Here is a 286,364-nt window from a genome sequence, read left to right as displayed (position 1 = left end):
GGGATCTGAGCGGGATACCCTGAGCCAGGCCGGGAGCTAAGGACTCTGCCTTTGGGAGCCGCTCTCTCCCCCTCGAAAACGAAAGGGAAAGGCAGGTCCTGCCCGGCAGCTTAGGAGCGGTGCAGGAAAGGTTGCCAGGGTTCAGAGTCTCAGCACAGGGGTCCCATTCTGCACCCCAAGTCTCCACCATCAGGATAGCCCGCGTCACCCCCTCCACCGCCCTCCGGCAACATTGGACCTGTCTGCTGCAGGACCCTCTGCCCGCCGCCCGTTCTGGGTCAGGTGGGGAGCTGGCCCTAGTGGCCCCCCAGGCCTCCCCCTTCCTACCCTTTGGGTTCCCAGGAAATGCCAGAACAGAAGGAGAATATTACAAACTCTTCCTCCACTGGACGGGGATCACAGATCGCCCCAGATTCCCAGGAGCCTGGGGCTGGCCCACAGACACCCCCTCACAGACACACCCCGCCATTACAGGAGTCCCTCCCTAGGCAGGCGAGGAGCTGGGGCTAGGGTCGGGATCCTGCCGGCCGGGCATCGGAGAGGGTCCAGGACAGCCAGGACCGTGGGGGTGGGCAGCGAGGATAGGTGAGGATGTGGGTAACCAAGAAGTTAGTGGAAGGGGGGGAGGGTCTTCACCAAATTCTGTGAGAGAAAACAGGGAGAGGGGATTAGAGAAAAATGAGTAAGAAGCGAAAGGAAATTAAATATTTGCAAAGAAACATATTTGGCATATATTTAGGCAGTAGGAAGAAATTAAATATTTAAAGGAGAAGCATAGAGATCAGGTATTTGTGAAAAGAAAGAATCAACTATTTAAGAGAAACAGTGAAGGCCAGATATTTGGAATGAAGGGGGGGAAACTAAATATTTGGAGAAGAATCAAAAGGATCAAAAATGGGGGGTAAAGCAAAAATAGACTGCTTAAGGGCGAAGAAGCAGGTTCAGATAGCCCTGCGAACCGGAGGAAAACAAACATCTGGGAAACGAAAATATCGAATTTTGCCCTTCAAGATGCAAACAGGCGGCTTTACTCGGAGGAGAGCCGTAGGTTTTAGTAAGGAAAAAAAATACCTTTTTTGTATTTGAGGGAAGAAAAATGAATGAAATATCCGAAGACACTGGGACCCGTTTAAGGGAGAAGGCAGGAGGTGGATGAGTTTGAGAAGGCGACAAAGGAAACAGTATTTGTTCAAAACGAAATTTTAAAAAGAGAAGGCTTGTTAGGGGGAAAAAACGGATTTAATTTGTGGAAGAGGCTAAAGATCGGAAAAGGGAGGGGGAGACCAAGTATTTTCTGGGGACAGGAAGGGGACCATTACAGGGAGAAGGCAGGGGCGGAAATATCGGTGGAAGAAAGGAGACGAGTCGGGTGAGCAGGGCGTGCGGCGGCGAGCTAGGGGTGAAGGGGTCCTGCCCGCCCGCCCGCACCGACCCTGACCCTTCTTACGCTCCCCGCCTTTTCCCTACCCCAGGTCTGGTTCAAGAACCGGAGGGCTAAGTGGCGGAAGCGCGAGCGCAACCAGCAGCTGGACCTGTGCAAGGGCGGCTACGTGCCGCAGTTCAGCGGCCTGGTGCAGCCCTACGAGGACGTGTACGCCGCCGGCTACTCCTACAACAACTGGGCGGCCAAGAGCCTGGCGCCCGCGCCGCTCTCCACCAAGAGCTTCACTTTCTTCAACTCCATGAGCCCGCTGTCGTCGCAGTCCATGTTCTCGGCCCCCAGCTCCATCTCCTCCATGACCATGCCGTCCAGCATGGGCCCGGGCGCCGTGCCCGGCATGCCCAACTCGGGCCTCAACAACATCAACAACCTCACCGGCTCCTCGCTCAACTCAGCCATGTCCCCCGGCGCCTGTCCGTACGGCACCCCCGCCTCGCCCTACAGCGTCTACCGGGACACGTGCAACTCGAGCCTGGCCAGCCTGCGGCTCAAGTCCAAACAGCACTCGTCGTTTGGCTACGGCGGCCTGCAGGGCCCGGCCTCAGGCCTCAACGCGTGCCAGTACAACAGCTGACCGCCCGGCCGGCCACGCGGGGCGGGGCAGAACGCACGCGGGTGGACCTCGAGCCCGCGCAGCCCCTCCCCACCTTCCCACCTCCGGGTTCGTTTTGTGTTTGCTTTTCCGGATCCCACTCTGCCCTCCACAAAGAAACGAAGCAAAAAAATCTAAAAAAAAAAAAAAAGGTCGGAGGAATGCGCCGCGAATAAGAAAAAAATATATATATATGGATGAGTTGCAATTTCCCTTGGGATGGCGCGCGGGTGGAGTGCGTTCGTTCCCACGGGGCCCGGCGGCCCTCTCGGTGGAGGGGAACATGGGAAGCGAGCGCCGAGGCCGGCGGCCCGGAGAGGACGCCCGCCGCGGCAGCCCGCGCGTCTGCGCCGTGCTGGACCCAGACTGAGCGACCACAAACTGGACGTTCCCGGAACTCGGACACGCCTGGGATCCCGGGCCACGCACAACCCGAGACATCCCCTCCCAGCTGACCGGGCCGAGCGCACCTTAGTTCGATTCGGATCCGAGTTGGAGCGGACGTTGAGCCGGGATGACGGTGCCCAACCCGGGATCGGGCGCTCGCCGTGGAGCCGCACGCGACGGCAGCGGCCTTGGTGCCCCGCTTCGCACCGGAGCCCGAAGCCCAGCTGAGCTGGCCGCAAGCGAGCCGCAGAGTCGTATAGTAAGGCTCTGGAGCCCCGGCGGGCCGCGCGGACTAAGCGGGAGGCAGGGGAGGGCTTGTCGCAGAGCGCCCTTGCCCGAGAGCTTAGCTGAAGGCCCTCTGCCCCGCTCCCGTGCCTAGAGAAGCCCCCAGTCCTGGCGAACAGCCCTGCCCCCCTATCCCTTATCCGCACCGCCCGCCATGCAAGAGTGGAGCCGAAGAGCGCGGGGCGCGGCCCCAGGGCCTCTGCGCCCACTTTGCACACCCGCTCTCTGGCCCGCGCCCCTGTTTACAGCGTCCCTGTGTATGTCGGACTGACTATAGAATTATAAATCTGTCTATATCGACTTGTCCATGTACGTCTATTAAAACCATAGTCCGAGCGTGCTAAGCACTGCCGAGTATTGCCTGCTTCATTCGGCCGAAGAGGGAAGCAGATAGAAATGGGATCTGTGCCACCCCTGGGTCCCAAACCCTGCACGCGGGAGGGAGGGAAAAAAGCAGCCCCCAGTAGAACCCTCCCACCCGAATTCCTGAACTGGTCAGCTCAGGCTCCACTGAGGACACCGTGAGGCGTTCTGAGTTCGGTTGTCCTGGGCCCATTTCCCTCCCAGCCCCTGCAGAGACCCCTCAAGGTCTCCAGGGTGCTGGAACCCGTGCTTGCTGGGCACTGTTACGCCGGGGGATGGCCGTTTCTCCGTGGACCGTTTTCCCAACCTTGAAGCCTAATCCTGGCTGTCACAGGAAACCTGAAGGGGCTGGGGACCCCTGTGTCTAGCAGGGCCTCCCTCTACCTTCCCTCTCCCTCTGCCCCCCATCAATGCCGAGTCCCACCCAGGGGTGTGGGGCCGTGTGGGGAGAAAGTGTCCTTCTCATAGGACTCACTTCTCACTTGCTTTCCATCCCGGCTCACAGGGGGCTGCCGGTTGCCTCCGCCCTCTCTAGGCTGTTGGGAACTACTGAAGGAGACCAGCCTGTAAACTGCCTGTAAAATTCTGCTTCCCTTAAGTCGGTCACTTCTAATGGCAAAACAAAATGTTTGCAGCTGCAGCGGGGGAGGGAGGAGGGGTGGAGGTGCCGCTTGAGGATCACCTTATGATGGGGATTGGCACTACCCCAGAGTTGGACCCAGGCAAGCCCTGGCTGGGAGTGGGGCAGGGCCACAGGCTTAGTCATGAGCTAATAGCTGGAGAGCCCTGTACACATGCTATCTTAAACCAGGTCAGCACTGCCTCCCGGGTCAGTAGTGTCAGCCTTGTGTGGCACACGGGGCTGGGGTCCTGGACTCTTAACTGTGCCAAGGCCTGGATCCTGCAAAGCAGGGCATTGCAGCATGAAGAGGGATCCTTGGCCAAGAATGGACAAGTCTGTGGCTGCCAGGCTCAAGTCTATGGGGTTCTGAGATGGGGCAGAGCCAGACACAGACTGGAAAGGGCTGGAGGCTGGGCAGGGAGCTGGAGCCAGACCGCCCCTCCCCCAATGGCTCCAGGCTCCAGTACAGAGCTGCGACCCCTCACTCTCTGGAAACATAAACACAATTACATCTGGACTTAGAGTGCCTCCCCCAGCCTCACACATCTGCCTGGGGGCCCTGGTCTCAGTTGAGGGCAGGAGGCTGGGGAGACCTAGAGGGAGGTGGAGCTGGGAAAGAGTGGGCGGCAGAGAGGAAGACTCTTCACAGTGGGCCAACCCCCTCCCCTGGGGCAGGAGATTGGGGAGTGACTGGGGACAAGTGGAGGGCCAGGAAGCAGTTCCAGGACGACCCCCACCACCCAAGGCCCAACAGGTGAGTGCCAAACTCCAGCCTGCTGCCATACCTACCCAGCTACTATAAGGCTGGCCTGCAAGGTTGCACCAGGGCTGCTGTTGGGGGGTGGGATCTACTGGGGCTGCGGAACAGCAGGGGGTTCTCAAAGCCAAGTCCTTTGTGCAAAAATGCAGGACAGTTCCAGGCCTGCAGAGGATGAGGGGAGGGACCCTGGCTCCCGGTCCTCTGCTGCTGCTGGTGTTAGGGATGGAGCAGGGGCAGACAGGGTCCCAGTCTCAAATGTCTTTGACAAGCAAACAAATAGGGATGTATATGACATTGCAGACAAAGCTAAGGGCAGGCAGTGCCCAGAAAAAGGACAGAGGGGAATCCTGCTTAGGCAAGTGGGCACCCTGACCGGCCACCCAGATGCCTGCTCTGGAAGCAGTAGCCCCATCTTTTGTCTTGAACATTTACTGCCCCGAGGGCACTCTGCTCATGGATGAGCCCCCAAAGCCCTGCACAGAGCCCTGATGTGCAGAGATGGGAGGCCCCACCACCACCAGAAACAGCTAGCAGCTCTCTTCTCACCTGGTCCTCACAAAGCCAACCCCAGAGCTTGGCTATGGCTTCAGACAGGCCTTAAACTGAGGGAGGGATGTGAGGAGAAGAGTGCCCAGGCCTGGGCCCTGCGGGGAGGTGGGGGGAGGGAGCCCAGAGGAAGGTCAGCTCAGTCACACCCAATTTTATTGGCTTCATGGGTTGCAGCCCTCCCCCTGGGCCACCACAGCCCTAAGCCCAGCCTAGGGTGGGGAAAGCTGCAAAATCTATTGGGGTGGGGTGGCACTGCTGGGGTGGGGCACCAGGCCCAGAGTGGGGAGGGTGGCTGTGTGTTCCAGGTATATAGCAGCAGGGCCCAGGGACACCAAGACACCAAATGGGGATGTGAGAGCAGGAGTGGTTGTCCGCCCAGCGCCCTCCCTAGCTGCTGCACCAGTCACTCGGCCCCATGCACAGGGACTCTTTGGCTGTTGAGGAGGGTTTGAATTTGGGCTCCACCTCTGAGTCGCCTTGGGTAAGAGACTTAATCAGCATCTCTGGGCCTCTCGCCTCCTCTTCCATAAAAGGAAACAGCAATCATTTCACACAGCTGTTGAAAGCACCAGGCGGGACAATGCACAGAGAGCCCTGGTTGTGGTGGTCCTCCGGTAAACACTTGGGTCCTTACTAGGATTACTAAGATGCAGTGTCCTGATTGTCCTCTTGGGGGCCCTGTTCCGTGCCCTCAGCATGACCAGGGCTGCTCTGTCCAGGTTTCTGGAAATGTCCCATGAGGCCCAGCGTGCTCTTCCAGGCTCATGGCTCCCAAGTGAGTCATGACCTGCTATGCCTGTCGGGCTTCCAGCCCAGCACCCCTGGAGGGCCACCCTACGCTCAGGCCCTCAGGAACAGCCTGCTGTCCTGCGCCCTCATCTTGCCACTGTCCTCTGGTAAGCCAGGTCCTGAGAAAGCCAGAGAACCCAGGGTCCTACCCCTGCTCTGGGGGTTCTGTGATGAGCAAGACCTGAATGCCTGCTATCTGTGTAATGAGGCCTGGGAGCCACGGAGCGGCAGCACCTGCCCTGGCGCCCAAAGATTCTGTCCTCAGCCCCAGGCTGACATATCAGGGGGGATCAAGAAGAAATGGAAATCATGTCAGTTCACTAGACTGGGCTCAGCTGTGCTCAAGGACAGCCCCTCCCAAGTGCCAGGCCAAGTGTGAGAGCAGCCGCTGGCATGGGCATCAGGGGACCAGACGGGCCTTCTACTGTGAAAGTGGCACTGGAATAGCAACCCGGAGATCTAAATGGCCGCAGCTGTCCCCTCCCTGGGCCTGGCTTTTGCAGTTTCTGTGTCCAAGAAACCCTTCTCAACCTTTCCCAGCCATCCTGGCCTTGCCTCCATGCCCCTCCCAGCACTGGGAGCCCACTCCTCAGAGACTGTTGGCCCTTGGCAGGACACTGGGTGGTCGTAAGCAGCTGTTCACACAACACAGGGCTGTAGGGTCCCCTGGAGATGCTATCTCTGGAGCAGAGTGGAAGGGAAGGCAGGGTGGCCATCACAAAAGAGGGCAGCTGCTCTAGCTAACCCCAACATGGGTCTCTGTGCTATCTCCTGCTTCATTTTTCCTACCAAGTCATGTGCCCATCCAAACTCATTCAAACCCCAGGCTGTCTGACCACAGAGCCCATGGGCTCAACAACTGCCAGCATTGCCTCATGGAAGCCACATGGGCAGCTGGAGGGGGCAGAGGCTGGTGCAGGGCCTGGGTCTCCCGGGTGTAGACCTGGGGAAGCATCCGCACACAGTAGGTGCTCATAAGCATTTGCTGAGTCAACCTTACTGCGCCCTTTAGACATCCTAACTTGCTCTCCTCCCCATCATGCCTCTCCCTCCTCGCTCACTTCTTTCCTTCTTCACTCACTCACTCCACCCTCTGAATACCTCTTGGTGCTGCTACTGTTACTGCTTTTAAAAGTTGTGTCTAAACAGTTAAAAAAAAAAAGAGCCCAGATCAACAATAGGCCAAGAAAGGAGCAGATGTTTCTCAAAAGCAGACAATACAAATGATGAGAACCTGCTCGACATCATTTATCATGAGGAGAAGGCAGAGCAAGAATGGCCAGGAGATGCCACACCGTGCCCACCTGGATGGCTACTACTGAAACAAAGCCAGGGAATAACAAGCAATGATGAAGACATCGAGAAATGTGAATTTCTGTACACGGTGGGTGGGAACAGCAAATGAAGTTGCTGCCAGAGAAAATGGTGTGATAACGTAATACCCAGAAAGGCTGTAGGACCCAGCAGTTCCAGTTCTGGCATACACTCAAATACAAGCAAGGACCTGGAGAGATGTCCATATACCCATGTTGATGGCAGCAGCGAAAGCTTTGTTCATCCCAACAGCCAAAACAAGCGAACATCACAAATGATGGCAACACATGCCCTGGAGGCTCATTCAGAGTTAAACATGAGGAGACTCTAATAGGGGCCACACCCTAGATGGACCCTTCATGAGATGAGCAGGACTCCAAAAGAACAAAGGTGACGACTCCTGCAAGAGGGACCCAGGAAAGGCAAATTCCAGTCTGACAGGCGAATGGTGGCTTCCAGGGGGAGATGGGGAGCTTGTGTTAAAAGGCACAGGATTTTACTAGGGAAAGAGAAGTCTTAGAAATGGCCAGTAGTGATTTATATAAGCTAAATACGCATTTTACTACAAACATGCACGCAATAACAAGGTTAAAATGGAAGATCCAGCACCAAGGCATAGTAGGTTAAGCTTCTGCCTGAGGTGCTGGCATCCCACATGCACACTGGTTCCAGTCCTGTGTGCTCCACTTCCAATCCAACTCCCTGCTTATGGCCAGGGAAGGCAGTGCAGGATGGCTTAAGTCCTGGGCCCCTATAACAAAGTGAGGGACCAGGAAGAAGCTCCATACTGCTGGCTTTGGACTGGCCCAGCTCCAATCTGTTATGGCCATTTGGGGAGTGATCAGCAGATGGAAGATCTCTATCTCTACTTCTCACTCTGTAAATCTGCCTTTCAAATAAAAAAAAGAGGCTAGGGCCCAGCGCGGTGGCGCAGTGGTTAAGGTCCTCACCTTGCACGCCCGGGATCCCATATGGGCGCCGGTTCTAATCCCTGGCAGCCCCGCTTCCCATCCAGCTCCCTGCCTGTGGCCTGGGAAAGCAGTCGAGGACAGCCCAAAGCTTTGGGACCCTGCACCCGCATGGGAGACCCGGAAGAGGCTCCTGGCTTCGGATTGGCATAGCATCGGCTGTTGCGCTCACTTGGGGAGTGAATCATCGGACGGAAGATCTTCCTCTCTGTCTCTCCTCTCTGTATATCTACCTTTCCAATAAAAATAAAATAAATCTTTAAAAAAAAAAGAGGCTAAAATGGAAAACTATGTATTTTTTTTAACCACTTTTAAAAATGATTTGTTTATTTAAAGGGCAGAGAGACAGAAAGGGTGAGACAGAGAGAGAGCTCTTCCATTTGTTTGGTGATTCATTCGCCAAAGGGTCTCAACAAGTGGGGCTCAGCCAGGCCAAAGCCAAGAGCCAGGCACTCCATCTGAGTCTTCCACGTGGATGGCAGCAGCCCAGGGACTTGGGCCCTCATCCTCTGCCTCCCAAACATGCCAGGAAGGAGTTGGACTGGAAGTGCAGTAGCTGGAATAGGAACCAGCACTGTAACATGGATTGCTGTCATCTCAAGTTGGTGGCTAGATCCAGTGTGCCACAATACAATCCTGTCTTGCCTGGATGGGTACCCAGAGGCTGGTCATCTCCCATCAGAGCCGGCCCACTGCCTTGCTCTCTAATCTCTCTCCACAACCCTCCTCAAGCAGCAACCTCTGGGAGAACCTAGTAACAGCTGACACCTCTGGCTTTCACCCCACATCGTCTCCACCCTTCCGTGCGGTGAGACCTTAGGACAGACACCTCCGTCACTGAGTGGTGACAAGAGGGAAATGCGGGATGAGCGACTGCTGCTGTCACCTTCCCTTAATGAGATGAAAACAAGCCGCAACAAGCTGTGAAATGACCCGTAGGCACAGTGACATCTCTGCTTCTAATAAGGAATAGACAAGTTTCCAGGTGTGTGTGGAGTATTAACATTAACCACTTCAGGAAGGCAATAAGGATTCTTAAAAATGTGCCCCCCCTTAGCATATATTGCTTCTGCCACTAAACAATATTATTTTACAAAATGTAAAGACCTGTGATCCACACAACAGCTAGTTGCGTATCGAGCCACAGCAGCCCTGCCCTCAGTGTCCAGCACCAGCCAGTGCCTCGTGTCAGCCACCGCTCACACTCAGGATTCAGCTCACGGGGCAATGACAAGTATCAGGGAAATCCTCACCCATTATTACAGCGGTGAAATATTTCTTTTCAAAATATAGTCTTTGAACAGATGCCAAACTAGTAGATGCCAAGCACAGTACTCAGAGAGAAGAATGATTTGTAAAAATATCGGGTCACTAAGTGGAGAGGACCGAGCATTTGAAAAGGGGGATGTCCATCCCTGCCCCTTCTGTCCCTTACCACACCTGCCCGCTATCCCTGCCCTCCGGCTCAGCAGCTGCTCCACACACTCATCTTGCTTCGTGCATGCAGTCTATAACTACACACACATTCATGTGCACACACATATGCACACATTAATACAGGTACACACACACACACACACACACACACACACACACACACACACTCTCAGGCTGTGTGCCTGCCAGCCAACATGATCATGGAATCTTTACTGAAGACGTCCAAATTACCAAGGTTTTACTACACTACTAAAAATAGTCATGCTTACTTAGCCTGTTTAATAAGCACACCATTTCTAATTTTTCTGCCTGAGTAAACTGAAGCATCGTTCCAGAAACATGTTCTCACTGAGATGATGAGGCTTGCTGTTCTCTGCTGCCTTCATGCCCAGGTCTCTGTCTTCCCCCTTCCATGTCTCAGCCCGCCTGTGCCCAGCTTCCCCTCCACACCCAATCCCCTCCCTTCGATATGTTTCAAACATAAGGGGGGAAAAAGGAACAGTCATTTGGATTTGGCTTTCATGCAAAATGGACCAATTTTTTTAAGTGTTGGTAATTTGTCCTGAAAGAGGATATAGGGAAATTGGCATGGAAGGGCCTTGAAGGAGGGTTTATGAGTGGAAAACGGGGCGTGCCCATGTGGAATGTGCACACCTTCCCGCTCCCCACCCCTAAGCCTGGCCTGGACCGTGTGCACGTGCAACAGTCACCACTGAGAGCTCCAGTATTGACATTATCACATTATATCATTATTAGTTATCAGAATCAGACAAAGATTACTAACCCAGTTAAGTGGACCAAAGGTTTAACATCCCAGTGACTTCTTGGAAAATGCCTGGCAAACTCTCAGAGACACCACAGCCACAGAGCACCGGCCTGCCAGGCCGTGGCAGCCGTCGAGGGTTTCCCCTGGCCAGGCCAGCCGTTCTGCCTGTGGCCTATCTGGGAACTTTCCAGGACACACTGGAATAAGACTCATCCCCACTCAGGCTCCAGGCTTTCCAGGCACAGCTCCTGCGGGTGCCCAAGCCCCACCCCGCGTCTGGGCACACAGCGGTCCTGGGAGGCCCCGGCTGTGAGGCCTTTCTGCAGGTCAGTCAAGGGCTGCTGAAGGCCCTCTAGGTCCACAGAGACACCCCTGGTTCCTCAAGGCTGGGGGACACCTGGATCCCAGCCCTGGCTAGATGCCTCCCCAGGGCCTGACCCTCCCTCCCAGAGCCACAGGCACTACCACTCCCACTCCACCCTCTCTTGCAGGAGGCCTGTGGGCTGCTGGGGCTGTGCAAGGGTCCCAGTAGGGGAAAGGCATGGATGTGAGCAGCATGCGTGGCTCCCAAAAAGAGTACCAACTCAGTGCTGATCAGCTCAGTCCCTTCGCCTCTCACAGTGCTGCTGAGTGAGGACACACTTCTGAGATGGTCAGCAGGTCCTACAGCCTCCCATTGCCCCTGTCTCCCAACTCCCTGTACTCCTCCAGGAAGGACCTGCCTGGTTCACTTGGGGAGAGTGCCTAGGCCCGGCTCTCCTGGGTCAGGAGCCACCACTTGGGTAATATGCAGCTTTCTCTCTCTGAAGTTCAGTGAGTCCCGGGCACCACCATCCTTCCACACCTTCTCTGGGCCTGAATACAGAAGACTTTGGCCAGATGGACATATGAGCAACTATGGGCAGAGGGGCTGAAGTCTGATGTAAGGTGGAGCAGGAAAGGTGGAGAGTGAGCAGAAGAGATCAAAGCCTGTGAGAGTGATCTGGAACGATTCCTGCAGAGGGGACCTAGTGTCAGGCCTAGAAGGGTGAGGGAGCAGAGGGGAGGCAGAGCCAGGACATGGGGAACCCTGGGAGACATGCAGAGACACAGCAGAATGAGCTGTAAATGCTAGGGCAGAGGGACATGGGCATGATGAGCCAGCTCTGGTCCAGGCACCTCCCTGCTGCCAGTTCTCTTCCTCCCTGGTCAACACACACTCAAGGCCCTGGAGACCCAGACCCTGCTCTGATCCACTTGCCCCACCCTGTGAACAGCCACACTGACATCCCAGCACTGACTCCAATTCCCCACAGGTGGTGAGGCAGGAGGCTACACTGCTGCTTGCAGTGCCTGCAGCCCATATCGGGGCACCAGTCTCAGCTGCCGCACTTGAAATCAGGCTTCTTGCGTAAGCATCCAGGAGGCAGCAGATGATGGCTGGAGTACCTGGGCCACTGAGACCATAGAAGGTCCAGATGGGGTTCCAGGCCTTAGCCCTGGCTGTTGTGGGCATTTGGTGAGTCAGCCAGCAGATGGGAGATCTCTCTCCATCTGTCTGTCTTGCTGTTTCAAACATTTAAAAAGTGGTCAAGGGTGCCCATTCTCCACACTCAGGCCACTGCTAGGTTCTATTACCTCTGATCTCCGAAAGAGGAAAAAATTCCTCCCTCCCACTTTGTATGTGTGGTTCTCTTTCTTCTTCCTTTTTGACAGGGGTGGTCTCCCACATGCATAGCCCTGAAGCTGGGTTTTTCCACTCTAACCCTCTTCTGCTTCTTTCAATGTGAGGGGAAAAAAAGGCAAAAAAATCTCTATGCACTACACTTGCAAGCCTCCCCAGGCGCTCCCTCCAGGTGCCCTCAGCTCCGAGCCATGAGAATGAGTCCTCGGAGGTGCAGGGAACAGGAAGAGGACCCAGACGCTGGACCAGCAGCCCCAAGAGCAAAACTCTGGCTCAGCCCAGCTCAACCCCCCTGCCCCCGTCTGTGGCCAAGCCTCCACGTGGGCTGTACCAGAGCCCAGGGACAGGCGACGTCCAAGCCAAACCCCTCTGTCTGCCCAGGCTGTAATTTCCTGATTAGGCGCCACACTCACCACCCTTTCTGCACACGCTGATTGCTTCCTGCCATTCTCCATCTCAGCAGCTCCCGAGCTCCCAAGGCCAGCAGACTTCAGCACTGCGACCCAGCAGTGAGAAGGTGCCAAGAAGGTGCTAACCAGGGCCCGCCCTACCCTCCCCTTTTCCCTGCACCCCAGGAGGGCTCTGCTCAGAAGGGAATCTTGGTTGGAGCTTTTCAAGTTTAAGAAACAGCTTTGATAAGAAGGCACCAGTCTGCTGATGGGCAGGAGAGCAGAGAGCTTGGGGTGCAGCCTGCATTCAGACATCAGCTCTGCCTTTTGGTGATGGTCATGGCCAAGTGTGTTTGAGGTGGTCACCTGCCTACCTGTAAAATGAGGTACCAGCTCCTTAGACAGTTGTCATAATGTCACAGCACAGTGGTGAGGGGGAGCCACACACACGTCATGGTTTGATTCCTTTAGCTATGCAACCTGGTATCACCTCTCTGAACCTCAGTTTTACCACCTGATTAATGAGAATGACACAGATATACCCGCCCACAGGTTTCTGCCCCACTGCAACTGCATGAATTTAAATTGTCTTAAAACAGGATGGCTGGCAAGATGAAAGGCTGTTTCCATCATGGGTGAGGAGAATGGGCTGTACCTTGGGAGTCCTGGCCCTGGGGACTAGATCATAAAGGGCCTTTTCATCTTGGGCCCTGAGCTCAGGCTTCAGCTGGCTCCAGGGAGGGAAGGGTAGATGGGTGTGTGAGCAGTGGGTCTCCCATGGGCAGGACTTCAGGGTGGGAGCAGCACAGCCTGGGGTCCGGTCCGTGTCCCGAGCACTTTGGAGCGGCCTCTTCCCTCCGCCCCTCCCTCCTGAGACTTCAGTTTCACTCTGGGAACAGCCACTCAAGCTTGGTGCCGCCTTTAAACCCCCTCATAGTGTCCTGGCATAGCCTAATTTCTCCGATTCTCTATGCCAGGGACAGGGGAGAAGGTAGGTGGTTAAGACTCAGCACACAATTGACTTATTTGAGTGACAGAGAAGGACACACACACACACACATCAGAGTGGGAGTTGGGGACAGCAATCTTCCATCCATTAATTCTTTCTCCCCAAATTCCTACAAGAGCCAGGTCTGAGCCAGGCTGAAGCCAGGAGCTCCATCCAGACCTCCTCTAGGGGTACCAGGGACCCAAGCACCTAAGCCATCTCTTTTGCTTCCCCAGGTGCCTTAGCATGGAGACAGGTCGAAAGCAGAACAGCTGGGACTCGAAGCAGTGCTCTAATGCAAAATGCTAGCGTTGAATGTGATGGCATTACCTGCTGTGCCACAACATGCTAGCCGTGACAGGACCATTTTTCATATAACCTGAATAAAAACCATGGCTCCACACAGCCTAAAGCACTCAGGTGGTTCCAGTTTTAGAAGGTACCAGGCAACAATGATGAGCAATGTTAAAAGACATCTGGTCAGGGCTCGCCTGTGTTAGTTAACACCAGTGAGGATCCCATCCCTAGCCCATAGGACACTCCCCTTCTCCTGTCGGAGTCCCCACACTGGCTATCCCAGCTGCCCTTCTGGCAGGGAATCCCATGTATGGTGACTTGGTTTTGCCCAGCATTCTCCCTCTCTGTTAGAGACACAGCACCCAGCACTGTCCAGGAACAGGCCCTCCTCCCAGCTCACCAGCTGGCTCTGCACCACTACACAGAATCCAAAACAGGACCTAAGACATGACTCTGGAGGGCAGGACAAGCAGGAGTGTGGGAATGAGCGGGGCATGCTCATGCATTGACAAATCCCACTCCCCTCTCTTCCATTTCCCAGCCCCTATGACTAGGACCTGCGAGATAACTTTCTCTCCCTGGGGAGCCTGGCTGGGAACCCAGAAGCATCTTGTCCCTGGAGGGGCCCCAGGATAATATGCAGTTAAGCCCAAGGGGGACAAGGCCTAACAGGGCTGGAGGGCATAGCCAACCTATGGGTGGCCCCTCTGCCTTGGGAGGCCAGGGGCAGGGGCAGGGGAGGGCCGGAAGGGGAAGGAAGCAGCGAGGTGCAGTTTCCCAGTCCCAGCACTGGATTTCCAGGGGCTGCTAGAATTAAAAGGAGAGCTTCCATTTTTCCCACTGCTTTCCTCCTATTTTACAGGGACGATTTCCTTCTGCTGGAACCCACGAGGAGTTAAACAAGGAAAAAGAAACAAAGCAACAGTCACCTTTCCTTTCCAACAGCCTCTGCACTGGATCGTTCCCACTGGAGCTGGGAGTGACCCAGGTCCCCTGCAGCCCACTGCCACCCCCAAACCACCATGCTGGTGGGCTGGCAACAGACGAACTACTGAGTGCAGCCATGTGGGGTCCCCAGGGGCAAGGGAGGAGGGTCCTGCTTTAAACAGCCAGGCCCATTTCTGCCCCAAGCACATCAGCTGCAAGTCCCAGCCAAGCCTGTTTCAGTTGGTGAAAACCCAAATGGGGATTCCAATCTGCCCGTGTTTGTTCTGTACACGAGAAGAGCAAACCAGAACTGTGGCTTTGTCCTTGCAGTGTTGGGCCAGCCCTGGGCACATGCTGCCTCCTTCTAGTTCTCCATGCTGAAAAAGCCATCTTCTTGTACCCTGAAGATGGCTTACCTTCCCCTGTGGCACCCTTGTGGCCACCGCCTGAGGCTGCTTCATAGCACCTAGGACCCAGGCCTCTCCCCCTTCCCAGCCCATTCCCCAGTCCCTAGATCAGCTGTGTCCTTGGGAGGAGTCAGACTTCACAGTCACCTACCCAGGCCCAGTTCCCAAGGATGGCACATGTCTTCAGGGTCCGGCTAGGAAGCTGTGTTTAATCGGCTGTGGCTCAGCCCAATGATCCTCCAGGCTGGGGGGCCCACATGTGTTATTTCTTATGGGCCTTTCGTGAGGACTGCGCCATCCCAGGCTGTTCTTCAAGCATTAAGCCCAGCACGTGCACGATCTCATAGTACAGTCCCTGAAGCCTGCAAATGGAGGAAGGACATCTGAGAGTGTGACAGGTTCTATGCCACCTGGACCCCGCCCACCGCACCCCTACACATTCACAGTTACCACACCTGACCCACATGGGTCTGGAGAAAGGCAAGGTCTCAGGGCCATGGCAGGCTGGGGCCCCGTAAGTCATCTCATCTTAATGGGTCAGGTCAATTCCCAGGCCCTGAGAGGGGTACTGCATTGTAGGAGCCGGTCAGCACCTGTCGCACTTTGTGAGCCCAACGAGCTTTCTCTGATCCTCCATGTTAGTTTCTCTGTTTACCAAGAAGTGAGTTAACCAGGCCTGTCCCTTGTTCAGGGGCCTACGATGGCTCCTTAGTGCCCGTGGCCCAGTGCTGGGAGCTCATTTTCTTCCTACTTGGTCATGACAGGCCACAGTCCCCAGTCCAGTCTGAGCACAGGGTTTCATATGCATTTTTTAAAAAGATCTATTTATTTACCCATTTAAATGCTTAAGAGAAAGTTACAGATGGGGTGGGAGGACTCAGAAGGAGACATCTTTAACTTGATGGTTCACTGCCCAAATGGCCGCAGTGGCCAGGGCTGGGCCAGGCCAAAGCTAGGAACCAGGAGCCAGGGGCTTTCTTAGGTCTTCTACATGGGTGCAGGGGCTCCAACACTTGGACCATCTTCTGATACTTTCCCAGGCACATTATCAGGGAGCTGGATCAGAAGTGACGCAGCTGGGACTAGAATCACCTGTATGGGATGCCAGTGTCACAGGCAATGGCTTTACCTGTTATGCCCCAATGCCAACCACTAAGATTTATTTATTTGAAAGGCAGAGGTGAGAAAGGGGAGCAAGATTAAGAGAGAAGGCTTCCATAAGCTGGTTTACTCCCTAGATGGATCAATTGCCTGGGCTAATATAGGCTAAAACTGGGAATAAAGAAAGCCAGGAGTATGGAACTCTGTCTGGTTCTCCCTGAGTGGGTGGCAGAAGCCCGAGCACTTGGGCCATCTTCTGCTATCCTCCCAGGCACAGTGGCAGAGAGCTGGGGCTGGAAGGAGAACAGCTGTGACGCCAATGTTGCAAGCAGCAGGCTAACTTGCTGCACAACATCAGTTGCACATGAATGTTTTCACCAGACTGTTGAGCAGCCCCTTGTGTGGCAGATGGCAAAGGGGGAGGGACTCGCTGAGTCACAGAGCAAAGCAGTGGCAGATGCCAGGCAGGAGCCTCAGCTCCTGGTCTGGGCCCACACTCTTCTCTCCATCCACCAATAAGGAGTGAGCAAGAAGCAGCCTGGAGAGGCAAGGACCACCCCATCCCAGCGACCACCCCAGTGCACAAGTCAAGCCTTGCAGCCTCCAGATGGACTTGGCTATACCTGCCACCCTGCACATCACTCATCACTCCCTCATCCTCCCAGAGCCCCTCCAACACAGCCTCCATCTCATGGAAGCCCCGAGGACCAGCACGGGCCAGGGCTGGGACTGACTTGTTGATCGTGGCATCCTGGTTGTCTAGAGTGAACAGGTAGACATCAATGAAGGGCAGACTCGTGCCAAAGTCGTCCAGCACCATGGGGTCTGTGTGCCGCAGTGTCTTCTTGAAGTTTTCCACCAGCTCACTGAAGCTTTTGTAGTCCACGTTTCTCTAAGGAGGGAAGCAGGTAAGACTGAATTGAGCAGGAATGATTGCCCAGGGACCACGGGCTCAGGCTACATCTGGGTAGCTCATGACCAAGATGGTACCTGAGCCACCAGCTCAGACATGGGAATACATGCAGTTCAGCAGTCACTCACTGCTGTCCTGGACAAACCCTGGACACGGTCAGGACAGGTAAAGGACCCTACCTCAGAGAAAGGCCTGAGGAATGGGGAATGGGTAGGATAGGCCTGGCAGACCAGAGGAGGTACCCGGCACAGCTCCTGCAGTTCAGCCAGACACTCAGGGAACTGACAATGAAGAGAGGCCCTGTGTTGGGCAGGCCCAGGTTCTTGCATTCCTTGTACTGGGGTCAAAAACAGGAGAAAGCCCAGTGGGGGTGACCCCTAACAGTGCCTCAGCATTGGCATCCTCAGTGGCATGCAGACCCTGCAGGCACCATTCCCAATGCCTACGGAGGCTTAGAAACCCCAAAGCACAAGGAGTGAAGCCAGGCTGTGATAAGTCTAGGGAACAAACTGACCTCACCTAAGGCCAGCAGCTCTCCACACGGGCCCCAAAGCCAGACATTCCCTGCTCCCCGCCCATCCTCTTCTCTGCCCACCTGCATGCAGCCGTCACCCACCTGCCTGTGCATCAGCTGGCTGACCTCCTCCTGTTGTCGCTTTAGGATCACCTGCTTCTCCTCCATCAGTGTCACATGCCGCTCCAGCATCAGTTCTCGCTCAAACTTTTTGATGGAGTCCTGGAGCCACATGCCAGAGGCTGGGGCAGGCTCTAGCCAGGCTGGGGCCACAAGACTCCCTCCTGCCCCTCAGCAGCGGGGCCACCCCCCCTGGGCCTCTGTGCCCGTGAAACACTGTTATGAGGCCAGCCAGAGATACTTGCTCAGCAAGAAAAGTCAGGCTGGGCAAGGAAAGGACCCTTCTGCCACCTCCACCCCAATTTAGCAGGAAACCTCACCCACATTTGGTGAACCCCGTGCCCGCTGGGGCAGTCTCACCTCAGTGTGCATGATCATCACACCTACAAACATGCTGAGGAAGATGAAGGAGGCAAGCAGGATGAAGGTGATGGTGAACCCCCGGCTCAGTGAGAAATTCCGTTTGTCCAGCTGCTCCTGCAGGTTTGTCCAGCCATCAACCTGCTCGGGCAAGCAGAGGTCAATGTCAAGGCCAGTAAGACAGATGGGCCTCCTCTTTAATTCCTCCAGGGCACTTCCTGCCCTGCCCCAGCCTATGCGTGTGGAGGGGAGGACAGTAGAAGGGGGCGGGATCGCCAGGGAACATGCCAGCCATGGGTTTCTAATCCGGATCTTCCTGGAAAGACATTTCCTCTGGTCAGGCCCACCTCTGAAAAGAACCAACACTTTGCAGAGCCTGACGGGGTCTGAGTGGTTTGTGCCTGCCCATTCCCAGAAGGCAGGGGGCCGTGGGGCTCACCTGTGAACTAATCTCAGTGGGCTTGCCTTTGGGAACTCTATGACCCTGCACTACATGTGGCAATGCTCCAAGGGGTCATGCATGTGTAGGCAGACACTTGTCCAGGGCTGTCCACTGGAAGCCTCTCAGCTCCAGCCTGGAGTGTCCACTCACTCTCATCACCTATGTGGGTCCTTCTTAAAGCCCTGCCCCCAACCACCACCACCACCACACAACCGAATACAGTACCGTGGCCAAGCTGAAGAGGGTGAAGAACGCCACGGCCAGGTTCCCCCAGTTGCTCTGGTCGCCTTTCTCCGTAGCACCAAACAGGCAGAAGCCAAGGATGGCAAAGATGTACATGAGGACGAATAGCAGTGTGAGTACGGAGGCTACGGTGTACACAGTCTGCCCCACGGCTGTGATGAGGGTCTGTAAGGCAGGTGTGGAGGCTCAGGCCAGGATACCTGGCTCATGCAGCCCCTGAACTGGTAGCCAGTAAGTCAGGGGACATGTGGCTACATCAGTCCATGTGTGGTTGACCGTTGTCTGACATCCACCTGCCTCCTAACCAGAAGCTAGCCCTAGGAGGGGACATGGAGTAGTGCAGAGGAAGGGGCTCCCTATCCCTTCTTAGGGCCTCAGTCTTCACCTTGTGGAATAGGCATGTCTCAGCTCCACACTCCACTGCCCACTCCAACACACGCAGCCTTGGACTGCTAAGGCAGCTGCCCGTGGCGGGCATTGGCTAGTGCCTCCCACCTCCCCAGCACAGATCACAGGAGCTGAGAGGTCCAACAACTGCCTCCCTCCCAGCTGGGCAGACACAGGACATCCTTCCCAAGAGCCAGAGAGACAGACTTTCAGGAACCACTGCAGAGTGGGTTGCCCAAGTCAGGAGAGGGGCTGAGTCTGAGGCAGGTGCAGAGTCAGTTGGCCAGTGGGGGGATGTAGTAGTCCTGCTGGACCAGGCCCATAGTCTAGCACCACTCAAGGTCACAGCCAAGCATCCTGGAGAGAGCCCCCAGCCCATGCCCACTCTATAGGAGCTGGGCTTGGCTGTGGTTCTTCTGAGCAAAGCCCAGGCACAACGCCAACAGTGCAGGCCCAGGAAGAGAAAAGAGGTAATCAAAGCCCACGAGACAGCCACTAGGATGGCTCCTTCCCAGAAATCTTGGGCTTTGGAGGCACCTGGGGGCATCTGGTTTTACCTTCCCTGACTCTGGAGGAGCAAGTCCTAGTGCTCAGTTCAGCCTTCCCTGGCCTGCGGTTTGCAGGGTATTCTGAGCCAGGCAGAAAGGACAGCCCAGTGGACCTGCTGAGGAAGAGGAAGCAGAAGTGGGCAGGAAGGGGCATGGCACTCAGGCCAGCCCAGCCTCTGAAGGGCTGAATCATGGGAGCTCCATGGACCTCTGCTTTGTTGTGCAGAAAGGAACTTCCTCCTGGTGACACAGGTTTATAGGGGCCAAACGCACATCTCTGCACTTAAGCAGGGCACCATCTGGGAACCTAGGAGGGACCAGGGAGTCCATCTGGGCACCCAGACTGCCAATCCTCAAAGGCTTCTCTAGACTTCAATCAAGACAAACAGCGGGGCTGCCATCTACAGCACAGCGTCCCATATGGGCACCAGATTGAGTCCTATAGTCTCTCCACTTCCCATCCAGCTCCTTGCTAATGCACCTGGGAGAGCAGCAGAATGGGCACAAGTGCTTGGGCCTCTGCACCTATGTGGAAGACCCTGAAGAAGTTCCTGGGTCCTGGCTTTGGTCTGACCCAGGCTTGGCCATTAAAGCTATTTGGGGAGTGAACCAATAAGGTTGGAAGATCTCACCATCCCTCCCTCTGTGACTCTGCCTTTCAAACCAATAAAATAGACCTTTAATAAAGGGAGGGGCAGGTAAACTGGCACAGATATGTAATCATGCCCCCAGCAGCTTCAGCTCCGCCAGCCAGCAGCTACAAGGGTTGTGTGACTGAGACTCACCACTTTGGCCTCCCCAAGACCACAGCCACGGTAACTGGGGAGCCCTGGGGACCCTATTTGGGATCCAGGCTCAGCTTAACAACAGAAACACCATGAGATCTATGTCTCCACATCCTCTGGGGCATCCAGCCGTGCCAGCTCCTTGCCTTCACCATTCTGTTCGCATCTTGGGCATCAGTGGCATCTTCAGGGATCACCCATTGCCCTCCTCATCCCTGTGCTTCCTTATCTGCAGGAACCCTGGGGTCACTCCCTGGATGCCCAACACCTGGACAAAGAGGGCTGCCCCTGCTCCTGCCTGCTCACTCGCATACACAGACCCCTGGAAGTGGAGTGTACAGGGTCCACAGCACACAGTAAGGGACACAGGGAGAGCCCAGACACCTCTGGACTCAGGCATGCCTGTCTAACCCAGCTTTGCCACTCCACAGCTCAGTGACCTCAGACCTCCATTTCTTCATCTGAGAAATAGAGCTCATAATACTTTCCTGAAAACTGCTGAGAAGAAATGCAATGACAGCGGGCACCTGCCACCCAGCAGGGGTCCTGAACTGGGAAACGGTGGGAGAACTTCCTCTCCCCTCCAGGGAATGCTGGGCAGATGCCACCCTCCACCCCTGCCCTAGCCTTCCCTCCCACGCTGAGGCAGCACTCACCCGGATGCCCCGGCTGTAGGTGATGAGCTTGAGGATGCGCAGGGACTGTATCCCATCAGCAATGTTGAAGTAGGGGTAGTGCTTGTCCTTGACCTTTCGGAGGATGTGGGGGATGAAGATGATGATGATGATGGCCACATCCAGCAGATTGTAGCCATCCCTCCAGTAGTCGATAGGGTCCACATAGACCTTCATAGAGAACTCGGAGGCATAGATGGACACAAAGATGACCTCTGAGATCTGAGGAGGGCCAAGGGTGGGAGGGTCAGACTAAGCGGCAGGGCCTGATGGTTCTGGCTCTCTTCCTGCCTGATCGACCCAACCAGCTGTGGGAGGGCAGTGCTCCTAAGTCACCTTCCTGAGCAAGAGACTCAGACAAACCACCCAGAGAGCCCATTCCCTCCCCAGGCCTCCCCCAGCCCACAGGCCTAAGCCTGGGTTGAGGACTGACAAATGGGGCTCAGGAAAGATTAACAGACCGAAGGATCCCCCAACACACACACACACACACACACACACACACAGCGTTCACCAGCACAACGCACCAGGCAACCTGAACTCAAGGTTTCCCAACAGAAGATCCCAAGAATCTGCCAACCAACTCAAATACGCAAACTGAAGGAATACGGACGACTATCCAAAAATCAGCTTACACTTACTCTATTGACCTAATCATCTGTACTTAAAGTTACTTAACTATAGTCATCTCTTTCTGAAGAATCTTTTTCTACTTTAATACTTTATGAGCCAAACTTTTTTCAAATTCTCCTTATTTATTTATTCTTATTGGAAAAGCAGATATACAGAGAGGAAGATCTACTGTCAGTTGATTCACTCCCCAAGCGACCGTGATGGCCAGAGCTACACTGATCCGAAGCCAGGAGCCAATAGCTTCTTCCAGGTCTCCCTTGTGGGTGAAGGGTCCCAAGGCTTTTGGGCCATCCTTGACTGCTTTCCCACCACAAGCAGGGAGCTGGACGGGAAGTGGGGCCGGTGGGATTAGAACCTGCACCCATATGGGATCCTGGTGCATTCCAGGTGAGGTCTTTAGCCACTAGACTATCGTTCCGTGCCCTTAACGTGATGTTTTCAAGGTGCATTCATGCATTCTGCCAGAATGGCAGAGCTCCATTTCTTTTAGAAGCTGATACTCCATCATGCACATGTGTCCAAGTTAATTATTCCATTCATCTGGTGGGCATTTGGGATATTCGTCCCTTCTGTGTATTGTGACTAAGGCAGCCATGGACGTGGATGTACAAGTACCTAACTGTCCATTTATCATTCCTTTGGATACACATGCAGAAGCACCTGGATGATCTGGTAATTCGATATTTAAATCTTTAAGGAACCGCCAAACTGTTTTCCACAGTGGTTGTATCATTTTACATTCCCAAATAGTGCACGAGGGCTAACAGGAACACTTGCCATTTTCCATTTGTTTTCTTTTGCTTGTACTAGCCATCATAATGGGTGTAATGTAATCATACCTCATTGTGGTTTTGAAGTGCATTTCCCCAAGGACTAGTCGTGTGGACTAGCTCTTACCAGCTATCTATGATGTCTTGTCTGCAGAGCTGTCTGCTCATGTCTTCTGTCCTCTGATGACTGCTAGTCATTAACTTGTGGGAGTTCCTCATATATCCTTGATATCAATTTCTTGCCAGATATATGGCTAGCAAATTTTTTTCATTCTATTTTCTTTTCACTCTCTTGATAGTGTTTTTGGATGCACAAATGAATTTAATTTTGATGAAGTCAAATTTATCTATTTTTTGCCGTTGCCTTGTCATGCCTAAGAATCAATAACCAAATTCAAGGTCTTGGAGTCTTGCCTCTTACTTCTTCTAACTTTACTCCTATACATAGCTTGCTACTGCAGTTCTAGTTCATGTGTATATGATATACAGAGCTCCAGCTTCATCTTTTGCCTGTGGCTACCAGTCTGTCCCAACACTATTCCTGAAGAGATTATTTCCCCCATTGAATTGTCTTCACACAGTTAATTTAAAAAAAAAAAAATCTATTGAGAGGTGTTACTTAGTCCAGTGGTAAAGACACTGTCCCATCTGGGAGTGTCCAAAGTTCATGCCTGGCTCCAGCTCCCTGCTAATAATGTCAACCTGGTAGGCAAGAGTGAGGTCTCAACTCACTGGGCCCTTTTTCCTCGTGTGAAAGTCCTAGACTGACTTCCTATCTTCCAGATTTGATGCCGCCCAATCCCAGCTACCGTGGGCCTTTGGGAGAATGAGCCAGCGGATGGGAACACACTTTCTTTCAAATGTTGTTAACGAGGAAGAAATACTAAAATTGTCGCACTGACGTTTTAAAAAGAACAATTCAGTTCTATTTCCACCTTCTAATTTGAGTCTACTGGTCTATATGCCTAACTTTATGCCAGTACTATACTACCTTGATAACTATCCTTGTGGTAAGTTTTGAAGTTAATAAGTACAAGTACTTCAGCTTGTTCTGAATTTTAAATACTGTTTCTGTTGCTTGGGGTCGCTTATACATTCATACAAACTTGTGAATCTGCTTTCCATTTTTTGTAAAGAAGGGAGAGGGGTACAGAAGGAGCACAGGGGCTCTTGGGATTTTGACAGGGACTGAATGACAGTAGAGATCACTCTGGGGAGCACTGCCTTCTCAAGATTATGGCTTGAAATCCTTGGAAAAAAAAACACCAGTAGCCATGTATTCAGGCCTTACTTCAGCAATATGCTGTAGTTTTCAGTATTCACATCTTTCATTAAATTATCCCTGTGTACTGCATTCTTTTGGGATGCAATTGTAAATGGAATTTTCACAATTTCCCCTTTAGATTGTTCATTCCCAGTACATCAAAATACAACTGATGTTTCTATTGGTCCTGTATTGGTCCTCCTTGCAGCTGTGCTCAGTCTGCTTAATGGGTCTAGCAGTGTCTTTGCGTGTGAATCGGTAGAATACTTTGAGACCTTGTGCATTTAAGATCAATTTATCTGCAAACAGAAATTATCTTACTTCTTCCTTTCCAATTGGCATGCCTTTTTGTTCCCCCTCAACTAATGATTGTGGTTAGAATTTACAGGACAGCGTCAAACAGTAGCAAATGCAGGCATTTCCGTTGTGTTCCTGATTCTGTCAGTCTTCTACCTTTGAGTATGATGTCATCTGTAGGGTTTCCCCTTCTTTCATAACTGTCATTCATCAAATGAATAAACTTCCCTTCCATTCCTAGAGTTTGTTTGCTAGCATGTCTTTTAGATTCTTTTTAATCTTGGCAGGGTACTGGATTTTATCAACTGGTTTTTGTTTTGCATCAATTGAGATAATCATGTGGATTTTTCCATTTATTTTAATTGTTTGATTACTGTATTTTTAAAAGATTTTTTAAATTTTTATTGGCAAGACAGATAAGATTTATGGAAAGAAACAGACAGATCTTCTGCTAGTTCATTCCTCAATTGGCCACAACACCTGAAGCTAAACTGATCTAAAGCTAGGAGCCAGCTTCTTCCAGGCCTCCCACGTGGGTGCAGGGTCCCAAGGCTTTAGGCCCATCTCTACTGCTTTTCCAGGCCATAAGCAGGGAGCTGGATGGGCAGTGGAGCACCCAGGAGTTGAACCAGCACCTATTTGGGATCCTGATATTTGCAAGGTAAGGATTTAGCCATTGAGCCATTGCACCAGGCCCTGATTTCTGTGTTTTTATTGTTCTTGTATTTTGAGGGAAACGGTTATTTTGTTATGACAGAACATCCTTTCAAACAAACATTTATTCATTTTTATTTAAGAGGCTTTTCTGAGACGTTCCTGCCCCCAGTGGCAGGGGTGTGCCCTTCCCTGTTGGCTCAAAATGCCATCTGCACAAACCCCCTTTCTACCCTGAGAAAGTTCCAAGTTCTTCAAGTCAGAAGAGACCAAGCCAACAAAGTCTGCCCACTGTCTGTGGAACCAGCCACCAGCATCCCCACACAGGGACTGCATGCGCAGGCTCCAGCACTGCCACCATGCTGGGAAATGGGGCAAGAGTGAGCTAAACTGTTACAAAGCTCTCCTACCTCTTGTAAGTCACCTCTCCAATAAGTCAGTGTTCATCTCACTGCTGTCAATCTTCGGCTATTTCCCAAAAGTCTGATGGTCTTAAGGTGTCTCTTGATGAAAGCCCTTGGAGGGATGCAGGCTCCTGGACAGACAAAGCCATCTGTTCCTGCCATTTGCATGGATATCAATTCTTTTTCTTGTTTTTTTTTTTAAGATTTATTTTTGATGCGAAGTCAGATATACAGACAAGAGGAGACACAGAGAGGAAGATCTTCCATCCGTTAATTCACTCCCCAAGTGACCGCAACGGCTGAAGCTGAGCCAACCAGGAGCCAGGAGCCTGGAGCCTCTTCTGTTTCTCCCATGTGGATACAGGGTTCCAAGGCTTTAGGCTGTCCTCAACTGCTTTCCCAGGTCACAAGCAGGGAGTTGGATGGGAAGTGGGGCTACCAGGATTAGAACCGGCACCCTATGGGATCCCAGTGTGTGCAAGGCAAGGACTTTTGCCACTAGGCTATCACACCGGGCCCTCTTTTTCTTGCTTTTAAATTTTATTTGAAAGTCAGAGAAACCAGTAAAGAAATAGAGAAACATTTCCCATCTCTCTACTGGCTTACTCTCTACCAAATGCCCCCCAATGGCCAGTTTTGGGCCAGGCTAATGCCAAAAGCCAGGGACTCAATCCAGGTCTCCCACATGGCCGGCAGGGACCTATCTGAGTCATCATCTACTGCCTCCCAGGGTGCGTATCAGCGAGGCTCAAACTCCAGGCACTCCGACGTGCGAGGGCCCAACACTGCCCCCAGGCAGCACCCAGAGTGCCGTGCCGGACGTCCACCTCCTTGGATCTTGGAAGCAGTTTTTTCCTGGATACACAGCTCTTGATGGACAGCCCTTCCCTTTTAGCATTTTGAGTATGACAGTCCATGCCCTCGGCATCATGGTGGCCCAAGCCAACACTCCTGCTGGGGATTCTTCCTTGGCTTATCCGCGGATGCTCTCAATTCCTACCTCTCATTGTCTCTCACCAGCTTGATTATGGCGTGTCCAGGTGTGCGTTCCTGACTTTCCCCTATTTGGAGTTTGTTGATCTACTTGCACGTGCACATTAATGTCTTTGACCAAATTTAGAAAATCTCGATCCAGTATGTCTTCATTGATTTTCTCTTTCTCTTCTCTCCTCCTGAGATTCCTATCACATTCATGTTTGTCTGCTGCTAATGTTCCACAGATCTCTGTTCATTTTTATTTATTCTGTCTCAGACTGGAAATCTGAATTTTGAGACCTGTTTTCCTATTCCTCAATTCTTTCTTCTGTCAGCTTAAGTAAGCTGTTGAGGTCTTTCGGTGAATTTTTTTCATTTCAATTATTCCACTGCACTTCACTCAATTTCTATTTGTCTCTTCTAAATTGTTTCTACTTATTTATTCATATTTTCTATTTCCCTTAGTTGTTTTTAAATTATTTATTTACTTGTTGTACAGAGACACAGAGAGTATGCCAATCCATTAGCTCACTTCCCAAATGCCCACTATAGCACCAGGCAAGACCAGGGGCCTTAGCCAGACAGACGCTGGGAACTCAACTCGCGTCACCCATGTGGGAGGCAGCAACTCAAATCACCAGAGTCATCCCCACTCCTCACCAGGGTCTGCTTTAACAGGAAACAAGTCAGGAGCACGAGCCAGGTAGCAAACCCAGACTTGGTAATGTTTTACCTCTTCAGCTATATGCTCAGCCAGTTAATTCAGTAAACTGTGATTCTTTTCCTTAATTCTGTAGCTTTCAAGATAAAAAAAAAAAAACCTGGTTCCTTACCACTCTCTGTGTGTGGCTAGTTTGTTTTCTTAAAGCTTTATCTATTTGTTTGAAATATTTCCAGAGAGAGAGAGACAAAGCGAGGTCTTACATTCCCTGGTTTACTCCCCAAATGGTCATGATGGTTAGAGATAAGCCAATCCAAAACCAGGAACAGAGAACTCCACCCAGGTCTGCTGCACGAGTGCAGGGACCCACACACTGAGGCCACCTTTTTTCTGCTCTCTCAGGCTCACTAGCAGGGGGCTGGATCAGAAGTGGAGTAGCCAGAACCCAAACAGCATCCATATGGGAGCACGTAGTTGCTTTATCTGCTGCACCAAAACACTAGCCCCAGGTTTATAATGTATTTTTAATCATTATAATCTCAGAGATTATTTGGTGAATCTCAAGCTATAGTAACTATTATCTTTATTGTAATTTAAATTATCCCACTTTTGGCCAGAAGGAGCCTTTTCAAGCCATCTCCTGTACCCTTCTGACATAGTACCAGGGGGTTTCGGTTTCATTATTTAGTTGCTTACTCTACCCATTCTCTATACACCACAGAGAGAGAGAGGAGAGAGAGAGGAGAGAGAGAGAGAGAGAGAGAGCTAGCTATTTATTGTAAAAACAGAGTTAGAGAAACAAAAAGATCTTCATCTATTAGTTCACTCCCCAACAGTCCACTGCAGCTGCCAGGGCTAGGCCAGGCAGAAACCAGGAACCTAGACGTATTTAACGACCTGAGCCGCTCCCCCAGCATCCTCCCAGTGAGTTAGGTCACCACCTGCGACACGGGCATCCTTTATGGGCATGGATTCAAGTCCTGGCTGGTCCACTTTCAATACAGCTCCCTGCTGGTGCACCCAGGAAAGCAGAGTAGGATGGCCCCATGCTCGGGCTCCTAAACTCACACGGTAAGACTCATATAAACTCCTGGCTCCTGCCTTTGCTGGCCCAGCCCAGTACTGACCTTTGTGACCACTGGGAAGTGAACTAGCAGATAAAATATCTTTCTCTCACTTACTCTCTCTCTCTTCCTGTAATTCTTTCAAATAAATACATAAATCTTGAGAAAAACTTCAACTAAATGTCTCAGGGTAGGCATTTGGTACAGGAGTTAAGCCACTGTGAGATGCCCAGACCCTAACTGTGAGTGCCTACTGGGTTTCTGTCTTAGTTCTGCACCAACAAAGAAGCAAGGGAAAACTGAAATAGCCAGTTACTGCCACTTGCATAGGAGACCCTGGAGTTTCTGGCTCCTGGATTCTGCCTGCTGGTCCAGTCCCAACTGTTGCAGGCATCTGCAGCATGAACTAGTGCATGAGGAAGATGTCTGTCAGTCTCTCTTCCCCATTCTCCCCCTCTCCATCTCTTCCAATTTTTTTTATTATTATGATAATTTTAAAAAACATGCTACCACCATTGCTCCAGTCACAATCTTCCCAGATTTTAGTGTATGATTTTTTGTTTGTTTCTTTAAGTCCTAAGCATCTTTTCTTAAAAAAAAAAAATCTGGAAACAAAAGCCTTAAAAATGCAACAGGTTTGCCAACAAGACATGAGGCCTATACCTTCTGCTTACCTCAAATACTCTGAAAAGTTGATAGCGTATTTTGTAACTGGTCCACAGGACCATGAAAAAGGCATTCAGCGACACAGTGCTGATCATAATGATCTTGAAGAGTTGGCTGGTCACGATTTTCTGCACAAACGCGCGACACTGACGATCTTTCCTCCTGGCGGAAAGGTGAGGAAGAGGGGGGTTACCATGCAGCAGAGCCCCGCAGGAGGTCAGCACCAGGGTTCAGGGTCTGCTTTTCCATCCCCCATGAATACAGATTTACATACATGGCTATCCTCTATGTCAGGAGCACTGGGACTAGAGAACCTGACCATCCACCCCGTCAAGGTGCCATGGACAACTCTGCACTGGTCAAAGGAGGTGGTCATGGGTGACCGCAGCAGACTGGCAGGTGGTACAGGTGACATGTGTGATTACATTTGCTTCCATTTGTCCCAACTGCAAAGAGCATTACGGATGGACCCCACATTTCACAGCAGAATTTTGGTGAGGTTATTTGCTATACACATAGATATTATGTACTCACAATATAAATCTGTTTAGCTATTTCTAGGCTATGTAATTATTCTGCAAGTTTTCTCAACTTGTCATAATTTTCAAAACAGAAAATGCTCACAAAAGTGGATCATGCAGTTAACACTTGTATTGTTCAAGGATAAGCATACTTTTTTTAAAAGATTTATTTATTTTCATTGAAAAGTCAGATCTACAAAGAGGAAGGAAAATGTTCCATCTGCTGATTCGCTCCAAGTGGCCACAACAGCTGGAGCTGAGCTTATCTGAAGCCAAGAGCCTGGAGCTGCTTCCAGGTCTTCCAGACTTTGGGCCCATACTCGACTAGCTTTCCCAAGTGACAAGCAGGGAGCTGAATGAGAAAGGGGGCCATGGGACACGGGCCAGCACCCACGTGGGATCTCAGCACATGCAAGGCGAGGACTTTAGGCCTGAGCATACTTATAAACCTACAATGAAACATGGATCAGCACAGGGCTGACGTGGTAGTATAGCCAGATAGACCTCCACCTGTGGTGCCAACATCCCCATATGGGCACCAGTTAGCATTCCAGCAGCTCCACTTCTGATTCAGCTCACTGCTTGTGACCTGGGAAAGCATCAGAGAACAGATCGAGCCTTGTGGACACTATACCTAATGTGGGAGACCCTGAAGAAGTTCCTGGTTCCTAACTTCAGAATAGCCCAGCACTGGCTACAGCAGCCATTTGATAAAGGAACCAGTGGTTGGAAGATCTGTTTCTCCCTTGCTTGCAAGTAAAATAAATAATTTTTAAAAATAAAACAAAAAAGAAAAGAAAGAAACAGGGATCAGCATGGCCAGTGCTGTGATGTAGCAAAATAATCCTCTGCCCTGTGCCACTCACAGGGGTGCCAGCTGCTCCATCTCTGATGCAGGTCCCTGTTCATGTGCCTGGAAAGGCAGTGGAAGTTGGCCCAAGTTCTTGGACTCCCGCACCCACATGGGAGAACCCGACGAAGCTCCTGGCTCCTGGTTTTAGATTGACCCACTCTGGTTTTGGCTCCAGCTCTAGCCATTGCAACCATTTGGAGAATGAACCAGTGGATGGAAAATCTTTCTCTGCCTGTAACTCAAGAAAATAAACCTCTTATTTTAAAAAGAAAAGTGAATGAGTGGCCACTGGAATAGATGCACAGTCAACATCGACCCTCTGCGCTCTCGTGATGCAGTCCCATCTTGCTGTACCTCTGGAGGGGAAGGAAAAGACAGCCACCACTCCTCAAGCAAAATGCAGCAGCCGGGCCCAGCGCGGTGGCGCAAGTGGTTAAAGTCCTCGCCTTGCACGCCCGGGATCCCATATGGGCGCCGGTTCTAATCCCGGCAGCCCCACTTCCCTTCCAGCTCCCTGCCTGTGGCCTGGGAAAGCAGTCGAGGACGGCCCAAAGCTTTGGGACCCTGCACCCGCGTGGGAGACCCGGAAGAGGCTCCTGGCTTCGGATCGGCATAGCATCGGCCCGTTGCGCTCACTTGGGGAGTGAATCATCGGACGGAAGATCTTCCTCTCTGTCTCTCCTCTCTGTATATCCGCCTTTCCAATGAAAAAATAATAAAAATAAATCTTAAAAAAAAAAAAAATGCAGCAGCCTCCACATGTACTTGGTCAACAAAACCTCACTGAGTGGCTACTGCGCCCTGGGTGGTGCTAGCACTGGGAACACGCTGTGAGCTAGATCAAATGCTGTCCAATCAGGAGGAAAAGCTGATCCCAAATGATCACTCACACAAAAGCTTACGAGCCAATGATTGAGAGAGAGAAGCCACACAATCAATTCAATGAAGAAACACAAATTGTTGATAAACATCCCCCAAACACACAAGTGTATTAATCTGGGGACAGGCAAACCAATTTGTCATTCTGGCCATGGTCCCTCTTAGCATGGGGCAGCTCTCATCGGGTAACGGAACAGCAGGAGAATCCCTCACAGCCTCTCCCTCCTTGAGAGCACCCAACCCACAATGCAGGGAAGATGGCCAGAGAGAGGAACCCCATAACCACCAGCAGGAGCTTGAAAAACCACATGAATGTCTAACAGAAGGAACTGCCTAAGTAAACCGTGGCATGTCCAGGTCCTAAAACACAGAAAATAATATCTTCCTGTACATTATTCCATCACTTAGCTTATGACCCACCAGCGAGGAAAACACAGAACAAAACACGAGATTCTCTGCTCAGGGGCAAAGCCAGGTAAGCCTCCACTGGCGAAACCAGCATTCCGTCTGGGTGTTGGTGAGTCCCGGCTGCTTCTGACCCAGCTCCCTGCTACCCTCATGGGAGACCCAGAGGAAGCTCCCGGTTCCAACCAGCACGGTGATGACCACTGCAGCCATTTGCAGAGTGAACCAGTGAATGATTTCTCCCGCTGTAACTCTCTCAAATAAATAAATGGAGTTTTTTTTTTTTAATTCTGTTGAAAATCATCCTGTCTATGCAAAAATGGAAAGAAAAATCAGCAGAAAATAGGCCAGAATGTCACCATGCCCACCTACAGCTGGCCAATTTACAGATGATCCTTTTTCTGATTTTTATCTATCCCTGCCTTGCCATTTTTCGTGGGGTATGTGTTATTTTTCCCAATACATTTAACAAATGAATATAATCTCACTGCAATAAAATCTAAAACATATATTTATAAGCCAAAAAGACAAAATATGTAGTCTTCATGATCTGAGGTCTATTAACAACAAAATTACTCTTAAATCTTCAAACACAGTAACCAACAGAGAAGGACAAGATTGAACCAAACCAGGTAACAGCGGTCAGAGACCGGTGGGCAGACGGCACGGACAGGAGCCGAGACTGCCACAGGCACGTTTCTTTGTAAGCGAGAAAACAGAAATATTTACTTATATTTCTTGAACTGTGCATAAAGCGCCACTGATGCAGTGTCCAACAGCGAGCTGGGAACAACTCGCAACTGAGAGCTATCGAGCTGCTGAGAGACTCGCACCATTTTCCCAGCTGTCTGGGTCTGTTTGTTTTTATCTCCCAGGAGAAACTCTGCTTAGAGGTTCCCTGTGTGACTGGGTTCCGAGACGCAGTGCACAGGAACCTGGGATGGGAATCCTGGCTTTATGAGGTCACTCCCAGCCATTCCAGGAGGTGACTGGCCTGCCTCTCCTCCAAAGAGAGCAGATGCAACACTCCATGTTGGCCCTGCACTGCACAACCGGGGAGATGGCAGGGAAACTCATGAGGCGCCACTGAAACAGCATTAAGGCAGGGCGTAAAGGATGGAGACCCTTTGGCATAAGAGCAACAAGGAGACTTCATTCACGTAATTAAGGTCAGCACTGTGGCATTGTGGGGTTAAGCCACTGCCTTCAATGCGAGCAACCCATATGGATGAGAGTTCAAGTCCGAGCTGCTCTACTTCCAATCCAGCTCCTTGCTAATGCACCTGGGAAAGAAGAGGATAGCTTAAAGCCTTGTGCCCCTGTACCCGCATGAAACACCTGGAAGAAACTCCTGGCTCTTGCTTTTGACCTGATCCAGCCTTGGTCAGTGCAACCATTTGGGAAGTGAACCAGCAGGTAGATCTCGATCTCTCGATATCTCTCTCTCTCACTCCTTCAAAAATAAAATAAATCTTTCAGGGTCCGGCACAGTAGCCTAGCGACTGAAGTCCCCACCTTGCATGTGCTGGCATCCCATATGAACATCGGTTCATACCTGGCCAGCTCCACTTTGCATCCAGCTCCCTGCTTTCCCTGAGAAAGTAGTCGAGGATGGCCCAAAACCTTGGGAACCTGCACTCGCATGGCTCCTGACTTCAGATCAGCTCAGCTGGGTGTTGTGGCCACTTGGGGAGTGAACCAGTGGACAGAAAGATCTTCCTGTCTCTCTTTCTCTCTGTAAACCTTTCACAATAAAAAAAAAACTTTAAATAAGTAAATCTTTAAAATAGTTTAAATAAAATTATAAAACTTATAAATTTTATTAATCCTTTGTTGTGCTTTTGTTATTTTCTCACTTTCCTCCTAACATGGATTTCAAGGCAAATCAGGAGAGACAGGGTTGGGCAGCCCAGAGCTGACCTGGTTGATGTCCTGCATACCCACATGCTTGGGCTATGAGGGGTAGGCAGCCACTCCAGGTCCCCCTGTTCCTTGTATTCTACAAGACCACTCCTCATAGGAGGACACCCTGGCAGGCAACTCAGGATGCACTGAGTGGGGACAGAACATCGGATGTATCTGTCTTCCCCATTTCATCAACAGCAAAGCTCTCAGAACCACTTTAACACCCCAGGACTCACAGCAGCCACATCCTCCCACTCCGCTCTGTCCCTCAGAGAGTAGCTTTGACTCTTGCTGCCACCTCTGCTCTCACAGCACCTGCTGTTTTGGAACCTCCTGCCCATGTCCCCAAGGCAGCCTCCCACCACAGCTGCCCCAAAAGAGCCTTGAACCAGTTCTCCACCTCAAGCCGCACCTGGCCCATGCCTGGAGCACACAGAAGGTCCTGAATGATGGTGTGTTGTGCAGACTCACACATGGCATCGTGGCTGTGCCTGGAGGCGTGACATCCCTGGGAAGCCCAGCTGCACACATCTGGAATTGCCTACTTTCAATGCCAAAACACACTTTCAGGGAGAAACAGACAGTAAGAAACCTAGGGCATTATTCTATGATGATGGCAGGCTGAAGGAGGACCACCACAGAAGTCCCTGACCAAGACGTGCCTTCTAAGGACGAACTCCAGCCGGGTGAGTGGACAGGAACCAGGTGTTGGCCAATCCAGGGTCGACTGGAATCATCTGTCTCTTCTGGTGACAGTGAACAACACAGGAAGCCCGAAAGAGACACCAAAAGGGCTACATCTCCTGTCCTTGCAGCAGAAGCAACCACTCTACCTGCACAGACCAGAGAGACAGCAGGCAGCAGGTATGGTGTGTGGTGGTCTTGTGGCCAGGCACTTCTTCACCAGTCCCACGTCACTGGTATGGAGAGTGGAGCTTCTGCATTACAGCCAAACCCTGGCATGGTTCTTGAGGGCTCACAGGAAATTGTACAACAGAGAGTTTCAGAGTTCAGATGCATTTTGGAATGCTGCAGAACACCACACACCCAGAGGCTCCATCATAACACCAGTAGTCCAAACGTTCAGCACTGCTGGAGGTCAGATTGTGTCAAATATGGCACACATGCTGTTGCTTTCTAACTGTGAAGAACCATGCTTTATTTCCTATATCCCACCAATGCCAGAAAGCCACCAAGATTTCAGAACGTGTGCTAACTTTACTACGCAAAGGAAGCTGCCCAACGCAGACCATCTGTCACAGGGGGAGGTCATGTAGAGAGGCCTCAGTGGTGTGTGCTTCATTCTTCTCTGTCCTGCCGATCACTATGGAAGAAAATGGAGAAAGGCTGCTTCCCACCCCACCCCGAGAGAAAGCACTGTCATCACTTGAACATCTGGAACAGACGAGGCCCTGGGGCTTCAACGTGGACAGCGTCTCTATTAACGTGAACGATTAGTTACTCCGAGCAAGTAGGATTCCTTCCATTAGAATCTATCACAGGCTTGTAATACGCCATCTTCAACCTGCAGTGAGGTCCAGGTCCCAGCATATGCCACACCCTTCATGGATGTGAAATCATGTGTCCAGCGCCTCTGCCTGGCTGAGGAGCCACATCCTGCTTTTTCTGCCATTTACATGTGATACGCCTGCCAACGAGGCTGTCAGGTCTAACTGCTAAGACCATTTAACACTGGGAGGAAGGATTTCACTCGGGTAGAGCAGCAACACATGACATGACAACAGGAGGGAGCCACTGAACCCCCGCAGAAGGGAGAGCATCCCACAGGATGAGCATCCCTGGTACTCTTCCAAGTCAGGTATGGGTTATGGGAATCCGGCTCCTCTGCACAGAAGGCGTGAGGATACACCATAACTGGCTAGGAAGCCTGCTGAGAACAATATCACTGCCCAGACATGTTCTTGACCTGCAGGGCAATCTGGTTAAGCGTGCCAGGTGGTACCAAAAACTCACGGTTTATTTTGTTAGGTGTGATAATGGCACGGCGTCTTACACAGGAAAATGATTGTGCTTCTTAGCAGCTTACTTAAGATGACATACCACCTGGGGTTTGCTTCGAAACACTTTAGCAAGGAAAATAAAAAGGGGAATTATGTGGAACAACAGCACCAGCCATGCTGGCAGTTACTATACACAAGCACCCAGGCGATGAGCATGGAAGGGCTCAGTATATCACCTGCTGTACTTTGCAGTAGGTTCCAATTTGCTCATGCCTAAAATATTCATCTGAAAAATCCAAAGCACTGAACTCAAACGCTTTGGTAAGATTTGTAACAGACAAAGAGAGTCTAATACCACACAGCTTTGCCTTTTCCTTTGACCAAACAAAAAAAAAAAAATTGCTAGAAGTAGAAGTGCTAGCATCAGGGCTCTGTGCCCTTCAGCCGGTGGCCTCTTCTGCCTGGCCCCTGCTCACACAGACCTTGACACCAGCTGTCCACACCAGCCTCTCCTGGCAGCAGAGCCAGCCAGGCTCTGGCTTCTGCGAGCACAGCCACTGTGTGATGCTTCCACATGGGCTCTCAGGCCCGAGCTGGGGCTGGTGGCAACAGGGTGACTCTAAAGGCTCCTGAAGGGAGTGCATCCCAAGGACACCCCTGTGGAATCCTGAAGCTGCAAACCCTCTGGCTGGGGGTTGGGGGTCACAACATTTAAACACTGAATGCAACAGCAGGCAGTTCCTCCCCTCATCGCTGAACTGGTCCCTGGGACATTCAGTCCTCGTAGCGCCACCTTATCTCCAAGAAGCCAGGGGTGAGACACACGTCTGCCGCTTCAGTTCCCTGTCAGAAAAGTAAGCCACAAGAGCTCATCCGACATCAGTGACTTATGTCACCTCATTAATTACTTAAGCAGAATCATCAGCTACAGTTTGAACCTTGGCTTCACAAGAATTGTTGTATATAAAGTTAAAAAACCACCACCTGCAGGGCTCTTGATTCTTTTTCCACCTCACCACTGTTCTGCAACAGAGCTCATTTGTATCGTGAATGTCTGGGTTATAAAGCCTGTGAACGCATCCTTATAGCACTTCTTATCTTATAGGATGCCACTTTTCGGTATTTCCCAAACCTCTTGGGTTACAGCATCTCCTGTAAGGGATTAGATAGGGTGAGAAATGCTTCACAGTTGAGTTTTACACTTCAGCGCTGATCTTAACAAATGTCATACAGAGGTTCTAAGTTTACAGTTTAATCAATCCATGTAAAATTGCCTCTCAACTACACGACAGCTAAGATATGCCCAAGACTTTACATGCATTCTGGAAGGAATCACACAGAGGCAGAAGTGGCTGCTTTGTCGATGAACTTGGCCAGCTTCACGTCTCTCTGGGTAAGTCCGCCGCAGTCATGCGAGCTGAGCGTTATCTGGACCTGAGAGAAGAGAAGGCCATGTTTAAGGTGCTGAAACATGGGTCAGGCTGCACTCTGCTCGTCGTGTGGGTCAGAAATGAGCCTACTATGCAATATTTGTATCTATGACATGAGAGGACTAAACACATCAGAAAATAAGACATTGTAAGTTAACAGACACAGCACTACCAAAACCCAGCCAACTGCGAAGGCACTGCTGGCTTCAGGCCAGGCCCAGCAGCTGTCCAGGGACAAAAAGGTCCCTCTCCTACGAGAGACAACTCAGCTGCCTGGACCTCAACTCCTGTCTTGGAGAAAATATTGGGGGGGGGCTGGAGATTCAGAGTCCATTTTAACACCTACCACTTTAATGACACCAACTCTTTTAATTCACTAGGAAAAATTAAACTATCAAACATGGTACCACAATGCTAGAAAATTAGAAAAGCACATTTCCAAATAAGGGGGTGGGAAATGCAGCAAGGGACAAAGTGCTCTATCTTGACAAATCAACTAAATGAAAACTCTGCACCAGGCAGGAAAGCAAAGCTCACTGGTATCAAGCTGCTCCAAATCATGCCAATAACATCCACTCGTACTTCCAAGAGAAGAACCTCAGGGGCGTGGGGATGAAAGGGGGCTCCACAGAGCAGCAGCATCAAGGGGGGCTCAGGTCTCCCCCGAACACATAAGGCCACACCGATCTGATGTGCTTCCCTTCCTTCCACAGCCTCCCTTAAAGTGGGCCTGTACACCTGAAACGCTTGCCTCCCTGGAGAGCCTCTCTTGGCTCTACTCTGCCCATCACCTCCAGCGGGAGACCGGCACGGAGATGAAGAGCTGCCACACCACGCTCGGCAGCAGACCTCCAATCTGTCACTTACAGAAGAGAAACAGTAAAGGGCGGGCTCTTAACATGGTGACACCAAGCTGTGCCACCCAACAAGGGAGAAAGAAGCTTCTTAATCCCCATACTTGAGAGGGCCCCAGAAGCACACCATGCAGTTACCTTGTTGTACACGTTGAACCACTCCGGGTGATGGTTCATCTTCTCCGCTTGCAGGGCGACGCGGGTCATGAAGCCAAATGCCTGCATCAGAGCAAGTCAGGAGTGATTACTGGCAATGTGCCTGCCAAGGCTGGCAGGGCAATCCCACCACAGCCAGGGTCATGTGCTGGGGGCAGCCAGGAGCCTCCACCAGCACAGCACTGCTCGCTGCGGGGCCCAGCAACCATGTAGCAGGGCTGTGACCTGTTGCTCTGCCGGGAAGAACACTTGGGCTCAAATAAACAAACCAGGAAATTGGTCTCACCCAGTGACCTGTCTGGGCTCTTTAACTGTCCTCAGGACAAGACTCTATCCTTGACAGCACAGGAATAATTTCCCCTCAGCCCAGTGGCCTCACCACCCGGCAGCCCCAAAGCCAGGAGCCACTCTGCCTGCAGCCTTGCTCCTGCTGCTCTCGGGGACTGGGCTGCTGGCTGGGGCATCAGCCAGGGGAGTAAGGTGGAGGTCTGTGAATGCACCCTGACCATACGCCCTGGCCAGAACAGGCATCTCCCCAGCCTGCCTCTCCAGATGCAAGGCCACCCAAAGCAGAACACAGAGCACTGCCTGCCTGCTTGGGGTCTCCTCGTTACCTCTGCTCTGCTCAGCAGAAGTAACAAATGACAGAAACACTGCGTCGGACTGAAGACAAGGGGATGCCAACCCAGCCCAGGCTCCGAGTGCAGCCCCGAGGGGAACGGGAAAGCAGGATCCTGTTAAGCAGAGGATAAATGTTAAAATTTTTAAATTTTTTTCTTCTTGCTCTCCCATCTGGATGAGGGTAAGCTGCCAACGGGGGAGTGTGCGTCTTGTGTCCGGCAGGCAAAGATTGGTTATGTGAACTGTTTAGTGTTCCTCCCTGGCCTGAGAGGGCAGCGGTACACCAGCGATAAAGCTACAACAGCATGCCAGGGCAACATCATGGACGCTCAGCCAGCCCCACCATGGACACTCCCCCTAGAAAAAGCAGCACGATGTTAGCTGGGCTACACTTTTTGAGTCACCAGCTGTTATTAGAGAGCACTTCCTAGTCCACACGGGAAACGGGGGAGGTGCCCCTAAAACTACTTCCGCATCGCTCATTGCATCTAGGCCAAGTGGTTTTGGGATAAAGATTTCCATTTTGACATCAAAGGCCTCAAGGTGTTTCCTGTTAGGAAAAAGGGACAAAATACATGTAACCATCCATGGAATTATCTGTGGAAAAGGCCAACATTCACCCTCCCAGGCCTTCTCCCCCTGTAGTGAGAGGGACAGGTGGGACGTGGAAATCCGCCTTGGCTACCTGACCACTGAGTCAGCGCCTTCAGCGACGTGTGGTGAGATCGCAAGGACTCGGCTTGGTCAGCAGCACCGTGCAGACTCATCATCATGACTGGCTCGCAGTAATCACAGCGGGGCCCTGGGAATAGGAGCCATGCATTCAAGCCCTGCCTCTGCCAACGGTGCCATGTAACTCCACTCTGAGCCTGCATTTTTGTCTCAGCAAACAGGAGGAACACTAAACAGTTCACATAACCATTCTAATCGAAACAAGAAAGGTGCGTCTGCAGGAGCCTGGCACAGAATCAGAGGTCACGGTGGCACGTGCCAAGTGGCACAGGGTGGCACTTAAAGGACACTATGAGGGCTGGGACACTATCTCTCAACTGTGAGGCTCTAAGCCTCCACATGCTTTCTTTCAGAATCGCCCTTCCCTATGCCTGCATCTCAGGAGTAGAAAGAACACCCCTGCCACACACACAACTCAAACACACAGGTAACACCCTGATGCATACAGCCTGGGAGAAAACAGCTTCTCCACTGCAAAAGCTTCTGTGGGCACATCACTGCCCAGGTTCTTCAGCCCTATGGTCACAGCATCGTCTCACATGGCAACCCACAAGTCCAAAGCTGCACCTAAACGCTTCCCAAGCTTCCCAAGAGTCAAACGGAACAAGGGGAAGACCTGAACACGAGAGCTGCTCCCATCTCTGACCGCTATAAGCACAGCAGCAGAATCACTGCCCCCCCCCAGGACTTTTGTTACTTTTGTTACTTTTGTCATTTGTTACAGAGAGAAGACTTTCAGGGGAAAACCCTCAGCTGGAGGCACAGCATCCAAAAAAAAAAGGCATCTATCACACCCATGCACAATCCACTAAGATGCACAGACCTGAGGACAATCCAAATCTGAATATGCCTCAGTTTTGTGTATTTTTCTCCAAATGTCACATAATATTCACGTTGAACAAAATATCACAAATCATGGACACAGGATTCATTCCTAATTGTTCCCTAGGGAAAAGAACAGTCAATCTGCTCGGAGAGCACAGACAATTCCATAATCCTCCTTCCATTTAATGGAACCAGATAATCCTCAAAATATTTATTTTTAAATCTACAAATTAAAAACATCCACAACAATACACATTCAAATTAAAGTAAAAGAACCACTGCAAGGAACACAGATGAAAGGGAAACAGCAAAACTTCAAAGGGGATTCTGATTATCTGGAAAAGTATGAAGAAGCAATGGGGCCAACTGGCTGACCTAGCAGATGGTGAGCGGCATCTGTCCTGTCTTTCTGTAAACAGTTACTTACGGCCCTGACTATGTGCTTGCTAGAATTCCAGTTGCAGACTAAAGAAAGCCCTTGCAGAGGCAGGGCCAGTGTTAGGGTGCAATGGGTTCCCAGAGCTGCATCAGCACCATTTCATGTCCCGGTTGCTCCACTTCTGACCCAGCTCCCTGCTGAAGTAGGGAAAGCAGCACCTCCTGACACCGACATGGGACACTAGGGCAGAGTTCCTGGAGGCTCTTGGCTTCAGCCTGGTGCAGCTGCTGAAGCCATTCAGGGAGTGCACCAGCAAAACAAAGTTCTGTCTCTCCCTACCTCCCTCCTTCTCTATAACTCAAGCTTCCACATAAATAAATATTAAAAAAAAAAAAAACTTTTATGTACCTAAGAAGTCAAGCTTTCAGAAATCATTCCATGGAAGCAAGCTAGAAACAGTTCAAGGCAAAACATTACTATCAACCCAGTAAACAACTTACAGAACAGGATCGAGGAAATGTTCAGAATCGAGTAGAAATCAACAAGACATCAGCAGAATTTGAAGACAATAAGTACAATAAGTACAAAAGGGGACACAATGAAGATCTAAGTCAAAGGAAATCGCTAAAACTACAGAGAGCAAAAACGGCCAAAAAACCTAGAGCTACAATTCAACAAAAGTTTCCAGAAACAAAAAACTTAAATCTCAATGCTGTAAGAATTCAATCATGTTGACACATCAGAGGGGAGTAAGTGATGTCAAAATCCGTTACGGCATCTAGTCCTAAAGACAAACGCACTTAAAGGGTGAGCAAGAATCTGCTGACTTTAAACTTCCACATGCCAACAGTCAAGACTATGTCAGCAGAGTAATACCTACTAAGCCTTCAGGAAATTAAAGTGAAAACAAAGAATTTTAAGCCTAGCTAAAACACTGCTAAAAATTAAATGCAACAAACATTTAGGAAAAGTGGGGTGTGATACCCATTCTTACTTTTGAGGGAACTAGTAAAGAGCAAACTCTAATTAACTAAGAGATGAATGGAGTAACTATACTAAAGGTACTTATAGTGAACAATAAATCCATTCACCTCTAGGAGTACATGAAAAACAATTGCGGGAATGACAGCTGCAAAATGGAATGCAAATGGAATCAACTACCAAAGGGGCTAAAAGAGAGAAAGAAACACAGAAGGTAGATGGCAAAGTTGAAAGATCAAGGATTAGAAATACAAGTATATTTAAATGTACAACACATAAACACTGGAACCGCTGTAATTAAACAGTGAGGGATATAGAATGAAGTACAAGTATAAACTGGATATTGCTGATAAGGTGACCACAAATGCTGTCCAAGAAAACAGAACTAAATATCTTGCATAAAACTGTAGGAATTATAGAACTCACAAGAGAAACAACAAAAAACCTGCATCATGACTTAAAATAAGGGAAAGAGAGGGCATTTGGCTTAGCAGTTAAGACTTTTCTAGACACCCACATTTCACATCTGAGTGTCTATGTTTCATCCTTGGCTCCAGTTCCTTGTTCCAGCTTCTTGCAAATTCATACCCGGGGAAGCACTGGGAATGACTCAAAAAGTAACTGGGTTCCTGCCACCTATGTGAAGACCTGGACTGGATTCTCAGCTCAAGAAATCAAAACCTGCAGCTCTCAGCAGGTACTTGGGAAGTGAACTAGTTGATGGACGTTCTTCTTCTGTCTCTCTGACCTAGAAATAAAAACAGTAACAAAACAAGGGAGAAAGGAGTACAATGGAATGAATGAATGAATATATGAATATATATGAATATATCTCTACTCAATAAAAATTGAGAATGCAACTTCTAAAATATCCACCAAATACAGAAACTGAACATACCGCTCTACAAAGAAAATCTCAATCAATTGCAAAAATTAGAAACACTCTTATAAAATAGAAAGCTGACATAAAAGCAAGAAAATCTTTTTTAAAAAGTTTTTGACTCAGAGCTGGCATTGCGATGCAACAGGTTAAGCCTATGGTGCCAACATCTGTTATGAACACTGGTGTGTGCCCCTGTTGATCCACCTGTAACCCAGATTTGTGCTAATGCACCTGAAAGTCCAAGTCCTTGGATCCTGTCACTCAAATCTAAATAGATGCTAATATTGAAAAAATAATATCTGATGGTGGCCAGCATCGCAATTGAACATGTTTAACTGCTACTTGCAACACCAGCATCTCATGTGGGCATCTATCTTGAGTCCCACCTGCTCTACTTCCAACCTAGCTCCCTTTCAATGCACTTGGGAAGGCAGGAGATAATGGCTCAAGGCCTTGGGCCCCTGTCACCTATGTAGAAGATCTGCAGGGAGTTCCTAGTTCCTGGTTTTGGTCTGCTGACACCTGGCTATTTTGGTCATTTGGGAAGTGAACCTGAGGATGTAAGATCTCTCTAATACTTTGCCTTGAAAATAAATAAATAATCTTTCTTAAATTATAATATCCAGGATGAAATATCAGAATCAATACTCTCTAAAAATTAACAAAATTACAAGAATAAAAGTAAAGCAACCAACGCAAGAAAAGAAATAACAACAAAATAAACTTAAGGGAAATACCAGGAATGGATGTATACAATGAGAAAAGCAGAAGTAGATGAATTAGAAATATGGTGGAAGTAGTATATCCAGAAGCTGGTTACCCAAAAAAGTGCATGTTATAGGTAACTGGCTGTTACACCCAAAAACAAGCAAGACAGCAGGACGGCATAAACAGAGACAAGGCGGACAATCACAGATCCAAGGGAAATTTTTAATGCAAATTTAATAAATTTAACAGTTTTAACAAATTTATACTTGAAATAGTTTTTTGAGTAAAATTATTAAAACAGAATCAGGAAGAGAAAACTACCTAAGCAATCAAATATAATAAAAGAGAGATGTGCTTAGAATGACAATAAGGAGCCAGCACTATGGCACAGCAAGCTAAGCCTATGTCTGTTGTGCCACATCCCATATGGGCACTAATTTGCATCCTGGCTGTTTCCACTTCCATTCCTGCTCCCTTCTAATGCGCCTTGGAAAGCAGCAGAAGATGGCCCAAGCCCTTGGGATCACACTGCACCCATGTGAAGGACCAGGAAGAAACTGCAGGCTCCTGGCTTTGGCCTAACCCAGTCCTACTCACTGTAGCCATTTGGGAATACGAGCCATCAGATGGATGATTCTCTCTCTCCCTTTCAAATAAATAAAAAACAAATATTTTTTAAATAAATAAATAAGATACACAGCAAAGTAGACCCATGCAGTCCATGTCACAGGTTGAATTCCATGAATCTTCAGGGACTCTACCCAAGCTTCTTGGGGAACTGAACATCACCACTAATCCATCCGCCACAGAGCACAGAACTAGAAAGATCACTCACAAACTATGTTCTAATGACCCATCATATACTGTCTCCAACATTCCACAAATACATCACGTACAACAAAACCACACACTGATCTTTTGCTAGTTAAAATCTTAAAAAAAAAAAAAATGAAGAATAAAGGTCAAGACCAAGTAAGATGCACTTTCAGAATGAAAAGATGGTTCAACTTCAAGGAATATACTAATATAATTAGCCATAAAAAAACATCAAAAGAGGAAATCCAGGCAATGACTTCCACAGACTCCAAAACACACCTGTTTACTCAGTATCTATAATTTATTAAAATGTTTTATTAGAGACAACCAGATGGACACTTCCTTAGTATGACCGAACCAAATATTCTCAGTCCAAAGGCAGCATTATTCTTAATAAGAAAATACTAGAAGATGTCTCATCAAAGACGCCCCCCAAAAAGTTTCTAACCTTCATACAGAAACAATAACTAATTAGAAAGAAAAATACTAAAAGAAAAGATCCTCTTTAAAATAGTATCAAAAATGATTAAGAAAGCTTGGCATGATGGTTCCATGGCTAAATCCTTGCTTTGCATATGCCAGGATCCCATAGGGCTGCCAGTTCATGTCCTAGCTGCTCCACTTCCCATTCAGCTCCCTGCTTGTGGCCTGAGAAAGCGGTAGAGGATGCCCAAAGCTTTGGAAGAAGCACTTGGCTTTTGATTGGCTCAGGTCTGGCCATTGCATTCACTTGGGGAGTGAACCAGCAAATGGAAGATCTTTCTCTTCATGTCTCATTCTCTCTATAAATGTCTTTCCAATAAAAAATAAATAAATATTTTTTAAAATAATTAAGAAACAAAATAAGAAAGACATTCTGTGTGCGCAGAAAACGTTAAACCACTATTTAAAAAAAAAAAACCAGATCTTATCACCATTGCAAAGTTCTTTTTTAGGGACAGGCATTGGTCCCGGCAGTCAAGGCACCACTTCAGACACTCCCATCCCATTACAGAGACCCCCAAGATTAAGCCTTGGCTCCCCTCTCCATTCCAGCTTCTTGCTAATGAGGCTCAGGCAGCTGCATTACTGCCACTCACAAGGAAGACATGGCTCAATTTCCCAGGCCCTGGTTTCAGACCGTCCCAGCCTGGGCTATTGCTGGTATTTGGGGAGTGAACATGCAGACATATCTCTCTCTCTCTCTCTCTCTCTCTCTCTCTCTCTCCTCTCTCTATCTCTGCCATTCAAACAAATAAATGAAAAAGTTTAAAACAGTATTTCCTATATGGCAATCAAGACAAACTAACAAAATCAAAGCATAAATACTATCGGTAGTATACCGATGTTATTGTTAAGCATATCAAGCATTCATATATTAACAAAAAACAGGCTAACCCTACAACAGTTTTTTTTTTAAAAGATTTATTTTATTTTTATTGTAAAGTCAGATATACAGAAAGGAGGAGAGACAGAAAGCAAGATCTTCTGTCCAATGATTCACACCCCAACTGTGTTCAACGGCTGGAGCTGAGCCCATCTGAAGCCAGAAACCTCTTTCTCCTCCAGGTCTCCCAGGCAGGTGCAGGGTCACAAGGCTTTGGGTCATCCTTGAGTGCTTTCCCACAACAATCAGGTAGCTGGATGGGAAGCAGGGCTGTCAGGATTAGAACCGGTGCCCATATCCCAGAGTGTGCAAGGTGAGGACTTTAGCCGCTAAGCTACTGCACCAGGTCCCATGATTTTTTTTTTTAAAGCACAAATTTAGACTATGCAAATCTATTGGTTTGGCAAAGATCTCTTTTTTTGGTTATTATTTATCTTATTTTTATTTTTTACATAGTTAAGAGGGACGTACAACCACGTGGTCCTCTGGCAAAGATCTTAGTTGGTGAAAAAGAGATGAAAAAGGACTCTCATTCACTGTTGATGCATAAAAATTGATTTTAAAATCTCCGCGGAAGATACTCTGATTGTATTTATCATCAGATTCCCCTTGCCTTGGGGAAAAATGTCCACAACTTTAGGCTAAAAAACTCCACTTCTAGGCATCTGTCATGTGGACACATTCCTACGTAAATTCAAAAAATGATCACTGCGGCACTGTTGATACAGCTACAGACACCAAACAGCCAGATGCTAGCACAGGGGGCACATTAAACAGCAAAGGGCACCTGGCATGGAAACACAGCCAAGAGACGCTAACAAATGGACAAAAGATGCATGGCAGTGGTCGCTGTGCAAAATGGAAAAAAGTTACCTGCATACACACTAATGCTTCCACAACATGAACTAACAGTGAATGATGAGGGGGGAAGGGGAGTGGCTGGTCACCAGGAACAGGAAAAGACTTACTCTACAGGTGGGTACCTTGCAACTCCATAGCATACCTGTACTCGACCCATTTTTAAACCTAATCTGTTTCTGTAAAAAAAAAGAGAGAGAGAGAGAGAAAGAAAGAAAAGAAAAAGTCATGCAAATGAGGTTCCCACCATCAAGGGAGTTGGGACCATGCGGTGCATGTAACCTGTTTCATATTAAAATATTTTGGCTCAGGTTAACTTCTTAACATATGCCTACCTGTTGAGGTGGGTTTTTAGTGCCAATTTACAGCATAGTTTGTCTATGAGCCATGTTCTGTTGAGCCACGGCCATTTCAAACAAACATATGGCCAACAAATAACATATAATGGCTGATAATAGTTTCAGTCTTTCCTCTATTGCAAATTACAAACATTTTATGAACAAGTCAATGAATGCATGATGAAGTATGACTTTTTAAGTCACTCTGCCATTTTAAGGAATGTAAGCATTACAATCACTGTAAATTGGGCCAATGAAGTTTGTCATTTGGAAATCTCCAAACCATCAGCAATTAAAGATTTTTCCATGAACCCCAAACCAAGTGTTCTTTGGGAACTTTAATTTCTCTTAAGGTCCCTTTTGTTTCTTTTTATTCCATGAAACTATCAAAGACTATCAGATGCGCAAAACCAAAACAAAAAAACCCAGTATCAATCTGTGAAATGTGTAGCAGCACCCTGAACTGGAAATGCTGCTTCAGTCCAGACAGCATGTACGATTTATTAAAGTTCTAAGACTTAACTTCTAGCACATATTTACAATACGAATCTTTCATTACTCAGAGCAATTCTCTTTGATATATGTTCCTTAAATCAGCTGCCTTTCATATTTTGATTATAGACCATTTTAATTATGCAGTAAAGAACATATCTCCCACTAAGAAAATGAGCACCAGCTACTCCAAAGTAATTTCCCCAGTACAATCTCCATTAAGCCACTAAATACTTCCTTTACTAATTCAATGAATTAGAACTCTATTGTTTATGAATCACCTTTATGTTTGTAGGCCTATAACCCTTCTTTTATAAAACACAATTGCTATGGAAGGAAATGATATTTATGTCTGATTAGAAATGAAAACACTATTACATAAATCAGTTTGGGCATTTCTTCACGTCTTGAAACATGATCGGCAATTTACTCTAATTGGTGATCAAGGAAACTATCTTGTGATCAATTAAAGTAATTACCAGATTCCGGCAACACAACCTACCTTAATTTCAGCTAGAGTCTGCACTTCTTCAACTTTAATTAAAAATAATGAAAATTATTAAGCAAAACTCAAGGCAAGATCATTGCCAAGCACGCATATGTCACAGGGCGGGACCTTCTCTTGGTGTTGGTGACTTATCAATCACATAAACTTCACTTGGGGCACCATGGGAAGGTGTTCTTTGCCCCAAACACGAGTGCATGTCTCACCATGACTTTCCCGTGGAAAACAGTGTTCATGGTTCCAGCCACTGCAGAGGAAACGTCAGCTCTCAATTTTCAGGCAACACAAGAATATTCTCCACTATGATTACAAGCAACAGAATCAACCAAAATGTATGTGATCCATGCTTCTCCCTTTGGCCTGGCAGCTGTATTTTGAGCACTGTGGTCAACTGCACAGACTCCAGGGTCAGAGACCTGAATTCGGTTCCTAGCTTTGCCACATACCAGCAATAAGATCTCAGAAAAAAATGAATCTTTGAAACAAGCTTCAGCTTCCTCATACATAGAAGGGGGCTAATTCACGCAACCTCTTTGCAGAATGCCTGATACGACTGAGAATGCTGGTGACAGCCAGCGTGTGTGGCTGCAAATTCCCTTTCAAAGTTAGCCAAAAAGCAACATGGAGACCACAAAAAAATCCACCTGTGCAAGAATAAAGGAACCCATAAATCTTCACTAAATTTTCTTTTAATATAAAAGTAGATTTCTTTGTAGAATGGGCAATGTATCAGGAACATCTTATCCAAGCAATGCTCCTGTGTCACTGAGCTAGAGACCACACGCTGTGCTCCCAAGGCCAGTTCCTGGGCATCATGGCAGAAACAACACTCACCATCAAGAGCCACTGGTCTGTTCACCCACTGCTAGATCCACCAAAGAATTCAACATTTCCGGTAACTCAGGCCAAGAATATTCAACTCTTGAGACAAAAATAGGCTTCACCAAGAACTGGGGACAAAGTCCACAAGTTACTAACAGAGCAGCCAGTGATGGAGCCAGGCCCAAGGCTAAATCAGTGCTCCCCAGACAGGGGTAACAAGTATAAGGTTTACAAGTATACATTCAAATACTACCTCCTGTTACACCGTTAATATTCAAGAGCCTCCTCCAAAAAACCCTCAGTCATTCTGTTTGGTAAATATAATATCCTTAACAGCCAACTGGAAATATGGGGCAGCCCTTTTTAATGCCATGTCACCATCTTCAACATATACCCCCAAATGAGAAAGCAAGGTGAAAATCATTTTCCTTTGTAGAACTAAGAATCATCACTGTGTGTGTGAATTCCTCCTGCATTCCCAAGCTAAGGAAACTCTTCTCTGACAGGGTCTACTGAAGTAATCCCATCTTCTTCAGGAAGCAGGGCTGAATCAAAACAAAGACCTCTACACAATTTCAACTCAGGGACCCCCTTCACTTCAGCTCCAGTTCCAGTCCAAGTTCACACACTGGATGGATGACACACAACGGAGGCATGGCAACCAGCTAACAGCAAGACATGTTCGGCAGGATGAGCACAAGCCAAGGGTATCTTTCCCAGCAAAGACGGCAGTTGTTTCTTAATTCTACTGTGCACAGGTGTCAGTCATGCCTGCTGCATCTTCATCAGTTACTATTGGGGCAGACCAACTGTTCCACTGGTCAGTGCCCCCTAAGTTTCTCACAGTGCTTCAGCTTTGCTCTCTTGGAAATCAGCACATTTCATGATTATTTTATCCCGTCTTTCCCCCTGAAAGCCAATCAAAGCACCACGCCAGAAGGAATCCAGAGAATAATTTTCCTGGAGTGCGCTAATGTCAAAGCAACTTCAGATGCCTTCCTGCTCTCTAGCCGTTGCAGTGATGCCTCAGACAGGTTTGCGTCCCTGTGATGCAGATCATCCTAAAGTGTCAGCTTCCAGGACAGGATGAGGTGACAGGCACTGCGAAGACGACCACAGCTATCGGCTCATTTTAGCCACTCCCCTAAGAATTAGAATTTAAGCATCTTGACATTGTCATCATTAGAAAATGTGTAAGACTTCATATTTACCTACAAAGATACCCTTGGACTTCAATTTCATGTGTTCAAACCACGACAAAAAAAAAAAAAAAACAGAAAATCTGCCCAAATGCATTAAAAATAGGAGCTGATAGGATAATCATAAAAATGTCCAAACAGACTAGCTTGCTTTTCTTCTTTATTTTCAACTGGCTCCTTTTAAGGGACAGAAGCAAATGCCAAACAGTTCCAGTCTATGCTGGACATGATGTCTGATTCCACTTTCATAACAGGATTTTAGGTGTCTACTTTGAGAGGCAGACAGAAGAGAACGGAAAGAGGAGAGATTGAGACAGGGTAAAAAATCCATCTGCTCACCCTGGAACAGGTTACAAGTGAACTGAAACTCAAGATCTCCTAATGGTAATCAAAAGGGCGGGGAACAGAGAGCCCAGGGCTCCGGGCAGAAGCGGCACCAGCAGCCCTCAACCGAGGCTGCAAAAGCAAGGCAGGAGGCTTCCAAAGGCAACAAGCCCCTCTCACTGGGCTTCCTGGGACAGGCGCTTTCTACCAACAGCCCCCAGACTCACCCCACTCAGAAAGCAAGATCTCTGGGGCTGCGAAGAGCTCTGCACTGCATCAGCGAACCCACATTTATCCTCTCCTCTCCTTCCTTTTCAGCTGGGAATCCACTTCCCATTTAACAGCCTTTAGGCACAGTTTCTGCTGCATCTGCCAATATTTTCCATAAGGAAAAAAAAAAAAAGCACTCAAACCTGGGAGCCTGGCCGGACACACCGCTGATTCCACAGAGGATCCAGCTACGCAGGTCACTGGAAGACAAGAATCTGCCAGACCCAAGGTTCAGAAAACCATGCCAAGCAAGGAGCCCAGGGAAGAAATCATCCTGCAAGTTGTCGGCCTGTGTTTGTCTCAAAGAGCACATGAGTTGTGAACTTGGAAAGGTCCCCGAACCTGTCAGAGGCCTCGGAGAGCAAGCTGAAGCAAGCCACAGATATATTCAGAATTTATCCTCAACCTGTTCTAGCATGGCTTATAGAGGAACTCCAATCCCTGCAGGGAGGGAAGCTTTTGTGCTTCAAACAGAGTGAGCAACGCTAAATAACTAAAGGAACAGCTTAGTACCTGGGCTATTTTTGGGTCCATGGACTCTTAAGGTCTGGTGGGTGGTGTCACTGTATCTGGGAAAATTAGAATCATCTCAGCTCCAGCTCATCTCTGGCCCCGCGGGATCCCACCCCCTCACCTCCACCAGCCCCTGTAAATCTGAGGCGCTCCTACTTCTTAACCTTGCTGCTGAGCGTGCGAGTCCTCATAAAACCCAGAAAACATCCCATTGGGGGACGGGGAAAAGGCTCCAGTTTGCTCGAATCATACACAAAGTAATGCTGTGTCTTTTTCAAAATTTACAAATTTTGTTCTGTGTGGCCAAATAAACTAAGCTACCTCCCGAACACAAATGAGAAATTACCACCCTGTGCTGTCATAGACTCGCAAATAATGCTAGTCACTCAGAAAACAGAGGTGAACAAAGGAATAAACGCTAAAACCTTTTGGTAAAAATATCTATGTATATATTCCTAGATAAACTACCTGAACATGGCCTGCTGGGGCTTTCTTTGGTGTTTCATATACTTCACAATATCCTGCGGGGGAAAAGTCTGTTTCCCGGAATGTATACAACAGACGTTTGTTTTTTCTGTCCCCTCGCAGAGCGGCGCCCTGCATGCACAGGCGAGGCCAGCGGCAGGCACCACACAGCAAGCTCCAGCCCCACATCAGGCCATGCAGCCTCCCAAGCCCAACACGCACGTGACAGCGCCACAGCCAGCCCCCAGCACCAGGCCAAACGTGCCAGCGGACAGACGGACCAAGTTGCGAGTGCTCAGCCACTTGATGCGAATGCCACAGAGAAATTGTTCCCTTTCGTCTTTAAAAGTTTATTATTTCATACCTTATGCAAATCATTCTTTATATATTAGGCAATAATATTTGAGAAATACTCAAGTCAAATTAAAGGCTTCAATAGCCTTGCCAAAAGCACTGTGATTTTCCTATAAAAAAATTATTCCAATTTGTTGATCTTACATAGGATGAAACATACTGTAACAATCTTCATAATTTATGTCCTGTTGGGACACAATGATTTAAAGTAACATAATACAGAGCTGCATCACAGCTAATCTAAACCACCTGACCAGATAAACACCAGCTTCCCTCCTCTCTTCAGCAAGGGCATTTCTGTTTATTGTCATATCATTTCCTCATTCTAGGAACATGCAGAATCAAGGCAGCCAACCTGCATTTCAGTGGGAGGCTGAGCCGGCCGCTCCCACGTCAGGAGACTGGGGAGCATGCAGGTACCAGTGCAATGTCAGGGCTTACAAGACAGAAAACAATCCAGGAATTCCACCCTCAAACTCATTTAGGACGAAGCAAACACGGACCTGGGCGGCACAATGGGGTCCAGGTGCCTGCTGGCAGCCACAGCCTCAGTGGACGCTTTCTGTGTTGTTGTCACTGTCACTGAAGGCAGTATCCCCCCCGACAAGTGATGGGGCTTTGACCACAAGCCACATTCCTGTCAAGACCTCAGGCACACCCATCGCCAGGCCCGTGGGCACTGGCCCACTCCCCGGATGCCTTCAGGGACCCACCCCAAGGAGCCCCTGCTCTTGAAGACTCTTGGCGGAAGGAACAAAGACCACAACATGGCGCCAGCCATGCTTTTTCTGGCCTGCAACTGTCCAGGCAGACATCACACGGCCGGGCTTGTCCAGAATCCACATCCTTCCACCCTCCTTGTATGCGCCAGATTCACGAGGCCCAGGGAGAGCCCCCTCAGAGGCTTTCGTGGGGATGGGGGCCAGGGCGGGTGGGGGGCGGTGTTCTGAAGGAAGGGTTTAAAGTTTCAATCGTGAAGGGAAAAGCTCAGGAACACATGTGCGTTCGGCAGATAACAATTCCCTGAAAATATTTTAAATCAAAACAAAACGCCTGTCTGACCAAATTTCTATAAACTTGGTTGGGGAAGAGGAAAACAAACAATTGTTTAAGGGTGGTTTCAAATATTACTTTCTGCTGTGACTGAGAATTTTCAAAGTTCTTCACGCTCCATTGGCGACGGCTCTGCTTCACGAGCTGTTCTGGTCGGCCCTGCCAAAGAAATGGTCTGATACACTTTATTACAACTTTATCAATTTGCTTACCCAGGCAAATATATGCAATTATCTCTGCCCATAACGGCCAGTGCAAAAGAGGATCCACCCATTGAAAGTAATGAGCTGAGTATCGCAGGGCGGGTGACACAGGCCTGCTGTGTGCCAGGCATCTATGTGCTCTCCAACCCAGCGCCCCCCCGGCGTGCACACAGCAGCCTCCGGGCCCAACTCCACCTGCCCATCCCCGATGCACAGGCCCACCTGATTGATCCCATCTTTGAGCTTCACCCGGGCATCGGTACAGGAATGGAGGCAGCAGGCACTGACATTTCTGTCACAGCCTGGAACCCTGATTCGCAAAATTACAGAGAAAATGTATTTGCAGAGAATCCTTTTACTGACATCCTGTAACTAGTGTTTTGAACTGGATCGCATGCACATTTGTAAAAATGTAAAAACACTGAGTTGTAAACCTGCAGTGCCGTACAGTGATGCTGCAAGTGAGCACCATCAATAGTGAGCTTCTGTTGGACGTGGGGTCATTGTTCGCCCTCACATACTCATAATCCGGAGCTAGCATGTCCCCATCACCTCTGCACCTCGTGTTCACCCTGCCAAGCTTTTGGAACCACTTCCACGTCAGTCATGCTGCTCCAAAGTCACCAGGGGACATCCACATTCTACCCAAGGGAAGGGGACCTCAGATGGAAAGGAGCCATAACATGGCTGAGGCCAAGGCCTGACAGCCTGGCATCCTGGAGCATCATTTCCACTCCTGTGTCAACCTCTGGCTTATCTGCTGGGTTTTCCCCTGGGGAAACCCTCACACCTGTACACGAGGAGACACAGCATGGTTGTTACAGAAATGACAGCAATAACAAACACGGGGAAGAACCTACATGTCCATCAAGGACAAAAGGGACAAACCATGATTTATTTCAATATTTTATTTGCAGAGAAACAAAACATTCTGACAGGTACGTACCAGCTGCAGTGCAGTACAAGGGGAAGAAGATCAGACAAGGAATCCAAAGCCCGGCTGCAGGCCCAGGCCTTGTGTTCCCCAGCTAGGTGAGAGGGAAGGATGAGCATCCAAACACACAGCTCAGTACCCTCATGCACTTAGTAGCCCCTCATGCACATAGCGGCGTGTACTAAGAGCAGGATGCCTTTGCCACCATCTGATAACAAAACGTTTTTGCTTTCGGCATTGACAAGGAATCTCCCGAGCAGACCTCTTCCAGTGGTGACAGTCTCCTGGGCCGCCGCACACTCTAACCACCAATTCTCTTCAGCACTGGGGCAGAGAAGGGAAGGGAAGCAGGCGAGCATCTCCTGAACAACTCCCCCACACAACACCTGCTACACAGCTCCAACAGGACTAGGACCACTACGTGACAGCAGAGAGAAAGGAGACCCCTCCCAGAAGGCAGGCTGGGATTCAAATCCAAGTTCACCTCCAAATCTTCCTGAAGAACAAAGCCCTGGTATCAGGCTGTGCTTTTTCTCCCTTTCTCCTTCTTATCTGAAAGTAAATTACAGCAAAACCGAGTTTCCTGTCAATTTCATTTTTAAAATCCCTATTATAAGAGAAAAGGGAAAGCATTACAGAAGGTTTACCAAAAGAAGGGACAAACACTGCTCTACATTTTACTTCCTTGCCCTTTTTTCCCAGTGGTGATATTCACGGAACTGTGAATGCTGAATCAAATCACTATGTCCAACCAAATGTCTGCTGCATCTTCCATGGCTCGGGAACCCGCACAACCCCACAGCAGGGATCACTTTCAGAAACTGTCCTGTGTCACATAGAAGATGGATACAAGAACCTACGTACCTTTTAGAGCCACATCTTCTAGTCATAAAGGTGCAGAGAAGAGTGTCTGTATAATGGGGGGAACTACAATCTTTCATTCCTTCTGTATATCTGGTGAAAATATGACATAGGATCAGAAAGTTCTCTTTAGCCGAAAACCCATTCAGCAACTAACGCTTCTAAGCACTAATAATCTGCTGGGTCAAAAAAGTGACAACTAAGCTCGTTAGAACGATTGGCCCACCAAACGTCACACAGCAGAGAAGTGTCACAGACTCCTCTAAGATGCAGGCAGTGTGTGCTACGGAAACATCCCTGGAGCAAAGATCTCAGGGAACCAAGTTCCTTTGCTCAATACGTGACTGACAGATATGCTGTGGCCATGTCGCCCGCCTCCATACATATGAATGTGAACACACCACCCACTTTCACATGTGTGACAGTTGGTATGCAACCTGCGAGCATACACACGACTGTGGATATGCAACCCACCTACACATCACATATGTAGACATGCCACCCACCTCTACACACACGACTATGGAGATGCCACAGCCTCCCCCATGACTTCAGACATGCCGCCTACTTTCACATACATGTAACTGTTGACATGCAACCCACCAGCACAGGCACCTGAGTGTGGACGTGCCACCCACCTGACATCCAGAACCCACTTTGATCAGAGGGCTCCCGACACAGGCTGTGAGAAGCCCAAGGAGGAAGAATGCAGCAGCGCTTTATGTATTTCTCAGTGAAGGCAAGCTCCCCACTCCCCTCCTGGGCTGCCTCATCTTAGTGCAAGCACCTGCCATTAACTGCAGGAACCGCTCCGACCATGGAGCTCTGAGATGGACCAAACCCCTGGGAGCTGTGACCAGCTGCATACCCAGAGGCAGAGTCAAACCAAAACTACGTCATGCTGTGACCACGGGGAGTATCACAAAGTCGGAAATCAACTAGATGGTTCTGAGCAACGTATACAGCCCACAGAGCCGTGCGTCATGACACCAACAGGGCCAGAGTGACAAAGACTACAGTACTACCTGTCTTAACTTCATAAGACTCAGAAAAGCACACCATACAATGTGTAGAATTTGAATTCCCACTTTATTGACTAAAGTGGCATTTTTCTTTATTTGATTTTTTTTTTATATATAGATATATACTTTTGTTTGAAAGGCTAAGAGGCAGAGACAGAAAGCATCCATCTGCTGGTTCACACTCCAAATGCTCACACAGCCAAGACAGGACAGGGTCAAAGCAGAAAGCCATGAATCAACGTGAGTGGGCAGGGACCCCACGCATGTGAGCCATCACCACTGCCTGCAGGGGTGCGCATGAGCAGGAATCAGGACTGAAACCCGGGGAATCGGATACGGAATGCAGGTGTCTCACACAGCGCTGTAACTGTCCACCCCGCTTTAAGGCTCCCTGGTTCATGTAAGACCTAATGGATACAGAAGCACCTGAAGGGTCCCGCAACACAGGCTGCCCCAGTGGGTATAAGGTACAGGCCCAGCCTCTCTCCCTGGACGGTCACTTCGCCCACCTAGTCTCAGCTTCCTCACCATGTGAAGAAGGGATAGACTGCGACTGAGGAGGGAGAGAGGTCCTTCCGCCATGTGTCCTACTGACCAACATAAGGAGAAAAGCACTGCGTTCTCAAATGGTTTAAAAACAAAACAAACCAACCAACCAGCCCTCACAGCACCAGTGGAGCCCCAGACAGCATCAGTGGAGCCCCCTACGGCAGTAAGCATGATTTATCAAGGGAGGGCTTTTTTCCCGGTTGTCAGGAGGGAACGCAAGCACAGGGATGTGTGTGGGGCCTGGGAAGTGTTTTACAGGATCCAGCAAAACTCCAAGGAAGGCAGCTATCCAGCTTCCCTCAGCCGCAGAGAGCACGAGGCAAGATCCCATTCGGTATGGGCCATTCCAGAAGCGCCCGCTTGGACCTCCATGAGTGTTCCTCTGAGGCTATGGCTGTCTGTGGGCAGAAGGCTGTGCCTTCTCCAGGTACGCTGACGGCTGCAGGCCCACACATGGGTCACACAAGGTGTCTACTGTCCAGGAGTCCCCTGGTGGGTGCGGATGTGGGTATGCAGAGACAGGGGTTCCTGCACCAATCTGCCTCCTCTTTGCTTCAGGTTTCCCCTAAAACTACCTCCAAAGATGGTAAGAGCTCCTGCTAAAACCCAGCACACACCCCATTACACCCATTACACCCATTACACAGGCTCAACAGCTTATGAAGACAAACTTCAGGGAATTTGGAAATATCTTTTTTAAAAAGTCAACAAAACATGAAAAGCACATTAACCACATTAATACAAGTTCATAATAAAATTATAAATCCTCCCTGTCCACCGACTAAGAAGTCAGCAGGGCCCGGCGCAACAGCATAGTGGTTAAAGTCCTCGCCTAGAACATGCCAGGATCCCATATTGACATCAGTTCTAATCCGGCAGCCCTGCTTCCTACCCAGTTCCCTGCTTGTGGCCGGGGAAAGCAGTTGAGGACGGCCCAAAGCCTTGGGACCCTACACCCGTGTGGGAGACCTAGAAAAAGCTCCTGGATTCTGGCTTCGGATCAGTTCAGCTCCAGCCATTGCGGCCACTTGGTGTGAATCATTGGACAGAAGATCTTCCTCTCTGTCTCTCCTCCTCTCTGTATGTCTGACTTTGTAATAAAAAATAAATAAATCTTAAAAAAAAAAAAAGCAGTCCCAATGACAGTTCACTACTTCACTACTTTTAGTTAGCTCTACAAAGTTTCTGTCTGGTGATTTCTATGAAAATTGCATATTTTGTATTTTCTTTACATGTATTTCCTTCCAACATTACATGAAGTCAGATATGTTCAAAATATATTTTCAAAAATAAGAGCATAAATAATGAATAGCAGATCAATTTGCTGAAAACAAGAAAAATTAAGGACATTATGAAGTACTTATGCTACCAATGTACATAAAACTATCACATTCCAAACATGCATGTAGGCTCCATTTTATTAAAATGCCAAGCCTGGCACAATGGCTCAAAGGCTCAATCTTCACTTTGCATGTGTCAGAATCCCACAGAAACACTGGTTTGTGTCCCAGCTGCTCACTTCACATCCAGCTCCCTGCTTGTGGCCTGGGAAAGCAGCAGAGGACGGCCCAAGGCCTTGGGATTCGGCACTCACATGGAAGACCTGGAAGAAACCCTTGGCTCCTGGCTTAAGAATGGTTCAGCTCTGGCCATTGCGACCATTTGGGGAGTAAGCCAGCAGATAGAAGAGCATTCTATCTCTCCTTCTCTTTGTAAATTTGATCTGCTTTTCCAGCAAAATAAATCTTTTTAAAAATGCATAGAAAGCCGTAACTAGAAGCTAGCATTGTGATGCAGCAGGCAAATCCATTGCTTGGGAGAATGGCATCCCACAGCAAATCTGCTGGCTGCTCCAATTTCAACCCAGCTTCCCACCAACAGCCCGGGGAAAGTGAGAGAAGATGGTCCAAGTGCAGCCCAAACGGGAGAGCAGGAGGACGCTCCGGCTTCTGCCTGACCATCATGCCATTTGAGGAGTAAACCAGTGAGTAGAAATTTTCTCTCTCTCTCTCTCACTCTTTCAAAGAAATAAAGAGTCTTTAAAAATTAAAAAAAAAAAAAAACATATACCTAAAAGAGCTTGTAGGGCAGTGCCTGTCACTTGCCACTTGTAATTTTACAAGCACTCAGTGAGTCTACTTACATTTAAAAAGTGGGGAATATTCTGGGTTTTAAAGTGACATTTTAAAATCTGATAATAAACTCCTGAAACTGCATTCCAAACACATTTTTAAAAAGTAATTAAACCTCTCAGACAATACTCAACATCCTATCTTCACAGGTTCCTACTTCTGCATCTTACCTTCCTGTCGCTTCTCGGTACCAACCCTCCAGCCTCTACTCCCACAGAACTGAAGGTAATGGTTCATTTCTACTCTAGATCAAACTCAAACCCAAGTAGCCCCTACAACACACAAAACTACCATGCAAACAGATTCTTCTGGAAAGTAGGAGAAGCCTCAAAAGAGACAAGACACCCTCTCAGAGAGTAAACCCCAGCATTAAACCCCAACAGTCTTCCGACAGCCACATCCTTCTTACAAACAGAAGATAGCCAATTGGTGAAAAGGCTCCTGTGGTCCACCTCTGCCACCTTTTCTTGGGGAGAAGGCAGGGTGACGTAGAGGCGAGCCCGATGAAGCCAGTGCTGGCTTCGCTTCTGGCACCCACATCAACAGCAGCACTGAAGGGTGCAAGATGTGCGTGATGAACAGTGACAGGGGTGGCTTGCTGGGCGTGGAGCCGTCAGGAGCTGCAGACGGGCAATCAGACCCTCGAACCCCTATCCTGTCAGAGCTAAAACGTTTCCTCGTGTGAGCAACATGACCAGCACTAACAACTCGGCAAAATGATGCTGGATTCTTGGCTCCCAACTGGACAATTTCGTTCTGTAGCAGGAACACTGCCATACAACTTCCCCAAGTCTTCAAGCAGCTTCAGACTGACTTCAAGACACAGTTTCCTTCCAAGCCCAGTGAAATGAAAGGCAGAAAACAGCACAAGAACAAAAAAAAAAAAAAAAAAAAAGGAAAAATTCAAATAACACACATACGCTGTTTTGCCATTTTATGAAAAACAAATGAAGAATTACACTCACATCACGCTAATACACCACGAGGCTGCCAGCGGTTCTCAGGGCAGATGTAACATTTTAGCAAATGTGATTGTTTGTGAACGAAATAATTCTGATCAAAAACTTAATTGCAGCCAAAGTGAGCCCTGCACTGTGTCACCGTAATCCGCTCTGACAGGGAGCAGTGAGTGGAGATTCCTACTGTGAACAGAGCACATGTGAAAGGTCAGCTTTGGCCTGGGACTTCAAACCCGCTAACGTGTAAAACAGTGTGCATTAGAGCCCGGAACGGCTAACCGTGGGATTAGCGGATGTCCGCTGCGCGGGGCTGATGTGCTCCGGGCAGGTAACAGTTAATTGGCAACCGGGCAAAGAGCGTGGCTTTCTTTTTCTTTGCTCTTCCCAACTTTGGCCGACAGAGTCCGGGCTTAATTACGGCCTTAGAATACCACAGTATTAGATTTATAACTCGCTCTCCATGTCACTTCTCAAATGAAGCTCATCTCTCTAACAATCAAATGAACCAAGAGGTGCACGTTCCTGAGAAATGAATGTTTCCAGACAGAACAACTAGAAAAAAACACACACACACACAAAATGAACAAATTTGTTCATCCAACAGCAACTATAGTAGTCGAATTTTGTCAAAAGAGGATTTCATTACATGGAATACATACTTTATTCTTATACAACAATCTGAAAAGTCAATTACCCAATACTTTTTCACATGCATTTAAAAAATCATAAGTGAAAATGTGGTTAGTACTAGTTTTCGTTTTTCAACATGGAGTGTTATTTATGAAAGAACCAAGCTAAATATTGTCACATAAGTCAAAGCATGCAAAAGTACTTTATACCTATTCAGTGCTGTAAAATTGGTTCAATTGGCTTTAAATTACAGCCATTTCTCCTCTATCTCAGCCACTTATTGCAACAAGGCATTAATGAGTGATAAAAGCTGGCACCACACACCGCAATGACTATTTTAGGATTTAACTCATTTCTGGGCTGAGGGGAAATAATACTCCTCTCTAGAAATAAGAAGGTCTTTTCTAAACTAAGCTCCCTTGCTGTTCTCGAAAGCAGCCTTGAAAGGTGTGTCTCTGGCCCTGCACACACACACACAGCTCCAGGCTCCTCACAGACAAAATCTGGAGGCCTTCAAATTAGCTCCAAGGCAAGGTGGCCTCATCACAGCTCCTCATGTCATGGCACTAACACAGCTAGCAATAAAACTACATGCTGTGCCCACTTGTCTTGGGTGACTGGTGAACTGCCCCCAGATGCCCAGGCAGAAACTACAGTAGCCAGAGAGACACAAAGAGGGCACCTCAGGAGCCCAAGGAGCCCAACTCACCTGGGACCTCCAAGGAAGAGGTGTCACAACTCACCAGCAAAACAGCTTACAAGGTTCCAACCCAGCCACTGATGGTGGCGCTTTACACTGTGAAGTGATGAACTACACCTGCTAACACTCTAAATTACAATTTTAGCCTGACGTCTAGTCATTTTTTTCATCACCCCAGCTATTTTCAGCATATTAATTCTTGGCTGCCATTCCACTTTCCCGGTAAGACTCAAGAAAGTTTACAAACTTAGCTCCAGAAAGGGGATCAATGGAGCAGAGAACAGCTCCACACAAGCCCCAACTCAGAGCAAGCATGGAAAGCCGGCTTTGCAGCACAGCAGGCTTGGGGCACCCACAGCCCACAGAGTGCCTGGGATGTCGTGCCACCTCCACTTTCAATTCAGCTTCCTAGAAATGTGCCTGGGAAGCAGCACAACCCGGCTTGAGGACTTGGGTTCCCATCATCCACAGGGAGAACCAGATGGCATGCCTGGCTTCTGGCTTTGGCCCAGCGTACCATTAGCTGTTACAGGCATGTGGGGAGTAAACCACGCATGCAAGACGTATCTCTCCCCCACACCACATCATTCTGTCAAATAAATAAATGCTGAAAATTGTGTTTTAAAAGCAAATAAATACAGTGGGCACACATGGGCACTCAAGTTTAGGGTCTGTACCGAGGCGCTTGCGCTGCCTGCACCTTGGCCCCCAGCACTCACCACGACCCTGGTCTAGCTCATGGGCGAGATCACTGCCAAGGCAATCACAACTACCAATTCAGAAACAGACTTTGCTTATTTCTTAATTGGTTTATGTTTGCTTACATGGTTTAAAATATGCAACACCCAGAAAATCTGATTCTCAACGATGAATTAATTCCTGCAACTACCTATAAGTGTGTGACGAGATTTCTCTTTCAGGGGCCATGTCAAATGGGAGGACACTGAGGAAATTTAACATTCACTGCTTATTTGTAGGAGCAGATTCTCGTAACCTGTAAATTATCCTGATTTACAGTGAATCAATATTGTATTCATAAATGCTGGCAAGCTAGTGAACACATGATATAATGACACCCCCAAAATAATTTTATAACTGCAGGTGTGCAAATCACAACATGTGGGAGATGTCTCAAAGGGAACCGGAGAAGAGTGTGGTTTGGGAAAGGGTCGCGCAAAGGAGGAAAGGGGTGAGGCCACACGCCCCCAATCTCCAAGCAGCCTCTAACCCACATTCCTTGTGCAGCGGCAGATGCTGCAGAGCAATCAGGCCTGGGCAGCAGTGTCCACGGCCACATTTCAACAAGCAAAGGCAAAATGGCCTCATAATTTACAATAACCCAATCACAATGCTCATTCTTTTGAGGTTAAATGCTACTGACATAAGCTACACCTGAATCCAATCAGTGCAGAGACGCTGAGAAGATTCACACGAAAGGACTAAATTTGTCACAAATGGGTTGGTTTCCGATCTCAATGTAGCCAAGTTGCTTTGCTTTGACCTCCATTGAACAAATCAAGTTAATGGGCACTAGGAGTGCTATAAAACTTAACAATGGAGTGATTTTTAACTTTTAAAATATAGTTATGAAGCAAAATGTTGGATAGCTTCTACAATACTGGAAATCAAATTAAATCTAGATGTTTTTTAACAGTCTTGACAGATATAATCCTAGTTACCATGTAAATTTATGGTAAGCTGCTGTGATATTAGCCACAGGTGCTACTTTTAATATATGAGCCGCATCTGGCTGGGAATAGAATTTCTCAGAGGACTGAAAATGACCTCACTATCAGACAATGGAAGGGGGAGAAAAAACAAGACCACTGTGGCATATAAAATGCTGAAGATGTGGCCCACAACTAAATATTTCACATAAAATTCATTTTAACTGTGCAGTTTGTAGGTTAAAGGATATTATGCTTTCAATATTTAAGAGGCGTAGGTATATTTCAACCAAATAGCCAAAAGATTAAGAATGTAAGACAGTTATGAATACCCTGGCTAGGTATAGGATACGAGTTTTCCAACCTTTGATCAAGCTCGGAAAAAATGATGCACTAAGACTTGAAAAGAAAATTTGCTCACGGTTCCCAAGCATGTGACATGATTAGATACCGCTGAGCACACCAGATCCACACAGCAATCACTGGTCAGTCAGTAGCAGCTCTCCAGGGCCTGGCCTGCACCACTGGTTGCGTTTCTCTGGAGTTGTCCATCACATCCAAAAACACATTCTCAACAAGACAAACTTCATGCTACAAATTGCAAGAAGTATCATTCGGGTTTTTGGAAAACTGGGAACATCACCCACAGGCAAACACGTGCCTCCCTCCCACCCAATTCCAAAAGATGAAGGTATACACAACAGTTTGCAAGAGAGACCTCTTCCTGAACCACTCGAAAGCCATCATTTGCCAGAGAACTGGCAAGTGTGGAAGTGTGACAGAGGATTTACAAAGATTTAATTTCCTACAAAATAACTCTTCCTGAATTAAACAAGCCTTCTTTATCTGGGGAAAATAAAAGAGTCTCTACAAGAGAAACATTTCTCTAAAAATATTCCTTCATACCACTGCATTAAGCTGTGAGAACAGTGGTTACAAAGCCCTGTAACATAGCATTTTTCCTTCTGGGCTTCTCAAGTCACTTGAGAAGGGGCTTGTTTTCTTAGCTTCAGTAGATCAATTTTATCCCAGTGATGATTTCCACTTGCTTTGTTAACAAGTGCCTGGATCTCGGCCTGATCCCAGGGGCATCAGGGTCCTGAACATCTTCAGGTTGGCTCCCCTGTCCCTTTGTGCTCCGCTGACAGTGCCCAGCGTGCACACACAGAGAAGAGGCAGCTCACAGCTTCACTACAAAGATGGTCACTACATAAAGGCACAGGCTGAATGAAACATGACCTTGCCATGCAGTACAGCAGTGCAGATGACCCACTCCTAAAAATCACAGGGTGTTAAGCCACCACTTCCAGCACCAGCTACCCTCATGGGAGTACTGAGTAGAGTCCCGAGTGCTCTGCTTCTAATCCAGCTTCCCGCTTCTGTGTATGGGAAGGCAGCGGAAGATGGCCCACGCGCTAAGCCTCTGTCACCCAAAGGGGAAACTGGGATGGGGTTCAGGGCTCCTGGCTTCAATATGGCTTCTCTTGGGTTATTGTGGCCATTTAAAGAATAAAACAGCAGACCGAAGATCGATCTTGCCCGTGCTCTCTTTCCCTCTCTGTCACTGTGCCTTTCAAATGATACATTTTTTTTAATAAAATTAAAAGTCAGGAGGCAAAATATCTTACAGTCATGGAAAATGTTTACTTTGTACAAAAGTGCTAGGGACTAGCAGGTGAGCAGGCCTGTGGCAGCTCTCAAAACAGATAAGTACACACAGTCTCAGAGTCCTCAGGCCGGTTGTATCTTCCCTGGAGACACGCAACCCGGCTGCACGAGCCACATGGTACTCTTTCTCTCCTAACTCCACCAGCAGCTCACCCTGAGGCCAAGCAATGGCCCCCTTTCTGACTCAGCACTCACAATTCCAATAGAAGAGCCGTACAAGTCACAGGCTCAAGACCGACTGGACTGAAAGCATCCTCCAAATCAGGTAACTCAAGGACTGAATGCTGCAAGGAAAGGACAGACAAAAGACCACAGCCAAAGCTACACCAGCTGCATAAAGGACAGCAGCGCTCTTCCCCGCCAGGCTGGCCTGCACCCCCGCCCTGCCCACCCTGTCCTGGCCGCTGCTCAGTCCAACACAGCCCTGGCTCTTCACCATTGTCATCCTCGTGGGGCCTCTGTGCTGTGACGGCGTGGACCATCCCCACTACCACTCTGTGAGCCTGCACGTCTCCCGCCAGCTCCTCTTCTGGTCAAGCCTCACACAGAGGCTGACGGAGTTCATCCACTAGCTGAGCTTTATCCCCACACACCTAAGACTCCCCAGGAACTTACAGCCCTAACTCAGACCAAAAGCTACCTTCCTGAAGGTGACATCTAGATGTCCCACAGCTCCTCAAACTATGTCTACACCAGAAATCCTGGGTGCTGGACTCCAACCTCACTCCTCTCCCACACTTTCCCAGATCAGCAAAGGTGCTTCCAATGGCCCAGTGCCTCTAGGCATTGAGACCTGGATGGAGAGCTGGACGCCTTGCTCTCCCTCCTGCTCTTCGTCTCTCCAGCCCACACAACCCTCCCCCATGTGAAGTCAGGGGAATCTGGCTGTGAGTGCAACTGCATTTTCTGTAAGAGTTCTGTGTGACATCACCAGCTTCTGACCAGGCCAACTGCTAAACACGGCTCCATCAGCCGACTGGTATTTCTCTGCTTCTCTGTGGCAGCTCCAACCCACTACCATGGGCTGTGTCCACCCCAGAGGACACACACAAGTGCCACCTTTCTGACTTTCCCAGTTTGACTCTCCCACCGCCACCCCACTCCCTCTTCTCCATCCTCTGATGTTTTCTTGAAAGACATCTATTTCTGGCTTGCATACTGAGGCCTTCCCTACTGACTTTTCATATGGAGGCAGGGCTCCCGGTATGGTTGCAGAGGCAAGGGACCATGCTGGCTCATGGCATGTCAGGCACATCACTTAGTCTAAGCCTTGGTTTTTCTCACCTGCAACATGGCTCTATTCACCAGGCTCTATGAGAATGATATGAATTTCTCTGTGTAAAGTCTTCACCATGGAACCTGCCCCAAAGTTCAAGGTCCAACAAGCACTGGCAGTTAGGACCATCTTCCACAGTGCTCCCCATAACCTGCAATTATACATTCACTTTACTAAACATTACACATTATACTTCATTTAATGTGTAACTATACATTGTCCTTTACTCCCAGTTCCCTGAAGATTGGGGCAGGATCTGCCTAACTGCTCGCTCAGTGTCCAGCATACTGCCTCATTCACAGGAGGTGCTCAATAATGGCTTGTTATTTTCCCATACACAGAAACCAGGGTAAACTCTCAGAGAATGGGTGGGACATGGACAAACGAGGACAGCCCTGGGGAACAGGGTGCCGGATGGAGAGAAGCATTATAACAGAGGAGGAATAGTGCTAGGGCCCTGATTCCATCCCAGCCATTAACATGGGAGCCATGGTCAAGACACTGCCTAGCCCATGGCTTCCCCGTCTCTGTTGTGAGGGATGACTGGGTGACCCCTTTGTTCTGTCACAGTGCCAGCATCTGAGAGAGAGAGATGGTGATGACTGTGGGCAACTCTGAAATCCTCTGGCCAGTTGAGGGACATCCTGAAAGGTATAAGGAAGGCCCTGCGTATTTCTGAGCAATGACCAGTTTGGTCACAACAAGCAGCCAGTGGGAGCAGGAGAGTCTACAGGTGGCTCCCAGCCTAACTCAAAGAAGAAGACAAGTGACCCATACTAGCAGCACAGCCCTGGGGAAAGAATGCTGGTTCTCGATGACTGACACCTAGATCTCAGTTCCAGGTCTGGATGCTAGACAGGGTGGTAGCCTCACTGCTGAGAGCAACTGCCTGAGAGAAAGACAGAGAGAGACACAAGGGTTTGTTTTCAGGAATCTTCAACATCAGGCAGCACTGCTTAAATACCACTTTGCAGGAGGCCAAGGATTTGCCCTGGACGCATCAGATTGGAGTTTAGCTGCACAGAGAAAACAAGTATACGGGTAAGTGGATACACTGGGGAGGACTCTGTCAACCAATGGACCTTGGAAATATCTCCTCATCATGGAGCAATGAAACCAACAGTGTCTCAGAACTATCAAAATCACTCAAGTAATACTTTCGGAACATTCTTCTCCACGATGGGGCTTCTTTTTAAAAGGCAGATATATTTTTTTATTGGAAAGTCAGATTTACAGAGAGAAGAGACAGAGAAAGAGCTCTGTCCACTGGTTCACTCCCCAAGTGGCTGCAATGGCCAGAACTAAGCTAATTTGAAGCTAGGAGCATCTTCCGGGTCTCCCACATGAGTGTAGGGTCACAAAGCTTTGGGTCCTCCTCTACTGCTTTCCCAAGTCACAACCAGGGAGCTGAATTGGAAGTGGTCCACCTGGGACACAAATTGAGGCCCATATGGGATCCCGATGCAAGGTGAGGATTTAGCCACTAGGCTATCACGATGGGGTTTCTAAGATTCTAAGATGACGTCAAGTGGACATTCCCTGTCCCCAGGTACTGACTTAGTTTGTCAGCTAGGAGAAGCTCCTTCCCTTCCTACACCTTCTCCCCCATACAGGAGAAAAGAGAAGGAAAGGAAATTTACAAGCATTTGTCACACTCTCCTTCCCCCATTCCTCGACCCCTTCCACCCCAATTAGTGGTCCTCACTGGCATATATCCTTGTCAGTTTCATAAATAACATCAAAAATAAAATTATTTTGTAAAAAAAAAAAAAGACAGAGAAGGAGACATTCACTGGTAACTTCCCAAATGCCCACAATAGCCAAAACTGGGCCAGGCAAAAGGCAAAAGCTCAAAACTCAATCTGGGTCTCCCACATGGGTGGCAGGAACTGAAGTCCTTGAGTCACTCCTTGCCTCCTCCAGGGTACATTAAGTTAGATCAGCAGTGGAGCAGCAAGGGCTTGAACTGATAGGGGCACTGATTTAACCCACTGTACTACATCAGGCCTGTCCCTCAGAGAAATTTCTTCAACACACTAACCCAGGAGGAGAGTCCCCACAAGGTCCCCTTCCCAGTCCATCAATCTGCAATTCAGTCCACCCAGCCAAATTCAGGACCCTCAGTTCCCCCAACACACGGCAGCCTGGATGTGTCTTCCTATCCTTCACGTGTGCCACCTGCTAATCCCTGCCTTAGCTCCCTCCTTCACTAAAACCCATCAGGTCTTCATGAGCCACCTGGAACTCCCCTTGCCCAGGGAGCAGTCCTGCAGCACACTAGGTTTGCTCACTAGTGCATCACCTCTCACTGCTGACAGAGCAACCTGAACACCTTATGAAGTTCAGATACGCCACCTGCTCCTGGATGCTGGGCAGAAATGGAAATGACCACCTTCACTGTATCTTCCTGCTCTTGCACCCGGGACCCAGGGTGGCATGTGCCACTCATCGGCTGCCAGTTCAGCTGCCTCCCTGCACTCCCTAAGCTCCTCAGAGCCGGACCCTGTGGCTCCCAGCCCAGCCTGACCAGGTCTACTCCAGGCACCTGATGCACATGCACAGCCCAGAGCTCCAACCACAAGGGAAGGGCTAGCTGACAGCATACAGGCAACAAATTCATCGCTTGTCTTGGCTGTTGTGGTAGACTGATTTCTGATGATACAATTAAATGACCTCACATTGTGCAAGAGTGACACCTGGGTTACTCCCAACAAGCACAGCTTGATAAATATTTAGTTCCTTAGATGAGCATGATGAAACTCACATAAAGAAAAACAATACCTCCTGGTAGAATAGAAAAAAACTTTTTCACCCCCAGATCACAGTAGGCTCTAAAAATGTCACTTACAGGAATGGGGAATGTGAGTCAGCCACCTTCTACCTGCGACATGACCTAGCGTGACTGATCTTAATTGGGTTCAGGATCCTGTAGAATCCCAGCGGTGAGTCAGAAAGGCCCAAGCTAAGCAGGTGTTTGGCTTCGCACCTGGGAAATCAGATACCTGGGAATGCCAGCTGCGAGGCCTGGGATGAGTTCACAGCTCCCAGCTTCAGAACCGCTCAGTACCAGCTGATCAGAACGCCTACGGAATAGGCCAGCTGATGAGGACACTTTCTCTCTGCCTCTTAATAACAAAGTTCCACTCCAGCCTAGATCAGAAATTTCCTGCAACAGGGGAGAAGATGCAGGAGAAAGAGCAGAACCGAGAGAGCTCAGAGCTGGGGAAGAACCACCTCACACACCTGTGACACTGAGGGCGAATCCCCCAAGGGTCGGCGGCACCCATCACTGTGTGTGCTGCTGCTGAGGGTCAAGGACATGACACAGCAACTCAGCACCTGCTTTCGAAACCATCTGAACACACTCTCCGGTGTGCCAGCCTAAAGTACCCAAACTCCACCAAGCGACCTAACCACCCCAACCCAAACGCTGCCGATGGAGGCCATATTGGAGCAGCAGGCAGGCATACCCAAGAAAACCAGAAACAGAAAGGGCAAAAACAGGACTGAAACACTTTTAAGTCAATACTTAAGGTCTCCTTTCAGTTTTTTCTGCAATTATTGAGCCAGCAGTCCATTGTTATTAATTCATCTTCATTCCACTTAAGCGGCACCAGCTTAAGGCAGACTGAAAACAAACGCCTCCGTAATTTTCTCAAACTCTTGAGTGTTATTTTCTTGTCAGTTAAATTTAAAGCAACCCATTTGTGACCACTTTATACTAAGTTAATCTCATCTAAAGTGCTTCACAAACCCTAACAGCTATGCTAAGGTTTTATACTAATGAGAGCAATTTACATAAATGAAATTTATGTCAATGCATTTCATGACAAATTTTTTATTTTATAATAATTATGGTACTTATATGATAACATCTGTTGATATTCACAGTCTAAACCTGGCAAAGATTTAAACCTCAACATTTTCCATGCATCATGTACATTATCTGTGAAAAGCAATAAAAAAAGCAATGAATGCATTAATCATATTCATATCATCTGCAAAGCATAAATCTGAAATACCTTTCACGTCAGCCCAAAAATGCCTTTTCATTTTTTACACACCTGATTTTACACCATCTGTAAAAAGGCAAGACAAAGACTGTTGAGGAAATGATATTTCTTGGCTGTTTGACTTCTACAAAATACTGGGGCTAAGTTCTGTAAACAGAAGATTTACTACATGACTAAGAGAAACTGATGCAGTTAAAAGTCCATTTTTATTAAAGGACTGCATAATGACCACAGTGTTTTCACACCACAGTGCTCCACGCCGTACTCGCACGGCCGACACCTGTTTCATATTTCTGGACTATCCACTGCGTGTGCTTTCACAACACACATCAAGGCTGCACCCAGTGTGTGACACAAATAGCAGAAGCAAGACGGCAAATAGTAACATCTGAAGTTCTCATTTCCCTGCCTCCACGGACACCGAGACGACACCGAGACATGAGTTCCAACAAACATACAGCCCTGTCCGGAGGTTCCCTGGGACTCCAAAGTGAATACCCACATGATCACCACACAGGCAGTCACCCCTCGCCCTTCAGATACAGTTCGCTAAAATACAAGTGTCACTATTCCCCACGCTGAGAAAAACCAAAGACCCTCTCAGAGCTCCATGTTACAAAGCCCAGAAGTGGCCACATGTTTAACTCAAGCCACAGTGTGGGACAGCCACACAGCTTCCTTTTTACATGGCCCAAGACATACAAACATTAGTCTATACTTGAGAAGGTTAGGGTGAGGAATGCGGCTTGGCAGGGCTGCAATGGTGACATGACAAGTTAAGTCACTGTATGTATGGCAGCATCCCTTAGCAGTGTCAATTCAAGTCCACCCTGCGCCATGTATGATCCAGCTTCCTGCTAACACAGCAGGGAAGGAAGCAAAAGATGGTTCAAGTTCTTGGGCTCCCATCACCCGTGTAAGAGACCCAGATGGTGCCCCAGAATCCTGTCTTCAGCCGACCCAATCCTGGCTGTTGCGGCCACTTACAAAGTAAATGGAAGATGTGTCTCTCCCTTTCATTTTGTAACTCTTCCTTTCACAAAAATATATAAATCTCCTTTTAAAAACTTGAGTGTGTCTAAGGACATCTGCATCCCATATCATGGAGCCTGGCTTCTAGCCTCAGCTCTGCTTCTGCATCTAGCTTCCTGCTGATGCCACCCTGGGAGGCAGCGCTGACGGCTCAAGTGCCTGGACTCCTGCCGCCCACACAGAAGATCTGTTGAGTTCCTGGCTTCAAAGTGGCGTTTGAAGAGTGAAGAAACAGATGAACATTCCCCGTCTCACTCTCTCTGCTTTTCAAAAAGTAAATAAATGGGAAATGGACACTGTGGAATAGTGAGTAAAATTGCAATCTGCAGTGCCAGCATCCCATAGGGGTGCTACTTTGAGTCCATTTCTGATCCAGCCCCACTAATGCACCAGGGAAAGCAGCAGAGAATGACTCAAGTGCTTGGCCCTGCACACACATGAGAGATCTGGAAGAAGCTCCTGGCTTTGGACTGGCCCAGCTCAAGCAGTTGTAGCCATTTGGGGAGTGACCCAGAGGATAGAAGATTTCTCTTTCTCCTCTACCTCCTCCTGGTAACAATGACTTTCAAATAAATAAATCTTTATTTTTTTATTTTCTTATTTTTGATGTTGTTTACATGGTTGAGAAGGATGTATGTCCATCTGGATCACTGATTAGGGTGGCAAGGGTCAAGGCATGGGGAAAGGTGGGTGAGACAAATGCTTCTAATTTTTTTTCCTCCTGTATCTGGGGCCTCTCCCAACAGCCAAACCACATCAGTACCCAGGGACGGGGGATGGCCACTTGATGTCATCTTAAGACTCTTGATGGGGAGAAAAAGTACTGTGTCCACAGCCGGCCTAGATAGGTTGGCTGTCATGTCCCCCATGTGCATCTGGGTATGCTGCCCACTGCAAGGGCATCAGCAACTAAGCAGGCCCAGTCCCAATACATGCATTCAAAGGCTGAACCACAAATCATGTCATTTTCCCTGAGGTTGGAGTTCTTAGTCCAGTGGTCCAGTTGAAGGGTTTCCAAAGTAACCCCAAATCTGACTCCTGTGTGTGCCAGCCAGTACAAGGTCCAACTCAGTCCATCTCCTACATCATTCTACACACACTGTCCCCGGCCCAATCTCCTACGCAAACCAACGAATGCTGCAGCCCAGCCCAGCCCTGCCCACCACATACTTGGTCCTCATACACACCAGTAGGAACGATAGCCTAGTCAGGGCAACCTTCAATAACTGCCACCAGGACTGTCCGTAGCCCTGGGTATGACTTTCAAATAAAAATAAATCTTAAAATTTATTATTTATTTTTATTGCAAAGTCAGATATATAGAGAGGAGGAGAGACAGAGAGAAAGATCTTCCACCTCATGATTCACTCCCCAAGTGGCTGCAATGACCAGAACTGCGCCAATCTGAAGCCAGGAGCCAGGAACATTTCCAGGTTTCCCACATGGGTGCAGGGTCCCAAGGTTTTGGGCTGTCCTCGACTGCTTTCCCAGACTACAAGCAGGGAGCTGGATGGGAGGTGGGGCTGACAGGATTAGAACTGGCGCCCATATGGGATCTGGGTGCACTCAAGACGAGGACTTTAGCTGCTAGGCCATGCCAACGGGCCCTCAAATAAATAAATCTTAAAAATAACAATAATAATAAGAGAGAACCCCAGCGTGTGGCTCAGTGGCAAAATCCTGGCTCCAGGATCCCATAAGCATACCAGTTCTATCCTGGCTGCTCCACCTTCCATCCAGCTTCCTGCTTGTAGCCTGGGAAAGCAACAGAAGATGGCCCAAAGCCTTGGGACCCTGTGCTCACGTGGGAGACCTAGAGGAGGCTCTTAGTTCCTGGCTTTGGATTGACTCAGCTCTGGCCCTAATTCCAGCAGCTCCACTTCCCATCCGGCTCCCTGTTTGTGGCCTGAGAAAGTGGTAGAAGACAGCCCAAGGTTTTGGGACCCTGCACCCGCGTGGGAGATCCGGAGGAACTCTGCCTCCCAGCTTTGGATCGGCGCAGCACTGGCCGTTGCGGCCACTTCGGGAGTGAATCATCGGACAGAAAATTTTCCTCTCGACTCTCCTCCTCTTTGTACATCTGCTTTTTCTTTTTTTTTTTTTTTTAAGATTTATTCATTTTTATTGGAAAGTCAGATATACAGAGGCAGAGAGACAGTGAGAAAGATCTTCCATCCGATTATTCACTCCCCAAGTGAGCACAACGGCCGATGCTATGCCGATCCAAAGCCAGGATCCAGGAACCTCTTCCAGGTCTTCCACATGGGTGCAGGGTCCCAAAGCTTTGGGCCGTCCTCAACTGCATTTCCAGGCCACAAGCAGGGAGCTGAGATGGGAAATGGAGCCGCCAGGATTAGAACCGGCGCCCATATGGGATCCCGGCACGTTCATGGCAAGGAATTTAGCCGCTAAGCCACGCCGCCGGGGCCCGTACATCTGCTTTTTCAATAAAATAAATAAATCTTTAAAAAAAAATGGTTTTTTCATCCAAGATCAAAGATGAGTGAGGGTCACTCATGGCTAGAGTGTCATGACCCTGCTCATCAGGCACTTGGAAGCAGGTAAGGCCTGGCAACCGGGCCTTGGCGCTGTCCTGTGGAGCTGCATCTCTCACACCGGACCAAAGCCTCCTGTAACCAGGACATTCACAACGAAAGCAAAACCACTGGATGACCCGAGCACAGATCAAGGACAGACACTGTCCAACCCACAAAATCAAAATCACCAGCGCCAGGCCCAAGGCCTATAGCAAATTTGCCCTACCCTGTTCCCATGAGGTGCCCACGGCTCCCCAGGGCCGAGCACTCTGCCCACCTGCAGAGCTTGTTCAGCAAAGTCCCAGGCCCAGCCACCTGTGGCCAGAGGGGCCCTGCCCATGGCCAGGGCAGCAGTGGCTGCTGTAGATGCTGTAGGAGCCACAGGGCTGGTTCTCTGGACACATCCCCTGCCAGGGGTCCTCATCACCTGTCTCTTGTTCCCCATAGACTGGGCAAAGAAAGGCCACCAACTAATCAAACGTCACAACAGGGAGTGACATGAGCATATGGAACTATGGATACCCTACACAGCTGCACTCCTGGCCACTCTGACAGCTGCCCAGGTCCCAGCTAAGTGGGGCTGGAGGACTGACTCATGGCAGAGCCCGCGGCAGCACCACACAAGTACTTGAAGCCACATGTTCAAGCCCAATAAATTAGGCCAGGCTTAAAGAAGTCAAGCTGTACACATGTAAGAATTTTAATAAGCTTGGAAAATGCTACCTAGAGCTTACACGCAAGCTTACTGTGCCAATGGGATTCTCTGCCACCAGCCACAGAGTGCTAAGCCCCTGACAAGAACTGTCGAGCACGTGGGGCAGCAGGGCCAGCGAGTGGGCCTGGCCCGGGTTTTCCTTCAGAGCCAGGGTCTTGCAGCAGAGCCTGGCAGCCAGATGGACGGAGCACACAGCAGGGTCAGTGGCTTGGAGTGGTGGGGACCAGCATCACTCCCTGGGCAAACACGCCGAGGGCTTCGCCGGTGGAATTCTGGGCCTCACACGCCCTCCTGGAGACTGGTAAACGCTGTCATCAATGCGTGCATTTAGCCCACGCCTGTCTCTACCCAGCACCATGTTGGGGACAAAGGAAGAGTTATTCAAGCCAACATGGTCTCCGACTTTGAAAAGCTGACAGCTAATATAAATAAAAACAATAAATCTGTCCGGAGGATTACTGAACTCGCTGAACAAACACACCACAGCCACAATCCATCCCCCTGCTGCAGGCACAGCCGGACGGGAACTGAACGGAAGTCATAGGAGGTGGCTCCGTAAGCAGGGTGCAGACCACGTGCAGGGCTGGCTTGCAAGTAAAGTCAGGCTTGGAAAAGAGTTTCCAGGCCTGCATATGAAGCCTGTGGGGAAACGGTATGGGCCAGTGGAGACGGTGCAGCTTGAGGAGATGACGGAGAGATAGAACCACACCACAGGAAGGGAGAAACTTCCGAACCCCCCCAGGGAAGATTAAAGGCAACTAGTTCCACAGGTGTGTGCTTCTGTTTTTCTTCTGGCCCCTTCTGATAGACAACGCTGTAAGCAAACCCGAACCAGGGCAACAGTGGCTTGGGAATTTGATTCTCCAAGTTAACTCAGGTCACATCCCTGTTCTTCCAATCCCCCGCCCCACACCCTGAGTTGAGACAGCAGTTGTGACCCAGGATGACCATCTATAATGGGAACCTTGGGATCATACAACCAGTAAGGTCAGAGCCTGGGTGACAAGCAGCAAGCCACATCGCCTGCAAGAATGTGTAATAATTACCTGGTTAAAACTTTTGAAGGAGAACTCTTTGTAGATGGCGTCTCTGTCACTTAACTCTGCCCATCCTGCCGCTTTGAGGTCAAGCACGGCCTGTCTCCGCTCTTCTGCTGCCAGCCCCCGGGCATCAGTCGACTGTGGATAAAACACATTTCTGTTTCTGAAAGCACAGAGGCCACCTCCAACTCCAGGACACTCACAACTACTCAGGGAACGGGCAGGATGAATTCAAAGGGCAACAAGTGCCAACCACCTCTTGCCCCTTTGTTCTCAAAGGAAGTGAGCACTGCTTGGCAGGAACCAGCTGCCTCACGGGGGGGGGGATCCCCAGCCCAAGCAGTGGCCTCTCACAGGTCAGCTTCCCTGCTCAGTCACAGACCCACGCAGGTTCACCATGGCCAGCAGCCATGGGAGACACCCAGCATAATTCCAAGACTTGGTAGGCCCAGTCAGGCCATGAGCAGGGCCGGGAGCAGCCCTGGGCTCCAAACTCCCAGTGTGCTGTACGCTGTGTGGTCCTGTACCCCCTCAGTGGCGTCCCTGCCTATTCACCTGGGTCTTCACCATGTGGGATTCCTGTGTCTTTTTGGGTCTGATGAAAACCAATCAGCAGAGCAGGGGAAAAGTCCATCATCAGTCACCACTGGGGCTCCACAGGGACCCTGAACGACAGGCCAAAGCCCCTTCCTCCACAGAGCGAGCTTGCAGAAACACTTCTCAGAGCACCCAGGGGTCACCACTCTCGTGTCCAAAGCCCTCACGTACACGGGCCACCCTCTTCCTCCTGGCCAGGGAGGACACTCACAACCCCAGACTCTGATGCTTAGCAGGTCCACACTTTACAAGCCACGAGACTTCTAAGCACCGTAGCCAGTGAGATGAGGACACTGCTGGGTTCTCAGACAAGTCCTCCTGCCTCATCCACACACAGAGCCAACACTGGCTCAGGGGAAAGAGACCGTCACCCAGAAAAGGAACTGAGGCAAGGGCCGCTCATGGCCTGGTGCTCTGTGCAGTTCTGCAGGCCATCTGCCACAGAGCTATTGCTCTCTCCCCACTTCAGGATCCAACTCATCTATCAATGAGGTTAAAGCGGCTCTACTTGAGGTGATTTACTCTACAAACGGGGGAAAAAAATGGATACTGACAAACCATTTCTCCAGGGCGGGGGAGGGGGGTCTCCCTGTTTCTTTCACTGTAACGCTGTCTTTCAAAGGAATAAGATAAAAATCTTGAGACCTGGAATGCGAAGGTGCCTAGCTCAGAGCCTGGCAAGTGACAGCCAAAAACACCTTCATTTTGTTTGGTCACCAGCACCTGGGGTCAGATATGCCTTGAGACCCGCCCGGGTGAGCGCGCTCGAGCCGCGTCGCCAGCTTCGCTGTGGGCAATTTCTAGTCACCCCCGAAGCGCCCAGTGGGTTCTGAGGAGCAGCCAAGGAAATCAGGGCGAGTGGAAGGCACCCCTCGTCCACCAGGTGGTGCTGCGCGGCCAGGCAGGCAGAGGCGGAGGGCGGCAAGCTTCCAGACGCTTCCCGCCTCGCCAAAAGATCCTTCGTGACCGCTCCAAAGCCAATCAGCTCCCTGACCGCCGAGCACCTGAAGTTCCCCTCAGAGTTTACAGCTAACTAACCCCATCCTGCAAAAAACTCGCTCTTTCCCGCAGACCGAGTTCGAGGACGGTGGCTGAATGTTCACGCCAAGGGCCAAGTGTCCGCCGTGCGCGCGTCGGGCATCCGGGGTCCGCAAGGCCCGGCCCACCTCAGGCTCGGCCCGGCCGCTGGCGCCCCTCAGCCGGCGCCGCGGAGCCTCGCGCTCTCTCGTGCTCGCGGCCGCTGGGCACTCACCATGGCCGCGAGGCTCGGCCTTCTGCCCCGCAGCGCCGCCAACAAGCGCCTCGTCGCGCCCCGCGCCCCGAGCGCCGCCGCCATAGCCGCCCGCCGAGGGCTGCCCCGCGCACTGCCTGTCCGCCGGCCGCGCTCGCCGCTCGGGCTGCCGCTCCCACGGGCCTCGCGGAGCCACGAGCTCGACCCGTCCCACGGCCAGCCCCGCGGCGCAGGCCCAGGTCTGGAAGGCCCTCAAGCCGGGCTGTTCAATGGCCGCCGCCTGGCTTGGCTCCGGGTGAACCCGGCGCGGCGGGGCCTGAGGCCGCAGCAGTGTGCGTCCGGGGCCCTCGGGTCGGGGCGTTGTTTCAGGATGCTCCTGGGCGGGCGGCGGAGGGCAAGGACCAGCTGCGGGTGCTTGGGGACCACCCCGCACCTGCTACTTAAACTCGGTGCTGAAGCGGAGCGGGGTTGGCTCTCACAAGGGCCTAGGCGCCAGGTAGTCGCAGATTCAAACCCAGGCTCTGCTTGGCACTGCTCTGGCTCGCTGCGCCCTGAAAACTGCTGGAGCGAAGCATGCACACAGGTGCGGGAGTGCTGGGTGCCACCGTGGGAACAGGTGCAGCCACATGCAGGCTTTCTCTTGAATCTTCGTGGGAGAGATAGTTTTTCCCATTTATGTACGTGCGTGCATGCTTGCTCATACCCCATTCTCTTACTCCCTTTTTTCTTTTTTGAACTATAATTGACTCACTATAAAATTGTCTAACGTGTCTTTTAGTATACTCACCTTTTTAAAGTTAATCATTTAAGCAGATGTAAGCAGCTTACAACTGAGAATATAGGAAGTGCATATATCCATTATAACAGTCTATTTAAATTCAACTTAGCAATTGTTAGCACCTACATTATCTCCTAAAGACTTGGGGAAAATGAAGCTCTTTGCTACAAAATAGCCCAGAAGTATTCCCCAACCTCCTTTCTTTGCCTTACCCACATGACAAGATGTCCGATATTTCAAAAGCCAACCGGGGGTTAGAATCCTCAGGGCCCATAATCGGATGTCCCTGGTCTGAGCCTTGCATCTAAGACATGCGTTTGCCTGACACTACAAGAATTCAGCACCCAGGTGGAGTTAAAGACTATCAGTGGGGACACAAGGGTGTATGACCATAAAAAGCACTGCCTTCATTTGCTTATTAAAATGAATACTAGGGGCTAGAGTTGTGGCATAGCGAGTAAAGCTGCTGCCTGCCTGCAACACCAGCATCCTGTTTGGACAACAGTTCATGTCCTGGCTGCTCCACTTCCAATGTAACACCCTGCTAATGGCCCCAGCAACTGTTCGCCAAGACCTGAATGCAGCTCCTAGCCATTGTGGCCATTTGGGGAATGAGCCAGCTGGCCAAAAATCTGTCTCTGATTTGCAAATAAAAATACATTTTCTTAAATTTTTTGAGATTTCAGTGTGTTCTTAAAGATGAGAAGTATTTAAACTATTTTATTAAGGCATTGGCATGATAGCTCAATGGCTAAAACTTCACCTTGCAAACCCTGGGATCCCATATGGGTGTCAGTTTGTGTCCTGGCTACTCCACTCCAATCTAGCTCCCTGCTGTGTCCTGGGAAAGCAGCAGAAGATGGCCCAAAGCCTTAGGAACCTCTACCCATTTGAGAGACCCAGAAGAAGCTCCTGGATCCTAGGTTCAGATTGACTCACCTCCAGTCATTGTTGCCATTTGGGAAATGAACCAGCAAATGGGAAGATCTTTCTGACTCTCCATAAATCTGATCTGCTTTTCCAATAAAAACAAGAAAGTCTTTTTTTTTTAAATTATGTTTAATACAATAGACATGGTGCAAGATCTATCTGCCAGCTCACTTTCCCAGTGCACACAACAGACATTGCTAAAGCTGGGAGCCAGCACAGAATCCAGGTCTCCCAGAGGGGTGGGCAGCAAGCCAACTGCTAAGCAGTCACCTGCTGCCTCCCAGGGTGCGGGTGCGCATGCGCAGGAAGCAGGACTCGGGAGCCAGAGCCAGCCACAGCAGAACGCAGGTATCCCACACGTGGACACCTTCACCACCATGTTGAAACCTGCCCTCAAAGGAGGACATCGAGCAGTAGAAACGCCATGCATGTGACATAGCACAGGTAAGGCGTTTACTGTGGGACCTGTCACAGTAGTGACTCAAATGGTGGTTATTATGGGAAATGGAAACATTCGGGGTTTTCTCCCTTTTATTTGCAATTACAGGTGTACATGTATGTGAATTTAAATGTATGAATTTAAATCTATGTAACCTGAGTGGGCCATTTAACTTCTGTGTGTCTCAGTTGCTCATCTGTAAATCAAACAGTTATGGTCCAGTTCTCAGCCATGGTCCCCTCCTGAGGGAGACCACTCCAGCCATGGCTGTTCTCTATGACACAGAACTACAAAATTGCAAACTTTCAGTAGACCCACCTAAGGTTCTGTCTTCATAGGGCATAAGGTACTATATAAATACTTATCTCTTTCCCAAACAATGGCAATAGTATAGAGGTACTTTAGAGTCAGCTGTCGCATGTGAGTTTAAAAAGACTTTCAGAAACAGCTTCTCAAAAAGTTTGCAAGATGCACATTGTGGCTCTTGGGTGACTATGTCCTGGAGTGGACTAGAAGCAACCTGTGGGCAAGAACAGGGTTTTACATTGTTTTAGGAGCTCATGAAGCCTGGCACAGCACCAGGGACATCTGACAATTCCACTGATGCTCACTGGAGAAATAGCTTCGGCGACAGTTCATGCTCTAACACAGCCTGATCCTCAGGGAGCCTTTGTTTCAGTAACAATGACCTAACACCACCCTCAGCCAGAACCAACCAAAATCACCTTTGGTTTCCCTCAGTGGTGAGGGATAAGATGGCAAACATGGAGACACTGGACTGTTTTATTTTCCTTCAGCTGTTATTACTTGTGGTGTCATGCCTATCAATTCTAGTTACTCCTCCCAGAACAAAACACTTTTCCTGCTTGTGCACACTGAAAAAAAAAAACTAAACCAACAGGAAACTGACCACCCCAGACAGACATGAGGAAACCAGGTGCTTCCTAAAGCTGTCCTGGGACGCCTGGGCAGTGAGCGTCATGCCAGTCACCACGAGTACACCAGCATTTGTCTTCCCACTGCAAATGGATGCCTCGCAAGGTACAGGACTATAGCCAAGTGGCTGAAAACAGAACAAAGAATTCTGTTGGTGCTTCTTGCGAGACTTGGTCCAACACCTGTTTGTGGCTTTCTCTGCACATTGAGGAGTTCCACAAACATGTGATTCTTCTCTGGGAGAGTCTGCCAGCCCCTGGGGAACACGTGTGGATAAGGGCAGCGCTCCACTCGTTCCTGACATGAAGGGCCGAGGGCCCTCCTCCCCAGTCTCCCTTTAGTGCCCATCACTCCACGTGCTCCGGCTCTTGTCCTGGGATGAGCCACCGGATGTTCTCAGTTCGGATAGTAGCATACATGATAAAGCTGATCAGAAAGAATAAGGAAAATACCAGTAGCCAGTCCACACTTTTGATCAGAGTGCTGGGGAGGGGTCCTACTTGGTCGGCTAGAGTCACCACCACGTTTTTCTTGGCTTCTATACCTGAAAGAGAAATCGCTGTTGCAAATCAGAGGGCACAGGCAACACCACAGTATTTTCTCAAGCATCACGCATGGCATGCAAATTGACACGTGGCCGCCCCTGAGATAAGCACCCCTGCTGGCATATCTGAGGTGAATTTCATGTGCTTGTCGATGTAATTTGTAGCTAACCTTTCCCCACACCACATCAAAGCGCTGCGGCGCTCCACTAGAATTGCCATGAACTTGGCAGAGGTTTCTTGTTCAATGTACTGTTCAGAGTTGTTTTTTGTTCTCTTTTCAGTCCAGAGTCCAAAAAGTAACTGGCAGAAGCCACTTTTGGAGGGCTACCAAGTGTGTTCGCAGGCTAGGCTAAGCCATATCAAAATGCTGTCAGGTGAGTTGCAGCTGAAAAGCATAAGCTGGCATGGGGTCAGTGGTCGCCAAGGATACTAGGGCTTGGAGATATCATTGGTGTTCTACTTTTCAGTGTACCAAGCAAAATGACATCTTCTGCCCATGTCCCTCAGGATCTGGGACATGCCTACAGCTGACATCTCACAATATCCACTGCTGCCCCCCAGTTAACGGTTCTTTGTGCTGAAGCTTCAGAGCAAGGATTTATGTACAACTTAAAATACGTGGCAAGGGTGTTGCCCTGCATTGGCTCCAGGGAGTAGACTTTAGGAAGAAGTGGGATGTTCATAACAGGTATTAACGCTTTTGGAAGTGAACTTTTCCACAGAAGAAATTTCTTCAAACTTTTACAAAACAAAAATTTAAAAATATGTTTGAAAAAATACTGAAAGATTTATATAGTATCTGCAAATGGATTGAGAAATGGCAATAAAAATGAACAAAATGCAACCATCCACCCAATGAGACAGGAGGTGCTATTGACAGAGTGCCCAGGGGTCTGTGGCACTGGGCATCAGACCTGGGGCTATCCCTGTGGAGGGCAGGGCAAGAAGGGCTGCAGTGTAGCAGGGGCGCTGGTCACACTCTGCCTCTCGCTCCAGTCCTGGCTCCCCACCATGTTCACTGTGAAAATTCCTCACCCTAAACATCAAAGGTGCATGCAAACTTCATGTCAATTGTCACACTTAGATGCAAAATGTACGTAAATGCTACCTACTTATTTCCATATAGCTTGGTTTAGGTTTCATTTTCAAAAATAAAACTATCTCTGGCCATTAACAGTGTATGTGCAGGCCTGGCATGATGACCTAGTGACTGGATCCTCTCCTTGCATGCCCCGGGATCCCGTATGGGCACCGGTTCCTGTCCTAGTTACTCCACGTCCCATCCAGCAACCTGCTGATAGTCTAGGAATGCAGTCGAGGATGGCCCAAGGCCACCCACATAGGAGACCCAGAGGAGGCTCCTGGCTCCTGGCTTCAGACTGTCTTAGCTCTGGCCACTGCAGCCAGCTGGGGAGTAAACCAACAAATGGAAGAGCTTTCTCTCTATATCTCCTTCTCTGTAAATCTGTCTTTCCAATAAGAATGAGTAAATGTTAAAAAAAAAAAAAAAAGGAACAAGAAGAAAAAGGAGAAGAGGAAGGAAAAAAAAAAGAAGACTGAGGTGGCTCTTGCATTTGCCAGTGACTGAGACCTAACAGGATCCTAACAGCTCATGACTAACCACTGTCGGTCCCAACTGCTTCCCTTGGGCAAAGGATGGCAGCAACTAAGAACCCACAAAGGCAAACGCCCCAGATCTCCTGCCTCAGAGCAGTGTGTCCACATACCTGTCTGATTGAAAATGAAAACTTTCAGGGTTTCCAGCGTCCGATCAGTGTGATTAAACCTAGCCATTGGTTTTGCTCCTTGAAATAACAGGATGTTAGGAACAGCCACGGTCCCAAACCTGGTAGAAAGGCTATAAGAGAAAGAAATTGGTCAAAAGATCCGATAGTGGGCTTCCTCCTACCTCCACCTGTCGGGCTGGACAGAAATGAGAGTGCCGAGAAGACAGGGGTCATGCAGTTCAGAGGTTTCTGGGGCCCGGATCTCCAGGTTTTGCATGGTTCCTGACCCTGTCCTTATGAGGCACAGTTGGGAACGCACCTGTTCTGTGACCCACCATGTTCTTAGGGAGGATGTGGCTCTACCACAGTGCAGTGGCTCCACTAGCCAAGCGCCTAAACGTCAGCAGAAGCCAGCCAGGGAAACTCCACCTCACCAACAACACACGCCATGTCCCTTTGCTCAAGAGGGGAAAGTGCAAGCTCCTTGGCATGCCAGCCCCGCCCACGAGAAAGGCCAACCTGTGGAAGTAAAGAGGTCGACACATGGAGGATGGGCATGCATAGGGCAGACCCACAGGGTGGCTGTTCCCCTCCTGTATCGCAGCCTGGCCAGTGGCAACATGCCCCACGAGCACTGCATGGCCAAGCCTCAGCTCTGCCCCTGAGCCAACAGCGTGCCCTCCGGCAGGGTGATCTACCTCCCCACACCTCAGCCTCCAGCCTGGAGGAAGGACAGGACTCCTGTACACATACCAAAGGGTACAGGTGAGCATATATGAGGCAAACACATGTCACAGCCCACACAATAACAAGTTTCTTGCTCTCCACAATCAAGGCACCAAACCATGCGCTCCAGGAAGAGAAGGAAGGAGAACAATGCAGACACTGAAAGCCTGTGGGCAGTATCAGAGCCATGACCAAGGTGTGCCTGCTCAAGGCTGGACAGGGGCCACACAGTCCCCGCCACCAGGCTGTGCCCCTGCACTGGGGCCTGCTCGAGGCTGGTCAGGGACTGCGCATCCCCACCAGGTTGTGCTGGGCCACTTGGGAGTCCTCCTGAGGCCAGTACACATGCCAGCTAACTGGCAGGTTGTCTTGTCAACAGTCCTGTGTAAGCATCGGCAGGGACGCCTCCACTCAGGAGATCAGCTGTGTGCAGATAAACATGGTTTCATTCAACCTCATGCCACAGAGCCTCCCTGTGACCGCCAAGGAACATGGAACACGAGGCCACAGCACCTAGAGGAAATGCAGAGCATCCAAACCAGGTCCTCAGTGGCCAGTTTTAGCAATCATTTACAAAAGAACCCCAGCAAATGATAAAGGCTCAATGTCACTTCAAAGAACTAAGTTAAGTCATTCCCTTCTTGCCTGTTACGGAACGTGCATGCAAAGAACAAGTGTAAGAATGAGCAAAGAGCGAAATGGCAAAGAAAAAGAGAAAGGAAAAGGTGAAAAAGGAAAGGGGAAGGAAAAAGGAACTAAAGAAAATCCCACACAGACTGGACAGGGGCTGGCAGGTAGGCTGCCAGGGTGGGGCCCTAACTGTGAGGTAAAACCACAAAAGAATACCCCACGGGGATTCCAACTGGGCTATTTGAGTCTAGCCAGGACCTAAAAAGTCCTCAGGTCTCTTCCCTACCACCCAGTGCCACCACCTGCTCCCCTGAAGCCACCAGGCAGAGACCAGGCCCCTTTCTCCAGGAACCTTCCAGCCCCCTAGGATGCAACAGTCCACCCCCACTAATCCTTTCCCTTCTTCCACCCTGTCTACCGCCTCTGCTCTGACATCACAGCCTCTGAGTAGCTGCAGGTGTCAGGGGGTGGAGGGGGAGAGACACCTGCTGTGCTGAGATGCATCCAGGGCGAGGAAGTGGAGAGCTGGGAAGGCGCGGGGCAGCGAGTTGAAGTGCGGGGCCAGGCTGGCGGAGAAGCGGCACCACGGGGTGTAGAACAGAACCAGTGTGCAGTCACTGCCATTGGGGTTGAGGAAGTCCATCAGGTCCTGCAGGCAAGGAGGAGAAAAGCAAGGGGTCAGGGGTCAATGGCACGCACAAGGCCCTGGAAGGAAACCCAGGAAGCAGCAAACCTACCCTCCTTCCAGTAGTGGGGGTGAGGGTGGGGAAAGCAGGAGAACCTTGGGAATTCTGAACCCAATGAATCCATAAATCCACAAGGAAGTACTGTTGAAGGTAGGTGTTTGCCTCAGAGGTCACCCCTGCGGACACCTCTGTCCACACAGCAGTAACTGGTTGGCACTGTGGCTCTGTTTCCTAGCCAGTTTCCCTCAAATGTGCACCCTAAGTATCAGCAGATACTGGCTCAGATAGTAGGATCTCTGGCCAGCGATGTGGGAGACTCAGAGTCCCTAGCTCTGGGCTTCAGCCTGGCCCAGCCAGCCCCAACCATTGCAGCCATCTGGTGAGTGAACCAGCAAATAAATGGAAGATTCTCTCTCTGGCTTGCCCTCTCTCCCTGTTGCTCATAAATAAATGAATAAATCTTTCACAAAGTGGCTGCAGAGATACTGCACTATTTTTCACCCTTCATTGAGTTCTCCCAGGGCACCCTGCTCCCACCTTTGAACCCAGGACCTCAATCAGACTCATGCAGCATGAGGTGAGCCCCGTGTGGGCTCAGCCTCCAGCATCCAGCTCTGCAGAGCCGAGCTTAGACTCAACAGCTACGTGATGCTAACCGGCCAAGGCAAGCTCAGGCAAGCTCAGGCCACGGCTCAGGCTAAAGCTCACAATGCCCCAACCACGGTGTGACACCCATCCCACAGCCAGCACAGCTGCAACAGCATCTTCGGCCACTCAGGAGGGGTGCTAGAGCCAGCCATGTTGCAGCTATGGGCACCGATGATACGGTGCCCAGCTCCCGCTCTCAGAACCAGCACTTCTCCTGCAAAAGCAACCGGGACGTGTCCTGCTCTTCCCCATGGGTAGGCCCAGCCCTGGATGCCTCCTGAAACCATCTCCCAGCCCCAACAGTCTGGAAAAGCACTGCTGGGCTGGGGACAATGGGCCCAGGTCTAGCTCCCTGACCTTTCCATTGGTAAGACATGTTTCCAGAGGCAATACTTGTCCAACTGAGGCCAACGTGCAGTTTTCCTAATTTAGATACTGCTAAGCTGCATCTTCAGCAAGCCCATTATTTGGAAGAAGATTGTCAATCTGAGGCCAGCATCTGTCGCTAGGGTTTTTGTTCCTGAGGCTTGGTCTGAGGCCACCTCGTGGGTGACTAGATGGAGGCGCCTGGAAAACTTTCCCTGACACCTGTGCTGGTTTCTCCTTTCCCTAGACTCCATGGGGAGCCGAGGCAGCTTCCACCACGGCAGCCACTAAGCAGTGTCCCCTAAACAGTGCGATACATGCCACCCTGGGCCTCCAGGTGATTGCCGGTTGAGAGTGCAATCACAGGATCGGTACCTTTAACCTCCTGATGCACTCTGCTGCCCCAGGCTGCCCCGCTGAGCGGCACAGTGCCCAGCACCAGCTCAACACTGTCAGTGCTGGTCACCTAGGTGGCTCTGACACGCGCCCCTTCTGTGAGCCAACTCTGCCAATACAGGTGGCCTCTGGCTCACGGGGGCAGGTCACAGGAACCCATCTCTTTCTGGTGTTTTCTTAAACTGTTGTCAACAACAGAAAGTGGATGGATATTTTGAGGCCCTTACATCTCAACCCAGCAATTTCTTACTGACTTTTTCTTGTACAAGTGTCTACTTTAGCGAAATACTTTGAAGCAAAACTAAAAAAAAAGTCTTACATAATGATCTTCTTACCTGGGACATATTTAAAATTTTCACAGTGAAATTCTCTAATCCTGTCACATTTCTCTCTTCACAGGTGACCTTGGGTGACTTGAGACTTTCTGTGCTGTTAGAATCCTCTGTTGGAGACGGTTCTGGCTCTGCCACCTCTGGCCCGATGTAGTAGTCCTCCTCTTTTTCAGAGAAGTGGGCTTCCACTCTGTCCAAAGACAGAGGGCTCTCCTGGGGCTGGCACCCCGAGCCATCCTTGCCTCTAGGACCACACGAGCCATGGCTGCCAGGCTCCTCACTCAGCTGGTCCTCGGCCTCCCCGGGAATCACCGACAGCATCGCCACAGGATCACTGGCTGTGTCCAGCCCCAGCACCATGTCAGTCTCTTCCGTGGTCCTGTCCTGGCCCACTGAGGGGTGCGGGGGCTCCTCCTCACTCAGGTACACAGCCCCCATCTGGCGAGGGGATGCAGGCTGCTCCTTCAGCCATAGGTGACCACTTTCCTGTGCAACTAAAACATGACAACATGTTCATGGTCATATCTGACTTGACCCATAAAGAAAAAAAAAGGAGCTCCCAAGAATTACAGTTCTCAAATAAAAAGTTTCCTTTAACAGAAAGAAGTTGGGCCCGGCACCGTGGCGCAGTGGTTAAGGTCCTCGCCTTGCATGCCCAGGATCCCATATGGGCGCCGGTTCTATCCCGCAGCCCCTCTTCCCATCCAGCTCCCTGCCTGTGGCCCAGGAAAGCAGTCGAGGACGGCCCAAAGCTTTGGGACCCTGCACCCGCGTGGGAGACCCGGAAGAGGCTCCTGGCTTTGGATCGGCATAGCATCGGCCGTTGCGCTCACTTGGGGAGTGAATCATCGGAAGGAAGATCTTCCTCTCTGTCTCTCCTCTCTGTATATCTGCCTTTCCAATAAAAAAAATAATAATAACAATAAAAAAAAAAACAGAAAAAAAGTTATCCTTTCCATTCAACAGCCAGCCACCCACACATATTTTCCAGGTCAGGAAGGAGGTCACGGGGTACAAAGTTAGCAAATGCCAAATAAATGAATGAACCAATACACAGCTGGACCTGTGACTTGCTACCTACCAAGGGCTGGCACAGATACACAGGGAGCAAAAGATAAGGTGAGCCCTTTTAACGTTCTCTCTTGTTTCATGAGATACCCAGGAAAATAACAGTTTTATAGAAGATTCTATCAGGGCAAAGCATGCCAGCACACATCCTCCCAGCTCTGTGAAAAGGCAGCACAAGGGCTATCAGGCCCACTGCTGTGGTGTCAATAGGATCTGACTCCCTAATTTAAGTCCCAAAGTCATGGTTGATGGTACTTATCCAGTGTGGGGCCTCTGGGGGAGCGATGGGATTGGGAGACTGTGGGGACTGAGCGGTGGGAGTAGAGCCGCTAAGATGAAATCAGAGATTCCATCAGGAGAGACTGCACAGACATGGACAAGCAGCAGGAGCTCCCTGTGCCCCAGCTCTCCACACATTCCTTCCCTGCAGACGGTCTGCCATCCACCACCCTCAGCAGGGGCCAGCGTTGTGGTACAGCGGGTTAAGCCACCATCCATGACACTGCCATTCCATAGAAGTGTGAATCTGAGTCTTAGCTATTCTACTTCCCAGCCAGCATCCAGTTCCTTCCTAAGTGGTTTGTCGTAGGTCTATAGCTGTATTGATGAAACACTAATATAACCCTCTTAACAATGGCCACACTGAGGCTGAGGGGCTCAGCACCATGCCCCACAGCACAAGCAGCAGAGTCCTCGGCCGCCCCCCACAACACCTCAGGGGTCACTGGGCTTGCCGCCCTTGGGAGAGATAGGAGATGTCCCAGCAGTAGTGCCAGCAGCAAGAGGAGGAGGAGGGCGACCTTCTTCCCACTTTGGAGCCAGCAGGTGGGGCGTGAGAATGATCAGATAAGTGAAGAGCCCATTCAGCAACCTCCACGGACCTCTAGAGCAACAACTCCTGCCCTGCACTGCTCACCAACTCCACCCCGGCTGCAGAGGCCATGGCAGGCATGGACCCGGGGAACTAGGCCAGGTGTGTGCAAGGAGCCCACCCTCCCCCGTGCCCACCCCCACCCCCATGGCTAGGAAGCCACCAGCTGTTTGATGAGCTCTGTGGGCCAACAGTATTACCAGGATGTAGCCAACTGGGTCCAAAGCTGGTGAGAGCTGTGGGCTTCCTAACACGGCACATCTGTACAAAACATCAAAAAGCTCTGTGGAGTCATTCAGTACCTCAGACACATGGCACAGCTCTGGCCAGTGCAGGGAGTGAATCAAAGGACAGAAGATCTTTCTCTGTCTCTCCTCCTCTCTATATATCTGACTTTCCAATAAAAAAAAAAAAATCCACTGGAGCAGTAAAAAAAAAAAAAGGGCCAAGGGACAGAACATGGGGCACCAGTTGCCTCTGTTCCTCCACTTCCCACACAGCTTCTTGTTTGTGACCTGGGAAGGTGGTGGAAGACGCTCCAAGTCCTTGGACTCCTGCACCTGGGTGGGAAACCTGAAGGAAGCTTCCAGCTCCCGGCTTTGGCTTGCTCAGTTCCAGCACTGCGATCATCTGAGGAGTGAACCAGTGGATGGAATATCTCTTTCTTCCTTTCTGTCTCTACTTCTCTCTGTTAACTCTTTCAAATAAAAATAAAAAATCTTTTTTTTTTAGATAAAAAAATAAATTCATAGATCCTAGAAGCTCAACAAATCCCAATCCCAAAAACTATACCAAGGCATATAATCATCAAACAGCTCAAAACTAGCCACAATGAGCAAAAAAAAGTTTAAGCTGCCAGAGGAGGAAATAAAAGACAAAGGAGGAACCACCATCTGCCAGTGGCTGGGGCATCCTCAGGGTTCCCCTTACTATTCCAGTGGACTCACACAGTGAGTGGACTCACACAGTGAGTGGACTCACATGGCTGATTCAGGGGACTTGCAGTTGACCAGGAAACAGCACGTGCACCTGGGCCAGGTGAGGTGGGCTTCGTGTAGTAGACCACCCATGTGTGGGCCTGGGGGCAGAGAAACTTAAAGCCACGGCTAAGGCCAAGGCCAGGAACAGCAGAGGGGACACTGGTACCACTCACAGACAGACCCTCAGAGCCCAGGGACAGGGTCAACATGCAGCCTGTGGTGAGTCCTGATGGAGGGGTCCAAGACCACCAAGCACCCTCATATCCCTCACCGGTACCCAAAGAAGTCAGAAGGCAAAAGAGCCCACCCTTACTCCTCACTGGACAGCCGCCCAGGGCACAACGCTGCTGGAAGCAAACAGCAGACACGCAAAGGTAATGCAGCTGCCCCGAGCCGGGAGGTCAAGTGCAGCAAGAAAACAGGAGCCTGGCTGTGGCTCCTCAACCGCCCAAGACTGGCCTGCCCTGTGAAGGCTCCGGCCACAAGCAAGGCCAGACCTGTGCGTGGTGTGGCCAAGCCTCGGCCCGGCTGTGCTGCCCCCAGCCAGGGGTCCCCTGGGAGCCTCCAGTGTTCTTCCAGTGCCGGTCCTTCACGCGGGAGTCTGAGCAGGACTGGCCTGGCGTGGGGAACGGGGTGACAGACCGTGTCCCGCTCTTCAAGGGCCCTAACCCTAACTCTGCAGCTGCCAGCTGCCCGCCTGGCTCAGGCCACAGTGCATGCCGGCGCTTGGTGACTGCAACTTCTCTTCACCGAGCGCTAGACGCGGGAAGGACAGCTGGGGGGCTAGGAACAGCGGCCCTCCGTGACCTCCGGCCGGCCACACGGCCTCCCGCCCCGCGGTCCCCCCGGACTGGGCAGCGCGCGGCGGACGCCCGCGACAGGCCAGCCCCTTCGCTCTGTGCCCGCACTCACCGCCCCGCGACCCCCGACCCGAACTCACCCTCCAGGCCGCGGGCGGGAAGCCCGAGCACCCACAGCAGGGTCGGCCAGCAGCCGAGGAACCTCATGGCGCGGGACGGGCCGCGGCCGGGACCACTACCCAGGCCGCAGCGACCGGCGTCCGGCGACGCGAGTCGCACTCCCGGCCCCGGGAAGGTTGGGGGAGGAGCGCGGGCGCGGCCTCCGTGTCGCCATCTTGGCTTCTGGCAGCCGCCTCGGGCGCCATCTTGGAGTGGGGCGCGCGCCTCTTCCCGGCTGCGTGCCCAAGGTCCCGCGAGGCCTGACCATTTGCAGCATGCACTTGCCCCGGCAGGGGTCGAGTACCCACCCCATTAAGGGGACTTGCGCTTTGGGAGGGTGCAAATCTTTCCTCAGCCGCACTGCCCAGCGAAGCTTGCCAGAAACACAGGAGACCCATTTAAATATTTTTTTAAACCATTGGGAATGTAAATTGTCACAGATTCCTGTAGTTTTCTGATTTGCTACAAGGATATCTGGCAACCTTAGCCCTACCTGTCCAGGAAGTTTTGATGTGTGGTTGGCTTTTAATACTGGGGTTCCAAAACATCATGGCTTGGGCCTGCTACTTAAACACCTTGCAGGGCCCAGGAGGAAGCCTCGGCAGCCAGGCCTCTCTTCACATCGCGAAGTGAGCCACAGGACCGAGCTCTGCTCTCACAAAGTCAGCCATGGCAATTAAGAATAGCATTCTGAGGGTCCCCTCCCTACCCCCGCCTTTGTCTTGGAGCAGTAATGAAACCTCCAAGCTACCCATGTGGGATAATACACCTTAACAGTCTCATTCCATGTCAGGCTTTTCCTTTATGAACCCCGTTCTCATGACCCTCTATGATGAGGGAGAAAGGGATCCCCCTCTTTGCTGCCCCCATGCTAAGTTCCCTAAGCCACCCACGCAGTGCTGGGGCCTGGTCATCTGCTGTGGGTAGCAGTGGAGGCCAATACACAGCCAGGAAAGGGCTTACTTAGAGTGCAGGGTGGGAGAGAGACATGAAACAGGAGCCACCTTTCCAAGGACAGTGGAACAGAATAGAGAAGATGACCCTGCCTTGTAGGCATCACGATGTACTGATGTGGAAGCAAGTTAAGTTTAGCCAACCAGCAGTGCTAAATTAGAGCGGAGAGGAGTGACTTTCCACCTTACTGTAAAAGGCTAAAAACATGGATTCCCACATGTTTACACCCATCTGCTGGTCAAAAGGGAAACATGCCAACGGTAAATTTTAGCGCCAGTGCCTAGGAAGGCACAGGTTGGCACTACATGGGGATCAGATCACCCAGTCCCATGAACTACACGAGTTCTAACATGCTGAGCATGCCACCCACTGCACAGAAGCACTTCCAACTAGATTGCCCAACAGGGGTGGAGCATTGGTAGTCCCCCAGACCCTACCCCTTCCCAGCCAAGGAGGACCAGTACACCAGAAGGCCGCGCCTTTAATCAGGCCTTGCACAAGACTTTTCTAAAGAGGCTGCCACCGATTTGCTGTAGAACATCCACAGGTGGGTGCTGGAAGCTTGGATGAGGGCTCCCTCAGTTCAGGACTCAGCACTACGGTTGCCCTGTCTGCCTCACCCCCAACAGTGGTCCCGACCGCAGACCCGCTCCCTGTGTCCTCACATGTCATCTCAAGGTACAGCAGGAGCTCGCAGCATGGAGTCCGAGCGGGACTCGTGTCTGGTGGGCAAGAGGCTGCTTGGCCGCCCGGTCAGTGTCCTACAATCACTGCTTCCTTTGCATTTGGTTCTTTTTAAAGATTTATTTAGCTATTTTTATTGCAAAGTCAGATATGCAGAGAGGAGGAGAGACAGAGAGGAAGATCTTCCGTGTAATGATTCACTCCCCAAGTGACCTCAGTGGCTGGTGCTGTGCTAATCTGAAGCCAGGAGCCAGGAACTTCCCCCCAGGTCTCCTATGTGGGTGCAGGGTCCCAAAGCTTTGGGCCGTCCTTGACTGCTTTCCCAGACCACAAGCAGGGAGCTGGATGGGAAGTGGAGCTGCTGGGATTAGAACTGTTGCCCATATGGGATCTCGGTGCATTCAAGGCGAGGACTTCAGCCATGAGGCCACCGCACCGGGCCCTGCATTTGGTTCTTTACCTCCACTTGTGATTTAACTGCTTCGACACCTCTACTCACACGTTAGAGTTATTTTTTAAATTCTGTATGCATGAGGGCACTTCAGAACATCCATGGAGCATGGAACCTAAACATTAAATTTTGAAATTCATGCGGAGTCTTTTTCATAATCCGTTTTCCATGAACTTTGTGAAAACCCTCGTGTCCACGGATTTCAGTTTGTTTTTGCACCAAAATAAACTGTTGAGATGGGAGGTAGCATGCATTCCCACCTCTTCGTTCAGGCCCCAAAGGTCACAACAACCAGGGGAGGGCAATCTTCCAAGGTGACAAACCCAAAGACTTGAGCCATTACAGCTGCCTCCCAGAGTGTGTACTGGCAAGAAGCTGGAAGAAGAAGCTGCAGCCGGGTATGGGTGATGGGCATCCTGTCGGCCAACCCACAGTTATGTGTCAACTCCATCCTCCGTGAACTTGGACTTTAACCACTACGCTATCGCGCCAGGCCCATCCTCTGTGACCTTGGGAAGTACACACTCTTCTGCCTTGCAATTGCAATTTAAAAACTGCAGCGGAGGACAGAATCGTCATTTGACTGTCTCACCACCAGGTGGCGCAAGCACTTGTGCTAAGGGAGGAATTCTCCCCTGGCTTTCTCCTGCTTTCAGCCGGGTTTCTAAGTGATGGGAATCAACGTGGAAGGCACTCTCTCTCTTCCTTGGGCTGAAATTAAGCCGATCTGCAGCCTGGGATTGTCCTCCCAAGAGTCTGGTAAGAATTAGATAGGAGTGCAAAGGAGTCAGGAGAGGCAGCTGCACCTCGAATATAACCTCTCACACAAGCACTAACTGGGGTTTAAGAGTTCCCATCCAGGGCCTGGCGCGGTGGCGCAGTGGTTAAGGTCCTCGCCTTGCGTATCCGGGATCCCATATGAGCACTGGCTCTAAATCCCAGAGGCCTCCTCTTCCCATCCAGCTCCCTGCTTATGGCCAGGGAAAGCAGTTGAGAATGGTCCAAAGCCTTGAGACCCTGCACCCGCGTGGGAGACCTGGAGGAGGCTCCTGGCTTTGGATTGGCTCAGCTTCAGACGTTGGACCACTTAGGGAATGAATTAGCAAAAGGAAGATCTTCTCTCTGTCTCCCATCTTCTCTGTATATCTGACTTTCTAATAAATCTTTAAAATATATATCATGGAAATGGAAATAAAAGTTTGTTAGTCCAACAAAACATTCTAAAGTTTTTTTAATATTCATTTATATGACTATTTTGAAAATCCTCATATATCCATTTTTTTCAACTTCATCAGGTTAACGTATTTTGGTAGAATGAACTTGATCCAATGCATTCATTACTATTTCATCAACGCTGGATGTTCCTTGCAGTTACAATAAAAGGAAATTAAACTGTGGTTCCTCAATAATTCATTATCTTCCCAAGATATCTATTCTAAGAGACTCTGTCCTAAAGCACACCATAAATGACAGCAATGCATAGCTGCTAAGAAAATAAAGAAAATCCACAAACTAGAACAGTCATCGTGACAAATAACAGTATGGAGGTTCCTTAAAAAACCAAACACAGGACCTGATGCAGTAGCCTAGCAGCTAGAAACCTCACCTTGCCATTCACTGGGATCCCATGTGGGCACTGGTTCATGTCCCAGCTGTTCCACTTCCCATCCAGCTCCCTGCTTGTGGCCTAGGAAAGCAGTTGAGGACGGCCCAAAGCCTTGGGACCCTCCCTGCACCCACATGGGAGACCCGAAGGAGGCTCCTGGCTCTTGGCTTCAGATGGGCTCAGCTCCAGCCATTGTGGACAGTTGGGGAGTGAATCATTGGACAGAAAACCTTCCTCTCAGTTTCTCCCAAAGACACCATTCCTGATGGGCTCACTGGGAAACAAGGAAAACTGGCACACAGGGAATTTCTGACAAAGCTGCAGCTAGAAAGCAGTCTCAATTTGAGACTAACTGTATCCTGGAGTACAACTAACTCACGCCAGAGGCTATCACACTGTCCGTCAATGGTTCAACAATGTATTTTACTTAAACATGAATGAGAAAAATCCTGCAGAGGGGGCTGGCACAATGGTGTAGCAAGTAAAGCCTCTACCTGCAGTGCCAGCATTTCCGATGGGCTCCAGTTCAAGTCTCAGCTACTTTGCATCCAATCCAGCACCTTCCTAATGCACCTGGAAATATAGCACCCACGAGGGAGATCCAGAGGAAGCTCAAGCTTCCTGGCTTCCACCCAGAAGCTCTGGGAATTGCAGCCATTTGGGTAGTGAAGCAGTGGATAGAAGATCTGTGTATGTGTGTGTGTGTGTGTGTACTCTGCCTTCCAAAAAGTAAATGAGGACTCAGTGCATTAGCCTAGTGACTAAAGTTCTTGCCTATAAAAATAAATCTTTTAAAATAAATAAGCAAATCTCTTAAGAAAAAAACTTAAAAAAAATTTTTTTTGGAAGGGCAGATCTACATAGAGAAGGAGACAGAGAGAAAAATCTTCCATCTATTAGTTCACTCCCAAAGAGTCCATAATGGCCAGATCTGAGCTGAGCTGAAGCGGCTCCCACACGGCTGCAGGGTCTGAAGGCTTTGGCCTATCCTCTGCTGCTCTCCCAGGCCACAGGCAGGGAGCTGGATGGGAAATGGAACAGCCACGACATGATCCGGCACCCATATGTGACCCCAACACTTGCAGGGGGAGGATTAGTCAATTGAGCCATAACGCCATGCCCACAAATAAACAAATCTTAAATAAAAAAATAAAATAATACAGGAGAGAAGATAATCTCCAAGGAAGGATGAATGAGATGCAAGAAGAATACCTCCTCCATCATAAAGCAATGCTTACAAACGAACAGATCTCTGCAGCCAGGAGGAAGGTCGTCGGCTGCCTACGAGCCTAAGGGGCGTGGAGCGGGAGGATGTGAGAGAGGACAGAGGGCCGGCTGCAGACACATACGAGCTCCTCTCAGCACTGGGCCTTAGCTGCGCTTGGAAAGCATTTACAGTGGCCAGTAACGCAAGCGAGCACTTTCCTCTAACCACATCTAGCCCAGGAGAAAATGGCAGGCAAAATTAGCCCAGAGTTCGTGTTCTGCCAATCTGCTAACTGGTGACAATAGTAACTGTTCATTTCAGCAGTATAAAAGCTTTATTATGCCTCTGAAAGAAAAATTTCATGAGGTAGCTATTCCTTAGCTATGTGATTGATGTCTTATCTAATGCTGTATAACAAACACCACCAAAAAAATTGGTCTAAAAAATTGTTTATTCAATAGGCAGTGTGTGTGAGAGAGAGACAGAAAGAATTTCTGTCACTCACTTCTTTAGTCCCCAGTGCCTGCGACAGCCAGGACTGGGCCAGGCCACAGCCAGGAATCAGGCAGCAGAGCCTCTCGCACCGCACCGTGGGCCATCATCTGCTGCCGCCAGCTGCTTCGGCAGGGAGCTGGCTCAGCTGCCAAGGGCTCCATCCCCGGTGCCCTGATGTGGAATGCAGGTGTCTCCCAGTGGCAGCCTAACGTGCTGCACCATGTTACCCACCGGACTTGCTGTCTTTAAACAACAATGATTTATTATGTCACACTATTTATGTGGATCAAGAATTCAGGAGTGGCCTGGCCGGTGGTCCTGAGTGAGTTTCCATTCAAATCGTCAGATGTGTCTGCAGTCATCTGAAGGCTTGGCCCAAGCTGGGAAATGTGCCTTGGAGATGGCAAGCTGACAACGACTGTTGGCAGGAGGGCCCACTGCTTTACCATGTGGCTCTATCCACAGGGGCTGAATCTGTGTCCTCGTGACATAACAGATGGCTTCCCTCAGACCAAATGGTCCAAGACAACAAAACTGGGCTGCCATGTCTGTTACGTCCTCGCCTGGAAAGCCAGACATCACTCTGTCAAAATACCCCACTGGCGGCACTCCGGAGCCACACACCGAAGGAGCTGGCACATGGCCACAGCCACCAGGGGGCGCTGATCATCAGGAACCATGCTGGAGGCTGGCCGACTGCAGAATGATGTGGACTGCTATAGGACGCATATGATGATGTCTTCAGTGATGAGAATAACCCAAAGCCACCACCTTGCAGCCAGTCGCATCCTGACCTAATGTGTTCTTCCTTTCCTTCTGCAGTCACTGAATCCAATTTTTTGGTTTGTTTTGGAGAGGTATTTGAGCTTCCAACAGATTCGCAAACTTCTTTCGAGGAAATGCCAAGTACTCAGATCACAAAGAATGTGTTTAAATCCATGATTCCACTTGGCCATGTTAGACAGGGTATCCGGCACAGCATTTGCTGTAACTGGTTTCACCAATCTCACATTTAAAATATTTAAAACTGACATAAAATGACGAATATAAACACAGAAGGTCTTAAAATAAAAATTCCATCATGATGAAATTTTTAAGAAGGCGAGAAGAGCTTGTTCAGGAGCTGGAAGTGCCTGCCAGGCAAGTCTCAGCAAGAATAACTGAGAGCTGTGGCAGGACAGCTCCTACTGTCAGAGAACCTGACGGCTGGAGGATTACCGCGCAATACCGGCCGGTGGCTCAATCAGTAGGTACACATTCTGAAATTAAACATGCAGCATTTTCATTTTTATTTTAGCATAAAAAATTCCAAGTTAAAATGTATTTCTGAACTTGTACCAAAAACTAGAATTCTCCTACAACATGCTGAATGTTAAGCCTTTTGGCTGTGTGGCAGTGTGCCAGGTGTAGGTATCAGATTTTTTAAGTGAAGAAACTAAAAACACTATGTGACTTGCCTAAGGTCCCTTCAGGAGCAGCCGACCTCAAACCTGCGCACCAGGAGTACCAGCCAGTCTGCCACACTGCTCATGTGTACTGCATTGCTTTAATTCTCACCGAGAATCCATGCTGAGCCTCTGAAAGAGGAAGGAACTCAACGAGCGTCACAGACCAGCGAGTGTGCAGGCACTCAAACCCACATCCCGTGTGTTGTGCTGCAAATATAAAAAAATGTTTTAAAAAACAATGTGTTTGCGTTGTAAGTAACAGATGAGGAAGATGAACCTAGCAGGTTAGCGGAACAGGCAAGCTTGCCCATGGGCAACGCCCTCCTGGGACTCAGTGACATCTGGTGTCAAGTCGCGGTTCCAACATTTCACAAAGGACGGCTCAAAAGCAAATTGCAAGTGACAAGGACTTTGTAACAGCCCCTGAAAAGAACAAAGCTTTGTCTATAACCGCGAGGCTGCAGGGGGTGCTGCTGGCAGAGGGGAAGGGGAGAGGGAGAAAGAGTTAAAGGATGCATTCTCAGAGCCGGGAATTGGCTAAAACCGCGAGGCCTGTGTGCAGCCCAGTCCTGGCTGCTACCAGCTTTCGGGGAGTCAAAGAGCAGATGGGAGAGCTCGCTCCGTCTGACTACAGTTTGAAATGAGAAGAAATGTGCTCGGCAAAGCACACTGCACCTGGAATGTCTGCGGGTGAGGCGTGCCAGGCGTGCCAGGCCAGCAGAGCACTCCTGCAGAGCCCCTGTGGCAGGCAGTGTGGCAACCACAGCCCTCTATTTCCTCTGCTTCCTGCTTACTCCACCTTCTATAAACATATTTTGTTTACAAAAGCTTAAAATACACCAGTGTATTTGTAAGGCTAAACTATTCACAAATAGTTTAAATGCTTTTGTAAAATAGCAATTCTAGAAAATTAGGGAGGACCCAGCATGGTAGCCTAGCAGCTAAGTCCTGGGCTTCAATGCACCAGGATCCCATATGGGCGCTGGTTCTAATCCCAGCAGCCCCACGTCCCATCCAGCTCCCTGCTGTGGCCTGGGAAAGCAATTAAGGAGCTCCTGGCTCCTGGCTTTGGATTGGCTCAGCTCCAGCAGTCGCAGCCGCTAGGGGAGTAAATCATCGGATGGAAGATCTTCCCCTCTATCTCTTCTCCTCTGTATATCTGACTTTGCAATAAAAATAAATAAATCATAAAAAAAGAAAATGAAGGAAATTCTTCCAAAAACCATTCATCCTACATAACTCAAGGCAGAGCTCGATTGTTGTGTTCTGTCCAAAGATGCCTGTGTGGGCAGGAGGGTCAGGCGTTTGGTGTAGAGCGCAAGATGTTGTTTGGGACACCGACACCCCATTATCAGAGTGCCCAGAGTTCAAGTCCTGCCCCTGTTTCCAATTCTGACTTCATACTAGTGCATATCCTGGGAGCAGCAGGTGCTGGTTCAGTACTCGGGTCCTTACCACATGCTTAGGGGACCCAGACAGTCCTGTCTCCTGACTTGGGCCCGCCCAGCTGCAGCTGCTGCAGGCACGGGGGATATAAACCTGCACACAGCAGACACTCCTCTTCATTCTCATTTCTCTAACAGAGAGAGAAATCAACTGGTTCCTACTAGTCAAAGATGGAGACAATTTGAGCAACAAATAATTTCAACAGACTTAAATGCTTTCCACACGTTTTCATCCATGAGTTCGTAACAATACTATAGAAAAAAAAACCAATGGAGAGGGTGCAGCCTCTGGCACAGCAGCACCCGTATCAGAGTGCCTGGCCTGGGGCTTCTCTCTCTCTAAATATTTTTATTGCAAAGTCAGATATACAGAGAGGAGGAGAAAACAGAGAGGAAGACCTTCTGGCCGGTGATTCACTCCCCAAGTGACTGCATCGGATGTAGCTGCGCTGATCCGAAGGCAGAGACCAGGAACCTCTTCCTCCAGGTCTCCCACGTGGGTGCAGAGTCCCAAGGTTTGAGGCAGTCCTCGACTGCTTTCCCATGCCACAAGCAGGGAGACGGAGGGAAAGCAGGGTCATCAGGACATGAACCAGCACCTATGGGATCCTGGCACAGTCAAGTCGAGGACTTTAGCCACTGGGCCACCGCACCAGATCCAGGGAGGGAGCGTCTCTTTAAATACTTACTTATGGATTTGAAAGGCAGAGTTACAGAGAGGGAGAGAGGGAGGGAAGAGAGGAGGCAAGGAGAGTGTGAGGGCCTGGGAAACGTAAAGCGGTTGTTCTCTGTTCTTGTATGCACATGACACACACACATACACAAACCCAACTCGCTCACTTTCCATCTGGAACATGGCCAAGGGGATTTTTATTTATTTATTTATTTTATTTTCCCAAGTTTTCTTCAGTAAATATTTTTCTTCTATATTCAAAAAAACAAAACAAAACAAAACAAAAACTAACCACACTGTTTCACTGAGAACAAGACAAATTGTTCATTTTATGCAGGACCTAAGTATTTGTAATTTTTTTTATCTTCTATTTTATGGTGCAATTCCCATAGGCTAATAAAAATACATCTCTAAAAATAAATAAAGTATGACTTCATTCAGAACTATTGGACTACAATTTATCTTCATAATGGGAAGAAAAATATCAATTTATAAGGATTTTAAGTCAGAAATACACAATTTTTTAAAATTCATTTTTATTACAAAGTCAGTTATATAGAAAGGAGGAGAGATAGAGAGAAAGATCCCCCGTCCGATGATTCACTCCCCAAGTGATCACAAAGGCTGGTGCAACGCTGATCTGAAGCCGGGAGCCAGGAACTCCTCCCAATCTCCCACGTGGGTGCAGGGTCCCAAGGCTTTGGGCCATCCTCCACCGCTTTCCCAGGCCACAAACAGGGAGCTGGATGGGAAGTGATGCTGCCGGGATTAGAACTGGCAAGCACATGGGATCCCGGCGTTCAAGGTGAAGACCTCAGCCACCAGGCCATCACGCCAGGCCCAATATACAAATGTTTTAAGGGCAAGATTTCAGCAGGTAAAACTTCAAGACAAGATTCACTGTAATGACAAAATTACTTTCTATAGCATCCCTATTTCTAATGCACTATGCCACCAAATAAAGCAGTAAACACCACTGGTTTTAAAGTAATGACTTTATTAATAAATATACATCCATATGATGATGTAGATACAAATCATGAACACTACTCCATTCCCATACACGTAATTGCACACGAGTAGCTCAAGTTCATGGACATAAAAACATACACAGTATCTATTCAGACTTTTTACAGCAGAGGACAGCGTGCTTATCAATTAATTGGTAATTATCTTTCCCCATAATCATCTGTGGAAAAGGAAATTTTGAAAACTTATTAAGAATCAAAGTGAACTGATTATTTTAAATCACACACTTGAATTACTACAACATTATATTTCCAAAAATTAAACACATACATGTGAGGGCACAGATTTGTGTACGTGGGAGGAAGGTGGCGGGGGAAGCAATGGAAAGATTCAGATACATCCTAGAGTTTAGGAGCATAAAGTGAAGTCATAATAAAAACAAAAACATAACAGCATCACCATTTATGTCCAAGGGGAAAAGGAAACAGCATTTTGAGTAACTATCAAGAATTTTCATATTTCACTAGGAAGGGATCATAAAATTTTACTGCATATAGAGACAATGACTAACAGTTACCTTTAATATCCCCTGGATTGTTCTTTTAAAGCTTTTTAGAATACAGAGTTGTTGTTTTTCTTTTTTCCTGAAGTTCACACACTGGTCATTCTTACACCAGATGGATCACTCTTCACCTAGTAAATGGATCCAGATGTTTTCCCCTTTGTTAAACTCTAGTCCTAATTTGTGAAACCATATATGCAAATTCACACAAATACCAGCTTAGAATGAACACTATGTTGACGGATATTTGCTTTAAAAAGTAAATAAAAATATAAAGGATTATTAGACAAATTGAAATACTGATTTTAAAAAGTCCCCAAATATTAAAAATCAAACCAGATACTACTTATTTTCTTCTAATATATGATGCCAATGTGTTTAATATCCAGTGCAAAACTCCAAAGACAGTATCAAAATCATCCCATACTAAAGATCAGTTATGCAAGACTGTATCTGTCAAAAATGAAAATTTTATCTGTATTAGCTCCTTATTTGTTAATAGAAGAATAATAAATAAGGCATGTTAAAATACTTTTTTAAAAGAAAAAAGTAAAGCAAACTTACTTGAACAGCAGATCATTTTCTGACCAACAGTTTTAATACAGAATAGTGATACCTATTTTGTAAAGAACAGAATTACACAGTATAAAATTAGCAATTTACCTTTCAAGGAACAATCATACAGCAGAGGGAAAAACCAGTTTTCCCCAACTGACTCTGTTAAAGTATAGGCAACCTTTAAACATGCTATTTCAGTGTTAATCATGACAAGAGACAGTGTTACAAAAGATGCACAATGTGGTCATTAGATTATATAGAAGTAAAAATATTCTATATTTTAAGACTTCATTCATATTATCACTTAGATGTCTCTTCAGCATGGCACTGGTAAACTGTTCACAGGGAGAACAGTGAAGTGGAAGCTGGAGATGTTCACCAGTGTATACAGCTCACAGCAACAATGAATCGGCTTTCTGCAGGACTTCTCAAGTGCAGTCATTCACCTTTCTGTCCTGGGACACAGCTAACAATATACACTGTTATGAACACACCCTCTTCAGCTGATCTCACCATTTCAAAAACATGTACACAAAATTCATTATGCAATAATACACCTGCTTCGTCTTGTGACAGCACAGCACCACTGAGTAGATGTGCTGGAGGGCTGGGGGAGGGAGTGAATGTAGGAAAGGGCAGAGAAAGAGTAGCAATAACTAAATCAGGGCTAAGAATAAACTGAACAGGCAATGGACTTACTGTAAAATACAACAGTAACCAAAGTTCTAACAAGAGTGTGTATTACTCTATGGCAGAACGCTTAATTAAACAACTGCCTGCAGGAATTAGCTTGAGAAACATCAAGCTGAAAAACACTGTGAAAAACAGCTAAGTGACAGATACATAAAAAAGTGAGCACATGATGAATAAATGAATAAAAATACAAGTATTTGTGTATAAGTTATACTATTCTGAGTAAATATTGAAAAGTCTTACATTTTAACCTTCTGCAAGAAGCAACTTGTAGCAACTTAGCTGCCAGAATGTTACAACTAAGGATGCAGTCACCCAACACTGTTCTCTGTTTGTGCAAAGCCACTGTTGCTGAGGTTCCTGTAGTAGGTGCCAGTGCACAGACCCCACACCATGCAACGCTCCTCACCATGAAGAGCAGAACAAAGTCCAGCTCACTGGGCAGGCGTCACTGGGACACCTGCAGGCTTGCTGCTGAACCTGACAGTGTAGGAAACATCAAGTCCATTTGCAACCAGAGTTTGCGTTAACTGAGCATGCCCAAACAATGCAGTACGTGCCCTTTTACAATTTTAATTATTGTTAAGTTTTTGGGTCCGGCAATGTATATTTTAATCTCAGAGGCATTTAAAATCCTAAGTATAAACATTGTAATGTTGCAAATCCAAAGTTCCTACTTTCTTTAGAACAAACTCAGAATAAATAAAATGTATATTAACATGGAATACTACTTTCAGAAAGGAGGGAAGTTTCCTTCTGTCCCTAGCACACTTATCTACCAATAACTTTTTCTCTTTTTTTGTCTTGCTTCTAAAGCAAGCAGTATTGGGTAGGGATCAGGGCTAGAGGAAAACTTTTTTTAGATGAAGCTGTCTCCCAGGAGACAGAAAAAAATTCTCAAAGTAAATTTTTCATGTTTCATGCATAGATGTATTTCTATATACTTCTTCATATTTGGGTTCAGATGGTCAAGAAACCACATTTGGTTTACACCAGTGTTACAGTGTACCATCCAGTTTGAGGCCTTTGGTAGATACAAACCTGAAGCTGTAAGTGCTAATGCAAGGGGACACTTTCCCAGAAAAACTAAACATTCCAAAGCAATGAGTAACACTAATACAGGTTTTCAACATAATACTATAAAACTCACTAAATACATGAAAGAAAAATTAGTGACTATAATTACATGCAGACTTTAAGAATGTTATATTAAATATGCTGTTCTCAAAAAGCACTATATTTTACCAAAAATGTAATGTGCAATGTTTTAAGTTTTAATTTTTTGCAAATGTGAATTGCTTGTGACGTTTGGTCTATATGCTCTTAGCCACTCAAAAAATACAGCAACTTTTCAATCCTGAAAGGTAAGCACTGAAGAATTCTTCAGGAATAACAGTTAAATCAATTAATGCCACACAACGCAGAAGCTGCTTCAACCCAGAGCATTAATTTAAGTTTTTGGAATCTACTAAATGCCAAAGCATATATTGACACACCTCTGTCCTGTCTCATGACAATCAACGTGACTAAAACCCACAGCCATGACCGCTAGTAAACCTGAATCACTAGCTCGTTTTTCTGCTCCATCAGTTAAAAATATCTTAGATTGTACATTATACTGCAGACTTATTTCCCAAACTAACAGGTATAATGATTTCAGTTGTTAAGCACACAAAGCAACTATTCAGAATGGCCTAAAACAAGTAATGAAACATGAAACCCAATGCTAATGCTGAAGAAAAAGAAAATTGATTCAGCCAGATGCCACATCTGAGCCCATGTTCCAATGCAGTGCCCCACAAGTGTGCCCTGAGTGCCTCTGTCAGCAGACGGCATCATCTAGGCAAAAGCAGGGGGGAAATCAAACAGCAAAACAAAGCTGGAAAGCCCAGGCTATAAAATGATTTACGATAAAGTAAAACCAAGAAGCTTTGGAATAATTCACCGTCTTCCTTCTGAACCTGGCCTCCTCTCCCGCCACCCTCACTCATTGGGTGGCTTGACCTCACTGCTGCTCTCCTCTGCCCCGTGCATTGCTCTGCCATGCATCATAGGGTAAGGAAAGGCAGCAGTGGCACAGCCGTAACCAAGATCAGCAAGGCGGGACAGAGCCTTAATGCTACCCGGAGGCCTCCCTGGGCTGACTTTGTATCCCGCAGCTTTAGTTGTGCCCAGAGGTCTGCCTGGACTGGTCTTAAATCCAGCTGCTTTGGTGGTTCCCAGGGGTCTGCCCGTGCTGGTCCGGTATCCTGCCGATTTGGTGGTTCCCGAAGGCCGGCCACGCTTACCAGATCGGTTGAGATTTTTCTTTTTCTTTAGTTCATCTTTTATCTCTATGCTTCGGCCACTTGTAGTCTGCAAGTGTGTTTCATTTAATGGGTCTTGCCTCTGACAAACCATGGGTTTGTGGCTAACCGTGTGGCTGTATTTGCTTTGCTGGGAGGAATATATGTCAAACTGCTCAGCAGCTCTCATGGCGTCCTCACTGAGGCAGGAAGGCTTGCCAGGCCCACAGAAAGCTGGATTGCTGCCGGCAACAGGATGCATCATTTTCTAACAGAAAAAAAAAAGACAAGAATGCATAAGTATATATATACACTTATATCTATATGACAGCTTCAATGAGAAAATAGTCTTCCAACAACTCTACACATTATCTAAAATTAGGCTGAGGAGCAGAACTCCAAATAACTCCTAAACACAAACACACACACACACATACAGATTCACTTTTAACCCCCTCAATCTAATCATGGGTAATGATAAACATCATACAAGATAACTCAGTTTTAATAGTGACTTAGCAGCCAAACAGTTTTCTGACTGGGGAATCGAAAAGTGTGTGTAATTAAAAACAAACATAACGTTTTACCTCTAGATTACTAAACCCCAAAAGGCTAATGGTAAAGACAGGAACATGTGTTGAGCTGGTGTAACATTATTATGATGCCTTACTCTGCTATGTGGGCAACCGGGAAGACACTCCTGGCCTGTCTAGACTAGCCCTGGCTACTGTGGTCATTTGGGGAATAAACCTAAGGTAGTTCTCTGCCACTCTAACTGCCTTTTGTATAAACAGAATAATTATTATTGCGGAAAAAAGCCCTTCTGGTCCAGCTTCCTGTTAGCGCACCTGTGAAGGCAGCAGATAATGATCAAACTACTTGAATCCCTGCCACCTATGTGGAAGACCTGGCTGGAATCCCAGGCTTCTGGCTTCTGGCCCGGCCGAGTCCTGGCTGCTGCACACATTCAGAGAAGGAATCAGCAAATGGTGGATCTCTCATCTATCATTTAAATGTATTAATAAATCTTTGAAAAAAAAATAACAGCAATAATAATTAGGAAAGCATGGTTACGAAAACAGGAAGCTGGATGAGTAACACTACCTTTTCCCTTGATCATAATAAACACCATGTGGATCTACTTCCAGGAGCCTTGTGACCTATTAACAAATAGTCCAAAGTCTCTGTTTGGTCTACGAAGAAATTCCTGTGTTCTTTCTTCCCTCCTTATAAACACATTAAAACCACCAACATCACAGATAGAATCCTATCAATTAGACTTACAGAAAACAAAAGTTTTACCAAGACCAAAATACTACACTGCAGTGAAGTAAAAAAGAGTAAAAAGCATGGTTTCTAATTCACATTTAGAAAGAGCCACAAATGCTTACTAATGTTCAGTCCTAAGCCCTTAGGTGTTTGTCTGCAATTCTTTAAACATATAAAATTGCACAAAGACTTCAGCTATAAAAAATTTTTCAAAGAGGCTGCAAATAGGTAACTGTTCCTAGTTAGAAACCACTGTAAACTTAATTTAGTTTGTAAAGGCAAAAGTAAGTTCAAGAGAGTTGCTGGCCAGCTGACTTAAAATCTTAACTACAAACGGAAAAACATCCACAGTAAGAAACTGTTTACAGCAGGAAACTTTACAGCCTGAGAACACAGAAAAGCTGGGCTGAACACAAACATTTAAAGGACTACTTTTTCACCAACAAGGAGATGAATTATCACCTTATTTGCTCAAATTTAAATTTCAAATGACAAGAGATCATCAGATTAGTTCCAAAAACAGTCTTAGTTGAAAGGTAACAGCTTTCTTTTTCTTTTTAAGATTTACTTGTTTTTTTGTGTTTGCTTCAGCAGCACATATACTAAAATTGGAACGATACTGAGAAGATTAGCAAGATTTACTTATTTTTATTGGAAAGTCAGCTATACAGAGAGGAGGAGAGACAGAGAGAAAGATCTATCCAATGATTCACTCCCCAAGAGGCTGCAATGGCTAGAGCTGAGATGATCCGAAGCCAGGAACCAGGAGATTCTTTCAGGTCACCTACATGCGTGCAGGGTCCCAAGGCTTTGGGCCGTCCTTGACTGCTGTTCCAGGCCACAAGCAGAGAGCAGTATGGGAAGCGGGACCACTGGGATATGAACCAGCACCCATATGGGATCCTGGCTCATACAAGGTGAGGACTTTAGCCCCTAGGCTACCACAGCTTTCTGTTTTTAGGCTTTTTTATGTGCCAGGCAATAAGCTCGATGCTTTGCACATATTCAATCCTCAGTGTAAACCCATGAGGAATATACTACTGCTAGTTCTATTTTACAAAAACAAAGGCACAAACTTTTTTATTTTTAAAGATTTGTTTATTTGAAAGGCAGTTACAGAGAAAGCGAGCTTTTCTATCTGCTGCACAGTCAAGGCTGGGCCAATCCAAACCCAGGTCCTGGAATCTGCATCTAAGTCTCCCATGTGGATGGCAGGGGCCCCAGCCTGGGGTACCTTCCAGCACTTTCCCACACACTGTATGGAGGCAGATAGGAAATGGAACAGCCAGGACTTGAATCTGAGGCCAGGAAGGTGACATCCTGACTTGCCAGGCCACAAAGCTGGCCCCCACAGGCCATCACAGGGCTCTTTAGCAGCAGCACGGTCCTTGGGGTCAGCACTAGGTCTGCTCTCACTCCTGCCAATGGGAAGATCGAAAATGTCTCCAGTCACTGTTCCATATTCCCTCAAGGGTAAAATCCACCCCCACAACCTCAAGAATTACTCAGCTACACCAAGATGAAAACAAAAGGATCAGCCGTTCTGGCATAGCAGCTGAGACATGGCTGGGGATGCCCTCACCCTACCTGGGATGGTTTGGGTTTGACTGCAGCTTCCTGCTCATGTCCACCCTGGGGGCTGCAGCAGTAGCTCAAGGGCTTGGCTCCCTGCCACCCACACAGCAGAGCCGCCGGAGTTCCTGGTTCCTGTGGGCATCTGGATCGTGAATCAACAGATCTCTGTCTCCACCTCTCTGTCTCTCCCCTTCACATAAAAATTAAACAAATAATTTTTAAAACCGCCACAGGACTGAACAAATCCTCCTGTTTAAGTTTATCCCCTTCTTCAGCCTCCACGTCTCCAGAAATCCACTGACTCCTTTGGCTGAGAGTGCAAACAGATTGATTTTCCAAATGGAAGAATAGCCAGCCAATGCTAGATTTGTGCAGGACCCAAATACAGTCCTCCACCCTCCAAGTTACAACCTTCCTGACAGAACCCAAAAGAGAGTACTGACAATACACTTAGACTAGACACACGCCTGTGAGTCAAAGTAGAGAACAAAGTGAACCCCTTTTCAACCAGACTACTTAGGGAGTCCTGCCAGACGTGCTGATAATGAGAGGTGAAAGGGCCAAGCTGTCTTCCACAGGTAGGGCTGCCGGGAAAGGGAGAAAACATTTCTTCCCACACTGTGTCAATGTTTTATGAGTCAGGCCTTTCAGTTCCTATCACTAAACTTACCAAAACCTCCCCTCTGGGATTCACTTCCCTGCCTCATTTTCCCCTAATACACTGGAACACTCACCGTCTATCAGCACTCAGGATATATGATCTCAGCTTACACATTGGACTTATGGGGGCAAAATGCTACCGCAGATCCTTTCCGCAGTTATCAACTCACACCACTACAAAATGAGACCTGCCGCTTCTGAAAAGCCACCCCCCTGCAGCAAGTTACGCCTGAGTCCAGGCGACATCAAAGTACCGGAGACACAGCTCGGCCTTCCCTAACAGACAAGAGAGGCAGAGCTGCTACGAGGACGTGTGGGAGGTATGGGTCTTCCTCTCACTCTCCTCCCTCTGCTAGCTGCCAACAGTGGTCTGTTCACCGCTTCCCCCCGCCCAAAAAAAGGAATTTCCTGCGACAGAGGCAGAACAGTCCTCCACCTCAGACTTCAACCTAGGATGCGGATGCGTGCCACTGTCTACACTCACCCACTGAACCTTTCATTACAAAATGTCTCTCTCTTCCCCACTTTAGGGCACGCCAGCTAACTTCTAATAAAGTTCATGGGGCAGTAAGTAAGCCAGGCATACTCAAAAAGCAAATATTTCTACCAAGTATGAAGCCAAGAATTAGAACATACTGTGCACACTCACACCCTCACACCAGTGGGCAGTCATTACAAAAAAAAAAAAGGTTCAATTTTTCAAAGGGGAGTTAACAGGACTGCATTGGTGAACCGTGGCTAGAACAGAAACTTCGAGGCCTACTTGAGTAATAGCCAGGAAACTGTCATTATTGTAACCCTGCAAATCCCTCACGAGCTCCTCGAGTGCGGCAAAATAAAAAGGAGCGGATGACAACTCATTTCAGTAACTTCACCAAGGATGCACGAAGCCTGCTAGCCCAAGCAACAATCCACTCAAACAATACCTGATGCCTGCCAAAACAAACACTCCGCGCGACCCGCCCACAGCGCGGAAACTTTCCCTGCCAGCCGGGAACGTCCCTAACGGCCTCCTTTGTCTCCCTCCGGTTCCCCAGTGCTGCCCGATGGGCGTAGCATATCCCCCAGGTCACAAGCCTTTCTGCTTCGAGTTTTATTTATTTATTTTTGATGAAAATGCATGACCTGCTGTGCGCCCCCAAACTGAGCATTAACGTGTTGCCAACCCCAAGTTTGCAGAAGACGCAGGCCCACGCTCACAGAAAAGGGCTGCGGACTCGCCGAAAAACCCAAACCCACAGCCGCCCAACTCGAAGGGGACGGCGGGGGAGAGGCGCCCGCCGCCCGCGCAGCACCCACGGCGGACCCGGGGACCGCGGAGCCTGACCGCTCGGCGCCCAGAAAAGGACCAGCCGTCCCCGGGCCCCGCCGGCCGAGGCACTTCCCGCAGGAACTCCGCGCCGCCCGGCTAGGCCGGCCGAGGCGCCTGGCCCCTGACGGACCGCGCGCGCCCACCTACCGCAGCGGCTCGTCGTCCGGCGCCTCAGCGCGTCCAGGGGCTTCCCATGGGCTGGGCCTCCGAGCCGCGCGGAGCGTCCGAGGCCGAGGGCCAGGCAGCGAGAGCGGCGAGGTGGACGCGGGATCCCAGCTCCCTGCCGCGGTCGAGGCGCACAGTCCCGGGCCTGGACGCAAGAGGAAGAGGCCGCGAAAGCCCCGGACTGCGAGCAGCGTCGTGCGCGAACTCGCGAGGGCCGTGCACGCGCACGCACGCACAACGCCTCGCGAGATGCAATCTCCCGCCGAGGGCCGGGGCGCAGGCACAGGGAGGCAAGCTGCGCTTGCGCGGCGTTGCTGGGCCGGATTTCGCGTCCAGTCGTGCTGGATTACCTTCTCAGCTCCGGCCGGGTTGGAAAAACCCGGAGTACGGGACGGTAATCTTGCTGATCTGTACCTCAATTTGGTGATGTGAGAACTACGATTGACCCCACTTCCGAGCATTTAGAAACAACAAATGGAGTTCTCACTCCTCCATCCCAGGGTACAGAGGAATTTGTGAGGCTGGGTGTAACTGCCCCCTTATTTCCCCCTTTCCCCCAGATACAGGAAGAAGAAAAGAAAATGTGGAAATAATGGTCTAACCCACCTTCCTGTAGCCCTTGACCCTTATCACCCTAATTATGTAAAAATCATCAAAATAAATATTTCATTAAAAAATTACTAATGGGGCACAGCCTTTCACTATCTTACGGATATATAGGGTGACACAGGATTGTAAACAGAACGATGAATATTCAAATATTGCTGAATATGGAACTCTCAGACTTACAGAATGGTACTCCATTGATCTAATACTGATCCAGCTCCCTGCAGTCTGGAAAAAGCAGCAGATGGCCCAAGAGTCAGGCCCCACCTTCTTCCTGGCACAGCCATAGTCCTGGTCGTTTGGGGAGTGGGGTGGAATGGCTCTCCTTGTCTGTAGTAACATCGTGCAAATAAACTAAAAACAACAAAAATTTTTTAAAGATTTTAGTTTTATTGCAAAGTCACATACATAGAGAGGAGAGACAGCGAAGATCTTGCATCCAATGATTCACTCCCCAAGTGACTGCAATGGCTGCTGCTGAGTCAATCTGAAGCCAGGAGCCAGGAACTTCCTCAAGGTATCCCATGTGGGTGCAGGGTCCTAAGACTTTGGGCCGGCCTAAACTGCTTTCCCAGACCACAAGCAAGGAGCAGGATGGGAAGTGGAGCAGCTGGATTAGAACTGGCATTCATATGGGATCCTGGCACGGTCAATGCGAGGACTTTAGCCTCTAGGCCACTGCGCCAGGCCTGACACAGTTTAGTTTTAAAGCAAGATTTATTAGAAAAGCTGAGAAGAGGCTCCAGTCTTAGTGACAGGAGGGGGCTTCAAGAGAGAAAAAACCCAAACCTCCTACCATAGTGGTAGCAGCGAAAGAGAAAACCCAAGTAAAGGTGGGGATAGCGTTTTTTCAAACTTCACTTCAAAGATTTTCCACTAACAAAGGAAAATTCCTGGTTTCCATTGTACTTGGCCTTGGGACAAAAGCTCTCAAAAGGTGCTATGGGTGAACTTCCTCAGTTTTTGTAAAGACAGAGACCAGTCTGACACTACCCCCTTTGCAATGGCCAGAGATGGAATTGGCTACTTTAATATAGCCCTTGTCTCTTGGGGAAGCTTGTCCTTGATATGTTAAATATGTACTTGTCTCTTGGGAGAAACAAGCTCTGGTGAATCCAAGACATGGTGGAGAAAATACCATTTTATATTTGAGAAAAATGACTAGGGTACCGAGAATATCCTAACTGCCTACTATCCAGTCTGGCTCCTCTCACATCAGGCAGTGGTCTCATCGATGTAACAAAGGGCGGGATCAAGTACGCTCTTTGGGGGCTGCTCACACTCACAGGATGAGCTCTTTGAAAAATACAACCCCTTGGCTCAGGGGAGTGGGGCAGAGTGTGAAGGTAGGAATTTCAAAGACAAGCTTTCACAAGGGATACCCCATACAACGTGAGAAAACGTGGACGTTGCCCAGTGGCTTCATCCTTCCCTTGCATGTACCAGGATTCCAAACAAGTGGTGGTTTATACTCTGGCTGTTCAACTCCCCAACCAGCTCCCTGATTGTGGCCTGGGGAAAGCAGTAGAACCAAAGCCTAGGGACCCTGCACCCGTGTGGGAGACCCAGAAGAAGCTCCTGGCTCCTGATCAGTTCAGCTCCGGCCTTTGTGGCAACGTGGGAAGTGAATCAGCAGAGATCTTTCCTCTCTCTCTGTAAATCTGCCTTGCCTTTTCAACAAAAATAAATAAATCTGACCTTTCCAGCACTGTTTGTTTTTTTAAAGGCAGATATATAGAGAGAAGAAACAGAGAAGATGATCTTCTGTTTGATGGTTCACTCCCCAAGTGAGCGCTACGGCTGGGTGCAGGGTTCCAAGGATTTGGGCTGTCCTAGACTGCTGTCCCAGGCCACAAGCAGGGAGCTGGATGGGAAGTGGCGCTGCCAGGACTAGAACTGGTGACCATATGGGATCCTGGCGTGTGCAAGGATCTTTAACAGGACTTTAACCAGTACACTATCGCACCAGGTCCTCCAGCACTGTCAGTCAAGCTATACACACACACACACACACACACACACACACACACACACACACACACACACACACACACACACACTCTAGGGTATATATTAAGAAAACTTCCACAGTGCCCAATTTTCAGTCTGTGAGCCTTGTCCAACCTTGAAGTGTGATCTGAGGCTGCGTCAGGTTGGAGCATTCCCCAACTGTGTCATGAAGGAACCAGATTTGGAACTCCCACATTGCACACAGCAACACTGAAGGGGTGTGGACCTGGTGGCTGAGATGCCAGTGGGACACCTGCACGCGTAGCCTGGCCTGGATTAGGTATCCAGCTCCACACCTGCTCCAGCTTCCTGCTCAAGGAAGGTCACGGGGAGCAGTGGTGACTGCTCAGGGAAGCTGTAGTTCACATGAGCACACTAAAATGCACATAGAAAATGTCAGAAGTGGTTGAAAAATACCACCTGATTCCAGAGAGATCCTTCCCATGTATGTGTATAAGCTGTTAGGCGAATAGTGTTAACGTCTTACAAAAACTTACACATGAAATATGCTTAAAGGACAAGGCAATGCTAAGGCTTGTGCCGAGGGCGCTGACAGAGGGCGCTGACATCCCATCCTCGAGTGTCCGGGTTCAATCCCCAGCTCCTCAATGCAGCTCCTAGGAGGAAATGGTGAGGCCTCAGCAATGGAGTTCTTGATACCTATGTTGCAGATCTGGACTAACTTCCAAACTCCCCAGCATCAGCCCCATGCAGCCAGCTGTGTGGACATTCGGCGAGTGGATGGAAGCTCTCTCCCAGGAGATGTGAGAAGGGAAGAAAGAAAAAAGAGAAAGAGGAAAAGAAAAACAAACACAAGCTTGAGGACTTCCTTCTCCCACCAAGGAAAACACAGTTTTAGAACACAGGCAATTAAAATTCAAGAGCAAAAGTATACAAAGATTATCAGTGATTCCCATGCTTGAATGTGTATCACAGAATTGCATAATCTGAATTCCAACATGAGAACAATAAGCAGTTACAGAGCAGTGTTGGCTGTCAAAGCACCCAATCCCCTCCCAATTTGCAAATCTGAGACGCCCAACAGGGGCTCTGAGAGCCAGGAACTGTCTGAGAAATGGGAAGCTTGGATTCAGGGGCTGGTATTGTGCATGGCTTTGAGCCCCACTTGAGATGCAAGCATCCCACCTGAGAGACTGCTCACTCAATTGCCTGAAGTTTCGAATCTGACCCAACACTGTTAATGCGCCTAGGAAAGCAGAGGAAGATGGCTCAAGTGTAGGACACCTGGAAGAAGCTGGCTCTGGTAGAGCCATCTGTGAACGGAACAAGAGGATGAAGAGCTTGCTCTGCCTCTTCTCTGTAATGCCCCCTTCCAAATAAAAAAATAAATCTTCATTTAAAAAAAAAGGCTCAGCATGGTGGCCTAGAGGGTAGAGTCCTTGCCTTGCATGCACCAGGATCCATATGGGTGCTGGTTCCAATCCTGGCACTCCCAATTCCCATCCAGCTCCCTGTTTGTGGCCTGGAAAAACAATCTAGGACAGCCCAAAACCTTGGGACCCTGCACCAATATGGGAGACAAAAGAGGCTTCTGGCTCCAGACTGGCTCAGTTCCAGCTGTTGCAGCTGCTTGAGGAGTGAATCACTGGACAGAGAATCTTCTTCTCTGCCTCTCCTCCTCTCTGTATATCTTTCCAATAAAAATAAAGGAAAGAAAGGGTCTGGTGCGATTGCTCAGGGGCTAAAATCCTTACCCTGCAGAGCACTGGGATCCCATGTAAGTGCTGGTTTGTACTCTAGCTGTTCCACTTCCCATTCAGCTCCCTGCTTGTGGCCTGGGAAAGCAATAAAGGATGACCTAGATAGAGGCTTGAGACCCTGCACCTGCATGGGAAACCGGGAAGAAGCTCCTGGCTTTAGACTGGATTCCTTGCAGTTGTTGAGACCATTTGGGGAGTAAACTAGTGGATAGAAGATTTTTCTGTCTCTTCTCTCTGTAAATCAGCCCTTCCAGTAAAAGAAAGGAAGAAAGAAAGAAAGACTCTCAGGCAAATGTGTAAGAAAACTGCCTCCAAGGATGCTTTGGGCAGCTGGAAGGCATGAAAAAATGCCAAAGTAACATGACAAGGACAGCTAAACATCACTTGGGTACAGCTGACAGGCTGCTAAGTTTCTATTTACTAAGAAGTCCAAATGAAAGCTTCTTAAAAATTTGTATGTGTGGGCCCAGTGCAATAGCCTAACCGCTAAGCCTTTGCACATGCAGGGATCCCTTATGGGTGTGGATTCTTGTTCCAGCTCCACTTCCCATCCAGCTCCCTGCTTGTTGCCTGGGAAAGCAGTCCAGGAAGGCCCAAAGCTTTGGGCCCCTGCCTGTGGAAGGACACTGTCAACTTCTGCCAAGCAAAACCAGAGCTAGGGATAATTTCCACCAGAAGGCGCCAGGAACAAACAGTTGATATGCAGATGAATAAACAGGAAACCTACAGGTTCATAGGTTTAGCTAAAGTACCTGCTAGATGAACAATTTGTGTTTGGGGGAACTGTCCCTTGCTGTTGAAATGTAAATGGCTCAAGCCCCCTCCCTGGATGCCTATCTTTTTAAAAAGTCTGATACTGTTAATAAACTTTGGCTGTTAACCATCAGGCAGTAGTCCAAGAGTTTATTTTCAGGCTCCTTGCACCAAGTCCATCTCTGCAGGACAGTGAACACCTGCACCTGTGTGGAAGACCAGGAAGAGGCTCCTGGCTTTGGATTGGTTCAGCTCCAGCCACTGGGGCCACTTGAGGGTGAATCATCGGACAGAAGATCTTCCTCTCTATCTCTACTCCTCTCTGTATATCTGACTTTCCAATAAAAACAAGTTGCTGGGCCAGCACCATGGCGTAGTGGGTCAAGTCCTGGCCTTGCACGCCTGGGATCCCAGCGGCACCATTTCCCATCCAGCTCCCTGCTTGTGCTCTGGGATTGCAGTCGAGGATGGCCCAGAGCCTTGGGACTCTGCACCCACGTCAGAGACCTGGAAGAGCTCCTGGTTCCTGGCTTCAGATTGGCTCAGCTCCAGCCTATGTGGCCACTTGGGGAGTGAACCATCGGACAGAAGATCTTCCTCTCTGTAGATTTGCCTTTCCAATAAAAATAAATAAATCTTAAAAAAACTTGAATCGTTAATTTAAAAAATATATATACATATAAATATTTTTTTATTCGATAGCCAGATTTACAGAGAGGGGGAGATACAGAAAGAGCTCTCATTTGTTGGTTTTAGTCCTTAAACGGCCATACAACTGGGCTGGGCCAGGCTGACAGCAGTGGTCTGGACTCCACACAGGTCTCTCCTACTTGGGTCATCTACCACTGCTTTACAAAGCCTTAATGGGGAGCAAGACTGTAAGTGCAGTAGCTGGGACCAGAACTGCAGCTCATATGCAATACCAGTGCATTATGGGAGGTTGCTTATTTAACATGCTTTGCCACAATGCTGACCCCTGGGGGGAAAAAAAAACCTTTTTACTTTAAATTTTCCCATTTCCTTTAAACCACAAAATACAAAATTATGACAGGATGACAATATTCTACACATAGGCTACCAGCAATTTCTATATGCTAATCCCTGCCCCACCCCAGCTTTTCCCTAAAACTCCAGGTTTAACAGTAATCCTTTAAAAAAAAAAAACAACTCTCAATTCCATTCCTACAAAATATCCTTTACATTTCATACTTTCCAGCCAACCCCGAGAAAAATATTAATGCAAAGTCAGACTTTCTCTTTAGAGGCTTGAGCTTGAAAATCACAAACTCCTATAATCTGATGCCGTATTTGGAAGAGAACAAGGTCAAGAAAAATAATCAAAAGTGAATTCCTTCCTGGTCATGTGACCTGACTGTATGCTCTCGCTCACTCTCTCTCACACACACCAGCTAAGCCTTAACACAGGAGTAAAGAGAAACCAGCAACACTGCAGGAATTTTTAAAAAGAATGTTGTTTACTTTTCCCCTCACATTCCTACTTGGTCTCCTCCTTGAGGAAAATGATAAATAATGAAGGAAAAACAAACAAAACACAAACCTTCAGATAGCCTTAACTGCCAGCATTTCAGGGACTCATCCCTGGGCGTGGGAAGCAGCTGCGGGCAACTCCAGTGCTGGCCTGAGGGCAGAGCGGCCATTTTGTGGGCAGCCTGTCGGAGGAGGCGATCCAGCGTTCCACGTTGCTTGGCTCACCACAGGACGATCCCAATCTTCAGTTCACTGATGGTCATACCTAAATAAAACACTAAGACCCCTCTACCCTGACTCCGCTCTCATTTCTCTTCTCGTTTCTTCTGTGCCTGAGTATACACTTCCCTCTTTAAAAGACAAACCTCAGCTCTTCCTGAGAATCTGCTTCTTACACAGAAACTGTACACTCGCATGGTAAGAACTGGCAGCGCTGTGCACAAATCTGAGTGGAAGTCTTTTCCATACAGTACATTGTTCATTCTGAACTTGACTGCTGCAAGAACTCAGTATGATTTAAAAGGCAGCAAAATGGGACATTTTCCTAAAAATGCAACTATTCACTCTAAACTTCATTTCCACCACAGCCCATTTTTAGAAACAAACTATGTACATCTGTAACTAAGGACCTTCCACAGGAGAAAGCAACAAGCAGGCACCATGACAAACAGGGTTCAGAGAGGCAGGTGTTTCCAGAGGGGGATCAGATCTCATGTCCTGCCATTGCTAGCAGCAGTAGACATTAATGCAGGGTCCTGAAGGACCTGGGACAGAGCCTCCATTCCTCATCCTGTACCTCTGCTCTGTGGGAGTAGGTGTCACCCAGGAGGACATTTCCCCATGGCAAATGAGCACTAATCTCACTTTTGTTTGTCTCATACTAAACACAAAGATCAAAGATCTGAAGACTTCTTTACAATAAGCTGCCAAGATCTTTTTTTTTTTTTAATTTATTTTGATCTACTTGAAAGGCAGGGAGAGAAAAAGATAGGAATAAGGAGGTAGAGTCGGGGAGAGAGGGAGAAAGCGACAGATGAATTTTTCCATCTGCTGTTTCGTATTCCAAATGCCTACAAAGGCAGGGCTAGACCAGGCCAAACTCAGCAGCCTAGAATTCCTCTCAATCTCCCATGTTGAAGGCAGGAAGCTGGCTCAGAAGCAGAAGCTGGTATCCTGCATGAGTACCAGGTAAGTGCTAGCCGTTCTGCCTCGGAGGTGGCACTCTGCGAACTGCACTGGCAAGACAGTGCAACACTGTCTAAATGCTTGCATTCCTGACACACAGGTGAGGGCCCCAGCTGGAGTCCTGGGCTCCTGTCCCAGCTCCAGTGATGGTGAACATTAGGGAGTGAACCAGTGGAAGATCTCCCTCTTTGCTCTTTGTCTTTCGAGCTCTCTGCTAATTCTGCCTTTCAAATAAACAAACTAATCTAAAAAAAGAAAAGGGGGTGGGAGAGGTGGCAGTAGCAGCCGCCACCACAAACTGAATGCCACTACTGGATGTGGGGATCTCCAGCAGCAGCATAGCCCATCGTACCACGAGGCACTCACTTAGAATTTTCTCATAAAGAGATTAGTGCATCTTTCATATGAACACTCACATAAGCAAAATTAGAAGAAGCAGCAGTGGACAAAGTATTGAAGAAAGGATAATTTTAGAAAAATGCAGACTGAATTAATTTTATTTTATAAGGAATTTAGAAAACATGAGCAAATATTGATATCGCATTAAAAACAAATTAAAGTCTGTACATCATTCAAATTTTAAAAAGGAGCTGGTGACACTAAAAAGTTGTACTAATAATTATGCTTCATTTGAAAACAAAACACTATCAGTGGCTCACCACAACACATACAAACATAAACACTAAATGATGTGAAACTGAATCTTGAAGTGATCCAGTTGGCTGACAGGAGCACCAGATTGTCACCAATGTGGGACTGTCATACATTCCACCACAACAAACTACCACTAGGTGGTAAAGACAAACAAAGAAACAAACTTGAGGCGAGGTGAGCCCAGGATGCCTGGAATTTTAGGGTACATTATTTATCTGCTTCTGCGGCTTCACGTGCTTTGCCCATTTTCTTCCTTCAAAAATTAAGTGTCCCCCGGTCATACTATATTTCATTAAGGCTAAGCTCCTGCTGAAAAAAAATAAACACTGATATTCCCTGTCACATTTTCCACAAACTATGTCATTAAACAATCGGTCTTAACAATTATAGTATGCTTTCAATTTTCTTTTTTTGGAGGTAATGGGGTTGGGATAAATAAAAACTGTAAGTCAAAAACATCTAAAAAGATTCTGAGTAGCTCAACTTAAGAAATGTATCTATTTTATTCCTGAAAAAACAAAACAAAAAAACTGTTCCCCAAGAATGGTAAGAAATGAAGTCCTAATATACATCACAAAAGAAAACCAGGTAAACCAAACACAGAAATTTAAATTAAAACAGTCAGACACAAGACACTGAGGGCTCTGAAACAGAATGTAGGATTCCTTGTGCCTTAAATTTCACTGACAAATGTTGAGGACACACTAATTCTAACAGATGGATAGCATTACTCTTTAAAAACTGTAAGAAAGAAAATTTACAACCTACGCAATAATCCTAAGGAAATCAGATTACAAGTCATACTGTACAAACAGATGTACGTATGTACACATACATTATGTACCATACATACCAATGTATAAACACTTTTAGGAGGAAAAACTGAATGGTATTTAATATTTATGGATTATAGACATTTTCTTTTAAAAAACAATTTAGAAACTATTAGTAATCAGCCACAGAGCCAGAGGCTGTGAGGGGACCCTAAAAGTTGCAAATATTAAAACTCTGCAGTGTAAAGAAATGCAAAAAAAATTTTAGTTCTACAAATCTTTAATTTTACAAAAACAAAAAGAAGTAGTCCAACTATTACCCATTTACAGTAAAAACTGAAACAAAATCTCTGGACCTACTTTGCAAAACTTGTATTATAATATTCTTAAATCCAGTTCATATTGTTTCACTGAGTCAGGGAAGATTTAAGACAAAGGTGGAGGGGGACACAAAATATGACAGAGAATATTGCATTCTTCCAGGAGAGGATCACAATTTCATCGGAGGAGGATTAGGTGAAGAGCCCCCTAGTGACATTTGTACTTTATTACCTTCAAGACAAAGTCCAAGCATTTCCCTCTGTTAAACTTCTTGTCTACTTACTACCCAGGCAGCTAAAACATCAGTTTTACATTTAAACGACATTCTACTCTCCAAACAAGCTTGTTTGAAACACAGTCCAAACAACTGTGGGGTACTTACTGACAGATTTCCCTAGCAAGTACTGGTTTCTTGTATTCAAAAATTTAGCAAGGCAGAATTTTAAAAAATCTTAATTTACAATACATTGTAAACGTCAGACAACAACTTTCACATGTATTACAGACCAGCACAAGTAAAAATGTTTTTTTTCCAGATGCTTATAAGACTTTGTATCTTCCTTTGTTGGTTGGTTGGTATGAATTTTGCTAAAATAAGAAAGAAAAAAAAAAAAGATATGTGGTCAGGAAAAGAAAAACAAAGGAGGGGAATTCTTTAAGGTCACATTCTTTATCACTTTCTAAAATCATAAAACCTGCATAAATTGAAGTGTTAGGATTTAGTTCACTCGGAAGAAGAAATTCCCAGTGAAGAATTATTTGTCTTGGCCCAGTCAGCTGCTCCCTGTCTCCGCACTCCAGAGGCAGGATCCTCCCCGACCAGGACTACTCCAAACAGCAGCACTCAGCGCCTGATTGAGAAGCTGCGCCCAGACCCCCGGCTGTGTGAACCTCTCTAACACTGCCCTGAAAACAATGTCCTGTGAGGCAAATTTTACAACAGTTTTTTCAAAAGCACATTCTTAGAGAAGGATAATGTTTCCTTTCAGAAATCCCTCCATCCTGCTGGGCACGTCAGGAGGGCAGCTTCCACTGGTGCGGATGGCACAGGGATGGTAGGGTGGCCTGTGAGGGGGTCTTGTCTCAAAACTGAAGTCGCCAAGTGAAAACACCAGCAACCCCATGTGCTGGCAAACCGAAGGAACAGCTTGATCTTCATACGCTGCTGCAGGAGTGCAAATTAATCACTCCTTTGGAGAAGTACTTGGCAAAACCTACTAGTAAATTATACACACTCTACAATTAACGATTCTACTCCAAGGTACATGCCCAAGAAAAAAAAATACACTACTACGTAATAAAGACATGGAAAAATGTTCACAGGCATGTCAGGTATGAAACCAACACTGAAATAATTTTAAGTCCATACACTGTTTATAGTCACATAATTGAACTATTACACACTATGAAAATATACAAACTATTGCTGAGTCCAACAACATGGACTGAGCTCTTCAAAATAACGCTGAAGGGAAGCAATGACACACAAAAGGTGCCGATAGCGTATGACTTCCCTAACGTGGAGCTCAACAAGAGGGAAAAAGGACTTATAGCTTAAGTCACCCCAGGGCTGTTTGGTGAGTTGTGAGGTGATGTGGGGTGGGGATCTTTGAGGAGGGCTGCTGGGGTCTACATTTCTAGACCTAAGTTGTGATGTTCCTCGAGTGCCTCTTTTGACATAATTGATCAAACATACTGGTAATGATTTGTGTACTTGTCTGTTATCATTTAATAAAACGTTAAGAGTAAAACAACATTTTTACTCACCAGTCTTATCAATTCTTCTTTTATGAGCCTGGTGATTTCCGCTTTTGCTTTCTGCACAGCCAGTTCATTGGCACCTGGTGAGCAGGTAGAAAACATATTAGTCACATTATCAGAATGACACTGGACTTGCACTCATGCCACAGACATCTAAGAAAAAACAGTGTAGGTGACTCTTAGGGACACCACACTTCGGCTAAGACAGCCTTTCAAGGCTTGGCAGAACAGCACCCACATTTTGTGCTGGCTGCTTACTCTTCTGATTCCAATGTAACCTCATTACATAATCTGTTTTCAAAAAACTTATTTATTTATTTTTACTTAGTTGGAAGGCAAATAAGACACACATACAGGAAACAAGTATCTTCCAGTTTCTGTTTCACTCCCCAAATGCTTACAACAGCTGGAGCTGTGCTGGCCCCAAGACAGAAGTCAGAAAGGCATGCAACCCAGGCCTCTACAGCAGGTGGCAGAGAATCCACTTCTCTGCCTCCCTGAGTATGCACTGGGGGGCGGAATCTAGAGTCACAGCAGAGCCAGAACTCAAACCCAGGCATGCTGCTGTGGGATGAGGGTGGCCCAAGCAGCAGCTTAACCGTTGTCAGATGGATACCACACCTTAAGATCAGCAATTTGTCCCAAAAAGGTTATAAAAGGCTTAACAAATATTTATTAGACACTCATCGTTTTTCCTTAAGGTTGGCAAATGTTTCAGAAAGGTGTCATCTGAACAAGCCCTTTCAGATCCTTGGTGGCTATGCAAGAACAACACAGGGACAGTGTTCTCCAAACAGCAGTGCACGTGCTGAGGACAAGGATCACCAGTATGGCATGGGTGGGGATACTCATTTGCAAGATGTTCTTGTACCACCTAGGACATCTTGCAAGAAATTCATTATACACACTACTCCTCTTTCACACTCTGTACTATCTTGTAGAATACCAGACAATCTGGTATCAAGCATCCACAAGGGCAGGTGGGTGCACTGATACCTCTACCAAGCTCCCTGCTCCCCAGCGAGTGAAGGCCCTGCCGCTCAGCCCATTCAGAGCAGTATGCTCACACCACAGGGCAGCACACACTCCTGAACGTGAACAGCAAAATAAGGTGCTAAGATCTGACTACGCAGTCAAATCAGAGAGAGAAGGATGTCCAATACAGGAGGGAAATGTTGTACACAGCAATCTAAGTAGGCGAAAATTAATCCTGAGACTGGTGCAGCTCTGGTGCTCATGGGACATCTGGTACAAACTGGATATGGAGCCAGTTAACACATTGGCCAGAAGGTAAGGGAATACATAGACAGCCACCAAAAGTAAGGGTGGGATATGCAGTTGGCACAAAGTGCAGGAAGAGGCACAAGGTACACTGACTGATAAGAAGGAAACAGCTGGACCAAGGAAAGGCTCTCGGCCCTCCCCTGGAAGGGGAGACTGTACCAGCATAAAGTGAAGGGCTAGGCAGAGCTAGAAACAGTCTGTCCCAACACACAGAGCAAAGCAATGCCTGCAACATCAGGAGTTTCCCCTTCCCAGACAAGGACAGTTCTGAAAATTACCAGCTGATTTCTCAGAAATGAATACAGACTGTGCAAAATTAATCTCAAGAAGTCACTCGACAGACAGCAATAAGCAGCTAAATTTTAAACAGAATATTCATTTTAGTAGAAGCATGAATTGGTCAGTCCTCTTCTTTTAGATTTGCCAAATTTGACTAAATTGTCAAAATGGAAAGAATCCTACAGACCCATCGCTCACCTCTGAAGACCTTCCCCCACCCGTAACGATGCATGAAAGTTTGTTTTCTTATTTCCACCCTCTCTAAGTGATCTCAATTCTCCTGATGCCTATCCAGCTATGTCAATCCTGATGCAACAGTACGTACTTTCGATTGCCAAGTAGATCTTCCGCTCTCCTTCCTTGGGCTCTTTGCCAGGAGGGAAGTATGTTCCCCTGATGGTGATCGCGGCTTCGGAGTACTCGCTGATTCTCTGCAGCGCCTCCTTGGAGGTAACTTTCCACCTGGCGGTCTGCAAGGAGGGTGGGGAAGACAACCAGGTCACATTGGAAGTCTTAAAATGTGATATATCCATCAAGAACAGGTGTCCTAATAGCATGTTACAGCCAATATTAAGATCATAATTGACACATGCCTTCAGTAAGGCTTCATTTAGCTCCTACTGTAACTCCTAGAATACATTCAGAAAAACAAACAAACAAACAAACAAAAAAACACCCAAAGCTCTAACGTCTCCCTCACCTGGGTAGAAAGTGAAGCAGCCATGAAAATGGCTATTACATATAATTTTTGAAGCTTACAAAAGGTATTGTGTTTTTAAGCTTTTAATTTAACATTTCATCTTAGCAAGATGAGATTTTGATTGGGGAACAAAATCCCAAAGGCAAGGTCCCTTTGGCCATATTTCTGGGCCGGAACATGGAATAGGTGCGTGGAACAGTGTGGGGGCCAGGTGTTGGTGGGTCAGTCACTCTGGGTCTAGCTTTCAACCTAAGCTGGCTCTTCAGTCCTGCAAACTCTGCCCACCCAGCTGGAGGCCTGTGATGGAGCTTCACAGCCATGGACGGGACAGAGCAAGCAGTGAAGGGCCCAAAACAGGCAGGGAGATCCTGGGCATGGCCAGAGACATGTGATGCCAGGGTTTCAGTGGCCATGAAAATAGGTAGTATCGGTATTCTTACAGAAGGGGTTTTTGCCAGTCATCCATCAAGAGTTTCTACTTCATGATAAAGTTTTAAATCTGTTACTTGCCTGTGGGAAGTCATTGATCTCTAATTCTTCCTCATATCTCTTAAAAGATTCGTTCTGTCCGCCATCCTGTCTTTCTTCTTCTTGTTTCTCTAAAGGCACATAATTGAGCTTGGCATTGATCTTTTCAGCAAGTTGCTCTGCAATGGTTTTTGCAGACACAGTGGGTGCAAGAATGGTGCCACCTCTGAGAATTGCATTGGTGGCCTGCTGCATCACATCCTATAGATAAAGAAGATCTACAGTCAAATCTCAAAGGAGGAAAGAGACAGGACTATGAACCTCACACTAACTGCTCTGTGAAAGGGCACTAACTGAAAGCTAAATGAAAATAGGGACTAGCACTGTGGAACAGCACGATAAACTGCTGTCATGAAGCAAGCATTCTATATGGGTAGCAGTTCAACTCCCAGCTGCTGAGCTTCTCATCTAGTTCCCTGCTAATGTGTCTAGGAAAGCAGCCAAGAAAGGTCTGAGTGCTTGGGCCACTGTCACTCAAGCGGGACACCTGGAGGAAGTTCCAGACGCCAAGCTTCTGCTTAACCCAGCCCTTGCCACTGTGACCATCTGGGGCACGAACCAGCAGATGAAAGAATGAATGATCTATTTCACTGTCCCTCTCTGTAACTTTTTAAAATAAATGATCAAAGTAGCAGCATAAAAATATATTTGACTGGGCCTGGCAGCGTGGCCTAGCAGCTAAAGTCCTCGCCTTGAACGCACCGGGATCCCATACAGGCGCCAGTTCTGATCCTGGCAGCTCCACTTCCCATCCCAGCTCCCTGCTTGAGGCCTGGGAAAGCAGTTGAGGACAGCCCAAGGCTTTGGGACCCTGCACCCATATGGGAGACCCGGAATAGGTTCCTGGATCCTGGCTTCAGATCGGCGCAGTACCGGCCGGTCGTGGTCACTTGGAGAGTGAATCATCGGACGGAAGCTCTTTCTCTCTGTCTCTCCTCCTCTCTGTATATCTGACTTTGTAATAGAAATAAATACATCTTTAAAAAAAATATATACATATATATATATTTGACTAACACTTTAGTACACCTTCCTTTTTCTAAGAGAGAAAACTAAGGACAACCCCTCTCTCCTGGATATTCTAATGAACTTTAGATACACCTCTCAATAATTAGGGAGTGATTGGTATTAGCATCAGTACACTACTTCCAGGGTATCGGACACACTTTAGGACTCTGAGTTTCCTTTGTACCAGAAGCTTTACTGAGCACCTCTCCTCCTGGTGGGGAACCCAATATTCAGTAACAGTAAAGGACTTACGGAGAAGTCTTCAAAACACTGTTGAAACATATGAACCATTCTTTGGGGATGCTATGGAAATTAACCCTTAGTGAGACACTAACAAACAAGCCTCCAAGAAAACAGTACTATGGGAAACTTTTAAAACAAATCTTTACTGTCTGAATCTGTTAGCATGAATGATGTTAACTGGGTGTTTTACACATCCAGAGAATTGTTTGTGTGCCCAAAAACTCATCCATTAAAGAAAATTAATGAAGAAAAAAGATAATTACTCTCATGAGACTGGTAAGATCAGCCAGAATAGTGCTATATTTAAACAAAGTCTATGAACCCACAAGAAAAATCATTCAAAGGCGATCACTAAAGAATTTTGTGTTGAATATGCTAAATTCTCAGAAACTCAGAATCTAGGACATCTAATTTATCAACACCTGTCTTAACTCCTGAAAAGTACTTAAAAGTCACAAAAAGTACTGTGGCTTGGAACAAAGTACGTAATACCTGAGACTCGATGCCCAAATTCTTCTGAGCATTGATTCGCAGAGCCAGCCTCTTCGCGATTTCTAACTTCTCAGCATTTCCTGCAGTTGGAGCAGGAACACTCGATGTCCCTGGAGCAGCCATATCCTTCACTCTCTTCTTCGAGTTAAACATGCTTTCAATTTGTTCATCAATCTAGACCAAGGAAAACACGAGGCAGGTTGGTAAGAAATGAGAAGGAAATACCCATGTGAGGAGCTGATGCTGCAGTGCAGCACGATCAACCTGATCTGTAAAACAGGGTATTGAGATCATTTAAGAGAGTACGTGCAAAAAAATTTTTTTCTGTGACCCAGCATGTTGAGGAATTTCTGGGCAAAATAAAGTTAATAAGCTTCCTTAACTGCGAGTGTACGAACGTTACACTCCAAGGAGGAGAAGTGTACTAGCAATTAAAGCACACACATCCCAAAAACTGTTAACGGAAATAGCTTCGAACAACATACTCTGTGCAAACCTCGCCTAGCTAAGCACTCAGGATCACTCCTCATTGCATCACAATGTCTACACTAAGAACATGGCCTTGGACAATCACAGAACACTGGCCCCAGCTCCTTCCAGTAAGAGCCATGTAAAACTGTTTAAAAAGGTAAGCATTCTTAAAGGGCCTCAGTCTGCTTGATTACAAAATGAGAACATTCTGAATATCTACCCGGTATGTCTGCTGCCAGGAAGCAGACACTGCCACAGCTGGTGCCACCTGGCAGCACTCCATGTTGACTATGGTTAATAAGGACATTTCAAAACTATTAAATGCAGACAGAAAGCAACAGTATGAGTAACAATGTTGTTAAAAGCATGGGATGTCAGCACTCTTTCACGCCACTGCACAAAGTGTATGATTCTGTCTCACCATGTTTAAGAAAAACAAAACTGGCTATGCAATTTAACTAACAATCAAAATCTCAAAACTTATTCTGATGGATACACAAAGATAACGTGCAAGAACAAGCATTTGACATTGCAACTAAGTGCCACTTGTGCAGTCACTGTGATACAATGGGTTAAGGGCTGCCTAAGAGACCAGCTTAATACACAAATGCTGGATTACGTCCCAGTTGCTCTGCTTGCAGCCAGGCTCTTATGCTTAATTATTAATTATTAATAAATAATTACTTCTGCTAATGTACCTGAGAACGCAAGATGATGGTTCAAGAATTTGGGCCCTTGCCACCAGGATGAGACCAAGCCCCAGATATGGCAGCCATTTGAGGAGTGAACCATCAGGTTGAAGATCTTTTTTTCTCCTGCTCTGTAATTCTGTCTTTCAAATAAATACATCTTCTGGTTGGAGGAAATGTCATTTACAATGCCTACATTCCACATTAGAAAGCTTGCGTTTAAGGCTTGACTATATTTCCAACTTGTTCCTGCTAATATGCATCAGGGGAGATAGGAGAATATGCTCAAGTGCTTTGGTGCCTGCCAGAGACACACAGGAGGCTCCAGCTAGTTCCTGCACTGTGTCTAATCTGGCTCAGGCTTGGCTAACACATGCACATGTGGAGTGAACCAGCGATGAACGATTTCTCTTTCGCTCTCTACTTTTCACAGAAATAAAAACTGTAATTTTAAGGGATAGGACAGTGGCATAGCAGCTAAGCATGCCATCAGCCATTGCTCATTGTTCATGTCCCAACTATTCTTCTTCCAATGCAGCTGCCTATCAATGTGCCTGGAAAGCAACAAAGGATGGCCCAAGGTCTTCATCCTCTGTACCCAGGAGACTTGCACCCAGGGTACCCTGTGCCTAAGAGACCTAGAAGAAGCTCCTAGCTTAGGTCTAGCTCTAGCCATTTTAGCCATTTGTGAAATAAATCAATCTCTCTCATATGTCCATCCTTCTAAAGATAACCAAACCTTTTTGTAAATAATTTAAAAAAGTGTTGGTGTTGTGGCCCAACAAGTTCAATTGCCACCTATAACACTGGCACACTATATAAGTACTGGTTCAAGAAGCATTTATTCCATTTCTGACCAAGCTTCCCTTTAACACAACTGGGAAATGTGGAGGATGTCCCAGGTGCTTGGGTACCTGCCCCAGTGTAGAAGAGCCAGGATGAAGCTCCTGGCTCCTAGCTTCTAGCTGGGTCCAGTTCCAGCCACAGTGATCATCTGATGAATAAGCCAGTGGATAGAAGATATCTTCATCCATTTTACCCTCCCTAACTCTTGATTTTCAAATAAATATTCAGAAATATATTTTAAATGAAACAGCAAAAAATTTAAAAGTACAAGATGTGCATCCAAGTGTACACTGTAAACAGTGACCATACGGGAACAATCCATACATGCAATAACAGGACTCTGATTTGTCCAACAGTGAAACATCACACAATGAAACATCAGACAGCTGTTAGCAATGGAAATGGAAAGGCTTCCACCACCTTGTTGTAAGGAGGGTAACAAAGCAGGATAAGGGCACGGCTTCCCTGGGTGAGCAGGTGCTTCCAATACTCACATCCACAGCCGCATCCTCGTCATCGGAGTCTTGCAGACCGAGAGCTGCTTTCTGCAACTTCTTCCTCTCATTGGCCAAAGCTTGTTCTGTTTCATCAAACTTGAATCCCTTGCCAGAGAACCCACTACTCTTCTTAATTATTTTTCCTTCCTGTACAGAAAGAAAGAAAAAAAAAAAAAAAGGTAATTTCATAGTAAAAACTTCTATCCTTACAAATCTATAGTAATTAAATACTTTTTAAGATGGTATGTGTCAACTAACACACACTGCACCATGAAAAAGCAGTGCTCCATGTAGTTTTTAACAAACACTAAGTTCCGGGCCCAGCGCGATAGCCTAGCAGCTAAAGTCCCCACCTTGCACACGCCGGGATCCCATATACGCGCCGGTTCTAATCCCAGCGGCTCTGCTTGCCATCCAGCTCCCTGATTTTGGCCTGGGAAAGCAGTCGAGGACAGCCCAAAGCCTTGGGACCCTGCACCTGCATGGAAGACCCGGAAGAGCACCTGGCTCCCGGCTTCGGATCGGTGCAGTACTGGCCGTTGTGGTCACTTGGGGAGTGAATCATCAGAGGGAAGATCTTTCTTTCTGTCTCTCCTTCTCTCTGTCTTTCTGACTTTGCAATAAAAATAACTAAATCTTTAAAAACAAAAACAAACACAAAGTTCCAGCAAAAGAGGGAATTATTTTCACCTTTTTTCCCCTCTTTGCATCCAGCTCCCTGCCCAGGTGTCTGGGGAAGCAGTGGAGGACAGTTCACTGTGCCCATGTGGGAGACCTGCAACAAGCTCCTGGAATGGCTTCAGGGTGAGCCAGCAGAAAGAAGAGCTTCCCTCCCGCCCCGCTCATCTTCTAACTCAGCCTAACAAATAAATAAATCTAAAGAAAAGAAGAAAACACACACACACGTACACACAAAAGCAAACTCACAGCTTTCTGCTGGTCCTTGAAGTCGCTCCAGAGCTTCTCCAGATCAGGAGGCACCGCAGTCCCCGACAACTCCAGCGCTTTGATGATGTCGCCAGCGTAGCGCGCCTGATCCTCCGTGATGAAAGTGTAGGCGTAACCCTGATGAGGGATCCAAACATGCACCGATCAGACACCGAGAAGAGAATCCCACTTAGATCAGACAGCACATAGCTGGACTGCGGAATAATCTTCTTGGAACCCACATCACTACTCATCAATCTGAAAGCCCACCAGAGTCCTATTACTAGATGGTTTTAACAGTTCAAAGTGTAGTATGTGAGGCTGCAATTTTAAAATAAGACAAGTAATATAAGAAAACTTCTCATTTCTTCCTCTACAACTTGCCCTCTATACCACTTGAACCCACATTAATTTCCCAGGATATACAATTCCATAGGTCTTTACAAGATATATAAGACACAAAAAATACACATGCAAGTGCATTTATCTACATGTGAGTACAGATATTTGAGTAATTTTTTAAAAGATTTATGTTTATTGGAAAGTCAGATATATGGAGATGAGGGGAGACAGAGAGAAAGATCTTCCATCCAATGATTCACTCCCCAAGTGGCTGCAATGACCGGAGTTGCTCCAATCCGAAGCCAGGAGCCTCTGCTGGCTCTCCCACGTGGGTGCACGGTCCCGAGGTTTTGAGCCGTCCTTGACTGCTTTCCTAGGCCACAGAAGGGAACTGGATGGGAAACAGGGCCTCCAGGATATAAACCAGTGCCAATATGGGATCTCTGTGCATGCAAGGTGAGGACTTTTAGCTATCAGCCTACCACACTGGGCCCTGAGTAATTTTTATATATTTATTTATTCTTGTAAATATTTTGCAAGAATAATTTCAACGGCATCGCTTTCCCAGGGGATTGTCTAAAGCCCATCTCTCACATGATGTCAGCAGCAGCAGTATTTTCAGTTCAGGTAAACCAACACTGAGTTGGAAGTATAAAATAAAACATTTCCAGGCTGCTACCTTCACAAAACACTCTGCAACAAACAGTTAGCTGATACCAATTTTATAACAAGGTTTAAGATTTCATTGGAAGGTTATCCAAACAGTCATCACTATTGGCTCATATTCTGCCTTGATTCTGTCCACAGGCGTTTGGAGGATTACAAGCACACCTGTGGTGACAGGTGTTTTGGCATAGCATGTTAGATTGCTGGTTGATATCGCTATCAAAGTGCGAATTCGGTGCCTGGCTGCACTGCTTGAGATCCAGCCTCCTATTAACACACCAGGGCAAGCATTAGATAATGGTCCAAGTACTTGGGCTCTTGCTGCCCACATGGGAAACCTGGACGGAATCCCAAATTCCTGGTTTCAGAGGGACCAGCTGCAGGTCTGAGTCACTGAGGAAGTGTCTCTCCCCCCGTTTTATCACACTGCCTTTCATACCAATCAAATCCTTAAAAAGCAAAAAGCAATGAAAAGTCCTAAAGAGAGAAAAAGTATATTTCACACACTGCATGTGATCCACTTCAGCTTCAGCTTAACGCTAATAACCTGCAGAGCGCAGCAGAGGACGGCCAAGCACTAGCGTCCCCTGCAGACTTGTGCTGAAAGGCTTGGATGAAGGTCTGGTCTTGGCTTTAGTTTGGCCCAGTTCTGGCTGTTGCACCCATCTGGGGAGTGAGCCAAAAGATGGAAGATTCTGTAATACTTTCTTTTTTTTTAAGATTTACTTATTTTTACTGCAAAGTCAGATATACAGAGAGAAGGAGAGACAGAAAGAAAGATCTTCCCTCTGATGATTCACTCCCCAAGTGACCACAACGGCCAGTACTGTGCCGATCTGAAGCCGGGAGCCAGGTGCTCTTCCGGGTCTTCCATGCAGGTGCAGGGTCCCAAGGCTTTGGGCTGTCCTCGACTGCTTTCCCAGGCCAAAAGCAGGGAGCTGGATGGGAAGCAGGGAAGCCGGGATTAGAACCGGTGACCATATGGGATCCTGGCACATTCAAGACAAGGACTTTAGCTGCTAGGCTATCGCGCTGGGCCCTCTGTAATACTTTCAGGTCAACCAGTCAATAAACTGAAGTAAGTGTACATACACAAAAACTATATATGCTTGTGTGATATATGGGGGAGCAACAGTTTGCCAGATATAAGATGTTTGAGTCCCAACTGCTCCACCTCCACCCAGTTCACTAATATGCTTGCAAAAGCAGGACAGAATGGCTTACGTGCTTGGGTAACTGTACCCATGAGGGAGACTCTGATCAGCCTATCTCCAACCACTGCAGTCATTTGAGGAGTGAACCTGCGGATGGGAAATCTATTTCTCTATGTCTCTCTAAGCTTTTCAAACAAAGAAAAAAATGTAAATAATAATAAGAACAACAACAAAGCTTTAGGTGAAGGCAAAGGAGACCAAACGGACACACAAACATTAACAGCAGCAGCCTAGATTAACTAGACATCTGAGAGGCATATGCATGTAAATGATTCACACAGATCAATTCTCATAACACTCCGTAAACACATACAATCTCCTCCTTCCACCTCCTCTAAGCACATCCACTCTACTTCAGAAGCAATCCCACTTTTGCGTGAATGCTGTTTACTTTGTTGCCCGCTCTTCCAGTCCGTCCTGCTCTGTGCACATAATCCTCATAATGGTTGGGGCAGCTGTAGTTCACCACAAGAATCAGATGTTTCACATCGAGACCACGGGCAGCAACAGAGGTAGCCACAAGGAGTTTGCAAGTCCCATTTTTGAAGTCATTGATAATGCTGTCTCTGTCATACTGGTCAATTCCTGTGAGAGCATGAAGGAGAAGAGTTGTACAACAGGTCACACTCACGTTTTCCATTTCCTCTGACAGAATCTACACATGAGGTAAAGAACAAATTCACAATTTCAAACCAACAATATAGAAAACAAAAGGCCAGAACTACTGTTGTGGTGCAGCACATTAAGCCACTGCTTGTGATGCTGGCGTTCCACAGATGCACCAGCTGCAGTTCGTGTGTTCCACTTCTGTTTCAGCTCCCTGCCAGCGTGTTTAGGAAAGCAGCAGATGGCCCAAGTGCTTGGGTCTGAAACCATGAGAGAGACCTGGACAAGCTCCTGGCTTCAGCCTGACCCACCCCTGGCCACTGTGGCCATTTGGGGAGGGAACAGCAAGTAAATAGGAAATCTCTCTGCTTCTTTCTCTCTCCACCTCTTTATAAACTTTCCTTTCAAACACATTAAAAAAAAAAAATCAAGACAGAAATAGATTAAAGACTGAAAGAGAGCACCTTTCGTGGTTATTTCTCCAAATGCCTGCAACAGCCACGGGGCCAAAGACAGGTGGCCTTCCATGACAGTAGTAGGAACCCAATTACTTTTAAAGATTTATTTATTTTTATTGGACAGGCAGATAAACAGAGAGGAGGAGAGACAGAGAGGAAGATCTTCCCTCTGATGATTTACTCCCCAAGTGGCCACAATGGCTGGAGCTGAGCTAATCCGAAGCCAGGAGCCAGAAGTTTCTTTGCCGGTCTCCTATATGGGTGCAGGGTCCCAAGGTCTTAGGCCGTCCTCAACTGCTTTCCCAGGCCACAAGCAGGGAGCTAGATGGGAAGCAGGGCTGCTGGGATTAGAACCGGCGCCCATATGGGATCCCGGGCATACAAGGCAAGGACTTTAACCACTGCGCTATCACGCCAAGCCCATGCCATCATGTTTCATACCAGTTTCTTGCCCGTGTGCACCATAGGACACAGCAGCTGAAGGCTCAATCAGCTGGGTGTCTGCCACCCACATGGGAGATCAAGAATGAGTTCTGGGCTCATGGTTTCTGCTTTTCTAAGCCAGGTTATTGTGGTTACTTACAGAATATTTGTCTCTCTCTTTTCTCAAATTAAACTGAAAAAATACATAAAAACTGAAAGAGACAATCTTAAAAGTTCAAGTCCTACTACTTAATAGCAGTGCAATTGGCTCAAATCAATATTTACCTACCTGGAATTTTTTCAGCTTTATGCTAACGAGATAAAAATGTGTAATACACAGCAGTGTTATGAGCGAAAACTGAGACAAATGACACAACATATGGTTGCAAGTCATAGGGAACTCAGCAGAGAACAGGGCCCTGGGACGGGCAGCTAATTCCCACATGCAGGAATGCGTACGGTACCTCCATGGAGAGACATGCACGGGTAGGACGCTCTCATCAAGTCCTTGAGGAGCCCATCGGCATGCTCCTGCTTATCCACAAAGATGATCACGGACCCCGACTCCTGGTAGTGGCCCAGAAGCTCCAGCAGCTTCAGAAACTTCTTCTCTTCTTCGATCACAATCTGAAAACACCAAGTCACACTACGTTCACAGAAAAAGCAAACAGGATCCTTGAACAAAAATATTCATCTCATTTGTTGTGACCGTTAGTTAACATTACGGTAATTTTTAGGAAAGGCTATGAAGTAATTCAATTTAATTGTTAAAACAAGGAGAACAAAAAAAAATCAAAACTACAAACTTCCAGAGACTAAAAGGCTTGGAAATGCAAGCGAACGATCCTTTATTTGGGGCCTCCCATCTGTGGGCTTACTGCACCCAGCATGGAGGTGAGAACGGAAACAAGCTCCATCTAACAGTTCAGGCAAGTATATACGGTAAACACTGCAGGCAACAGCAAATGTACATACTGAATTGTGGAAATCACCTGCCATCTTCCCTACAACAGCACAAACGCTGGCTGCACAATGTGACCAGAGGTCTTCTGGATGGTACCCACCACTTGCTGCTCCACATCAGAGCAGACGACACTCCTGCCTCCAACCTGCACTTCAATGGGTTTGCTGAGGATTCTGCGAGCCAAAGCCTCCATGGCTCTGGGGAAAGTAGCCGAAAACATAACTGTCTGGCGGTCAGGACGAACATTGTCCACAATACGCATGACCTGAGGAAAAATGACAAGTAAATGCAGCTAAAACCAAGTAAAGGAAACGCTTCCATTTTAAAGATACAATTTTGAAGCCAACATTATAGCACAGGGCCAGGGTCCCATATGGGTATCAGCTTGAGTCCCAGTTGCTCCACTTCCGACCCAGTTCCTTACTAATGCACTTGAGAAAACAGTGGAAGATAGCCCAAGTAGGACTTGGGCCCCTATACTAACATGGCAGACATGGATGGAGTTCCACGACTTCGGGCTGGCCCAGCATGGCCCCTGCACTCTACGGGGGAGTGAACCAGAGGATGGAAGATTTCTGCCTCTGCCTCTCTATCACACAGCTTTTCAGATAAACAAATATTACAACCACCCGCCCCCCCAAAAAAAACCCTGTTTGAAAGGCTGAGTAACAAAAAGAAGTAGAGACACAGATTTTCCATCAGCTGGCACACTCAGTAGTTGTCTTCTCTACCTAGGATGCAGCTGCTACCGACTCCTACAGATTTTCCTTCATTGGACACTTTTCTAATAAACGCCCCTGAGGTGCCAAGAGTAGTTCTAAGTCCTAAGAATGTACAGTAAGACATATCAGGAGGATTTAGGGCAAAGAACAAGAATGTATTTGATAAAACTACTTTGGAATTAATCAGTTGAAAAGCCCTAGAAGGCAAACTGCTAATTTGCATCAATTTCAACTCATAGGACCATAGTAAACATCCCTTGCCACAGCCCCATATTTAACAAGTACACATGTTCCCAGGACAGGCTACACACAAGTTTAAGGGAGCCAGAGCAAGAAAAAAAGGAACCTGTTCTCCAAAGATTTGGTTTCAGTGTCAGAGTTGTAGTGCAACACATTAAACCACTGCCTACAGTGTCAGCATCCAATACAGGAACCAGCTCAGGTTCTGGCTGCTCAACTTCTGACTCATCTCTTCTGCTAAAGTATCTGGGAGAAACAGCAAAAGATGGGAGACCTGAATGGAGTTTCAGGCTCCCAGCTTCAGACAGGCCAAGCCCTGACCACGGTGATCACTGGGGAAGAAATTTGAAAATAAAAGTTCTTTGTATCTCTCCTCTATAACTACCTCTCAAATAAATTAACAAGCAACCAACCAATCCTAAAATCCATACATATTAAGAAAAAAAAAAAAAAAAGCAAGTAAGTATCTGGAGTCCAGAGTTCATGTGTTAGTAACCACAAATGCCCAGAGGGGCAAATACATAGGCACTGGCCATTGCCACTGTACCACTAGCACACTGGCTGTAAGATACCGGAAATACCTGCCCAATTTAGAGACCCTAGCGGCCTCGATCCCAGACCTTCATTTCTCTCCCTTTCAGGAGCTGTGCATTAAAGATTAGGTCATTTAAAAACAAATGAAGAACTAGCAATGTGGCGCAGCAGATTAGGCCCAAAGCTTCAATGCTGGCATCTCTTATATGTGCTATTTTTAATTCGGGCTGCTCCATCTCTGATCCAGCTCCCTGCTACTGTGCCTGGAAAAACAGCAAAAGATGGTTCAAGTCCTCAGGTCCCTACAGCTTCATGAACTTCAGTTTAGCCCAGCATCCTCAATTTTGGGCCATTTTGTTAGTGAACCAGCAAATAGAAAATCCCTCTCTTCCTCCCCAGTTTCTCTCTGCAACCGTCATTCAAGTAAACACATCAACCTGTTTTTTTTTTTAAAAAGTCAAACATTAAGAATAACAAGGAAAATCAGGAAGTCATTACATACTTTGAGGAAAATGCAGAGATCCAGGAAATGGGGGAGGGATAACAGATAACTGTCCTTCAGAAAGACAGAAATGGATGAAAGATCTCTTGCTCCATTTTCATCTCCACATTGTGTCTACCTTTGATAGGTCATGAGAATGAGCCTACATAAGAAGCTAAAATTCCAAGAGCAAATCAGAGATTCCCACAAGGACATATCACAGTCAAACTTCCTAGACAGAGATCTCAAAAACAGAAAGATAAAAGGGCTTGTAACATGAAAATATTATCAATATGATTACAGTGTACTTCTCACCAGAAACGAGAACAGAAGGCAGTGCGCGGTGGCAGATACACGCAAATGCTAAAGGAGAAAAAGCTTCACCAAGACTTGTATATCTGGCAAAAGTGTCCTCCAAACATGAGAAAGAAAAGAAGTTCCCAGATAAACAAAAACTTGAGAAATTCATTAGCACTTGACCTTCACCGCAAGCAGGGTGAAATAAAACGACACTCAGCATTGACTTTCAGCTGTGTGAAGAACTAAAAAGATTCCAAAAGGGTAAAATTGAGCTAAAATTGGCACTGAAATAAATACAGGACAAGTATGTGGTTCAGCAGTTAAGACACCACTTGAGACATCCCCATTTCCTATCACAATGCCTGGGTTTTAGTACTGGCTCCACTGCAGTAAACAAATTTGTGTGTTTGTTTAAGAAGTAAGAGAGTCAGAGACAGAAAGAAATCTTCTAGAAACCACTAAAGGAAGATGAAACTGACAGGCGTCTTGCTAGGTCTCAATTTTTTAAGTTAATTATTTTAAAGGTAGAGCCTGTATGAGAGATCAATCTTCTTTCATTCCCTAAATTCTTGGAAGACCAGGAGAGAGCAACTCCATGTAGGACTCCCACATGTGTGGCAGGTCCTAAAGTACGTAAGCCGTTACATTCGTCGCCAGTGTAACTAGGCACTCTTACACAGGCTTCGGCGACCAAGAATCCCATCAACCTGCCCAACTATTGGAGACACTGAAATAAACAGTAATAATCTTGGGCAGTGAGTTAGTTGCAAGCTTACAAGGACCTAAGGAATCCATAATCTAACAAAAAACTAAATGTTGTAGGAACATCAAGAGGCTACACAGAAAGTAAAAGCAATCAGCTTAATACACTGCTGTGCCGTGAATAATGCTTAGTTTATACAAACACTATATAAGGATCCAATTAAAACAGCAACTCAACTCTACTGGGAACACAAGCACAGCCACTTTTATTTATTTACTTGAGCACATCAACTTTCGACCAGTCTTATCTTCCTCAGACAGTTTTTTTTACGATCTATTGCTCTGCTTCTCAAAAATCAATAAACAAGGTCCTGGCATTATAGCACAGCAGTTAAACTGTCACCTAAGACACACGTGTCCCACTTGGAGCCAGTTTGTGGAGTCACAGGTCTCCATTTCCAACCCGCCAGCTGCTGGGGAGCAGCCTCTGGCACTCACATGAAGACCTGGAGTCAGCTCCTGACTGCTGGCTTCCCTGGGGCCTTGTCCTGAGCACACTGCAACCACTTGGGGAGTGAAGCAACAGGCCAAAAAGAATCTGTCTCTCCCTCTCTCTGTTTCCCTGCCTTTGAAATCAAACAAACAAAATTCTCAACAACAACAAAGGAAACAAATGTACCAAGTACCATTAGAATGGCTATGTCTCAGCAAAGCTCTGCTACTGTTTTCATTGGCTCAGTATACAAATAAACATAATAAATACATGACAAGGAAGGAAAGAAAACACAAAGTCTGTTCCATTGTGGCAAGTCAATAAATGATGCCTAAAATATAATATACAAAAGTAGAAATATAAGCATGCAAATGAGAGGAATAAAAGCAAGCATAAAACAATCAGTTAAGAGACAAACTAGGGAGGAGTGTTGCTGTTAAGCATGTGCCGAGGGGATACAGGAAAAATAAAAAATTGGAAAGAAATTAGATCAGGAAGGTGGTGCAAGTCAAGCAACAACCAATAACATACAATGACTTCCACGATGAAGCCCCAGTTCCTAGCCTCAGCACCACCAGCCTTGCATGTTAAAGCACCAGCACCAGCTCCTGCTTTCCACTCCTGCACGCTGCTCCAGGCTCCCCTAGCAGCCAAGCTTCCCCCTCAGATCTTGTGTTCTTGCTCTGTACCTGCCACAGTTATCTCATGAGCGATCATGGCTCAGGACTTCATCTTACCTGGGGCACCTCATGAACATGACCACTGCAACAATACAATTAAACTAACAGCTCTCTCTCCCATCACTGCCCACTATCTTTCAGCATTCTCCTCTGCACTAAATATATTATCTGATAATTACTACTTGTCTGGTACCAATCATTACAAAACAGAATCCAGACCAGGAGTTAGACCCTGGTTTAGTAGTTAAGACCCTATTTGGGGGGCCCAGTGCTGTAACCTAGTAGATAATGTCCTTGACTTGCAAGTGACGGGATCCCATATGGGTGCTGGTTCCTGTCCCGGTCGCCCCGCTTCCCATCCAGCTCCATGCTTATGGCCTGGGAAAGCAGTCAAGGACAGCCCAAGGCCATGGGACCCTGCACCTGTGTGGGAGACTCGCAAGAGGCTGCAGGTTCCTGGCTTAGGATTGGTACAGCTCCAGTCACTGCCATCACCTCACCTTGGGATTCGAATCATCAGGCATAATATTTTCTTTTCTATCTCTCCTCTTCTCTGTGTATCTGACTTTCCAATAAAAATAAAGTAAATCTTAAAAAAAAAAAGACCTTGCTTGGGACATCACATCCCATACTAAAGTGTTCAAGGCTCCACTTCCAATTCCAGCCTCCTGCTAACATGAACCCTCAGAGGTGACACTGGTCCTTGCCATCCACATGGGAGACCAAGGGGAGGCTCCTGCTTTTGGACTGCCCAGCCCTTGCTGCTAAAGCTCTTTGGGAATGAATGAGCAGTAAGATGTTCTCTTCCTTTGTACCCTCTGTCTTTCAAGTAAATAAATCTTTTAACAGACGTGAATCATTATAATACTTAGTACAAATATTTACATACTTTCATGTAAGAACATACACAGCTTCATAATTGGCACACAAAGACTGATGCAAAATTTACATATTACCCTTTTCCCATACACATTTCTAATACTGCAGAATGTCACGCATTCTTTTTTAAAATATTTATTTTTATTGGAAAGTCAGATTTACAGAGAGAAGGAGAGACAGAATCTTCCATCTGCTGGCCACGACGGCCAGAGCTGAGCAGATCTGAAAACAGGAGTTCTATTACACAGCTTTAGGGATCCACAGTACATTAAAATTCATTTGATTCTTCAGTTCAGAAAATTTTGGAGGTTAGTGGGATGGCTCAATTGAACAATCCTCGCCCTTCAAGTGGCAGCATCCTATCTGGGTGCTGGTTTATGTGCGAGATGCTCCACTTCCCATCCAGCTCCCTGTTTGCGGCCTGGGAAAGCAGTGGAAGATGGCTTAAAGCCTTGGAACTCTGCACCCGCATGGGAAACCCAGAAGAAGCTTCTGGCTCCTGGCTTTGTTTCATCCCAGCTCTGGCCACTGCAACCATTTGGAGTATGAACCTCCTCTCTGTCAATCTGCCTTTCTGATAAAAATAAATCTTATTTTAAAACAAACCTTTCATTATGTGTTTTTTTTTTTTTTGCAAATAGTATGCAGGATAATTGCAGAAAGTTAAGCTAAACAAGTACAGAGATGCATGAATTAGACAATGAAGACCATGAAATTTTGAAGTTCAGGCTTCTATTATTAGTACAGAAATACTAGCCTTATCAATGATGGTGTCAGGTGGTTCAGGAAAGTGTACAAATTCCTCCTCAACAACTTATAGGAGGAATCAGACACATAAGCACCATTTCCATGCCGCATGCTCCAGCCTTATGGTTTTACCAAGCAGCAAGGTTACGTGTGTTAATTTCAGAAACCTACAAGCATCATTCTTATGGCAGGTTACGGTGATATTTTCACCATAAAAGACGGATAAAACTGAATGGTTACCTGTGGTTCAAAACCCATATCAAACATTCTATCAGCTTCATCTAAAACAACGTATGTCACCCTTCGAAGATTCGTGACCCGACCTAACATGAGAAAAAAAATAAAGAGAAAAAGAAAACTAAAAATCAGACACATTTTATGACTAGCAAGAACTTCAAATACATAAATAAAAAATAGGTAGGTAACTGTAAAGGGAACTAAAATGCCTGACTTAACCAGAGGGGCAGGTTAGGTATCTTTAAACAGCAAAAAGAAAATCTGATCTACAATATCTCAATCTAGTGGCAAATATTTTCTGGCAATGGGTGTATATGAGGCCCTTTATTTTGTCAAACTCGTCTCTTGCGTACCATCATAGGGCCTGAAGAACCTGTAAAATTCAGAAAACAGCCCTCTCCAAAACACATCATAAAACTAAGACTGAGATGAAGCATCGAGCCACATCAGCCATTATCTGACAGCATCACCTAGGAAAAAACATATTAGAGATTACAGCGTATGTGTGGAAAGCAAGCGCCAGTACTATCTCAGATACAAAAAATTTCCCTCTAGATTACTGTATAACCTATTTCCATACAGCTAAAAGTCCTTCAAATGTGCATGTTTAATTACTGATGAGGAACTACCTGTAGACATACTTTTCTAAGCAATGATACAAATCCAACTTTATTAAGTGCTCCCACTGGTTTAAACAATGCAACTGACTTCTTAATGGGTAACACCAAAATATATACAAAGGAAACCCTTTCTAGAAGATTAACAGAAGCATTCACTATCAACTGTTGAATCAATCACCTGGCAAAAACATGTAGGACACAATCATTAAAGGTAAACCAAAAAGACAGATAAGGGAAAAAGGTAAAATTAATCGAGACAAATTTCAGGAAATCTAATAATGCAGCAATGAAGGGGGAAATGGGAATTATTTAATCAGCATTCATCCTAAAACCTTTTATATGCTGTACAAGCACAGTGACTTACCAAAACTTTCAAAGCCACCTCGTCAGCTTCATCTAGCACTAGTATTATACACATATAGAAATCCAAGCAGAAGCTACCAGAAGCATGCACTCACTATGCAATTCTTAACACCCCATTATGTATATACTGAATACTGCAATGGAAATTTTTGAAAGCATTTTCTTCCCCCAAAAATGGGAACTGAGCCAAAATAAGTGATTTCTATGTATTCCACACTAACTTTTGCAGCCTCAATTAGTTTTGCAAAGTTGGGAACAGCATTTGTTACCTACCTTTGAAGGTTTAAGTCTCGGAAGCCCAGTTCTATAAATCTTGCAGGGCCTTTCTCCACAGAAGTTAAATAATGTCAACAGTTTAGTAACAGTTTTGATAGGGAATAATTTAACAAAGCATAACAGTTGCGCTAAACACATGCAGTATTTACAAAAGGTAGAATTTCTTGAAGCTGCAATATCCTAACTTATTGTAAACTGCAAATGCCTATGGAGAAAGAGCTAATAAGTCAAAATAAAGAAATGGATAGTATGTTACTTATTTAAAAGGAAAGCTAGGCCAAAAATGGGCTAACAATTCAATTAACTGCTACAAACATCACATGGTGCCAGTTGTAAAGATAAATTTTAAATCCAATCACAAAATACTAATAATTATGACAGTAAGCATCACAATATAAATTTTAAGATATTACAGCTTTAAGAACAAACACAGAAACCCTTTGATGGTTTCATGTGTGTGCTTTAATTTAACAAAAACGTATACAATTCCAAAATAAAAGAGAAGAAAAATACCCCTGACTTACCACTGTTAGCAGCTAACATGTCAATCATTCGACCAGGTGTGCAAACAATAATTTCAGCACCTCTCTTCAGCTCAGCGATCTAATTTAAAACACAAAGTTTTACAGGGTTTTTATCATGAATGCTCACTCAAAAAGATTTTAAGGCATTGCATACAGGTCTACACTGCTCTGCAGGGTGCCAAGTCTGGGCACAGCACATCTAACTGTCCTGCTTGTGCCCCTGGAATGCTGGGAACACTACTAAAGGAATGGGGGAACCAGCATGACCACATGACAATGTAAATTTGACACCAGTAAACAAAGAAACAAAAAATTTTAGCAATTTTAATTTGCTACTACCTCTCAAACCCAAGAAAGGAATCTAAAAACGTGGACAAGAAAATAAAGTGATCACATATATCAATGTAGTTTCAACCGTATGTTACAACCGTTAGCAATCTGATAAACCAATTTACTTTTAGCAGGCTTCGTAAGGCAGCAAGTGAAGGTGCCGCTTCTTAGATGTCCTTTTCCTATATGGCAGTACTGGTCATTTCCCGGATACTCCACTTCCAACACAGCTCCCAGCCACAGGGCCTGGGAAGCAGCAGAGGATGACACAGAGTCCCTGTCACCCAGGGAGACTCAGATGGGCTTCCTGGCTCCTAGCTTTGGCCTGGCTCAGCCCTACTGCTCTGGGCATCTGGGAAAGGAATCACTGGATGAAGGTGTCTATCACTCTTCCTTTCAAATAAATCCTTGGGGGAATAAGTGAATTTATTAAGTCACAACCAGCATTTTAAAAAATCAAAAACAGGGCCTGGCATGACAGCACAGTGGTTAAAGTCCTCGCCTTGAACATGCCGGGATCTCATATGGGTGCCAGTTCTAATCCCGGCTGCTCCACTTCCTATCCAGCTCCCTGTTTGTGGCGTGGGAAAGCAGTCAAGGACAGCCCAAAGTTTTGTGACCCTGCACCCATGTGGGAGACCCAGAAAGAAGTTGCTAGCTCCTGGCTTCAGACTGGCTCAGCTCCAGCCATTGCGGCCACTTGAGAAGTAAATCATCATTCGGAAGATCTTCCTCTCTGTACATCTGCCTTTCCAATAAAATAAATAAATCTTAAAAAAACAAAACAAACAAAAAAACAATCAATGTAGCAGCAGAATGTTTTAAATATCATAAAACTTCATTTAAATTTTATACCTATAAAATATGCACGAATGGACAAAATAATTTTGAAAATTATTTCTTGCTTCACCATGTGGTCAAATAAAGTGCTAAGAATGAATTCAGAAAATGAATTAAATACAAATGTTTAATGGAATTCACGGATGGGGACAGTAAAAGAATTCTGCCCACGATGCTGGCATCCCATATATGCTGCTCCGCTTCAGAACTAGCTCCCTGCCAACATGCCGCAGAAAGCAGCAAAAATATGGTGCAAGCCCCACCCACATGAGACAGCCAAAGAAGTGGCTTTGACCCAACCCGTGTGGATCAGCAGATTAAGGACCACTCTCTGTAAATCTGCCTTTCAAAAAAAGTATTATTTTTAATGTTAAAAAAACGTATCTCAGGGACAACAAAAGTAAAATTTCCTACTGTTTCTCTGTAACCCTGTCAAGTGAGCAAGTAAATATTAAGAAAAGAAAAACAAACAAACAAAATAACAACACAACACAGTAGCTGGGGTTAAGCAGGCTTTCCTATCTGGGATGAAGGCCTCCCAAGCAGCAGCCTAATCCACTGTGCTGCAACACCTGCTCCCGTAATATGATGTTTGATATACAGAGACAATGTGAAATCAATGCCACCATCGGGCATTCCTTCACACAGTCAGTATTGTTTTCCTCAAACTGCAAATACAGGGATGCACTTCGTTGGGGCCAGCACTGCGGCACAGCAAGTAAAGGCACCACCTGCAACATGAGCATCCCGTATGGGCTCTGGTTCCAGTCCCAGCTGTTCCATTTCTGACACACTTCATTAGCACACTTGGGAAGGCCGCAGCAGATGTCCCAAGTGCTTGAGCTTCTACACTAAATGGGAGACCAGATAAAGCTCCCAGCTTTGGGCTGGCCCACCTCTGGCCAACACAGCCACTTGGGGGGTAAAACACTGATGCAACATCTCTGCCTCTGCCTCCATTTCTGTAATTCTGACTTTCAAATAAGTAAATACAACCCCTTTTTAAAAATCTACTCTCAGTACATTTTACATACATAAAACAGTATTAGCTATAATATCCATGGTCTAGGTTTGATCTCCAGAAAATATTCATCCACTGTAATGTCCACTCTTGAAATTATTTTTATGCCGAGTATTTTTTATGGATTTAGTAGTAATCACTATTTGAAATACTAAAATGCAAGATCCCCTTTTTTATTAAATCACTGATTTTCAGAAAGGTGTGGGAAAGAACTACCTGCTCACTGATTCCTGTTCCTCCATAAACGCACACCACTCGAAGTCCCAAGGTCTTTGAAAACTTCTTACATTCTTTAGTAATTTGTAGAGCCAGTTCTCGAGTTGGAGTCATGATGACAGCTGGAAAGATAAATATGTCAAAACCCTAACCACCAAGTTCTCCAGAGGCTGCGCTTTAATCCGTTAAACTTAACATCTGCAGAAAGTTCAGATCTTTCAGCCTAATATTTGTTTTTATTTGTTTTATGAACCTCTGAAAGCTCTATTTCAAAAGCTTTAAAATGTCAGAGGTTGTGGTAAAGGGTAAATGTAAGTAAATTTTAAGAACATGCTATAAGAAAATAAATCAGAGTTAAAGGCCACACTCAACTCCTGGGAAAACACTTCATTGAACAGAACACAAATTGCTGTCAACTGCAAATCACAGAACAAAGAAAACCAAGTGACTCACTGTGCTGCAGGAGCCATACCGCTGCTTCCGGAAACAACCCTGGTCTGAGGGCACAAAGAGGAGAAAGACACTGCGCCCTGCATTTCCATGGGAGGAGCTGGACAGCTTTCCAGAACCCTACTCAGATTTGCAGAAGACACCCAAATGAACCAAGAAACATCAATCTGGAGGCTTAACCCTCAACCAAGTGTGGGACTGCAGCCTTAAGGCCATTACAAAGAAAAGCTAAGAAAACACATCTTCCTATTACTGACCATGGTCAGTTGGAGTATCCACTGACACTGGGCTAAGAACAAACCTCTACGCAAATAAACAGATAGATGCATGAGGAGTCTACTTGCCAAGGCAGAGTTTAAAAACTGAGCTGTGCCAGGAGAGACTGATTTTGTACTTCTGACATGTCACTCCGAGCTCCGAGGAGTCTCACTCCACCTGCTGGTAGGGGAAATCAGCCCCAAAGCACACATTGAAACAGGATACGGACAGATATCTTCATTGTCATAAGCAAGAAATTATAAGGTATATCTTTCCGATTAGTAAACACAGCTGTCTATTTTATAAAAAGTTTAATGCAAGTAGTGTACCTATTGGTCCCTCTCCTTCTTCTAATGACCTCTGATCCATGATGTGTCTAAACATGGGCAACAGAAAAGCAATGGTCTTTCCACTTCCTGTTTTGGCAATGCCAATCAAATCTCTTCCGGACATTATGGCAGGAATTGCTTGGGTTTGGATTGGCGTGGGCTTTTCATACCCATGTCTGAAAAAGAAAAACCAAAGGAAGAGTGAAGAAGTGAGGTCTCTGAGACTTTTGGAGTCCTTAAGAATAAGCTCTTCAAACTGTGATTTATCCACACAACATTACCTACAAATACACAGGAAATTAGAACTAAGACAGTTTACAACACAAAGAACCTGAAAGACACCCACAAGTGACTACATATTGAATGATACCACTCAAATAAAAATGAAATGAATAGCCAAATATGCATTGTTTGTGATCCAGGATAGTAGAGATGGAAACAGAATGACTGCGAATGAAGACAGGCTTATTTTGGAATAATAACAGTATTTGGAATAATAATAATAAAAATCTAAAACAGGCTACGGTCACAGCTGCACAACTCCTTGCCTCTAACACTTTATTAGACACCTTAAAAGCTCAGTTTCATGATATGTAAATTATACAAAAGCACTTTTGAAAGGTCATGGGAGATGGGCCTTGTCTTAATTTTAATTGAATTTTCCATAAATGTCTTGAAGCATTTTTATATATCAAGAAAACCTTTAAAGCTAAAATCTAACATAGGGAAATATTTTGAGAGCTATTTTGAGTAACAAGACAATGAAAACTATGTATAAGTGCCACCACTTACTTTTTGAGGGAATTTAAGATCTTCATGGAAATTCCACACTGGACCCAAGACTTGATTGGTTTAGGACAGCCTTTTCCTTTGACTGTAATACCTTCCATTTCCAATCGAAAGACATTCACCTCTACAAAGCAAAATCCAGGTTAAAAACTCATAAATATTGCCCTTCTGGTACCCTTTATTTTTCAATTAGGCATGGCAAACCCAAGAATCTGCAATTCCTTGTATTAAGATTACTTCATCGAAGACCCACAAGGAAAGCAACGAATGGCTTAGAGAGGAAATTGTCACAACCACCTGAAGCAAAAATAGATATCCTAATTTCAACAATTTTCTTTTGGTTTTGTTGTAGCAGCCAACTGGAGTGTGAAGAGCAAATGGAGCATCTTTCTCCTTTTCTCAAAGGAAGGGGGAATGACTGGTAACTATTCACTTACTCTCCCTGAAAGAGCTGCCACACCGTCTTTGTTTAACCAATAACATGCACAATCACAACAACTCCCAGGAGCTGCACCCTGCTGAAGGGCCTAGGAAAGCACAAGATGGCTGGCCCCATGTCAAAGACCCAGAAACAGCTCCTGGCTCCAAGTTTCAGACTAGCCAAATTGGGCCGTTGGGCTGGTCTGAAACTCTAACCCCAACTTTCAAATAAATACGTCTTTTTTTTAAAAATTCCACATGTAAAAGCTGATGTAATTTTTGCTTATTCTTCTAATAATCCCCAAACACTCCTTAAACTCACAGGTCCACCCATTTCCCCAGGGCAATAAGATGTATCTTCCTCTGTTCCCACCATAACCAATAAATTAATAAAAGAATTTTACCCTCTTGAGACATTTTTGCTAGTTCTGGAACTTCAACATAGAAGTTTTTTCTGAATGGTTCATATTCAATTTTTCCATGATCAACGGGTTCTAGGAGTTTTCTCTGTTTTGTCTGATAGCCCGTAAGGGCCGTTTGCAGGTCAACTTCTTCCTCCTCTGAAGAATACTACAATTCAAAATAAAAGCAAGGAGTTCAATGCATTACTATTTTCCTCTTCTGAGAAGTTAGCAGTTGTAGCATTTAAAATTCTCCACTTCCAGACGGAACTCTTCAGTGTTGTTGAAATAACCTGAATCTCTACTTTCAAAGTGACTGAAATGATGTGAGCTATTAAGACACTCAACAGGTTACAAGGAATTTTTCAATTTCTTCATTCTCAGCCCTCACAAAAAGTTATAATGCCAATGCAAAGTAAAAATGAGGTGGCTTTAATTAAGTCATCCACTGGTCGCAGTATATGAATCTTTACAACATGTCAACACTTCATTTCGTCTCTCTATATTATACTGAAGTGAGATGAGGCAAGAGGGGCAGGTGGAGTGGGACACGAAGACTCAGAAAGCTTCACTACAGGCTCTTTAATAGCATCACTCCTACTCGGCAATGAACACTAGCAACCTGCAACTTTGCTACACAGATTCCTAGGTCAGGACCAGGGAAGAAAAGTCCCAGGAGTAGAACAATCACCTCCATGGCATCCTGATCATTCTCCATCAACTCCCCTTTCTTCTTATCAGCATCCACGACCGCTTTCTTGGTTGTCACGACAGTGACAACTTTCGTGACAGTTGGTCCTGACTTCTAAAATCAAAAAGGAACATGAAACATCTTGCCAAAGTAAAACATACATCACACGTCAAATAAAGCACAATTGTAATTTAGAATTCAAATTTATGACATTGTTTGCAATAGTTAAATCATAGCAAAGTCTGCTTTTCTCCTTTATTACTATAAAAAAGCTTAAATAATATACACTGTATCTTGTTAATAGACTCACATACAGCTTACTATAAAATACAGTTTTATGAAAAGACAATACACAGATAGTATACTTCACTCACGAAACAAGCTAGGTAGTTCTGAGAGTCTGAATGAAATAAAAAGCACAACAAGTAATTGGCACTGCCCCTGGGCAGCTTGTATTTCAGGAGAAAATGACAAACAGTAATTGTAAAAAAAGGTAAAAATCATTTAAAACAAAAAGACGACAAAGTTTCAAGTACAGATGCTCCAATTCCAATCCAGGTCCCTGCTGATGGCCTGAGAAAAGCAGCAAAATATAACTCACAGCCTAAGTACTTGGCCGTGCTACCCACATGAGAGACCCAGATGGAGCTCCCAGCGCTTGGCTTCACTTTAGCCCAGTCCTGGCGCTTGTGCCATCCAGGGAATGAACCAGGGGATGGAGAATCTTGTCTCTCCCTCTCTCACTGTAACTCTTTTTCAAATAAATGAACAACAAAACAAAAATGCCAAGATAGGATGAAAAGAATCAACTATGAAAAATGAGAATGCCGAACAAATCTGCGAAAAGTAATAGGCAGGAAAGACCCCCAAAAAACCCATTATGGGGCAAAGTGACTTACAGAGAACGTTTATACTTAGAGTTCACCAGCATCTCTGGTACCAAGAAAAAGTTATTGCCAAAACAAAAACAATCTTGGGAAATGTACAAATAAACAGAACGGAATTTCAATCTTCAGAGAAAAGCCCCTACCTTTTCATTACCCCCACCACCTTTTACACTCCTCATGTTGAACTTTTTCACTTCCTCCTTCACTTCTTCCATGTAAGCATCCAGGGGATCTAACTCCTCTCCCTCCATGTCATTTCCTTCCTTTTCAGCTTCTGCAGGATCATCTTCATCATCTAAAACATAAAAATGCACCATCGTGGCACGTGTGTTTAGAAAGGCAACACCCAAAACCTCGTCGTTCTGACCCTTTGCCACCTCTCCAAACTTCAAACCTTCTAGTTACCCCAGGCACACTGCAGTCCAGATGCTCACAGCAGGAAGTTCTTTAGATTGCACATAAAACATGGATTACTACTGAATAACAATAACAAAAGAAATAAATACCAATCAATGACTAATTATTTAAATGGAAAGAAAGAAAATATTAAGTGTGCCTTACATATGGAGCTCTGGTAACTAGATTTTATAGCTATACAGCTAAAAAAAACCTAAAGTTTCTCTGTGATGTTTGGGCATTTGGCCTAACAGTTAAGTCACATCCTATACTAGAGCACCTGAGGCCAAGTCCTACTTTTACTTCCAATCCAGCTTCTTGCTGATGAGTGCCTGGTGTGGCAGGTGACGGCTCGGGTACACACATAGAAAACCTGGGCTTACTTCCAACCACGCAGCTTTGACGTAGACTAGGTCTGGCTGTTGTGGACATTTGAGACGTACACTACAGAATGTAAGACCTCTATCTTTCTCTATGCTCTTAATAAAAATAACATTTTTATAAAACATCTCTTTGCTGGGGCCAGTATTGTGGAGTAGCAAGTTAAACTTCCACTTGCAACACTAGCATTCCATATGATCAAGAGTTCAAGATTCAACACACAACCCACTTGCAATCAAACTTCCTGTTAACACACGTGTAAAAGCACCAGAAAATAGTACAAAACCTTAGGCACCTGCACCCATATGGGAGATCCAGCAGAAGCTCCAGGCTCCTGCCTTCAGCCTATACTCACCCCAACAACTGCAAATATTTGGGGAGCGAACCAATGGGTAGAGGATGTCTTCCTCCCTTTCTCTTCACTCTTTCCTCTTTCCCTCTTCCTGTCTTCACCCTCCTTAATCTATCACTCCTCTCTCTGCAACTGCCTCACAACTAAATTTTTTTAACGTCTCTCTGCTAAAATATATTTTCATTTATTTATCTCTGAAATTAACTAGGTTATACCACAGGAAGAAAAAATAGCCCCTGACTCTTAATTCAAGGCAATCTAATCTTTTTCATACAACTAAGCCATTGAGACAGACCAGTTACATAAATTCTATTTATCTCTTTAAAACACAATTTCTTTCACACACACACACACAAAAAAAAAAAAAAACAGCAAAATTCTATTATTCTGTGAAAGTCCACAATCATCCATATCAGAGTTCCTGAGTTTGATGCCCAGCTCCTGACTCCAGCATCCTGCCAAGTCGGGCCCTGGTGATGACTCAAGCAACTGGGCTGTGCAAACCCTTGGGAGAACTGAGCTGAATTCCTGGCTTCCCACTGTGGCTAGGCCCAGGGGTTTGTAGGGAGTCAGCACCCGAATCATAACTATCTCACTATGTTGTCTGTCTCTCAAATAAAATTTAAAAAGGTAAAAATCCAAATGTCCAAAAAAAACAAAACAAAACACAGCACAAATAATGGACTATAACATAGTGTTATAAAGGGAATTCCATACATGACTGAACCTTGGGACATACTATCCTAGGAGAAATAAGCCAGACGTGACAGTGCAGAGTTTTATTTCAGAAGGCAGGTGCCTAGATGATTAGTAGACTAGAAGCCATGTGGGCAGGAATGGAGGAGGAAGGAAAGCTGTTCAATGGCTACAAGGTTTCTGCTTGAGACAAAGAAAAATGCCTGGAAACACACTACAGTGATGGCTGCACAACAATGAAAGTACTTATTACCACCAACTTACACTTAAAATATGGATAAAATAATAAGTATTACATCACAGACACACAGCCCTCCAAAGTCCCAATATCAAGTATGGCTCCTAATTCTGTAATATTCTACATGATATGCTAGGCTAAAAAACAGACATACCATCATCGTCCTCTAAACTCCATTTTTTCCCTTGCTTCATCTCTTCAATTTCCTTTTTCAATTCCCCTATGTTTTCCATGGCCTTTTTACGCTGTTCTTCTCGCCATTTTTCTACTCTTTCTTTTCGCTTTCGCATTTCTTCTTCCAGTTTATTCTGGTCAAAGTTCTGAGGTGGGGTGTGGTGGAAAGAGAAAGGGAAAAATAAAAAGCAAATACAGGATTAATAGTTTTACTCTAACAGACAGCTTAAGCATGCTCTCCAAAGTATAAAAATGGAAAAACAGATCTATATACAAACTTCTAAATCAGTCCACATTCAGTAAGTCACAAATCTTTCTAAACATTTACAAATACATTATCAAAATGACATCAAAAGTACTACCAAGATTTCAAACATCATAAACCAACCTCATTTCAGCTGGAAGCAACATGTACACATGAATTCAATTTCCTCCTCAGAACAGAATATTACCAAGAAATGTTTCCCAGTTACTCTCAATTTTGAATCCTCCAGACTCCTCCGAGATTGCCCCTATGAGAAGTAATTCTCTACTGCACATCAGTTGAGTCAGTGAATGCGGAGAACTTGATTAACAAGCCTCACAGGGGAAGGCAGGAACCTGACATTTAAGTCATCCCATCTTGAATCAGATATCCTGCCCTGCTCCTTACTCCAACTGCGGGCTAGCAGACCCTAGAGGGCAGCACTGAGTCACCACCACCCACAGGGGTTCCCCAACTGCAGAATACCCCAGGGCTAAACTAGCAGAAGCAAGCCTGCCTGTGCTGTTTCTCCCTCTACCCCAGAAGTAAACGTCTACCACTCAAACACCTTTTCTTAAAGCTAAACTTTTATCACTCAAACACCTTTTCTTAAAAAGTTCTTAATGAAGTTTTGGTCTTTTGGGCATCAGTTTTTCTGAAACAGCCATTCTGAAGTCTTCATCAAAAATTGCTAATACGCTCAAGAAAGAAAAGTAAAACACTTTCACAAGATATAACCAGGGAACCAGAAAGTCTTACAGGATAAAATTTTCCTGTAACATTGGAGACATGCATGTAAAGCAAGTAAAAGCAGATAAAAATATCATATAGTTTACACTTGGGTTTTAAACTTTTTTTTTCCTTCACAAAAATATTTATTTGAATGACAGATCTGCCATCCCTTAGTTGGTTTGCCAAATGGTTGCCTCAGCTGAGGCTGGGCCAGCCTGAAGCCAGGAGCGCCTTCCAGTCTCCCAGAGAGCTGCAGGTAACTAAGGACTTGGCCCATCGTCGCTGTTTTTTTCCTGGGCGTGTAGCAAGCATCTGAACTGGAAGTGAAACGGCTGGGATTCCAACCAATGCCATCACCCATACAAAACGCTGGCATTGCAGGCAGTGGCTCAGCCAGCTGACCACAGCACCATTCCTAAACGTAAACTTCTGCAACAAAAAGCTCTGTACCTCAATTTTTATCCTTTGTGCTACACTGATCCTCTTGAAAGACGAAGCCTAGACAGTCAAGGTGCTTGTTGCACGATCATCCAGCTGGTCACAAACCAGAACCCCAAACTTCCCAGGCTGGATCCTTTCTTAGTCACCTGCTTGACAATCAACTCTCTCAAAAACATGCCTGGGAGGAGGGAGGCAGCTCAGAGGGCAGGAGTGGAAGATGGCAATGTGCCAGCAAATACCCTCCCTCAGCAGCCCACACTGCACAGTCAGGAGGCTGGGGAGCCTCACATCGCTCTCACTTGCGGGAGGTGATGGCACAGCTACTTCAGCAATGCCATCATGGAGAGACAGAGTTTGAGTTCCCAGCTTCTGGCTTCAACCTGGCACAGCCCCTGATGTCTCAGGGATTTGAAGTAAACCAGAAAACGGAAGATCTTTTCCTGTTTCTCAGCCTTCAACAAATAGAAGGAAAATATACAACTAATAAAAATTTTAAAATAAATAAAGTAAACATGAGGGACAGGCATCTGTCAGAGCAGTATGTCCAGGGGAAGAGAGATGGCAGGTGGGGGCTCAGAGGATTCAGATGTCTGTCACCTACCTGGCAGGCATGGATACAAGGAGTGGACTGCCACCCCTGAGCCAGGGCTCAGCTCCCTCTGTTGTGGCACTTGGAGAAAAGCAGTCCCAGCTTTGTCTTTTAACTAAGCAGTGAACCTAACAAAACCTAAGTCATCTGGGGACAGGTAACCTGTGCTCACGGGAGCAGTGGTATGGCTGGAGCCAACTTCCGAAGCAACTTGCCTGTGAAGGCCACTGGACACAGAATCCAAGTGATGCTGTACCCTTCAAGAATGTAAACTACTGGAAATAAATGGATAAAAACGGATTTAAAAAAAAGGATGGGTAAAATTAATCTTTGACCCGTACATGTTGGTAAGAATGTGAGGATATGAGGATAAAGACATTCTCATTACAAAGTCTTAATTACAAAGTCTTAAGTCCAAATCTATGGAACTTTTTGGAGTGAAAGTAGATGTTTTCATGGCATGATTGCATTTTTAATTAAAAAAAAATAATGTGCATAAATTTTTTTCAAAAAAACCTCTAAGACAATTATTTTTTGCTCCTTATTTCCTTTGTATTTATTATTACTTTAAAATAAAGCATAGAGCATTCTACTTGCCAAAGCAGAAACAAGTAGGGGCCAGAGCTGTGGCACAGTAAGCTAAGCTGCTGTTTGTGATGGACTGTACCAGGCCCTGTACCTGCAAGTACACACAACAATCTGGTCTGGGATCACCTCAGACAAAGTTTCTTTTGGGAACTCCCCAGTCGAACTGCCGGACTCAGAACCCATGGTCTACCATGGAGTGCAAGTGCCAGAGCCGAGCCTCCTCAGAGGCTCAGACAGAGCAGTGGAGAGCATAACCAGCTGCACATGGAGGATATGGCAGTGTATCGGAACCTGCAGAGGACACCTGGCATCACAACAGAGGTCAGAACAAATCAATCAACTACCCCAGCCACATGTTGGCAGTGAAAAACTGGGCAAACAGAGACTCTAAGGTGAACTATGTCAATCAGCGGATTCTGCAGTGACCTCATCGTGCTTGGAATGGTGAGACTGGCAGCAATTCCTAACTGTTGAACTATTAAAACCACTGGAGTAAGACCCTTGGAGAATGCCCCACATCAGGCACCTGGATGGGTGGGGCTTCTCCCTCTATCTCTCCCTTTACCCCAGACACAGGAAATAAAAAGTGAAAGTAATAGTCTTATCCACTTTCCTGTAGCCCTTGAACCTTTGTGCCATAATTAACAATGCAGATTGTCAAAAACACAGAAAAAGATGGGGGGAAAAAAACCCCAGCATAGAGCATTCTACCATTCTACTTGCCAAAGCAGAAACAAGTAGGGGCCAGAGCTGTGGCATAGTAAGCTAAGATGTTGATTATGACACAAGCACCCCATACTGCAGTGCTGGTTCAGCCCCAACTATTTTACTTTGGATCCAGCTTCCCACTAATGCTCACAGAAGGCAGTAGACGATGGTCCAGGTGCATGTGGAAACCTAGACGGAGCCTCTGGATCCAAGCTTTAGCCTGCCTCAGCCTGGCTGCTGTGGCTGTTCATGGAGTGAACCAGTGGATGGAAGATCCATCTCCATCTCTCCCTGTCACTCCGCCCTTTAAAAAAATATAGTTCTTTTTTAAATGCAGAAACAAATTTGATAGAATAAATAAAACTTTTAAAGCGAATTTTGCTTTTTATTTGAAAGAGAGATAGGGAGAGACAGAGCTATTTCATCTGCTGGTTCACTCTGCAAAAGCCTTCACCAGCTGGGACCTGAGCAGATGGAAGCCAGGAGCCAGGAACTCCATTCAGGTGCCCAGGTAGGTGGCAGGAAATAAACCCTGGGGCTATCTTTGCCTCTCCTGTGCATTAGCACAGAGCAACCAGGACCAAAGCCAGGCGCCCTGACACGGAACACGGGCACCCAAGAGGCAGCTTCACCAGCCACACCACAAGATGCCCTCGTATGGCAAACTCCTCTAATTTGTGAACTTACGCCAGCATCTTTTTCTTTTTCATCCTCTTTGTCATCTTTATCTTTTTTCTTATCTTTCGAACTTTCTCCACTATCTGCTTTCTCTTTGGACCTAGAACGACTAAAAAAAATGAGAGAAACAGAGATATTACCCATTTATACTTGGAAATATTCATGTAAAACTATTTTCAGACTTCTATTTCACTTTTTAAAATATAAACCTGACAACTACATGGTCATATTCCATTAGTGAACAACTTGGAAATACAATGAAAGCTAATCCACAACACTAATGATATATATCACTAAATACTTGGAAACGTGATCAATAGTGAACACATTCTACCAAAATCATCACAAAATTAAAACAGGACAGTTAAGCTCCAATAAATGAATATTCAAAATCTTAACATTCTACAAAATAATTTCTGTATGTAGTAATACTTAAAATCCCAATAAGCTTTCATTTTCACTCAACTTGTATCTTACAAAGAACACAACTTTGCCATTTTAAACTAACCATATAAGCACAGACTTGTCTCCCTGCCGCCCCCATGCCTTTATGACTGGAACCTTCTGAGTTGATTACAAATCCTTGGTGAAGACACCAAGAGGTGAGGTTTCTAGCATAAACTTCTGAACAGTGCTGATACTTTTGCCATCTAAGCTGGTATGTCACTTACCAAGAACTGTTTCCTTGTACAGAATGACAGCCAAGGTCCCCGACATCACTTACTTTAAAAAGCTTTTTCCCATTAAGTAAAATGTCACCTGTCATGTATCAAATGGCCATCCCTTTGGATCTATTTTTCTGGGCTTTTAAATAGATGCACTGATCTATTTGTCTATTCCTAAATTGACACCAGCTTAATTTAATTTCTACTAAGTTTAATTTTATGATAAAAAAAAAAGGTTTAGAAAGGCAGATTTACACATAAAAGACATCGTTTATCCTCTGATTTACTCCTAAAATTGCCCAACAGCAACATCCTGAGCTGATCTGACACTGTGAAACAGGAGCTTCTCCAGGTGCATGGTCCTAAGGAAGTGGCCATAGCAAAAAGCTGCATGGATACAAAGCAGCAGGGACACAATCTGGTGCCCATGTGGGATGCCAGCGCTGCAAGGCAGCGGATGAGGCCACTGACCCATGGAACCAGCTCCTTGTGTTAGCTCTAGACAAGCCAGGCAGAAAAAATTCCTACTCCTTTGTTCTCCAAGAGTATTTATGCCCTTCTGTGTTTTTCTTTTCTTTTTTAATTTTTTACTTGAAAGGCACAGTGGCAAGAGGAGGGGAGAAGAAATACAAACAACTTCCATTCACTGGTCCTCTTTTAACAACCAGGACAATATCCAACTGAAGCCAGGGGCCAGAAGTCCATCCAGGTCTCCCACTCAAGTGCTGGAGCCACCTGCTGTTTCTCCCCAGGAGCATCAGGGAGCTGGATGAGGAGTAGAGAACACAGACTCCCACCCTTGTCTTAACCTGCAGCCTTGCCTGAACCTGCAGCCTTGCCTGAACCTGCAGCCTTGCCTGAACCTGCAGCTCCTCAAACCAAACCCCAGGCACTTGGTATTCTTAATTTTACAAGTTTGTAAATAACTTTCAATTCACATCTAAAATCTTTGACAAATTGATAGGTATTAATTTATTTTTTTAAAAAAAGATTTTTTTTTTTTTATTGGAAAGGCAGATATGTAGAGAGAAGGAGAGATGAAGAGGAAGATCTTCCATCCAATAGTCACTTCCCAAGTGGCTGCAAAGTCTGGAGCTGAGCCAATGAGAAGTCAGAAACCTCTTTCAGGTCTCCCATGCAGGTGCAGGGTTCCAAAGCTTTGGGCCGTCCTCGACTGCTTTCCCAGGCCACAAGCAGGGAGCTGGATGGGAAGCGGGGCTGCCGGGATTAGAACCGGCATCCATATGGGATCCTGGCGTTCAAGGTAAGGATTTAAACTGCTGTGCTATTGCGCCAGGCCCAATAGGTATTAATTTAATAGAACACTTTAACAATCATATGATTTTTCTCCTTGAATCTGAACAATACAGAGAATGACACTGATTTTCTAAGTCTCAATCAATTTGGGGATTGAATCATTGGATGGAAGATCTTTCTCTGTCTCTCCTCCTCTCTGTATATCTGACTTTGCAATAAAAATAAATAAATCTTAAAAAAAAAAAATCACTACTGGCAGAAAGCTACAGCCAGGAGCCAGAATTGGGAACAGAATTTAGATATTTATAAGGTAACTTTCCATGTTAACTGCTAATTTGCTCTCAGTAATTCTGCCTTTCAAATAAATAAATCTTGAAGAAAAAGGGGAGAAGGAGCAAGAGGTAGAGAGAAGGTGGGGAATCTTCCATCTGCTGTTTTACCTCCCATGTGGCTGCAACAGCCAGAGAGTTGGAACAATCGGACAAGTCAGGAACTGACACCTACAGCACAACTCACCCGGCCTCACCACTTTAAAAAATATATACATCTATTTATTCTTTAATTTGAAAGGCAGAGTTACAGAGGGAAGGAGAGACACAAAGAGATCTACCATTTGTTGGTTCACTCCACAGATGGCCACACTGCCCAGGTCTGGCCCAATCTGAACCTAGGAAAAGCTATGGCCTGGAGTGCTGACATCCCATATGGGCACCAGTTGGAGAACTGGCTGTTTCACTTCTGATCCAGCTCCCTACTAACGTGCCCGGGACAGCAGTAGAAAATGGCCTAAGTCCCAAGGACCCTGCACTCATGTGGGAGACCTGGCAAACTCCAGGATTTGGCCTGGCCCACTCTGGCCTTTTTGTGACCATTCGGTAGCAGACCAGTAGATGGCACTCTCTTTTTTCTATTTCTCTTCTTGTAAAAAAGGACGGGCTGGCACAGGAGGGAGCAAAGCAGTGCAGGTGGCAGCTCCTAGCCCTGCTGGTGCTCACCTCCATGGTGGCCAAAAGCAAAGACAAGAAGGGCGGCCCGAGCAGCGAGTGCACCGAGTGGACCTGGGGGCCCTGCACACCCAGCAGCAGGGATTCTCATATGGGGTTCTGCTAGGGCACCTACGGGGCGCAAACAGCATCCAGTGCAGGCTGCCATGCAGCTGGAAGGAGTTCGGAGCCGAGTGCAAGTACAAGTTTGAGAGTTGGAGGGCGTGTGATGGCGGCACAGGCACCAAAGCCTGCAAAGGTACCCCGAAGAAAGCCCAGGACAACGTCCAGTGCCAGGAGACCATTCCGTGTGACCAAGCCCCACACCCCCAAGACCAAAGCCAAGAAAAGGAAAAGACTAGACCAGCTTCTCCTGGGGCCAGGCTGCGGCCTCCCAAGCTGTAATCCACCAGTGCCTTTTTTCTCTTATTAGTTTTATCAATCACACCTGCTTCTTCCCATCCCTCCCTCCACATAACCCCCAAGTGCCAAAGTGGGGAGGCAGCTTGAGCCCCCTCCCAAGGGAGGTGACTCCCAACAGTCCCTCTTGTTTTCCCCACCATGAACTATAAACCAATTGTTTTCCCAATATAATCTTTTTCTTTTTAATATATATAGGTAGATATAAAATACCACCTCAACAGCCCTTTACCAGCCTTGGTAAAACGAAAGCTACACTCCTGGTAAAACATATAATAGAGGGAAAGTGCTATAAACTGAACATTTCTAATTTTAATCTTAAATGTCCCCAAATCTAAAACCTTCTGAGAACAGCCTAAAGTAAAAGATTCCATATCTGAACTCACATGTCAGTTTATGGTGAAAACACAAGCATATTAAATACAATATAACATTACCTTCCAGCTTGTGCAAGGTATATGAGACAGAAAAGACTTTTGTTTTTAGATTTGAGTCCCATCCCGAATATACTTCATTATGTGCATGCAAATATTCCAAAACCAGAAAATCTGAAATGTGAAACACTTTTGACCCAAAAACAATCCAGATAAAGAATGCCCAACCCATAATAACTAACCTGAAAAACTCACAGAAAACAGATGAAAGAACATATATCAACTACCCAATGATTCCAGCACAGAAACAATTTTTAGTAAACAAACCACTGATCAGGACAGTATAAGGAGGCGGCCATCACTGTGGTACAACACGTGCGGATGCCGTCTGTGACACCAGCAGTTCTAATCCAGGACTGCCCACTTCCAATCTACTTCCCTAGTCATGCACCTAGGAAGGCAGGGGGAGATGATCCTAAGCACTCGGGCCCCCGCCACCCAGAGGAAATACCGATGGAGCTAACATGGCCCTAACACAGCCCAGCCTGGCTGCTGTCATATGGAGAGGAAAGCAGCAGATGGAAGATACTTCTCTGTGTAACTCTGCCTTTCAAATAAATAAGTTGTTTTTCTTTAAAAAAAAAAAAAAGTAAATATAAATTATACCTCAAAATCACAAATTATATCTCATAATCAAATGCTGTTGTTATTTCAAGGACACATGAACATTAGCTTGGGGAAGCAAGGTAATTTCACCCATCCTGAATTTGTCTATGGAAACAGAGTGAAAAAGCCATATGTCAGTCAATGCTAAAATACTATCTAAGAAAATAACTAAAAAAGAAAAAAAAAATACAGTGCCCATATAGATGTCTATAAAATATATTTCTGACCATTATTACAAGGGTACAACGCAATGAGGTATTAATACTGATAATTTAGTATTTTAGAACTGAATTATAAGCTTTATAATCTATTAAGATAAAGCCCTGCCACCAATTCATGGTGAAGCCCAAATAGTAACTGTTCCAATAATAAATTTCAAGGTGCAAATAAATGAGTAAATACGAAAAGAAAGCAAGGAGAAAACGGTCGGCTCCACCTGCGCAGCCAACACAGTCAGTGAGGGCCACGTTACCGATTGTCGGTCTTCTTGCTCTTGTTGCCAGGACTGGAGGACCGGGACCGCCGGCCTCGGCTTCTACTTCGTGAGCGCCTCCGATCTCGGCTGCGAGACCTCCTCCGGTCTCGGCTTCTGTCTCTCTCTCTGCTCCTGGAGCGTCTGGAAGGGCAACACATGTTAAAACTTTGCGGTCAAACAGGTTTTTTTTTTTAAGATTTTATTTTTTTATTTTTATTGGAAAGGTGGATATACAGAGAGGAAGATCTTCTGTAGATGATTCACTTCCCAAGCGGCAGCAATGGCTGGAACTGAGCCAATCTGGAGCCAGGAGCCTCTTCCGGGTCTCCTACGTGGGTACAAGGTCCCAAGGCTTTGGGCCGTCCTCAGCGGCTTTCCCAGGCCACAGGCAGGGAGTTGGATGGGAAGCAGGGCTGCTGGGATTAGAACCGGCGCCCAAATGGGATCCAGGCAAGTGCAAGGTGAGGACCTTAACCACTTCGCCATTGCGCTGGGCCCTGGTCAAATAGGTTTTATTTGGAATGATTTTTGGATACGCTCAAAAAACCTTCCCAACTGTTACTACTTATAACAGCAAGAACCTCAATTAACTATTAAGTCATCTTGATAACAAACAAGTAAAGCCAATCCTTACAAATATTAAGCAAAATAAGCAAACAAGGGCATCAATTTCGCAGTGACAGAAATATAAAATCTCTACAATAACAACAGCTACCTAACACTTTAGATCTATAGCATAAATCTGATCTTCAAAGACAGCCTAAATCTAAGTCCAATGTGGGTAGAAACGGGGCTGCGACAGCAAGGACCTTGACAGGATTAGGAGGCGCAGTAGACGTTTCTAGCCTGGTGCCATCAGGAAGACACGATGCAGGCAGACCCTCCAGTCGCACTGTAACATTCCAACACGAGACATGGGGTCTGTACTCAACAGCCTCAAAATCATGGTTGCTCTAACAGCCTGACATTCTACTTTCAGATCAGAAAGTCAGACTAATGTGAAATGACCAAGTGCACAAGTACTTGACCGAACTGTGTCAAATTGTTCCCGGGAACACGGAAGACAAAGCTGAAGCCCCATGGCTGCTGTCTTCCTGAGAACTCACCAATACTGCGGCCTGAAAAGTGCCCATTCTTTCTGCCACCTTCTGATTGTCACCACTTTAACGGGACACTGTGCTAGGACTTCTGTGCCTCTGGCACGCAAAGGGAGTTATTTATGCAAACACTCTGTCACTTCCAGAAAAGGCTTTTCACTAGAATGTATTACCACGCGCATGTAAAATGCCAAAAGGGATGTTCTTAGGCTAAACTGAAGACGTCAACTGAACAGCTAAGGAACAGCATGAAGGAATGGAAGGCCCTGTTCACTTCCATTCGTGGCAGGAAGAACACATAGAGGGCTCAGGCCTCCTGGGGCAGAAATCGAACTGGAGTCCCTGAACAAAAGCACCTTTTTCTTCCACATCTCTTACATCTCAGGAGGTTTCAAAAGTTCTCTTTAAGTCAAATGAAACACTATTTACTAATCCAAACTTGAAATACTTCTGGAGTCCGTAAAGAAATCCTCCTGGTCTGATCAAAGAAGCCAGGAATACCAAGCCCCTCGCTGCCAGTCCAGAGCACAGCCGAAAGGGGCACCGCAGGCTGAGAAGGCCCTGTGCTGTGTGTGCTTCATGAATCACCATCTTACCTCAGCCGCTTCCTGTCCCGGGACCGAGAGCGCCTTTTGTCCCTGCTCCGGGACCTCTCCCTTCTTCTGTCTCGATCCCTGCTTCGCGACCGTCTGTCATCTCGTTTACTCCTTTTGTCCGAAGGCGAACGACTTCTAGAACGACTTCCCGAGCGGCCCCGGGATGCTGATCGCTTCCGATAGTGGCTGGAACAATAGTAAGGCAACAATGAAACTTAGCAAGCACAGGTAGCCTCCACTACATTGTACGGATCACCTTTTTCTAGAGAACAAACACCGATAGGACTTTGAAAAAACATTTTTACAATGAGGAATGGTGGGGGCTGTGCTGCAGCATGTTAAGCCACAGCTTGAGATCCCACTCGCTCAGAGTGCCAGCACACATCTCAGCCAGCTCCCTGCTCATGTACCCGGAGAGGCAAAGATGAAGGTTCTGTCAACCACATGGAAGATCAGGATCAAGGCGTAGGCTTGGTCTAGCCCAGCTCTGTCACGGGCGTTTGGGGAGTGAGCCAGCAGGTGAACACTGTCTCCAATCTCCTTCCTATCACTCTGCCTTGAAAAAGAAATAACATTAGGAGAAAAACACCTCAGCTATAGCACATACTGAGGTTGACAACCATGGGCTGAAAGAGCAAGGACAGTGACCAGCCCCTGCTTGCAAGCCCCAGGCAGCTTACAGTTTGATAAAGATGACATGACAGGCAGGCAAACAAGCAACAGCACAGTATGTTAGAGAAACCCAGGAGGTGGGCTGCTTGCTATTTCACAGTGGCTGACTGGAGAAGGCCGGGTTCACACAGACACTTCAAGTACAGGAAGGAACCCAGGGGACACGTGGAAAGAGAAAAAGGCTTTCCACGCTCGTGGCTCCACCAGCACACACCATCCTGAGGAGGCCACACAGAGAACAATATGCAATCCAGTAGTGGCCAGGACCGATGAAGAGACCTGCCACGGTGGCCACACACACAGGTCTAGGGTCATGACGAGGGATGCCAAGGTAGCACCAGTTAGAGGAAAGGCCAGGAGAACTCTAGCCAGAGGAGCCACACACCCTCACTGATAGTTTCCCAGCATTTTTGAGACTGGGGTTGTGGCAGTTTGGGTTGAGCCCGTCATCTGCAACAGTAGCATCTCATATGACCACCAGTTAGAGATCCCACTGCTCCACGTTAGATTTAGGTCCCTACTCTTCTTAAAGATTTATTTATTTTTATTGGAAAGGCAGATTTGATTTATGAACAGAAGGAGAGCGAAAAGGTCTTTCATCTGCTAGTTCACTAGCCAAGCAGCCACAAGCAGGGGCCAATAGCTTCCGGGTCACCCACGTGGGTGCAGGGTCCCAAGGCTTTCTTCCTCTACTGCTTTCCAGGCAGGGAACTGGACAAAAAATGCAGTAGCAGAGACAGAACCCATTGCCCCTACGTGTTCTGAGAGACTGCAAGATGAGGATTCAGCCACTAAGCCATTGCGCCAGGGCCCTTAGCTCTCTGTTAATATACCTAGGAAAGCGTAAAAGAATGGCCCTAGTACTTGGGTCCCTGCCACACACACATGGAGAGTCAGATGAAGTTTCCGTCTCGAGGGCTTTAACCTGGCTCAGCCCTAGTCTCTACAGTCATTTGAGAATGATCAGCAAACAGAAACGATCTCTCTCTCTCTCTCTCTCTCTGTAACCCAGCTTTTCAAATAAATAGATATAGATCTTTTAAAAACTAAGATAAATGGGCCTGGCACAGCAGCCTAGCGGCTAAATCCTCACCTTGCATGCACCAGCACCCCATATGGGCACCGGTTCTAATCCCAGCAGCTCTGCTTCCCATCCAGCTCCCTGCTTGTGGCCTGGGAAAGCACTCGAGGATGGCCCAAGGCTTTGGTGCCCTGCACCCATGTGGGAGACCTGGAAGCTTCTGGCTACAGATCGGCTAAGTTCCAGCCATTGTGGCCACTCAGGGAGTGAAGGAGAGGATGGAAGATCTTTCTATCTCTCCTTCTCTCTGTAGGTCTGCCTTTCCAGTAAAAAATAAACAGAAAAAAATGTAAAGGATGCAGTATCTAACTGGCTGGAGGTGGTAAGAAAAGGAGTCCAGTGAACACACTTTCTAGTCTGGGCAGCCACATGAGTAGCAATGCCTTCAGGGAATTCCAAAGATCCACACAGGGATTTGGGACAAAGTGATGTTATACTGGACATTTTCTCCATGCCAACAAAAGCACTGCTAGCATTGCCAAGTAAAATCTTCCCTGACACTAAACAACAAATAATCACATTAAGATTTAAAACAAAACATCTTCCTATCTCCACAATCCCCAAGGCGTTATCAACAACTCAAGCTTATTATAGCTCTCCTCATCATATGTAACATCTTCAGGTCCAGGGTTTTCAAAGGATAAAAAAAAAAAGTAGTAAAGAAATACGGAATCTACTTGCAAAGCACATGTCCAGGCAACACATGATTTGCAGCAGCCCGGTAGGTCGCGGACAGGGTTCCAGGCACGGTGTGCCGGTGCCCACACGCGCTTGGCCCCCGACTCGGGAACACACCAGGGACGCACCAAGGACTGAAGGAAACGCTGCAAACACAAAAGCCACCGAAAGGCCACGGGGATCACGCAGACGCGGGCGGGCAGGGCGAGGTCTGACAAGTGGCGGGACGCGGCGCCCAATCATAGCCACACTGGAGGGCTGCTCACGCTCCAGGGCCCAGCGGGGTCCCGGTCCCGGGGAGAGCCTCTGCCTCCACCGGGGTCCCAGCCTCTCCAGTGACCCCAGACACCCTCGAGGGCACACACCAGACCCGGCCCGGCGGCCACCCCGACTCCAGACCCCTAGGAAGCCCGGCCGGCCCGTGCCTCACCGTGACTCCCGGCCCATGCTGCCGGCTGTGGGAACGCCGACGCCCTTGGGAAGCACACGCAGACGAGCCGGACGCACGAGGAAGCCGCGCTACCCTGAGGGCGCCGAGCGTGAACCCGCACTAAGAAGCGGAGGCAGCCACAGCGGCGGCGGCCATCCCAGCGCAGCCAACGAAAACAGGACGTGCCCGCGCCGGTGGCGGGAGGAAGGGACGAGCCGGCCGGAAGCGGCCTTCCGCCTCCACAGCGCCGCCTCTCGGCTGGAGGGCACGCGGCGCAGGCAGCGCTCAGCTGCGCGTGGCTGGCAGGTGGTTGCACTGGAGGCCCTAACCTTGGACGAGTCTATTCAACAGCGTCCGGGACGTTCTGGGCACCTGGCCGCGGTTTCAGGACCTGCTCCGAGATCTCTGGTGCTTGTTAAGTAACGTTTCAATCTCCATACAACCGTGTCCTGCCTGCGTTTCCTGGCTGACTCCCTAACCCTTATTCTCTGTAGGGCAATGAGCATGGCCGGTGCCAGAGCTGGGACAGTCTGGGTGGGAAGTATGCCAGCCTCTGGAGAGAGCTCTTTGGAGGAGGTGAGATTTCAGTGATTCCGAACGAGAAGGATTGGTAGATAATATCAGCACAATTTATAAGATTCATTGATTTTGGTTGGAAAGGCCGGTTTACACAGAGAAGAGACAAAGATCGGCCTGCTGGTTCACTCCCTAAGTAGCCGTAGTGGCTGGAGCTAAGCTGATCTGAAGTTAAGATCCAGGAGCTTCTTCTGGGTCTCCCACACGGTGCAGGGTCCCAAGGCTTTGGGCCGTCCTCCACTGCTTTCCCAGGCCACAAGCAGGGAGCTGGATGGGAAGTGGGGCAGACATGAACTGACACACATATGGGATCCAGGCACTTTGCAAGGGCAGGATTAGCCAACTGAGCCATTGTACCAGGCCCAACACCATGGTTCTGCATACAGCCTGCCCTGGAGGCCTGGGATGACACCTTCTCTGCTTGCCGTTGTCTGACTGCATTTGCTTACAGCTGGCGATGACACAAGACTGGTATTTGCATTGTGGCCACTGCCGAATGGCTGTGCTTCATCAAAATCCACTGAACTGAAAGGGAAGAAACTGTTGGCTTGCCTGCATGTCAGTCTTACCTGAGCAAAGTAGATGCTCTCAGGAAGCGGAAGCCAGGGGCAGGCATGGCCCCCCACAGGGAGAAGGCTCCCCAGCAGAGACACCAGCACCCCACCTCAGTGATGGCATCCTACCGTCAATTCTGGCTCCCTGCTCCAGCCCAGGAGGCAGCAGTGAGGGCTCAGATAACTGGGTCCTGGTCACCCACCAGTGTGGCAAACCTGCCTGCACTGAATTCCCAAACCTGTACCAGAGTTACAGAGATGGAAAAGCAACATTTCCATCTGCTGATTCATTCCCCAAATGGCCACAAAACAGCCTGGACTGAGCCAAGCTGAAATAAGGAGCTACGAGCTTCACCCGGGTCTTTCACACAGATGGCAGGGATCCAAAGAGCTGAGCCATCTTCTGCTGCTTTTCCCAGGCCATTAGCAGGGAGTTGGAATAGAAGTGAGGCAGCCAGGACTCAAGCTAGTGTACCTAGGGATGCTGTTCTCACAAGTAGTGGCTTCATGCACTATGCCACAACACCAGCCCCAAATTTTATTGATTAGATAGGCAATTACAGGGCCCGGTGGCGTGGCCTAGTGGCTAAAATCCTCACCTTGAACACGCCGGGATCCCATATGGTCACCGGTTCTAACGCCAGCAGCTCCACTTCCCTTCCAGCTCCTTGCTTGTGACCTGGGAAAGCAGTCGAAGACGGCCCAAAGCTTTGGGACCCTGCACCCACATGGGAGACCTGGAAGAGGTTCCTGGTTCCTGGCTTCAGATTGGCACAGCACCTGCCATTGCAGTCACTTGGGGAGTGAATCATCGGATGGAAGATCTTCCTCTCTGTCTCTCCTCCTCTCTGTACATCTGCCTTTGTAATAAAAATAAATAAATCTTAAAAAAAAAAAAAAAGGAAAGAAAGGCAGTTACAGAAAGACCTACTGGCTCAACTTCCATGTACTGGTTCTCTCCCCAAATGACCACAATGGCCAGGGCTGGACCAGGCTGAAGCTAAGGACTAGAACTCCATCTGGGTCTTCAGTGAATGGCAGGAGCCCAAGCACTTGAGTCATCTTCCACCACTTTGCCAGATGCATTATCTGGGAGCTGGAGCGGAAGCGGAGCAGCCAGCATTCACGGGGCCTGCTGTGGTGGGTGCTGGTCAGGCACCTGCTACAGAGACTGAAAAAGAGCAGGTGGCTGCTGATGAAGCTGTGACCAGGGAGGAATCTCAAAGTGATCAAACGACCCGGCTCCTGAATTCACTGCTGCTCAACCTGAATGTGCAGGCAGCTGTGAAGGGATGAAAGTGACCTCCAGGGCATTCCCCAGGAAGACGGGTCAGTGCCCCCTGCCCTGCTTGGGCCCCTGAAGGGGAACAGCAACCAGAAGTACACATGGGCTGCCCTTCAGTTTCTGAAGCAAATGGAAATGAGATGAGAGAAAATAACCACCACTGTGCGAAGGGGAAAAAATATTTATTTTGCAGGAATTACCAAGAGGTAGAGACAGATCTTCCATCCCATTGGTTCACTCAACAGATGGCCCTGTGAGCCATAACTGTGGGCATCAGGACCAGGCCAAAGTTAGGAGTCAGGAGCTTCTTCCAGATCTCCCACTTGGGTGCAGGGTCCCAAGGTTTTGGGCCGTCCTTGACTGCTTTCCCAGGCCACAAGCAGGGAGCTGGATGGGAAGTGGAGCTGCCGGGGTTAGAACCGGCACCCATATGGGATCCCGGAGTGTTCAAGGCGAGGACTTTTAGTTGCTTGGCCCAAAGAATAATTGATTCTTTTTAAAAGGGAAGAAATATGAATCTGGTAGGGATCTACAATTACCAACATTTTGTACACTAACAAAATGAGATTTGTTCTGGTACTAAACAAAAGCAATGAACAAATGCATGATTCCTAGAATCTTCCTGAACATTATGGGGAAGCCACAACTAAGATGTTTTGCAATTCTCTGCACACGAGGTTGCATGCGCAGTCAAGAGATGTGTGTGCTCCTCATCTTAATCCCAAATCAAAGGTACTGATTTACAATCATGGCACTGATTTTCTGTTAGGTTCAAAATAAAATGACAAAAATAGATACTTGATGAATAATTGAAAAAGAGCAAATGGCTTTAATATCACAAGTATTAACCAAATATACCATATAAAAATCTATGAGGAAACAACACCAAACAATATAACACTTTGTACTCTGACAATCTCCTAAATGCAGCATATTACCAAGTTATAACACCTTGGTTATTCAGCTCCCACTTGAAACTATTCTGTTCCAGATTGCTTGAAATACACCATTTCTGAAAATTAACAATTTAAAATTGAGGCCTTCCAGTTGTGAAACATTTTCTAGGCCTTTTAATTTTACATGGATGAATCTTATTCATTGCTATTAAATATTTGTGCTGGATTGAAAAAATCAAGATTCTAACTCAACAAGGAAAGGCAGGCTTAGCCACCTTATTTAGCCCTTAGGTTAGAACGTGCAGAGTCAACATGAGACAATTGAGTTCCTTCCATTTTATTTTTACAATGGCTTCATTTCTTAGGACAGAATGACGCGCAAGAACAGACCTAAGGGCATTTATCTGCTCTCCCAAAATAACTAGCTCAGGCTCCAGGAGCCGACTTACAAATCTGAGGACTGGAAAAGGTATCGACTGCAGATCCTAACTAAACAAGGAAAATCAATTCATGACCCCGGGACCCTCATCTTCATATCAGAACCAGTAATGACCCGCCCCCCTTTTGGATCAGGGAATCTGCAATTTTAACCAAACCCTACCAAGTGAAAGAATGACAGAGAGGGTGACCAGGTTGCCTCCCTCAGGGACAGACATGGGGATCTGGGGGCTTCTCCTGAGCTCGGTACATGTCATGGTACCTCAGAGCCCCAGTAGTCAAGCAGTTCATGACAAAAGATAAAAGTGAAAAAGTAGACACAGAGGTCCGTGAAGACTTCCCCCATCTTGCTGTAGGTGTCCATCGATCGGTTTATCACCTCGGCAGGAATCCCCGAGAGCAGCAGGGCAGCGGTCAGGACCGTCGTCTTGATCTTCTTCTCGCTCTGGACAGACAGAGACTCAAGTTCACAGGCTGGCTTGGGTAGTCAGCTTATATTCTATGCAAACATGAGCAATACTGCTCCTTTTGTCAAACTGATTTCAAAACTTCAATAACCTTTAAACAGCAAGTCAAACCTTAGCAAGTAAGACAAATCAGCAGTTGGCAATATGAAAACCACTCACACTATCAAAAACTTTTTACAAGCATGTCATCTTGGAAGTAACATAAATAAAAATTTAAGACATGGATAACAGGGGCTGGCATGGTAGTACAGCATGAAACTCCATCTATGGTGCCAGCATACCTTATTGGTGTCCATTGGTTAGAGAGCCAGCTCCTCTGCTTCACTGCCCTGCTTGTGGCCTGGGAAAGCAGTAGAGGATGGCCCAGATCCTTGGAACCTGCACCCACATGGGAGATCAGAAGAGGCTCTTGGCTCTTAAGTCTTTAGCTGGCCTAGCTCCACTACTGTGGACATTTGAGGAATAAACCAGTGACTCTCTCTGACTCTCACCCTCACTATTTCTCTTCCCCTCTCTATAACTCTTCCTGTGAAACAAAATAAATAAATCCTAAACAAACAAACAAACAAAAAAAAAGAAAGAAGAGAGGAAATAGCACAAAATAAGAAAAAAAACCACTACCAACATGATATATAATAATTGCTAAATGAATACTATGGATAATATGCCACATGAGGGCTCAAAAACAGTTAAGAAACTAGGAGGTTGGTGCCATGTAGAGCAAGCCAAGCTTCCACCTGGGGCACTGGCATAACTAAAGGCACTAGTTCATGTCCTGACTGTTCCATTTCTGATGCACCTCCCTGCATTGCCTGAGAGGGCAACAGAGGATGGCTCAGGTCCTTGGGTGCCAGTACTCATGTGGAAGACCTGGAAGACGCTCCAGGAAGATACTGGCGTCAGATTGGCTCAGCTCCAGAGGATGAAAGATCTCTCTCTCCCTTCTTCTCTCTCTAAATCTGCCTTTCAAACAAAAATAACACAAATCTTGAAAAAAGAAAAAAGAAACACAACAAAACAGGCCTCTGGGGTGCATGTGAAGCCACTGCCTGCAGCATTGACAATTCCACATGGGCTCCAGTTCAAGTCCCTTGATGCTCTGCTTTCGATCCTGCTCCCTGCCTGTGGGAAAGCAGCTGAAGATGGCTCAAGTGTCTGACTCCCTGTACCCAAGTGAGAAACCTGGGATCCTGACTTTAGCCTGGCACAGCCTTTGTCATTTGAGGAGTGAACAGTGGATGGAAGATCTCTCTCCCTGTCTCTCCTCTCTTTCTGTAACTTTTTCAGATAAATAAATGTTAGAAAGGGAGGAAGGATAAGAAAGCCAGGCCTCAGGCCTTCAAGGATTAGCAGTCAACAGAACCATCGCTGTAATGTTAGTGTCAAGACAATCAAAGCCAGCCCTGTGGCGCAGCAAGCTGAACTGCCCCTTGCAAAGCCAGTAGCCCACACTGGAGTGACAGGTCGAGGCCTGGACACTGTGCTGCGATCCAGCTTCCCACTGAGGCACCTAAAGGCAGTGCAAGAAGGCCCACGTGAGTGGGATCCTGTCACTCAGAGCAAGCACCTGGACAGAGGCCCTGGGTCCTGGCTTCAGCCTGGCTTTGCCCTGGATTTTGTAGCCACTTGGGGAGTGAACAAGTGGACAGAGGATTTCTGTCTTATCCTGGCTCCACGTAACTGCGCCTTTCAAAGAAAGAAAGAAATCTTAAATATATATGTAAACATATAGCCAAGTAGCTACTTCTTAGCAAAAATCTGGCACCTAAGTAATTCATACAAGTGAGGCTACTGCCTATGACATGCAAGCCTGGCCTGACAAGTGTCCTGAGCAGCCATGCGGCAAGGCCTGCCCCGAGCTACCATCTCCCTGTGCTGTGATTTTGGCCACATATCCCTTTCAACTATCTGGTCTTCAAAACTAAGGTTCACTGCTAATAAGTGTCCAATAAGTATACAGTCAGATATTTTTACCATTAATTTCCTTCATTATAGATAAAATGAGTTCTTAAGCGTGCTAGGGAAGTATATTTGGTATTTTCTTAAACAAGTACTAATGAAACTGTGTAATTGTTGTGCCGGATTTTGAAATCCCCAGATAATCATCAAGTCTGAAGTCAGTGCTAAGGCATAAAGGTGGTTTATTCAGGTTAACCTAGGACTCCCAGCCACCTCCCCCAGCCCAGCACGGCAGGGTGGGGGAGGGGCTGCCACAGTGAGGCTGCTGTAGGATCAGCAGGCAGGGCAAAAAAGAAGTGTGAGCCAGAGAGAGAGCAAGAGAGCCCAAGCCCCCCAGTTCTTATACATTTCAGGCTATTAATTATACAGTCATGATTTAGCAGGCTTCTACTGGTGGGTTTGAAACAAGCAACTTTCAAAAAGTACAAATCGACGAGCTATTGGGCTGTGAATTTTATCAAATACCAGGTACCTCCTTCCTGAGGAGTGGTCTACCTACTGTGACCTGCCAGGTGTCCTGCCGGGTGTCACGTAGACTATCAGGCCTGGAGTTCACATAGTCCCCAGGCACGCCATGAAGGCAGAATCACAAAAGGCAGAAAACATCTAGGTTCTTCATTATAAAACCACAGATTTTTTTCCCCAATCCACCATGCACCAACATTTTATGAAACATAGTAAAAACATTATAGCCATGTCAAATTGCTTTGAGAGCTTCTAATTACTCTAAGTTTTAAACTTAATGCATCATAAATACAAGGCGTTTGAAGATCAACACTAGGAGATGAACCATACTTGCGATACAACTGATTCAGAAAAGTAGTACATGTTTTTAAGTTCTTAAAATTCGTTAGTCAGTAATTTGTCTAAAAACATCATTGTAATTAAAAAAAAGTTATAATTTACCTTGGGAAAATATTTGTACAGTCCCATGTAGGCAAGTTGTAAAGTAAGAAATGGAGCAAATATGGACTGTAAAGATAGAAGATAAAGTTAAGTATGTTCAACACAACCATGTAAATCACAATAAATCAAACTCCCACCAGCTATGAAATCCCATGCAAAAAATTTGAACGTTTAATTTTACTGGATGAAAGCAATCATTTCTGCCAAAGGGCATAGAAAACAAACAGATGTGATTTCCTACTACATGGGGTGGCACATAAAATGGTGGTTTATTAGCCCACGTCCCACACTGAAGTGTCACGTTTGCAGTGAATGACTCAAATACTTAAGCCTCGGCCACACAACGGGAGACCCATGTGGGAGTCTGCCCCTATTCCCTGGCTTCAGCCCAGCCTAGTCCTGGCTGTTCTACACATCTGGGGAGTGAGCCAGCAGATGAAGAATGTCTGTGTCCACCTCTCTGTCACCCTGCCATTCAAACAAACAAACAAACAGATGCATCTTCTATAAAAACTGAAACAAGGGGCCAGCACAATGGCTCAGCTGGCTAATCCTCTACTTTGCAGCACCAGCATCCCATGCTGGTTCCTGACACAGCTGCCCCACTACCAAAACAGACCTTTGCTTATGGATGGACAAAGCAGCAGGGCATGGCCCAAAGCCTTGGGATCCTGCACCCACATGGAAGACCTGGAAGTTCCTGGCTTCAGATAAGCTCAACTTTGGCTATTGCAGCCATTTGGGGAGTGAACCAGTACACGGAAGCTCTTTCTGTAAATCTGCCTTTCCAAAAAAAATATTTATTTTAAAAAGAACTAAAACAAAAATGGCAAACTTCTCACACTATTTCAGTGTCCCAAAAATTCTTCTCACATAAAAATCTGTCATTTTAACATTTTGAAAGATTTATTCCTTTAAATTTAATTATTTGAACAGTAGAGAAACACAGAGTGGGAGAAAGATTCTCCATTCTCTGGCACTCACCAAACAGTTCCAGAACCTGGGGCTTGGCCAAGCTGGAGCCAGAATTCCAACCAGGTCTCCAACACAGGTAGCAGGGGCCCAAGAATTTAAATCATTCTCTTCTGCCTTTTAGGTGCATTAGCAGGGAACTGGATTGGCAGGAGTAGCTGGGACTCGAACCTGCGCTATGCAATGGGATGCCAACACTGAGAATGACAACACACTGCACCCCCAACAACAGCCCATGATTTTTTAAGGTATTAAATAATGACAGATGTGTAATACACCATGTAGTAAAATCTCTCTCATTTACTAGGAATTAACACATCCCAGAAACACAGGTAAAAGAAAATTTTAAAAAATGACAAAGAAACAAGCAAACAAAAAATACTGTTTTAAAAACTGCATTGCTTAATGATTTAAACTTTAAATAATCTAGAAGTTTTATTTATGTACTTGATTCATGCATTTGTCTTTCAGATTTGGAACACTGAGGGACAGAGACAAGAGTTCTCCCTTCTGCTAGTTCATTTCGCAAACACCTGCAAGAGCCAAAGTTGGGCAAAGCTAAAAGCCAGGGACCAGGAACTCCATCCAGGTGCCCCACGGAATGGCTCTAACGGAGCCACACCCTGCTGCCTCCCAGCGGAGCACACTAATGGGAAGTAAGAATGACAGGGAAACTGGACCTCTCACAGGCACACCATTATGGGATAACACGTGGTCCCCAAGAAGTGACTTATGGCTGGGCTAATTGCTAGCTCCCGTGTTCTTAAAATATCTGTTGGATGGAAACACATCCAAGAGCGACACACTCAGCTACTGCCTGGGCTAGAAAACAAAAGGATCGCACAGTACAGCAGAAAGTGACACGATGATCATGCACATAATAAAATGCTGAGGCATCTCAACCACAGAACTATTTCCTTACACTCAGAACCAGAGGAACTGCATTTTAATGATTCAAGTTATTTGAGAATTGCTATAATTAATGTATTGTACATGTAGGCACTTAATCCCCCTATGAGGTTGCTTTTAGGGACCAGCGCCATGGTATAGTATGCTAAGCTGCTGCCTATGGTGCTGGGCGGAGTCCCACTTTCTCCACTTCCCATGCAGCATCCTAGTTATGGCCTGGGAAAGCAGCAGAGGATGGCCCAAGTATTTGGGCCCCCACACCCACATGGGAGACCCAGGAGAAGCTTCTGGCTCTTGGTTTCAGAACAACCCAGCTACGACCATTACAGACATTTAAGAAGTGAACCAGCAGATGGAGGATCTGTCTTTTATTCTCTCTGTTGCTTGGCTTTTCAAATAAAATAAAACTTGGCCTTGAAAAGAAAAAGAATATAATAAAAATAACGCCAGAGAGAGAGAGAGAGCCGCGCTTCTATTTTTAGGTTTAATTCTCAAGTGGCTGCAACAGCCAGATGTGGGGCAGGCTGAAGCAGCAGGCAGGCTCTCCATCCCAGTGTCCCCATAGGAGTGGCAGGGCCGGAGCACTCGAGTCCTCTTCTTTGCCTCCCTAGGTATGTTAGCCGGAAGCAACTAGAGGCAGCAGAGCCAGGGTTCAGACAGCTGCTCTGCTATGTGGCATCGCATGAAGCAGACTAACCCAGTGTGCCACAGTGCCAAACCCTAAACACCGCCCCCTGCAACTACAACAAACAAGGAAGGCATATGGATCTAGCAGACAGTATGCTACTATCGGCGCTGAATTCTGTATGTCAGAGGCACCCAGCGGCCAGGCATCCAGCCCAGCAATCCACAATGGTACACCCAGGCTGGAAACCAGGCTGCAGATCTTCAGCTTCCAGCTAATGAAGATGCTGGCAGCAGCCAGGAGAGCACAAGTGACAGAAGGTCCCTGAGGTTCCAACCCTCAGCTTTGGGCCCAAGTTCATCCCTGACCTACACAAAAACACTTCAGGAGAAAGCAGCTGAAATCTTTCTCTTGCTCTCTCATTCTCGCTCTCCATGCCTCAAACACATTTTTTTAAAAATTAAAAAGCATTCACTGTAACCAATTTGCATATGCCATTGAGTTTGTTCCTAGGCTGTAGTTCTTTTTCTTACCAAGTATTTGCAAACGAAAGCTCGGACTCCCAGAGCAAGCAGGGCACATCCCACCAATCTGAATATTCGAAAAGAATCAAATTCTTCCGTGGCACTTCCATCCTCTTGGCTGGGCTTTTCGCTGATGAGCTGCTTCCTCAATCTCATGGCCTCTTCAAACCTGGCCAGGTACTGCTCCAGCCCGTGGCGGGACCCGCTCCGAAGCGGCTCTGCCGCCGGGTCCCCCCGGCTGCGCTGCCGCAGCTCCAGGCTGGCATCGTTACTGCCTTCAGGCGGCTTAACCAGAGAGTCCAGTCTGTCTCCCAACTGGGTGCTCTTTCCCTGGGCTGCCCCACCCTGCTGGTCAGAGGCTCCTGTACCAGCTGAATCACCCAGCACGACTCGCTTTGACACTGAAGGGCTACTGAGGGAGTTGAGTTTCTCTTCGTCCTGTAGCTTGGATTTTACTTGACCTTCTTCTTCTGAGGAAAGAAATTGAGGAGTCTCATGTATGACATGCTGGCGAACATCTTAAACACTCATGTTTTACAGAGGCTGCTGCAGCCACGCCTCATGGTCTCAGGTGAAATAAATAAACCCTGACTGTACACAGATGTGAAGCAAGAACGGGTTCCTTCCCCCACACCCTCAAAATGTGTCAGCCCAACAACAATGTCCTTGCCAAGGAAATAAACACTGGGTGTAGAGCCCAACAGCAACAGACCAACGGGGAACACAGGGATGGAATAACCTGGAAACCCCAACTTTTCATGGGAAATATATCCCAGAAGGCAGATGGCATATTAGTTTAAAATATAAATCAGTCGGACTTTCAAAAATTTTATCACAGCTTTTTGAGTTCACAGCCCTTGTGAGTTAGGGTGTGGCCTATCCTCCGGCTACTGTTTACAAGTCAGGAAGCCACACATGGCCAAGTGAGCTGCCGGAGCACAGTCATGGTTTTCCTTTCTCCACACAACCTATGAAGACATAAAATTTTCAAAGCCCAAGAGTGAATGTATCTCGTGCACATAACAAATTAGCCTCTAGAGATGAGCATTGCAATGTGAAAGAGAAACCCATGCTTTTAGCTATTCTGGAAGCATTTGAAATGGTGCCCCGGCTCTCATAAGAGTTGGGTCTGCCGGTTCTGGCCTATGTACCTAGCTAAAGCAGCAAAGAATTCACGCCCCAAGTCAGAAGCTTGTGATCAAAGACAAAGGACCAATTCTTAATAGACACACTAAGTGCAGACCTTAACATCAGCCCGCATTAAGTGATTGCATTCACAAGGAAAGAGACTAATAGGGAACGGATTTTTAGGGCCAGTCTCTTGGGTTTAAATGCAATTGCCAATATCAGTTGCATCCGTCCCAGCTGGTGGCCTGGCGCAGTTGTGGGCTCTATAAGGGATTCCTTAAATTTGGGGGACACTGCGCAGACACTAGCTGGGGTGAAGTACTGTTCTTCCGCAGTGGAGCATTTGATTATTTACAACCTCGTTCGCGGACCACATAACCTTCTCAACTTAGACTGTTGTCGATTTACTGAGTGTAGAGAACTACCCCCTGGCTACCTAGGCAGGGCCAGAACAAATGAGTTCACGGGCTTTACGGGATCTCCCCCAACTCAAGTCTGGGATCCCGGGACCCGCACAGATTAGGACACAACGAAGTGATAGGGCGGACAGCAAATTCACAAAGCAAGGAGCGAGGCAAAGTAGATAGTAGGGAAGGCACGGTACTCGGGACGGACAGCAGGAACGGGCACCTGCCCAAGGGGCACCACACACTGTGGAGGAAGAAACGGTCATGTGTAGGCGAGTAGGCACAGAGGACGACCCTAAGGCGAGGCTCTGGGGAAACCAGAGGGGAGTGAGCAGTGAGGACTGGGCCAACACACCACCGGCGCGGGGACAGGGAGGAGGGCAGCCACCGGACCTGGTCGCTCAGGTCGGCAGGATGGGGCGCGGGAAGGAAAAGGACCCCCAAGTCTCAAAGGAGTGGGGGAAGCCGAGGTTCTCACCCGCGCCGCTCGCGGGCCTGTGGAAGCCCATGATGCGATTGATGCGCTGTTCCGAGTTCATCAGCAGCTTTCTCCGCCGCAGCTCGGCCCGACGCTGGGAAGCTGACAAGCCGGAGCCCGCCGGGGCCGGCGGTCGCTCCCCGCCGTCAGCGGCGACGCTCACGGGCTCCATCCGCTCCTCCATAGCCCGGCAGCGTCGGCGGCGGGGACCTGGATGACTCCGAGCAGGGAGAGCGACGCTTGAGCTCGGCCCACCATAGGCCCGCCCCCGAGCGCGGCGGCGCCACTGCGGCCTTGGTTCGCCCGCGCCGCCCGATGGGAACTAGCGCGAGGCTGCAGCCGACATGTTGAAAGAGGGCAGCGACTGCCGTGCCTAAGCTAACCCCGCTCACCCCACTGCTGGCCGGCACGGCTGACCTTCCCCCTAGGGCTAGTCGTCTGCTTTTCATTCAAAGGTTAAGAAAATAGACAGCTGAGCTGACGATACTGGAAAGAATTGCGTGGAATAAGAACGGGGGGGGGGGGGTGTTAGTATTTGCCAGGAAGTAAAATGGAGGGCGCAGCGGAAGGTGCTTGTTTCTTATTGGACGTGGACATACGTAAATTGCGGAGCGACGCTTTAGGGAGGAACTTGTGCTTGCTGCTGATGGTGTGTTCGGTCTTGCTTAGCTTTGCTCCCTTGCGTGCTGCTGGCTTATTTAAGACTTTCCCGGTGATGCCTTTTTCTGACCACTGTGGCTAAATGATCAACACTCCTTATTCCTCGTCTTTTGTCCTTAGCACATACCACCGCTGTGTTAAATGTACTAATGTTTATTTTCGGTCTGTCACCACCTGGACAAAGCCAGGTGCTGCTTTTGCTGCCTGCTTCACGTCTGGAAAAATGTGGGTGCACAGGAGGGCTGGGCCTCCACTGGGCACACTGGCATAGTGTTCCAGGCTCTCGATAGAAGGCTTGGGGGACTCTGGAAATTTCTAAAAAATATTTATTTGAAAAATTGAAACTGTGTGTTTGTTTGGACGGCAGAGTTAGAAATCTTCCATCAGCTGATTGACCCCCAAACGGCCAAAAGGGTTGAAGGCTAGCAGGTTGACCCAGGTCTCCCACAGTGGTACAGGGGCCCAGGGACACGAGCCGTCTTCTGCTGCTTTTTTCAGGCAAGTAGCAGGGAGGTGGATGGGAAGTGTAGCAGCTGGACTCGAATCACCTCCCATATGGGATGTCACATGCGCTTGCAAGTGAGGATTTAGCCAGTTGAGGGAGCCATTGTGCCACGCCCTAAACAAATCTTTTTAAAACCATGACTCAAGTAGCCAAGTAAATTTGCCCCAACCGTATTACCAATGTATTTATATTAATACTCCAAAATATTCAAAATCATCTAAAATTAGATTTCATAACACAGGTTACCGGGCTGTGAGTGCTGCCCACGCTGTCCGTCCCTAGGTGCACTGGCATCTTCATGCTGCCATGTTAGATGTTACAAGCTGCAGAAACAAACAAAAATAAAATAAAAAGACAGGCAGGTTGTGATCCAAATAAAGCAGTGGCCATTTGGGTGTGTACATTTGAGACTGTTTGATTTCAATGAAGCATGATGAGAGACATGTTGGTGGTGCAGACAAGTCCTCTGCCTGCCCAACACAGCCACATTGCAGCCTCTCTTCCTCAGCAGGCCAGCTGGTATAGGCTGCACTCTGGGCCTTCACCCTACCTAGTCCATGTGAGGTTTATTCACAAACAACATTTGAATTCAGACGTTTTTTGAATTAAAAACTCAGAGATGGACGTTGAACCCAGGAGCTCAAATAGAGATGTAGACAGCATCATTAACTGTTACTCCAAAAACACCTACCCCTAGGATTTTATTTATTAAAAAGAATACATCAGTGTTGTGACATAAAAGGTGTGGCCTGCATTGCTGGCATCCCAGTAACTGCTGCTCCATTTGTAATTCAGCTTCATGCTAATGACCTGAGAAAGAGTGCAAGATGGTCCAAGTGCTTGGGCCCTGCACCCATGTGTGAGACCTGGGAGAAGTTCCGTGTTCCTGAATTCTACCTGACTCAACTACGCCTGCTGGCAGCCATCTGGAGAGTGAACCAGGGGATGGAACATCTATCTGCCTTTCCTTCTCTGTGTAACCTTGTCATTCAAATAATAAATAATCCACTTATCAAAAAACATACTCCAAGAGGCAGTTATTTGGGGAAAGGGCCACAGAATGAGAGTTGTTTCTGCATCCCTGCTTCTCAAACTTACAAAATTCATTAAGGTTAGTCGTACAAATATAAAATTCAGTAGATGAGTTACCTCGAAATGGTCAAAAATAAAGTAGTGTAAACACAGAGCTACCAAGAATTCCAGGAGTAATAGAAGGAATGTAGATAAAAGAAGAAAATAAAAGTGCTGGGAATTTTCCAGAAATGAAGATAAGTCAGAATGTCCAAATGGACATGTACTCTGGGGATAGGCATCGTGGCTTCACAGGTGAACACACTGTGGAGGTAGCTGACGGCTCACCTCTTTGAGCTCATGCTGCCCGCGTGGGAGAACTGGAGGGAGTTCTGGGCTTCAGCCCTGGCTGAGGTGGGAATTCAGGCAGTAAACCTGCAGACAGATGACTCTCCCTCTCTGTTGTTCTACCTTTCAAATAATAAGACAATAATTTCAGAGTAATAAAAACTACAAAACATGAAAGAGAAAGCCTTATAAGTCAAAAAAGATTATTTTCACATTCTTATCAGTAACAAATGAGCCCAAAGACAATGGTATATTACCTGAGTAATAGGGAAAAAAGTAAGTTTCAGTCTGGAATTCCAAATCTTATCTCTGAAGAATGAGCACCAAGCAATTGATCAGTGAGATTCTAGGTAACTATTTAGGGGGTATAAAGTCCTTTATTTTTTTTTTTCAAAGATTTATTTATTTTTATTTCAAAGTCAGATTTACAGAGAGAAGCAGAGAGAGAAAGATCTTTGATCCACTCATTCATTCCTCAAATGGCCTCAACAGCCAGAGCTGAGCTGATCTGAAGCCAGGAGCTTCTTCCAGGTCTCCCATGTGGGTGCAGGGTCCCAAGGCTTTGGGCTACCCTATATTGCTCTCCCAGGCCACAAGCAGGGAACTGGAAGGGAAGTGGAGCAGCGAAGATGCTGATATAGGATCCCAGAGCATGCAAAGTGAGGACTATAACAACTTGGCTACAGTGCTGGGCCCCAATTCTTTACCTTTTTTTGAAACAGATAATTTATTTGAAAGGCAGAGAGTGACAGGATTGACACAAGGACAGATCTTCCATGTGCAATGGCCAGGGCTATGCCAGGTCAACACCAGGAGCTTCTTCCTTGTCTCCCACGGGGTTGCAGAGGCCCAAGAAGTTGGACCATCCTCTCCCGTTTCCCAGGTGCATTAGCAGGGAGCTGGATGGGAAGTGGAGCAGCTGGAATTCAACCTCATATCCATATGGGATATTGGTATTACAAGCAGCAGCTTCAACCTCTCTACACCATATTGCCAGCTCCAAATAACTTTCAGCAATAGTTTTCTATGGACTCCACCTGTATACAAAACAAAGTACTGCTTAGTGGGTGGCAAGTACTTTGTATTACTTTGAAAAAGCAGTCACTGTATATTAGCTCTTTTAATTAACTTTATTGAATAGCCAAATTGATAAGTTAGCACAGAACAAACGATTGCATGGGTAACAAATGACTTTTTTTTCTTTACAGGAATAAAACTGTGAAAATTACAAACTGTAAAAAGGAAGACAAATCTTGTCTCTAACATTTCAGAGAAGCAAGACTTAACACAGCACATGGAAGATCAATACATATTTGAATCTGAGAACAAAAATTTAATGTTACAATATTATACACTACTTTACAAAATTAAAACTTCTATGTAAGGATTACATTTGTAATAATTAACAAAATCTTAAAATCACATTTGGTGGTCCCCTAGATAATAGCTGTTATGCATCTTTGATTAGAAGAAATAAATCTTTTATCCTAATTATTGCAAAACAGTCTATTAGACTCAGTACATTACATTAAATTAAAAACAATGAAAATATATGCAAACTAAAATAAATGGTACTGCTCAAGTGAATATTATTAGTATGTCAGACTTACAGAAATGTCATTTTAAAAATTCTAGAAATTAGAAAAATAGAGTACTTTTTATGGTAGAACTGCCATGCTCAGATTAAACACCAAGGTTGCCCTTGTCTGTTACTTTAGTAGTTGTAGATCTATAGAAAATTCGAGGATCTTTCGTAATTTACAACTACAATAAAAAAAATATGGCATAGTGTAAATATTAGTTGCTTTACATCAAAAAGTAATCAGATGATGGAAAGTAGTGCCCTACTAGAAAGAAAAAAATCAAACTAAAAAACACATTCAATATTGCAAAAAATAATTGCTTTATATCAATATCCCCAAAAAGACTCATTCATTCTCTCATTATTTGGAGAACAAATATTGTGAATCCTAAATTGTTATGTGTTTTATGCTATGTTATAAAATCATTCTGGATTGCAGATGTTACACAATATGTAAAATAAATTCCCAAAGTAAATTTGTGGGTTTTACTAGCAACGCAAGTGGCAATAACAAGTCATCCCCTCTTCGGGATGTAGTGAGGCACAAGGAAGGTGATCCCGAAAAACACACACATTTCTCTCTGGAAGATTCTTTACAACCGTGCTCAACACATGAAGAGCAAAATTGGAGGCAGTTTCAGAAACATCAGTACACAGTGACTCTGTTTCTTTCTTTAGAAGAGGGGAAAACTTAAAATTTTGCCAGTCTCAAAATTTTGTCTCAATAAATGGAGCGGCTTTCAAGAAAACTCGGGCTCAATGTAACATATATGTACTGGGAAAAAAAAAAACCTCATGGTAGTCCTACAGGGCACACCGACTGTAAGTCAGCCATAAAGAGGTGTATACTTCCTGCTTCTTCTGGCCTGACAGCTCAGCCAGTCATCCCCGAGAGATAGAAACCTGAAGGTTACTATATCATTGGTGATCACAGAAGATTGTAAACACATTTCTAACCCATTAAAAAAAAAAACAAAAGATCTCTTCATCAAGTATCACATATGAACATCTTTAAAGAAATTCATATGCAATCATTGAAAACGAGCCACACTTTTCAAGATATCGTATCACAGCACTTTAAATATACAGATGTATAATTTACTTGTAAACAAAAGCAATCAATAGTTTTGACTATTTTTCTAGCCGAATCAAAAATGCAGTCTTAAGAAATACGTTCAGAAAACTTAACTTCTTATACATCTCAACATAATGGACTCATGTACTCTTACTTGTTACTAAATCAGACAGTAGCACTTGATCGTTAATATCTTAATATGCAAGAATAAATATGTTTTATACGTGGCATCCAATTTAACAGTTAAACTCCTTAGACAAAAATGTTACTGATGCAGTTGATATACCATTGATGAAACCTTGAGCTTCGTTCACTTTCATTTCACCCAAAATAACACTTCCAATATACAATACAGATCAGATTGATTAAATAAAAACGTACTTGAAACATCCAAATGAAGTTTCCATCTTCCTGTAATCATTACCAGTCACAAAAACTTATGAAGACAGCTCCAATTCTTTGTACAAGTCTTCTTCAGCCAAAGCAGGAAATTATCTAATTACAGTTTGCAGTTCAAATCAAACTGTGTTTGTTCTTAAGAAACAGAGAATACTGACAGACATGAAAGCTTGAACGCCTTACTTCACAGTCCTCTAGAGCCACAGTTAGTTAACTTAACATGATCTTTTTTCTTCCTGAAAAAAAGGAAAACCAGCTTCGGGAACAAATTTTCATTTTCTGTATTCTTTTACTTCTGAATTTTATTTTAAAAAGATTATTTATCGATGAATTTGAAACTTCCCTGCAACACTTAGGTTGTGAGGTCTTAAATGTAGCAGCCAAAAAAAAATCAGAAAAATAAAAAATGATAAATATACACGTGGAACACAGAAGTCTTTATTTTACAAAATGTACTTTGCCTCTGCAATATTGTCTTCTCTTATTTCAATCCATAATAACTCAAACATAATTGGCAAAGGAAAAAAGGTATCCAATCTTATGTAGATACATTTTGATTTGAAAAATACAGTATTTCAGAGTTGCATTTTGATTCTCTGCTGTGGTCCTTTATTTGCTATAGTTTGTTGAAATCACAGTGAGAACATCTTAATTATCCTATCAGTCCACAAACTCATAGAGAAGGAAGTATTACACATCCCCGGGCATTCTGCGTTATTCTGACTTTCCTTAGAAGTAACTAAATGAAATGTCTTCATCTCTTCACTTGTTCACTTGCTGCTGTATATGCAACAGGAATTCATAATAGGACAACGCAGATTCTGTCCTGTCTTCGACCATGTTTTGAAGGAAGTTTACTTTCATTGGACTCTCATCCCTGAAGGATTAAAGGCAAAAATAATCATTTACATTCCATACAATTCAACTGTCACATGGCTTTTGACATGGGATAACTATCAATAATAGTCACCACACAGCTATTTACTTCTAGAGGTCTTTCTCTTGAAGACTTTTGTTGATTTATGCAAACTACATGTTGCTTAGTAGAACATTTATAGTGGAATGAGGATAAACAATTAAGCTTTTTAACTAAAAAGTTCATTAAAAGTTAAGTGATTCCAGTCATTGGATATAAAACAGAATTTAGCAGATTTAATTATTGCTTTCACGATTTATTTATTTTTGAAAGTCAGACAGAGAAATAACTTTCAAATACTGGCTCACTCCCCATAGGCTCCTAACAGCGAGGGCTGGACTGAGCCAGAGCCAGAGCTAGGAACAACGTATGGGTGACAAAGGCGCAAGGATGACGCCCATCCTCCTCTGCCCTCCCAGGTACACTGCAGGATCTCAAGCACGACAGCCATGATTCAAATCAACATGATAGTGTGGGAAGCAAGCAAAGGAAATCAGCTGTGCCACCACACCAACCTAAGTACCATTTATTGCGAAGGATTTGGTTTCATTTTGGTTTCTAAAGTTTTATCAAAGATTGCCATAAACATTGAACACATATAAGGACTCTTCAAAAAGTTCATGAAAAAAAAGTCTGGATTTTTCTCATTTAATTATTTTTATTAGGAAGTCAGATAGGGCCCGGCGCGGTGGCGCAAGTGGTTAAGGTCCTCGCCTTGCACGCCCGGGATCCCATATGGGCGCCGGTTCTGTCCCAGCAGCTCCGCTTCCCTTCCAGCTCCCTGCCTGTGGGGCGGGAAGGCAGTCAAGGACGGCCCAAAGCTTTGGGACCCTGCGCCCGCGTGGGAGACCCAGAAGAGGCTCCTGGCTTCGGATCGGCATAGCATCGGCCGTTGCGCTCACTTGGGGAGTGAATCATCGGATGGAAGATCTTCCTCTCTGTCTCTCCTCTCTGTATATCCGTCTTTCCAATAAAAAATAATAAAAATAAATCTTAAAAAAAAAAAGAAAGTCAGATAAAGAAAGACTGAGAAAACATTCTTCCATCCAATGGTTTATTCCCCAAATAGCCACAAGGGCCAGAGCAGAGCCCATCAGAGGGCAGGAGCCAGGAGTTTCTTCTATATCTCCCATGTGGGTGCAGGCCCACCCTATACTGCTTTCACAGGCCACAAGCAGGGAGCTTGACGGGAAGAGCAGATGGGACACAAACTGGCAATCATATGGGATCCTGGGGATTTAACCGTGGCATTATTGTGTTGGGTCAAATGTTTAGATTTCAAGTATTACTGCATCAAACTATTTTCTAATTACATGTTTACAAACTTATTGAAGCCTCTTGTTTTTCTATACTTCAAATCAAATCCTTGTGATACCAAACCAACTAACAGCAAGTGAAAAACACAACTCACCTTATTACATAAAGTATTGGGAAAAACGGTCTCTGTTCTCTAAGCCAAGAGATGAAAGCGATCATTCTGGCAGATTCTGGTGTATCAAGTTCTGGAAGGTCTGTCTGTTAAAAAAAAAAACAGTTAACACCCAATTTACTATCTCTATAAAATGTACATTATACAAAGCCAATAATATCCACCTTACTCTCTATATAAAATGTGTGCTCTACAGTACTTTCCCATTTACAACATGTGATCTGGTTGGTCTGCAGTCACATGGAGAGGATCCTAAGATTAACAATCCGACCAACTCCCAGTTGATGATACTATTACTTGGGTAGGGACTACGATGTTCTAGGAATCTAAAACAGAAGTCAGCAAACTTTTTTGTCTTAACTTTAAATTACTGTTTAGTTTAGAGACAGAAACAGATAGAAGACAAACTACTCCCGCCTGTTGGTTCATCCCCTACACGTTTGTAGCATCCAGGGCTGCAACAAGGCTCAAGCCAGAAGTTTCAACGCAATCCAGGTCTCCCATGTGGGCAGCAGAAACCTAACAGCCTGAACCATCACCAGGACCTCCCTAGGGCCACAGAGTCGGGAGCCAAGAAGGGCATCTGACCCAGGTACTCCAATAAGTGACCCATATATCCTAACCACTAAATAAATGCTAACCTTGCCAAACTAATTTTTTTTGTCTTTCTTTTCATTTTCCTTTGTTCTTTTTTTTTTTTTTTTTTTTAAGATTTGTGTATTTCTATTTGAAAGGCATTTTTACAAAGACATAAGGAGGGGCAGAGAAATCTTCCATCTGAATCACAGGCTGAATCACATTTCGCCTGGCTGCAATGGCCACAGTTGGGCCAGTGTGAAACCAAAACACAGGAGCTTCCTCCTGATCTCCTACATGGATGCAGTGGCTCTAGCACTTGGACCATCCTCTGCTGCCCTTCCAAACAGCAGGGACCTAGATCAAAGTGCAGCAGCTGCAATTCAAAGCAGCACCCATACTGGATGCCAATGATGCAGAGACTGAGCCTACTATACCATGGTCCCAGTCATGAAATGTTGTTTAAACACGTAAGTCCTTAAATGACTTCCATAAATGTAAAATAAGGTGATTAAATAGAATATAATCCAAGGACACAAAGCCTTGAGACTCTGCATCCGCCTGGGAGACCTGGAAGAAACTCCTGGCTCCTGGCTTTGGATCAGCTCAGCTGCAGCCATTGCAACCACTTTGGGAGTGACCCAGTGCATTAAAGATATGTCTCTCTGTCCTTCTCCTTCTCTCTGTAAATCTGTCTTCCAAATAAAAATAAACAAAAAAATTTTTTAATTATTTATTTAAACATAGTTACAGAGAGAGAGAGAGGAAAAGATAAAGAGATTTCCATCTGTCAGTTCACTTCCATGGTCAGCTTGAAGGCAGGAGCATAGATGTCCTCCTCTCCCATCAGGGTGTAGGGAACCCTTAGCACTTGGGTCAACTTCTGCTCCTTTCTTAGGCACACGAGCAGAAGCTGGATCAGAAATGGAACACCTTGAATTGGTGTTACAGACCTTGGCTTAACCCATAGTACCACAATGCCCATACAAGTATACTGTCGTAACAACCTAAGAAGGCTGTGGATCGTGGGTTAAGTCACTGCCTACACTTCCATCAGCCAATAGGGACACCACTTGGAAGAGCAGCTGCTCCTGTCTAATGTTCCTAAGAAAACAGCAGATGAGGTTCATGTGCTTGGACTCCTGTCATCCATGATGGAGACCAGGTAAGTTCATAGCTCTTAGCTTGAGAATGGCCCACTCCAGTCACTGCAGCCATTTGAGAAATGGAATCAGCATATGGAAGACCTCTTTTTCTCTAACTGCTTTTCAAATAAACAAAAGTAGAAAAAAATATAACAACAGATAAGCCAATGACACATGAATGCTAAGACACACAATGAGTATTTTCAGAAGGAAAAGAAACTATCAGGACAATTGGTCTTGGGAAAGATTTTTAGCAGTAATTTCTGATTCCAAAATTGAATAGTCATATTTTTACAACCTTTGAAATGTGCTTTAAAGCTACTGAGACTTACCATAATCTGTGGAATTGATGCATAGTTTTGAACTCCTAGAACGTGGCTTAGGAAATGCGGTGCACAATTTTTTCCAATCCAAAGCATCAGGACCTAGGGACAGGAATGAAATACTGCGAGACGGCAAGGCGGTGCAGTGCTTAGCAAGCTGACTCAGCTTGACCCAGAGGACACTTTAAAAACTCAAAAAGCACAAGGACATTCAGTGAGTATACAGGCTTTCAAATAAATGGGACATTTTATTTTTGTCATGAAACAAGAAGGTGAACACAAACAGAGCTGGAGGTGAAGAGCCTGCCAACCTGTGAGGAAGAGAGTGGACAGGCAAGCAGTCAGAGGCTGAAAGAGGTGGCCCGAGTCAGTCACTCACCGAGCCTGCATCCATGAGGAATGCCCCGTCTCTGCTCAGCTTTTCCACTGAGAGCTGAAGAAGTGCAGGCTGAGGTATTGTTCTGTCATTGATGTTGAGGGCACCCTGAGGAATTAAGTCAAAAAAAGAGAGCTATCAGACACAGGTGAGCTGGAGTCACAACTAAACAAGATGGAAAACTAAATGAATGTTGCCTTCAAGAGTTCTGATCTGACCTAGGGAAATTATTATATATACATCTAAAGATTTCTTTATTTTTGTTGCAAAGCCAGATATACAGAGAGGAGAAAAGACAGAGAGGAAGATCTTCTGTTTGATGATTCATTCCCCAGGTGAGTGCAACGGCCGGTGCTGCGCCGATCCAAAACCAGGAGCCAGGAATCTCTTCCAGGTCTCCCATGCAGGTACAGGGTCCCAAGGCTTTGGGCCGTCCTCAACTGCTTTCCCAGGCCACAAGCAAGGAGCTGGATGGGAAGCAGGGCCGCCAGGATTAGGACTGGCACCCATATGAGATCGCAGTATGCAAGGTAAGGACTCTAGCCACTAGGCCACTGCACCAGGCCCTGATTAACAATATTTAAATTTTTAAAAAGGAATTATTTACCACTTATCTAAACAAAGCTAATCTAAGTCTCAGGAATGTTCTAAACTACTGCTTTACAAATAATAATTCGGGGCCGGCATGGTCATTTGACTGGCTAACTCTGCCTTGCAACGCCAGTGTCACATACGGGTACTGGCTAATGTCCTGAGTACTCCCCTTTCCATCCAGCTCCCTGCCTATGGCCTGGGAAAGCAGTTGAGGTCGGCCTAATACCTTGGGACCTTACAACTACATGGGAGACCTGAAGAAGCTCCTGGCTTTGGATTGGTTCAGTTCTGTCTGTTGCAGCCACTTGGGGAATAAACCAGCTGCCTGAAGATCTGTGCCTCTGTCTTTCCTCTCTGTAAATCTGCCTTTTTAAATTAAAATTAAAAAAATAAAACTTTTAAAAAATGAATTCTTATATATGTGAAAATATACTTTATTATCATAAGGTAATGATGGTAAGAGCTGCTTGGTACATTATAGTTAATTGTCCTAAAAGTCCTACATATAATTATTTCATATAATGCTTAAAGCCACAAAACACATTAGGATTCAAATTGCCAAAGCAAAACTAGGTTAAAAAAAATATTTTTTTCGCTCTGTGCATCGGCACCCTTTCTTCACATTCTTCATGCTGATTTTGGAAAACTGCTCTTTTCCCTACAATAATAAGGCTTAGCTCTTTAAGCACTGAGCACCACAGCATGTTAAGACCTCTGGGCTTAGGAATTATAAACAGCCAAGAGCCTGTAGCCCTCAAGGAAGGACTATCAGATCCTAGCCAGAGACCTGCCAAAATGAAAGAGAAACTAGAAAGCCCTTTCTGGAAATCCAGTAAAGAAGGTTGATAAGAAAGAGTTAAATTTGGGGTCGGCATGATACTGTATCAGTTAAAGCGATCCCATATGGGCTCCGCTTCTGATCCCGGCAGCTCCAATTCCCATCCTGCTCCCTGCTTGTGGCCTGGGAAAGCAGTTGAGGACGGCCCAAAGCCTTGAGTTCCTGCATCCACGTGGGAGACCTGGATGAAGTTCTAGACTCCTGCCTTTGGATCGGTGCAGCACTGGCCACTGCAGTCAATTGGGGAGTTAATCATCGGACAGATCTACTTCTCTATCTCTCCTTTTCTCTGTATATCTGACTTTCAAGACTTTTTATTTTTTATTGGAAAGACACATCAGATTAATGGGGAGAAGGAGAGACAGAAAGATCTTCCATATACTGGTTCATTCCCCAGATGGGCACAGGAGTTGCAGTTGAGTTAATTCAAAGCCAGGAGCTTCTTCTCAGTCTCCCATGCTGGCTCCTGCTCAAGTTTTACAACTAATCAAGTTCTGACAACATCACAACCAATATAAATAGTGCTTCATATTTAAATGATTGTTTTTATTCTCTGAATTAAAGATATACAATGTACTGCATTTGTTATGTTAATTTGCTAGAGTAATTTTTTAAAGAAACACTTTTATAGTCTAGAGGTTCTATTTCCTCCCTACACTCTGCCACGAGCTCATAGGCCAGGGGTTCTGGTAAGCCATGCTCCTTCCCGCGGGTTCTGACAAAGTGGACTTGTTGGGGTGGAGGCTGGCACACACCCGGGAACCTTTCCCTTTGGCTTGCTTTTTTCTCTGCTCATTTTCCTTCATCTGTTTAACAAAGCTATCTGGGTTCTTAGTGTGTTTAGCATACTCAATACTCACATTAACATGTTTGTTTACAGCAGTGCCACCAGCTTTGCCTTGGCCACATATGGGAGGCATTCCTTTATGAATGGTACCCATTCCCCTCCTGTCCACAATATCACTGCTCTTGTAAATGTGCACGTATGTGGCCAAAGAAACAAATTTATGTTTTCTGAAAGGCCTATCAAACATATGTCGGATGCCTTTCCTCTTTTTTTTATACCTATCATCTTGAAAAATAACTGCAAGGCAGCCATTCCATTAGAAAGGTTAAATTATGAGTTTTGACTATGAAGTATGACTATACTACTGCAGTAATACAGGGGAAATGAGCGGTGGGAAGGGTCATGAAGAAAGGGAGAAGGAAATCCCAGAACCTATGGAACTATATCATAAAATAATAAAATAAAAAAAATTTTTTTCTTTTAAAGAAAGGGAAAAGCTACTAAAACAGAAATCAATCTTACCTCATCTGAGAGATTGTCGACTCTGTACAAACTGGGATGCGTGGTAAGCATAAGGTGAACCAAGGGCTGACATTTCACTTGACACATAGCAAAAATACGTTCATCTAGACGTGCATTTGTCCCAGTCTGGAATGATTTCTGTAATAATTAAAAAAAAAAAAAAAAAAACCTTATTTGTCTCCAAAAAGGCATTTAAAGAATGCATATAGAAACCCTTAAATCTGACATGATTAGCAGTTTCTGTTCATTTTTATTAGGTGGGGCTTCTCCCTTTATCTCCCCATTTACCCCAGATACAGAAAAAAAAAGAGAAATAATAGTCTTACCCACCTTCCTGTAGCCCTTGAACCTTTGTGCCCTAAGTAGCCATGTAAAGATTGTCAAAAATAAAGAAAAAGAAAGAGCCTGAAAAAAACTGTAGGTATATCTCTAGCTTAAAAAAATTTTTTTTAAATAATTTTTACTGATGATAAACTATAGCTGAATGTATTTTTGGTGTGAAAGTTGATGCCATAAAATGGGAGAGAACAAGGAATGATTGAATCAAATGAGCCTGCATGTCTATCTCCTCAAATGCTTCCCATTTGTGATGTATTTCTCTTCTGTAACTGAAACACTGTACCCCCTGACCAATGCCTTTACATTGCTTCCCACTCCCTTGCCCCTGGGGACCACCATACTGCCCTCTGCTTCTCTGTTAATCTTTTAAATTCCTCATGTAAATGAGAATATGTACTATACTTGGGTATGTGCCTTCTGGTCCAAGAATAAACTACACAATCAGCGCTCTGTGAGTTCTACAACCTCAGATTCAAACTGAACAGAATTTGTATTTCTTATCAGTATAAAAGCTATGTGCATAACACCCACACTCTATTAGGAATTCCAAGTCATCCAGACGTGATCTACACAACAGGATGTGTATGTGTGGGCGATACAAACATCCCTGCATTTTACACCAGGGCCAAGAGCATCAGACTCTGGTGTGTACGGTGGTATCCTGGGACTCAACATCCTGTAGCCTACAAGGCATGAGTGAAGAATTCTCGCTAGGGAAAATTCATTATTAGAACTTTGTGTAATATCCCCAAATATTTTATCTGGTAAGCATCTCACGCACGAGACATTTGCTGTAAACCACTCATTTGGAACTCTCTTTTGTTAATAATCTTTTTGAGAGTCAAATAAGAGAAAATGTTCCCATCTTCAGGAATCTAAAGTTGCATAAACTTCTATCTCCAATGTTTAGCCGTTCACAGAATAGACATTTTGCCTTTTGATATTTCACCATATCAGTTTCCCTCTCAATTACCTGTTTAAGGAGAGCCAGCACAAACAGCGGGAAGAGTCGCAAAGAAAAAGGAACCATGAGGCCGGGCTGCTGGTTACTGAGGACTGAGGCTCGGTAAGCAGAAAGCGAGTCAATGACGGCATTCACCAGAGCATCTCGAGCGTCGCTCAGACTTGCAGTCATGGATCTGTCAACAGCTAATCAAGGCAGGGAAGGGACAAAAAAGGTAAGAACCACTGTTAAGAGTCAAGATGACAGTGTATAATTACACCAAATCTTAGAGTTATTACTGCACAATGAGCCAAAACATACAGCAGTTAACTGCATGCATTAGAGAACCAAGTCAACCTTTGCTAAAAGCTGTTTTTTCATCACCAGAAACCAGACTGGAGGTGCAGAAGCTGGGACTCCAAAAGCCATTCCCACACAAGATGTGGCCACTCAGCCTCAGGGTCACCCCATCCTGCAGATTATTTTAAAAATCGACAGACAGTGCCTGAGAGGCAGTTAATGTTTTCCAACAAAATAAATATAACCATGGGTACACTGTTACAACAACCTTGAAAGAAAAACAAGGAAGGCAGTGACCCTCATATCCCTTAGGCCTTGGGCCCCAACTTCCAGCAACATGGAACACTAGCTGCTGGTGGATCCTTCACAGGATCCTTACTACAAAAAGGTTCCAAGTAGTGAATTCAAGACAATGGGCAGCTCTCCCTGCTTTAGCATGTTTGTATGTGAAGCAAGTGGACCATTTGCAAGTCTTCCTTGATAGAGAGCAGGAACAAGAATCCAGCTAAGAAACTTAGGGAAGATGTCTAGTGAAGCAATGGAATGCCTGGATCCCATAGTGTAGAGCTTGGGTTCAAGTCGTGGATCTGCTCCCAAATCCAACCGTCTGTTAATGTGTAACTGGGAAGCAGAGGTGGTCACTCAAGTGCCTGCCACCCACATGAGAGACATAGAATGAGTTCCTAAATGCTGGCTGTGGCCTGGCCATTCTCAGCCCAGCATCTAAGTAGTGAAAGAATAGATGGGGCCCGGCGCGGTGGCGCAAGTGGTTAAAGGTCCTCGCCTTGCACGCCCGGGAGCCCATATGGGCACCAGTTCTAATCCCGGCAGCCCCGCTTCCCTTCCAGCTCCCTGCCTGTGGCCCGGGAAGGCAGTCGAGGACGGCCCAAAGCTTTGGGACCCTGCACCCGCGTGGGAGACCCGGAAGAGGCTCCTGGCTTCGGATCGGCATAGTATCGGCCCGTTGCGCTCACTTGGGGAGTGAATCATCGGACGGAAGATCTTCCTCTCTCTCTCTCCTCTCTGTATATCCGCCTTTCCAATAAAAAAATAATAAAAATAAATCTTTAAAAAGAAAAAAAGAATAGATGAAAGTTTTGTCTCTGTCATCCACAGAGACAAAGGATCTGAAAACAGGATACAAATCAAAAAGGTAACTATACTCGAGATGAACGTAATTAAGTAAAGGTATTAATAAACCTTCCATTAGCTCACATGATCTGGCTAATGGTGCAAACAGAATAAGATTGAAAGGTACTTCAAAAGTTCATGAAAAAGAAATATTATAAAAAAATCGATGAAAATGTTTTTGCACCAAAATAAACTCATTTTTAAATTCCATTTTTAAGAAGGTTTTATTTATTTTAAGGGCAGAATTACAGAGAAAAATGTTAGTACTAGGGGAAGAGACCCTCCTTCCACTGGTTCACTCCCCAAATGGCTGCAAAGGCTGGGGCTGGGTCAGGTTGAAGTCAGGAAACAGGAGCTTCCTCCAGATCTCTAACATGGGTGCTGAGGCCCAAATACTTGCACCACAATTTGCTCTCTTTTCCTCAGGCCATTAGGAGGGAGCTGGATCCAGAGTGGAGTATTCAGGACATCACTTAGGTCCACATTGGATGCTGATGTTGCAGCTTTACCTGCTACACTACAACAATGGCCTCTCAAATAGCCACTTACCAGCCAACACAAGGACCCGGAATAATCAAACATGTGAAACCAAGTATACACAAAAAACAAAATTACATATATTTATCTAATGTTATTGCTTAAAAACTATTTGAACTAGGTAATGACACCTCTTACCCATATTGGCCAGCAAGCCTGCAATTGCTTGAACATCAGCTCCAAGAAAGACTTCATTCAAGTTGGAGACCACAGGCAAGCACAAAGTATGCACACGGATTCTTCTTTCACCTTTGCAGAAAATATGCAAATGATGTGAAGGGACAGCATGTTTCAAAAGATTATTTTAAAGAAACTGGAAAAAAAATACACTTTGTTCCAATTTACAACAATGTGGGTTAAGCAGAGGTAACATTAAAAAGAAATTAATAGTCACAATATTGTTTCTTTAGTAATTACCCAATGACCATAATAATTATAAGAAACAAAATGAAAACCTTTGAGAATCAGACTTTACGCACTTATCTTAGAAAACTTCCCAAGCAGCAAGATTTTTACATTTTAGCTAAAAAACTAATACAAAAGGTAATTACTAATTACCAAGCTATTAAAATGAATTATTGAACAAATTACTAACGATGATGCCCATAATACAAACTAAAGTGGTAAATGAGTAGCAAAAAGTAGCAAAAACATATATATATATATATATGTATGGAACTCACATCAAATAATTATAAAGACAAGAAATCTTTTTGTGAAAACGGCTAACACAATTTAGAATTTTTATTAAAACACTGATAAAAAAACAAAAAGATAATGTTCAGCATTTTATATTTACAACCATTGTAAGGCTAAAATGAAACAGGCAACTGGAAGGGAATAAAAATTAACAATGTTTTTTTGATGCTATATGTCGTCAACTAAGATTTTTCAGGGTTGCTACTGTAGTCTAGTGGGTTAAGCCACCACCTGCAGGACAGGCATTGAGTGGGTGCTGATATAAGTCCCAGCTACTCTACTACCGATCCAACTCTCTGCTGGTGTGCCTGGCAGGGCAGGGAGAACGGGCCAGGTGCTTGGATCCATTGCCTACATGGCAGATGTGGATGGAGTTCCAGGCCCTTTTTTTGGCCTGGGCCAGATAATGGAGAATTTCTCCCCCAGCAACCTCTTCCCTGTCAATATATAACCAAAAGTCTTTCAAAAAACAAAATTCAGAGCCTCTTCCGGGTCTCCCACGTGGGTGCAGGGTCCCAAAGCTTTGGGCCGTCCTCGACTGCTTTCCCAGGCCACAGGCAGGGAGCTGGAAGGGAAGCGGGGCTGCCCGGGATAGAACTGGCACCCATATGGGCTCCCGGGCGTGCAAGGCAAGGACCTTAACCACTTGCGCCACCACGCTGGGCCCAAAATGTGTTTTCTATATTCTATTATAAGCTCCTCTAAAACTTAACTCAAGAAGCATGGGAGGTTTAAACCTTCATCCATGGCACTGGCATCCCATAAAGGAAGTAGTTTAAGTTTCAGCTGCTCCATTTCCAATCCAGCTTCCTACTGATGTGCATGGGAAAGCAGCAGAAAGCAGCTTGAGTTCGTGGGTCCCTGCACCCACGTGAGAGATCCTAAAGAAGCTCGTAGCTTCAGACCAACCCAGCTCCAGATGCTGTGGCCATCTTTTGGAGTTAACTAGCAGATGAAAGATCCCTGCTCCGCAGGTAAAATCACATGATACATGGTCTGAACTTGCAGTGTACATACTGGGACTGGGCCTCCTCAGTTGTTGATGCCCAGCAGTGAACGGCATGCCCAGATGCACATGGGGGACACAACAACCAGTTCCTCTAGGCCAGCAGAGGATGCTGAATGTCACATCAGAGGATGGAAAGCAGAACAGGTTGGAAAACTCTCCTGGCCAAGCTCTTACACCAAGCGTCTGGGTGTGTTGTGGATGCATTAAGATAGACTTTGTCAACCAATAGTCCTTGGAAAATTTTTCTCAACACTGGAGTAACAAAACCAACAAAGTCTCAGAAATAATAAACCATTAACATAACACTTTTGGAGCATTCTTTCCCTACATCAGGGTCTCTAAAATGACATCAGGTGACCAAGGAGTAAGTCCCATTCCTTTTTTCCGCACCACTGTATATATAGGAGAAAAAAATTGAAAATATTTCTCCTACCAACCTTCTTCCATCCCTCGATCCTCCCAACCCTAATCAGCAGCCACACGGGGATACATCTTTCTCAACTATGTAAACAACATTAAAAATAAAATGAAATTTTAAAAACAGTTTAAAAACTTACTGTTATCACAATACTGTGCTTTTGGCTAATAATACTATTATGTCACTGAAAATACTGTGTATTTATCATCACAATAAAGGTAAATAAACAAAAACTTACCTTTGCTGGATGTATATAAGAGTGCTGACTGAAAAGAAACCAGCTGGGTGTCAGTGAGATTCTCTTCCACAGACATCTGTACTGCATAGCCAGCGTCTGGGTTGACATTAGGCAAAGACAGAAGGTCTGTGGACCGAACAAAGAAGTTCCCATGGAAAGTATGGATGGAAAGACCTAAAGGAGAAAAAAAAGAACAATTCAAGTAGATCGATATGCTGGTATTTACTTTTTGTTCTAGTCATTCATCAGAATAGTAGAAAGAAAGTTTATATAAGACAAAATACTTAATGAAGGCAAAAATTAATAGGTGTCTTCTTCAATGAACATGTTCTAAATTATCAAACAACTTTTTTAGAATTGGCACATTGGTAATATCTTTCACTTGCAGTGCCAGCATCCCATATGGGTGCTGGTTCAACACCCAGCTGTTTCACTTCCAATGATTCAGCTGTCTGATAACACACTTGGGATAACAGCAGAAGATACCCTCTGTGCTTGGGCACCTGCTACCACATGGGAGGCCCAGAAGAAGCTTCAGGCCCATGGCTTCAGATCAACCCAGCTTTGGCCATCTCAGCTATTTGGGGAGTGATTCATCATATGGTAATCTCTCTTTTTCTCTGCAGCTCTGCCTTTCCCATAAACAAATAAAATATTTAAATAGAAACCATTAAGACAGCAATGACAGGTCCAGCATGATGACTCAACTGGATAATCTTCCTCTAGCAAGCACCATGATTCCACATGGGTGCTGCTTCATATACTGGCCGCTCCACTTCCCATCCAGCTCCCTGTTTGTGGCCTGGGAAAGCAGAGGAGGACAGGCCAAAGCCTGGGGACCCTGCACCTGTGTGGGAGACCCAGAAGAAGCTCCTGGCTTCTATCTCTGGATCAGCTCAGCTCTAGTCATTGCAGCCATCTGGGAAGTGAACCAGTAAATGGATGATCTGTCTCTCGTTCTTTCTGTACATCTGCCTTTCCAATAGAAATAAATAAATACATAAAGAAATAAATCTTTTTATAAATCTTTTTAAACAGTAATGAGAAAGAATAAGGGACTGGGTATATACTATAGCAATTAAGTTGCCACCTGAACACACATATCTGGCATCAAACGGCCTACATTTTAGTCTCACCAATTCTCAGTTTTCTAGTTTCCTGGTAATGCACCTCTGAGGAGGCAGCAGGTGACACTGGCAGTGATTGGGTCTCTATCATACATGAGACACAAGGATGGCGTGCCTGCCTGTGAGGGGATTTGAAAAGCCAACCAATGGATGGAAATGCCCTCTCTGCCCACCTTTAAAATAGTTATTTAAAAAATGTTTTAATGTCCATCTGGGTGGGCCTGGTGCCATGACATATTAAGTTAAGCCTCTAGCCGTTGAAAAAGCATCCCATATGGGTACCAGCTCCACTTCCAGCTGTGCCACTTCAAATCCATTTCCCCACTTATGGCCTAGGAAAGCAAAAGAGAATGGCCCAAAGCCTTGGGCCCCTGAACTCACGTGGCAGACTTGGAAAAAGCACCTGGCACCAACCTTTGGATCAGCTCAGATCCAGCCATTGCAGCAATTTGAGAAATGAATCAGTGGATGGAATATCTTTCTCTTTGTCTCGCACCTTTGTAAATCTGGCTTTCCAATGAAAATAAATAAATCTTTTTTTTTAAAACGCTTCAAAACATCTGACACAATGGTTCATCTGCCTTCTTTGTGGGGCCCATAACAAACACCTCATCTTCAACCGAGTGCCTCAGCTGGCAGGCCATTCCCCTCCCTGCAAATCTGAGCCTTTCACTGGCCTGTGCTGTCCTCTCCACAGCTGGGCAGTAAAATCTGCATTTTCTGTGAGAGGCCCATGCAGGCTCCTCAACCTAGGTGGCACTCCCACTCTCAGGATGCCTCCCATCCACAGATTGGCTCTAGGTGATCAGACCATTCCTGCGTCTCAACGACAGGCCTGGTTCTTGGGACCAACTGGCTGGTAAGGTCTGCTGGCAGGTAACTTCAGCAGTGAGGATGCTGGGGGCAAGATCATCTCTCTGCTTCTCTCTTTGTCTTACACACTCACACACACACCATGCACACACACACCATTTTAAAGTAATGGTACAGTACAGGCTTTCCCGGACAGGGCAGCTGGCACCCAGGGAGACACTCAGGAAATCCTTGTCAAATGTCTGCCGGGAGTCTGATGCTCTTCCTTTCCCAGGATTCTCACTTGTCTCCCACAAGGACACTTGTGGCCAAATTCCCTACTGACAGACGTGGGTATGGCATAGGAAATGTACTCAGGAATGAGTGGGGTGCAGGCAGCACTATGGCATAGCAGGCTACTGGCATCCCATATGGGCTCCACCACTTCCCATCCAGTTCCATGCTATTATCTGGGAAAGTAGCAGAGGATGGGCCAAAGCCTTGAGGCCCTGCACCCACAGTGGAGACCCAAGAAGCTCTTCTGGGCACCCTGGCTTCAGACTGGCCTACCTCACACCACTGTGGCCATTTGGAAGATACCTCTCTTTAAATCTTTAAAACATAATCCATTAGGAATATTCTTATATTCTTTAGGGACATAGTCTCTTAGCACTGATAGCTCACACATCAGACTATCCATCATTTTACACTGGACAGCTGCAATAGTTTGAAGCACATCAACAGTAGGCTCTATTATTAGTTGTACATTCCATCACACTCAGGAAACTATTTTAGGAAGAAAAACCTTAAGGTGAAAACATTTCTGTTTGTTAGTACCTAAACAGTTAGGGGTGGCAGGCACTCAACCTAGCAGCTGAAAAGCCTGTATCCAACAGCAGCACTCCTGGTTTCATTACCTCGCTCTACTTACTGATTCTAGTCTCCTACTAACGCACTTGATGGGAAGCGGTGATGACTGGATTCCTGCCACCAACACCAGAGATGTGGCTTGAGCTCCTGGCTTCTGACTTCAGCCTGGCTCAATCTCAGCTACTGTAGGGATTTGGGGAGTGAACACTAGATAGGGGTGCTAGCTTTCGTGTTTTCTTTGCTATTCAAAATTTCAAAATTAAATAAATAAATATATCAGCAATACCTGTTCCTACATTAAAAAACAAACAAACAAAAACCAAACTCTTTCCCACCTTTGGTGCACCGAATTCGCATGACGGCTTCAAAGCCAATTTTCCGCGTGAGGTATCTCTGTAGCTCCTTCTGGAATTTTTGTACTTGTACTGGGTTGTGCTGATGATGGTAGGAGGGATAGTAATACACACTACCTGCTGAATATCGAGAAATACAACCTGAAAAAGAAGACATCCTCCTTTTAAATTGTGCCATTAAAGTCTATTAGCTCAAAAAAGTAACAGCAGGCATTTGAGTCGATATTGGCCTAAATTCCCAAAGGTCTATCAGAAACGAATATTTCATTCCGTTAAATAAACTGTATGAAATTATTCTATTAATATTTACAGATAGGTTTTTCTTACTTAGAATATCATCCTATAAATACAACTCAAATAATCATTTAAGAGAAAAAAGTTAGGAAGAACTTACCCAGAGAAGCCAAATCAGAATACTGTCCACTGAGAAGGAATAAGTCAACAGCTACCTGTTGACCAGAACAGTCCAAGGCTAATTTCTTATAGAAATCAGTGGATGGAGTCAAGTGTATTTCCTATTAATAAGAAATCATAAAGGGAAAATTTTAGTATATTAATAAATTTAATAGAATTTAACTCCTATATTTACAAAGTCATTAAAATTTATTTTTCCTGGGAATTTTTCAAAACTAGTTGCTTAATTATTCAAGATTTATTTATTTGAGAGGCAGAGTTCCAGAGAGACAGAGATCTTACATCTGCTGGGTCACTAACCAAATGGCTACAATGGCCAGGGATGTGCAAGGCCAAAGCCAGGAGCCAGGAACTCCATCCAGGTCTCCCATATGAGTGCAGGCATACAATGATTCAGGCCATCTTCAACTGCTTTCCAGGCTCAATGGCATGGAGCTGGATGGAAAGTACAGCAGTTCAGACATGAACTATTATTCATATGAGATGTCAGTATTTCAGATGACAGCTAACTAACCACACCTGAAGGTCAGACACTCTTTGTTTTCTTTTTGTTCCATTTAAAAACATTCATAATTTTTTTTTTTCACTTATTTGAAAGGCAGAGTAACAAAATCATAGAGCATTAGGGGTCAGAGAAGATATTCAATTAACTGGTTCACTCCCCAAACAGCCACAATAGTCAGGGTTGCATCAGGTTGAAGCCAGGAACATGGAACTCCATCTGGGTCTGTCAGTTGGACAGCTTGTCCACTAGCAGGTAGCAAGAAAAGAAACAAAGAATCCAGGATTTGAACCAGGAACTGATACTGAATGCAGATATCCCATGGTGAAGATTAATCAGCCAGCTACATCACAAAGTCTACCCCACATCCTTTTGATTTGATACATTATTTCATTTTTCTATAAGAACCATGTATTACACAAGAATATTCTAAAATATTTCTTACTTTTAGAAATATGAAATGTATATATATTAATGTTGCAACTGATACAGTTTTAAAAATCTATTAAATGTTCAGTATGCATGAAAATTTTTTTTTAAAAGATTTATTTATTTTTATTGGAAAGACAGACATACAGAGAGGAGGAGAGACAGAGAGGAAGATCTCCCATCCGATGGTTCACTCCCCACACGGCTGCAACGGCTGGAGCTGAGCCAATCCGAAGCCAGGAGGTGGAGCTCTTCCAGGTCTCCCATGCGGATGCAGGGTCCCAAGGCCTTGGACCATCCTCGACTTCTTTACCAGGCCACAAGTACAGAGCTGGATAGGAAGCTGGGCCACCAAGATTAGAACCAGCAACTATATGGGATAACGGGCATGCAAGGTGAGGACTTTAACCACTATACTATCGTGCCGGGCCTGGAAATTGTTTTAAACAAGGCAAATAACTACTAAGTTTTTTTAATTACCTTAAGTGGTGGATACTATCATTACTCTTACTTTTCATATAAGGAAACAAAGTGGCAAAGAAATAAAGTAGCTGCTCAAGTTTACTTAACTATCAAGCAGTAAAACTTAACATATTCTGAATCAAGAAGTGACATGATAACTAGTACAGAATAATGGTCTCTGTATTACAAAATTCTAGAAAATGTAAGGCTGAAAATCTGGGCCTGAAATGTAGCTTAGTGGCTAAATCCTTGCCTTGGGTCTGCCAGGATCCCATATGGGTATGGCTTGTGTCCTGGCTGCTCTACTTCTCATCCAGCTCCCTGCTTGAGGTCTGGAAAAGCAGTAGAGGATGGCCCAAAGCCTTGGGACCCTACATCCATGTGGGAGACCCAGAGGAGGCTCCTGGCTCCCGGCTTTGGATCAGCAAAGCTCTGGCTGTTGAACTAGTGGACAGAAGATCTTTCTCTGTTTCTCCTTCCCTCCATAAATCATAATTTATGATTATTTAATCATAATTAATTAATTAATAATAAAATTATTATTATTCCAAATAAAATAAGTCTTTTAAGACTGAAAGTCTAAGGTTTTATATACAAGATACTCCAAAGCAGTTTGTGGTCGCCAATATACCAAATCATGACTCCTGGTACTGGTCATTGAGGTTCTACTTTGTCCTTTGCAAACATACCTTCTGTAGTCTCCCAGACTGTCTCAACAAAGCTGTGTTGAACTGATAGTGGGCTGCAGGGAGCTGGATGGGAAGCAGGGCCACCGGGATTAGAACCAGTGACCATATGGGATCCTGGCAGTGTATTCAAGGAGAGGACTTTAACTGCTATGCTATCACGCCAGGTCCTTAAAAAATTATTTATGTTTATTGGAAAGACAGATTTACAGAGAGAAGGAGAGACAGAAAGATCTTGCATCTGCTGGTTCACTGTCCAAGTGACGACAACAGCCTAAGCAGAGTCCATCCAAAGGCAGGAGTCAGGAGCTTCCAAGTCTCCCACGGGGGCACAGGTTCCCAAGGCCTTGAGCCATTCTCCACTGCTTTCCCAGGCCACAAGCAGAGAACTGGATGGAAACTGGAGCAGGAGCAGCTGGAATACGAACAGGTGCCAAAATGGGATCCCGTGTGCGCAAGGCAAGGATTTAGCCACTAGACTACTGTACCCAGCCCAGGAGTGCTGATTTGAGTACTACCCATTCCACTTCTGACTCAGCTCCCTAATAAAGTGCCTGGGAAGGCAGAGGAAGATGACCAGAAGGCATCCCTGCCACCAACAAGAAAGACCTGAATTGAGTTCTAGGCTCCTAGCTCGAGCTGGACAGCCTGGGGCCATCTGGGAAGTAAATAAAAAATACAAAGATCTCTGTTCACCCTCATTCTCTCTCTCCTTTTTGTTTTCTCCCCCTCTCTTTGCTTTTAGAATAAAAATAAATCTTTAAAAATAAATCCTTAAATAAAATAAAATGGGGGAATGCAAAGAAAGATAAAAAAATAAGGCAAAGATGAGTAGTTTGAAAAATATAATAAAACAAGAAATATCTACATAAGAATGAAATATTTTAGATCCATTTCCTTACATATTCTCCTCCCCACAACTGGGGGAAAAAAACCTGTGATCAAAGGAACTCAGCACCAGCATAAACCTTATCATCTCATTGTTGCTGACTTCTGACCTTAGCAGATGACCTTTGGTTGGGTTCCTCGCGAGGTTTCAGGGCTCCTGCCCCAAGAGTTGGGAGCTGTGTTTGAAAAACAGACATTCGGCCTCCAGTTGGGGACATCAGCTTAAAGGCAGCTTGAAGTGCAGGACCCAAGGCACTCTGGGTCTCTAGTGTCTTGGTGAACATTTGCGGCAAAGTCTTCAGTAAGTCTTGGACAAGCTTGTGAAACAAAGTGAAAAAGGAAGAATGTTATCAATTTTCTCCACAATATGTCCACATTTAATACTACAGACAAGACAATGAGTCATGGTGATGGCCAGAGGACCTACAAACATTACAATAAACAATGAAGTAGGTCAAATGACAAGAAAGCCATTTTAGGTGAACATTATAAATTGGCAAGCAAGACAAACCAAAATTGGGGCCTTACATGCAATAGTCCAGCAAGACCTTAAGTTTAAAATGTATCCAAAAGAACCATCACAGTTTATAGATTTGCTCTACATTAAGGCCACTAAACATGGCCTCCCATTACCTCTAACACTTCCTTCTTGTACAATCTAAGATAACAAAGAACTTTGCCAGCTAGTAATATTACTACACAAGAAAAACAAAATCAAAATCTACCTATTCAGGTTAGGAAGTACAAATAAAGTTAATGGGGAAAAGTATTTTGCACTATGGCACAGTCACCATTGTCAACAGCAGAGACCATAGACTTGGCTAGTTAAAATGTTACCCTATGGCATATATGCATGTACAGGGTAGACAACATCCCCCCTTCAGACACGTTCTGTTCACCTCTCACTGTATTATGTCATGGCAATTTCCAGGCAGGTAATAACAGTTTCTTCTGAACTGACCCCAATGACACTCTGTGAATCAGAAAAGCAAAGGGCACACTGAAAGCAGCCTAGCTAATGTGCTTCTATGCTGTGACCAGAAACTTTGGCTTAGCAACCCTCCCACATTCCCAGACAGCCAAGGCAGGCTTGCTGCAGTACACCTGCTTTATGGAATACTCTTATCTCTACCCTTAGACTTGCAAAAGCTCAGCACAGGGTTGAATTCAAGAGCTGTTCAGCTAACACACTTTAAGAGCAAATACAAAGTATGAATGGATCTTAGAAACATTACAGGAAGAAGCAAGCTTTTATCTAAACTTCATTTCAAAACTATATAAACATTTCAGTTAAACATGTCCAGTAGAGCAATGTGCCTTACCTCTTTACTTTCATTTAAATTAACTAGCAAGTTCTCTGGCATAGGTATGAAAACATCTGAAAGAACAAATAACATTTTTTAAAATTCCAATTGTTAAAGATGTTCTAAATCTAAAATGATGATACAACCAATCAAGCCATGCGTCAGTGAAAAGCTACCTCCCCCTCCACTATGAATACACTCTCCACGTGCCGTCCCAAGAGCCATAGAAGGAACACCGTGTGAGATTCATTACAACTTGTCACTTTCTGGAAGCGGTGCTCAATTCAGAGATACTGACCTGCAAACACTAAGACTTTACGCATTCACTTTGCCTCATAGGTTCAAGATGACAATTAGGACTCTTAACAAAGGAGAGCCACACCAGTGCCTCTACGGATGGGGTGAGAAAATCAGGTGTATCAGCAGGTATTTCAACTGACCCCCTCATGTGGGACTCTCAGGATCCACATTCATTCATATTTAGGAGTTAGAAGGACTTATACTTATTTAGGATTTAGGAAGATGATTAAAAAGTAACTTTCAATATAAAGTATATAAAAATAATATCAACAAATAATTTGAAGCATGAAATGTTTACCTTAGCTACCATATAAAAATCTCAAATTTATTCCTTTTGGTTCCTTCCCTCTTTTCCTTCTATACAGAACTTTCTAACAGCGGTGGTATAAAAAAATAATTTACATACTGTCAATTTCATGACTATAAAGACTACAGTTAAAATACTTTTTTAAAAAGTCATTTTATTTAAAGCTGCTGATTAACATTTAATACTTTTCGGGCTGGCATTCTGGTGCTGCAATGCTGGCATCCCATGAGGTGCCAGCTGTGATTCAGCTATGACAATGTGCCTGGGAAAGCAACAGGAAATGGTCCAAGAGTTTGAGCCACTGCTACCCATATGTGAGACCAGAGGAAACTGCAGGCTCTTGGCTTCAGCCTGCCTTTTTTCTTTTTTTCTTTTTTTTTATAGATTTATTTATTTAATGGAAAGTCAGATATACAGAGAGGAGGAGAGACAGAGAGGAAAATCTTCAGTCTGATGATTCACTCCCCAAGTGAGCACAATGGCCGATGCTATGCCAATCTGAAGCCAGGATCCAGGAACTTCTTCCAGGGCTCCCACACAGGTGCAGGGTCCCAAAGCTTTGGGCTGTCCTGGACTGCTTTTCCAGGCCACAAGCAGGGAGCTGGATGGGAAGTGGAGCTGCCAGGATTAGAATTGGCTCGTTGAAGACGAGGACTTTAGCTGCTAGGCCACGCCGCCGGGCCCTTCAGCCTGCTTTATTCCTGGCTACGGCAGCCATTTTGGGGTGGACCAGCAAATGAAGACCTTTCCTTGTACCTCAGCTTTCCAAAAATAAATTTAATAATGCACAATTTTATGACATACATTGCAGCACTTCAACATATACAGTTGTTATTTTCTTAAGCTTTTTAAAGATTTAATTGTTTTTATCAGAAAGGCAGGTTTACAGAGAAAAGGAGAGACACAGAAAGACATAACATCTGCTGGATCACTTCCCCCAAGTAGGTGCAATGGACAGAACTGAACCTATTCAAAGCAGGAACCAGGAGCTTCTTCTGGGTCTTCCACATTGAGTGGAGGATTTCAAGACTTGGGGTGACCTCGACTGCTTTCCCAGGCCACAAGCAGAGAGGTGAAAGGGAAGTAGAGTAACTGGGACACAAACCGGTGCCCATATGAATCCCAGTAGTTATGAGGCGAGGCAAGGATTTAGCTACTCGGCTATTGCACTAGGTCCAGTTTAGTTATTTCTAACGTATAGAGTTGTACAGTCATTGTCAGTTTCCAACTCCCATTCTTATCTTCTGTCCGACGATTCACTCCCCAAGTGAGCGCACTAGCCAGTGCTTTGCCAATCCGGAGTCAGGATCCAGGAACTTCCTCCAAGTCTCCCACACAGGTGCAGCGTCCCAAGGCCTTGGGTCATCCTTGACTGCTTTCCCATGCCACAAGCGGGGAGCTAGATCGGAAGTGGAACTGCCGGGACTAGAACCAGCACCCATATGGGATCCCAGCACGTTCAAGGCAAGGATTTTAGCTGCGAGGCCACTGCACTGGGCACCCACCTCCCTTTTTTTAATTGCAAAGTCAAATATACAAAGAGGAGGAGAGACAGAGAGGAAGATCTTCCGTCTGTTGATTCACTCCCCAAGCGGCCACAACAGCCAGAGCTGCGCCAATCTTATCCGAAGCCAGAAGTCCAAAGCCTCTTCCAGGTCTCTCCTACTTACTCATATTTTAAATGTATTTGTTGTTATTGTTGGTTTATCAGAGTTCTTTATATGTTGTGGATAGTTTACCCCAGTCAGTAGACTGTCCTTTCACTCTCCGGATGATATTCTTTTACGTACAAAAGTTCTTAATACTGATAACATCGAATTATTTATTTTCCTCTTTTGACACCTATGTTTTGGTCTCATATCCCGAGTAATGAATGCCAAATTCAATGTCACAAAAATTTCCTTCTGCTTTATACTTTTTAGTATTTTAGTTCAGGTTTTTGATTCACTCTGAATTAACTTTCTATGATATATGGTAAGACACCAACTTCACTACTTTTCATATTTCAATTTCCTACAACCATTTGTTAAAAACTGCCTTCTCATCTTTCATGTGCTGGGAACCCATCTGGGGGCCAATTTTTATTCCAGCAGCTCCACTTCCCATCCAGCTCCCTTCCTGCTTGTGGCCTGGAAAAGCAGTTGAGGACAACTCAAAGCCTTGGGGCCCTGCACCCAAGTAGGAGACCAAGAGAAGCTACTGGTTCCTGGGTCAGCACCTGTCACTGCAGTCACTTGGGGAGTGAATCAGTGAATGGAAGATCTTTGTTTCTATATCTCCTATTCTCTGTAAATCTGTCTTTCCAATAAAAATAAGTAAATAATCTTTTCCCCCACTGGATGGTCTTGGCACCCTTGTCACGTATGAATTGATTATATATTTTAAGGTCCGTATCTGAATTTTCTATGCTATTTCTTAGGACAATGTCTGTCTGCAAGTACTTTTGGAAGGAACAGACAGAAGACAAAAAGAAACCTAACTTAATGTCAATTACTTCTGTTACCTTGTTTAGAATTCACTCTACTTACATTGTATTATTTCCTCTTATTCTAGAGAGATGGAACTCTTACAACACCAACAATTTCATGACTTTGTAGCCAAGATTTTCCTTGATAAAACAGAATCATTCCAAACACTCCTAACCTTTTCAACAATTCTGAATTATCTCTAAAACTGAACATCTCTAAGGCAGTTTAATACATGTAATTGCATAACATATACCTTCAATATCTGAGACTATCAGCATCTGCGGCTGGGAGAGACCTTCTTGAAGACTATAGAAATGGATTGTACTGTCAAATGTTATGAAGCCAATTTTTGTTCTAGTGTTGCCAGGAAGCCTAAAAATAAATTCAGAAGATTATTTTATCAAGTTTTTCCATAGTCATACTCTCATAAGATAGCTGCTAAGTATTAGATGCAAATATCCAATTTGATATTATGGAAATTAACCCAAGGTAATCAAGTGTTTACATTACCCAATATTTAACTACCATGAAAAATACATCTAATTCAAAGGAAAACACTACACATAAGCCAGAAGAGTAAATTAAGAGCAAAATAGCCTTAGAAACTATATATAATTATGTATGAAACAGTATGCAAAAATAGTAGGAAGTATACATAAAATCATGCAGATGTTTTCAAGTTATTTTACTAAAAATGATTCAAAAAACTGCCAGTGTAGAACTCTAAAATATTAAATAAAAAGTCTTGCTTATATCTCATAGTCTTTAATGTATTTATTTAAGGTTAAAAGTGTCCAGTTTGAAGAACTCATGGGGCCAGTGCTGTAATTAACTATGTCAAGCTGAAGCTTACTCCTTATTGGAGCACTAGTTTGAGTCCTAGCTCCTTCACTTCTCATCCAGCTTCCTGCTAAGGTGCATGGGAAGGCACCTGAATATGGCCTAAGTACATGGGTTCTCCACCATCCATGTGAGAAACAGAAAGGAGATCTTGTCTTCTGGCTATAGATTGGCCCAGATGCTGGACACAGAGGCCATTCAGGCAGCGAACAACAGATAGAAAATAGCTCTCTCTCTGTTACTCTTTCTGTCCCTCTCTGTCACTTTACCTTTCAAATAAATAAATAAACCAATTTTAAAAAAGAAAAACACTGGCAATAACACCCTTTCACCAAGGTCAGGGAGTTAACTTCTCTCGCGATGAGATTTAGTATTCCACAGTCCTCCACACCTCACAGGCACATTACACTTCCATCATTCACTACAATGAAAGGATGCACTAGCTTTGATGGATTATATTAAGTATTTAAGGATTAGTTTAGCCACTTCCTGCAAAGCCAACATTATATTAGTGTCAGTTCAATTCCTGGCTGCCCCACTTATAATCCAGTTTACTACTAATGCTCCTGGGCAGGCAGCATAGGATGGCCAGGTAATGGTTCCTGATCATCAATGTGGGAGATCCACATGGAGTCCGAGGCTCCTGCCTTTGATCTGGCACAGCCCTAAGTGGCCATTTGGGGAGTGAACCAGCAAAAGAAAATTTTCTCTCTCTCATTCTGTCTCTCTCTCTTTCAAAATAGTAAATCTTAAAAAGGAAAAAAAAAAAAAAAAAGCACAGGTCAGACGGCAGGTACTTAGTCAAGTGATGAAGATGTCTGCATTCCACACTGGACTAACCTGGACTACCTGGTTTCAAAACATTCCAGACTGATTTCACAGAGCATTTCAGGATCAAAATGGGGTTTGGGAATATTCTGTTTTGCAAATAAATAAATATGTGTGTGAATGTATATAATAAGCAAGTAGAATTACAAGTTTGTTTTTTGCTTCATTAGAGGAGCCACCAGAGAGAGAGCTGCCATTTGCTGATTCACTCCTCCAATGTTTTTCCTGGGGGCCAAGAGCCAGGAACTCTTAAATAGGAGTCAGGAATCCAATCACTTCAGCCATCAATGCTAAAATAAGAATGCTGGAATTAGGATCCAAAGCCAGGTATCAAACTCAGGAACTCTGACACAGGCATCTAAACCACATTTTTAGCTACTAAGTGGAATGCTTAGTCCCAAAATAATTACTTTAAGAAACTTGAGAGACTTGATAATAGAATACAATGTGTGAATACTGTCTGAATTCTCATTCCAACAAACGCCCTATAAATAGAAATTGATTTTGAGTCAACTAGCAACAAAAAGGGAACTGATTATTAAATCAGCATGGAATTAAGGGAACTATTAGACTATGGTATGGAATTATTGCTGTTTGCTTAGTGTGGTAGTAGTATATACGGTTAAATTACCCCTGAAGGCTGCTGGTTCAAGTTCCCTGCTGATGAGCCTGGGAAAGTAGAAGAAGGCACCCTTGCTTTGGATCCTACCACTTAGACGGGAGACCTGGAGGGAGTTCCTAACTCCTGGCTTCAGGTACCTAGCCACAGCTAGCATGCCTGGTGAGTGAACCAGCCGGTGAAAGATTCTCTTTCTATACTTTTACCTTTCAAAAAACAACTCTTTAAAAAAATTAATCTTGAAATATTTACAAAATAAGAACTACACCCCTGCTGAGATCTGTGCTTTTTTTACTCAAAGGCAAAATGAACTGTGTGAGTCCAGAGGAAGATAAGCTACAACAACAGCATGATGCTGAAAACGCTGACCTTAGGGGAGATGTGTAAGGACGTTACTCTTCCTAGTTACTAAAGGTTCAAGAATAAGAATTCACTGTGCAGCCAAAGTTAACAACAGATTTTCATGATATATTAGACCATAATTACATAGATTTTTTTATTCAGTTTCAAAAACTACTTTCTTTTGTAAGCATAGTTTCAAATTTAAATCAAACTGAAACACTTACAAGTCCAGATTATCTAACAGACTCTGGCAAACTGAATTCAAGTATCCAGTTTCAACTGCATTATGAGATACATCAAATACAAAAAGGTACACCGGAGGCTGAGGCGGCCGCAGCTGAAGGAAAAAGGAAAAAAGAAAATTTTGTTAAATACATGTAATAGGAATTTATTTCAACTTATTTGTGGGAGCAACATGCAGAACAATGAAAGAAGCACCATTTACAGACGACAGGGAAACTCTAACAGGTAAATCTATACTTCAGAAAGCACACACAAAACGCGTGTTTTGGAAGATCACATAGTGCATGGATTTCAAAACAATTTTTGCACCCAATAAACTCATCTTTTAATACTATTTTCTGTGATCCCTTTGAAGTATTCTTGCACTGTTGAAAGCTTTACCCTTAAAAAGAAAAATGAGACTGTGAGTTGTAAATTCCATAATTTTGAAGAATATCTTCCCAAGGACAAGAAGGGAACGAAGGCTGATTAGAAGAGCTTCTGCCATGGTGCATTACTTCAGCCGGAAACTCTGCGGGCAGTTGCTCAGCGCCCTGGCTCCTCCGGCAAAAGGGAGACAGCCGACCATGGCCCAGCGCCTCTCCCTAGGCCGCCAGACCAATTAAATTAATAATTAATTAATTAATTAAATGAGAAGAGCCTCTGACAACATCAGCAACATCATTTCTGAACCTGGGAAATGCTAATAAAAGATTTTACTTTATAATTATTTGGTGAACCTATGTTTTGTTTGTTTTTGAAACTATTTTTTCTATATGTGTGTTTTATTTTTTTACAATTTGGGGAAATTGTAGTTGTAAAATTAGACAATTAAATTAGCCCTACCTCGTTATTTAATCAACACATTTCAGCCAATTTCCATTGAGAGAAAAAAAACAAAAACAAAACCCAGATTCAGTTTCTCCTGTTATCAATGCAAACTGATCACTTCTGTGACTGCAACAGGTGGTAGAACTTCCTTACACCCGCAGACAAGTGACCAGTCCTACTGCTGCCACCAGCAGAGTGTGCTCTGATTCACTCTGCTCTGACACTGTCTGGAATTACCGTCAGACTGCAGAGGCTGATTAAGCAAATCATTCATTATTCTTGATAGAGACAAAATGGACATGACTAAAATACAATCATATTACTATACTGTAAATTGCGGGAGACACACAGGAAACCCAGGTAGAACTTCAAATCCTTTTACTTTTCATATAGACCTGCAAAGTCTAATTAATAGCATTTACAATAAATAAGCATTATAATCTTAAAAATTTTTAAAAATCAAAGTTCATTATAGGATGAGTATACTGTTTTCCTTAAACTTGGTATCATAACATGAGCTTGTATAAAGATGTGAAGACTAACCATGTATTCTGAAGGAGCCATAAACTCAATAGTAGCATTTTGAACTTCAGGTCTTCTATGAGGTTCTCCATAAACTCTGGTCAAAGGATTGTACATGAATTCCTCTGGAACTACACAAAGTCGCCAATATACATACATATAAATAAAAATGAAAGGATTTCATATATCTTAACATTTCATCATTTTCTTAATTAAGGAGTTCACAATTTAATATAGGTTCACCATTAAGGGTTAAAGTGATTTTCTCATTGAAATTCCATTCACATTCCCTAGATGTTGATTTTTTTAAAAAAAAAAAACATGTTTCTTTTTTATTGAAAATCACAATGACAGACAGAGAGAAGGATCTTCTGTCCACTTATTCACTCCTTAAGTGGCTACAACAGCTAGAGCTGAAGCAAAGAGCTTCCTCCAGATCTCCCACGCTGGTGCAGGGTCCAAGACTATGGGCCATCCTCCACTGCTTTCCCAGGCCACAAGGAGGAAACTGGAAGGGAATTGGAGCAGCTGGAATACAAACCAGTGCCCCAGTGGGATCCCACCGTGTGCAAGGCAAGGACTTTAGCCACTAGGCTACTGCACTGGGTCTCACATTCCCCATATACTAAACGGTACTACAAATATCTGGCTACACAACTATAATTATTGTGATTTGTCTTTTCCTATCTCCAAATACCCTTTTTGCATTAATTCTTATTAAAGCTGTATTTCAAAAAACAGCTTCAACTTTGGTCAAAAACTCTTTAGCCAAAGACATTAAAACTGGACATAGTAAATGTACGTAATTTGGCTGGATCTAGAAAGCTCTGAAGATTTCAGTTTATGGTTTAGTGAATGTCATCATTTAATGAGACCTTTATGGAAATCCACTGTCCCACCACATACAATGTACCAGTGCTCAAGGAGTATTTCCCAAATCATTACCACACTTCTAGTCTTTATCAGTTGAAACTTATTCAAATGTCTGCACACTCTAAAACATAAACTGTAATTCATGAAATGGGCTGAACTACATATGAAAGGAACCCAAACCTTAATTCAATTACATTACTTATTCTGAAGTACATACACATAAGACTTCTGAGGTACTAAATGGCATATTTATACATTTCCTGAATTTAATCAGAATTAAAGAACAGTTTAATCCTAGCCTCAATTTTCTCTACTCTTAAAAAAACACACATACAAACAAGACTTTTAAAAACATCTATTTAATTTCATTAGAAAGACAGAAACATCTTCTATCCATTGGTACACTCCCTAAATGGCTGCAATGGTCAGAGCTGAGCCAATCTGAAGCCAAGAGCCAGAAGCCTCTAATGGGTCTCCCATATGGGTGCAGGGTCCCAAGGACTTGGGTCATCCTCCACTACTTTTCCAGTCCACAAGCAGAGAGCTGGGTGGAAAGTGAAACAGCCAAGACATGAACCAGCACCCAAATGCCAGTGCCTGGCATTTGAAGATGGAGAATTAGCCAATCGAGTTGCCAGGCTTCCCAAGATATGTTTTGAAAACTGTCCTTTGGGGGCCAGTGTACTAGTCCACCATGTTAATCCTCTGCCTGTTAGCACCCACATCCCATATGGGCACTGGTTCTAGTCCTGGCTGCTTCACTTCCAATCCTGCTACCTGCCTATGGCCTGGGAAAGCAGCAGAGGATATCCCAACCCTTTGAGCCCCTGCACCCATGTGGGAGATCCAAAACCAGCTCTTAGTTTCTGGCTTCAGATGGGCTCAGCTCCAGCTGTTGCAGCCAACTGGGGAGTGAAGCAGTGGATGGAAGACCTATCTTTCTGTCTCTGTTAATACACCTTCTAAATAAAAATAAACAAATTTTTGAAAACATCTCATGTCCACCTTCCAACTCCTGATGGAATCTCCTTCCTCAAAGTCACTTTGTTTTTAAAGTAGATATTGGCATACTCCTTTCTTTACAAATGCTGTCAGTATATTGCGGATTATATAGGTTTCCTCAAAAGTAAACAGAGAAGTAGTCTCCGAGATTCTTTCCTCAATTGCTTAGAAAAACACATTCAACTAACATTTTAGCAACAACTACCTCCCTTCCACAGCAGTGAATCAGTTGGGCAGTTATTCCATGGATTGGGCCCCTGTACCCACAGAAGACTCAGAAAAGCTAATGGCTCCAGTCTTGCCACGCCCAATGGAGGTGGCCATTCACGGAATAAATCCGCAGATGGAGGATTTCTCTATTTCTCTCTCTGTAACTGAGCTTTTTTATTTAAAATAAATAAATCTTTAAATAAACAAATATTACTAAGTTAAATAATACCATCAAATTCACTACATAATAAAATAAATGTAAAAAGTGGCATCAGCCTAGATCAAATTTTTTTCATTTTAACATATACAACTATTTATTTATAAACACAAAGCAGAGTAAAAAGTTCACAGCCATTTTCTGAGTGAAAGAATTGGCTACAGGTAAATGAGAAGGCCCGTTTCTGTTTTTCCTTTTCAAATATCAGATTTGTTATCCAATATCCTCACAATAGAAGTAGAAATTACCAGATGTTTCAAAAAGGCATACCATCATTGACTCGGTAACATAAGTTACACTTCCACCTCCTGTGATCCAGAAAGCTGACAAATGGGTTGATGTATGTCCTGCACGAACGGCATCTCACAATTGTACTGGAGGTAACCACAGGCAACTGCTACAAAAACAACAAAAATTTTACATGCAATAGTAATCCACATTTTCAAATAATTACTGATTTATTATAATTTTATAGAGAAAAAAAGTAAAACCACTAGAGTAAAAGATGTGTCCAAACAAGAAAATAGGTCCCCAAGGCCAGCATGATGGTGCAGTGAATAAAGCTGCCACCAGGGGCACTAGTTCAGAACCCCACTGCTCTCTCTACTTCCCATCCTTGGGAAAGAGTACAAGATGGGCCAAGTCCTCAATCCCATCACCACATGGGAGATCCTGAAGAAGCTCTTGGCTCCTGGCTTTGGCCTAACACAGTCAACAGCTGTTGTGGGAGTAAACCAGCAAATGGACAATCTCAAACTCTGTCTCTCCTTCTCTAATTCTACCTTTCAAATAAATAAATCCTAAAAAAGCAACAGCAAACAGGGCCCGGCACAGTAGTCTAGTGGCTGAACTCCTCGCCTTGTATGCAACAGGAACCCATATGGGCACCAGTTCTAATCCTGGCAACCCCACTTCCCATCCAGCTCCCTGCTTGTAGCCTGGGAAAGTCAGGAAGGCCCAAGGCCTTGCTACCCTGCACCCACATGGATTCCCAGAAGAGGTTCCTGACTCCTGGCTCCAGATTGGCTCATCTACAGCTGTTGTGGCCGCTTAGGGAGTGAGTCAGTGAATGGAAGATCTTCCTCTCTGTCTCTCCTCCCTTCTGTATATCTGCCTTTCCAATAAAAATAAATAAATCTTAAAAAACAAAACAAAACAAAAACAAAAACCAGCAACTGTACCCAAAATGCCTGGATTTTAAACTCTGCTGTCTTTATATAGGAACATTCTCATTAACAAATTCGTTTTTCAGTGCTCAGCATGAAGGTGCAGTGGATAAATCCTGGCCTTGCACCTGCTGGGATCCCGTATGGGTGCTGGTTCCTATGCTCCAGATGCTCCACTTCCCATGCAGCTCCCTACTTGTAGCCTGCGAAAGCAGTCGAGGACAGCTCAAAGCCTTGGGATCCTACACCTGTGAGGGAGACCCAGAAAAGACTCCTGGCTCCTGGCTTTGGATTGGCTTAGCTCCAGCTGTTACAGCTACTTGGGGAGTGAACCAGCAGAGAAAAGATCTTTTTCTCCCCTTTTCTCTGTAAATTTGCCTTTGCAATAAATAAATAATTTCTTAAAAATTATTTTTTAAAGAATATTTTTTCATTAAACGCTGCACTCAAAAACAAAATAGAAAACTGACACGATGGGGAAGATGGCTGAGACACCTACATCCTAGAGTGAACCACTTGAGTTCCAGTCGCCGTTCCCCTCAGATCCATTTCCTGCTGATGTGCAATGGCAGACAGCAGTGCTGGCTTTGACACTTCAGTCCCTGATACCCGCATGGTAAACCTGGACTGAGTTCTGGGCTCCTGATTCTGAACCTGGTTCAGCACTGCATCCTTCTCTCTCTGCCTTTAAAATAAATACACTTAAAAAAAAAATTCTAATTCTAAAAATGAATAGATATATATCACACAGCCAAAAAAAATACTAAAAGGAAACTCGTTTGTTATGACAGATGACAAAGGGTAAAGGACTAGGAAAAATACTTTAAAATGTGTTGAAATAGTATGGTTCACACACCTATTGTCTTTGTAGTATCTCTATTCTGTTGAATAGCTACTGGATTTATGTTTTTTTTTTTTTTTATCTCATGCTGAAAGTGTGTGGGAATAAGATTTTTGGCTCAATTATAAACAAGGAAACCTGAAGATAGCTCAAATAATTTCTGTGTTTCCAGCACAAAAGAACATTTCCTGCCACCAGGGAAACATACCACTAGGTCCTTGAAAGGATGAAGCAGCAGCCCCAAAGGAAGCTTGGCTTTATTCAGTAAGGCCTGAGTCTGAGGAATACCAGTCAGCGTGCATCGGAACAGCCTGTACCAAAGCAAAACACATGGGTTGGTTGCTACTAGGGTTATTTTTGAATGAAAACAAAATATTTAATTGAAAAAAAACACACATTTTGATATCTGATCAGATTACAAATGAAATATTGCAACAGGCCCTCTCAAATTTTAAGTCCTACATGATTTAAGTCCGACAGAGAAACACTGAGTAGACATTTACCCCCACATTGTATCTTTAACAAAATACCGTCTCTCTTGCCCTATATGTAAGACAGCCTAGACTACTAGATGGCTGGGTTTCTTGATATAGGTCTAAATTTCGTGACTCAATTTGCAAGTGCAAAGCCTATTATTTAAAGGCTCAGTTTTGCTGAAGATTTTTACAAACACTTTACAATCTTGAACATATTTAAACATTTTAGGGAGAAAATACTGCTGTTTGTTATAAAACTAACCTGAAACAAAAACAAAACAAAAATGATAGCAGCCCATATCCTTGTATTGTTAATTTTTAAAAAATGTATTTATGTATCTGAGATGCAAAGAGAAAGATAGAGTAAGTTGGGAATCACTCTTGTTCACTCCCCAAATGCTGACAATGCTTAGGGGTTTGGAGTCAGAAACCCGATCTAGATCTCTCGTGTGGGAAGAAAGAACCCCAACCCTTGATCCGTCACTACTGACTGCCTGGCTCCGCACTGGTAGGAAGCTGGGGTCAGGACGCAGAGCCTACAGCCAGGCCAAGGCACTCCACTGCGGCACAGGGCTATGTTCACTGCTATGTCTCAATGCCCGTGCCTGCACCTCGGATTCTGACGAAAGTGCGTGGATACCACAATGTCTATGAATCTCACTGCAACTCATAAAAGCAGCAGTCAGTTCAGGAATCACAACATTTTTCTTCCTTCTTTTCTTTTTTTTGTTTTAAGACTTATCTATTTTATTTCAAAGTCAAAATTACAGAGTAGAATTGAAGCAGAGAGATAAAAAGAAGTAGAGAGAGATGGACAGCAATGTTCCATCTGCTGGAGCCTCATCCACATCTCCCACATCAAGCACAAGGGCCATTTCCCAGCCATCCATCAGGGAGTTGGATCAGAAGTGGAGGAGCAGGGACTTGAACATGTGTACATATGGGATGCAGCTATCACAGAAGGCAGCTTAGCTCACCGTGACACAAGACCATCCCCAACACTATTTCTTAACCTAGACCACTTCCAATCTCAAGTATATAAATAACAGAGTTCTACATTCTGCATCCAAAACATGGTTCATAACTTAATGCACTTAAATGACTTTTTCATTACACCTGTAGCTACAAAAAGGAAAAAAAACCTAGAAAACTTTTAGAACATACACAATATCACATTTAACAAGGCTATTTGAATCTTACTCTGGGCTACAGTTGAGTTTCTGGATGTCTTCATGCAGATTTGGAATCGGAGGCTGCAAAGGTGTTGAGGGAAGCATGTTTCTTTCTTGAAGAAGATTGACAACTCTTAGACCCTCTGGATGTAGACTTAATCCACTCATACTTGCAGTTAAATGATTAGCACCTAAGGGAGTCTACAGACACAAAACACGAAAGTAACTCTTTTAAATATGTAGAAACTGTTAATTTCCCCTCTAATATAAGTATAATCTAGATTTCCTGGACAATCTATTAGTTCTGAAGGAAAAGGTTTTACGAAATATTCATAATTAATCTGATTGTAAAAATGTTTAATATAATGTCCTAAAATCTTCTTGTATGTATAGAGTGTAAAACAGAAAACAGGTTCAAAAGGAAAACCAAAAAGCTAACCTGAGTAAAGGCCTGTGGCCCACTGGGATAATTCAAGGAAGAGGGTGGGATTCCAGTTGCATTAGGTGGCGCTGTGTTCTGATAACCAGGTGGTAAGGAGGGATAGGAATATCCAACACTTCGGCTCATTTTAGGATTCTTATTAGTAAGCTGTGGTGTTGCTAGAAAAAAGGTAACTTTTAAGTTCTATTTTACACTACAGAACGCTTTAAATCATTACATAGCTCCACTAAATAATAGGAATTATAAGTTCAAAATGCTATGTTCATTTACCAATTTTACCAACGACAAAGTATCAGCAATACCTAAAAACCAATTTTTGTAGACCACAGCTAAAAATATGTAAAAGTAAGTTTCCTACAGCAAATTTAACATTTTGTAATAATTTTCCACTCACACTAAAATTTTAAGTTCAATGAAAATATCCTAAATATTTAACTTAAGGAACTGATCAAATAAATTTAAATATTTGTATCAACACACATATGACATAAATAATGATAAAGCCCAGGAGTTCGGTTGTGTGTGTGTTTGTTTCTTTTTTCTTTCCTTCTTTGGATCCTCTCCTACCACTATGGCAGGAGATCCGGGTTGTTTCCCCTCTTCTCCTTAAATAAATCTTCCTTTACAAACTTTAAAAAAAAAGCCCACAAGTCCAATTCTGAAACAAAGGGAAAAAAAAAAAAAAAAAAAAACACCCTGGCAAAACAATCCAAATGCACATAGATCAAGAATTTTAATAACAGTGTTAGCTATATAGTGAGATTATAAAATTTTCTTCTTAGCTTTTCTATAATAAGCACAAATTTTACAATGAACACATACAACCAAAATCAAGGGGAAAAAAAAAGCTTTCATAGCATCTCACCCAAGAAGCCACCTCCTTCAATCTCATCATAGCTATTGTGGGCCATCGTTGTTCCGTTCTTAGTATCTGATGTAATACCTAAGAAGAGAGTTCATTAACAAGATCTAAATTAGAATGTTTATTATTACTTCTTTAACATACAGACTAATACTTAAATTTGAGTTAACTTACAAAACACCAAATAGTTTAAACCACAGCCAAACTAATCAAATGTTGAAAAACTAAATTTTATGCACATTTTTAAATATGAAACTGTCACATAATTCCAATGCAACTTCAGGTAAAGTAAGCCTGAGTCTTTTGGAAGGAGTCTTTTTCATACCAATTATTAACTAGATTAAAGATATTTTTATACAAGGTATTTTATATAAAGGCATTTTAATAATTATTTTTAAGATTTATTTATTTTCATTTCAAAGGCATACTTTTTTTTAGAAACAAAGAGAGACAGACTGAAACACCAAACATGTACTGTTTCTCTCCCTGACTGGCTGCAATGGCCATAACTGAGCTGATCTAAAGCTAGGGGCCTCTTTCAGATTTCCCACATGGGTGTGCTGGGCCCCAAGGCTTTGGGCCATTCTCTACTGCTTTCCCAAATCACAAGGAGATAGCTGGATGAGAAGTGGAGCAGCCAGGACTAGAACCAGTGTCCATAAAGGATACTGGTGCTTGACGGTGGAGGATTAGCTTATTGAGCCAATTTTTTTTCTTACAATATTGAGTGCATCTGGGAGCTGGATATAAGGTGTAACTAACTCCAGCACAACAGCATCCTGCCAGGGTGATTTTCAGGAACTATCAGAAAGATCTTAACAGTTGTGAGACTTGGCCTGACAACCTCTTAGGAGTAATTCATATACACAGAAATAAATCATAAAAAACAATATTACTTGGACAAAAGTAAAATACTGATCAGAGAGCTCATTTTCAAAAATCTAATAGAACTAAAAATTAATTTGAACACAACATAGAAATATAATCGTCTCACAACATTGAAGGAGGACTGCTCCAAGTACGCTATTAACACTACCAAAACCTCACACATATCATACAGCATGATATGTGCATATATTCTATGCACAAACACCTGTATACTTTAAATCACCCTAGAATACATTTCACAATTAATACAATGAAAATAGTTATTTTACTTTATTGCTAATGGCAGGAGTAGGAAACTTCTGGCCTACAGATCTTTTGAAATCATTTGGTCTGGCCCTGGCAAGACAACAGCAGGTGCCTTGTGACAACCTGACTCAAAACTGAAAAGTGTAGCACCCAACAGTAAGAACTGTAATGGGTCAGGGCCAGTAAGGAAAGGCCACTGTTCCAGATAGGACAGGAGACGGCTTAAGTAGGGCCCATCGGTGTGCACAAGATCTGGCACTGGGAGAGGTTCTGATGGAGGAGTTGGCAACTCTCTGACAGGAAACAGTCCCTACAGGTGAGCGTAAGAACCAAGAAAGGGAGAAGCCTAGACCAGGCCAGGTACCACCCTCCTAGGAAAACAAAATTGAGTTTGGGTTCCTGGATTCAGCCTGGAATATCTGAGCTACTGTGGGGATTTGGAGAGTGAGCCAACAGGTAGGAAATCTCTCTGTCTCTGTGACTTTCAAATAAATAAAATAAATCAATCTGCAGAGCAACAAAAACAATAACTGAAAATGTTAGGAACAGTGGATTCCAATTGCTAGTCCACAGCCTAACATAATATAGTGACATTCCTGAGAAACTTCTTTACTCAAAATTCCTGAAGTCCACTCTAGCCAAAACTAGATTGTCTACAAAAATATGATTTTAATAGCAAAGAATGCAGATAGTATTCATCTTTCTACCTTAAGACAAAACTTCAGGAGCCAGTACAACTGGCTAATCCTCCACCTGCAAGCACCAGTTTCCCAGACAGGCACCAGACAGTGCTCCAACTGCTCCACTTCCCGTACAGCTCCCTGCTTATGAGCTGGGGAAGCAGTGGAGGATGGCCCAAGTCCTTGGGACCCTGCCCCCACATGGGCGACCTGGAGAAGACTCCTGCTTCCTGACTTCGAATCAGCTCGACTTTGGATACCGAGGTCATTTAGGGAATAAAAAAGTGGATGCAAGATCTCTGCCTCTCCTTTCTATAAATCTGCCTTTTCAATAAAAATAAATAAATCTTTTTTAAGAAAGAGAAGACGAAAGTTCCGGATGTGACTTTGGTTTTGATCTGCTTACCTTCCTGACTGCCAGTTGAATTAAATGAAGGCTGCACCACTCCCTGTGACGATGGCTGCGGGGTGGGCGCCCGCACGGGAGCTGGGCCTCGAGGTGGAGGAGGGAGCGCGTGAGGAGCTCCCGGCTGAAAAGTGGCAGGCAGAGGTGGATTTCTTAAGGGTGCTGCAGAACCTATGGAAACATTAATTTTTTCACACCTCACTTGAGAATGTACTGCACCTCCTCCCAGAGCCCAGTAACTTCCAAATTTATACTTTATTTATAATTCTTAGCAAATTAACAGAATATTTTAACTCCCTACATTTGTGACCTTATAATCTCTATGGATTTCTAATACATCTCCAACTCCATTTGTCATGCTTCTTAACCTTCATTAAAGCAGTTCAAAGAAACATCTGCATCAAGCCACTTCTAGATAGAATATTATATTTACCAAATTTTCATTAACTGATCTTGGAAGCTTTGTAAGTCATGGGAAACATTTAGTTGAAATTAACAAGACATGCTAATTTTACTTTATTAATTTCACAATATTATCTTAATTCTGCTTATTAACATAGTCTGCTTAAGTAATACCAAATTAAATTTACAGTGGGTAAAAACATAGTATATTATATTTATCCTAAATTCTCCAAGTTTTGTCTTATTTTGCTTTGTTCACTGGAGTAAAACTTATTAAAACTAACTATAGACGAGATTTTTAACCAAGTAGCGAGATGCCCACATCGCACACTGGAGAACCTTCGTTTCACTTTCAGCTCTGGCCCCATGACCAGCTCCCTACCACCGCAGACGCTAGGGCTCGTGATGATGCCTCGAGTAACTGACTTCTGGTCACCCATGTGGGACACTTAAACTGGATTCCTGATGACCAAGTCCAACCTGGTCCAGCCCCCATCTTTTGTGGACATTTAGGGAGTAAAACAACAGATGACAGAGCTCTGTCCCTAAATAAATAAAATGTTTTAATGAGATTGTAAATTTGTTTAATGTTTAAATAATAGTTAAAGAGAGTTTGCCTTCTATACTGGCTTTAGATTACATTAAGAACACGGGAGCCAGACCATGGCATAGCAAGCTAAGCTTCTGCCTGCAGAACAAGCATCTATAGGGATTCTGCTTCGAGTCCCACTTCCAATTCACCTCCCTACTACTGGCCTGGGAAGGCAGTGGAAGAGGGCCCCAACTCCTAAGACACCTGTAACCAAGTGAGAGAACTTGAAGAAGCTCCTGGCTTGAGATGAGCCCCGATCCAGCCATCCCGGCCATCTGAGGAATGAATTCATTAATGAGAAATCTCTGTTTCTCCTTTTTTCTGTAAATTTGTATTTTTTAAAGGAATATTTCATTTAAAAATATAAAATTTTAGAGTCTGGCACAAAGGCTCAATGGCTAAATCCTTGTCTTGTATGTGCTGGGATCCCATATGGGTGTCAATCTGTGGTCATAGCTGCTCTACTTCCCATCCAGCTCCCTGCTTGTGGCCCAGGAAAGCAGTAGAGAACGGCCTAAAGCCTTGTCACCCTGCACACATGTGGGAGGCCTGAAGAAGCTTCTGGCTCCTGACTTTGGATTGGCTCAGCACTGGCCATTGCAGCTATTTAGGGAGTAAATGTAAGCATGGAAGATCTTTCTCCCAGTCTCTCCTTCTCTCTAAATATTTGCCCTTCCAATAAAAATAATTTTTTTAAAATTTATATTTGTAAACATATAATACATATAATTTTTTAAAGTTTATTTATTATTTTATTGGAAGGGCAGATTTACAGAAAGGAGACACAAAGATTTATGCTGATTTACTCCTGTGGTCACAGTGGCCATAGCTCAGCTGATCTGAAGCCAGGAATCAGGAGCTTCCTCTGAGCATGGCCCCACTGCTTTCCCAGGCTACAAGCAGGGAACCAGATGGGAAGTGAAGCATCTAGGTCATGAACTGGCACCCATTTGGGATCCCATGGCATGCAAGGCAAGGATTTAGCCACTAGGCTATCACATTGGGCCCTATCTATAAATTTTGAAAACTATCAAATGAAACAAACTAGCAACAACATGAAATCTGTCCTCAAACCCAACAGCTCTCATCATCTTAATTTCATCATCTTCCTATCTGTACAAAAGTTCTAACTAGTGTAACAAATTTTTTCTACATGTTATCAGTTTCCTAAACCCCCGTTCACTTATTGTTCTTTCTTATTCTGAAAATACCAAAATTACTTTTTTTAAGACTTTTTTTTTTTTATTGGAAAGACATTTAAACACAGAAAAAGAGAGAAAGATTTTTCATCTACTGGTTTACTCCCCAAGTGGCCTCATTGGCCAGAGCCGAGCCAATCCGAAGCCAGGAGCCAGGAGCCTCTTCTGACTTTGCCACACGGGTGCAGGGTCCCAAGGCATTGGGCCTTCCTCTACTGCTTACCCAGGCCACCAGCAGGGAGCTGGATTAGAAGTGGAGCAGCCGGATATAAGGCCATAGCACCCTGACATGCCCAATCTCGTCTGATCTTGGAAGCTAAGCGGGGTCGGGCCTGATTAGTACTTAGATGGGAGAACTGGAGCAGTCGGGACCAGAACCGGTGCTATATGGGATCCCAGTGCATGCAAGGTGAGGACTTTAGGCAATAGGCTACAGCGCTGGGTCCACCACAATTGCTTTTATGTTCCCATTACCAAAAAGAAGAAATAAAGTCTACCGAATAAAACATCAGTAATTAAGTGTATATTTCATTTCTTCATTCCAGACTTAAAATGATTATTTATTTAAGAGACAAAGAAAACACAAAGAGTTCTTACTACTCTAAATGCCTGCAATAGCAATCAAGCCCAAAACTTTTTCTTAAACATGAGCTTTCATGAAATGGGTAATAACATTTCTTCATAATTATTAACTTCTTATCACTTAAAATACTTATTCGAAAAGTAAAAAGTCAGTGAGAATCAGAGACAAAAATTTTTGTCATCTGTTGCTTCACATGCGAAATGCCTGCGATAAGCAGGGCAGGGACAGACAGGTAAGAAACCCAGGGACTGTGATGTGGAATGCCAGTCCCAAGGCCATCCCCCTGCTGACTCTTTCTCATTTATTTATTTGTTTGTTTGAGAGGCAGAGAGATGACTTCCAGTTATAGGTGCCTTAGTTTACACTTTGGCAGATGAAGAAAAATGCAAACGTCACTATCATTTTAAGATAAAGCCTTCCTGGCACTGCATTAATGTGAGTTGTCGTCATGTAAGAGTTTGAAGATTACAGTTGTAGGGGGCCAGCACAGTGGTACAGCACGCTAACCTCTGCCTGCCATGGCATTCCATGTTCAAGTACTCGGTGGCTCCACTTCTGATCTATCTTCCTACTTACAACATGAGAAAGCAGCAGAAGACAGACCCTGTACCCACATGGGAGGCAAGGAAAAAGCTCCCAGCTCTGGTCGTGGTCATCTGGGAAGTGAAACAGCACATGGAGATGTCTGTCTCTCCTACTCTAACTCTAATTTTCAAATAAAAGTAAATCTTTTTTTAAAAGTATGGTCTTAAGTACAGAACTTGAGACTATATTATTCTGCAGTGGAAATTCAACCTAAATGATATTATTTTCTACCATTTAGATTTCTGGATAGTGCAAAAACTAATATCAATTAATTTAGCTACATAATAGAAGGGCCAGGTGTGATGGTTTAGTTGTTAATTTCTCTCTGCCAGCATATCATATGGACACCAATTTGTGTCCTGGTTGCTCCACTTCCTATCCAGCCCCCTGCTTACGACCTGGAAAAGCAGTACAGGATGGCCCAAACCTTTGAGACCCTGTACCCATGTAGGAGGCCCAGAAGAAGCGCCTGGCTTCTGATCAGTTTAGCTCTGACCACTGTCCCTATTTAAGGAGTGAATTAGCAGATGGAAGATCTTTGTCTCTCCTTCTCTTTGTAAATCTTCCTTTCAAATAAAAATAAGTAAATCTTTTTAAAAAAAGCATAGTAGAAAACACATAATTAAGCTCTCAAATCTTCAAGTTTCAGGCTGTATTATGCAAACTTTCAGCTATTCATAATTATTAAACAACTAACCCTGTTTTTATAAGACTAAAAATTTTCAAATATTCAATATGTTCTTAAATTCTCCAGAGGGCAATAGAAAAATTATTTAGGATCCTTATATCTCCTAGTAATGCTAATTAGTGCCGTGTCAACAGAAGTTAGGGCAAAGATTATCAACATTTAACTCCCTTACTGAAGAAGCACCCACATATAACTGTGGCAATACAGAAAGGTCAAAGACCAATGGGGCAAAGTCCATGACCAACTCATCATGAACAACAGTGCATGCCATTCCCAGTCACAAAGATGCACCAACCTAAATAAGCTTACAGAAACTTTGCGGGTTTTTTGCTTTTATGATATATTTATTTACTTATTTGAAAGGCAGAGGTACAGGCTTAGGAGACACAGAGGAGAGGAAGAGAGAGCTTCCATCTGTTGTCTCACTCCCTAAATGGCCGCAATGCTTAGGAACAAGCCAGGCAGGAATTAGGAGCCAGGGTTTCCCACATAGCTGTAGGGGCACAGCACTGGGGTCATCTGCTGCTTTCCCAGGCACCCTAACAGGGAGCAGAATCAGAAGTGGAATGACTAGGACATGAATCAGAGCTTTACCCCTATGCCACAGCACCAGTCCCACTTTTGCTTTAAAAATATATTTATAGGGTCCCGGTGCGATGGCACAGTGGTTAAGGTCCTCACCTTGCATGCCTGGGATCCCATATGGGTGCCGGTTCTAATCCCGGCAGCCCCGCTTCCCATCCAGCTCCCTGCCTGTGGCCCGGGAGGGCAGTCGAGGACGGCCCGAAGCTGGGACCCTGCACCTGCATGGGAGACCCGGAAGAGGCTCCTGGCTTCGGATCGGCATAGCATCGGCTGTTGCGCTCACTTGGGGAGTGAATCATCGGATGGAAGATCTTCCTCTCTGTCTCTCCTCTCTGTATATCCGCCTTTCCAATAAAAATTTTTAAAAAATAAATAATATATATATTTATAAATCCAAAATATGTAACATTTCATAAGATTACTTATCAAGTTAAATAGTTCTTATTTATAAAACTCATAGCTAGAATTTTGCAGCCTTCTTTGAAATTTTTAAAAGCAATTAATTTAACAATGTCACAAGGTGGGTCACGAGGGAAAAACATTAAGGTGTGGATGTTTGGCACAGAAGATAACACAGCACTTGGCCATTGGCATCACCTATTCTGATGCCCAGGTTTGATGACCTGGACTCAGCCTCCATTTCTGGCTCTGTCACACGCACACGTCGGGAGGCAGTCAGCAGTGGCTCCCTGAGCTGGGGCCTGGAACCCAGTTAGAAGACACAGACTGAATCCTCAGCACCAGGACTTACTCTGGGCCAGCCCCGGCTATTGTAGACATTTGGGGAGTGAGCCAGTGGGTGGGGAATCTTTGTCTTTCTCTGCCTTTCAAACAAATAAAATACGTTCATAAATTCCTCTTAAGTTTTAAAAAAAATTTAAATGGATAATTTTTAAAAGATTTATTCACTTTTTATTTCAAAGGCTGTGTTACAGAGAGAGTAGAGACAGAGAGAGAATCTTTCATCCACCAGTTCACTCCCCAAATGGCTGCAACAGCTGAAACTGGGCTGATCCAAAGCCAGGAGCCAGGAGCCTCTTCTGTTCCCTCACACGGATGCAGGGTCCCAAGGCTTTGGCTTGTCTTCTACTGCTATCACAGGCCACAAGCAGGGTGTGAAGAGGAGCAGCCAAGATATGAACCAGTGTCCATATGGGATCCCTGAGCACGCAGAGCAAGGATTTTTAGCCACTAGGTTACCACACCAAGCCTACACTACTCTTTAAAGAAAAAAAAAATTATTTTTACTTAAAAAGCAGATATACAGAGAAAGGAGAAACAGAGAAAGATCTTCCACTAGCTGCTTCACTCCCCAGAGCTAGACTCAGAGCCAGAGCTGGGATCCCCTTCCAGGTCTCCCATGTGAGCATAAGAATTCAAGGACTTGCTCCATCTTTCACCAGGCACATTAGCAGGGAGCTGGATCAGAAATGAAGCAGCTAAGACTCAAACCACAGCCTTTATGGGAGCCCAGCACTATAGGAGGAAGTCTAATATACTAATATCACAGTGCTGGTGCCAGCCCCCACCAATTTTATTAGACAGTTTAAATAACATGTTTGCCAGGACATGCATTTGGACTCATACTTCTGCCAACCACTTCCCATATACCGGAGTCTGACTCCTTAATCTGGCTACTGTTCCAGTTTCCTGCTATACAGACTCTGGCAGGTCATTCATTCCCGATGCCCATAAGTGACGGCTGAACTAACTTCCAAGCTACCAACTCTGGCCCCTCAGCTTTTGAGGGTATTTGGATATTAGAAGTAGGAGCCACCTATCTTTCAAATAAATAAATCTTACAAAAATAAAAATTAGAGGGCCCAGTGTGATAGTCTAGTGGCTAAAGTGTTCACTTTGCATGTGCCGGGATCCCATATGGGCATCGGTTCTAATCCCAGCTATTACACTTCCCATCTAGCTCCTTGGTTGTGGCCTGGGAAAGCAGTAGAGGACTGCTAAAAACTTTGGGATCTGCACCTGTATGGGAGACCCAGAAGAAGCTCTTCGCTCCTGGTTTTGGATCAGCTCAGCTCTGGACATTATGGTCACTTGGGGAGTGAACCAGTAGATGAAAGACCTTTCTCTCTGTCTCTCCTTCTCTCTGTAAATCTGGTTTTCTGATAAACAATAATAAATCTTTAAAAAAAAAACATTTTTAAAAGTTTAAAAAAAATTTTTAAATTTAAAAACCTAAACAAGCAAATGTTTCAATAAGCAAGAGTTTTACGTTCTTTTTTCTTTTTAATTCATTCATTTGAACAGCAAAATTACAGAGAGAAGTTGTTGGTGACACAAAAAGGGGTCTTCCATCTGCTGGTTCACTCTCCAAATGGCCCAATGGCTGGAACTGGGACAGTCCAAAGACAGGAATCAGGAGCTTCTTTCAGGTCTCGCATATGGGTGTAGGTACCCAAGGACTTGGGCCATTTTCCACTGCTTTCCCAGGCACATTAGTAGGGAGCTGGATCAGAAGTAGAGCAGTCAGGGACTGGAACCAGCACCTTTAAGTGATGCTGGCACCATAGGTGGCAGTCTTATCCACTAAGCCAGAGTACCAGTCCCCGCATTTCATTTCAAGAACTGCTATTAAAAAAAAAAAAATTACCTGATGACTTTATGAGGCTGTTTTGAAGTGAAGGATCCCCAGAAGAAACATACTGATGATTTGTTGTTAAATTTGTATTCCCAGATACAGTTAGTTGGGATGATGAAGGAGGAAAATGGTTTGTCTGTGAACCTGAAGATGGATAGGCATACTGCCAGTTCAAGGGTGCTGACAAGTTGGTTCCAGGAAGAAAACTACCAGAAGGCATTGGTGTAGCAGCTGGGTTCTGAGAACCAGGAGGTGGCATTTGAGGAACAGGACCACTATGGAGCGTGGGCATCGCTGGATGAGAAGCCACAGGTGGTCTATTCAAAGTCTGCCCCAATCCCTGAGAACCACCATAGTTAGACTGTCCAGAGACTGGATTCAAAGTCTTTGCTGGTATTAGATGAGGGTAGGATCCTGGAAGCTGTGAGTTATAGCCTCGGCTCACTGACACTTGTGAAGACATCAGAACATTTTGTACAGGACCTTCCAAAAAGAGAGAGAAAAATTAGTCATACAAATGCCTACAACCATATTTAAAAAAAAAAAACAACACAATATATGGTACTCTTTGATTAAGCAATAAAAGACAACCCAATTAAAAAGCAAAGGATTTAAAAAGATATTAAGGAATATTTCCAGGGGCTGGAATTGAGGGACAGTGAATTGACCTGCCCCTTGCAACACCAGAATCCCATCCTAGAATGTTGGTTTGAGTATTAGCTACTCCATTTCCAAATCAGGTGCCTACTAATAGAGCTGGGAAGGCAGCAGAAGACAACCTAAATTCCTAGGGCACTATCACTCATGTGGAAGATCAAGATGCAGTTTCTAGATCTTAAATAACTGTTGGCAATAATGTGTAAAAGCCAAACACTGGTATGTGACTAGCAAAAATGAAAACTGTCTGTTCCAATCACATTGGACCACAGCTCGGCAGTTCCCCCAAAATATTAAACATCATTATTGTATGACTTAGCAATTTCACTTATAATCTACAAGAAAATGCATTCACAAATGTTCACATCAGCACTACTTGTAATATAAAAAAAATGGAATGAACTTAATATCAAGAGATGAAATGATAAACAAAAAAGGGCCTATACATATGATGGAACACAACATAGTTGTAAAAAGAAATGAACAACCGTTTAAACCTTGAAATTAATGTTAATTTAAAGAAGCCAGACATAAAAAGGCATCTGCCACATGAGCAATTTACATAAATATTCAGGAGAATCCACAGATACAGAAATAGATACTTGGTTGCAGGAGTTAACAGAAGGAAGGAGTGACTGCTAACATATATGGGGTTTTATTTGGAGGTAGTAAGAATATTTTTTAAGATTTATTTATTTATTTATTTGGGAGTGAGGGAGACAAAGGAGAGACAGAATGAGAAATTGGCCATCTGCTGTGTACTTCCCAAATAGCTTCGATGAACAACACTCTGCCAGGCTGTAGTCAGGAGTTTCATTCAGGTCTCCCAATGATCAGCATAGGCCCAAACACTTGGATGTTCTTACACTGACTTTCCTGGGCCCTTAGCAGGGAGCTGGATTGGAAGCAGAGTAGCCAGGATATAAATCAGTGCCCCTAGGGGACGCCAGTGTCACAGAAAATGGCATTACCAACAAAAATCTTCTGAAACTGGGGCCAGCACATTGGCTCAACTGGCTAATCTTCCACCTTCAAGTACCAGCATCCCAAATTGTTACCAGTTTGTGTCCTGGCTACTCCACTTATGATCCAACTCCCTGCTTGTGACCTGCAAAAGCAATGAAGATTGCCTAATGCGCTGGGATCCCATATGGGCACCAGTTCTAATCCCGGCTGTTCCACTTCTCATCCAGCTCCCAGCTTGTGGCCTGAGAAACCAGTTGAGGACAGCCCAGGGCCTTGAGACCCTGCACCCACATGGGAGACCTGAAAGAGACTCTGGGCTCCTGGCTTCAGGTTGGTGCAGCTCTAGCCATTGCAGCCATTTAAGGAATAAATCATTAGATGGAGGATCTTCCTCTCTGTCATTCTGTATATCTGACTTTCCAATAAAAATAAATAAATCTTTAAAATAAAATAAATAAATAAATAAATCATTTTTTAAAGTGAATTGTTTCTGAAAAAGCTGTCAGAGGGGCCAGTATTGTGGCACGGTGACTTAAGCCACCACTTGTGACATGGATACCCCATGTGAGCACTGGATAAGAGTCTCAGCTGCTCCCTGTTAACATACCTGGGAAAGAACCAAAAAGGGATTCAAGCATCTAGGCGCCTACCACCATGTGGGAAACCCGGATGGAGACCTAGCTAGCTCCAGACTTCGGCCTGGCACAGACCTGGCCACCGTGGCCTTTTGGAAAGCCAATGAACACATGTAAATTCTCTGTGTTTGCTCCCTTCCCCCTCTTGCTATAATTCTGTCTTTCAAATAAAGAAATAAACAAATCTTAAAAAGAGAGAGAGAAAAGCAAGCAAGCAAGCAAGCAAGCAAACCTTGGATGTAGGAGTGCCGGACTCGGTGGTAAAGTCAAAGCTGGCCCATCGCGGATCCTTATTATAGTGCCTGGGTTCAACTCCCAGCTTCAGTTTCCGGCCAACGCAGATGTTGGGAGGTGGTGGAGACCGCTCGAGTAAATGGCTCTACACTACTCATCTGAGAGATACAGACCAAGTTCCTGGCACCTACTTGAAGCTGGACCAATTCCTGCATTTGCAGGCATTGGGGGAGTGCAATAGTGAGTGGTTCCTTCAGAACCTCTCCTGATGCCAGGTTTCACGCTTACCAGTGGGTCCATGGGCCAGCACCACTCAGTTCACCTCTTATCCCAGCTGGAGCAGTGGCTTTCTTAGCTGGCCTTCAACCCATTCTGGTTCCTGTTGTTGGATACTTCAGCCCAGCCACAGCTCATCCATATCCACATATAACATATACATGGCTCAGTTGGGGTTGAAAGCCAGCCTAGTCCGTCCCACATCTACCCTGGTCTTCCAGAACACCAGAAGGTGTTGCAGTCTGGCCCGGCCCGGTGCGTCAAGTCCCAATCCACACTTGTGCCAAGGGAGGCTACAACTGTATCCTGACCAGAATGCAGCCCCATTCCAGCCTGTGCGCCCCTTGGTGGGAACCCCCATCCAGCCTGGGTCTCCCCCCAGCTCCCCAACCTGGCCTGTTCCCAGCCAGTGTTGAACGTGCCAGTGGTTGCTCTGGCCCGGCTCGGCACAGCCCATCGCCTGTCACAACCCCTGCCCTAGACACTGTGGCTCCTCATCCTTGGCTCACACAGACCAACTGGTACAAGAACCTAGCTGGGCATGTCTTGTGGTCCATCCTGATTTCTAATTTAACTTGTGGGCTAACGTTTGCTCAGTGCTGCCCGGGGCGCCCGATCCATCACCTTTCCATACATGGATGAACATTCGGAGCTACTTTGCCCAGCCTGCCCGACCCCCAGTTCCGGACCTCCTATTCACCAGTGGGAGCCATGGCTCACCAGGAGAATTTCTTAAGTTTCTCCCCTTTATCCCCTTCCATACAGAATTCTCACACTTGCCGTTGGGTTTTAGGCCAATGCCTGGCACAGACCGACCTTCCTTTCGGCCTTGCATGAGTTGGCGAACGCAGCATCCCTGCCCACCTCGCATCCCTTTCAGGATGGACATTCGGGTGCCACTACCCTGACCTGTCCAGTCTATTGAGGGTTCTTTCATCTGTGGTTGATGGTAAGCTCCTTGGTCTCATCCAGTTTAGACCATCACCATCCCCACTCCTAAGCCATCCAGTGGGTTAGAATTTCCATATGGTGTGGCCCACCCCCCCACTCATTCTACCCCCAGATATGATTCTCGAGTGCCAGTCAATGTCACGGTCCTGCCTACTGTGACCCTTCTGCTGATCCATCATCATGTCAGATGGGGACATCTTGCTGGGCATGCCCAGAGTCTTAGCCTTTGAATGAACTGGCGTTCGGTGCTCAGCATTATTAAGTAATTATAGCTTCATCAGAGGAAGATTTACTGTCATTGAGAATCCTTAGGATTGACTCACGGCCGCAAAGCATTGTGGGTTCAGCCTAGAGCTATCTGAACAGCAAATCAAAGAACCAAAATCCCAGAGCTGCATTGCTGGGTGGCAAGCAGGCAGAGCCTGATGCCAAATGGCACACTGACCGCCAAGGATCAGCTCACCACGCACACGTGGTGGCCGGTGTGTGTAAGAGGCATGAGACATCCATCTTGTCTGGCGCTTTCACCTGCAGTACTCTTGTTGTTAAGATTTATCTGCATCTTGGGCCAGCAGCATGGCCTAGCGGCTGACGTCCTCGCCTTGAATGCACCCAGATCCCATATGGGCGCCGGTTCTAATCCTGGCAGCTCCACTTCCCATCCAGCTCCCTACTTGTGGCCTGGGAAAGCAGTTGAGGACGGTCCAAAGCTTTGGGACCCTGCACCCACATGGGAGACCTGGAAGAGGTTCCTCTGTATAACTGACTTTGTAATTAAAAAAAAAGAAAGAAAGAAAGAAAGAAAGAAACAAAACAAGATTTATCTGCATCCCAGCAGGATGCAGTGGGGGGTGGGCGATATGACAGGTTCATGTTCCAGTTGCTCTACTTGCTTTTCAGCAACCTGCTTATAGCCTGGGAAAGCAGTAGAGGACGGCCCAAAGCCTTGTACCCTTGCACACACATAGGAGACCTGGAGGAGACTCCAAGCTCTAGGCTTCATTATCAGCTCTGGTCATTGCAGCCATTTGGGAAGTAAACTAACAGATGGAGGATTTTTCTCTCTATAAATCTGATCTTTCAAATAAAAATAAATTAAAAAAAATATTTATTTGTGTTGATTAATAAGTTTGTATTGCTATCCTTGGAAAGATACTGCATTTTGTTATTGAATCTTGGGAATTGATTATCAACCTGTGATTTGCAGAATGAAGAAGTCACACGTTGATACTTGTTGTGAGCAATGGTTTGGTTTCATTTATGTTTCCACCCTCAAGCATGTATGGGCAAGCATATGTGTACTGGTGGAACACAGAATTTCATATGCTGTCATTTTAATATTTTTTCATTTCTTATACATCAGTTAATTTTTCACATTAAAAGATTTTAAAAAGCCACAATATACCAAAGTTATTTTCAAGTCAAGTAAAAGTTGTTTATCAACAAAATGTACAAAGTATGTAAAAGTTTCATAGCAGGTCAGTAAACAAAATAAAATATAAGGCTGCCTAAAAGAAGAAAAAAAAAAGTCAGAACTTGTTTTATAACAGTCAACACTATAGATCCATAGTAAAAAGCCATAATGTGAAATCTAAGTATCTATTTGTAGCAGTATCTATTTGTATCTAAATGTATAATGATTTCACTAAAGGAATTATAGTTGTTTATTCTGGAGTCAGCATTAAATTCAATAATCTGTCAAAACAACAGATTGGTGATTGTTCAGTGATCCAGAACACACTACCGTGGCACCACTATTTGGAGTAAAGGCACTTGAGTTCCTAGAGTCTCTCATCTGTCTGAAAGCAGATCTCCGCAAAAGATCTCAACTGCCACATGCCCCTACCCAGAGCAACCATGAAAGGCTATTAACAACTGAGAAAGCCAAGCAGACGGAGTCACAAAACACCACATCTGTAGGTGTTTTGTGTTCTTTTTCCCCTACCCTCTTCCAATAGCAATGGTACAGAAGACCCAACCGTAACCCCTTCCTTGGGCCACATTTCTGTAAACTCCCTTGGGTTGGGATTACATTTTATATTTCTCTTGCTAATCTGTCATACTAGTAAAATTTATACGTACCACTGAACCTCAAGTAGCATAAGAAAAGTGTGCCTGCTCCAGTAACTGAAGTTTTATCTTTAAAAAAGGAAAAACAGGGCCCGGCACGGTGGTGCAGTGGTTAAGGTCCTCGCCTTGCACGCCCGGGATCCCATATGGGCGCTGGTTCTAATCCCGGTAGCCCCGCTTCCCATCCAGCTCCCTGCCTGTGGCCCGGCCCAAAGATTTGGGGCCCTGCACCCCATGTGGGAGACCTGGAAGAGGCTCCTGGCTTCGGATCGGCATAGCATCAGCTGTTGCGCTCACTTGGGGAGTGAATCATCGGATGGAAGATCTTCCTCTCTGACTCTCCTCTCTGTATATCCACCTTTCCAATAAAAAATTTAAAAAATAAATGAATAAATAAATAAAAAAGGAAAAACAGGGCCAGTGCAGTAGCCTAGCTGCTACCTCAATAGCCCCAGCTACCCACTAGTACACCTCCAAAAGCAATGGAAGGTGGCTCAAGCGCTTAGTTCCCTGAACTCTTTGGGAAACCTGAATGTAGCTCCTGGCTCCTGGCTTCAGTCTGGTACAGCCCTGGCCACTGTGGCCACTTGGGGAGTAAACCAATCGGTGGGATCACTTATCTCTCTGTCACTTGGCCTTTCAAATAAATAAAGAAATCTTAGAAAAAAAAGGCTGAATTGTGGGGACTGGGATTGCAATACAGCTGTTGCAACATCAACATCCCATATCAGAATGCCAGCTAAGAGTCCTGGCTGCAAGCCAGTGTGGTAGCCCTGCAGCTAAAGACCTCGCCTTACAGGCGCTGAGATCCCACATGGCCACTGGTTCTAATCTGATTGGCCCTGCTTCCCATCCAGCTCCTTGCTGCTTGTGGCCTGGGAAAGCAGTTGATGACAGCCCAAACACTTGGGACCCTGCACTTGTGTGGGAGACCCAGAAGAGGCTCCTGGCCGCTAGCTGGCTTCTGGATCGACTCAGCTCCAGCCGTTGTAGACACTTGGGCAGTGAATCATCGGACAGAAGACCTTTCTCTCTGTCTCTCTTCCTCTCTGTATATTTGACTTTTCAATATTTAAAAAAAAAAAGTCTTAGGAGTCCTAGCTGCTCATCTTCTGATCCAGCTGATCCAGCTACCTACCACAAAGGCAAGGAAAAGAGTAGATAATATAGTTCAAATCCTAGGGCTTATTCCATTCATGTGGGTCCCTCCCATGCACTCTGATGAAATTCCAATCTCCTGAATAAGCCTGTGTTGTTGCAGGCATTTGGGAAGTGAACCAGTGAATGAAAGTTCTCTCCCTCTCTGTCACTCTGCCTTTCAAAAAAAAACTTTTTTTAAATTGAATTGTATGATTTTCATGCATGTTTTTACTTTGACATTTTCATTTAGCAATGGCACAACAGGTATAACATGGGGAATTTACATCTCCATATAAATTCAATAAAAATAATTTAACATTGGGATCACGGAGAAAATATATAGCATAGTATATACTACTTGAAAAAATAATAACTTGAGGGGGTAAGAACTGTGCAGTAGCATGTGAAGCTGCTGTATACAGTGCCAGCATTCCGTATGGGCACTGACTGTCCACTAGTAATGTGCCTGAGAATACTGCAGAGGATGGCCTAAGTCCTCAGGCCTCTGCACCCACATGGGAGGGCCAGAAGAAGCTCCTGACTCCTGGCTTCAGCCTGTTCAACTCCAGACATGGCAGCTATTTGGGGAGTGAACCATCGTGTAGAAGGACCGTTTCTCCCTCCCTCTCTATAACTCTGCCTTTCAAATAAATATATTTAAAAATAACAATAACCGGGCCCGGCGCGATGGCGCAGTGGTTAAAGTCCTCGCCTTGCACGCCCGGGATCCCATATGGGCACCGGTTCTAATCCCGGCAGCCCTGCTTCCCATCCAGCTCCCTGCCTGTGGCCTGGGAAAGCAGTCGAGGACGGCCCAAAGCTTTGAGACCCTGCACCCGTGTGGGAGACCCAGAAGAGGCTCCTGGCATCAGCCGTTGTGATCACTTGGGGAGTGAATCATCAGACAGAAGATCTTCCTCTCTGTCTCTCCTCTCTGTATATCCGCCTTTCCAATGAAAAAATAAAAAATCTTAAAAAAAAAAAACAATAACCCTGAGGAAACAGATTAAAATTTATTTTCTTTTTTTTTAAGATTTATTTTATTTTTATTAGACAGTGGATATACAGAGAGGAGGAAAGACAGAGAGGAAGATCTCCTGCCCATCAATTTACTACACAAGCCCTGCCAAGAACCAGAGCTGAACCAATCCAAAGCCAGGAGCCTCCTCCAGGTCTCCCACATGGGTGCAGGGTCCCAAGGCTTGGGCTGTCCTCAACTGTTTTCCCCAGCCACAAGCAGGGAAATGGGTGGGAAGCGGGGCCACAAGAATTAGAACCAGCGTCCATATGGAATCCTAGCACACGCAAGGCAAGGACCTTAGCCAATAGGCTACCGTGCTGGGCCCACAGATAGGATTTCATATGAAATAGGATATAAATCTTCAAATTTAACTCCAATGTTTCTGACTTGAGCAATTGGGTGGAAGGCAGCACTATTCAGTGGGACAGAAGCAAAGAAACGAGAAAAGAAAACATTGCAAAGAGACACTGAAGAGTTATTTTATCTTTTTTTTTCTGTTAAAAAGAAATTGCTTTATTTATCTATCTATTTATTTATTTTACCTACCTACCTACCTGAGAGGCAGAGAGAGAAAAAAAGACAAACACATAGCACTCACACCCACAGGTATGTGTCCCAATGTCTGTAACAGATGGAGACGAACCTGGGCAAAGCCAGGAAACTAAGAATTTAAATGAAGTCCCCCATGTGGGTAGCAGAGACCCACCTGTTTGAACCATCACTGCCAAATTCTGGAGCATGCACTGATGGCCTCTGGAGCTGAGCCAAGACTCTAACTCAGGCACTTCTGAACAGAACCTAATCCCTACAACACGCTGAGAACTCAAAGACCTGAGGTACCTAGCTCTGACCTGAGAGTCCCTGCCCACTCTGAGAAGCCTGGGTGCTCCTGCAATGTATAAGTTAAAAGGAACTGAAACACCTCAGAGTCACAACAGAAAAGCTCAGCTGACATTGGAACAACCAGTAGACATCACCCCTATCTCCCCACTGCTTGCATGTCTGTAGTCATGGGGCTAAATTTGTGTTTCCCTGTATAATCCTTGACTCACCTGCCATGGGTGGAGAGGTTGAATGTTAAGTTACCAGCCTCTCACCTCCACAATTTCAAACTATACTAAATCAATTTTCTCTCTTTTCTTATTCTTTGAGTCATTAGAGAGAGAGAGATAGACAGACAGATATTTTTATTGAAAAGGCAGATTTACAGAGAGAAGGAGGGAACAAAAAATCTTCTATCAGCTGGTTCACTCCCCTAGTGGCCACAATGGCTGGAGCTGAGCTGAACCAAAGCCAAGAAGCAACCAGGAGCCAGGAGCCTCCCTGGGGTCTTGCACAGGGGTGCAGAGTCCAAACGTTTTGGGCTATCCTCTACAGCTTTCCCAGGTCCAAAGCAGGCAGCTGGACGGGAAGTGAAGCAGCCAGGACATGAATTGGCACCAACGAGATCTTGGCACATGCAAGGGAGATTTAGCCATTGTGCTGAGCCCCACTAGATTATCTTGTGAAAGGTACTTGATTATAGGTTCTCAAAAAGTGTGCCATGGCATACAGATGTCCTAAGAGATTTAATCACAAGAGTAAAACTCTGTCCCTGAGGTTATTTTAAATATAACAGCTTTCAGGTACAACCAAGAAATTCAATGGAACTGTCCAACACAATATTTATTTTCAGTCACCAAATATATAGGTTGCAATTTAAGATATAGCTTCAGAGTGTGGCACAGCACTCCAACACATTAAGACTCTGCTTGAGACCCCCACGTCCCATACCAGAGCATCTGGTTCAAGCCCGCCTCAACTTCTGATCCTGTTTCCTGATAATGCACATCTTGGGAGGCATTAGATATAGAGGTGCTCTTGACACACATGTTAGACAGCCAGCTAGAGTCGATGGCTCCTGGCTACAGCATGGCCCAGGAGCGAAGGTGCAAGACCTGTGTCTTAGTCTCCATCTTCCCTTTGTTACTCTGCCTTTCAAATAAATACACATTTTGTAAAAAGATTTTTTTTTTTTTATTGCAAAGTCAGATATACTGAGAGGAGGAGAGACAGAGAAGAAGTGCTTCCATCCAATGATTCACTCTCCAAGCAGCCACAATGGCTGAAGCTGAGCCAACTGAAGTCAAGATCCTGAAGCCTCTTTTGGGTCTCCCACACGGGTCCCAAGTCTTTGGGCCGTCATCAACTGTTTTCCCATGCCACAAGCAGGGAGCTGGATGGGAAGCAGGGCAGCCAGGATACGAACCAGCACATATGAGATCCCAGTACATTCAAGGTGAGGATTTTAGCCTCTAGGCTGTTGCGCCAGGTCCAAATAATCTTTTTTTTTTTTTTTTAAAGACATACAGGGCCCGGCGTGGTGGCGCAAGTGGTTGAGGTCCTCGCCTTGCACGCCCGGAATCCCATATGGGCGCTATGGGCTGGCGGCTCTGGCCTTGCCTGACCCTGGCTGCTGCGAGCATTCAGACAGGGAGTATTAATCTATATGCTCTTTCTTTCAAGATAAAAACAAGTCAGAGTTATGGAGAGAAGGAGAGACAGGGAGAAAGATATTCCATCTGCTGATTCACTCCCCTACAACCCCAAGCTAGGAGCCAGGAGGTTCCTCCAGACAACCCACATGGGTGTAGAGTGGCTTCGGGCCATCCTCCACTGCTTTCCCAGGTGCAAGCAGGCAGCTGGATGGGAAGGTAGCCAGAACACAAACTGCTGTCTATATGGGTTCCTGGTACTTGTAAGGTGAAATTTCAGCCATTAAGCAATCGTGCCAGACCTTCAGCTTTTATTCTTTATTTTTTTTAAGAAGATCTCTTTAACACTAAGCCATTCATCCATTACTACATTGAGTTAAAATCTGCCAAGCACTTCCCACCCATGATATATCAATAAATGAACAACCAGTTTTAAGTTAATTACAAAAAACATGGTGTACTGTGTGAAAATATCAACAAAATTCACAGAAAAAGTAGTCAAGTATTCAACCAATATCATATTTCAGACAGTATTCTTTCACAAGTCTCTCCTTTCTACATATGAGCTTTTAAATTCAACAGGTAAGAACAAGTTAATTATCTAGACAAATCTCCTTAATTTAGCACCTCACCTCATGCAATACACCAAAATATACTCTATTTGAAAAACTGATCAACTGAAATTCTAAGTACAAGAGATTGAAGACACTGCATAAGCACAGCTTGAAGCATTTCAAGTACAAAAACTTGAAGAAAACAACAGATGGAGCAGAACTTGGTATAGTGGACAACACACTGCTTGAGACTCCCACATTCCAGATAGGAGTGCCACGGCTCAAGTCCTGACTGCCCACCACTCGCAGCGTCCTGCTCTCATGCCCCAAGGGGGGCAACAGTGAAAGGCCCTGCCACTGTCAGAACAGACCTGGAATTCCCGGCTTCGGTTTTCACCTGGCCCAGCCAGCCTAGCGCAGCCCTGGCTGCTGTGGGCATTTGTAGAGTGAACCAGTAGATAGACGTTATGATCTGTCTCTGTCACTTTTGCCTTTCTAATCAATAAATAAATCTCTGAAAAGAAGACAAAACAAAAAGAAGGTTCCAATGCTGGATTCAGGCACTCTGTCAAAGTGCTAGGACCTGGAACTCAGAGATAACAAAGTGGAATAGTAGTAAAGTAAGACCAGCTGGGTTTAAATCTGGGTTCCACAATTCATTGCTTTAAGTCCCTGAGCTGGTTGTTTAACCATTCATCTCAGTTTTCTTGTCAACCAAAATGACAATTCTTACCTCAGAAGTCCCGAAGAATTAAATGAGATGATATACATAATGTAAGCTAGCACAGCACCTGGGATCACAGTTAATAAATGTTACTTCTTAATGTTATGATGTCTCTCTTTCAGCAGCTCTCAGTTTATCAAGAGCAACAAACAAAGAAATGAATGGTTATGCAATGTAATAAATACTAATGGAAATATGCAGAGAATATTACAGGATTTCAGACGTACTGTCCCCACCGAACCCATCAAATGGAATCCAGCCACAACAATCAGTGTTGTAGAGCACATATCATTTGTATTCACAGCCTGCTTTGATGCTGACTAAAGACTTCTTATATTAAACACACAATCATGAACATGATTTACATGAGTGAAACCATAAGCTCTACATTCCTGCCAACCCTCAAGACACCAGCGTTAAGTCCAGCATTCAAATTTATGTTCAAAAATTCCACATATTCTCTTGTGTGAATGACAATATTGTGCAAAAAGCCACAGAAAATGAAGTTGAAAGTGAGCACTCATCTAATGATGAATAAATCAATTCATGTTTCATCAACTGAATTGCAAAACACCCAACTCAAAAGTTTTATTAAGAAAATTCTTTGTGTAGGGGCTAGGGAGAAAATGTGGAAGAGCAGATATTATTCTATGAAATGCAATGTATTGGGATGAGGGAACCAAACACCCTTTCCATCTTGAATTCTATATGCAAACAATTATTTTTTTTATTATTATTTTTTCATTGGAAAGGCGGATATACAGAGAGGAGAGACAGAGAGGAAGATCTTCCGTCCAATGATTCACTCCCCAAGTGAGCGCAATGGCCGATACTATGCCGATCTGAAGCCAGGAGCCTCCTCCAGGTCTCCCACGCGGGCGCAGGGTCCCAAAGCCTTGGGCCGTCCTCTGCTGCTTTCCCGGGCCACAGGCAGGGAGCTGGAAGGGAAGCGGGACTGCCGGGATTAGAACCGGCGCCCATATGGGATCCCGGGCGTGCTAGGCGAGGACCTTAACCACTTGCGCCACCGCGCCGGACCCTATGCAAACAATTATTAAATAAATATTTCTTAAAATGAAATTAATAAAACTCGAGTTTCTAATGGCCTTACCAAGTTGACTCAAATAGTAAAGCAGCTACCAATTCATGGTAGGCACTATCTGCCTTTAATCTTATTATAGGAAAATCAGATTAAGATCTGTTAGTTCAACTAGTCCTGCAGCCTCATTATCAGTTTTTACAGAGGAAATATGTATGCATAAGTCTGTACAATGACCAAGAAAAACCTGCCCTGGACAACTTTAGGTAGCAATGCACAAATCAGAGAAATGCCAGTATTTCAAAACTCTGTATGTCACATTACAGTGTGACAGCAAGTTAAAAAGTCACTACTACATCTTTTGATTGTATCAAAAATTTCTGAAGATCCAACTGTTTTGTACATGTAATTGATGTAAGCTACATTAAGTCTAAAGTTTAGTGGATGTCATTGTGGTGCTGTACATTAAGCCACAGATGGAGTTCCTGGCTCCTGGCTTTGTCCTAACCGACCCAGCCCCAGCTGTTGTTGCCAATGAGGGAGTGAATCAGCTACTGGAAGATCTCTCTGTAATTCTGCGTTCCAAGTAAATAACTATTTATTTAAAAAAAAATACGGGCCAGCATTGTGTTATAAAAGGTTGTTCACCAGCATCCCACATAGAAGCCAGGTTCCATTCAAGGCTGCTCCACTTCAGATGCAGCTCCCCGCAAATGCACCTGAGAAAGCAGCGGATGGTGGACCCTGTGCTTAGGCCCCTGCACCCCTGTGAGTGACAGGGATGAAGCTCCTGGCTACTAGCTTTCTGGCCAAGTCACAGCCACTTAACCAAATATTTAAGAAGTGACTGCAAAACTAAGCACCAGTAATGAATGACCCCATTTTTAACTTTCCAGAGCAATACTTTCTTCTGCAGTTGAATGTCACACTCTGCAGTTGAGTGTCACACCCACTCAGTGAATTAACAAAATAAATAATAAAACAACCCAGTATAGAACACTGGCCATTTATTGAGATTATTTATATTAAAAAAGAAAGAAATTTAGAAAACAAGATTAAAAGACTGTTAAAACTTTTTTGCAGGTCCCAGCCTAGTAGCTAAAGTCCTCACCTTGCATGAACCATATGGGGACCAGTTTGTACTCCAGCTGTTCCACTTCCCTTCTACCTCCCTGCTTGTGGCCTGGGGAGGCAGTAGAAGATGGCCCAAAGCTTTGGGATCCTGCACCTGCATGGGAGACCCGGAAGAAGGTCCTGGCTCCTGGTTTTGGATGGGCTCAGCTCTGGCCATTGCACCCACTTGGGGAATGAACCAGTAGTTGGAATATCTTTTTCTCCGCCTCTCCTCTCTAAAAATGTCCCTTTCCAATAAATAAAAATAAACAAGTCTTTAAAACAAAAAACAGGGCCCAGGGCAATAGCCTAGAGCCTGAAGTCCTTGCCTTGAAAGTGCCAGGATCCCATATGGGTGCTGGTTCTAATCCCAGCAGCTCCACTTCCCTTCCAACTTCCTGTTTGTGGCCTGGGAAAGCAGGCGAGGATGGCTCAAAGCCTTGGGACCCTGCACCCACATGAGAAACCTGGAGGAGGTTCCTGGCTCCTGGCTTCAGCTTGGTTCAGCGCCAGCCATTGTGGTCACCTGGGGAGTGAATCATCGGATGAAAGATCTTCCTCTCTGTATCTCCCCCTCTTTGTATATCTGACTTTGCAATAAAATAAATAAATAAACCTTAAAAAATAAATAGAATAAAAAAGAAAAAGAAAAAACCCTTTTGGTGTCACAAAGAGGAAGGAAGGGTGGTCAAAAGGCACATTTCCATCCACTGGTCCACAACCCAGACAGCCGCAATAACTGGGTCTCCCGAGCAGGTGGCAGGGGCCCAAGCACTCTGGTTGCCTTCTTTCTTCCCAGGCGGTCAGCAGGGAGAAGGATCGGAAGTGCAGTAGCTGGCACTCACAGAGACATTAGATTCCTTTAGCTGCTCTCACTCTCCTGCAGTTACCAGTTACATATCTGAACTGCCAACTGGGTACCCTATTTATAGAAGTATTCTCTTTTTCCCTTTCATAGCCCAAAGCATAGAAGTTAGAACACACATAGCAAATGTTTGTTGTACTAGGTCAAATAACCATAGTGAAACCTGAACAAAGCATCTAATAGTTTGTAAAATATTTCAACATTTCAAAATTATGTCAATGGCATTTGCAATAAATTTATAAACATATATATACAGGTTGCCTTTAAAAATTGTTGTAGAATTCTAACTTTTTTAAGATTTATTTATTTTTATTGCAAGATCAGATATACAGAGAGGAAGAGAGATAGAGAGGAAGAGCTTCCATCCAATGATTCATTCCCCAAGTGACCGCAACAGGAAGTGCTATGCCAATCCGAAGCCAGGAGCCAGGAACTTTCTCCAGGTCTCCCATGCAGGTACAGGGTCCCAAGGCTTTGGGCTGTCCTTGCCTGCTTTCCCAGGCCACAAGCACGGAGTTGGATGGGAAGTGGAGCTGCCGGGATTAGAACTGGTGTTCATATGGGATCCCGGCACTTTCAAGGCAAGGACTTTAGCCACTAGGCCATTGCGCCGGGCCCTCAACTTCCAAATTATAAGAAAAATCCATTCATGTGACATTTTGCTGAGTTTTCTTTCCACCTTAGGACCCTGCACTACATGGGAGGCCCAGAACCAGTTCCTGCTTCTGGCTTCTGGCTTCATATCAGCTCAGCTCTGGCTGTTGCGGCTACTTGGGGAGTGAATCAGTGGATGGAAGATCTTTCTATCTCTCCTTCTCTCTGTAAATCTAACTTTCCAATTTAAAAAAAACTTAAAAAAAAAGTAAAATGATTTGGGGTGTTTATCATAGTAATTTGGGCTCTTGTTGAGAAATTTACATTCCATGGCACACTACCTGAGTTCAATACCTGGCTCAGGATCCTGATGTCAGCATTCCCCAAGAGCCATCAGCAGCGGGCAGTAGCAGATAACTGAAGTGACTGGGTTCCTGATACTCCCTTAGAAAACCTAGATTGATTCTGGCTCCTGGCTTCTGCCCAGATCAACTACCAACACTAACAGGCCAGATGGGAGAGCTCTGTATCTCTCTGCTTCCCAAATACATATTGTTTTTAGGGGTTTTTTTAAAGATTTAATTTATTGGAAAAATAAGTCAGATTTACATTGAGAAAGAGAGACAAAGATGTTCCATTCACTGGTTCACTCCCCAAATAGCTTCAACAGTCAGAGCTCAGGCAACCTAAGGCCAGGAGCCAGGAGCTTCTCCCTGGTCTCTCACGCAGGTGCAGGGTCCCAAGGCCTTGGGCCCTCAGCAGGGAGTTGGAAGGGAAGTGGAGCAGCTGATACACCAACCAGACCCGTGTGGGATGCCAGTGTTTGCATGCAGATTAATCAATTGAGCCATTGTATTGGCCCCCCAAATACATAATGTTTACAAAGTAAATATCTTCAAATGATTATATTATCAGCATAACTGTTACTAAATATCCTAGAAAAGAATGTAGTTAACATAAACTGTGACCATGAACTTGAGAAACAATTGCTTCAACCCAACATTCTTTCAGTGACTATGCCTACTTAAGTCTTCATTCTGCCCACACAGCTGCCTACTGACACACATTTTTAAAAGTCTTTGAGAGACTTCTTTATAAAGAAACAGCCATTCTCAAGAAAAAAAAAAATCTTAAGTTCTCAGTTTCAGTCATCAGCTATTTTCTCCAACTTCGCAACAATTTAAAAACTTTTGTATTACTCAATGGGTTCTATTTCCAATAAAACCAGAGACGTTGGCATCAAATGTCTTACTGTTTGTAACAGGCTGAACAAATCGCCCCATAGAATAACTTCAGGAATCCTCTAAGAGGCACACAATCCCAACACTGTCACAACCAAGTGACTTAAATGAGAGTGCCACATGTACACTGAGAGCTTCAGGGTCCCGCCCAGCCGCTGACCCAACAGCGCTTCTCCTCGCTTCTGCTGAAAACCCGCAAGGGTGGGCCTAGGGTCTGGGAGAGAGGAGCAGGCCCGAATGGTGTCTCCACCATTCATCTCAGAAGCCAAACTGAGGAAGACCCTCCCACCCCAACGCATGCCTGCAGAGCCCAGGACAATCCCACGCCACACCTGCTGTCCAGGACACCAGAGTGAAGCGGCACGGAGAGCCAAGGCACACAGAAAATAGGACCCTGTCACGCGATCTTCGCGGTCTCCCGCCTGGGGTTTGTTTGTTTTCGTCCAGGCTTACCCAGGGCGATGCATACGAGCAGGTGCTCTCTCCAGCTGTTAACTAGCTGGTCTGACGAGCCCAGGGTCGCGGGTGTAAACAGAAGCCCCTGCCTCTGGGCCCAGCCGTCCCGCCCCACCACCACTTCCCGGACCCCGGCCCGGAGGTCACCCTCTCCTCGGTGGCTTCGAGCGGCGGCAGCACCGCCTCAGACACACACTCACACGCACGCACACACACACACACACACACACACACACAACCCCCTAAAAGGCCGGTGGCAGCCCCGGCTGCGCCCTTCCTCCGCCCTGGTGCAGCACTCACCGTTGCTGTAGGGAGACCCGGAGGCCGAGGCGGCCCCGTTCTGTGCCTGGAGGCCGGTTGGCGGAGCGCCGGAGGCAGGTATCCCGGACTGGGACATGACAGCGGGTGGTTCTCGAAGGTGGGAAGGGGATGGTCGGGCTCTACCAGAGCCGAAAGGCGGTTTCTCAAAGTGAAAAGAGGAGGCTCACGACTTAGGACTCAGGGTCGGCGCATCAAGGCCGGGACATGGCGCCTCACTGTCCCCGCCCGCCGGCGGCCACGGCTCGGACCTTGAGTCGAGGCTTGGGAATCGGGCGGGCGGCAGCCAAACCGGGAGCCGAGGGAGGCCCTGGCCGGAAGTGTCTGTCAGCCGCCGGCCGCGCAGGCGCAGTCCGGACACGTGGCACTTCCGGCTCCGGGCTGGCCGCCGCGGGAGCGGAGTGGCGCTGCCCTTTCCCCCTGGGGCTGCCCGGAGGCCACCTGACAGCTCCCGGCGTCCCGGCTCCCGAAGACGTGCCCGGGCTCACCTGCCACGTCATTCCCTCACCCTGCCAGCCGGAAATGGCGTGTGTCCTTGCGGTGGAAATCCCCGCCGTCGGTAACGTCGCCTCGCCCGGGTCCGAGGACAAGTCCGGGCTGCAGTAGCTGCTTTTGGGTCTGACTGGGTGGGCCCCTCTGGGTCCTCTCCCCAGGTTTGGAGAGATGACCTGAGACCACAGACGGACCCTGCCCTCCGTGAAGATTGGGCCGAACCCGTTCATGTGGGTGGCCTTGATTTCATTTTCCCATTCCGTCATCGCATTGCAGGTGTAAACGCTAAAGGGGATTTTGAAGACAGGTGGCTCAAGATGTGTGCTTGCTTACAAATGTGGTCCTGGTGAGAGAGAGAAGGACTTCAGATTTAGGGTCCCTCGCATTTTTTAAATCGCTGACTCATGACATGGTCACACAAAAAGGTCGTCAACAGCACACTTGAACCGCACATTTAAATGGCAGTTTTAGTTCCTCTTCTAAGAGTTGACAGTACGGTGAAGAATGCAAACCTGCTTACTGGGCACATGGGTTTATTCATGGGTGCAGGGAGGGAAGCAGACGTTGCTAAGTGTTGAGGGCAAAGGTTAGCAGAAACTGGGGTGACTAGACCACATAGTTAATTAATGATCTCAGAAATCAGCCTTGCCACCTTCATTCCACTTAGCTTCTTCCTGCTCGGAGTGGATAATGAACTCCTTCTTTACAGATCTGTCCTGCTGATTAAAACATCATACCACCAGTTTTGCAAGGCCAGGGTGAAGTACATCTTGCATAATTCATTTAACTTTAAATGTTTGCTGTGAAATGCTATGATACATACCAAAAAAAGAGAGAGAAAGTGAGCCAAGATCTTAACCACTGTTGTCAGTCTTGAAAACTCACTGAGTTCAAATTCATACTAAATATTCATTGTATTATAGCCACGAATTTGTTAACATTCACCTAAGAATCTTACTGAAAATGTATTTTTGGGCTGGCTTTGCGCTGTAATAGGTTAAGCCTCCAGATGCCAGTTCAAATCCCAGCTGTACCACTTGCCAACCAGCTCCCTCCCTGCTAATACACCCAAGTCTTTCAGCCTCTGCAAACACGTGGGAGACCCAGAGGAAGCTCCTGGCTCCTGGCTTCAGATCAGCTCAGCTCTGGCCGTTGTGGTCATTTGGGAAGTGCACAAGCAGATGGAAGAGATCTCTCTTTTGATATCTCTCTTTCTCTGCAAATCTGACTTCAAAATAATAATAATAATTTTTTCCAATGTATTTTCAGAGGCTGGCATGGTGGCATAACACTAATCCTCTGCCTGTGATACTAGCATCCTCTACGGATGCCATTTTGTGCCCCAGCTGCTGCACTTCAGATCCAGCTCCCTGCTTAGGGTCTGGGAAAGCAGCAGCAGATGACTTAAGGCCTTTGGTCCCTGCACCCATGTGGGAGACTCAGAGAAAAGCTCCTGGCTTCCGATCCGTTCAGCTCTGGCCATTGTGACCATTTGGGGAGTGAACCAATAAATGGAAGATTTCTCTTTCTCTCTCTCTCTCTTTCTCTTTCCTTTTCTCTCAGTAAAATCTGCCTTTCAAGCAAAAATAAATAAATAAATAAATAAATAAATATATTTAAAAAGCATTCTCCATGAGTATAAATCAACAAACTCCTTTGCACAAGATCAAAATATTAAAATACTTAACAAGGTCCCAAATCATATAATCTTGATTTGTTGACATCAACAGATACACAAACATGATGTTTTGTATCAATGTTTTAGAGAGCGAATACTCTTCAGAGAGAAACTGAACTTTGCTGAGGTCAGAAAATCAGAGTCACCCTTCAAAGAAGCAAATGATTAGGCCTGAACTCCAAGTTAGCTTTGTTTAATTTTCTTTTTATGCAGCTCCTTTTGAATAATCTTGATTTGTTGACATTGGCACAGAGGTTTGATTTGGTTGAATCAAGCTTTCTTTGAACTTTGTTCTGTTTAAGCAATATCTGTGTGTTCAGAGATTTTAAAAAGTACATAACCTCATTGATTATGTGGTTAGATAACATATATTTGGTAATAAGTAAGCAATGCTTTTTCTAAAGTTTGTTCCACTGCTAAGCTTCTCTTACTATTATTATTCCTCCCCAAAATTTTTTTTTTAATTTATACAATATCAATATAGTTAGCTTTAGAGTACTGATGAGAAAAACATTTGTCACCTTCAGGGACAGTACAAACCTAAATAATAAGTAACTGAGGTAGCACAACAAATAAAAAAGTGAAGTCAGAGGCCAGGGTTGTAGCACAGCAAGTTAAGCCTGATTTCAATGCATCCCACAGTGGGAAGCCAGTTGGAATTCCAGCTGCTGTTCTTCCCATCCAACTTATTATGAAAGTAGAGAAGTTAGTAGAATATGATCCAAGTGCTTGGCACTGCCACCCACACAAAAGCAGGATAAAATTCCTGGCTCCTGGCTGGAGCCTGGCCAAACCTGGCTGTTCTTCGAATTTGGAAGTGAGCCAGTAAATGGAATATCACTGTCCTTTCCCCTTATATTGATGTTTTAAATAATCATACACTCTTTCATGTTAAAAAATTAAATCATTTTCACATTATTATCCAGATATTATAACACTATTTTTGTTATTTTTTAAATTTTTCCATTTTTTAAATTATATTTTTGACAATCTTTACATAGTTAATTAGGGTAAAAAGGTTCAAGGGCTACAGGAAAATGGGTAAGACTATTATTTCCTGTATCTAGGGTAAAGGGGGAGATAAAGGGAGAAACCCACACAGTTTCCCACCCACCTCAGGTCCCTGATGTGGGGCATGCTCCAAGGGTCTCACTCAAGTGGTTTTGATAGTTCAACAGTATTTTTGTTTTAAAAAAATGTTTAAAAATTAGTTTTAAAAATTCTTTGACTAAAAATAATTGTGCACATTTATGTGACAATATTTTAACACATGTAGACAGCAAGACAATTAAACCAGGCAATTAACCATTCCAATTCTTTGCCTTTTTAAATTTGATGCCTACTGGTCCTTTTCCTTCTCTGGTTTCTTAAAGAATTATTTATTTTATTTGTAAGGGAGAGAAACAAAGAGGAAGATCTTCCATCCAATGATTCACTCCCCAAGTGGCCACAACAGCTGGAGCAGAGCCAGTCTGAAGCCAAGAGCTTCTTCCGGGTCTCCCACACGGGTGCAGGGTTCCAAGGCTTTGGGCCATGTTGAATTGCTTTCCCAGGCCACAAGCAGGGAGCTTGGATGGGAAGTGGAGCAGCTGGGACACGAACCAGTGCCTATATGAGATCCTGGTGCATGCAAGGTGAGAACTTTAGCCACTAGGTTGAAGTCCGTTGATTGACTCCCCAAGAGGCTGCAGCAGCTGGAACTGCGCCAATCTGAAGACAGGAGCCAGGAGTCTCTTCCGGGTCTCCCACGCGGGTGCAGGGTCCCTCAATAGCTTTCCCAGACCACAAGCAGGGAGCTGGATGGGAAGTGGAGTTGCTGGGATTAAAACCTGTACTCATATGGGATCCTGGCATTAGAAGTGGAACATACCATATGGGATGCTGGCACTGTGGTTAGTGACTTTACCCTCCATGCCATAGCACCAGTTTTGCCCTGCTTGTATTTTCTCATAGCATTTATTGCTATGTGTTTGTGACTGCTTATTAATAGAACATAAGTCTACACGTCTCCTCAATTTAATGTAATCAAGACTGTTTGCCAGCTAAACAGCCAGGAGCCAGGAGCTTCTTCCAGGTCTCCCATGAGGATGCAAGGACCCAAGGCTTTGGGCTGTCCTCAACTGCTTTCCCAGGCCACAAGCACGGAGCAGCATGGGAAGCAGGGCCTCCAGGATTAGATCCTGGGCTCATATGGAATCTTGGCTTGTGCAAATGGAGGACTTTAGCCACTAGGCCACCGCATTGGGCCACGTTCTTTTTTTTAAGATTTATTTACTTTTATGGAAAGTCAAATTTACAGAAAGGAGAGACAGAGAGAAAGATCTTCCATCTACTAGTTCACTCCCCAAGCGGCCTCAACAGCCGGAGCTGAACCAATCAGAAGCCAGGAGACAGAAGCTTCTTTCAGGTCTCCCACATAGTTGCTGGGTCCCAAGGTTTTGGGCCATCCTCCACTGCCTTTCCAGGCCACAAGCAGGAAGCTGGAAGGGAAGTAAAGCAGCTGGGATTCGAACCAGCACCCTTATGTGATCCTGGTGCATGCAAGGTAAGGACTTCAGCCACTAGGCTACTGTGCCGGGCCCAAGGCACAAGTGTTCTCATCATCAGGCCATGTTCCACTGCCTTCCCGGGCTCATCAGCATGGAGCTAGATCAGAGACAGCGGGACTAGGGCCATCTCATTTGTGTATTCTCAGCATTTCGCATGGGGCATCACATTGAATAGGGAGTAAGTAAACATTTTTTGTAAAAGATTTAATTTTGAAAAATTTTTTGTTGGAAAAACAGATATTATGGGAGACAAAGCTCTTCAGTCCACTGGTTCACTCCCCTAGTGGCCACAATGGTCAGAGCTGAGCTGATCTGAAACCAGGAGCCAGGAGCTTCTTCAGGGTCTCCCACATGAGTGCAGCGTCCCAAGGCTTTGGGCCATCTTCTTTTGCTTTCCCAGGCCATAATCAAGAAGCTGAATGGGAGATGGAGCAGACCCGACACAAACCAGTGCCCATATGGGGCTTGCAAGGGGAGAATTTACCCATTAAGCGATTGCACCAGTACTAGGAAATATATTTTTTTTTGAGTGAATGAATTTAAAATGTTAATACTTCCAGTATTCTATTCTGAGTTCTGACTTTCATTGATTCATGATTCCTGTTGAATTTATAGTCTAACCACACAATTAGCACTTGCCTCTAAACTGTTGATCTCTAATTCTTTTGGGTTCTTAACTGTAAATACCATATATTTTTAATGATTAATTAATTTATTTTTAAGATTTATTTATCTTTATTGGAAAGTCAGATTTACAGAGAAGGAGAGAAAAAGAAATATTCCATGCAATGGTTCACTGCTCAAGTGTCACAATGGCCAAAGTTAAGCCAATTGTAAGCTAGGAGCCAGGAGCTTCTCCTGGATCTCCCACCTTGGTGCAAGGTCCGAATGCTTTGGGCCCTCTTCTGCCACTTTTTCAGGCCACCAACAGGGAATTGAACAGGAAGTGAAACAGCTGGAACCCAAACCAGCACCCATACGGGATCCCAGCAGATGCAAGGCAAGAACTTTAACCACCAAGCTACTGTGCCAGGTCCTGTTAATACTATGTTGTGTCCCATCTGTTACAGGCCTACGAGTGTTGCTTAAATGATGTCAGCCTTTGGTCAAGGATGGGGATACAGCATCGAATGGCAATTCTTCCTTTCATTATGCAGATACTTCCTGCCATCCAGACACTGTAGTTTCAGAGAGCTGTGATGCAACTTCCTCTCCATACCTTTTTCTCATGATCTCATCAGTTCTTTCACTCACTAATTAACTCATTCTTTAAAAAATTTATGAATTGCCTTGCATAAACCAGGCACAAAGCAAAAGCAAAATAGCACCAATAGAGTCTCTCCCCTCGTCAGTGTGTAGTTGCAGAAAGCAGAAAACTAACATGCAAATGAAGTGCTTTTAAAGGGTCATGTTAAGATGGAACAGCAAGCAGGTGCCTGGCTTGGATGGGATGGTTAGGAGAGGAAGTGTGTGACATTTAAGCTATGTTCCAAAGGGTGAGAAAACAAGGTATTACCAAGAGAGATCCCAGACACAGGAACAGCACCTGCCAAGATCCAGGGACACAAGGGAGATCGCCGGGGTGAGCAACACAGAGTGGCATGAGATGAGACTGAAAGAGCAGGAGCCAGAGCAACGGGTCTTCTCTGCTGTTCTAAGGGGTTTACAGGCTTCAGGAAGCAATTCAGTAATTATAAATATAGGAAAACCTTGATCCAGTCCATGCTTCAAGTGAATCTGTTAAAAACCAGGAAAGGGCATTTGGATTTACAGTTAAGATGCTGCTTGGGAAGTCATTCTCCCTACTCAAGTGCCTGAGGTTGAAATTCCTGCTCTGCTCCTCATTGCAGCTCCCTGCTAATGTGCATCCAGGGAGGTAGCAGGTATCAGCTCAAGTAGTTGGTGTCCTGGCTCTAACTTTTGGCATAACCCAGCCTCAGCCATTATAGGCATTTGGGGAGTAAACCAGCAGATGGAGCGTGGGCATGCTTGCTCACTCTCATAAACAAATATTTTCAAATAAATCTACCTGCTGTAAGGAACAGTGGTTGACAGGGAAAAAACAGAATTGCAGTGTAACTCTAGGCCAGACAGGATGGTGGCCTGTGGCGTGAGGTGGAGGTAGTAGAGACAGAAGTGTATTTTTCAATCCAAGTTCTAATTTGGGGATTTGATATCTCTTTTGCTTTTGCCAGTTCCATGCAATCAATCCTGAAAACGTACAGATTTCAACCTATAGACTTTGATGTGACTCCCTAATTCTTTCTTCCAGATTCAACTCAAGCCCTTATTACCTCTCACCTGCCTGATTACAATAGTCATCGTGGCTTGTCCTGCTACAACCTACACACACTTTAGTGCCAGAGGGAACTTTCAAAACCAGTTTTGACCATGCTTCTGTCCTGGTTAAAACTTCTGTGCTGGTTAAAAGGCTCTACAGTTTGAGAATGGAGGTCACCTTTGGTCCAGGCCAATTCTCCAATTTAAACCATACGCACACTTGCCTGATGCTTTTCCTACATTTCTTCCTTTCTGCACGTTATTTTTATTTTATGATATATCATTCCATGAGAGTATTATTTCCCATTTTACAGAAGCAAGAACTGAAACTTCAAGTAACTAGTGCCTTTGAATTATCACCTGCAATGAGATTAAAGTTTTAATGTTAAACATCTGGCAAAAAAAAAAAGTATATGATTACAGAATGTTCATTGTATTACAGCGGTGGTTATTCTTCTGAGGTTTGATGGAAGATAAGTTTTATTCCCATTTAAATTTTCTGGATCTTACAAAGTTTTTGCAGTTGCTATGTATTACTCTTATAACAACAACAATAATCAAGAAAAACATGGGGTGTAAGGTGAGGGTTGGGGTTCAGCAGGTGACACCCACATACTCTGGGAGTGGCCATTCAAGTCTACAATATGCACTTCCGATGCAGCTTCATGCTAATGTGCCTGAGAAGGTACTGGAAGATGGCTCACACACTTAGGCCCCTGTGGGAGACCAGGATGTTTATTCTGCCTTTCAAATTAATAAATAAATCTTTAAAATAAAAATAATAAGGGGCCTGTTGCAGTAGCCTAGTGGCTGAGATCCTTGCTTTGCATGCGTTGGATCCCAGCTACTAATCCCAGCTACTCCATTTCCATCCAGCTCCCTACTTATGGCCTGGGAAAGCAGTCGAGGATGGTCCAAAGCCTTGGGACCCTGCACCTGTGTGTGAGACCTGGAAGAAGCCCCTGGCTCCTGGTTTAGGATTGGCTTAGGTCTAGCAGTTGTGGCATTGTGGGGAGTGAATCATTCCAACAGAAGATCTTCCTCTCTGTCTCTTCTCCTCTCTCTGTATTTCTGCCTTTCCAATGAAAATAAATAAATCTTTAAAAAATAATAAATAAAACATTGTTTTAAAAAATAGATTGGGGGGATTAAGTCTTAAGGAAAATTCCGTTTCTCTTCTTTTGAATTTTTATTTTTATTTATCTATTTTTATGTATTTGAAAGGAAGACGGCTCATCCATCTGCTAATTCACTCCCCAAATGCACCCAACAGCTGGGGCAGTGTAAGGCAGGGACCAGGCTGAAGCCAAGACCTGGAACTCAGTCTGGGTCTCCCATGTGGGTGGTAGGAATCCGACTTGTTCAACCATCATACGCTCCAGGGAGGATCATGAGCAGCAAGCTGGAATCACAAGCAAGGCTAGATTTGTACTCGGGCACCCTAACAGAGGATGTGGTGCCTTAAGCACTGGCCCAAACATGCATCCCTAAAAGAAGAAAAATTTAAAAAGTATATATATTTATTTTTATTGGAAAGTCAGATTTACAGAGTGAAGAAGAGATAAAGATATTCCATCCACTGATTCACTCCCCAAGTGGCCACAACGGCCAGAGCTGAGCTGATCTGAAGCCAGAAGACAGGAGCTTCTTTCTGCGCCTCTCATGCAGGTGCAGGGTGCAGGCTTTGGGCCATCCTCTGCTGCTTTCCCAGACCACAAGTGGGTAGCTGAATGGGAATCAGGACAGCCAGGACACGAATCAGTGCCCATATGGAATCCCAGCATGTGCAAGGTGAGGACTTTAGCCACTAGCCTACTGCGACAGGCCAAAGGAAATTCTGATCTATGCTACAACACACATGACCTTGAATGAAAGAAAAATCCTTAGGCTTTGGCACTTCAAAGCTACAAACGGACAAATACTACTTACAAGAGGTACTTGATTCTTATGATTCTTATTCATATGATACTTATGATTCTACTTATAAGAGGTACTTGAAATCATCCAGATTATACAGACTGAAAGGGGGATGCTGACTGCCAGAGGCTGGGAGAGGGAGCAAAGGGGAGTTGCTACTTCTAAGGTCTGGAGTATAAGGCCTTTGTCTTTTAGCTGCATTCTAGCGGTATATCCTCATAAGAGGGTCTTTCACATGATCTCTTTCATCTTCTTTATCTGTAGTATAATCCACTTCTTTCCTAGCCTCATTATGGTGGTGTCTTCCAATAGGGAAGCTCTCACGGGCTCCTCTTTGCCATCCACCTCATCTGTACTATGAAACATTTCTTTTTTTAGCCATATTAAGGCAGTCTTTCCTGTTGGTGGACCACTTAAGTGTTCCATTTTTCTTTCTTCCTTGTCCGTATAATGAAACATTTCTTTTTTAGGTGTATTTTGGGGGGTGTCTCCTCTTAGAGGAGTTTCTTGCAGATTCTCCTTCTAAAATGATAATAAAAGCTTTCATTAAAGCCCATATAATCCAAAAACTAACTTGAATATTTTCTTTCCTTCCGATCTTTTCACCATTTTTTTTAGTAAAATTCTTAAATTCAGTTTCTAGTGTCCCTTCATCTGGGGGCAAAGGATTATAGTCACAAATAAGCTCTAAATAAGAACGCAATTGCTGCCTAGTTACCTTTGCTCCACTTTTCACTAAAAATTTCTGCATAAGAGAGATAAAAGACTGTGCTCTACACTGGTTCTGGCCCATTTTCCCACTCACCACTTTCTGTGGGGGTTTCCACTGCACTTTTCTTCTTTCAAGGCACCACTTGTCACTGTCCCGCAGCGGTGGACTTGGTGCACGGAGAGACAATAACACCCGTGGACCTCTGAATGCTGGCCAATAGCCTAACAGCACCAGCCTATTAAAGGAAGGTTGTAATACAGGCATCCAGGGAGGAGGGGCTGAGCCATTTACATCTCAACAGCAAGGGACAGTTCCCCAAAACACAACTAGTTCCTCTAGCAGGTTCTTTATCTAAACCTTATCAATTGCTCCTGGCTCCTTCAGAGGAGATTCAACTGGCTATTGTCTCCCACAATAGCAAAGATTCTGAATGACCTTCTACAAATGAACTGCACAATTAAAAAAGATGGAGATGAAACATGTCCTGTGTATTCCGCCATAGCAAAACAGAGTTTGAGGGACCCAGTGGCGTGGCCTAGCGGCTAAAGTCCTCATCTTGAACACGCCCAGATCCCATATGGGCGCCAGTTCTAATCCCTGCAGCTCTACTTCCCATCCAGCTCCCTGGGCAAGCAGTTGTGGCCTGGGAAAGCTGTTGAGGATGGCCCAAAGACTTGGGACCCTGCACCCACGTGGGAGACCTGGAGGAGGCTCCTGGTTCCCGTCTTCGGATCGGTGCAGCACCGGCTGTTGTGGTCACTTGGAAAGTGAATCATCGGTATTGGTATTGTCTTTGTAATAAAAATAAATAAATCTTTTAAAATAAATAAATAAATCTTTTTTAAAAAGTTTGAAAAAAAGAAAGTTTGATGGGGAAAACCCTTTGGATATTCTCCTGCCCCTCCACTGGTTCTGCTCTGCCATCATTTTGTTCCTTGTCACTGTTTTACTCTCTGGCCTCGTTTATAATTAGTTGTGACCTTAAGCATTTCTCCATCTTCAGGAAAAGGACTGGAACTGGGATTTGAAGGCGCTGGCCAAAACACCAAGGGTTTTAGGTAAGAAAGGCCATCTAGGACAACAGCTGTAATCTTGAGGCGCCCAAGGAACTACCTCCAGCCACTTGGGAGTGTTTATTAAACCAGCTAAGTCTGAGATGGGAACAAGGGGAACCCAGCCTGAAACCAGCAGCTCCTTCTATTCAGACCAAGGAATTCTAAAGAAACCTTCCAACCCTCAGATGGAAAGTATTCCCAGGGGTCCTTCATGTTACAAATGAATCCATTACTCCTATTTATTAACCAACATTTATGTGCCGAGTATGACAATGGAAAGGGGAAAAGGCAGACAGAGCTCCTAACCTCAGGAAGGGTAAAGAATGTCTCTTGAGAGAGTCTTTAAACAAAGTCACATGTAAGCAACTGTACACTACTAAGCAAGATAACCTCATCCTTAAGTCAGATGGCTTGGTGGCTGGGAAAACCAGGAGCCAGCTAGCCTCTGGGAGAAGGGCTACTTGAGCTATGATGTGAAGGCAGGGCAACAAGCAGAGGTGGGGAGGCAAGGCAACCTTGAGGGAGAACTCTGGAGGGAGGCACTGCCTGAGGCTCAAGCAGAAAGCACGGACAGCAGCAAAGACAGCTGGAGGCTGTGTTGCAAATTCACTCAACAACATCTGCTTGCTTCAGCTCCCACCTCTGCTGGCACTAGGGATCGTAGGTCTGAGAGCAGTGTGCGAATCAGACTCCACATACTATCCAAGGAACCCAGGTATGCCCATCCATTAGCTAGGAGCCCGTGTTGTGGGTCAGTAAATGAAGATGCAGCCCGTTTACACCAACATCCCCATACGGGGGCACTGGTTTGAGTCCTTGCTACTGCTCCACTTTCAGATCTAGCTCCCTGATGAAGTTCCTGAGAAAGCAAAGAAAGATGGCCCAAAATGGAGCTCCAGACTGCTAGGCTCCTCCAGGCCGAGAATGGCTGTTGAAGCCATCTGGGAAGTGAACTAACAGATGCAAGATCTATGTCACTGCCTAGCTCCGTAACAAACAAGAAACTAAACGGCACATTTAAGGAGGAAGGGAAGTATCTTCCACCCATCACCTCACTCCTTAAATGGCCACAGCAGCCAGGGCTGTGGAAGCCAGGAACCATAAACTTCTTCCAAGCTCCCAGGGGGGTACAGAGGCCATCTTCCTCTGGTTTTCCAGGTGTATGAGCAGAGAGAGCCACTGTCCTGCTTACTTCTCAATGCAGACCCCTATAACTCTGCCTTACAAATAATTAAAAAAAAAAAAGCGAACGTGTGTAATGCTCAGTAATCACCAGCATGCACATATTATCTGGCACACATATTCTGTGAGCTATTGACAGATGCAAGAAACGTGCATTGTGAAAAAGTATTTTTTGTAAGTCTCCAGGGATAATGGCTTCAACCGACGTTGAGGTTGGTACTTCGCCCTTCTAGGCGCTCAGGCATGTGTGTGGGAAAAAGCTGGGCGCGACCTGGAGAACGAGCGGCGGGACTCGGCGGAGGCGGAACTGAGGGCGCGCGGTGTTGCGGCCCCGCGGACCGTGGCTTAGTGAGGCACCCGCCGGCCCGGAAGGAGCTGACGCCAACCAGGGCCGCGGCAGCCATCGCGCTTTGCAGGTCGGGCTGGGAGGGTGTAAGGGCAGACGCCAGCCCGAGAGTCGTGTTCTCCTCGGTCACAGGTGAGTGGCAGTCCCTGCTCCCGGGAGCAGTGGCGGGCGGCGGCTGTGGGCCTCGCGAGGAAGGCCCTCCTGGGAGAGGGGATGCCTGGTTTTCACCCCCGGGATCTGGGGGCGCCCGAGTGGACAGGTCTGGGGTGCCCTCCGCGATGGACGCTCGGACATCCCATCGGGAGCGCCGAGTTATTTTAGGAAAGAGCGAGGTGGCTGCAGGTTGGCTGCTGCTGCCCTCCGGGTCTCGGTTAGCTCACCCCGGTGAGGTGAAGGCAGCGGCCAGTGTTGTCATCTAAATGTATAGATTTTATTTTTGCTTTGCCCAAGTAGCAGTCCGCTAAGGAAGGTGGTGGTAGTGTGATCTCTGTGACAGATAATACAGGAAGATTGAACATTTTACTCCTGATTAGTGATGTCAATATAGCAAAGCAACATGTCTGATCTTCTGCTGTACCTTTCAGTAGACTTGGGTGTGTCGGCCAAATGTTTTGAGATGTTAAAACTTTTTAAAGAAAGTACCTTGGCGTTGTCAGAGTTTGTAGAAAGGAACGTGTTGGCGTGCCGTGTTGGGCATTGGGGAAGGTGAACCTTCCACCCTTCCCTGGGCTTGCCCTATGGGGCGGGAGTGGAAATTCCAGCGAGAATTGGGGCACAAGAGTCATCTATCAGAAATGAAAGTCTTTGCTGCATCATTACAAGCTCACAAATTCTGTAGTCATGATTCAGTGCGTCTCCACCCCCTTATCTAGGTACACTCTGGGCTGAAACTTGCTTAAATTGTTTCTTGGCCAAAACACAACTAGGCAAATAATGTTGAGATCAGTGTTGAAAGTGTTCTTTAAAGTGAGTGCTTTAAAGTGGGCATTTTCCATCATGTTTATTAGTTTTTATATTCTTAGTTCATTGTTAGGACATTCAGCCCTCAAACTCAAAAACAACTTTCTTTTAATATAGAGTCACTCTTTTTTAAAAGTCCTGTTTACATAAATATGCATATAGGTTTCAACTCTCTCTCTTTTTTAAAAGATTTATTTATTTTTATTGCAAAGTCAATACACCAGAGAGGAGGAGAGACAGAGAGGAACTTCCGACCGATGATTCACTCTCCAAGTGACTGCAAAGGCGGGAGCTGCTCCGATCTGAGGCCAGGAGCCAGGAACTTCTGCGTCTCCCATGCAGGTGCAGGGTTCCAAGACTTTGGGCCATCCTGGACTGCTTTCCAGGTCACAAGCAGGGAGCTGGATGGGAAGTGGAGCTGCCCGGAGTAGAACCGCGCACATATGGGATCTGGGCGCATCCAAGGCAAGGACTTTAGCACCTAGGCTACCATGCTGGGCTGGGTTTCAACTCTCTTAACTGTCATTTTACTCTAAAGAAAACTTGAAAACGTTTTTGCTTTTTGTGTTGTTTTTTTTTTGGTTAATTATATATATATATTATAATTGATACATATGCTATGTTTCTTGCATTTTAAAAGAAATTTGTCTCAGTTTGAAAACTGTAAAGGCTATAGGAAGAAAACAGTTTTACGGGAGAAAATGTATAAAGAAACAATCTTAAAGCACTGAATATCTTACTTGTCCATCTTATGACACCTGCTGAAAAAAACCTACAAAATAAATATAGTAAGGCCACTTTTATATTTCCAGTACTGTTCCAGTTTGGAGAGGGTAATTGATAAGTTCCCTCACAGATAGGATACTGATATTCCAGATTTTGGTCATATTTTCATCATAAGTCTGAGTAAGCACAATTGGATGGGAAATTACAGTTAGGGCCTGGCGCAGTAGCCTAGTGGCTAAATTCCTCGCCTTGCATGTGCTGGGATCCACATTGGTGCAGGTTCTAATCCCTGCGGCCTCGTCTTGCATACACCGGGGTCTTATATGGGCGCCAGTTCACATCCCAGCTGTTCCACTTCCCATACAGCTCCAAGATTGCAGCCTGGGAAAGCAGTCGAGGATGGCTCAAAACCTTGGGACCCTGCACCCATGTGGGAGACCTGAATGAGCTGCTGGCTCCTGGCTTTGGATTGGCACAGCACAGGCTGTTGTGGTCACTTGGGGAGTGAATCATCGGACGGAACATCTTCATTTCTCTCTGTCTCTCCTCCTCTCTGTTTATCTGACTTTGCAATAAAAATAAAATAAATCTTAAAAAAATCAAAATATCATTAGAAATTTTTTTAAGTTTATGGGTTGTTACTGTTGAAGTTCAATTGCAATTTGGCAGTTCACATTTTGTGCTGTCTGGTGTCAACAGTACTCTAGTATTTTCATGTGTTATGTTTAATATGGCTTTGCACTCTGTGCGGCCTTGGCATTGTTATTGTACTCAAGAGGAGATGGGCTTAGGAAGATTGTTTTACAGAAATAAAGAATAGTACTTGCAAAGGTGTACTTTAAATCCAGATTTGTTCTTTAAATCCTTGAACGGGTTCTCCATCCATCTCTATCATGCTTTTCTTCCCAAAGTTATTAATACATCGATCCTATGGTCGTACTCTGACACTTTGTTTGCCTTTTTTAGGTAATAGTAGTGTGTCTTTTTCTCTCAGTAGTACTTTTTGACTATTTGTCTTTTGTCCTCCTATGTATATCTTTAAGAAGTTCATATAAGTGAATATTTAGTATAAGACAGCTGTAATCATTAAGTGTTCATGTAAAAATTTTAAATTTGCTTTAAAAATCAGTAGCTCTATTGAACTATCATTGAAAGACTATAAATTTTACTGTTAAAATATATAGCTCAGTGTTTGTAGCAGTTACAATGTTGTGCAACCCTCAGCAGTATCTAATTCCAAGATATTTTCATCACCCCAAAATGAAACCCAGGACCCAGCAGCAGTCACTCCCTGTTTTCCTTCTTCCTAATCTGCTTACTTGTAGGGATTTGCCTTTTCTGTACATTACCTGTAGATCAAATCATCCATAAGAGCTTAGTGGAATAAGGTGTTAAGACACTATTGGTAATGTGATATGTTTTTTTTTTTTCCATTCTGTCCCTTGCACTGATTTTCGTGATACTTGAGATCATTCTTTAAATCTGCATCAGGACTTTTCCTGTTTGGTGTTGATTTCATGCAGTAAATAAATCTGCTGACGTGTATATGTTTCCTTGTTCTTGACCTTTGCTCTTCACATATCTGAATAGTGTGCTCACTGTTATGTAACCTGTTCCCAGCACTTAGGTGTCTGTAGCTAAGTAATGTTTATACTTAGTTGATTGAGTATTTCCACTTGTTCTTAGAACAGCAACTGAGGAATGAAGTCTGCCTGTTTCCAATGACTGATAACTTTATAGAACTGTACATAGTGCTGAGCCTCTAAAGCATAGTTTCTCCATGTATGTTATTAGATTATTTGTCTTAGAATAAAAATGTTGCAACAGCAAACTGGTATAGTTATTCCATTAAAATATCCATTTTTGTTTTTAAATATTTATTTTTATTGGAAAGTCAGATTTAGAGGGAAAGAGAAGCAGAGAGAGCGAGAGATTTTCTACCTGTTGGGTTCACCTCCCAAGTGGCCTCTATAGCTGGAGCTGGGCTGGTCCACAGGAGCCAGGGGCTTCTTCCAGTTCTTCCACATAGGCGTATTGGTCCAATGATGGGCCATCCTCTGCTATTTTCCCAGTCCATTAACAGGGAGCTGGGTTGGAAGTGGAGTAGTCAGGACATATGGGTTGCCAGGCCTGCATGTGAAGTCATAGCTTGCTATGGCTCAGCACCAACCCCCAAACATCCATTTTCCTTCAAGGCTTGCCCTTTTATCTTCACCATTACTCAGAGGTGTCATCAAAACCTGTAGTCATCTGCAGTAGAGACTTTGCATTAATTTTCATAGCAGTGTTGTCCACTCTTGCAGGGATTCCATTGTTTGTCATTGTGGACAGTGTACCCTGTAACCTAGCTTCCCAACCTAGTCTCTCACCCCCACTTCTCTTCATCTGTTCATTCCAGAGCCAGGCCTTGACATTTGCTGCCACCCAGTACTTCTCTTGATATTGTCTTGAGCTTGTCTTGAACTCTTCAATCTCATTATTACTTGTACTTTGCTGCCTCAATTCTGGTCCACAATTCACCTCTCACTGTTTTACTATATCTCCACCTTCCTTCTGGCTTAGATTTCTCCTGTATTCTCCCAGTTCTGTTCTGTGAGAACCTTGCCTTTGATCACCACCCCACTGGTTGCATGGCGACCTCTTGTACTTTGTCCGCTCACTGTGCAGCTCTGTCGGTGCAGCTCACAAAGTCCTGTTGCACCGCCCTTTTTCCTCTCCCCGAGCTCCATGTTCCCTAAAGCCTAAGCTGCCATTGCTGCTGGCTAGTGGAAGGTCAGAACTCAGTGCTCCTTGGCTCTGCTGTGGATGAGCCCTTGGGTCCCTGGCAATTCTTTAACTTGATCCACTCCCTGTAGTAGCTATTATGATATGTACTCTGTGGCTTAAAATTTCTTCTTTGCTCCTTCAGTTTGGGAATTAGATCCCTGACAAGGCCACAGATTTCTATCTCAACAGGAAAGATAGAGTCTCATTTCAAGCTCCTCTGGAGAGTTTGTTCCTCCGTTCTAGTTCATTCCTTCTTTTTCTTTGGCTTTGACCTCTTCCCTTCCACTGGCTGCTTTCCTTCAGTTTATCGTAGTCAAGCCTCACCCTTCCTTGAGAATCTCTTTCCTCTCATTCCTTTTCAGATTTTTTTCTTTTGAAAAAAAGAATCTTTCCTTAATGCTTCTGCCTGTTGACCTCTCTTCCCACTCCACAAACAGTGGCAGTGGGCTTATTTTGAGCATTTTATTTCACTTGATCTTTACCTTGAGGGATTTTTTTTATAAGAAACTTAAACTTGTTCAAGGTTGTTCCATTCATGAAGCATGGAGACAGTCTTGCATTTTACTTCTGGCCACTTCTGCAGCCAGCTCTGCTGTCAGCAGTTGGCTCCTTGTGGCCTCCAAAGTTGTATTGATGGGGGCTGATTTCTCATCTTCTTGTCTCGGTCCCAGCAAACTGAATGCTATGGTTCCTTGGACTATGCAACATGTAAGTTTAAGATGACACTTTGGGGGCCCAGTGCAGTAGTCTGGTGGCTAAAATCCTCACCTTGCATGCGCTGGGATCTCATATGGGAACCAGTTCAGGTCCCAGCTGCTCTGCTTCCCATCCAGCTCCTTGCTTGTGGCATGGGAGAGCATTTGAAGATGGCCCAAAACCTTGGGACCTTGCACCCACGTGGGAAACCCAGAGGAGGCTCCGGTCTCCTAGCTTCAGATCAGCCCAGATTGGGGAGTGAATCAACAGAGGATCTTCATTTCTGTCTCTTCTCCTCTCTGTTTATCTGACTTTTCAATAAAAATAAATCCTAAATAAAAAAAAAAACTATCTTTACTTTATGCTAGTATGATGAGACTTGCATACTCTTCCTTCTTTGTCATAATCTGTCCACCTCCTCTTCTCTCTCTATCCACAGGTTTTGGTAAATATCCCACTATATATATACTACCATTTAATTAGCTTCCTATTTTTTTTTTAATTTACTTACGAATTATCATCTATTTGAAAGGCAGAATTACAGAGAGTGAGAGAGGCAGAGACATTCCATTCTCTGGTTCACGCCCCAAATGCTGGCAACATAGTTTAGGCCAGGCCAAAGCCAGGAATTCCATCTGACTGTCCCGTGTGAGTGGCACAGGCAGGACTTGAACTGGCATGCACAGGGATGTGACTGTTACAGAAGACAGTACACTGGCTTCTAACTTGTTGAGCATAGATTATTTCCAGATATTTTTCTTAACATTTCTGATACACATCTTTATGCATGAAACTTTTCTATGTTATGTTATGACAATTTCTGGAAGTAAAATTCTGAGCCAAATGGTATTAACACATATATTACTGCCAGATTGATTTTGAAAAAGATCTGTACACAATTTATACTTTCAGCAACAGTGTCTTCTTTATCACATCCTTTCTAGTCCTGGCTTTTCTGATTCTTTCTTCATTTTGTTACTTTAATGAGCAACAGCTGTCTCTACTTGGTATCTTAGTGATATTTTCTTTTTCACATGTAAGAACAGATCAGATTAAACCGGTCTTCATAATAGGATTTATTTGTAGTAAAATTGTTGTGGTTATCATGTTCACAGATTTGGCATTTGAAAGTTAGTGTTTACTGGGGCCCGATGTGGTGGCTGGCTAATCCTCTACTCTGTGGTTCTGTTATCATATATGGGCATTGGTTTGTGTCCTGGCTGTTCCACTTCCAATCCAGCTCTCTGCCTACGGCTTGGGAAAGCAGCAAGGTGTGGTCCAAGTCCTTGGAACCGTACACCCATGTAGGAGACCTACAAGAAGCTCCTGGCTCCCAGCTCAGCTCTGGCTCTTATAGCCATCTGGGGAGTAAACCAGTGGATGGAAGACCTTTGCTTTCTGTGAAAAATCTGCCTTTCAAACAAAAATAAATAGATTTTTTTGTGTGTGAAGATGTTTACTGTTGGCAATTAAATTCAAAACTCCTTTTTTTCAGACCTTGGTAAGATTTGGACATGTCCTTCATATTTGATTGGATTTACAGTGGCTTCAGCAGTGTGCTACAGTTTTTAGGTAATGTTGTCTCTTTGTTCTTTATAGTTATCTTGCTTGAACTTATTTATAGGATGATGATTATTTGTTGATCCTCTTTATAAATAAACCGGGGATTAAGAATGTGGGCTTTGTAGGATGCTGGACTGTCTGACATCGTACCAGCAATGTCGGGGCACACTTAAATAACAGACTGATGGACTTATGACTGCTTATGAAGGACTATACTATTGTAACATGTATATTACAATATGCATATTACAACATACAATGTACATATTATAATATATACATATGTATATACACACACATATATAATATATACATACGTATACATGTTGTATTGCAATATTACAATATGTAATATATATTATAATATGGGGAAAATCAGTCGGGGTGGGAGTTGGAGGGTTGGGAGGGAAATCCCAGACCCTATGGAATTGTACCATAAAATTGAAAACAATAAAATAAAAAAGAATGTGGGTACTTTGAGTAATCTTCCTCTTGGGTAGATTGCCATTTCAAGTCCCAGCTACTGTCTTTCTGATCCAGCTTCCTGCTAATGTACCTTAGAAGCAGCAGGTGATAGCTCTGTACTTGAGTCCATGCCACCCATACAGGTTACCAAGGATAAAGTTTCTGGCTTTGGCTTTGCCCAGTCCTGGATGTTGCAGGCATTTAGGGAGTCAACCAGCAGTGAAAAATCTGTCACTCTGTGTTTTGAATGTACACACACACACACACACACAGATACACGCTTGCACACATATATATGATGTGGACTTGAAAACATATCCAATTGCACATCTGTTTTAAAGTATGGATCTTGGGATGGCAGATTAAACCACTGCCTACAGTGCCAGCATCCCACATGAACATGGTTTGGAGGCCTGGCTGGTCCATTTCTGATTCAGCTCCCTGCTAATTGCTTGGGAAAACAGCAGAGGATGTTCCAAGTGCTTAGGCCCTTCCTATCCACACTGGAGATCAGGATGCACTTCTTGGCTCCTGGCTTCAGACTGCTCCAGTGTTGGCCATTGCAGCCATTTGAGAAATGAAATACTGGATGGAAGATGAGTCTCTCTCTCTCTCTAACTCTACATTTTAAATAAATCTTAATAAACAAATAATATAATTTTGAATAGATTACTTTCTCCACTGTACCCCAAGTTTTCTCATCTATAAAATGGCAATAATAATTGTCACTTGTAAAAATACTACTAATGGGGTGTCCTTTGACCTAGCAGTTAAGACTCTAAGACACCCACAGTCCATGTCAAGATTCTGGCGTCGGTGTCTTTCTCTGACTTCAGCCTCTCACCTCCAACCTCTCACTGATCGGAGATCCTTGGAGGCTGGCCTGTGCTCCTGGGCTCCTGACTCCCCACTCTGCCTTCTGCTTGGCCCCAGCTCACCGGTGTTGGGGAGTGAACCAGCAGATGGGAGTGCTCTCTTTGTCTCAAATTTGCTAATAAAGGAAGATTACTAACAGAAATGCCTACCATTTATTAACTAGTGTATGTACTTCATGCTTGCATGCATTTTCTCAGTTGATGCATGTCTGCATCCCACATTAGAATTCCTGAGTTCAGTTCCTTGCTCTATTCCTGACTCTAGCTTCCTGCCAATGGACATTCTGGGAGATGAACCAAGTGACTGGATTCCTGTCTTTACATCTGAGACCTGGATTGAGTTCTTGGCTTGAGGCCCAGCTTGGCTCAGCTGCTGCTGGCATCTGCAGGCTGAAGCAGCAGCACATGGGGGCTCTGTCTCTTCTCTACTTGTCCCACCCCCATTGCTCAAATATTGGGAAAAATATTTCCAGCAAGCAGATTATTAATAAACATAATTATCCAGCAATCGTAAGAGTCACTAGTTTTTGTTTGAGAAGCAGAGAGAGAACAAGGTAGGGAACAGGGACAGGTGTTTGTTCCTGTGGTTAGATGCCACTTGGGTTATCTGAATTCCAGATCGCAGTACCTGGTTTGTGTCCTGGCTACTCTGCTTCAGTTTCAGCTTCCTGCTGATTTACAACAGGGAGGTAGCCACTGATGACGCATGTACTTGGTTTCTGCCACGCATGGAGGAGACTTGGATAGAGTTCTAAGCTCTTGGCTTCCACTTGGCTCAGCCTTGTCTGCAAAGGGTGAAACATCTTGCTCTGTTCTCTTTCTTTCTTTCAAATAAATAAAACTTTTCATCTGGGAAAATATTAAAACTTAAAAAAAAGTTTCCATGCACTGGTGTGATGGACCTGGACTCCTGTTCCAACATGGGAGACTCAGATGAAGCAGCTGGCATTGTTCTGGCCCAGCCAGCGCCATTCTGGCCATTTGGAGAGTGAATCAGAAGACTGCTTACTTGCTCTCTCACTCTCGTAATCTTAAAATAGATTATAATTCTACACTTATCTGGGTCAGATTTAAAGATTTGAATAATCTGAGTCAGATTACTTATACTGCTTTCACTAATCGTAACTCTTACTCTGCAGGATTATATAAGAAAACTGGTAAATTGGTATTTCTTGGATTGGATAATGCAGGAAAAACAACATTGCTACACATGCTAAAAGATGACAGACTTGGACAGCATGTCCCAACGTTACATCCCAGTAAGTATGTCCCCCCATAAGATCCAGTGCTGCTGAGTCATGTGCACTAACCAGATATGGTTTGTATTTTGTTTGTGTTTTTGTTGTTGTTAGTAAGACTGGAAAAGGAAGATTTCATAAAATTGATAAATCTTTTATTAGGAGAAAAGAGTGGGGCTTGGCAATAAGATTCTGATACACGATCAATACTATTAAGGAAAAATGATCATGGTGAAATTGAATATATAAAATTGTCTGCAAAAACAGCAGAATTGGAAGAGACTGCAGAGTGGTCTTATATTAAGTGTAAATCATTTTTTTACTTTTTGGTGTTGCTCTCTTATTCAGCAAAAAATCTACTGAGCCCCAACTTTGTATCAGACATTGTTGTAGATGCCAGCGCTATAGCAGTGACATAGAGCACGGCTCACACTCATTTCAACTTCTGTTTCTCAAACTGAAGTATCAAAAGTATCATGGAGAAATCTCACGATCCAGCAGTTACACTCATGGGCATTTATCTGGGAGAAATGAAAACAAGAGCCTTGCATAGGACTGTTTATACCAGCCTTATTTATAATAGTCCCAAACTGGAAACATCTGCCACATCTAACTGACGGAAGCAGCATAAGTGGGCATTTGGCCTGAGGTTAAGGCACCACTTGGGAGCCTCCATCCCAGGTCAGAGTGCCTGGGTTTGAGTCCCGGCTCTGCTCCCAATTCCAGAGTCCTAGCTGAGACCTGGATTGGGTTCCGCAGCTCCTCCCCTTTTTATTTGGCCCATCCTTGCCTGTTGCTAGGGAAGAAGCCAACAGATGGCAGCTCTCTGTCTTTGTCTCTCCTTCCCTTTCCTCCTTACCCCCTTCCCTACCACCAAATTAATTAAATTTTTTTAAATATTGAATAAACATTGGGCTTTAGCAAGAAAGAGGAATAAATTACTGTTACATTCAGTCATATTAATGCTACATGGAAGAAGCTTGCCACTAAAAAATTATCTGCAGTCTGATGCCATTTATGTGTAATTCTAGAATAGGTACATTAACCAAATTCAAATCATTGGTTGCTTCTAATGGTGAGGCCCGATCTTGGAATGGTTAAAGGAGACTTTCTGAGTTGTCTAGCAGTGTTCTGTAGGTTAATTAATCATTCTGGAAGTTCCTTTATGTATAAGTAATCATAACCATCCCAGTGGCTTTCCAACCACATACAAACATCATTATTTCCTGGAAAATAGCAACTTTGAGCACAGACTGTATTCAGTGTTTTATGCAATTGGTATTCAAAGCTTAACAGAACATACTATTCTGGGTCAAAATATTTACACTGAAACTTTCATTACAGTTGTGGGGGACTTTGGGCTGTGAGGCAGTGACAATGTGGAATTACTCCGCCACCCTAAAGTACTAGAAAACTGGACCAAAAATATATGGTAACTGTTTTCAGATATTGGGCAGTAGGAAGCACAGGAATGGTGGAAGGGTTTCTGAGAGGAAAAAAAAAAGCCTCCACTATTCTAGCTTTATGCCTGAAGGTAGTTTTCCAGAGTATTTTACAAAGAGAGGAAACTGAAACACAGCTCGAAGTCTGTCTTAGCCAAGGCCTTGACAGACACACTTTGGAGAAGCCAAGGTCTGGGCAGGCAGGGTGCCAAAATGGAGGAGGTCTGAAGAGAGGACTGCAGACATTTGTGTGGCTGAAAACCAATCTACATATGCTGTGGTTGGAATTCCATTCCACAAGACCAAAGAACCGTTTTCTGAGAAAACACAATTACCACTTGATAGTCAGATGATTACTATAAGTCATGTAAGATTGGGAAGGATTCAGCTTCCTACCAGCTACAAAGAGAATATTTGGTTGGCTATACAAGGCACTCAGTAAAAACCCCAAAAGGATCATGCCTTATCAATGGAGCAAAGCTAGCCCCAAGCTCAAGGCAACTCTAGGTTTGTCCAAACAGAACTTAAAAATCTGCCAGCAACTTAACTGTCAGAACAAAATCTAATCTTCAAAGCAATACAACAAAATTCAGCAACTATTATAAAATTGCTAGACATGTAAAGGAGCAGGAAAATGTGGTCCATATCCTGGAGAAAAATTAATAGGAAAGTGACAAATGATAGAATTAGTAAATAAGGTGGTTAAGACAATTTTAATGAATGTGCTCAAAGACTTAAAGCGGGAGTGGGGAACATGTAGTTGGGAGAGCCTGAAAAGTTCCCGGCTCCTGGCTTTGGATCAGCTCGGCTGACTGTTACAGCCATTTGGGGAGTGAACCAGTGGATGGAAGATCTTTCTGTGTCTCCTTTCGCCTGTATATCTCTCTTTCCAATAAAAAATGTATAAATCTTTAAAAAAGAAAACAGAAAACAACCAGATGGAACTTCTAGTATCTGTAATGAAATTTTCATTGGTTGGGACTAAAATCCTGTTAATGCTAGCACTGCAGAGGGAAATATCAGTGGTTTATTTCAGTGAGATAGAAACTAAAAAAATGAGTAAGAAAGAGAAATGACTTAAAAGAAAAATAAACAGCTTCAATGAAAAACAGTTTGTAAACCTATAATTAAAATTCCAAAAGCAGAGTAGAGGGAGTAGAAAAATATTTGAAGAAGTAATGGCCACATTTTTTTTAAAGTCTGTCTCTTGTCAGTTTTAAGAGATAATTATTATTTAAGCTACATAAAAAATTAATAGATTGAAGCAGTTAATTGAATACATAGCAAACATTTTTAGTAGAAAGAACAGTGAAGGGAAAATAAATGTTTTATTTATGAAAGATAATGAAGACCAGAATTTATTATTATGATGGTATGCATTGTGTTTTTAATTCAAATTGGAGCATAACTATGTATTCTCTTACCGATTCCTAAATGTTGAGTTTGATTTTATTCACAATTTTAATGAACCAGACATTAAGTAATGATGTATGCCATGGGTGAGTTTATGTGTTCTATGTTGTAAAGAATTATTTATTGTATTTAGCTTCAGAAGAACTGACGATTGCTGGCATGACTTTTACAACTTTTGACCTGGGTGGACATGTTCAAGGTAAGATTTGATTATTCTTACAGATGTTATATTTTAACTTAATAAATACAGAACTATTAGGTTCTAGGACATGAAATCTGATTCTATGCAAGCAAGATCAGAGTAAATTTAAATTTAGGAATTAGTATCCCCAGATAAATGCTTTGAAAATCAGGAGTGGGGGCCAGCTTGTGCATGGCGGTTAAGATGCTATTGGGATGCCCAAGTCCCATATCAGACTGCCTGGATTCAAGGCCGGGCTGTTCCCCCAGTTCTGCTTCCTGCTCATGTGCACCCTGGGAATCAGCAGGTGAGGCCTCAAGTGCTTGGGTTCCTGCCGCTCACATGGGAGGGCTGGATTGAATTCTGGGCTTCTGTCTTTAGTGTGCCCTAGCCCTGTCTGTTACAGACATTTGAATGAGAGAATGGAAATCTTTTTGTCTCTCTTTAAAAGAAAAAAAAAAGATGGGACTGGTGCAATAGCTCATTTGGCTAATTCTCCTTCTGCAAGCGCCAGCATCCCATGTGGGTGCTGGTTCATGTTCTAGCTGCTCCATTTCCTATCCAGCTTCCTATTTATGGCCTGGGAAAGCAGAGGAGGACAATGCAAAGCCGTGGGACGCTTCACACACGTGGGAGACCCAGAAGAAGCTTCTCGTTTTACATTGGCTCAGCTGCAGATGTTGTGGCAATTTTGGGAGTGAACCAGCTGGTGGAATATCTTTCTGTCTCTCCTTTCTGTAAATATGCATTTCATATAAAAATGAATTATTATTTTAAACAAAAAGTGAAAATTAGTTCAAATTTCTAAAGAAAAAACTATAAAGAATGATTTTTGTGATGCTCCTGGTCAGTTAAGTAAGAATCGCTAATGGTGACAAAACATGAGTACAGTTTAGCTGCCATTCTGTCTCTCTTCTTGTCTGTTTCTCACCTGCCGTCATAGTTTGTGACTATGTTAATGTTGTGTGAGGCTTCAATAACTAACTTAGTACTTGAAAATGAAAGCCTTACTAATTGACCTGCCATCTGGTCCTTATTTCCTGCTGTTCCCCTTTTCTGTTCTCTTTACTCAGCCAGACCAGCATTTTCCAAAACATACTGAGTAATAATTTGCAGATATTGATTTCAGGAATATGAGGACAGAAGTGAATTTGAATGTAATAGTTTGTCTAAGCCTTTATTTTTTTAAAAAATTTCAACATATGTCTTAAAACTTAAATCAGAAAACTATTTTCTTGTGATATATTCCTATCCTGGGAAAATTACTTTTTTTTTTTTTAGATTTAATTGGAAAGTCAGATTTACAGAGAGACGGAGAGACAGAGAGAAAAGATCCCCCATTTGCTGGTTTACTCCCCAAGTGGCCACAATGGCTAGAACTGAGCCAATCTGAAGCCAGAAGCCAGGAGCTTCTTCCAGGTCTCCTGTGTGGTACAGGTTCCCAAGGCTTTGGGCTGTCCTCAGCTGCTTTTCCCAGGCCACAAGTACTGAGCTGGAAGGGAAGTGAAGCAGCTGGGATATGAAGCAGCATCCATATGGGATCCTGAGTGTGGAAGGCAAGGACTTTAGTCACTAGGCTACTGTGCTGGGCTCCAGAAAATTACTCTTAGGGTTTCACAGACTTTAGTTATGTATTAAGATTTCATTTGTTTTCTGTTTTGAATAGAGCCATTTGCTTTTAATATTTTAGTTAAAGAGGCTTGTACCCAGCACTGTCACTTACTTCTTATTTAGCCCTGGCCCCCTCCCCACCAAAAAAAATTTTTTCCAAAGGACAAAAAAACTTGATAAATTGGAAATGTCAAAAAGTGGTTATTTTTTTTGTTTTGTTTTTTAATGTAAAAAGTGGTTATTGCACAGGTATATAAAGTAGTTTTCTGCTGGTATGTTACATTTATATAGTAATGACCCTATGCTAAATTTGTCATGTATCTTTGTCCAATGGTAGCCAAGTATCCATTCTGTTCTTACATGGGCTAATTGAAGAAAAGGATAGTATTTAACTGGCTTACATAAAAGAAAACTTGAAATATCTTTTATGATGAAAAGTTTTCAGCACCATCAGATAAAAGATTAAACTGGCTATATGGTGAAGTAGCAGCAGCCAAGCAGTAACTTCACTCATTATTTTGTTGGATTCTTCCAGCAAATAAAATCTAACTCGTGGTTGTTTTTGTTAGCTCGAAGAGTGTGGAAGAACTACCTTCCTGCCATCAATGGTATTGTATTTCTTGTGGATTGTGCAGACCACGAGAGGCTGTTAGAATCCAAAGAAGAACTTAATGTAAGTGATTAAAACTAAACATACTGAACTCTGGTAAGCCTAAAATGGATTGGAGATACAGATACCAGAATGCAGCTTTTCTGCAGTCTGAGGAAAGTCCTGGCCGTTTGTTGAGCTCGGTGATTAGTTAGAATACAGAGGGAGTAAGTTGGAGTAGTTGCAGCTATTGAGGAATTACTTCAGATATCCTTCCTGAAGTCTTGAGGAGCACACCTTGTACAAAGCGGGTTCTAGTATATTTCCTGTCTGCTGCATTCCTGGAGTGGGTTGATCTTCAGTCCCTAGTTTCCTAGAAGCCATTTTGTCAGGAGTTGGCCAGAACCTGGAACTGGTACAACATGCTGTGTTCATCAGCACTCCCAGGAGTGAGCAGAGGCTGTGCAGGTACCTCCTCTCCCTTCTCCAAAGCCCTGGGGAGAAACAGGCTAGGCCAGTACTGAATCCGGGGCAGCAGACTAATCAGGTCCATGATTGGTTCCTCTTCCCAGAGAGGACAAACAAGTGTTTATTCATGTGGCCAGTAGGCTCTCTGGTCTTGAAATGGCCAGGGAATTCCTAAGTTCCTGCCTTGTGCCAGATACTGTATATTATTTCATGCTGCTGTTCCTAATCTCACAGCTTCAGTGACACTGATTTGCCCAAGATCACAACTTGGAAACAAAAACCAGGTCTGCGTAACGTCTTGGTGTTGGTCTCACCTCTGGACTTCATGCTTTATTACACAGTCAACAGGATGAGCACTCACAGCAAGAGCCTTGGGGAGCACAAGAGTTGAGTTAATGGTCTCACCAAGCACATGATGCTGTGGGAGAAGTTTGCCAAAGGGAGTTGGCATGACTTGATATGGTATAGAATGAATCATTGATTGTTTTGGTGTCTTATCTTTTGTATTGTTTCTTTCAGTCATTAATGACAGATGAAACCATTGCTAATGTACCTATACTGATTCTTGGGAATAAGATTGACAGACCTGAAGCCATCAGTGAAGAGAGGTTAAGAGAGATGTTTGGCTTATATGGACAGACAACAGGAAAGGTAACAACAACAAAAAGCTAGAAAGTGTGATTTTGTGGTACCTGTGTTTTTGTAAATTACAGTGGCCCAGCTACAGATGCTTATTACCTTCTTTTTTGTTAAAATTGTCATTTATGGGTCCAGCATAGTAGCCTTTCCAATAAAAATAAATAAACCTTTAAAAAGTATTTTACTTATCATAAATTTTCAGAATTGGCCACCAAGGGCCAATGTTGTATTTTTTCTTTCTTTCTTTTTTTTTTTTTTAATTGCAAAGTCAGATATACAGAAAGGAGGAGAGACAGAGAGGAAGATCTTCTGTCCAATGATTTACTCTCCAAGTGACCGCAACAGCCAGTGCTGTGCCAGTCTTAAGCCAGGAGCCTGGAGCTGCTTCCAGGTCTCCCACACAGATGCAGAGTCCCAAGTGTTTGGGCTGTCCTCCACTGCTTTCCCAGGCCACAAGCAGGGAGCAGGATGGGAAGTGGAGCCACTGGGATTAGAACCGGCGCCCATATGGGATCCCAGCATGTTCAAAGCGAGGACTTTAGCCGCTAGGTCAGTGCGCCGGGTACCAGTGTTGTGTTTCAGCAGGTTAAGCCACTACATGCCACAACAGCATCGCGTATTCAAGTCTCAGTTGCTCTACTTCTGATCTAACTCCATGCTAATGTGCTTGGTACAGCAGCAGCAGGCAATCCAAGTACTTGGTTCCAGCCCCAACGTGGGAGACCTGGATCTCTCTTGACTCTGCCTTTTAAGTTATAAAATAAATAAATCTTGGGGGAAAAAAAGAATTGAATTTTTAAACATACCATAGTTTGTTTAGGCCCTGTGTTGACCAGAAAAACTTGATAAAATATCAGTAGTAATATTTAACAGATTTTTCAACATAAACTTTATTTATTCGTTATTTTTTTAAAGATTTATTTTTATTGGAAAGGCAAATTTGCAAAGAGAAGGAAATACAAATCTTCCTTCCGCTGGAGAGAAACATCTTCCATCTGTTGGTTCAGTTCCCAAATGGCTGCAGTGGCCAAATTTAAGCCAATCCAAAGCCAGGAGCTTCTTCCACATCTCCTACATTGGTCTAGGATCTCAAAGCTTTGGACCATCCTCTTCTGCTTTTTTAGGTTATAAGCAGGAGCTGGATGGGAAGTGGAGCAGCAGGGACACAAACCAGTGCCCAGATGGGATGCTGGCCCTTGGAAGTTGAGGATTAGCCAGTTGAGCCAACACACCTATACTCTTTATTCCTGGACTTTGTTAAATAACAGGGCAGAAGGAATCCTAGTGTTGTTGAAAATCCCAGGTAAACAATGGAAAATCCCAAGTGTGCAGGCAAAATTTCTTTGGTGCGCAGATCCTTACTCAGAATAGAGCTCCATATAGATTGAGATTTTGTCTTCTTTTTAATAAGTCAGCTCCACCTTAGCTTTCAGAAGTGCTTTATTTGGTCCTAACCTGCTCAGAGAGTGTCTGTTTTTAAGTTCAGTGAAGCCAGTTTGGACTTTTGTAAGTCATACTATTTTTCTTCTTGTGCGCCTTACAAGCTCGCCTACTTCCCACTAAAGGGCCATTCTTTCCCAAGGTGAAGTGTGTGTAGGGAACTGAGTGGTCAAGCAGGCACAGCCTTGTCAGTCACCTTTGAATGGAGTTGCATGCTGTGAAACTCCACTATAATATGTGTGTGTGTGTTCTTTTTTAGGGGAATGTGTCTCTGAAAGAACTAAACGCTCGACCTCTGGAAGTTTTCATGTGCAGTGTGCTCAAAAGGCAAGGATATGGAGAAGGCTTCCGCTGGATGGCACAGTACATTGACTAATGCCAGCCTGCATGGCTTCTGGGCCTCCACAGTCAGGCCACCCAGAGATTTGATCACTCAACTTGCGGAACTTGAATTCAATAGACTTTTGTTGGTTAAAAAGCAGATGTTTTGTAGAATATTAATATATCGACTTAATTTGAGTGAGAATTGAAACTGATTCAAGTAAGTTTGGATATCACCTTAGCTTTCTAATTACATGAAATAGTTTTTACAGTTTATAATCTGACATCACCCCAGCACCCTTTATAAAGAGTGTCTTTCCAGCAGTACATTTGAAGCACTTTCTAACAATATGAAACTACAAATACACATTTAAAAGCTCATCATGTTAAATTTTTTATGTACTTTTTTGGAACTAGTTTTTAAATTTCGGATTATATGTTCACCCCCAAGTGTACAGTTAATAATTAGCTTATCAGTGAATGCATGATGCCTTACAGTTTTCAACAATAGTTTTTCTTATGCAAACATCATGCAATAAAACAGGTTCTAATGTTTGGCATCCTTTCTGGTCAAATGTTTCATTTGAATGTGTCTTATCTAGAGAGGACACCCTGAAAATGTGAGCACTTGATATTAATTATACACCTGAGGGGGGTTTTTGGACAAGATTCATTCCGAATATTTAGAATAAAGTTGAAGTCCCAGAGGCTTTTGCATTTACTGTGGGACAGTTGTAGTGGGCTGTACCTGGTAACATGTGTATCTCTGACTCATGAGCATTTTTATCAGTGTTGTCACCATTATCAGTGCTGATGGAGCCTGTATCCTCGTCCCTTTCAGGCCAACCTTCTGGAGAAAAACACACCCATGGTACACAGGTTGGTTGTCAGTGTGGTGGGTCCCCTGTTCCCATCCCACTTGTCTAATTCTGAAGTATTCCAGTCTTATGGGTGTCCAGTATGGGCATCTGTGCCTCTTCAGCTAAAGCAGTGACATGCCCCATCTCTCCACACTTAGAGGTGCTCCCCGGGGCAAGCCACAGAGGACCTCTTGTGCACAGGTGCACTGTGGGAGGCCTACACACTTGAGAACTGCTCATTCTGCTGCTCTTGTCACTCTGACACATGGGAAGTCCTCTCCTGGCTTCCAGCTCTGGGGTATTCTTTGACATGCTCTGTTTCATGATTGGCTGAAATGAGTCATTTCTAATTTTCACTTTCTTAGTTGCTCTCAGCTAGCTCTTAGCTCTTTCTAGCACAGACTTTTGTTTTGGACAAGGCACGGACTGTAATAGTAGTGTCTTTGCAGATGCCACAGCTGAACTTGCATAATGGTTTTCTAAATGCATGAACATTCCCTGTGAAATTTGATTCTTTGCTCCATGTGTCTGAGATTTGCATTAGTAAGAGAAAAGTGCCAAAAATGTTTTTTTTTTTAAAGATTTTCAAGCTTAAGATTTCTCTTCATCAAATTTTTATAGTATATTCAACCATGTCCATGGAGAAAAGATTATTCTATCTGGCATAATTCTAATATCAAAATTAAGGTTTTTTTCTGTAGTCCAAGTTGGTATAGTCCTTTCTGTTAGAGGTAATGTAGGCAGATAAGCACTGAGAACAGACTGGACAGAACCACTGGTTAGCTGTGCTAGCGGAGTCATCTCTTGCTATGCATTTGGTTTTAGTCATGTGGCTATGCTGGATGACTGTCAGCTTCCAAAATGAAAACAGAACATTCTTTGCTATCTAGAAACAACAGTAGCACTCAGTGAAGACATGGTGGACAGTGATTAGTTTAGCCAGATAGGCTTGAGGTGCTCCTCAAGTCCTGACCGGTTAGAATTAAGCCTTATATCAAAGTGGCAGCCTCTTCTGCAGTGGTATCTGTTTTCACTACCTTCAGGAACATGACTTTTTTCTAAGTATTTCTTAGAGTATCCACTGGTTTAACTCTGATTACTTGTGTCATCAATTGATATAAAGGAGAAAGCTTCCTGGTCTCTGCAGTGGGGAAAAATGCTCACACCAAAACCCTCATCCTGATTCTGACTTTGGAATCAAGGAGACAAATAGAGTTGCTCTGCAGACCACGGCTGCTCTGTGGGAATTGTCCCAGCAATGGGAGATTGCTGACGGCCTGAGGCTGTAGGGTGAAGCTGCACTCAGCAGCAAGCACTCAGGGTTGGAGGCAAGGTTCCCAGGCACAAGGTTTAGCATGTGGCTCCCAGAACCCCTTCACCCCGCAGAGCTTAGGTGAGGCACTGCTCCCCTAAAAGAGAGGCAGACCGAGAGAAGGACAACAAATGGGAAAGGCACAGTTCTGTCTGTGCCCTTGTGGGTTCTTTCCCAAGAAAAAAGTATTGAGGATATAGTTTAGTTGGTGACCTGCACTGTAAGTTATTAAAGGATAGTTGTTAAGGCTGGGATTCTGTATCACTCAAGCACTGTTAAAGATGCTTTATAACCCCAAATCTAAAATTCTAAAAATTGTAAGGAGTCATCCTACTTTTCTATTTCTAAGGAGATTTTCTCCCTCATTTCTTTCAGTGACTGCTGTTAATTAGACTTTTGGATCATAACTGGCTAATTGACCAATTCCAATTGATCTCAGCTAATTGTTAGAATTAGGTTATAGCATTTTCAAAATTGGGGAATCGACATTTCCTAAAATGTATTACGAAATACTCTTCACCTTTGGCTTAGTTCAACCACTGTCTGTAAAAGTGCCAAAGATAAATGAAGTCAGATATTGCCTACATGTACAACGGTTTACAACAAGTAGAACCTTATTTCTTTTCCTTAGTACTTACCTGACTCATTCTTCTCTGTACTAGTTGCCAGCAAAAAAACTGCTTGTAAATCATTAACATAGGAAGATATGGCTATAACCGTGTTTCTCGCCTTCTGGGGAATTATTTCATTAACGATATTGAAAACCCAGCATTTTCACAAGTTTTATCTCATTAAAAACAGTATATATCTAGTGAACACGATTTGAGTATTTCTAGGAAAAGGTTTACATTTTCTCAAACTGGTACTTGACTCAGTGCTATTTTAGTCTGATTAATCACTTACATGACTGAGATTCGCAACAATTTATTGCCAAGTAGAATTTGACCTGCATACACTGAGGTTAGCTTATATAAAGGGCAATCTCAGAATTCCTTCTGTTTTTTATTTAGAGTGTGTTCGGATCATTTTAAATAATACGTGTAAAGTTGGTGAAGCCTCAAAAAAATCTTCAAGAAAGCATAAAGTAATTAGCAGATAGAAAATTCTTAATGGAAAACTTGGGAAATAAAAGCCTATATTAAAATAAAAACCAGAGGTTTTGCCATGTGCTTTAAGGACTGTTATCAAAAACACGTGTTAATACTGTGCTCATTGCCATTAACTGTGCTTCTCCTTTTGAAATTCAAGCTAGTGTTTCTTTAACCCAAGAAAAAGAAACTTCCTAGGATATGTAATTGTGCCTCTGTGTAAAGTGACTAGGGTTTTGTTAAAATCACGTTCCCACTCCTCAACCCACACTTGGACTAAAAGCATCCTCCAGCCTGGAGGGAATCTACAGTCTTCGAAGATGCTGTTCTAAATCATCCCATTACTATTGTCATAATTTAGTGTATTAAGTAGCTAATATATTTAATGCCACTGATTGCTTGTTTAGGACTTTGATCACACTGCTAAGCAAACTCCAATAGTGGTGAAAGAGGGGTTATCCAAAACAAATTTTATTTCAGGTGTATCCCTTCCCTGAAAATATTTTTAGGATAGAAATGAAATTTCATCCAGAATAATTTTTGGAAAACCCATGCTGGGTTGGATGGAGTCTTCTTTGAGAGTATGGGAGATGGGATTTTAGTTTTAACTTAATTAAATACTTGAGCATTAAGGAAAGTGGCTATAGATTTTTGACATACAGAGGTTCTTTGGAATTGTTCTCATTATCAAGTATAAAAATTCACTGTGGAATGGTCCACATCACATGAGCTTCTCTGTGTCCCCTGGTGCTGCTGCTAACCTGAACTCAAGATCCACTACCCCATTGAGGCAAGAGCACTCAGGGTGAACGTGGTCATGTTACTGTCAAGTGAGCAATGGGGCTTCCGCGACGAGGCCTTCAGGAATTGCTGGATGCAGATTTGCTGCAGTGAGAAGTAGGCAGTAAGTTGCTCCTCACTCACCTTGTTTGCACTTTCATACACCACTGCTTGCACTAGGACCTTTGTGTGGATTTTAACAATTGTCTTACAGTGTATACAGATTGTTAAGGATAATTTATATATAAAGATGTTTCTGTTTACTGTTGTGTATTTTGCAGAGAACGGCTATAATAGATGGTTAACTGTTTTTGTTTTTATGTTATTTTGATTATATTCTATGATCTTCATACTTTATGAATTTGAGTGTCAGAAACAGAAAAATAAAATGCTAACTTGGCCTTTGAAGAACTCTAGTGTCAGATTCCTTTTTTATTAATCGACTGTGATTTTCATTTTGCCCAATAGAAATTTCTTGGAGGGGCTTGCACCAGAGTGCTAGAATTGCAGGTGCCAGGGCGCTGATTGAACTTCCAGCTTGCTCTGCTTTTGATCCAGCTCCATTCTGATGTGCCTGGGAAAGCAGCATAAGATGGTCCAAGTGCCCGGGTCACTGCACCCACATGGGAGATCTGGATGAAGCCCCTGGCTCCAGTCTGTCCCAGCATTGGCCCTTGCAGCCACATGGGGAGTGAACCAGCAGCCAGATCTCTCCCTCTCTGTAGCTCTGCCTTTCAGATAAAATAAATCTTTCAAATTTTTTTTTCAATTGTTTTTAAAGATTTATTTTTTTTTAATGGGAAGTCAGATTTACAGACAGAAGGAGACTGAGAAAGATCCACTAGTTCACTCCCCATGTGGCCACAATGGATGGAGCCAAATCAGTCTGAAGCCAGGAACCTCCTCCAGGTCTCCCACACGGGTGCAGGGTCCCAAAGCTTTGAGCCGTTCTTGACTGCTTTCCCAGGCCACAAGCAGGGAGCTGGATGGGAAGTGGAGCTGCTAGGACATAAATTAACGCTCATATGGGATCCTGGCACATGCAAGGTGAGGACTTTAGCCACTAGGCTGTTGCACTGGGCCAATAAAATAAATCTTTTTAAAAAAAATTGGACTTTTAAAAATTACAAATGATAGAACTTGCCCTTTGTGTGTGAATCCTAAGGAATCCTTACTAAGTAGCAAGATCTGCTTGGCCTTGTGAGACGAAGAGCAGAGTATGAACAGATGGAAGCAGGAATAACAATGCTGACTCAATTGAAATATGAATTATAAGGAAACCAATAAGTTTTCTTCACAATAAGGATCTTTAATTTTTTTAATTTTTAATTTTCTATTACTATTGCTTATAGTTGAGAGGGACGCAACACACCCACGTGGGTCTCCGATTAGAGTGGAGTCAGGTACAGAGGAAGTGGGGTGAGACACATATATTTTTTTTCCTCCTGTGTCCCCAGGGGACATGGGGGGAGGACCACTCTGTTCTCAGACTACATCAGCACCTGGGGATGTTAGGATGGTCATTTGAATTATGCCTTAGAAACCCCAGTGTGGGGAAGAGTGTTCCAAGGGTGTTATTTAGTGGTTTGATAGTTCTGAGAAGTTGTTGGTTTCATTGCTCCAGGGTTGAGCAAATCTTTCCAAGGTCTACAGGTTGACACCTTAGTGTCACCTTAGTCCACCTTAGTGCATCCACAGACCCAGTAATGCTGCAAAGCTTGGTCAGGAGATCTGTCCAACCTGTTCTGCTTTCCACTGTCTGAAAAGGCAGTCAACGTCTCCTATTGGCCTAGATGATCTGGCTGTCATGTCCCCCAGGTGCATCTGGACATGCTGTCCAATAAGCATCAGCAACTGAGGAGGCCCAGTCCTGACAAGCACTCCAAGGTCGGACCACACATTCTTTGATTTTCCCTGTGGCCAGGGACTGAGTACAGTGGTCTAGTCAGATTGTCACCCAAGAAACTTCGCCTAGGGTGACCCCAGTCTTGATTCTTGTGTGCATCAGCCAGTACAGGGTTGGATTTGGTCTGTTATCTGCACCAACAAATGCACATACCGTGGACGCAGCTGGCTGGGAAGGTCCACTCCAGCAGACACATAGGGCGCCGTACCCCAGCCCAGTTCTCTAATTTTAGTACACACAGCATCTCTGGACAGCTTTTAGGAAATTGAAAACCAGAGCCCAGCACAGTAGCCTAGTGGCTAAAGTCCTCGCCTTGAACTCACTAAGATCCCATGTGTTCAACAGTTCCTATCTTGACTGCTCCACTTCCCTGCCTGTGGCCTGGGAAGGCAGTAGATGATGGCCCGAAGCCTTGGGACCCTGCACCTGTTGGGAGATCCTGGCTTCAGATTGGCTCAGCTCTGGCCAATGCGGCCGCTTGGGGAATAAACCAGCAGATGAAAGATCTTTCTGTCTCTCCTTCTCTATATAAATCTGATCCTCCAATTTAAAAAAATAAATCCTAAAAACCAACCAACCAAACAAAAACAACAAAACCTTGAAAACCAGGGGCTGACGCTGGGGTATAGCAAGTTAACAAGCCTCTACCTGCAGTGCTGTCATCCACATGGGCACCAGTGTGAGTCTCTGCTCCACTTCTCATCCTGCTCCCTCTGATGCACCTGGGAAAACAGCAAAAGATGGCCCAAGTTGCTTAGGCTGCTGCATTCACATGGAGACCTAGCTGAAGCTCCTGGTTCCTGGTCTAGCCTGGCCCAGTTCTGACTGCAGTCCTTTGGGGAATGGACACCTATGCGTGGACGATCTCTGTCTCACTCTGCCTTTCAAATCTTTTTTTTTTTTTTTTAAGTAGCAATTGTGGGTTTGAGTGGACAGGAATTTGAATCTACGTTTCCTCAGTTCTCCTGATTTGTCTGGATTGTTCACTGAGAAGAAACAATGAGGTAACAAGCGCAAAACAGTATGAATACTAACTCCAACAAGTAATCATTGGCCAATTAGTGAAGAAAAATGTCATTTGACAAGAATCATGAAGCTACTTTTTGAGGTTTTCGTTCAAAAATAAAACTTTTGGAGCTGGCACTGTGGCATGTAGGTTAAACCTCTGCCTACGGCACTGGCAATCCCAAATGGGCACTGGTTTTAAGACCCAGTTGCTTCACTTTTGATCAAGCTCCCTGCTAATGTGCCTAACGATGCAGCAGAAGATGGTCCAAGTCCTGGAGCTCCCTACACTAATATGGGAGACCCCAGTGAAGCTCCTGGCTCCTGGCTCTGGAGTGGTCCAGCTCTGGCCATTTTGACTACACTGAAAGTGAACTGAACCTAGTGCAGTAGCCTAGTATCTAAAGTCCTCGCCTTGAACGTAATGGGATCCCATATGAACATTGGTTCTAGTCCCAGCGGCCCCACTTCCCATCCAGCTCCCTGTTTGTGGCCTGGGAAAGCAGTGGAGGATGGCCCAAAACATTGGGACCTTGCACCCACATGGGGGACCTAGAAGAAGCTTCTGGTTCCAGGCTTCGGATCGGTGCAGCTCCGGCCGTTCTGGCCACTTGAGGAGTGAATCAACAAGTGGAAGACCTTTCTCTCTGTTTCTGATAAACATTTCTGAAAAAAAATATCTGATCTGCGGGCCTAGCATGGTAGCCTAGCAGCTAAAGTTGTCACCTTGCATGCACAAGGATCCCATAAGGGCAATGGTTCTAATCCCAGCAGTCCTGCTTCCCATCCAGCTCCCTGCCTGTGGCCTGAGAAGGAGGTACAGGACAGCCTAAAACCTTGGGACCCTGCACCCATATAGGAGATACAGAAGAGACTCCGGGCTCCTGGCTTTGGATTGGCTCAGCTCCAGCCATTGTGGCCACTTGGGGAGTAAATCATTGGGCGGAAGATCTTCCTCTCTGTCTCTCCTCCTCTCTGTATATCTGACTTTGCAATAAAAATAAATAAATCTTTTTAAAAATCTTGTCTGCCTTTCCACTCCAGAGCCCCCCCAAAACACACACACACTCACACACAAATTAGAATAGATAGGCAGAGAACAAGGAAAGCTTAGAACCAGACAGGAAATGGTCAGCATGGATTCACTTATACCTTACTAGGTAGGACACAGAGATTAATTACTCCTCACTAAGGTATTGAAGATTTCTCTGCACAGCCCTCCTGAAACTGTTCTGCGCCTCAATTGTTGACATATGCCTTGTTAGAGTTATAACCCAGTTTAGACTATCCTAAAATCTGCCAAGTTCAGCAAAATTATGCTTCAACACTATAAACTGCTAAATACTAAAATGAAAATAGTCACGAGACAGCTGAATAGTAGCCTATAGCCATTTCCCCCCCCCCCCAAAGCCATTTTAAGATGTATAGCAGCTGGTTCTGTGTATAAACTAAAATTGAAATGTCAATGAAGTAGTCACAGGATGTGGTTAAGAACTTGCATTTTTTTTTAACATATTGGTTACTCAATACCATGTCAATGAATTCCATAATGTTGTAAATTGTCGTTGATGTTATGTTGTGGCTTTAAATTGATCGGGATGATATTCTGCCAGTTCTGCCTTCAAACCAGAGATGGTCTCCCCAAGAAACTGTTGAATTTATCTGGACAATAAGATGCTGGACTCTATGCTTGGTATACTCTTGCAATGAAAGAATCTTGACTGAATTTGAAATGTAATACAGCAACAAGGTGGAGGAATCTACCATGGGGGGAGGTACGGGGAGGGGTTGGGGGATTCCCAGAGCCTATGAAACTGTGTCACATAATGCAATGTAATTAATAAAAAATATATATATATTAAAAAATTTTATCTGCCTTTCCAATAAAAACAAATCCTTAAAAAAAAGTGAACCAGCAGATGGAAGGTCTCTTCCTGTGTATCTTCCTCCCACACTCTCTGTAACTCTGTCATTCAAATAAATAAAATAAACATATGTGTGTATATGTACATATATGGTTTATGCATACATACATATAATTTAAAAAATATTTTTATTTTCTTCATTTGAAAGAGTTATGGAGTAGAGGAAGGAGGGAGGAAACAGAGAAAGAGAGAGATCTTTCATTTGCTGGTTCATTTCCCAGACAATCACACGGCTAGGGCCAGCTGGGAATCAGAAGCTTCATCAGGTTTCCCAATGGGTGGCAGGGGCCCAAACACTTGGGCAATCCTTAACTACTTCTCCCAAGATGTTAGTAAGGAGCTCGAGCCAAAGTGGAGTGGCTGGAACCCGAAGCTGCACTTGTATGGGATGTCAGCATTGCAGGTGCAGCTGTACCAGCCACAACACAACGCCAGCGCTACAGCTCATCAACATGATCCTGACTGTATTACCGTTCCGCCCATCAAAGCAGATAAAACTATACAATGGGGTTATTTGTTGAAATGAAGAAGTAAGACAGAGCTCCCGGTCATTCACTCCCCCAAATCCTGCAACAATCAGTGCTGGGCCAGCCAAGCGAAAGCTGAAGCCTGGAGCTTCATCTAAGACTCCTATACGGATGACAGGGGTGTAAGTATTTGAGTCATCACCTGCTACCTTCCAGGGCATGCATCAGCAGGAAGCTGGATTGCAACCTGAAGCGTTGAGACTTGAACCAGGCACTTAGACAGGGGATGCAGGCAACCCAAGTGAGAACCAGTGATGTGCCAAACACTTGCCCCCAAATAAATAATTTTGTAAGTGAGGAGGCACAGCACTGGTATCCCCTATGGTCCCGGTTCATGTCCCATTTGCTGTACTTCCCATCCAGCTCCTTACTTATACCCTGCGACAGCCCACAGTCTTTGGACCCTGCACCCACAAAAGAGACCCAGAAGAAGCTCCTGGCTCCTGGCTTCAAGCCTGCCCAGCTCCACCTGGGGAGTGAACCACCAGATTTCTGTCTCTCCTCCTCTCTGTAACTCCAATTTTCAAAAACATTAGGGAGATGGTTGTTTGCTGCTTTCTTGAGCTAAAAGGGAGTTCCTGTGGAATTCTGTGATTAGCAACTTTGCAGACACAAGAGACATTGTCAGTGCTGCCAAGGAACAACCTCATTTTTAGGGTTCCTTCCTAGTGCTCGGGTTTGAGAACCTCCTGGCTAGGAGGCCAAATCAGACTGATTGGGGTCTGGAGAAAAGCAAGCTGACTGTCCTCTGTTCTAGGGACAGTGGTTTTTGAGCAACAGTGGGTATGAGTCCCTGGCTGGGCAATGCGCACAACAGGAGAGTGCTGGCCTGTTCTGGGACCCAAGGGGGCAAAGTGCATGCAGTCTATGGCTTAGAGACTCTTCTGCCCGGGCCACAGCTCTCATAGCTCCTGAGGGAGACGGCAGTCCTGCTGCAGCAGCACACGGCAGGCCAGGAACCATTGCGAGAGGAGGCTGAGTTTTCCTCCAGCCCAACATCTTTTGGCTCTAGGCTTAGAGTCCTCAGGCCCTTGAGTGCTCTGGCAACAGGGGAAAGAGAAATGCAGTTCCTCTAGGAGTAGCTGGGGCTTCAACCTGCCCCCTCCTTGTCAGAGCCCTGACCCGATGACTGGCTAACCTTTCCGGCCTTCTCTCCTGTGCTAATGCTGGACAAAATCAGGGGCAAGGTCCCAACCTGCTCAGGTCTTGCCTTTTTTTTTTCCCCCTTACACATAAAATCTTATGTAACCAAAGCCACTAGTTGGCATCAGGTGCTTAACCAAGTCCTGTGCTGGCATGCTGGGTTGAGGTTTCAGTGCCTGGTCTCACTTCCCTTTAAGTTAGCGTTTCCGGGACACCTGTCTGCCGAGGGTTCACAGGGCAAAAAGAAGCAGGGACAGAGATCTGCCAAAGCTATCACAGAAGGCAAAAAAGAAGGCCCAATAAAAACTATGTCAGAACTTTCTAGAAAGGAGACATCAGAGCTGAATCTTTTTATTATTATTTTAAAAGCTTATTTATTTTTATTGGAAAGGTAAATTTACAGAGATTTACAGATTTACAGAACTTTAAAGAGAGAAAGATCTTCCATTCTCTGGTTTACCTCTCAAGTGGCCACAATGAATAAAGCTAAAACCAGGAGCCTCTTCCAGGTCTCCCATCCTGCACTGCTTTGCCAGGTCGTACTGCAGGAAGGTGGATGGGTGCTGAATTAGATAGGACACAAACCAGTGCCGATATGGATGCTGGTGCTTAAAGGTGGAGGATTAGCCTACTGAGCCCCTGCGCTGGCCACAGAGCTAAGGAAGTAAGAGGATGCTCCAGGCAGACAGCCAACCATGAGAGGCATGAAGCAAGGAGTCTGGCAGAGCTTTGCGTCTGCTCAGTAGCAGGCACATGTTGAGTCAGAAGGAGGTTGGAGTTCACTTGCCACCCTGTTGCTCACTGTTAGTGACAGGTTCCAACACCAGCACAGCATGACAGAAAACCCTGTCCTTCCAGCCAAGGGAGGAGCCAGTCACCCATCAGGTCACCCTGCTCGCCAGGCCATCAAATCAGACCTTGTTACACCTGCACACACAGGTGTCCAAGCATGTACCTGTGCACCAAAATGTGCAGCACCAACTGTGGAAGATGCTGAGTTAAAACGGAAACAAACAGAAGCTATAGAAGCAGTCAGGGCTGGGGACTCATACACAACATCTGCTGGGCTCTGGGTTGGAGGAGACCTCTTAATACAAAATCTGCTACACATGATGGACTTTACCTGAATTGTGCAGAGGCAGGCACATCACTGCAGAGGTAGTAAGAGGGGGCAGTCCGCATTCCAACCTCTAGGAAGGCAGGTCATCTTAACTTCATGGAAGAGCCCAAGAGCTTCCCGGGGACGCTGGACTGGACTTGACCTCTGTGACTCCGGGGCTCAGGAGGATCTGGGAACAGAAGTATTCAGTGTCAAGGACACAGTGAGAGGTAACTTTAGGGAAGACTTTTCTTTTCTTTTTAATTAGAAAGTCAGATATACAGAGAGGAAGAGAGACAGAGAGGAAGATCTTCCGTCCATGGATTCACTACCCAAATGGCTACAATGGCCAGAGTTCAGCCAATCCAAAGCCAGGAACCAGGAGTCTCTTCCAGGTCTCCCACACAGGTGCAGGTCTCTGTGGCTGGCACAGTGGCTTATTAGGTCAATCCTTCATCTTTAAGCACCAGCATCCATATCAGCAACAGTTCATGTCCTATCTTATTCACTTTGGGGCATACTTCACTGCTTTCCCAGGCCACAAGCAAGGAGCCGGATGGGAAGTGGGGCTGCTGGGACTAGAACTGGCAGCCATATGGGATCCCAGCACGTGCAAGGCGAGGACTTTAGCCACTAGGCTACCATGCCAGGCCCAAGGAAGACTTAACAAGTGTCCTAGTGGTGGTTTCCAAGCATGTGGTGGTTCTCTGTCCCTGGGGTTCTGCTGGGGGCTCCTCTGCTAGGGGAGCAACCTCTGCTGAATGAAGGAGAGTCTCATGCTTTGCCCCTGAATCCCATCACCCATGCAAAGCGCTTGGCATGAGGGCCCACCCTATGCTCTCTCTTGACTTGGGAGAGTAGAGTGGAGAGAGTAATCCTTAAGAGTTTTTCCTTCTCTTCCCTAAAAGATTATTTATCTATTAGAAAGGCTGAGGGACAGAAAGAGGAAGAGACAGATATTTCATCCACAAGACTGACACTGGCCCCTGTGCACAGATAAGGCCCACCGATCATGTCTCTTTCCCTTAGTCCAGGCTGTAGTAAGGAATGGGCTCGAAGTCAACAGTCGTGATGTGGCCAGCCGACTTCGCACACAGGCACCTGACACCAGGCAACCTCCCACAGCCCCAAGAGTGGCTCAGCCCATCCCCAGGTGAAGGGTTGCTTTGCTGAGTCATTTCTCTCCCTTGGCTTTCCCTGCGGATCCTTGGCTGCTCTCCTGATTCTCATATTAGTCATAACATTCAATCCCTAGCCATGGAATGTTCCTTCAGTGCAAGGAGGCCAGAAGGGTGTCTCAGTCTGCTCTCAGGTTGCAAGTGTGCAGGGTCATTCAAGAGCAGAGGAGGGGCAGCTAGATACCTTTGCGGCTGAGGATAGGTGACTCTCCCACACGTATGGCAAGCTGCTGCCCTGTTGTCACAGCTCTCATTTGCCCTGGTCCCAACCAGCAGCTGCCCTGAGGGGCCTCAGAGTCTTGTAAACAAGGCTCCTGGGCTCTGATTCCAGGAAGCAAGAGGTAGTAAGCCAATCTCCGCCTCTCCTGCACCTCCAAGTTCAGTCCACTTGCAGGCTCTCAGAGCTCGCATATCATGGAAACTTTTCTCACACTCATTTCACAAGTAAGCAAACAAGCCTTTTTCCTAAGTTTGACCCTGCATGTCCTAGTTCACCTCACTTTATCCAAGTAGGCATTGTATCACTTCACCTCATCCCAAGGAGGGTTTCAAAATCCATGCACAATTTTCTTTTTTATCATAAACATTTTCCACAGACCTTAAACATTTTCTTTTAGAATCTGGCCATCCTGGCTCCTCATGTTAAAACACAAAGAATGCTCCTGTCCACTGGTTCACTGTTCAAATGCCACAAGAACTGGGCTGAGGCCAGCAGCTGGGAATGCTCTCCAGGCTTCCCATGGGTGCAAGTGACTCCACCTGCTGCGTCCTAGGGTGCAGGAAGCTGACATCTGAAGCGGAACCAGAACTGGTTCCCAGGCTCCCACAGGGCATGCCAATGTCTCAGTCGGCAGCGCTCCCACTCTGCCAAACCTCCACCCTGGCTGGTGCTGCGCTTGCTACATCCTCTCTCCTGCTTCTGGAAGGGTCTTTCTCCTCAGAGGAAAGGAAGCGGGAGGGCCCGGTGCCCTCGCGGCCCAGATGAGGGCGCCTTTCCCTCGTAGCCGGCCATGTGCGGCGTCTCTGCTGGCCGCTGTGGGAACAGCCGGTGGCGGCAGAGGGATGGCGGCCTGTCGGGTTAGGCTGGAGCAACTCGGCTGCAGCCCCCTGCGAACGGACTTCTTTTTCTTCTACAGGCACAGAAGGCAGGGCCTGGGTTTCCACAGCTGCCCCCTCCCACCCACACGGCCCGGGTCGGGCGTCCAGCAGTCCCTGAGCCCGCAGTACAAGCCTCGCTGTGCCCGCAGGCCGCCGGCCCCTCCGGTCGCTGCCCGCTGCGAAGGCTGAGGGAGCCGTCGCTCAGGGAGCTGCCGGGCGCGGGATGACCAGAGGCCTCGGGCCCCAGCGCTTTCCCCTAGGAGACGCCCCGGGCCTGCAGGCTTTGGGGGCGCGCGGGCAGCAGGGGGCGCCACAGACCTTGCCATGAGGGAGTTCAGAGAGTTGTGTAATTCGGGACTCCCGGGAGCTCCCTTCGTCTCAGCGCCTGGCGGCGGGTACCAGGCACACAGAGTTGTGACTGAGAAGCCGGTTCTTCTAGAGGGGGCGTGTGGCCACCACCAAGTGCCAGGGCTGTGCCTTTCTCTGACAGGGCCTCCCAACGCGCTTTCCCCCCTACTCCCTAAAAAAAAAAAAAAAAAAAGACCTGAAGGAGAGAATGTCCCTCTGGCTTACCGTTTTGGGGGCTCACTGCCCAGGACCTTCAGAGGGCGCCTGAGGAGAGGGAAGGAGCGGGACCCTCGGGCGAGGGCACGCCCCCTCCGCCCCCACCACCCCGCCTTCCGCCAAGCGCCTGAGCCTGCGCAGCAGCGGCCACAGACCTGCCTACCAGAGACCTGCCCCAGAAAGGGGTAGTCCTGGGGGGAGCTGAGGGTGCAGCCAGCAGCTCAGGAAGCAGGAGAGGAGGCTTAGGAATACCAGTCACACGGGAGCCCCCCTGCCCTAAAGTGCTCACGTGGAAGGCATTGGGGCACAGGCGGGGGCAGACCTGCTCCTCAGCCTCCTGTGCATTGCCCCTGCAGACCTGAGTCTGTCTGGCCCCCACCCTCCAGGTAGTTGAGGGCCTCTAGGGCTGTGTTGCTCCACAGGACTTGGCATCCCACCGGTGAATGCTGCACTGTGAGACGCTCCGGACTGGTCAGGCTTGGCATAGACAGAGGGTCAGTGAGTTCACATTATTCAAGGTGTTTCAGTGCTCCTACTTTGGACATAATGAGTGAAACCTAACGTTAGAATCCCTGTTACCTGGCTTTTTTCCTTTTAACACAAATGTCCCTGAGCCATCAGCTGGGATGCCTGGAAGCTGTGGGACAGACAGAGGACTCCACCCTGCACATGGTC

At 45.4% G+C, this 286,364-nt stretch overlaps 9 protein-coding genes across 23 annotated transcripts in view; 2 read left to right on the top strand and 7 right to left on the bottom strand.

The window, feature by feature from the left end:
* The window catches only part of PITX1 (paired like homeodomain 1), a 4,556-nt gene extending 2,526 nt beyond the window's left edge, over window positions 1-2,030 (top strand). Inside the window, exon 3 of the mRNA XM_040976620.1 lies at window positions 1,473-2,030. Within this exon, the coding sequence (XP_040832554.1) occupies window positions 1,473-2,015 (543 nt within the window). The 3' untranslated portion in view covers window positions 2,016-2,030. The remainder of the gene's footprint in view (window positions 1-1,472) is intronic.
* A 13,070-nt stretch (window positions 2,031-15,100) lies between these two features.
* CATSPER3 (cation channel sperm associated 3) lies at window positions 15,101-32,137 on the bottom strand. 2 transcript variants are annotated; one of them, XM_040976602.1, is made up of 8 exons: window positions 31,807-32,132; window positions 28,428-28,581; window positions 21,014-21,253; window positions 18,620-18,802; window positions 17,953-18,093; window positions 17,575-17,694; window positions 16,780-16,937; window positions 15,101-15,306 (listed from the first exon to the last, which is right to left on the bottom strand). In XM_040976602.1, the coding sequence occupies exons 1-8, from the start codon at window positions 31,911-31,913 to the stop codon at window positions 15,207-15,209; spliced, it is 1,203 nt and encodes a 400-aa protein (XP_040832536.1). In that variant the 5' UTR covers window positions 31,914-32,132; the 3' UTR covers window positions 15,101-15,206. The 2 variants fall into 2 exon arrangements, with proteins under 2 accessions (XP_040832536.1, XP_040832544.1); XM_040976610.1 differs by lacking the exon at window positions 18,620-18,802 and having other exon boundaries at window positions 31,807-32,137.
* A 761-nt stretch (window positions 32,138-32,898) lies between these two features.
* Window positions 32,899-75,878, bottom strand: PCBD2 (pterin-4 alpha-carbinolamine dehydratase 2). 4 transcript variants are annotated; one of them, XM_040972032.1, is made up of 6 exons: window positions 75,675-75,740; window positions 73,832-73,963; window positions 51,966-52,046; window positions 37,366-37,446; window positions 36,259-36,377; window positions 32,899-34,306 (listed from the first exon to the last, which is right to left on the bottom strand). In XM_040972032.1, exons 1-5 carry the CDS (start codon window positions 75,675-75,677, stop codon window positions 36,276-36,278), a joined length of 399 nt encoding a protein of 132 aa, XP_040827966.1. In that variant the 5' UTR covers window positions 75,678-75,740; the 3' UTR covers window positions 32,899-34,306; window positions 36,259-36,275. The 4 variants fall into 4 exon arrangements, with proteins under 4 accessions (XP_040827966.1, XP_040827960.1, XP_040827981.1 ...); XM_040972026.1 differs by lacking the exon at window positions 32,899-34,306 and having other exon boundaries at window positions 34,614-36,377; XM_040972047.1 differs by lacking the exons at window positions 32,899-34,306; window positions 51,966-52,046 and having other exon boundaries at window positions 34,614-36,377; window positions 75,675-75,878.
* A 1,996-nt stretch (window positions 75,879-77,874) lies between these two features.
* TXNDC15 (thioredoxin domain containing 15) lies at window positions 77,875-88,777 on the bottom strand. 2 transcript variants are annotated; one of them, XM_040972011.1, is made up of 5 exons: window positions 88,652-88,777; window positions 84,796-85,286; window positions 82,850-83,013; window positions 81,009-81,139; window positions 77,875-79,280 (listed from the first exon to the last, which is right to left on the bottom strand). In XM_040972011.1, the coding sequence occupies exons 1-5, from the start codon at window positions 88,716-88,718 to the stop codon at window positions 79,084-79,086; spliced, it is 1,050 nt and encodes a 349-aa protein (XP_040827945.1). In that variant the 5' UTR covers window positions 88,719-88,777; the 3' UTR covers window positions 77,875-79,083. The 2 variants fall into 2 exon arrangements, with proteins under 2 accessions (XP_040827945.1, XP_040827948.1); XM_040972014.1 differs by lacking the exon at window positions 88,652-88,777 and adding an exon at window positions 87,696-87,792.
* A 9,833-nt stretch (window positions 88,778-98,610) lies between these two features.
* CUNH5orf24 (chromosome unknown C5orf24 homolog) lies at window positions 98,611-107,847 on the bottom strand. 2 transcript variants are annotated; one of them, XR_005883030.1, is made up of 3 exons: window positions 107,664-107,847; window positions 99,729-102,968; window positions 98,611-99,295 (listed from the first exon to the last, which is right to left on the bottom strand). XR_005883030.1 is itself a non-coding variant. In XM_040972004.1 (2 exons), the coding sequence occupies exon 2, from the start codon at window positions 102,963-102,965 to the stop codon at window positions 102,399-102,401; it is 567 nt and encodes a 188-aa protein (XP_040827938.1). In that variant the 5' UTR covers window positions 102,966-102,968; window positions 107,664-107,847; the 3' UTR covers window positions 98,611-102,398. The 2 variants fall into 2 exon arrangements, 1 of the variants encoding a protein (XP_040827938.1); XM_040972004.1 differs by having other exon boundaries at window positions 98,611-102,968.
* An 8,078-nt stretch (window positions 107,848-115,925) lies between these two features.
* DDX46 (DEAD-box helicase 46) lies at window positions 115,926-161,975 on the bottom strand. Of its 6 annotated transcripts, none has more exons than XM_040971986.1 (24): window positions 161,632-161,975; window positions 158,771-158,956; window positions 157,075-157,218; window positions 152,247-152,346; window positions 148,238-148,403; window positions 146,164-146,315; window positions 145,134-145,247; window positions 144,446-144,611; window positions 143,625-143,745; window positions 142,833-143,008; window positions 141,796-141,917; window positions 139,389-139,467; window positions 137,609-137,691; window positions 131,691-131,855; window positions 131,091-131,253; window positions 129,531-129,724; window positions 126,918-127,055; window positions 125,988-126,137; window positions 123,485-123,661; window positions 121,727-121,945; window positions 120,842-120,986; window positions 118,960-119,033; window positions 117,700-117,780; window positions 115,926-116,407 (listed from the first exon to the last, which is right to left on the bottom strand). In XM_040971986.1, the coding sequence occupies exons 1-23, from the start codon at window positions 161,646-161,648 to the stop codon at window positions 117,733-117,735; spliced, it is 3,099 nt and encodes a 1,032-aa protein (XP_040827920.1). In that variant the 5' UTR covers window positions 161,649-161,975; the 3' UTR covers window positions 115,926-116,407; window positions 117,700-117,732. The 6 variants fall into 6 exon arrangements, with proteins under 6 accessions (XP_040827920.1, XP_040827917.1, XP_040827915.1 ...); XM_040971983.1 differs by having other exon boundaries at window positions 115,926-116,404; XM_040971981.1 differs by having other exon boundaries at window positions 115,926-117,780.
* Window positions 161,976-165,263: 3,288 nt separating this feature from the next.
* Window positions 165,264-173,988, bottom strand: CAMLG (calcium modulating ligand). 2 transcript variants are annotated; one of them, XM_040971961.1, is made up of 4 exons: window positions 173,756-173,986; window positions 171,752-172,212; window positions 168,713-168,778; window positions 165,264-165,825 (listed from the first exon to the last, which is right to left on the bottom strand). In XM_040971961.1, the coding sequence occupies exons 1-4, from the start codon at window positions 173,937-173,939 to the stop codon at window positions 165,634-165,636; spliced, it is 903 nt and encodes a 300-aa protein (XP_040827895.1). In that variant the 5' UTR covers window positions 173,940-173,986; the 3' UTR covers window positions 165,264-165,633. The 2 variants fall into 2 exon arrangements, with proteins under 2 accessions (XP_040827895.1, XP_040827903.1); XM_040971969.1 differs by lacking the exon at window positions 168,713-168,778 and having other exon boundaries at window positions 173,756-173,988.
* Window positions 173,989-177,390: 3,402 nt separating this feature from the next.
* Window positions 177,391-242,069, bottom strand: SEC24A (SEC24 homolog A, COPII coat complex component). Of its 3 annotated transcripts, none has more exons than XM_040971942.1 (23): window positions 241,583-242,012; window positions 224,285-224,755; window positions 217,043-217,213; window positions 214,826-214,903; window positions 213,958-214,118; window positions 213,547-213,719; window positions 212,079-212,181; window positions 210,134-210,257; window positions 207,583-207,692; window positions 206,211-206,323; window positions 203,611-203,729; window positions 200,301-200,356; window positions 199,089-199,295; window positions 195,992-196,112; window positions 195,580-195,738; window positions 192,456-192,629; window positions 190,230-190,340; window positions 188,154-188,329; window positions 186,842-186,979; window positions 184,104-184,208; window positions 183,734-183,826; window positions 181,663-181,766; window positions 177,391-180,212 (listed from the first exon to the last, which is right to left on the bottom strand). In XM_040971942.1, the coding sequence occupies exons 1-23, from the start codon at window positions 241,677-241,679 to the stop codon at window positions 180,098-180,100; spliced, it is 3,279 nt and encodes a 1,092-aa protein (XP_040827876.1). In that variant the 5' UTR covers window positions 241,680-242,012; the 3' UTR covers window positions 177,391-180,097. The 3 variants fall into 3 exon arrangements, with proteins under 3 accessions (XP_040827876.1, XP_040827868.1, XP_040827886.1); XM_040971934.1 differs by having other exon boundaries at window positions 210,134-210,260; window positions 241,583-242,008; XM_040971952.1 differs by lacking the exons at window positions 177,391-180,212; window positions 181,663-181,766; window positions 183,734-183,826; ... (6 more) ...; window positions 195,992-196,112; window positions 199,089-199,295 and adding an exon at window positions 199,312-199,951 and having other exon boundaries at window positions 210,134-210,260; window positions 241,583-242,069.
* Window positions 242,070-253,842: 11,773 nt separating this feature from the next.
* SAR1B (secretion associated Ras related GTPase 1B) lies at window positions 253,843-271,764 on the top strand. Its single transcript, XM_040971923.1, has 7 exons — window positions 253,843-253,943; window positions 260,455-260,531; window positions 263,002-263,121; window positions 266,089-266,154; window positions 268,317-268,420; window positions 269,324-269,455; window positions 271,143-271,764. Exons 2-7 carry the CDS (start codon window positions 260,474-260,476, stop codon window positions 271,257-271,259), a joined length of 597 nt encoding a protein of 198 aa, XP_040827857.1. The 5' UTR covers window positions 253,843-253,943; window positions 260,455-260,473; the 3' UTR covers window positions 271,260-271,764.
* The last annotated feature ends 14,600 nt before the right edge of the window (window positions 271,765-286,364 follow it).

Source organism: Ochotona curzoniae, unplaced genomic scaffold (assembly GCF_017591425.1).
Source record: "Ochotona curzoniae isolate NIBS_2020 unplaced genomic scaffold, NIBS_Ocur_1.0 contig_1, whole genome shotgun sequence".
Lineage (NCBI taxonomy): Eukaryota > Metazoa > Chordata > Mammalia > Lagomorpha > Ochotonidae > Ochotona > Ochotona curzoniae.
This window is presented reverse-complemented; position numbering and strand designations above follow the sequence as displayed.

Bases quoted from the DNA above. Each gene is read 5' to 3' on its own strand.
- CUNH5orf24 (XM_040972004.1), bottom strand. From the start codon at position 102,965: ATGATGCATCCTGTTGCCGGCAGCAATCCAGCTTTCTGTGGGCCTGGC.
- DDX46 (XM_040971981.1), bottom strand. The intron at 131,856-137,608 runs GTAACCATTCAG...ATTTTTCCTCAG, and splicing joins ATATGGGTTTTGAACCACAG to GTCATGCGTATTGTGGACAA. The intron at 119,034-120,841 runs GTACGTACTGTT...CCTGCTCACCAG, and splicing joins GATCTACTTGGCAATCGAAA to GTGCCAATGAACTGGCTGTG.
- SAR1B (XM_040971923.1), top strand. From the start codon at position 260,474: ATGTCCTTCATATTTGATTGGATTTACAGTGGCTTCAGCAGTGTGCTA. The intron at 260,532-263,001 runs GTAATGTTGTCT...CTTACTCTGCAG, and splicing joins CAGTGTGCTACAGTTTTTAG to GATTATATAAGAAAACTGGT. The intron at 268,421-269,323 runs GTAAGTGATTAA...TGTTTCTTTCAG, and splicing joins AATCCAAAGAAGAACTTAAT to TCATTAATGACAGATGAAAC.
- TXNDC15 (XM_040972011.1), bottom strand. From the start codon at position 88,718: ATGAGGTTCCTCGGCTGCTGGCCGACCCTGCTGTGGGTGCTCGGGCTT. The intron at 83,014-84,795 runs GTAAGAAGATCA...CCTTGCCTGCAG, and splicing joins AAATTTTAAATATGTCCCAG to GACCTGATGGACTTCCTCAA. The intron at 81,140-82,849 runs GTGTCTCTCCCC...TTTCTCTTATAG, and splicing joins GATGCATCTCAGCACAGCAG to CCTTTCTACCAGGTTTGGGA.
- CAMLG (XM_040971961.1), bottom strand. From the start codon at position 173,939: ATGGAGGAGCGGATGGAGCCCGTGAGCGTCGCCGCTGACGGCGGGGAG. The intron at 172,213-173,755 runs GTGAGAACCTCG...TTCTTTCCTCAG, and splicing joins CAGGCCCGCGAGCGGCGCGG to AAGAAGAAGGTCAAGTAAAA. The intron at 165,826-168,712 runs GTAAATTATAAC...CTGTCTGTCCAG, and splicing joins TGTACAAATATTTTCCCAAG to AGCGAGAAGAAGATCAAGAC.
- PCBD2 (XM_040972047.1), bottom strand. From the start codon at position 75,758: ATGGCGGCGGCGCTCGGGGCGCGGGGCGCGACGAGGCGCTTGTTGGCG. The intron at 37,447-73,831 runs GTAATTATTACA...GCTCTGATGCAG, and splicing joins CCTTCAAAAGTTTTAACCAG to GCATTTGGCTTCATGACCCG. The intron at 36,378-37,365 runs GTAACTGCATGG...CTCTTCTCTCAG, and splicing joins GGTTCAACGTGTACAACAAG to GTCCAGATAACGCTCAGCTC.
- CATSPER3 (XM_040976602.1), bottom strand. From the start codon at position 31,913: ATGGTGCGAGTCTCTCAGCAGCTCGATAGCTCTCAGTTGCGAGTTGTT. The intron at 21,254-28,427 runs GTAAGCAGAAGG...GGCCCTCCTCAG, and splicing joins AACTTTTCAGAGTATTTGAG to ATCTCAGAGGTCATCTTTGT. The intron at 18,094-18,619 runs GTACTGTATTCG...TTGCCCGAGCAG, and splicing joins CCCTCTTCAGCTTGGCCACG to GTTGATGGCTGGACAAACCT.
- SEC24A (XM_040971934.1), bottom strand. From the start codon at position 241,679: ATGTCCCAGTCCGGGATACCTGCCTCCGGCGCTCCGCCAACCGGCCTC. The intron at 190,341-192,455 runs GTAAGTTTTTGT...TTTTCTGCAAAG, and splicing joins CTTATATACATCCAGCAAAG to GTGAAAGAAGAATCCGTGTG. The intron at 186,980-188,153 runs GTAATTGAGAGG...TAATTATTACAG, and splicing joins TGCTGGCTCTCCTTAAACAG to AAATCATTCCAGACTGGGAC.